The sequence below is a fragment of the Canis aureus genome, chromosome 15 (assembly GCF_053574225.1).
Source record: "Canis aureus isolate CA01 chromosome 15, VMU_Caureus_v.1.0, whole genome shotgun sequence".
In the NCBI taxonomy this organism is placed as follows: Eukaryota; Metazoa; Chordata; class Mammalia; order Carnivora; family Canidae; genus Canis; species Canis aureus.
Genome location: NC_135625.1, coordinates 40,595,649 through 40,860,463, shown reverse-complemented (window position 1 = coordinate 40,860,463; position 264,815 = coordinate 40,595,649). Strand labels below are relative to the sequence as shown.

The window sequence follows — 264,815 nt, the reverse complement described above, 5'->3', positions numbered from 1 at the left end:
CAAATTTTACCACAATTGTATATGTTTATTTATATAACTTATTTGGTAAATGCTTATAATAGTCATTTATATAACTTATTGGCTAATGCTTGTTTGACACTTTGGTCCATTTTTCAATTGACTGGTGTTGTCTCTTTTGTATTATATGTTGAACCTAATAATGCATTCTAGATATGATTCTTTTGTTGGATATAATGGTTTGCAAATATCTTCTATACTGGGGCTTACATTCAATGGATTTTTGTATATACACCTTGGTATTCAGAAATTTACTCCCCACCCCTTCCGGTTTGCTGGGATTTTCATGATATGTATCTTATTGTGAATGTGAATTTTATCAAAAACTTTTATTATAGGGGCACCTGGGTTGAGTGTGGGTTGAATGTCCGACTCAATTTTGGCTCTGGTCATGATCTCAGGGTAGAGCCTACTTAGGTTTCTCACTCTCCCTTTCCTTCTACTCTTCCTCTCCACTCCACACCTTCATCCTTACTGATGCTCTCTCACTCTCTTTCAATTAAAAAAAGCTTTTGCTATATAAATTGAGGTGACTATATAGTTTTCTCCATTTTCTGTTAATTTGGTGAATTAAAATTAATGGCTTTCTAGAGTTTAAACAAATTGTATGCTGGAATACATCCTATTTGATGTACTATCTTTTTATATTTTGCTGGGTTGATTTGCCAGCATTTTGTTTAGGATTTTTGCATCCATAGTCATAACAAATATTTGTCTGTAATTTTCTTTCGTTGAATAAGCTTGTCAGTTTTTGTACCAGAGATATGCTGCCCTCAAAAGAAAGTGGGAAATGTTATTCCTTCCTCTATCCTTTGAAAAAGTTAGTGTAATGTTATGAATATTTCTTCTCACATTTCTTAGAATTTAGAAATGGAGTGATTTGGACCTAGAATTTTATTTGGGAGAGACTTACTTTTTAATTTATGAAACCAATTTTTAAAAAGAAATGGATTCAGATATTCTTTTCTCTTTGTGTTAGAAAAGTATTGTTTCTGATGGATTTTATCCAATTCTTCTGAGTAGTTAGATATATTGGCCAAAGTTGTTTATAATATCCTTCCCTCCTTTATTACCCTTTGAACTCTGTAGAATCTGTACAAATCCCTTTTTTCATTTTCAATATTTATAATTTGTGATTTTTCTCTAATTCTTCAATCATTCTTTGAGCTTATTATTTTTATTAACTTTTAAAATAACTAATTTTGGGATTTTTTTTCTATTACATGTTTTCTATTTTATTGCTTTTTGATCTTATGCTCCTTTTTTTTCTATCAGGATGTAATTTGTTCTTTTTCTAACTTCTAAGAATAGAGGTTTATCTTATTCATTTTAAACAATTCTCCTTTCTAATATGTACATTTAAAACTTTAAATGTTCATCTATTCATCACTTTAAATTTATCACCAAATTTATATGTATTATATTCAGTGAATGTTGATATACTTTATTACTGTTCATTTCAAAATGTTTTCTAATTTTCATCATGGTTTCCTCTTTGCCCCATGTGCCACTTAAATTCCATAAGTATGAGGATGTTCCACTCACATTTTTCTTATTAGTATCTAATTTAATCCTGTTGTGGTCATGGATCATACTCTGAACGATTTTAAGCCATTGTAATTCACTGAGATAAGATTCATTTTGTTCATTTAATGCTTCATTTGTTCATTAATGCTTCATTTGTTCATTAATGCTCCACATAAACTTCAAAAGAATGTGGATTATTCACTTGTGAGCTGTTATTCTATAAATGTCAAATAGGTCGTTAGATAACAGAGTTTCAAATATTTTTACACCTGTGTTAATTCTTTTGCCTGCTTGTTCTTTTAATATGCTCAACTAAGAGAGTAGATATATCTATTACTCCTTTGTGTTCTATCAATTTTTTTATTCTTATATTTTTAAGACATGCTATTTTGTATATCCCCATTTAGAGATGTTTTGTCTTCTTGATGAATAGCCTTTATCATTATGAATTTCACTCTTTATCTATTGTAATACTTGTCGTCATCTTCTATTTTGTCTCACACTTACATACCCAGATTTTGTTTTATGGTTAGAATATGCATGGAATATTTTTTTTAATTTTTTTTTACTTCTTTACAGAGAAGGGTAAACTGCACCATGAATATACAAATAGAAACATCCAGACCAGGAGAAACTACCAAAAAACTACAAGTCAAACACCTGAGGCTTTTATGAAATAAATTTTTGGGGGAGAGGGGCAGTAAAATGGCATCTTAAAAAATGCATTCATATGTTGGTTTTCAGTATTTATGTCTTATTTTACTTTGTAAATAAGTAATTTCAAATTTCAAAATATTTTTAAATTGTTTCCTTATTTTTAAGGTGTGTATGTGTATTTTCAATAATATATAGATTTTTTAAAATCCAGATTGGCAATATTTAGCTTTAATTGAAGCAATATGTCTATTTCATTTACTGTTCATACAAATATGTTTACTTCTCTCATATTGCTAGTTTTTCTATTTTTTTTCTGGTTATTTTGCTATTTTCTTTCTTTTTTAAAGATTGATTGATTGATTGATTGGTGATTGATTGATTTTAGAGAGAAAGAGAGCGTTGGGGGAAGGGCAAAGAGAGAGAGAGAATCTCAGACTTCCCGCAGAGCACAGAGCTGGCAGGGCTCCATCTCATGACCAGAGACGAAATCAAGAGTCAGGTACCTAACTGACTGGGCCACCCAGGCACGCATTGTCTTTTCTTTTTACTTGTTTACCTTCTTAGAAAATTGTAATGAGCACTGGGTGTTGTATGGAAGTGTTTAATAACTATATTGTATACCTAAAACTAATATTACACTGTATGTTAACTAACCAGAATTTAAATAAAAATTTAAAAAATATAAAGTCATTGTCACTTCCCCTCTAGTGACCATCAGTTTCTTCTCTATAGTTTAGAGTCTGTTTCTTGGTTAGTCTTTCTCTGTTTTCCCCTTTGTTCCTTTGTTTCTTAAATTCCACATATGAGTGAAATCATATAGAATTTGTCTTTCTCTGACTATTTCTCTTAGCATAATACATTCTACCTCCATCCATATCATTGTAAATGGCAAGATTTCATTATATTTTATGACTGAGTAATATTCCATTGTGTATATGTAGGACCCCTTCTTTATCCATTTATCAGTCAATGGATACTTGGGCTGCTTCCATGATTTGGCTATTGTGGATTATTGCATTGTAGTACTTTTGTTTTCTCCTTTCCGCTCAAAGAGTCCCTTTTAATATTTCTTGCAGGGTTGGTTGGGTGGTCACAAACACCTTTAGTTTTTATTTGTTTGGGAAACTCATTATTTTGCCTTCTATTCTTAATGATAGCTTTGCTGGATAGAGTGATTTTTACATGTTTTCCCATGTAGCACTTTGAATTTATCATGCCACTCTCCTGTAGCTTGCCAAATTTCTATAGAGAAATACTGAGCTAGCCTTATAAGTTTTCCGTAGTAAGTTAAAGGCTCCTTTTATCTTACTGCTTTTAAAAATTAACTATAATTTGTTAATTTAATATGTCTTGATGTTGGCCTGCTTTTATTGATTTTGATGGGAGTTCTCTGTGCTTCCTGGATCTGGATGTCTGTTTCTTTTTGCCAGATTAAGGAAGTTTTCTGCTATTATTTCTTCAAATTAATTTTCTACTCTATTTTCTCTCCATCTGAGGTTCCTATAATTCAAATATTATCCTGTTTGATGGAGTCACTGTATTCCTTAAGTCTATCCTCATATTACATTATTCTCCTCTCTTTTGTTCAGCTTCATTATTTTCCATTACTTTGTCTTCCAGATTGTTCATGTGCTTCTTTCAACCTGCTGTTTGTTGTGTATAGGCTGCTTCTAATCTCACTTATTTCACTTTTCATCTCTGATTTATTCTTTTTTATTCCTTTATCTTTGTGGTAAAGGTATTATTAGTGTCTTCTATTCTTTTCTCAAGCCTAGTGAGTATCCTTATGATTGTTGCTTTAAATTCTCTATCATTTATGCTACTTACATCTGTTTTGCTTAATCTTTGGCCATGGCCTTCTATTATTTTTTCATTTGGGATAAATTCCTCCATCTTTGCATTTTTTCTAAGTCTCTGCCTCCTTCTCTATGTTACAAAAGTCAGTTGTATCTCCTGCACCCAAAAGTAATGACCTTATGTAAAAAAGCTCATGTGATGCCCACAACTTGGCACTTCAGGGAGCATCTCGGGTATGTGGTGCATTAACTCTGCTGTTGAGTTTTGGCTGTTCTATCCTTCAGACAAATCATTTAAAGAGGCTTTCTTTGCCTGCTGTGGGCTGTATATAGCTGGCATAAATGTGATGAGTTTTAACTAGGTATGCTCTGGTCTGCTTGTGAAATAACACTTGAAACCACCTCCAACAAAACTGAACCTCTGCAGAATTCTGGTTGGGAGACACAGTGGGGGCATTTGTGCATGTCTTCTTGGGGAGGGTCCTGCCACACTGGGATTGAGGCAAGCTTGACTAAGGAGAGAAATCCCACCAAAGTGCAGGGCTGTGGGGCTTTGTGTAAGTAAGTTAAAAAGCCAGTGTTGGCACTGTGCTACTTCCCACAGGTGGCTCTGTGTTTATGCTGAGGGGTAGGGAAGTGAAGATATGTTGTCAGCCAGCTCCTTTGTCCCCAGAGAGGCATCTCTGTAAATTCCATCTCTCAGGGAAGCATATAATGAAGAGTAAATAGTCTGTCCATTGTGTGCCCCAGGCATTCTTCAAATCTCTGTTTCCATGCTACCTGGCCCCAGATTGTTTGCATGCCTTCTCTCAAGGAGCAGGGAAGTGCTCTACCCCAGCCATGCTCACTGACCTTTAAGACTCCAAGTTATAATCCCTGCTGGTTGAAAGAACTCAAAACACTCAGCCTTTCTTATATCCCAAGACAATGGCTTTGGGGAACTATTCTCCTTGTATGATACCTCTGTGCTCCTCTCTCTCTCTCTCTCTCTCTCTCCCTTCTCTGCAAACACAGCTCCCTGTCTTCATAGCACCCATGATCTGTTTGTCCCCTATACCATGTCTCCACATTTCCTACCTTCTTCAATGTGTCTTCTCTCCCTTTAGGTATGGAATTTGTTCTGTCAGTCTTCAGGTCAATTTCTGGGGTATTTAGGATGATTTAATAGTTATGTAGCTGTGTTCCTGGAAAGAGACAAACCTAGGGTCCTCCTACTCCACTGCCGTCTTCTGACTCCAGACCATAGTTTTTTGTTTGTTTGTTTGTTTGTTTTTTTAATTTTTATTTATTTATGAGAGTCACAGTGAGAGAGAGAGAGGCAGAGACATAGGCAGAGGGAGAAGCAGGCTCCATGCACCGGGAGCCTGACGTGGGATTCAATCCAGCATCTCCAGGATCGCGCCCTGGGCCAAAGGCAGGCGCTAAACCGCTGCGCCACCCAGGGATCCCCCGACCATAGCTTTTTAAAATAAAACTGGTTGGGATCTCAGAAGACAGACACTCTTGAGAGAATTTAGAAGATGGAGATCTAATGCTTCATAATCAAGACTTCAGAAAGCAATTAACTAATTACCAAAAGGACAATACCCTCAGGAAAACAGATCCTGAAAAACACTGGGAAGCTTAAACAAAAAGAAGGATCTCAAATCCAAGAAGATACTTTCTAAACCAAAAGGAAAAAGATTACTCACGGAAGTGGAAAGCTGACTCCATTAATGTTGCAGTGGCTTCTCATTGACTGAAGGTAAGTAAGGGCAGCCTGCTTTTGCCAGACAAAGAGGAAATCTTCCTTCTTTCTGCTGGATTATGCAAGCTGTGATGAATGGTACATGCACGAGAGCCCTGCCTCCCTGACTTCTTCACACCAATTTAGTTAGGTTTCCTTGACACAGCATCACAAAATTGATCTAGAAATCTAGAGCCATTCCCAATAAAAGTCCCATCGAGTGAGTTTATATGAGCATGTGTGTGAATGTGTTAGAATTTATCAAGCTAATTATAAAAGGTTTATGGAAATGAAAAGGATCTAAAATGCCCAAACAATTTTTAAATAAAAAGTCATACAAGCATACTTTATTTTATTGAACTTTGTTTTTGCACTTTGCAGAAACTGCATTTTTGCAAATTCAAAGTGTGGCAACCCTCACTGAACAATTTCATAGGTGTGATTTTTCCAACAGCATTTGCTCACTTCATGTCTCTGTGTCACATTTTGGTAATTCTCACAATGTTTCAAACTTTCTCTTTATTTGTTATGGTGTGTATTATGTACATCTGTACATCTACAGATATGTACATTGCTTTTTTGGACATAATGCTGTTGCACACTTAGACTACAGTACAGGGTAAACATAATCTTTAATATGCACTGAAAACCCCCCAAAATTCTTACTTTATTGCAATATTGCTATACTGCATGGTCTGGAATGAAATCTGAAGTATGTCTACAGTATTACTGTACTATAAAGCTCCAGTAATTAAATGAGTGTGTTAATGGCTTCAAAGAGACACAGATTAGTGGAACAGAATATAGATTGCAGAAACAGATTACCTTTTTCATCTCTCTCTCTTTTCCTATAACTATATATGCATAGAAGTACACGTTTATATATAAACACATATGTATATATAACATATATAATATGTATATTCATGAACATATATATATATTTATATGTATAAATATACTCACAAACACATATTCAATTCTTTGTAGGTAAAGGTAACAAATAGTTTCATGAGAAAAGCACTGCCATGTCAATAAGTGGTTCTAGAAAAACTACATGTTCCTATGAGGACAGGAACCCTAAACCCTTCATCATGCCATATACAAATACTAATTTGAAATGAATCATTGAGTCAAACATAATCAATAAGACTATAAAACTTCCAGAAGAAAATATAGGGAAAAAAAGAAAATATAAGGCAACTTTTCATGAACATATGTACAAAAATTTTTTGAGGTAAGTGCAAAAGTAACTAATCAGAAAAGAAAAAAAAAGATAAATTGGACTTTGTTGGAATTAAGAAAATTTGACCTTTTTTAAAAGTTTTATTTATTCATGAGATACACAGAGAGAGAGAGAGGCAGAGAACACAGTGGGGAGCTAGATCAGAGGTTTTTATACAGAAGATGGAAAAGCAAAGTATTTAATTGGCTATAGTTTATTTATTTATTTATTTAAGATTTTTAAATTTTCTTATTCATGAGACACACAGGGAGAGAGGCAGAGACATAGGCAGAAGGAAAAGCAGGCTCCCCACTGGGAGCCCAATCCTGGAGTCCTGGAATCCTTACCTGAGCCAAAGGCAGGTGCTCAACCACTGGGTGACCTAGGCATCCCAATTGGCTACAGTTTAAATGGTTGCCCTTTTTGGGCTAATCTAGTTATTTAGATGTTTATAATTACTTATTTCTTGAGTTTCATTTTATAAGATACCAAAGCATTGATTCTGCCTTGGGTTTTGGTTTGCTTATATGGACTACCAAAGGCACTAGAGCCCCTCCAGTTTAACGTCTTTCTTGTTTAACTTCTCTAACAATATACATAAAGAGAGATGTACAACTTAAAATCAACCATCAGCTGAAGTAGATTATCCTGGTATTAAACCTTCCCCAAATCTCTATGACCTTATAAAGCATTTTTAACATCTTCTTGCTGAGATGCTCCAGGGGTCCCCAAGGTCTGTGTTCTTTCTCATTGCAATGACTAATAAACCTAACTTGTTTTACTACAGTTGTGTTCACAATTGTCTTTGGCAGGAAGGCATTGACAGGAGGAAATAAATCCACTATAACTCTCTCCTCAGTTAAGGACTTTCTTCTCGATGTTACAGCAATTAAGGCACTATGGCCTTCCACAAATATGCTTAGGTAAACCTTCAAAGGTTAGACACTGTCTGCATTACTCCTGTTATATCCCCATTTCCAAGCCATGCTTTAGTGGAATATACAGGAAACGTGAAAAATTGAAAGCCCATGAGAAAAGAATCCTTTATATGTCTAAAAAAACCAACATGGCATAATGAGGTATTAAAGGAGGTAAAGAAGAGAGATAAAGGAGGTCAGCTCTAAGAAATAAAATGAGTATGTAAGCATACTCTATCACAGAATATAATGGCTTCAGTAATTCCATATATAAAATATAAAATATAAAAAATGAAGACAGGTACTGAACACTTCACATAAAACTCTTTCATGTCCTATATAGTTACACTTTTTGACAGACAATTTGATGTAAACAATTGAAGTTTAAAGTGATCATGCAATGGTAACTTACAAACAGAAGTAAATCTGAAAAAAATAGAAGAAAATAAACTTTTATGCAAATAATTTTTCAGCCAAAGGTAATGGAATTGTAATGGAATTACATTCATTACTGGTTTTTGATTTGTGATTACCATTAGGTTTGTCTATAGCATCTTCTACATATAATAGTCTATATTAAGTTGATGGTCACTTAAGTTTAAACCCATTCTTTCCTGCTTTACACACACACACACACACACACACACACAAAGACACACACACACATTTTAGGTATACGTTGTCATACCTTATATCCTTTTATCTTGTGCATCCCTTGACTGGTTTTAACAGATATACATATTTTCACTGCTTTTGTGCTTTCTATTTTACTCCTACTTATGGTCTTCCTTCCCACTCAAAGTCCTCTAACATTTCTTGAAGGAGTGGTTTAGTAGTCATGAATTCCTTCAGTATTTTTTTTTTGTCTGAGAAACTCTTTATCCCTCCTTGTATTTTGAATAACAACCGTGCTGGAAAGAGTATTCTTGGCTGCAGATTTTTTTTCGTTTCAACACATTCCATATATCATGCCACCTTCTTCTAGCCTGCAAAGTTTCTGCTGAAAAAATAATAGCTTTATGGGAGTTCCCTTGTATGTAACTATCTTCTTTTCTCTTGCTGCTTTTAAAATTATCTTTATCACTACTTTTTAATTTATTTTTATTTATTTATTTTAGAGAGAGCATGTGTGTGCATGAGTGGGGGGAAAGGCAGAAGGAGAGGGAAAAAGAGAGAGAATCAAGAGAATCCAGGGTGCCTGGATGGTACAGCCAGTCAAGCAACTGACTTTAGCTCAGGTTATGATCTCAGGGTCCTTGGATTGAGCCCTGGGTCAGGCTACCTGCTCAGCAGGTAGTCTGCTTATCCCTCTATCCTCACCCCACCCCCCATTCATGCTGTCTCTCAAATAAATCAATTTTTAAAAAAGAGAGAGAGAGAGAATCTCTTGCTGAGCATGGAGCCTAACATCAGGCTTGATTTCAGGACTCAGATCATGACCTGAGCTGCAGCCGAGAGTTGGATGCTTAATTGACTGAGCCACCCAGGCACACATCACTACTTTTTACATTACTGTATGTTTTGGTGTGGATCTTTTTGGGTTGATTTTGTTCAGTTATCTCTGTGACTTTGGGATCTGGATTTCTGTTTCCTTCCCCAGATTTGGAAAGTTTTCAGTTATTATTTCTTCAAATATATTTTTCTGTCCCCTTTTCTCTTTCTTTTCCTTCTGGGATCCCTATAATGTGGATGTTACTACGCTTGATGGGGTTGCTGAGTTCCCCAAGTCTTTTTGCATAATTTTTTTCTCTCTCATTTTTTCAGCTTGATTACTTTCCATTACTGTGTCCTCCAGGTTGCTGATTCAGTTTCAGCTTCATCTAGTCTACTATATATTCCACTTAGTATATTTGTAATTATATTTATTTATTTATTTTTTTGTAATTATATTTATTATGTTCTTCATCTATGATTGGCTCTTTTCTATCTCTTTTTTAAGGGTCTCACTGTTGTCTTCCACTCTTTTCTCAAGTCCATTTAGTATCTTTATGATCATCACTTTAAATTCTCTATCAGACATATTACATATTTCCATTTTGTTTAGGGATCTTGCATGATTTGTCTTATTTGGGGGGGTGGCGGGGGGGGACATATCCCTCTGTCTCCAGTTTTTCTAACTCTCTGTGTCTGTTTCTCTGTATTGGGAAAGTTGATTACATCCCCTGCTCTCAAATTCAGTGGTCTTATGAAGTGCCTGTAGTACAATGTCCCTTATTCACTAGAACCAGCTGTTTAAGAGGTGTCTCCTATGTGTACTGCATGCACTCTGCTATTATGGCTAGGCTGCATTTCCCTTCAGTCTAGTTCTCTGGAGTGGTTCTCTTTAACCTGTTGTGGGCAGTGTTTGGTCTCTATGGTGTTAGTGGGCCAATGTGGGGCTGCCTTGGGCTTGAGTTGAGTTAGAACAGCATTTGCCATAGATGTGATAACACCAAATTTCAGAGTACTTTCCCTGTGTTGTCTCCTCAAAATCTTTAATTGGTGGGTGGGGCCTGCAGTCAGACCAGTTTTCTGCCCAGGCCCACTGCTGAGGATGCAGTCTGACTTGTTTGTATGTGGCTATTTTTTCTTCACCCTGAGGAAGAGGTCACTTTGGAGTAATGGTGGCCCCTGTCTGAATTGTTTGCCTACTGCTAGGCTATGACACTACCTTGAATGGGTTCTGGCCAAGAGCATATTTTATGGAGTGGATCTACCAAATTGCAGAGGGGCAAGGCATGCAGTGTTAGCAAGTTAGCTAGTTAGTGTCTGTGCTACACTGGTTTCAGCTTGTGGCCCTGTGTTTATGCTGGGGGGCAAGGGAGAGAAATGGCATCTGCCAGCTACTTTGTCCTAGAAGAATCTCCCAAAGGTCTCTGTTCCTGCAAGACAAGTTCTGCTGGTTATAAGAACTCATGAAATTCAGCCCCTCTGGTTTCAAAGTGAAATCTTATGGGGATTTGTCTTGCCCATGAGGAATCCCCAGTGTGGCAGTTTTCTTCACCATGCCTGTAGGCTCCTCCTTCCCATTGACCATCTCTTGGGGTCATTTAGCTCTCCCACCACATCTACACCATTCCTACAATCTTTCATGAGTTCTCTTCTTTTCATTTAGTTGTGAAGTTGTTCTGTCAGTATTTGGATTGTTTTCTGGGTTACTTACATTGATGTTAGAATTATCTAATTGTATCTGTGGGATGAAGTGAGGCTAGAGTCATCCCACTCACCATCTTTCCAGCAATCCTCACCCTTGACCCTTGATGCAGAGAGTGTATACCTTGGCTAACATCCTCAACCCTGGCCTGGGAATTAGGAAGACAGAGAGGAAGGAAGGAGCAGATTTAGGATGGGAGAGGTAGGGATCCCAGAGCTACAGGAAATTTCTCTCCGGGAAGAGCCTGGTTGGAGACAAAAAGAAATGGTTGAAGCACTAGTAGTCTCACCCTATTGGGCGTTCAATCTTCCAAGCTCAGAAAGCAATCCAAAGAGAAGGAACTAGGCTGGGCTAGAGCACAGCCAGCATGGCCAGGGCTGAAGGCCATTGGGAAGCTCTAAGGCTACAGGCAAGCAATACTCAGGAGTTCATCACACTGCCCTAAGCCCTGTAAGGACTGTACTTGCTTTCAGCTCATGCTGGATCACCCTTAGGGCTTCCATGTGGCTCAGCAGCTGCCACAGGATGCAGAAGAAGAAGCAGACACAGGCTTATGCCTTTGCACACAACTGATTTGTTCTGGCTAAGTTTACATTGATTAAAGCCTTCAATAGTGACACAGGAGCAAATGAGCATAATTTGCTATTCTGAAGTTCTTGGTAATTTCATTTCTCCATTTCATGGTTTTCTGGCATGTTTTATTTGCTGTTTTGGAGGAATAGAGGAAAATAGAAATGTTAAAACCTTGTACAAGAAATTTTGTTTAAAAGCTACTGCAGAGTTAATTTAGGAAAAGGAAACCTAAGTGTTTTGTTAACAGTTACTCTAAGCACTAGCAGGGAAGCTATAGAGGTGGGAAGGGCAACACGGCAAATAGAAACTGTGTCCCAGGTGGACAAGAGCATGAAATTGTCTTTGAATATCCTAAGAGAAATCTTAAACCACACAAGTCCAAAACCTAACTCAACTTCTACCCACTTCTCATCTATATCTCCTTTTATCCCAGCACACCCTATTGCAAGCATGAGTTGTGTCAACAGTTGCAACATTAAACTCATCAGGCTTAAAACGTGAGCCTGCTAGTACTACACCAGAGATCCTCAGAAATTTTTATTAAAATAAGGCAGGCCAGTGATCACAATGACCTAAAATAAGTTAGAAATGAGGATAGGGAAAGTAATGGTAGAATTATCCTATGTGTCATATACATGTATGATATATACATGTATGATATAATATATATATCATACATGTATTATATATGTATATATTATATATAATATATATCATACAATTCACCCACTAAAGTATACAATTGAATGATTTTAGGATTTTTTTCATATATTCACAGATGTGTACTTTGACCACCCCTCACCCAGCCTAAACAACCCAGCCCTACACAGCCATTAATCTTTGTCTCTATAGATGTCCCTGTTCTGGATATTTCATTAATATTGTCTCTATAGATGTCCCTGTTCTGGATATTTCATACAAAGAAATATGATTTTGTGACTGGATGTATTCACTTAGCATAATGGTTTCAAAGGTTCACCCACGTTGTTGAGGTGTGTTTCATTCCTTTTTATGGCAAAATAATATTCGTTGTGCATAAATTACTATCCATACAATGTTTATCCATTTATTAGTTGATGGACTTTTGGCAAAGGAATCTCTTGGGCTCTGTGGTGAGCTACTCTCAGGCCTGAACCAGGAGCAAAGAATCTTTGTTTATTGATGGAGACTCTGTAGGTTCTCATTAGATTCTACCTAGGTTGATGGTTTCTTTATCCATGTACAATGCTTTGAGGTATGCAGAAGTGCACTCATTTCAGTAAGAGGGAGATGAGGAGGAGGGCACTGAAGCAAGAAAATCTTACCCCGAAAGCTCAGCTCAGTGAAGAAGGAGTAACAATTCTGGGTTCCCCAAAAGAAAAAGATATATCCTAGATCTCAATTTACCTGAGGCCAAGGATGTATCACCTGGAGATGCAACATTTATATATGACCAGGAACTCAGTTCAAGCAATTCCCTGAAGATAGAGTGATCTTAATGACTCTCTGAAGGTTCTGGGGCTGTCCTTACCTAGCAATATTTCCTCTCAATATCCAAAAGCCTAGAATGTATAGAGCAGGGATACTGGAGAGATGTGGACTATGGGTGTCTTTCCCTGAGAAGGGATCAGTTAGCATGGCCCTGGGGATCTAAGGGTGGGCAGCAGCAGTGTAGCTTGGGATGTAACAATTTTCTTGGTTCAAAAGAGGCAATATTGTTTTTCCCCATTAAGGATCACAGCAAGTAGAGGAATCAATAGACACAAGCCTACATATTTCACTCTCAGGATTTATTTTTTTTGTTTGTGAAATTGAAAGCTTTAAGCCATAACAAAAGGAGAGAATAGCAGATTTTTTTCATTATAGAATCAGATCACATAATGGTGAATGTCTTGGTTAATAGTCTTTCTCCAACCTATGGCTTTTGATGTTGCTTAGTCACTGTTGTAAAACAGAGAAAAATGGAAATGTTAAATTTTAATTGTTAATAAAAGCTATCTAATTTTACTATGCAACTACAGGTGTAGGAAGTAATTAGCATATAGAACACTGCTTATAATGTCACTGTCTATGCCAGTGCTCCATGAAATTATCAAACCCAGCTTTCTTTTTCCTGAATTGTCTGTGACAGCTCCAGTAAAAGGAAATACTATAAAGTGGTATTCACATGTATTTCAGTTACACAGTCTTAACAATTCATGTGGAGAAAAGAAAATTATCAGCAAGGAAAAAAGAGGAAAAGAACATATTTAAAAATATGTGAAGAAATAAATAACTATTGTCTATTTTTATCTTCCAGGGAAGAGTACTTCCAGAAGTCCTCTATGCATTTCCAACAGGTGTCCAACCTATGTACACGTTAAACTCAAACTCATTCTTCACTCCCACCCCGTGGTCACTCCCAACACAAACTGGTGCTGACCAGGCTGTACCTGTATGTCATTAGTAAAAGGTGTCATCATCCATTGGGTCAGAAATATTTATCCCTGCAGGTTTGTCTCTGTAGTTCTCTTGTATTCTAACCTAAATACACCTATCCAGTCACCCATTCAATTGAGTCTACACCTCTGTTATATCTCCTAAAACAATTCTTTTCCTCTTAATCCTGCCCTTCTCACACATTTCTGTGTATTCTATAGTCTTAAAGTTGTTTCACTAACCTTTGGTTCTTACTGACTCTGAATGACTTTTCCCCTACTTTATCCCAGTAAAATTTGTAAAAAGCAAACCATGTCATCCTGAATCCCTCCCATACTACTTCAAAAATACTTTAACTATACAAGAAATACTTCTATATAAGAAAATGACTCCTTGTCATGGCATACGAGACACTTGTCTTGGCTCATAATTACTTGAGTAAATTTTCTCTTGCAATTTTAATTTTAATAAATTTTAAAATGTATTAAGAGCACACATTTGAAAACAGGACTGCATTTACATTTAATCTTGCTTATCTTGCTACTTTATCAATAAACATCATTTAAGTACTTCTTACACTTTATACTCAAACTGTCAATTCATTTTGTTGGTCACCTTCAAAATTTGTTCCTAAAATCATCTTTACTATCCCTGATCGCAGGTACCATCCCTTCCCTCCTGGATTGTTACAGTAGTTTCTCCACTCTCTAATTTCTCCAGTTCTACTGTTGCCATCATACAGACTATTTTTAACAAACCAACCTTTTATGTTTTAACAAACCAGCCTTTTAAAGTGGAAGTAATGAGCTTCAAACTTTAATCTTCCAGTGATTTCCCTCTTTCACTGGGAATAAAACACAGATGGCCCCCAAATCTCCCACAGCCTACAAGAGTTTTACTGTCTGATCTACTACTACCACAGCCCTCTTGCTAACTCTGCTCCAGCTAACCTGACATGACTTTTATTCATCAAACATTCCTGGCTTATTGTTTCATTGAATCATTCATGTGCTTGGAAAGCTCCTGCTCAGGTATATGCATGGATACCTCTGCTAGCTCTACTCCTATGTCAGAAAGAGTTGATTTACAGCTGGAATGGAAAAGCTCTACCTTTATCTCTGGGAAAGCCAGGGTACCTGGTTTCACTTTTTGCCAAGATGTCAGTGAGATTTGTCATGGGCTCTTAAATTTTTTTTTAATTTTAAGTTCAATTTGCCAACATATAGTATAACATCCAGTGCTCATCCCACCAAGTGCCATCCTTAATGCCTGTCATCCAGTTACCCCACTTCCCCTCCTGCAACCCTTTGTTTGTTTCCCCAAAGTTAGGAGTCTCTCATGGTTTGTCTTCCTCTCTAACTGTTCCCCACTCAAGTTTCCCCCTTACCCTAAAGTTCTTTTCACTATTTCTTATATTCCATGTATGAGTAAAACCATATGATAATTATCTTTCTCTGACTGACTTATTTCACTCAGCATAATACCCTCCAGGGTATTATGGATACCCATCCATGTCGATGTAAATGGTAGGTATTTGTCCTTTCTGATGGCTGAGTAATATTCCACTGTGTGTGTGTGTGTGTATATATATATATATACACACACACACACACAATATATATATATATATCACATCTTCTTTATTCATTTATCTGTCAAAGGACATCTTGGCTCCTTCCACAGTTTGGCTATTGTGGACATTGATGCTATAAATATTGTGGTACAGATCCCATCATTTCACTACATCTGTATCTTGGGGAGCAATTGCTGGGTTGTAGGGTAGCTCTATTTTTAACTTCATAAGGAATCTCCACACTGTCTTCCAGAGTGGCTGTACCAGCTTGCAAGCCACCAACAGTGCAAGAGAGTTCCCCTTTCTCCACATCCCTGCCAACATTTGTTGTTTCATGTCTTATTAATTAAGGAAACTTGAGGCCTTGTGCATGAGGTGTACCTGTGGTGCCCATTGCTTGCCTGCACTCTCTTTGCTGCACTGTACCATTTACATTTAAATAAAAGCCTCATGTGAGTTGACCCCAGAAAGTCAAGTACCTCCTTTCAAATATCTAAACTGGGAAATACTCATTCAATCATATTCAAAATTTCTATCCAGCTCCTCCCTCACCATCAACTCTCCCGTTTACCTCTACTGAAAAATAAGAACATTTTACATGAAGGGTAGTAGTTATGTTTTCTTTGGTGGCAGATGGGAAATAGAAATCCATTAACAACAACAAAAGAAATCCAAAAAAACAAAAACAAACAAATAAAAACACAAGAAATCCATTAACTTAACTCTCCATCAAAGTAAAATATGAAGGAGTGGCAAATTAGTAATTGGATGAACTCTTGATTTCACTAATGGTTGAATTTTTAATTTTTCCATTTACTCCCAGTGATAGGTCTGTCAAATACTATGATTTCTCTATGTATCTGACTTATAAATATGAATAAATATAGGTATACAAATGTATATATGTACATATACAATTTATAGATATATATTTTGAATATATGCAAATGCCAACTTTATCCTATTTATAGTAAAGAATTTTCTTTCTAACCTGGAGGGACAGTGCATTTATCATTTTGCCTTGCATCTAATAGATCATCAAAAATGGAAATTTCATTTTCCATCACCAGGTATATATCAGGCTATATGTATCAAAATTGTGAAGTTCTTAAGAGTTAAACCCTGGAGTCTGGTTGTCTTAAATGAAATTACATCTCCCAAATTTACTAAAATTTTGTACACATAGTAACTTAAGTTTTTTATGTCTGTCCCTTCATTTCTAAAATGAGGATAAATATAACCATGGAGCCTTAGTGAGGAAGAAATATCAATGTTGGGAGTCAATCTGTGTAAATCTACCAAGTTAGAACTTAAATGTGTGAGCAAGATGCATGATGGCTCATAAATATTTTAAAGTCATTTCTTATCATAAAAATGTTGGTTAATAAATCTCTGGTAATATTAACAAAATATTAAATTTTAGTTTTCAAATTAAATTAAAACTAAATTAAATTTAGTTTTAGTCTTTGTTTTAGTATGTCATGATGTAATATGGAATAATAGCTTTTTAACACTGAGGTATTGTTAAAAATTTTAAACTATTTTATGAATTATGTCACTTTCACTAATTTGTTTCCTCCATTTACCTTTAACTTGATGACTGGTGGCTGTTACTTTTGCTGTCTTCTGATACAGATCTGTAAAAAAGAAATAGCATTACATTAGGGTTAAAAAACATTATTTTTTTCTTTTTTGAGTATACTTTGCACACAATGTTACATTAGTTTCAGGTATACAATGTGGTGATTTCACAAGTATATGCACTATGCTATATTCACAAGTGTAGATACCATCTATCCTATTATAGCACTATTACAATGTCATTGACTCTATTCTCTGTTGTGCCTTTTATTGCCATGATTTATACATTCCATTACTAGAATCCAACCTTTTCCTCTCCCTTTCACCCATTTTACCTAGCCATCCACCCCACTCCCCTCTGGCAACCAACAATTTCTTTTCTGTATTTATAGATCTGATTCTGCTTTCTGTTTTATTCGTTATTTTTTCTATTCATAAGTGGAATCATATGGCATTTGTCTTTCTCAGTCTGACTTCATTTAGCATAATACTTTCCAGGTATTTTGTTAATTTTGAGAAATCTTCATGATGTTTTCCACAATAGCTATACCAATTTACAATCCTACTAATGGTGTACAAATTTGTTTTTATTTCCTGCACATCCTTCCCAACACATTATTTTTTGTTTTATTGATTCTAGCTAATATGATAGGTGTAGGTCATATCACATTATGGTTTTAATTTGCATTTCCTTAATGATTAGTGATGCTGAGCATCCTTTTATGTGTCTGTTTGCTATCTGTATATCTTCTTTAGTAAATGTCTATTCAGGTCCTTTGCCTATATTTTAATCAGATCATTTATGGAGTCTATTTGGTTTGAATTGTATAAATTTGCAAATGTCTTCTCCCACTCAGTGGGTTTCCTTTTCCCTACTTCCCTGAGTATAAGCTGATTTTGGCGTAGTCCTAATAGTTTATTTTTGCTTCTGTCTCTTTTGAGGACACATATGTAGAAAAATGTTTCTGTCATCAATGTCAATGAAATACTGCCTATTGTAGGATTTTTATGATTTCAGGTCTCACTTTTAGGTTTTTTTAATCTTTTTTTTTTTTTTTTTTTGGTATATGGTGTTAGGAAGTGGTCCAGTTTCTTTTTATTTTCTTTCTTTCTTTCTTTTTTTCTTTCTTTCTTTCTTTCTTTCTTTCTTTCTTTCTTTCTTTCTTTCTTTTTCTTTCTTTCTTTCTTTTTTCTTTCTTTCTTTCTTCTTTCTTTTTTCTTCTTTCTCCTTTCTTTCTTTCTTTCTTTCTTTCTTTCTTTCTTTCTTTCTTTCTTTCTTTCTTTCTTTCTTTCTTTCTTTCTTTCTTTCTTTCTTTCTTTCTTTCTTTCTTCTTTCCATGTAGCTGTCCAGTTTCCCCAGCGCTATTAGTTGAAGAGACTGCCTTTTTTCTCATTGTATATTCTTGCCTCCTTTGTCACAGATTAATTGACCAGTTTTAGGTTCATTTCTGCCTTCTCTATTCTGTTCCATTGGTTGATGTATCTATTTGGGGGCCAGAACCATACTGTTTTGATTACTAAAGCTTTGTAGTATATCTTGAAATCTGGGACTGTGATACCTCTAGTTTTGTTCTTCTATTTCAAGATTGCTTTGGTTCTTTGGGCTATTTTGTGGTTCTCTAAAAACTTTAGGATTGTTTGTTCTAGCTCTGCAAAAAGGCAATGCCACTGGTAGTTTGAGAGAGATTGTATTTAATCTGTAGACAGATTTGGGTAGTATGGATATTTTAACAATATTCATTTTTCCAATCCATGAGCATGAAATATCTTTTAATTTGTGTCATCTTCAATTTTGTTCATCAATGGCTTATAGTTTTCAGAGTAAACTTCCTTGGTTAAGTTTATTCCTAGGTATTTTATTCTTTTTGTTCCAATTGTATATGGAATTATCTTAATTTCTCTTTCCACTACTTCATTATTAGTGTATAGATTCACAATTGATTTCTCTGTGTTAATTTTGTATATTTCAACATTGCTGAATTCAATTAATATATCAGTTTTTTAGAGGAGTCTTTGGTTTTTCTATGTAGAGTATGTTGTCATCCACAAATAGTAACAGTTTTACTTCTTCCTTACCAACCTGGATATTTTTTATTTCTTTCTGTTGTCTAGTTGCTATGGCTAGGATTTCTAGGACTATGTTAAAAAAGTGGCAAGAGTAGACATCCTTGTCTTGTTCCTAATCTTAGAGGAAAAGTTTTCAGAGTTTCATCTTTGAGGATGATGTTAGCTGTGTGTTTTTCATATATGGTATTTTTTATGTTGAGGTATGTTCCTTATAAGTCCACGTTCTTGAGAGTTTTTTTTTTTTGGTGGAAGTTTTATATATTATCTTTATTTGCTCAAGTAAGCAACAGAGACATTTTCCTTTAGCGTAGAACAATGAGACCTACTTATTTATCCTTATTTCTGCATTCTTTTTTCCCTAAAGATCCACTGACTAAACAAAATTGTGATTTGTATAGTGATATGGTAAAGAAAAAAGTTGTGTGTAAGTGAAATGCTAGATAAAGAAAGACAACTATCATATGATCTCACTTATATTGGAATCTAATTTTTTTTAATTTTTTTTTATTTATTTATGATAGTCACACAGAGAGAGAGAGAGGCAGAGACACAGGCAGAAGGAGAGGCAGAGACACAGGCAGAGGGAGAAGCAGGCTCCATGCACCGGGAGCCTGACGTGGGACTCGATCCCGGGTCTCCAGGATCGCGCCCTGGGCCAAAGGCAGGCGCTAAACCGCTGCGCCACCCAGGGATCCCGGAATCTAATTTTTTTTAAACAGAAAATAACCTCATAGATACAGAGAATTGATTGGTAGTTACCAGAGGTGGGGGTGTGCTGTGAGTGAAATGAATGAATGAATTCAAAAGATACAAAGTTCTGGTTACAAAACAATTAAGTCATGAGTATATAATGTTAACTATATTTAATAATAAAATATTGTATATTTGAAACTTGCTAAGACAATAGATCTTAAAAATCCTCATCACAAAAAAATAAAATTTTGTAACTATGTGTGGAGACAGATGTTAACTAGGCTTTTTGTGGTGCTCATTTCAAGTACCTTAAGTCTAATTTTAGAAACATGAGCAATATTAAGTGTAAAATGGGCATTGTCTTATCCATATTCTCCCTTTGCTATAATGTTTTTTTTTTATATTTTTCTCAACTTCAACATATTCTATTCATTAAATTTCCTTATCTCTATTAATCTCCTTGGCACAATGTGAAAAAAATAGAGGTTGCTTAGGTGGTAGACAGAGCCTACTAAAGCAATTGTAGTCAACATGGCTTTCACTTTGAAAGGCACTGTGAATTTATTAAGTAGCTTCAGTTATTTCTATATCTATAAGAACAAGATAACTACTACATGAAATTGGAAAAAATTTGGTATATAACAAGACTGAATATGTCTAAATACTAACCCAATTCATCTGAGATCCAAACTTAACACTTTTAAGTCCTATTAGTAATATTCTAAAATATATTTTAGTTTTTCCACAATTGGATTTTAATATGACTTTTAAAAATAATAAATTTACTTACTCTTCACTTTCTGATCCCTCTCTGTTCCAAAATCTTATTTTATTCCATTTAAGGGCAACAATGGCAATTAAAATAAGGACAGGTATAAAAATGTAGAAACTGATCAAGAGGCCATTTTTTTTAGGAGCAGCATGTCGCTTTCTGAATAAGGTGTTGCTTTTCTCTGAAAATGTGAAAGTACATTTTAACTTTTTCAAAAATAATATTCAAAGCTTATTAGTAATTTGAAATATAAAAATTTGGGATTCAAATAATACAGTCCTAGGATAAATAAGTTTATATTTTTAAATGTTTCCAGTAAATAAATAAATAATTTTTAAATGTAAAAAAATAAAAATGTTTTCCAATATTCTGACTATGCCCCATAAAGTATTATATATTTGTCAACTCAATATATAATTAATATAAATCTACATTTAATCTTTATATGTATATTCAATCTTTCTATATATTTTCATATTTTTCTATACCCTTTTATGGACTGCTACTTAAAACACATTAAACTGATATTCAAATTTATTCATTTAAAAAATAGAGTAAGTATAAAAGAGGGACTCTAGGGTTGGGGAAGACACTGGAGAAGTAGGGACCCGACTTTCATCTGGTCTCTGGAATTCAGCTGGATAGCTATCAAATCATTCTGAACTTTTGTGAAATCAACCAGAGATCTAAGAAAAGAATTGCTGCAATGCTACAAATAGAAAAGCAACCATTTCTACAATGTAGGAGTATGAAGAAGTGAATCCTGGTGATGTTCAGAAGATAAACCAGATGGAGGGAGCCTCTGTAAGCTGGCTGTGGGAAAGTGATATAGCAGCAGATTGCAAAATAGGAACTTTTAGAAGTCTGCTCTGGCAAGGGACATCCCTGCCTGAGAGGCAGTCAGGTAGAGAAGCCAGGTAGAATCCCTGGTGGGACAGTGTGGTCTCAAGTTCCCCAAGGTCACAGAAATAATAGGAGTCCCTTAGTGATGCAGAGTTCGCAAACATCAGAGCCAGGGAGCCAGCTGCAATCAGTGAGCCCAGGAGCGGGCTTTCAGCTCAGTGTTACCATAAACAACATAAGTATTAACTTTTTTTTTTTAGTATTAACTATTTTTAAAGACTTTTTTACATTTACTTTTTATATGCATATTCTTCATTTTTGGCTCCCTTTTATTACGTTCATTTTTTTTTTTTTGTCTCTATGTTTTCCTTTCTTTACAATTTTGGGATCTAGTTTTTTGTAACAACAGACCAAAATACACCCTGGACATAGTGTATCACCCTGTTCTGTCTACCTATTTGATTATATTCTCTCTTTTTTTCCTTATTTTCTTGGTTTTTGATCTCTTCTGATTTGTTTAGTGTATATTTTGCTGGGGTCATGGTTGTATTTTGTACTTTATTCTCTCATTCATCTGTATTTCTCTGGACAAAATGACAAGATGGAAAAACTCACACCAGAAAAAAGATCAAGAGGCTGTACTAACCGCCAGAGCCTTAATAACTATAGATATTAGTAAAAATGTCAGAGCTAGAATTCAGAATAACTATTATAAAGACACTAGCTAGATTGAAAAAAAGCATAGGACACACTAAATAGTTGCTCTCTGGGGAAATAAAAGAACTAAAATCTAATCAGATCAAAATCAAAAAGGGTATTACTGAGATGCAATTAAAAATTGAGGCTCTGTCAAGATAAATGAGGCTGAAGAGAGAATCAGTGACATAGAAGATAAAATGATAAAGAAACTGAGGAAAAGAGAGATAAACAAGTACTGGAAAATGAGAGAAGGATGTGTGAGATCAGTGATACCATAAATCAAAATGATATTAGAATAATTGGGATCCAAGATGAAAAGAAAAGGGGGGGGGCAGAAGGTATACACTGGAGTAAATTCTAGCTGAGAACTTTCTCTAGTCTGAGGAAGGAAACAGGCATTCAAGTCCAGGAGGCACGGAGAACACCTTTCAAAATCCATAAAAATAGGTCAACACCTCAAACTATAATGGTGAAGCTTGCAGATTTCAGACAGAAAAAATCCTAAAAGCAGCTAAGGACAAGAGGTCCTTAATCTACAGAGGTAGAAACATAAGGCTAGCATCAGTCCTATCCACAGACAACTAGGAGGCCAGAAAGGACTGGCAAGATTGGAGCAAAAATAAATGATATAGAAACAAAAAAAGTAGAACAGATTGACAAAACTAAGAGTTGGTTCTTTGAAAGAATTACTAAAATTGATAAAACCCTCACAACACATATCAAAAAGACCCAAATAAATTAATAAAATCACGAATGAGAGGAGATCACAACCAGTACCACAGAAATGTAAACAACTGTAAGAGAATATTATGAAAAATTATATGCCAACAAACTGGGCAATCTGAAAGAAACAAACTACTAAAACTGAAATAGGAAAAAATACAGAAAATTTGAACAAACCTTTAACCATCAAAAAATTTGATTCAGTAATAATAATCTATGAACAAACAAAAGTACAGAGCCAGATGGCTTCCAGAGAGATTCTACTAGACATTTAAAGAAGAGTTAATACTTATTCTTCTCAAACAGTTCAAAAAAATAGAAATGGAAGGAAATTTTCAAACTTATTCTACAAGGCCAGCATTACCTTGATTCCAAAACCAGATGAAGACTCCACTAAAAAGGAGAATTACAGGTCAATATCCCTGATGAACATGGATGCAAAAATTCTCACCAAGGTACTAGCAAATTGAATTCAACAGTGCATTAAATGAATTATTAACCACAATCAAGTGGGATTTAGTCCTGAGCTGCAAGGGTGGTTCAATATTCACAAATCAATAAACATGATATGCCACATTAATAAAAGACAGGATAAGAACCACATGATCTTCTCAACAGATGCAGAAAAAGCATTTGACAAAAAAGTACAGCATCTATTCTTGATAAACTCTCAACAAAGTTGGGATAGATGAAATATAGCTCAACATTATAAAGGCTAGAGACAAAAGACACACAGCTACATATCTTGACATCATAAAAGCCAAAGAAAAAGAAACACAGCTAATATTATCCTCAATGCGGAAAAATTGAGAGCTTTTTTCTCTATGGTCAGGAACAGGACAATGATGTCCACTCTTACCATTCTTATTTAATATAGTACTGACTTAGCCTCAGCAATCAGAGAATAAAAAGAAATAGAAGGCATCCAAATCAGCCAGGAAGAAGTCAAACTTTTACTATTTGCAGATGACATAATACTCTATGTAAAAAATCTGAAAGATTCCACCCCAAAATTGCTAGGTGATATACCAATTCAGCAAAATTGCAGGATAAAAATCAACATACAGAAATCTGTGGAATTCCCATATACCAATAATGAAGAATCACATAGAGATCAAAGAATTGACCCATTTACAATCAATCACACCAAAAACCACAGGATACCTAGGAATCAATCTAACCAAAGAAGTGAAATGCCTGTACTCTGAAAACTATAGAACTTATGAAAGAAATTGAAGATGACACAAAGAAATGGAAAAGAATTCCATGCTCATAGATTGGAATAACAAATATTGTTAAAATGTCTATACTATCCAAAGCAATCTACACATTTAATGCAATCCTTATCAAAATAACAAGAGTATCTTTCAGAGAGCTAGAACAAACAATTCTAAAATTTGTATGGAACCACAAAAGACCCTGAATAGTCAAAGCAATCTTGGGGGGGGGGGGGGAAGCATGAAGGGCACCTGTATGGCTCAGTCAGTTAAGCATCTGCCTTCAGCTCAGGTCATGATCCTGGGGTCCTGGAATTGAGCCCCCATGTTGGGCTCCCTGCTGAGCAAGGAGTCTGCTTCTCCCACTGCCTCTCTCTGTGTCTCTTTCTCTCTCTCTCTCTCTCTCTTTCTCTCTCAAATAAAAAAAAAATAGAAAGAAAGAAAAAAACAAAGCTGGAAGTATCACAATTCCAGACTTTAAGCTACATTATTACAAAGCTGTAATCATCAAGACAACATGGTATTGGCACACAGACAGATACATACATCAATGGAAAAGAATAGAGAATCCAGAAATGGCCACAACTATATAGTCAACTAATGTTTGACAAAGCAAGAAAGAATATCCAATGGAAAAAAGGCAGCCTCTTCAACAAATTGTGTCAAGAGTACTAGAAGCAACATGTAGAAGAATGATAATGGACCACTTTCTGACACCATACCCAAAAATAAATTCAAAATGGATGAAAGACCTACATTGGGACCAAAGATATAATTGAATCTTTGAACTGCTGAAAGTGAAAATTCTCAGTGCAGAATTCTACTTCCAGTTAGAATACACCTCACAATTTGAGACATTTTTTAAAAACATTTTAAAGACAAAAGCTTAAAACAGTTGGTCACCACAAGGTACATTTAAAAAAAAAAAAAAAAAAAGAAGTTTTTTTCAGTGAGAAAGAAAATGACCCACATGGAAATTTAAATGTGCTGGAAGAGTTGAAAAGCCCTTAAAAACAGTAAATGCGTGGGTAAATGGGAATATTTATATAAAAAATTCTTTAACTTTCTTTTGACTGTTTAAGGCAAATATAAAATGTATTGTCCAGTTTGCAACATATCTATACATACACACACACACACACACACACACACAGAATATATAGTTAAAAATGCAAATGATGGAAAGACATAGGGAATTATACCATTATGAAATTTTAACATAATATTTAGAAAAAATGAAAATGCTGTGAAGAACATGAGTTAATGTTCATGAATGTTCACCAAATACATTAAAAAATGTTTTATACCATCTACTATCCATATCTTTCAATAGGATGGTCTACTTCAAAGATGCAACTTGGTTGTGAACTAGCACATCACAATAGTTAACACCCTTGGAATATACAGAGTATATAATAAAACAATTACCTAGTCTGTAATTTAACCATACTTATCTATAAAACTCTGCCATATAAACAGAAATGTTTTGGGAAGTATGGTTTAAATTAAAGGAAGGCCTATTAGCATGTTCACTTCTTGACTGGAACTTAAAAGCATATGCAAAATTTTGACTGATAGTATGATCTGGAGCTGTACTGTTTAATTGCCACTAGCCACAAATGGCCACTTAAATTTAAATTCAATAAAGTAAAATAAAATGGAAATTTTAGTTCTATAGTGGCACCATCAACGTCATGTGCTCAATAGCCACACAGTCAGTGGAGACTATTTCTCTAAGTGCAGAAATCACTACTGAAGCACACTGATCTTGATACTAACTTTGTGGATGCCAAAATCCATCATTATAACTTCCTCCTGGTGATGATGGTGATGGGAGACAAATTGGAGGAGAATATCCAACATCACAGTGACAATTAAGCCTATCATTGCAAATCTAAAACCAAAACCAAACAAAAAATTAGATCATTTTAGGTAAAATGCAAACATTAAATTCATCATTTGTGACTGTTGGTCAATGTAAGTTATTAAAATATAACTTCATATACTATAATTTTTATTTTAATATGGAAAATAATTTTTAAAATATAATAAATATTTTGTAATATCTTTTCAATGTCATAGGTACTTCCTCTTATTTTCTCTTGTATTTTAAAATAACAATAGATTACTAGCTGATACAATGAAAATGTCTTATTCTACAAAGGCATAGAAATTATGAAGCTAGAAATTATAAAATAGTGGAAGTTGATATATATAATGAATTGTGCTAGGTTTTAAAATATGCCTGATATAAGAGCCAATTTTTACAAAAAATGGAGAAAAAAAACATAAAGGAAAAAGCTTGCTTAACGAGACACAGATACCAAAATGTATTTTGCTAGAAGTAGGAAGGCTATAAAATATCTATAAATGTGATCTGGTGGATGGGCACTTGGGTAGCTCAATCTGTTGAGCATCTGCCTCCAGCTCAGGTCATTGTCTCAGGGTCCTAGTATCCAGCCCCACATTGGGCTCCCTGCTCAACAGGGTGTCTGCTCCTCCCTCTCCCTTTGCTCTTCACACCTGCTCATGGTTTTCTCTCTCTCCAATGAATAAATAAAATCTTTTTTAAAAATGTGATCTGGTGGATGAATCAAAAGGGTCAGAAGCAGAAGAAAGAGTCTAGAAATAGATTCAAGCAAATTAAATTTAAACTAAATAAGAAAAGAAAGAAACAAAAGAAACTGTTAATAATAGGACATGTAAGTGATTTGGGAGAAAATTTGATACAAGTCATGTAGGCAGGTCACTTTCTTCCTGGATTATTATATAAAATATGAAGCATCAATATAGCAGGAGATATTAGCCAAAAAGTTAAAGCCAAATGCAGGCTTGGAAAATTTACTAAATTTACAAAATTTCTATTCCCTGGTAGATATTTTCACAATGGATGGACAAATAGAAATGCAAATGGTAAATATGACCATACATGCTTAAGAACTGTATCTTAATTTCTTAACTAAATGTAAATTAACAATAGATTTAGCATGTGAGAAGAGATTTTAAAAACTGAGAATGTAGTCTTGCCAAAATTTGAGAAAATGCATTTTTATCTATAAGGGTGAAAGCAAAAACAGTATAGTATTTCTAAAAAACATAATATCTATGAAAATTTAAACTGCATAAATTTGACCCATCGTATTTCATTGCTAGCAATTTAAGAAATCAGATAATTGTGTGAGGGGTAATATATAACAATGTCCATTACACCATTATTTACATTAGTAAAGTAAAAATTTGACATTATCTTAAAGTCCATTGGTAAATGAGTTTTTAAATATAGTTTGGAAGAGACATACATGGAAGTAAATTGAAGTTATTAAAGGATGAAAGATCTGGATGGATAAGAAATACTGCTCTCACAAAAATATTAGATTTTAAGTAATATGTGTAATATAAACAATATGTGCAATATAAATAGTGTGTTTAAACATCAGTACACATACATTCAATTACAAGCAAAATTTATATAAACATGTATAAATATATATTTGTAATCTTCAATGAACCCATTTCTAAAATTTTATACTGGAGTATTTTTCATGCTGCATTTTTGTACAAAGTTCAAAGTTTTTTTAGCTCATGAGGCCTATAATAACCTGAACACATAAATCATATGTATATGTATATGGAATGGAATCCACTTTATTAAATTTCTAAAGGAAATTTCTACATTGAATAATTCCAAACTTTATTACCACCTTGGAAAAAGTTACTGACATGGATTTTATTTTATTTTTTAAAATATATTACTTATTTACTCATGAGACACACACAGAGAGAGATAGAGGCACAGGCAGAGGCAGAAGCAGGCTCCTTGCAGGGAGTCTGATGCTAGACTCTATCCTAGGACCCTGGGATCACTAACTGAGCTAAAGGCAGACACTCCACCACTGAGCCACCCAGGTGCCCCTGACATGGATTTTAAACATTATACATGAAAATAGAGGAAATATTACATACCCCATGTCCACTGCAATTTTTTTCTGACTCACAATTTGGTCTATTTGGGTAGTTATTGATGTCTTCGCAGAGTCCATCAAAACAATACTAAAATGTTAAAACAACCAACAACAATTTAAATGTAAAGTCAAGAGTTGCACAATTATACTTGGTACAAAAATTAGACACACAAGATAGATTCATATATACACACACATACAAAGCATATGAATCTGGATTTCATGACATCTATTCCTTCTAATAAAATTAAGTTGAAGTCTAAATGGCATGTTATTACTTTACCATATAAAATTCTGAGAATGAGATACTAGTTATTTCCCCATGAGGCAGCAGAGCTGTAAGTTAGTTGATACTAACTGGCCTAAGAACAAATATAGCCAACTTGTACTGACCATTTGTAATAAGCTAGTATCTGTCTTTGCATTTTCTATACATTTTTATAATATATACTCAGAATGACCCTCTGAAGATGTTTTAACCTCACCTTATATTTGATAAAAATAAATGTACTCTTTCATGATCATGCATGAGTGATTAACAGAGGCAATATCAGTGCAGAAACTACTTCAGTCTCAGAGCCACATATTTATAGATCAATGTTAAATATTAATGTTCCTGTCATTTTTAGATTTATTTCCAACTTTAATGATAATCTTTCTTCTCTTTCACATTAGCAGTGTGACCTAGTACAAATTATTTAAACCCTCCTTGCCTCAGTTTATCCATCTTTGAATTTGGAATATAATTGATACCCAAATTTTTTTAAAACTATAGGTTATAAAAATGTAGGTTATAAGGATGAAGTAATTTGTTAGACATAAAGGGATAACAGCAATGTTTGGCACATAGTAAATTTTCACTAACACAAGATATTGTTTTACTGATTATTTATTTCATTTTTTTGTAGACTTTAAGTGCTTATTCCCCTATCCAAATTTTAATTTACCCTAAATATCTTACCTGTTGACAAAACCATTTTCATTCTCCTTAAACATTGTCACTGTGGCAATAATACACTAGTCATATTTCACTTGGTTGTCCTTAAGGGAAAAATAAGCTATGAAAAGTTAAGACCTATGCTTCTGATACAGTTTCCTTCAAGTAAACAGACCAATTTATAGGTGGCTTTTTTGTAATGACAGCAAACAAGAGATGCTATAAAAGTACATAGCCTTGGGATGATGTTTTGAATATAAACTAATACACAAGACTTCCTTCTTTGAACAAGAGACACAAATAGTGTCAAACAGAAGCAGACACATCATAGTTCAAAGGAAAAAAAAGCAATATAAGTAAATACATATTTCCTAAAGAGAAATACCTGGATTATATAAGCATATTTTCTTATATAGTCCCAGGTATGAGTAAGAAAAAGGCAGATAATTTTTTTTATTTATTCAATGATTAGCTTATCTCATTTTGGATGATTAAATGTCTCAAACATACCCCTTTTCAAGTGTAAAATGAATGTGCTGAGATGTATTTGTCCTAGCCTACCTGTGTGAGCTAGAAATCACTGAAACTCTTTACCTGTTCTAAGTCTTTTTTTTTAAGATTTTATTTAATCAAAAAAGCTTTCTATCACATCTAATATTAAGCAAACTTGTATTATGAGAATAATGTTTATCTCCATGTAGTATACTTTTCACTCAATATATTACAGTATTAAATACATATGTTTTTAAAATTTTTAAAAAATACATATGTATTTAAAATTTCATTGTGATTAGTAAGAGAGACATACTTTTCTTTGTGTTAATAAGTAAGATATAAAGTCTCCCCTCTCCCTCTTTCTCTTCTTATCTAACAAGATAATTTTTACAAAGGACCCACATTTAATGAGAGTAAGGTAAGAAGTCTTTCCTTTCCAACCATTCTGAAATCAACTGAATAATGTAGAATAACAGATGAAAATAAAGTGTATCTTTAATTTTCTAAACAATCATAGAATAATTCCAGTTCAAGTTCACAGACATGGCAGTCACGATTGTTCCCCCTTTCCTAATTCATGTGAGTAAAGGAGAATCAGAACAAGCCAATTAGAAGATGAGAGAGTTAAGAACTTCCTGGGGTTTTGAAATAAAATGAAGGCCACTGGTGGATAAAATGCTGTGTGGAAGCGACCACATCAAATGCAATGATAAAAGAGAGAGCCTAGTTGATCAGCCTCACAATGCTCTGGAGGAGCTTCAGCCTCAGAGTAATAAGGAAAAGCAGAGGAAGGAGACCCAAAAAGTCAGGTTGGGCAGGGAGGCTAACAGGTGGAATTGTCCATGGAAGTCTGTCCACAGAACCACAGAAGTAGTTAGCTCTCATGTTCACCACTTGCCTCTCCTTTCTCTCAATTACAAAATGCAGCCAACACAACATTTTTTATCCCAAGGAAGAAAATTTAGAAAGGTATTTTGTTTCCTAAAGCAACTGAATTAATGATGAATATAGAATTTAGGCTTTTCAAGTGGTCTGTCCTCTAGGAGAGTCCTAACCAATTAAACTACAGGATGTACCATAGCCGAAATGGCCAGTTCCCAAATGAAGACAGTTTGTGAAAAGTCCCTGTCACATGGATAAGGCTGTAAATTAGTTTTTTTTTTTAATTAAAAATAAAATGGGAGTAAAAAGTCATGCCAGCTCAAAGTTCCTACTGAACCAAGTAGGAAGAGTCAGTTTCCCTTCCTTCCTTTCTTTCCTTCCCTTCTCTTCCCTTTTCTTTCTCCTTCACTTCCTTCTTTTCCCTCCATGGGCACATTAGTCAAATGGGCATAAGCTAGTGATCAGACCTTCCCAGGCAGAGAATCACTGATGGTGAGATGAGTGGTCATACAGGGCAGTAGGACACACCAGCATGGCATTCTTCTGTGGCATTCGTATGCCTCATCCTCATATGATTTTATTTCAATTGTTATCGTTATTTTAATTGTATTCTCCCTGTAGGTAAGATATGGTTTCACTCTCATTACTTTTTTTTAACATTCTTCATCTTGAGGGGGTGTGGCAAGATGGTGGAAGAGTAGGGTCCCCAAGTCACCTGTCCCCACCAACTTACCTATATAACTTTCAAATCATCCTGAAAACCTATGAATTCGACCTGAGATTTAAAGAGAGAACAGCTGGAACACTACCGAGAGAAGAGTTTGCACTTCTAACAAGGTAGGAAGACGGAAAATAAATTAATAAATAAAAAAAAAAACAGTGGGGGAGGGGGCCCCACAAGGAGCCGGGCTAAGGTCAGGCAGCGACAGCCTCCAGGACAGGAAAGCCCAGGCCTGGAGAAGCAAGAACTTTAAAAATCTTCTCAGACAGAAAAGTGCTTGCAGGGAACTTGGGCAGGATCCCAGGGGGGCAGGGGGGAGTGGTTCCTGGGGTCACTAAAAGAGGAGGTGCATCCTGGGGGGAGAGCGCGCGACACACTGCAGGCCCAGCGGGGTAAAGGGCAGGGCCTTGGGGAGAAGCTCAGGCAGCGGCTCCAGGCAGAGGGGGCTGCGGGCCAGGGAGCACAATTCCTGCAGTGCAGGCCTTGCATTCCAAGGCTCATGCGGGACACAGCCCAGGATCTTGCATCCCGCCCAGGGGAGGCGGAAGCCATGAGGGCACAGGACAGCGAGGATGATCCAACCGCAGGGCGCCCCCAGAGCATCCAGGCCAGTGCGGACTGGGAGACTGTGGTAGTTACTACGGGAGGTGACTCTAGGGATGGAGAGCTGGCTGCTGCCACTGTTGCTGTTCCTCCTGACATCCTGTGCCTGGGAGGGTCGGGGCCACCGGGGAACTGGGCCTCACATGATAAACAGCTCCCACTGAGCCATGCACCTGGTAAGGGCAGGGCAGCTCCCCCAGGTGCACACACCTGAGAATCAGCAGAGCAGGCCCTTCCCTGAGAAGACCACCTGGAAGGACAGGGGAAGAGCAAGTTCTTGACCAAGCAGCACTGGGAAGCTCCACAGGAAGTCAAGGGATTTACAGTACATAGAACCAGAGGATACCCCTCCTGTTTTTTTTGTTTTTTGTTTCTTTGTTTTTCCCTTTTTTTCTTCCTTTTTCCAGTACAACTTGTTTTTAGGCACTCTGCACTGAGCAAAATGACTAGAAAGAAGAGCTTACCACAAAAGAAAGAATCAGAAACAGTACTCTCTCCCACAGAGTTACAGAATTTGGATTACAATTCAATGTCAGAAAACCAATTCAGAAGCAAATTATAAAGCTATTGGTGGCTCTGGAAAAAAGCATAAAGGATTCAAGAGACTTCATGACTGCAGAATTTAGATCTAATTAGGCCAAAATTAAAAATCAATTAAATGAGATGCAATCCAAAATGGAGGTCCTAATGACAAGGGTTAATGACGTAGAAAAAAAAATGAGTGACATAGAAGACAAGTTGATGGCAAGGAAGGAAGCTGAGGAAAAAGAGAAAAACAAAAGACCAGGAGGAAAGGTTAAGGGAAATAAATGACAGCCTCAGAAGGAAAAATCTACGTTTAATTGGGGCTCCCGAGGGTGCCGAAATGAACAGAGGACCAGAAGGCATATTTGAAGAAATCATAGCTGAGAACTTTCCTAACTTGGGGAAGGAAACAGGCACTCAGATCCAGGAGATAGAGAGATTCCCCCGCCTAAAATCAATAAAAACCGTTCAACACATCGACTTTTAATAGTGAAACTTGCAAATTCAGAAGATAAAGAGAAAAATCCTTAAAGCAGCAAAAGAGACAAGAGATCCCTAACTTCTATGCAGAGAGATATTAGATTAACATCAGACCCCTCCACAGAGACCAGGTAGGCCAGAAAGGGCTGGCAGGATATATTCAGGGTCCTAAATGAGAAGAATATGCAGCCAAGAATACTCTATCCAGCAAGGCTCCCATTCAGAATAGAAGGAGAGATAAAGAGCTCCCAAGATTGGCAGAAACTGAAGGAATATGTGACCACCAAACCAGCTCTGCAAGAAATATTAAGGGGACTCTATAAAAGAAAGAGGAACTCCAAGGAAATGATCCACAAAAACAGGGACTGAATAAGTATTATGATGACACTAAATTCATATCTTTCAATAGTAACTCTGAACATGAATGGGCTTAATGATCCCATCAAAAGACTCAGGGCTTCAGACTCGACAAAAAAGCAAGACCCATCTATTTGCCGTCTACAAGAGGCTCATTTTAGACCTAAGGATACATATAGCCTGAAAATAAAAGGTTGGAGAACCATTTACCATTCAAATGGTCTTCAAAAGAAGGCTGGGGTAGCAATCCTCATATCAGATAAATTAAAATTTATCCCAACGACTGTAGTAAGAAATGAAGAGGGACACTATATCATACTTAAAGGATCTATCTAACAAGAGGACCTAACCATCATAAATATTTATGCCCCTAATGTGGGAGCTGTCAAGTAGATCAATTAATTAATAACCAAAGTTAAGACATACTTAGAATAATACACTAATAGTGGGAGACTTCAACACAGTGCTTTCTGTAAATGACAGGTCTTCTAAGCACAACATCTCCAAAGAAACAAGAGCTTTAAATGATACACTGGACCAGATGGATTTCACAGATATTTTTACAGAACTTTACATCCAAATGCAACTGAATACACATTCTTCTCAAGTGCACATGGAACTATCTCCAGAACAGACCACATACTGGTTCAGAAAACAGGTCTCAACCGATACCAAAAGATTGGGATTGTCCCCTGCATATTTTCAGACCATAATGCTTTGAAACTAGAACTAAATCACAAGAAGAAATTTGGAAGAAATTCAAACACGTGGAGGCTAAAGACCATCCTGCTAAAAGATGAATGGGCCTACCAGGAAATTAGAGAAGAATTAAAAAGATTCATGGAAACTAATGAGAATGAAGATACAACCATTCAAAATCTTTGGGATACAGCAAAAGCAGTCCTGAGAAGGAACTACATTGCAATACAAGCATCTCTCAAAAAACTGGAAAAAACTCAAATACAAAAGCTAACCTTGCACCTAAAGGAACTGGAGAAAGAACAGCAAATAAAACCTACACCCAGCAGAAGAAGAGAGTTAATAAAGATTCTAGCAGAACTCAATGAAATAGAGACCAGAAGAACTGTGGAACAGATCAACAAAACCAGGAGTTGGTGCTTTGAAAGAATTAATAAGATAGATAAACCATTAGCCAGCCTTATTAAAGAGAGAAAAGACTCAAATTTATAAAATCACAAATGAAAAAGGAGAGATCACAACCAATAACAAGGAAATACAAATGATTTTAAAAACATATTATGAGCAGCTATACGTCAATAAATTAGACAATCTAGGAGAAATGGATGCATTTCTGGAAAACCACAAACTACCAATACTGCAATATGAAGAAATAGAAAACCTGAATAGGCTGATAACCTGGGAGGAAATTGAAGCAGTCGTCAAAAACCTCCCAAGACACAGAAGTCCAGGACCAGATGGCTTCCCAGGGGAATTCTATTGAACGTTTAAAGAAGAGATAATACCTATTCTACTAAAGCTGTTCTGAAAGATAGAAAGGGATGGAATACTTCCAAACTCATTCTACGAGGCCAGCATCACATTAATTCCAAACCCAGACAAAGACCCCACCTTAAAGGAAAATTATAGGCCAATATCCCTGATGAACACAGATGCAAAAATTCTCAACAAGATACTAGCCAATAGGATCCAACAGTACATTAAGAAGATTATTCACCCTGACCAAGTGGGATTTATCCCCAGGATGCAAGGCTGGTTCAACACTCATAAAGCAATCAATGTGACTGATCATATCAGCAAGAGAAAAAACAAGAACCATATGATCCTCTCAAAGATGCAGAGGAAGATTCGGCAAAATACAGCATCCATTCCTGATCAAAACTCTTCAGAGTGTAGGGATAGAGGGAACATTCCTTAGCATCTTAAAAGCCATCTATGAAAAGCCCACAGCAAATATCATTCTCAATGGGTAGCACTGGGAGACTTTCCCCTAAGATCAGGAACACGACAGGGATGTCCACTCTCACAAATGCTATTCAACATAGTACTAGAAGTCCTCGCCCCAGCAATCAGGCAACAAAAAGAAATAAAAGGCATTCAAATTGGCAAAGAAGTCAAACTCTCCCTCTCTGCAGATGACATGATACTATATATAGAAAACCCAAAAGACTCCACCCTAAGATTGTTAGAACTCATACAGCAATTCGGCAGTGTGGCAGGATACAAAACCAATGCCCAGAAATCAGTGGCATTTCTATACACTAACAATGAGACTAAAGAAAGAAAATTAAGGAGTCAATCCCATTTATAATTGCATCCAAAAGTATAAGATACCTAGGAATAAACTTAACCAAAGAGGTAAAGGATCTATACCCTAAAAACTACAGAATACTTCTGAAAGAAATTGAGGAAGACACAAAGAGATGGAAAAATATTCCATACTCATGGATTGGAATAATTAATATTGTGAAAATGTCAATGCTACCCAGGGCAATTTACACATTCAATGCAATCCCTATCAAAATACCATGGACGTTCTTCAGAGAGTTGGAACAAATCATCTGAAGATTTGTGTGGAACCAGAAAAGACCCCAAATAGCCAGGGGATTTTTTAAAAAGAAAACCAGAGCTGTGGGCATCACAATCCCAGATTTCAAGTTGTACTACAAAGCTGCGATCATCAAGACAGTGTGGTACTGGCACAAAAACAGACACACAGATCAGTGGAACAGAACAAAGAACCCAGAAATGGGCCCTCAACTCTACGGTCAACTAATATTCAACAAAGCAGGAAAGACTATTAACTGGAAAAGGCCAGTCTTTTCAGTAAATGGTGCTGAGAAAATTAGACAGCCACATGCAGAAGAATGAAACTAGACCATTCTCTTACACCATACACAAAGATAAACTCAAAATGGATGAAAAATCTAAATGTGAGACAAGAATCCAGTGTCCTAAAGGAGAACACAGGCCACACCCTTTTTGAACTTGGCCACAGCAACTTTTTGCAAGATACCTCTATGAAGGCAAGTGAAACAGAAGCAAAAATGAATTATTGGGACTTAATCAAGATCTAAAGCTTCTGCGCAGCAAAAGAAACAGTCCACCAAACTAAAAGGCAACCTACAGAACGGGAGAAGATATTTCCAAATGACCTATCAGATAACAGGCTAGTATCCAAGATCTATAAAGAACTCTTTAAACTCAACAGCAAAGAAACAAACAATCCAATCCTGAAGTGCGGAAAAGACATGAACAGAAATTTCACCAAAGGAGACATACACATGGCCAAAAAACACATGAGAAAATGCTCCGCATCACCTGCCATCAGGGAAATACAAATGAAAACCACAATGAGATACCACCTCATAGCAGTGAGAATGGTGATAATTAACTAGACAGGAAACAACAAATGTTGGAGAGAGAGGATGTGGAGAAACGGGAACCCTCTTGCCCTGTTGGTAGGAATGTGAACTGGTACAGCCACTTTGGAAAACTGTGTGGAGGTTCCTCAAAGAGTTAAAAATAGAGTTACCCTACAACCTAGCAATTGCACTGCTGAGGATTTACCCCAAAGATACAGATGCAGTGATATGCCAGGACACCTTCACCCCAATGTTTACAATAGCCAAACTCTGGAAGGAGCCTCTGTGTCCATCGAAAGATGAATGGATAACAAAGAAGTGGTCTATATGTGCAATGGAATATTACTCAGCCATTAAAAATAACAAATACCATTTGCTTCAATGTGGATGGAACTGGATGGTATTATGCTGAGTGAGTAAGTCAATAGGAGAAGGACAAACATTATATGGTCTCATTCATTCGGGGGATATAAAAAATAGTGAAAGGGAATAAAGGGGATAGGAGAGAAAATGAGTGGGAAATATCAGAGAGGGTGATGGAACATGAGAGACTCTGCGAAATGAACAAGGGGTAGTGAAGGGGAGGTGGGTGGTGGATTGGGGTGAGTGGGTGATGGGCACTGATGGGGGCACTGGACGGGATGAGCAATGGGTGATATGCTATATGTTGGCAAATTGAACTCCAATAAAAAAAAAAAGTCAGGAGCTTAGCCGAGGGATTTGTATTAATAGCAGAAAAATAGATATCTTGGTGTGGAGACATATCAACACAAAGTCAGAGTTTATTAAATGTGAAAAAAAAGATTCTTCAGCTTAATTTTCATAAATTTAATTATGCTGTATCCTACTGTAAATTTTACTGGGTTCATCCAATATGATATTTCTTCATGTTCTTACATTTTTATGTTTTTATGTTGATGCTTTTTGGCAAATCTTTCTGGCAAACTCTTTCCAGGAGTCACTTCCTCAAATACTTTTCCATCCTTAAATTCTTTCTCCTATTCTAGAATGACAATGTCATGGATATTATATCTTTTGTTATAATCTCACAGGTCCCTGAGGCTCTATTCACTGTGTTTTTAGTCTACTTTCTGTTATTCAGATTAGGTATTTTCTATGGTTGTATCCTCAGGTTACTGATTCTTTACCCTGTCCCCTCCATTCTGCTCCTGAGCCTATCACACTGAGTTTTATATATTGATTATTTTTATTTTTTTAATTTCCAGTTGGTTCTTTTTTATATCTTCTCTCGGTGTACTAGAACTTTCTATATTGTTTCTTTTCTTTTTTTTTAATTTTGATTCAATTAGCCAACATATAATACACCATTAGTTTCAGATGTACTTTCTATTGTTTCATTAGTAGTTTCAATCATGTCTGTAATTGCTCTTAAAAAATGCTAATGATGGCTGCTTACATTCTATGAAGTATACTGATAACCATCTTGGTGTTGTCTTGGTATTAGTGTTTGGGTTTTTTTCCCTTTCAAGTTGAGATTTTCCTGGTTCTTGGTATGAAGAGTGATTTTTTATTGAAAGCTAGATATTTTTAGTTTTATGTTATGAGATTCTAAAACCTGTTGAAACCTGTTGTAACAGTTCCTGTTAGAGCTCTAGAGGAAAGGCAAGGGACATTGCCTCATTATTGACAGGTAAGGTTGGAAGTTTGTTTCTTGGTGGTATATTCATCTATTGATTGAGAACATTAACATCATAACAAATTTAAGTCTTCCAGTAAATGAGGATGGTCTATCCATTTTTTAAAAGATTTTATTTATTTATTCTTGAGAGACACAGAAAGAGAGGCAGAGACATAGCCAGAGGGAGAAGTAGGCTCCATGCAGTTAGTGTTTCAGCACTAACACCTGAAATGAGAAGAACTCCTAATTACTAGAAGGGTCAAAGAAGGACAGATGCCACTGGGCCTCTGCTCATTCCACCCTGGTGAGAGTGTAGATATGACCCCAATTTTTTCTATGTTTTCAGTTGAAGTAGAACAGCTATTATTTAAAAGTGTGCTATTTGCTATACTGCTTTTTTGGCTAAAGAAGTTTGGCCTTCCTTGATGACTTCTTTTTGTCTGTTCTATTTGGCATTTCTGAGTTGCTAGCTTCTCTGACACCCAGCTTGGGATATATGAGGCAAAAAGGAAAGGAAACACATTGCTATGTTGTTCCTTGGGTTTTGAAGTCTCTACTTAGTTTGCCTTTCTCTCTTCAGCTTTCAGAGTCTTCTTATTTTTGCCTTACATATAAAATTGTTTTTTTTAACTGTACATAGTAGAAAAGTATGTCTAGTGCATCCTTCTGGAACCTCAAATCTCTATCTAGTCATTTTTAATCATCACATATATATTTGTCAATATTTTCCTATACATGTAACTCTTTTTGTAGCATTTAAGAAATCTTTTAGTGTACTAGACACTAAATTTTCTTTGAGCTCTGTATTAAAAATCTTTATCTGCAATTCCTCTGAAATAGTATTTTCTATTTTAGCCTAGAGATTAGTTTATCTATTCTTATACCAATACTGCAATGGTTTAATTATTTTAACTTTACAGTAAGTCTTGATATTTACTAGTATGAATTTCCAGTTTCCTTTTTCTTTAAAACTATATTGACTACAGGGTGTCTGAGTGGCTCAGTCAGTTAGGTGTCTGCCTTTGGCTCAGGTAATGTTCTTAAGGTTCTGGGATCCAGCCCTGCCTCTGGATCCTCTGCTTCTCCCTCTCCTTCTGCCTCTGCTCTCCCTCCTATTTATGATCTCTCTCTTTCTCTCTCAAATAAATAAAATCATTTTTAAAAAATAAAATTACATTGATTATATTGCCCTTTGGAGTTTGTTTCTTGGTGGTATATTCATCTATTGATTGAGAACATTAACATCATAACAAATTTAAGTCTTCCAATAAATGAGGATGGTCTATCCATTTTTAAAAAAATTTTATTTATTTATTCATGAGAAACACAGAAAGAGAGGCAGAGACATAGCCAGAGGGAGAAGTAGGCTCCACGCAGGAAGCCTGATGTGGGATTCGATCCCAGGACTAGGATCACGCTCTGAGCCAAAAGCAGATGCTCAACCACTGAGCCACCCAGGCATCCCAGATGGCTCATCCATTTCTGTAGATCCTCTCTATTAGAGTATATCTCTACTTTACACTATACTTTGCAGTTTCAATGTAGAAGTTGTCTTGCATATCTTTTATTTAGTTTTCCTAGGTTATAAATGCTTTTAAATGCTATCAATGCCACAATGTCATGATGCTAGCACTCCTTCTAAAAACTTCACTTTTAAACTACTTATAAAGATATAACTTCAAAGACATAAAGTCACAGGGCTGTTACAATCTTGGCTTGGGAAGGACCAGCAAGACAACTTTAGCAAAACCACAATCTACACTTCAGTCAAAATCAAAACCCACAGAATTTCCATGTGTAATCCAAACAGAAGAAATGCATGTTTTGTAGGTTTTGCTCTGATTTCTTATACACTATGTTGGAAATATATGGTGGGGTCATTAAAAATTATTTGCAAATGTTGCTGTATAGAGAAATGTAGCATACTATAATTTAACCAACCTACAGTTGGTGTTTAATGTGTATTAGTTTTATTCTCTATTGTAACTCAATTCATAATTGCTCTATACTAGTGTATATTTCCTAATAGCTAAAAATTAATTCATTATTACATTAGAAATGGATTTAAAAGTATGTTAATATATTAAACTCTTTACACATTATTTTTAAAGTAGGCTCCATGCCAAGCACAGTTCAAACTGATGACCCCGGATCAAGACCCAAGCAGAGATCATGGTCATACACTTAACTGACTAAACCACCCAAGCATCTCACTCTTTACATATTTCTAAATCACTTTACAGAAGGCATGTGCTAATTTATACTTAGTTTAAGATGATACTAATTATGCTTCTCACCATCAAATGCTATTTTCAATGCCCAAATAACACAAAAATAATTGCTGGATATTCATTTAATTTGTATTCATATAGTAACAAGTTAGATGGAACATTTTCATATTCTATAGTCATATATTCAATTTCATGAGACTTTTTTGCACTGATATATGTTGGGGTATGTGTGTATGTATGTGCATATACACATATACATACTATACACATATATTGTGATATATGTATATGTTGTGATATATATATATTATGTGGTATTTTCTTTAATACCAACTGAGTGTCTAATAATTCCATATAACTCAATTCTGACACTATTTGGAGTTAAAATCACATTCTACAACTTAAAAGTGCCATAAGACTGCCCCCATGTCAGATACCAGATGCAAATCCCAGACCACCTATACTTCTAACCATCTGGCTTATAAATTGGAGGTTCCCATGGCCCCCTCCTCAGGTTTGATAGTTTGCTCATTTGGCTCACAGAACTCAAGAAAACACTTTACTTATATTTACCAGTTTATTACAAAGTATGCAACTCAGCCACAGTTGAATGAAAGAAGTGCATAGAGTAAGTTATACTGGGCACTACGGGGCAAAGAGGATGTCATAGTGCCCATGACATCTCTAAACATCTTATCATTGCAGCAAATTGTTCACCAACTTAGAAAGACTCTGAATCTCAATGTTCAAAAGTTTTTATGAAATTCAACCTCTAGCCACACCACTTTTCTTTCATAGAGGTCTGTGAGTGGGGCTAAGTCTTCCAACTCTAATCATTTGGTTTTTCTTATAACCAGTCCCACCCTAAAGCAATCTAGAGATTCCACCCTAAGTCATCTCATTAGCATAAACTCAAGTTTGGTTGGAAGCAGATGAATAACAGAACACATTCTTATCACACAGGAAGTTCCAAGGGGATTTAGAAACTCTGCCAAAAATGAGGGACAAAGACCAAATTATTTTTATGTGTTATACCACACACACATACACACACACACACACACTCAAATACCACCTTAAGGTATATTAATGATTAAATTAGTTAATAAATTTATGTATTTACTCTGTCATATTTATAGTAAATATTTTTTTTCATTTTAAATATCTTTGAAAGGATGACATATTAATTTATAATATAGTCAGTGATAGTTTGTTCCTTTGCAATTATGTCATTTTTATGTCAGAATATCTTTTCTCATTCTTAGACAAGCTTACTAGTCACTTCCGTTTTCCTCTTGATTTTCATTTCTTAAAATATTATATCTCAATATAAATATTTTTATTAAAATATGTGTACTTTTTTCCTTTGGTCAACTTATTTTTTAATGGTAGTTTAAAAAGTTTATTTTGTTTCTCAAAATTTTTAAGAAAAAAATATAAACAAAGCTTAAACTCTGTTTTATTATTGTGTCTTATGGGAAGGCCAAATTTTTAACATACATATATTTTGCTTTTGGAGGAAGAATTAGGCAAGTTGGCCAATGACAAATAAATGTTTTACTTTCATTACAATCAAATTGTCAATTATAGAAAGATTAAATTCTTGGCTTCTTTTGCTTTTCTTCGTTGTTCTTATTAGATTGTTCTGACCTCCTTTTTCATGTATTATCTGATTCTTTTTTGTTTTTTATTTACACAGATTTTTGAAGATTAGATTCTGGCTTACCTAAGAGGTTTAGATTCTCAAGTATGAGAAAACAAGTTTAAATATCTATAGCAAAATTTATAATTAAAAAATGATAGTGAAGTAAGCATTCCTTTGGTTAATAGAAATTCTGATGTTTTAATCTTAAGATCACGAAACAGTAACCAAAATTTGTAATATTAAATATAAATGAAAAATCTTAAAGTCTCTCTCTTTCCAGAGGGAACAGTTCTATATCTCAGTGTAGATGCAGTGTATCCAGCGGAGGAAGTGAGTTCCGGGTCTTTCTAGATCATCATCTTGGACCTCACCCTCTTTTTTCTCTTTCTTATGCACAAATACTTACATACACAGACACTCAGACACACACACGTATCATGTATGGAATCAAGTAAAATTTTTACTTACCTTATTGTATCCACACATAGTGCCATTGCTCATTTGGGTAAGATCCATAGCTGAAGATGTTGTGTCATTTCTTACATGGGCTGACAAACAAATATGGCCTCCAAGGTAAGTATATTGAACATCATGAACTGATGATTTTGGTACTATTTCTGAATGCATCCAGTGACAAACTAACTTTCCACAAAGGATACTCCTGGCAATATGAAGATAATTCAAAATGTTATTCAGATCATAACATCAAAGTTATTCAGAACATACAGAACATACATGATCTTATAGAACAAATAAATTCATCTGTATATATTAGGTCCATCTCTCATTTGTATTAACTTATTTTTGCATACACACACACATGCATTTGAGAAAAGCAGTTAGCTAAATACACACCCAAAACTGCAACCTGTGTTTCCACAATTTCCAAAAATATCTGCTTGAAAATTCACTTCTTGTGTACATAGATAAGTAGAAACTTTAGCAACTGAAAATATAAAGTTATAATTAGTCATCTTAAAAAATTTTTAAAATAAAAGTGCTTAATTACTATAGGGACATCTAGACAATAGCAATGCCCAGTCAGTGTCATCTGCTATAAATATTTAGTGTCATCTACTGGATATATGAGAAGGAGAAACACTAAAATCTACCCACTTGAGAATAGGAAAATTGTATCACAGGCAGAAATAATTAAGAAAGTAGACATTTGCTCTTTTATCTATAATTCTAATATTCTGCTCTCCTTTGCACCTATCACCTGAAATTGGATTAATATCCTCTTTTATTGGTCCTGTACTTATTAAATCTGTTTTGCCTGTTTACATAGTTCAAAGTCACATTGATTCACAATTTTATTTTCAAATTTGGATTTAAACAAAACATATCTTTTATAATGGCTATTGGATGGATTATTGACTTTAGAAAAATATAGTTTGTAAATGAACCCCAGAACAAAAGACACAATGATTACATTTTCCAAATAATTTTTCACACTGTACATCCGGATCTTGGCATACTCCTCCAAAGCAAAAGGCAGTCTTATTATTGCATGGTTCTAAATCAATAGATTTCACATCAGGTACACAAGATGTAGATGTTCCATTGCAAAATTCTGGAAAATCACATGGATCTGTCCTTTGCCTACATAAACGTCCTCTTTCTGCTATCTGTGAGACAAAGAAAAACTAGTATTTTTTTAAAGTAGTAAACCAAAAATGTAAAAAAATTCTTAAATGAGAGCAGCATATTTCTGTTACTTCCACTAGTAAAAGTGGAAGTAACATTTTAACTACTTAAAGTCAAATTATGAATTTACTTAAAAGCTCAAATGAAATAGATTGGAAAAAACCCAACTGTCCATCAATGGATGAATAGATGAACAAATTGTGGTATTCATACAGTGGAAGGAGCACTGATATATATGCTACAAGGTGGATGAAACTTCAACACTATCTTAAGAAAGCCAGACACAAAAGGTCACATATTCTATGCTTCTACTTATATGAAATATCCAGAATAGGTTACTCCAGAAAGAACACAAATTGGAGGTTGTCAGAGACTGAGGCAGAGGGAAAAAGGAGAGCAAGTGCTTAATGGGCTGGGAGTCTCCTGTTTGAGTGAGGAACATGTTTTGGAATTAGGTAGAGGTGGTAGTTGTACAGCATTGTGAATGTACCGAATGCCCCGAAATTGTTCACCTGAAAATGGTAAATGTTATGCTATGGGATCTTACTCTTAATTTTTTTAAAGGCTCTACCAAATGTAGGAATTATCCCCATGTGTACGGAAAAGGGCAAAGGACTGTGTAGAAAAGTCTTATTGTTCAATACCGCTGATTTGGAGACCAAGGCCAAGATGAGAGTTCTGGTGAATGGAAGAATGATAAGCTTTATAGCTAAGTAGTAGAAACTCTAGACTTAAAAAAAAAAAAAAAAAGAAAGAAAGAAACTCTAGACTTGCCTCTTTATTCATGCTCCTTTAAGACAAGTGACCACTGGCTTTAACTACTAGCACAGAGAGTGAAAAAGAAACACACGGAACAAAGTAGAATGATGTTAGGAGAGATTTCATTGACAGAGAACCTACCAATCAAAATCTCTAATGGATCAGCTTCTATGACTGTTGTTGACACCTGAAAGTGACACAAAGGCAGCAAGAGGCTGCAATGAAGTGATCCCCAAACACAAATCTTACTCAGACTCCTTTTAGGTGTGGCAATAAAGGAAAACTGAATGGAAAACTTGCCAAGGGAAGTCAATGATTCAATCCACTTCTGGGACCAGGAGTCCTTGCATAGAACTTCAGTACTAAACATGCTACATCTTGCTGACTATAGATTGTTATTGTCTGTTTATTCAAATATTGTATGTCAACTGTGTGTTGGGCAGCTTATTTTCAATTTTGTCATAAATTGCCTGATCGTGAAGAGCTAAATTCAGGTATGACCAAGAATAATTCATAGTGTCCAAATAATCAGAAATTAATACTGAATCATAACTGGATGGGTCCTGAGTAGATTAAAAATGATGCAGTGAAAGGCATAGCTAAGGAGGTTGGAAAAGATCTAAAGACATCCTTGGAACTTAGAATTAAGTACATATATGAATGTATGTACCTGAGTCAGGTACATAAAGTTGTATGAATGTATGAATTAACTAAATGTATGTATCAGGTACATAAAGATACATATTGTATATATAAGTCAGGCACATAAAATTGCATATTTGAAAGCTGTGTAAAAAAAACAGTCTAAAAAATGCTAAAAAAAAATGAACACACAACACAAAAAAATATGGAAGAAAACCAAATAGTATTTTGAAAGCTTACCAGACAAGTTTTTCTATCACAGCATGGTCCGCTGCCACACTCTGCAAATCCAATCAGAGTACAATCTACAGGGTTACAACATTTTCTATGACTGCATTCCTATAAGCCAAAATAAAAGAGTTAAATAATAGGAATTTTCAATCAAATAAATAAATGCATGTATTTCAAAATATACAAAATATTTCCTCAAGTTAATTACAAACACAGTATGATTTTCACTTCTGTATTTAACACTACATCTAAACTTATATTTTCAGCATAGGAAAAAAAAAGATGGTAATTAAATCCATGCTTCTATACTCAAGAAACTGAACTACAAAAAACTGAATGCAATTTCTTTCAATCTTCTAGGAGTATGTAATTGAATGCACTCTAACTTCTTAGTTTTTAATTTATTATGCCCTAAGTACTTTTCTATTTTACCAGACCTCCTCAAGATCTCATATTGGGAACATATAACAATTTATGCATGTAACAGCATAGATATTCTAATCTATAACATTTTATTATCATAAATAATGGGTCAAAGAAAATAGTTTATCTTTTTAGCTCTAAGGCCTTATATTAAATATTAATTCTAGAAATTATTAGATAATAGAGCACAAAAATATGACTCTTCATAATATACAATTTTTTCTTTTCATACAGTAAAAGAGTGATGTTTTACAAGACTGATAGTAATATCTAAAAATTATTAAAGTGGAAAGGCACAAATAACTGTATTTATATTTGTTTCAATATTATTTTTATTGCTAGAGTGCTGAAAATGTCACATATCTGCACATTATGGTTTATTTTATATTTTGTGTCTGTATTTCTGTTCATGTATTCCTGTTTATTTTATTTATAAGCACTATATTAATGATGTTAACTTCTAGCCACCAATGTATATCACTACATTTTAAAATTTGTCATGACACTTACTTTTGTTTTGATTTATTGTTCAGGTAAGTCTTTGAAATTGTGATATTGTGAAATGGTATACCCATGAAATCTGAGAATCATCATCTTATTTTTTTCTTCTTTTGTTCTTTAAGTTTATGGGTAAAACTTTATTCCACCCTGACCCCACTAAATATGTGAGTTTATGTTTATAAAATGTTAGTGTCATATATTCACATATATTCACTTATTTTCATTTTACCTTTTTTTTTAGATTTATTTATTTATTTATTTATTTATTTATTTATTTATTTATTTGAGACACAGAGAAGGGGGCAGAGACACAGGCAGAGGGAGAAGCAGGCTCCTCACAGGGAGCCCGATGTGGGCTGGGATTCTGAGATCATGCCCTAAGCCAAAGGCAGACGTTCAACTGCTGAGCCACCCAGGCAAACCTACATTGAATTTTTAATTTGAGTATAGTTCACACAATGTTATACTAGTTTCAGGTGTACAACTTTGTACTTTGACAAGTTTATACATTATGCTAGGTCTGTAAGTGTAGCTACATCAGTCCCCATACATCACTCTAACAATATCATTGACTATATTCCTTATGCAATGCATTTTATTCTTGTAACTTATTCATTCCATAACTGGAAACCTGTATCTCTCTCTCCCCTTAATCTATCCTGCCCAACCATTCACTCTCTACCCCTCTGGTAACCATCAGTTTGTTCTTTGTATTTATAGATCTGATTTTGCTTTTTGTTTGTTTATACATTTGGCTTTTTTTTTTTTTAGATTCCACTTAGAAGTGCAATCATATGGCATTTTTCTTTCTCAGTCTGACTCACTTCACTTAGAAAAATGCCCTCTAAGTATATCCATGTTTTCTCAAATGGCAGAACTCAGCCTATTTTACAGCTGCAGAATATCCCATTCTGTGTGTGTGTGTATGTATCATTTTCCTTATCAATTTGTCCATTGATGGACAATAGCTTCCATATCTTGGCCATTGTAAATAATGTGATAAGTGATGTGTATGTCTTTTTGAATTAGTGTTTTTGTTTTCTTAAGGTAAATACCAGTAGTGGAATTACTGGATCATATGAATTTCTATTTTCAATTTTTGCCTCCATACTGTATTTCACAGTGCTGCACCAATTTAAATTCCCACAGTGTACAATTCCCTTTTTCTCCACATCCTTACCAATACTTGTTATTTCTTATGGGTTTTTTTATTGTTATCTATTCTTTCCAGTGTAAGGTGACATGTCATTGTGACTTTGATTTGCATTTCCCTGATGATAAGTGATGTTGAGCATCTTTTCATGTGTCCATTGGTCATCTAGATGTCTTCTTTGGAAAAATGTCTATTCAACTTTAAATCAGATTGTTTTTTTATGTTGTTATATCAATTCTATATGTATTTTTTATATTAACCCCTTATCGGGTATATCCTTTGCAAATATCTTGCCCCATTTCATTTTCCTTTTTTTTTCTTTATTTTAATTCCAGTATGGTTAACATACAGTGTTATATTACTTTCAGATTCCATACATCATCCAGTACTCAGCATGCCAAGTGCACTCCTTAATCCTCATCACCTATTTAACTCATCCCCCTACCCACCTCCCCTCTGATAAATATCTCTTTCTTCTATATAGTTAAAAGTCTGTTTCTTGGTTTGTAAGGATGTGGAGAAAGGGGAACCCTTTTGCGCTGTTGGTGGGAATTTAAAATGGTACAGCCACTATGAAAAACAGTATGGAGGTTCTTCAAGAAGTTAAAACTAGCCTAGTTGTGTTACTAGGTAATTGCTGAAAGAATACAAAAATACTAATTCCAAGGGATTGAGGAACCCAATGATAGCAGCATTATCTACAATAGCCAAATTATGGAAGCAGCCCAAGAGTCTACTGATTTATGAATAGATAAAGATGTGGCATATATGTATGATGTATTATGCTAAGTGTATTATGCTAAGTGAAATAAGTCCGTAAGAGAAAGAAAAATATGTGATTTCACTCATATGTGGAATTTAAGAAAACAAATAAGCAAAGAGGGGAAAAAAGAAAGACAAACCGAGAAACAGACCCTTAACTATGGAGAATAAACTGATAGTTACCAGAAGGGAAGTGGGTAGGGGGATGTGTTAAATAGGTGATGGTGTTAAGGACTGCTCTTGTTTTGATGAACACCAGGTGTGGTATAGAATTGTCAAAACATTATATTGTATACCTGAAACTAGTATTACATTATATGTAACTGGAATTTAAATTTTAAAAATTTAAAATTTAAATTTAAATTTTATCTGATGCAAGTAGTGCTGTTACACGTTTCTTTCTTGTATTTGCATGATTAGTGTTTCCCCATCTCCTCACTTTCAATCTACAGTATCTTTAGGTCTGAAATGAGTCTCTTGTAGGCAGCACATGGATGGTTCTTGTTTATTTTATCCACCCTAACATGCTCTGTCTTTGGTTGGGGTATTTAGTGCAGTTACATTCAAAGTAATTATTGATAGGTATGTATTTATTGCCATTATGTTACTTGATTTATGGTTATTTTTGTAGCTTTACTCTGATCCTTTCTTCTTTTTATCTCATGTTTTGTTGGTTTTCTTTAGTGATATACTTGAATACCTTATTCTATTTTTTGCACATCCATTACTGTTTTTTGATTTATAATTACTATTTGTTTTATATATAACATCTGCACATAGTAGTCTATATTAAACTGATCGTCACTTATAATTTTGAACTCATTTGGTACTCCTCTCCCTTTCATATTTCAGATATTTGTTATCATATTTTATATCTTTTTATTTTAGGAATACCTTAATTGACTTTTACAGAAACACTTATTTTTTACTGCTTTTGTGGTTTTTATTTTTTGTATAGTCTTTCCTTTCCACTCAAAGTATGCCCTTTACTATTTCTTGTAAAGCTGGTTCAGTGGTTATGAAATCCTTTAGTTTTTGATTGTCTAAGAAACTCTTATCTTTCCTTCTATTCTGAATTATAGTCTTGCCGGATAGAATATTCTTGAATACCGATTTTTCCCTCAGCACATCATTCCACTCTCCTCTGGCTTGCAAAATTTCTGCTGAAAAAACTAACTCATAGCTTTATGGGGTGTTTCCTTTTTATGTAACTGTCTTTAATTCTCTTGTAAACTTTAAAATTTTTTATCACTATTCTTTGCTATTTTAATTACTATATGTCTTGGTGTGGACCTCTTTGGGTTGAGTTTTTCTGAAGATCTCTGTGCCTCCTGAATCTGGATCTCTATCTCCCTCCTTAGACTTCGGAAGTTTTCAGTTATTATTTCTTCAAATACATTTTCAGCCTCACTTTCTCTCTCTTCCTCTTCTGGGATCCCTAAAAGGTGAATGTGATTATGCAATAATGACAGTAATTATTGCATAATAAAAATACACTCTGTCTCTCCCTTGTTTAGCTTGATTACTTTTCATTACTCTATTCTCTAGGTCACTAATACATTCCTCTGCTTCCTATGGCCTACTATTTAATCTATCCATTGTAGTTTACATTTTATTTATTGAGTCTCTGTTATTTTTTATCTCTTTATCTAGGCTTTATCTGATCTCTTCCACTTTATTCTGAATTCCAGTGAGTATCTTTATAATCATCAAATTCTCTATCAGGAATATTACTTATTTCTGTTTCACTTAGATCTCCTGCTGTGATTTTGTCTTGTTCTTTCATCTGGGACAAGTTCCTGTTTCATTTTGTCTTCCTCTGTTTCTCTGTGTTAGGAAAATTATATCCTTTGCTCTTTAAAGTAGTGACTTTATAAAGAAGAGGTCCTACAGTGCCCTGCAGTGCAGTATCCTCTGTTCACCAGAACCTGGAATGTCAGAGGAGTCTCCTATGTGTGTTGTTTATGTCTTGCTATTGTGTCTCAATGTCTTTTCCTTTCAGTTCAGACTTCTGCACTGATTCTCTGCCTGTTGTGGGCTGTGCTTGCTCTCTGTGGTGTTAGTGAGACCCAGGCAGGCTAGCTCTCAGGGACATGACTGCAGGAGGGCTCACAGTGGTGTGATGGTTTTAGCAAAATTTGCACTGAGCTGCTAGTCCTAGGCTCAGATCCCCAAAATGCAGCAGTGGCCAGGGACATGGCACATGTTAGTGGCAGCAGCCAGGGTGCAGTGTGTGTGGATGGCAAAGTGGCCAGGATCATGTGGTGGCTGGCCACAGTGTGAGGCATCTGTGAACACAGAGGCTGGGCATAGAGCAAGGTTGTGGCTGGATAAGGCACTCACAGCATTAGCAAAACTTATGCTGAACCAGTAGTCTTATGTTAGATTCCCAAAGCAAAGTAGTAGTCAGGGGCACAGTGCATGTTAGCAGAAGCAGAGAGGGATGCTGTGTGGTGTCTATCTCAATCAGTCGGTGGCCCCCAAATGTGGAGCAATGATTGGGTGAAAGCCAGTGGTATGGGCAGTGAAAGTGGTATGGAACAAAGGAGACATTAGTTTATTGAATACACTACAAGGGAGGGGGGCTGGAGGCAGGACAACAAAGGAGAGAGAGAGGCTGTCTGCAATGGGAGCCATATTTAAAGTGGGAAAGTGAGGAGGTATGGGATGTGTGGAATTTTTCCTTTTATCTAATGAAAGGGAATATTCCCTTTATTTATTTAAAACTGCCTAGTTTTAAGTAGTTTATTGGTTTGTTAGGTCATGGATATCCTGAGGTGAGTGGCCTGATGGGGCTGTCTGTATTCAGCCAGGTGGTCACTGGGGCCCTCTCTACATTGCATTGCTCAAAACTGTTTGCCTGAAAGCAGCTTCTACAGGCAGCACACTGCAGTTGTGACAACCAGGATGATGTGATGTCTGTCTGCCTGATGGCTTGGGAGTGAATTGTGGCAGAAGCTGGGGACTTGTAATGTCTTTACCTTCTGCAGGTGGGTGGGGCAAAACACAGCAGTTAGCAAAATTTGTACTGAGCCATTAATCCTGGGATGCAGGGCCTGGAGGCAGAAGTTGGGCAGGGTGTGCAGCATTAAAACAATTCCCACTAAGCCCAGCTCTGAGGCTAGAAGGCTTGGAGTGGGCAAGTCTTCAGTGGGTGGCTCAAAGTGCTAGCAGGTTAGGTAGCAGGTATACATGTGGCACCACCTTTTGCACCTTCGGCTCTGTGTTTATGCTGTGGGATTGTAGAGGAAAATGGCAGCTGCCAGCTCCTTTGTTCCCAGAAAAGACCCCAACATGTTCTAAATCCTTATAAAGAGGTATCTCTCCCGTTTGCCCCAGGCATTGTGCAAAATGTCTATTCAATATTGCCTCCTGTAGGCTGTTGTCTTTTTAAGTGTGGGGACCCAGCTATCACTTGCCCTCCAGGTTAGTTCAGTGCCTAGTCAGCTGACTTTTAAAGCTCCAGGCTACAAGTCCCCCTGGTTATACAAGCACAGTTCAGTCCCTCTGGTTTTCAAGGCTGGACATTATAGGGACTCATTTTCCCCATGTGGTCTCCCTAGTACTTTCCACTCTGCACACCTGCAACTCCCTCCTGCAGACAACTCTCAGCCACTGTGTCTGCCTTTCTTAACCTCTCAGATTCACCTTCTTCCCTACATGTAGTTGTGGAGTTTGTTCTGACAGTCTTCAGGACGCTCTCTGGCTTATAAACTCAGATATGAGTGATATCTAGTTGTAAACATGGGGCAGGGTGAGCTCAGGGTCCTGCTACTCTGCCATGTTCCTGGAATCTCCTTGGCTTTTTTATTTTCTTGATGGCTTCCTTCACCATACAAAAGCATTTCATCTTGATGTAAGTCTCAATAGTTTATTTTTAGTTTTGTTTCCCTTGCCTGAAGAGACATAGGTAGAAAAATGTTGCTATGATTGAAGCCATAGTAATTATTGCCTCTAAAAATCTCTTCTAGTATTTTCATGGTTTCAGGATCACACTTAGGTCTTTAATCCATTTTGAGTTTATTTTGTGTATAGTTTAAATGGTCAAGTTTCACTCTTGCATTTTAGCCATCCAGTTTTTCCAACACCATTTGGAAATGGTAAGAGACTGTCTTTTCCCAATTGTATATTCTTGCCTCTTTTGTCAAAGATTAATCGAATATATAAATTCGGATTTATTTCTGGGCTTTTGATCTATTCTATTGATTGATGTGTCTAACTTTATGCCAGGACCATACTATTTGGATTACTACATTTTTGTAATATATCTCTGATTCCGAGATTGTGATACTCTCATCTTTGTTCTTCAAAGATCACTTTGGCTATTCAGGGTCTTCTGTGAATCCATATAAATTTTAGGGTTATTTGTGTTAGTTCTGTGAAAAATGCTGATGGTATTTTGATAGGGATTGTACAGAATCTGTAGATTGCTTTGGGTAATATGAACATTTTAACAATATTAATTCTTCCAATCTATGATCATGGAGTATCTTTCCATTTGTGTCATCTTCAATTTCTTTCATCAATGATTTTTAGATTACAGAGTACAGATCTTTCACCACATCTAATATCATACTTGGTGTGGAAAAACTGGGAGTTTTTCTTTAAGATCAGAAACAAGATTCCACTCTTATCCCTTTTATTCAACATAGTACTAGAAGTCCTAGCCACAACAATCAGACAAGAGAAAGAAATAAGAGCCATCCATATTGGTAAAGAAGTTGAGCTGTCTCTATTTACAGATAACATAATACTATACTCAGAAAATCTCAAAAACCCCACCAAAAAACTACTAGAAATAATAAATGAATTCAGTAAAGTTGCAGGATACAAAATTAATGCCCAGACCAATAGTGTTTCTATATGCTAATAACAAAGTAGCAGAAAGAAAACAAATAGAAAACAACACCATTTATATTTGCAGAAAAAAAAAAAAATTACCTAGGGATAAACTTAACCAAAAAGGTGAAAGACCTATACTCTGAAAACTACAATACATGGAATTGTTTTGAGTGTTAAGTTGTAAGAGCAGCTTTGATGAGAGATTTTTCTTCTGAAATAGAAGATAAATTTTTTAGGTGCCTTTATAACACAACAATTTATTCCTGACCTTTTGTAATACCTGGATTATCATGTAATATTTTATATAAAATTAGATACAATGTTTTCACACTAACTGCAAAGTTAGTGTATTATTAAAGTATATCAAACCTTTATTACTATATAACATCTTTTGAATTTATAGGAGTCAGATGATATTCTTTTTCATTTTTATATTTCAATATTAACAAAAGTTTGTTATTCTTCACAATATAAGTATTTTAATGAAAAATTATCTAGAGTAGGGAAGATAGAGGATTGAATATACATTAAATATTAATGTGGGGGGGGACAAAAATCAATGACATGACAGGGAATTCCCAGGATAGTATCAAAGAAAGGGCCTATAGTAGAGAGCAAGTTTTCACAATATTCGATGAATAATGTAAATTTAGACTAAATGCCTGGCTTAGAAATTGACTTGTAAGGGCAACTGTGCTGTAGGAATAGAATCTCATCATGGGACTAGAAGCCAGAACTTTATAAAATAGGTAGCTAAGGTTCATCATTGAGAAATTTGAGAGTCAAAAAGACATTTCTTTTTCTCCTACTTGTCCAAACCATTATCAAATTCTCTTCAATATTTAATATCCTACAATTTTTCTCTCTTGGTAAACTTAATATATGTTGAAAAATACTGAAATGTTTACTTCTGGAATAAACCCCAGAAGCATATTCTTTTTATATACTAATTTCAGTTGATAATTCTAATTTAGATATTTTGTAAGTATTTTCCAAAATGTAAATCAGTCATTCAAAGTAACATTAATAGAAGGCATCAACAATTGTCATGATTTAATTCTATTTCTATATGCCTGCAAAGGATACTGGGAATTAAAATTTTTGCAAGTACTCATTTTACAATAACATTCAAAAACATTAAATATTTAGAGTTAACTTTAAGAATTAAAGATACTAAATAAGTGAAACAAAATATGCTCATCTTTTGAAAATCATAACATTATGAATATGTCCACTCTCCTCAAATTCATCAAGATTTTTAAAAATCTCAGTCAAAATTGGATATACATACATATAGAAAAAAAATACCCTATGCTTAATTTACATACATTACTTAACATGGATCATAGATATATATATATATATATATATATATATATATATATATAAGCTAAAACCAAAAAAAATTCTAGAAAAACATTTATGAGAAATCTTTACAACCTTGGAAGAGATAGGGCACAAGTAGTATAATGCATAAAAGAAAAAAAATGATAAACAGCTTTATCCAATTAAAAACTTTAAGCACTGGGTGTTATTCTGTATGTTGGCAAATTGAACACCAATAAAAAATAAATTTATTATTAAAAAAAACTTTAACTTTTTGAAAGATATCATTAAGAAAATAAATATGTACAAAATGTTTGAATAGACACTTTAAAAATGGGGACAGGGATCCCTGGGTGGCGCAACGGTTTCGCGCCTGCCTTTGGCCCAGGGCGCGATCCTGGAGACCCGGGATCGAATCCCACATCAGGCTCCCGGTGCATGGAGCCTGCTTCTCCCTCTGCCTGTGTCTCTGCCTCTCTCTCTGTCTCTCTGTGACTATCATAAATAAATAAAAATTTTTTAAAAAATGGGGACATATAGAATTCCCATAATCATATGAAACAATGTCAAATATAATTAGTCATCAGGAAAATACAAAATGAAGCCACAATGCACACATTCAAATGACTAAAATGTAAAAGAATGGCAATAACAAAAGTTGATAAGGATTAAAAACTATCACTCTCATACTCAGATTTTTTGAATGTAAAATATTACAATATTTGGGAAAGCAGTTTGACATTTTGTTATAGATTTAAGAGTAAATTAACATATGATTTAGCAATCCCACCACTATATATCCGCAGAAATAAAAACATAAATTCAACAAAAGATCTGAACATGAATATTCCTTAGAAGCATTTTTCATAATAGCTGCAAATGAAAACAACCTAAACATTCATTAATAATTTCATGGATAAACATTCCACTATATAAATATAATGAAGACCACCTTGACACATCATAAGTCCTTTTTGTTAAAAACCAAAGATAAGGTCGCAATGCCTTTGTGATACAACAAAGATGGGTTCTATGGATCATCTGGCTAGGTATGGCAGGCAGAAGCAAAATTGGGCACTGATGTCTTCAGTGAAAATGGGACAAATGGTTAAAAACAGAACCACTCTATGATCCAGCAGTTGCATATGGGGTATTTACCCAAGGATACAAAAATACAGATTTGATGGGATACATGCACCCTGAGGTTTAAGCAAGCAGCATTATCAACATTAGCCAAATTATGGAAAGAGCCCAAATGTCCATCAATTGATGAATGGATAAAGCAGGTGTGGTATATATATACAATGGGATATTACTCAGCTATTTAAAAAAAAGAAATCTTGCTGCTTGCAATGATGTGGATGGATCTAGAGAGTATTATGTTATGCAAAATAAGTCAGTCACAAAAAGACAAATACCATGTGATTTCCTTGATATGTGGAATTTAAGAAATAAAACAGTGACCCTAGGGAAAAAATAGAGAGGCATCTCTATTATGATTATGTTCTTAACTATAGAGAACTGAGTATTGCTGCAGTGGAGGGGGGCAGTCTAAATGAGTGATAAGCTTTAAAGAGGGCACTTGTGATGAGCGCTGTGTGTTTTATATAAATGATGAATCACTAAAGTCTACTACTGAAATTAATATTACACTGCCTGTTAACTAACTGGAGTTTAAGTGAAAATTTGGAGAGAAAAAAAAGCCAATTGCATAGTTTTAAAAACACATTAATGTAGACTTGTGAAATTTCAGAATTATTATTATTTTAATTTCCTAAGAAAAGAAAAAAGAACACATTTGACCAGATGGACTAATAGATCAACATTCCATCCAAAAGCAGAAAGAATACACATTTTTCTCAAGTTCACATGAAATATTCTCCATTTTAGGTCATGTGTTGGCCACAAAGGAAGTCTTAGTAGTTTTAAGAAGACTAAAATCTTATCCAACATCTTATCTGACAAAGATATGAAAGAAGAAATCAATTGCAAGAAGAAAATTGGAAAAATTACAAATATGTGGTGGTAAAACAATATGCTAATGAATAACCAATAGGTCAATGAAGAAATTTTTTAAAAATCAAAGGATATTTTGAGACAAATAAAAATTTAAATGCAACCCAGAAAAATGTGATGCAGCAAAAGCAGTTCCAAGTGGGAAGTACATAGCAACATAGGCTTATCTCAAGAAATAAAAAATATCTCAAACAATCTAACTTTATACCTAAAGTAGGTAGGAAAAGAAGAACAAAGTTAGTAGAAGGAAGAAAATAACAAAAATGAAATGGAAGTAAATTAAAGGGAGACTGAAAGCCTAATAGAAAAGATCAATGAAACTAAAAGCCAATTCTTTCAAAAGATTAAAAATATGATAACTTTTAGCTAGACTCACGAGAAAATGAGAGAGAGGTTACATAAATAAAATCAGAAATGGAAAGGGAGAGGTTACAATGGATACTAAAAAATACAAAAGTTCATAAGAGATTATTATGAATAACTTAGTAGAAATGTATAAATTCTTAGAGACACATATACCAAAACTGAATCATAAATAGAAAATATGAATAAACTGACTACTAGTAAGGAGATAGGGTCAGTAATCCAAAACCTCCCAAGAATCATAAAGCCAAGATCAAAGGGCTTCACTGGTGAATTCTCAAACACTGACAAAAGGTTTAACACTTACCCTTCTAAACTCTTCCTGAAAACTGAAGAGCAGGGATCAATTTCAAACTTACTTGATGAGGCCTGAGTGCAAATTATTCAGGTGCTTGTTAAGTATCTATCCATTGCACATTTTATTCATCTTCCATGCATATATTTCTTGTGTATTTTATATCACAATGAAATGATGAGTATGAGATATTTATTGTTAAAGTGGGCAGAAAACTACCTTTCAAAAGAACTAAAATATACTAAAGTATATTTAGTATAAAATATACTAAAGTATATTGAAAATTTATTTTCAAGAGAACTGAAATATAGTGAAGAATACTAAAATATACTAAAGCATATTCTCTTAGTATATACTAGTATATTAGTATGCACTATTATGCTTTCTTAGTATATTTTAAGAAAGAGAATATAATTTAAATGAAATTCCCTCAGAAGGGAACTGTGACATGCAAAGAAATACTAATAACCAAAAAGAACAATAGATAAAAAAAAGAGTACTTTCTGAATAAAATCTTCAGGGCATTTTCTAATGTAAAGTACAGAGGTGACAGAAATGCAATGTTTACAAAAATGTTATGTAAGTTAAGCCCTGTTATTTTGGAGGTGGCCTAGATATGGTTAAAATTTACATATGTATAGTAAAAATGCAAGAATAATCACTAGAGGAAAATTAAAAGTACACATCCACTAAGCTATAGAAATAAATGGTGGAAGAAAGAAAAACAAAGCACACAGATTAAAAAAAATGAACAGAAATTCAATTTAAAAACATGAAAAATTGGGATCCCTGGGTGGCGCAGCAGTTTAGTGCCTGCCTTTGGCCCAGGGCGCGATCCTGGAGACCTGGGATCGAGTCCCACGTCAGGCTCCCGGTGCATGGAGCCTGCTTCTCCCTCTGCCTGTGTCTCTGCCTCTCTCTCTCTTTCTCTCTCTCTCTCTGTGACTATCATAAATAGATAAAAATTTAAAAAAAAACATGAAAAATTTGAGGCTAATAAAATTATAAAAAATATGCAGTCTAGAGGAGTGTAAAAAGTCATAACAGCTAAGTGTAATGAATTACCTAGAGAAGATTCTGTTACAGAAAGATGCTATTGAGTAAAAAGAAAAAAAATCCAAATAAATTATGGACTTTAGTTAATGAAAAATATGCAAAAATGTTAATCACAATGATGTTTAAGAAGATAATCTGATTAATCAAAGACAGACTGGATAGTAACTCAAAACCCAGTGTAGATCTTGAACTTAATAGTACAGGAAAATGAAATGAGAAGAGAGAAATAACAGGGAAATATCAATTAAGGGTAGTAGCTACTGTGTGCATAGATACATAGATAATGTCAGACCAAATAGACTTTAAAACAAAAAGCAACATTAAAGAGATTCAGCATTTGAAAATAAAAGTTAAATTTTTAGGAAGATATAACACTCATAATTGGGGCACCTGGGTGGTTCAGTTAGTTAGGTGTCTGCCTTCTGCTCAGGTCATGATCCCAGGGGCCTGGAATCCAGCTCCTGCTCAGCAGGGAGCCTGCTTCTCTCTCTCCCTGCCCCTGCTCATTCTCTCTCTCACTATCTCTCTCTCTCTCAGATAAGTAAATAAAATCTTAAAAAATAATCGTCATAATATATCTCTTCACCATATAAAACAGCTTCAAAAAACAGAAAGCATAAATTGGATAATGTATAGTGAGAATTAGGCAAATCGAACTGTATGGTTAAAGGTATCAATATTATCTCTCAAGTACCAAGTTCAGGCAAATAAAACTCATAAAAATACAGAAGATATGAGGCATTCACCTAAAAATTATCATGTAATTAAGTTGTATAGAATTTTGATTCTAACAATTCAAGAGTTAACATTTTCTCAAGTGAACATAGAACATTCCAAAAACTCACCATGCATTAGTATATGAAAACAGGCACAACAAAATACAGTGATTAGCTATCTTACCACACACAACTAAAAAAGGGCAATAGCAAAAAGCTAAACATAAAATAATAAGCCAAGGATTATTATTAATCCAATTCTGTGAGATCAAGTTAAAATAAATGAAGTTCCTCCAGATGCAAGAATGGAAATTAGGAGATGAAGAGGTATACAACATACACGTAGTAACTTATTGAGCCACTGCAGTCACTTTGATGAATTCAGAAGATCCTTGAAGTGACATAGTATTGACATTACCAATGTTTATCATACAGAAATATGGGTATTACTACTAATGGTTACACCATGAAGAAAATCTACCTCTTTAATCCACACTACACTTACCTCTTACTTAAACTCTTCAAGTGCTTTAAATTCAGAGTGAGTCAGTTATTACATACCCCACATCTCCATATCTTGGATGTTTAATAAAATGGTGCTGCATTTCAAAAAAAGTCCTCCTGTATCACATCTATATTTATAAAACAACATAAAACGAATCTTTGGAAGAGTTATAAATGTTTGTTACTAACCCCTTCAAGGCCACAATCACACTGTTCTGGTGGTTCCAGAATTCCATTGCCACAAGCTGCTGCACTTCTTCCTTGGTAAACCACTTCTGAAACTTTTTGATTCTGAAGACACTGAATTTCAGGCTGTGAAACCATATGTTTAAAATCATCCATGCTGCAACTGCTAAAATACTTTACACCATGGGAACGTCTAAAAATAAATTATATTCCTCAGATACATGGAATACAGTCAGTATCAAAGTAACACTATGAATTACTGAAAAGTACCAAAAATTCTGTAGTGCTGCATTTACAGAGGAGCCAAGAAGGAAGAGAGAGGATTTTTATCTTTTATATAAGTTCTAAGTAAAAGCAATATGTTTATTTCTATTATAATCCAATATAATAGACATCTAGGAAGTAGAGGAAGTTAAGATGACATGAGTTAAAATATATTAAAACATAAATAATGTTTGCCACAAAAACTCTCTTTAAATATGTCCTATTATTATTTACATTATGATTATCAACATCACAATTTTAATAATTATTATAAGCACTAGTTATAAGAAAATGACACATGCTAGAAAATTTATGTGGAAAACTGAAGAAATAATGATGGTTGATTGTGTTACAGAAAAATCAGAATCATTTGTACTTTGATAACAAAATTAATCAATTAAAATATCTCAACATTGATTATATAAAATGTATAAGCCCTAGATTCATTTTATTTTGTTATCTTTGGAAATATTTCTGTGCTTCTATGTGTACTGTTTAATGATTTTTATTTAATTTTGTAACAATCTAAAACTTAGAGAAATTACACAAAAATAGACCAAAAAAATTTTCCCCAAACAATGAGGAAACACAATCCCAATAACTCTAAATATTATGCTATATAATTCCTACAGACATTAATTCTTAAAAAGACTCTTCAAAATCAGGAAATAATTACACATTATCTAATCCTCAGATGTCATCCAAATTTCCCATCATTACAATATTTGTACTTTATAGCAAAAAGATCCAGTTGAGAGTCAATATTGCACTTTTTTCAATTTTTTTCTCCAAGTTTTTATGTAAATTCCAGTTAGTTAACATGCACTGTAATATTGCTTTCTGGTGTAGAATTTAGTGATTGATTCATCACTTACATGAAACACTCAGCGCTCATCACAAGTGTTCTCCTTAAATCTTTCACTCATTTAACCCATCCCCCCCACCCAAACTCCCCTCCAGCAAACCTCAGTTTATTTTCTATAGTTAAGAGTCTCTTTTATGGTTTGCCTCCCCTAAGTTGATTGTTTTATTTCTTAAATTCCACATGTGAGGGAAATCATATGGTATTTGTCTTTCTCTGACTTATTTTGTGTACCATATGCTCTCTAAATCCATCCACATCATTGCAAGTGGCAAGATTTCATTCTTTTTTATGACTGAGAAATATTCCATTGTGTGTGTGTAAATATATATATATATATATATATATATATATATCACATGTGTATATATGTACACATACTACATCTTCTTTATCCATTCATCAGTCAGTGGAAACTTAGGCTCTATAATCTGGCTACTGATGATTATGCTGCTATAAACCTCGAAGTACACATTTTCCACAAAATCAGTATTTTTTTTTATCCTTTGGGTAAATACCCTGTATGCAACTGCTGGATTGTAGGGTACTTCTGTTTTTAACTTTTGAGGAACCTCCATATTGTTTTCCAGAGTGGCTGCAGCAGTTTGCATTCCCACCAACAGTGTAAGACTGTCCCTCTTTCTCTGCATCCTTGCCAAGCACCTGTGTTGTTTTTTCCTGTGTTAAGTTTGACCATTCTGATATATGTGAGGCCGTATACCTCATTCTGGTTTTGACTTTTATTTCTCTGATGATCAGTGATGTTCTTTTCATGTGTCCATTAACTATCTGGATGTCTTTGAAAAATGTCTATCTACGTCTTCTGCTCATTTCTTAACTGGATTACTTGGTTTTTGATTATTGAATTGAAGCTCTTTCTTTTTTTTTTCTTTAAAGATTTATTTATTCAGAGAGAGCGAAAGAGAGGCAGAGACACAGGCAGAAAGAGCGAAAGAGAGGCAGAGAGAGAAACAGGCTCCATGCAGGGAGCCCGACGTGGGACTTGATCCCGGGTCTCCAGGATCACACCCAGGGCTGCAGACGGCGCTAAACCGCTGTGCCACCGGGGCTGCCTTGAATTGAAGCTCTTTAAGGATTTTGGATACTAACCCTTTATAAGATATCATTAGCAAACCTCTCCCATTCTGAAGGTTGCCTTTTAGTTTTTTGTTTCCTTCAAATTTGCAGAGGCTTTTTATCTTGATGAAATCTCAATAATTCATTTTTGCTTTTGTTTCTGTTGCTTTTTTCAGACATATCTAGTAGAAGTTGCTACCTGTGCTCTCCTGTAGGATTTTGATGATTTCAGGCCTCACATTTCAATCTTCCATCTATTTTGAATTTATTTTTGTGTATGGTGCCCAAAGTGGTCCAGTTTCATTCTTCTCCATGTTGCTGTCAGTTTTCCCACACTATTTGTTGAAGAGGCTGTTCTTTTTCTCCCTTGGATATTCTTTCCTGCTTTATCAAACATTAGTTGGCCATATAGTTGCAGGTTATTTCTGGGTTTTCTGTTCTGTTCCATTGATCTGCTTTTGTGCCAGTACCATACTGTTTTGATTACTACAGCTTTAAAATACAGTTTGAAGTCCAGGATTGTGATTCCTCCAGCTATGCTTTTCTTTTTCAAGATTGCTTTGGCTATTTGGGTCTTTTGTGGTTCCATACATATTTCAGGATTGTGCTATTTCTGTGAAAAATTACGTTGGTGTTTTCATATGGATTACGTTAAATGGTTGGATTGTTTTGGGCAATGTAAATATTTTAACAATATTTGTTATTCCAGTCCATGAGCATGGACTATTCTTAAATTTCTTTGTGTCATCTTCAATTTCTTTCATCAGTGTTTTATAGTTTTCAGAGTACAAATCTCTTTCCTCTTTGGTCAGGTTTATTTCTAGGTGTCTTATGGTTTCTGGTGCAATATTAAATAGGATGGATTCCTTGACTTTTTCTGTTGCTTCATTATTGGTGTATGGAAATGCAACAGATTTCTGAATACTGATTTTGTATCCTGTCATTTTAATTTATCAGTTCTGGCAATTTTTTTTTTTTTTTGGTGGACTCTTGGGTTTTCTATATAGAGTATCATGCTGTTTGCAAATAGTGAAAGACTTCTTCCTTGATGATTTGGATGTCTTTTATTTCTTTTGGTTCTCTGATTGCTGAGGCTAGGACTTCCAGTACCATGTTAAATAATAGTATTGAGAGTGGACATCCTCACCTTGTTCCTGACCATAGAAGAAAAGCTCTCAGTTCTCTCCCATTGAGAAAGTTATTAGTGGTGGGTTTTTCATGTAGGGCCTTTATGGTGTTGAGGTATGTCCCCTCTATCCCTATTTTGTTGAGGGTTTTTTTTTTTTATCAAGAGTGGATTTGTACTTTGTCAAGTGCTTTTTCTGCATCTATTGAGAGGATCATATGGTTCTTCTCCTTTCTTTTATTAGTGTGGTGCATCACACTGATTGATTTGTGGGTCTTGAACCACTTCTACAATCTAGGAATAAATCCCACTTAGTCATGGTGAATAATTCTTTTAATGTACTGTTGAATCTGATTAGCTATTATCTTGTTGAGAATTTTTGCAGCCATGTTCATGAAGGATATTGGTCTGTAGTTCTCTTTTTTCATGGAGTCTTTGTCTGGTTTGGGAATCAGGATAATGCTGGCTTCATATAATGAATGTGAATGTTTTCCTTTCATTTATATTTTTTTTTGGAATAGTTTGAGAATAGGCCTTAACCCTTCCTTAAATGTTTGGTAGAATTCACCTTTGAAGCCATCTGGCCCTAGACTTTTGTTTGTTGGGAGATTTTTTATTACTGATTTAATTTCTTTGCTTATTTTTCAGTCACTCAAGTTTTCTATTTCTTTAAGTTTCAGTTTTGGTAGTTTATATGTTTCTAGGAATCCATTCATATCTTTCAGATTGTCTAATTTGTTGGCATATACTTTTTCATGATATTCTATTATAATTGTGTATCTGTTATTTCTTCTCTCTCATTTGTGATTTTTTTTTAACTTGGGCCCTTTCTCTTTTCTTCTTGATAAGTCTCTCTAGTGGTTTATCAATTTTATTAATTTTTTTCAGGGAAATAACCTCCTCATTTCATTAGTTTGTTTTACTATTCTTTTTAGTTTCTTTTTTAAGATTTATTTATTCTTGAGAGACACAGAGAGAAAAGCAGAGACACAGGCAGAAGGAGAAGCAGGCTCACTCTGGGAAGCCTGATGCAGGACTTGATCCTGGGATGCTGGGATCACAACCTGAGTCAAAGGCAAACGCTCAACCACTGAGCCACCCAGATGCCCCCCTTTTTAGTTTCTGTATCATTTTTTTTTTCTGCTCTAATATTTTCCCTTTTTCTGCTGGCTTTCTCATTTGTTGTTCTTTTTCTAGTTCCTGTATGTGTAAGACTAAGTTGCTTACTTGAGATTTTTCTAGCTTCTTGCTATACTTCCCTCTTATGACCAATTTTGCTGCATCCCAAAGGTTTTGGACCATCATATTTTCATTTTCATTTGTTTCTATGAATTTTCTTATTTCTTCTTTAATTTCCTGGTTAATCCTTCATTCTTTAGTAGCATGTTTAACCTCCATGTATTTGTGTCTTACCAAATTTTTCCTTGTGGTTGGCTTTAAGTTTCATAGAGTTGTGGTCAAAAAATATGCATGGTATGATCTCAGTCTTTTTGTACCTGTTGAGGGGTGATTTGTGACCCATGATTTGTGACCCAATATGTGATCTATTCTGGAGACTGCCCCATGTGCACTCAAAAAGGACGTGTATTCAGCTGCTTTAGGATGAAATGTTCTGAGTATATCTATGAAGTCCATCTGGTTCAATGTATCATTCAAAGACATTGCTTCCTTGTTGATTTTCTGTTTAGATTATCTAAAATCCCCTAATATCACTGAATTATTATTAATGAGTTGCTTTATGTTTGTTATTGTTTGAATTATTTGAGTGCTCCCATGTTAGGGGCATATATATTTACCTTTGTTAGATCTTCTTGTTGGATAGACCCCTTTCTTATAATACATTGCCTGCCCTTATTCATCTCTTGTGACCGATTCCATTTAAGATCTATTTTTGTCTGATAGAAGTATGCTACTCTGGCTTTCTTTTGATGTCCATTGGCATGATAAATGGTTTGCCATTCCCTCAAAATCTGCAGATGTCTTTAGGTCTAAAATTAGTCTCTTGTAATCTTGTAGGTAGCATATAGATGGGTCTTGTTTTGTTTTGTTTTGTTTTTATCCATTCTAACACTCTATATCTTGTGGTTGCAGTTTTAGTCCATTTACATTCAAAGTATTATTGATTGATAGATATGTATTTAGTGCCATTTTATTACTGTTTTGTCATTGTTTCTGGAGTTTTTCTCTGTTCCTTTCTAGTTTTTGTCACTTTGGTCTTTCCTTCCAACCAAAGAGTCCTCTTTAATATCTCTTACAGGGCTAATTTCTCTTAGGTTTGTTTGTCTGGGAAATTCTTTCTCTCTCCTTCTATTCTGAATGATAGCCTTACTGAATAAAATATTCTTGGTTGCAGATTTTTCCCACGCAGAATGTTGAATATATCATGCCAATTTCTTCTACCTTGTCATATTCCTGTGGAGAGATCTGCAACAACCAGCAGGGTCTTCCCCGTGTAAGTTAGAGACTTCTTTTGTCTTGCTGCTTTAGGATTTTTTTTTAAGATTTTTAAATTATTATTATTCATGAGAGACAAGAAAGAGGCAAAAACATAGGCAGAGGGAGAGGCAGGCTCCCTGCAGGGAGCCCGATGCAGGACTCTATCCCAGGACCTTGGGATCCCACCCTGAGCCAATGGCCGCCACTCAACCACTGAGCCACCCAGGTGCCCCAGGATTTTTTTTATCATTGTATTTTGCAAAATAACTATAGAATGTTTTAGTTTTGGTGTGTTTTTGTTGATTTTAATGGGACTTCTCTGTACCTCCTGGATTTGGATTCCAGATTAGGGAAGTTTCCCTCCCCACATTAGGGAAATTTTCAGCTATTTCCTCAAATAAACCTTCTGCCCCCTTTTCTGTCTCCTCTTTTCTGGGACTTCTATGATATGAATGTTATTACATTTGGTGGAGTCACTGATTTCCCTAAGTTGAATCTCATGATCCATAATTCTTTCTCTTTTGTTCAGTTTCATTCTTTTCCATTATTCTATCTTCCATATCACTTATTTTTATTCCTTTTCTTCTTTTATCTTTGTGGTCATTATGTACACTCTGGTTTGAATCTTGGTTATTGCATTTTTCATTTGATAGTTTTTAATGCTTTTATCTCTGTGGTAAGAGCCTCCCTGAAGTCTTCCATTCTTTTGTCAAGCCCAGTGAGTATCCTTATAATTGTTTCTTTAAATTCTCCATCAGGCATATTCCTTGAATGTTTCACTTAGATCTCTGGCCATGACCTTTTCTTGTTTTTTCTTTGGGATGGATTCCTCTGTCTTGACATTTTGCCTAAGTCTCTTTTCTTCTTCTGTTTATTAGAGAAGTCCGTTATGTTTCCTGCTCCTGAGTAATGGCCTTATGAACAAGAGGTCATATATTGTCTAGGGCCTGGTGTGTCAGGTAACATGTCTGGTGTGTGCTACATGTACTCTGCTGCTGTGTTTTGGCTTTTCTATCTTTCCAGCAAGTCATCTGTAGAGCCTGTCCCTGCTGGCAGTGGATAGTGTTTGGACCTTGGCTAGCGTGTGGTGAGTTTTAACTAAGTGTGCTCTGGTTTGCTTGTTAAATGAGATCAGATGCTACTTCCACTAGGACCAAAGCCTGCAGAACTCTGTTCAAAAGATGTGGTGCATGCAGGGATTTCTGTTGGTTTTCTGGGGAAGAGGCCCACCGGGCTGGGACTTAAGCACACTTGCCTGAGAAAAGCAGTACCAGTAGAGCACAGGGGTATGGGACTTGGTGTAAGCAGGTTAGGCAGCCAGTATCAGTGCTGGTTTATGCTGTGGGGCAGGGGAAGGAAATGGGGCCAGCCAGGTCCTTTGTCCCCATAGAGGGGTCTTCATGCTTGCTGCTCTCAGGGAAGCACTCCCAGAAGAGCAAATAATCTCCCCTCATGAGTTCCAGGTGTTTTTCAGATTGTTTCACACTGTTTCTGTTGCTTCCCTGTCTGGAGCAGTGCAGTGCACTTTGGATTCTGTCCCAGTGAAGCCTGCTGACTCTGAAAATTCCAAACTTTAGGGATATGCTATGGCAGGGGCCTTGTGCTGGTCTTTTGGACAAGGTTCTGACAGTGTTGGGACAGATGCAGGTTTGACTGAGAAGGACAGGGATCTGGGATTTGGAGCAAGCAGGCTAAGGAGACAGTGTCCATCTAGGTTAGCTGCTCTCAGCAGGTGTCTACTGTGCCTACTGGGTAGGGGGAGGAAATGGTGCCCGCCAGTTCTCTTGCCACCAAATTGTCATCCTGTGACCACTACCTCTCACAGATATGCTCCAAGAAGAGTGAGCAGTCTCTCTCCCATACACCTTTAGTTGATCCTCAGATCACTCGCTGTCTATCCCCAGGATGCTTGCCCGCCTTTTCCCTAGGAGTGGCAGCACCCTCAGGGCTCTATCACAGCTATGATGGCCATCCTCTAAAATTCCAGACTTTGAACCCTGCTGGTTGCAAAACCTCTTGAAAATTTGCCCCTCTGGTTTTTTTCAGCCAATGGATTTGGGGAAATGTTCTGTTTGTTTCTCTGTATATCCCCACTACCCATTATCTGCTACCAAGGCTCTCTCCCCTCTGCAGCACCTGGAATCCATTTCTGCCCCAATCCATGTCTCCATGCCTCCTACCATCCTTGATATGGCCTCTTCTCTTCCTATAGTTGTGCAGTTTATTCTGTCAGTCGTCAGATTGATTTCTTGGATGTCAGAATAAGTTGTTATCTAGTTGTGTTCTAGGTACCAGACAAGCCAAGGGCCTCCTTACAACGATGCCATTTTAGCTTCTCCTCAACCCTTGCATTTAATTCTCATGTCTCCTTAGTTTACTTACATAGTTTTTTGTTGAATTACATGATTATGAGAAGTTCTGTGATTACAGACTTATTATTCGGTAGAATGTCCCTCAGTTAGGACTATAAAATATTTCCTCATAATTAAACTGAGGCTATGCATCTTGGCAACATCATCACAGGAGTGTTGCTGAGTCTGTTTCACTGCATTCTAACAAATGGCATAGGATTTCAATTTGTTACAGTACTGATGAAAGTCGTTTTGATTAGCTAAGGTTTATCTGCTAGTTTTCACTCTAAAATTACTTTTTTCTTATTAGTTAGTAATTATCTGAAGAGAAATACTTTGGTTTTGTGTTAATATCCCATTCCTAATTATGTTTTCAATTTTAATTTATCCATATATTTATATGAATATGGAATCATGTTTTTTGGTCATGTTAATAAATAGGCTATAATCCATTAGTATCATTATTACTTATAAAATTCAGATTCCCACAGATTTGACTATTGGGAGTTGGCTTTTGTGTCTCTTTGATGAATCTCCATAATTCTTTTTTCTCATGCAAAAGAAATTTTCTCATGCAATATGTTCCAAGCTTCTTTTTATTTTCTTTTATTTTTCTTTTATTTTCAATCATTCCTTCAAAGTGCCCCAGTTATTTTAGTGAGGAATAGTATTTTTAAAACATGATTTGGGTGATACATGTATTATTGTTACTAGATTTTTTTCAAGAGGAGAGATCAAGGCCATGCTCACATCTTAAAAAATCACAGCCCCTTTGCTCTTACCTACAATTTGCCATATCCCCACCAATTCTGGCTCCTGCAATGGCATGAGCTTACTGATACTTCAGTCTCAGGAGAGACAACTCGTTAGGGTATGGCTAGCCAATGATTTGAGTCCCCAGGTCAGTAAGACTTTTAGAGTTCCTATTGTCATCCTATTTTATTTCCTGGTACACAGCTACTTACTTCATGCTTCTTAGTTCTTGTTAGTGGATTGGTCCCACCTGGTAGTATTTATGGTGCATTTCAGTTTGGTAAACTTGTGGAATATGCTTTTGCTGTTTGTTTTTCTAGTTTCACTGTGTTTTATGAGAGAATAGGGGGAGGCTAAAATACCATGCTGACACTTTTACCACTTGATTTCCATCCTTTCCCTTATTCTTGAAACACATCCCTCCCTAGGTAAAATTCCATCCTATCTTGGTTCTTGTTTCTTTTTTAAAGACTTTTTAAATTTACTTATTCATGACAGACACACAGAGAGGGAGAGAGAGAGGCAGAGACACAGGCTGAGGGACAAGCAGGCTCCATGCAGGGAGCCGGACATGGGACTTGATCCCCGGTCTCCAGGATCCGGCCCTGGGCTGAAGGCGGCACTAAACCGCTGAGCCACCTGGGCTGCCCTTGGTTCTTGTTTCTAATATTTTCTTCCTTTCTGTTCCTGCTCACTGCAATTCACCTGTTTTTCCTCAATTATTCAGCCTGTAAATATGAGAAGTATACAAAGCTAATCTTAAGGTACCCTTATCACTCTTTTAACTTCTTTGTAAATGATCCTCATGGTTTTAACTTCCATCAATAAAGTGATGGCACATTTTAAATTCCTTACTCTCTGAGATCAGGACCTATATATAACTATGCATCTAACTCTAATGGATGACTCAGAATCCTCATCCTTAACATAAACTGCCCCTCAAGACTTCTCATTTCTCTGCTTTCCTAAAATATTTTTCTTTTTCAATATCTGTTAATAAGTGTGATAGCTAAAAGCCTACAAATAATTCTTCACATCTTTTTTCTCTCAATCCTAATAAACTGCCATAAATTATTATGAGAATTATCTCTAAAATTTTACTATGTTGTTATTCCTTCTGATATATATTACATTCCTTTTAAGATAATTTTTACTATTCATACTGATAAATTAATTTAAAATGTGTTTGGTTACCATTTATCATAAAACTCTAGTTCTTGCATCATGATTGCACAATCAAGCTCTTCCATATACATTCTTGAATCATCTGGCTTTCTTCCCCTGACTTCTTATGTTTTAGCTTCACTGTATTTTACTTTCTTTTCCCTATGTCTAAAACTTTCTTCCTTATAGTCTCAGCTATTTTTTTTTCTTTTTTATCCTTCTCTCAATCTCCTTATTCTAGTCTGTCCAGCTTTTCAGGCTTCTTGCTCTTCAAGTATCACTTAATTTGCCAGCCTGAAAAGTTTTCAACATGCTCTTATGACCAAATTCATATCCTTCATTATTGTTTCCTCAGAAAACTTTCCTTTATCAGAAAGTTTCTCCCCGCCATGTATTCCCTATTTATTTCCTTCTTGGCACCTATCATAAGCTATTTATACTTTGTTTAAAAAGTAGGTTTACTTTTTAATTTTCAGACACTGATAGGATATTTATGACAAATCTATCTTGTTAGCCATTTATAAGACTATCACAATCACTACAACACAGTAAGTGCTTATTATATATTTTTAGAATGAATGAATTTCATCTCAAGACTCTAGTAAATGCCCAGAAAGTTATCATCAACATTCACTTTCTCTGTAACATTTAATATAGAAATATTAAGTACATTTTATGCAATATCAAATACTCCTCTTTAAATAAGATAAAAACAGAGGGGGGGGGCAAACCATGAGAGACTCTTAACTCTAGGAAATAAACTGAGGATTGCTGGAGGGGAAGTAGGTGGGGGGATGGGGTAACTGGGTGATGGGCATTAAGGAGGGCACTTGATGTAATGACTATAGGTGTTATATGCAACTGATGAATCACTAAATTCTACCCCTGAAACTAATAATACTATATATGTTAACTAAATTGAATTTAAATAAAAAATTAAATAAGTTTAAACAAGCACATTATGTTTTTAATAAAAATATTCTTACTCAAGTTGTATTGCAAGAGATGAAACATCAGTTACTGCTACGAACATTTCCCAAGAGAAGATATAGATTTGATAAAAATAAAATCTTACATTGCTTCAGAATTCATTATGCATGTAGATCCTGGACAATAACAATTGTAGATGTCATCATATGTTAATCCTAGATTAATTCCAAGCAACTGTGCCATAACAACTGAAAATGCATCTAAAGTTATCATCTGTGGATACTAAATGCAAAAAAAAACAAAACAAAGCAAAACAGAATTGTTGCCTAAGTTATTTCTTCACCTCTTTGATCTTTTCTTTTTGGCCATATGACTTAAATGTAAATACAAATTTAAGAAACTACTATGTCAGAGCTCATTATTTTCTTAGGAATATGGAGAGCAAGAAAAAAATAGGTAATTTTTTTTCTTTTTGAGTTATTATATTTTTAATCCAAATGGCACTGACATAGAACAAAATAAGATTAATGCTTTTATTATATATTAAATTCCAATAAGCTTTAAAAGTTTTTGAGAATATGCACTGTTTCAGTAACTATATTATTTTTTAATGAACACTTAGAAAAAATGCATAGATTCTTAAGGGTTGAATTTGCGATCAGTTTTGACTTCAGAAATAGTTTTGGGAGAAAGTCAAATTGATTTTTTTAAAAGCCAGAATACTATAACAATTTGCAATTAGCATTTGCCTTCAAAAAACTCTTGGGAAGTAATGATGGCAGTAGACACAGACCTTGGCAACTTATAATCTTTTTACTATCTCCACAGTTTTCCCTTTTCAGAAGATCATATAGTTGGACTCAACAGTATGTAGCATTTCAGATTGGCTTTTCTCACTAACCACTATGCACTTAGTTTTTTCCATGGCTTTTCATGGCTTGATGGCTCATTTTTTTTTAAATCATTGGATAGTTTTCCTTTATATCAATTTACTCTAGTTTATCCATTCATATATTAAATGACATCTTGGTTGCTTCCAATTTTTAGCAATTATGAATAAAGCTGCTATAAACACGTATGTGCAGGTTGTTGTGTGGATATAAGTATTCAACTCATTTGGGAAACACCAAAGAGGACAATTACTAAATTATATATATAAAAAAAAAAGACTAAGGACTTGAATAGATATTTTTTTCCAGAGATAGTATACAAAAAGCAAAAAGAATATGAAAAGATGTTCAGTACCAGTAATTACAGAAGTGCAAGTCAAAACCACAGTGAAATATCACCTCATACCACTTAGAATGGCTGCTACTAAATAACAATAACAATAACAATAACAATAACAGAAAGTAATGTGTTGGTAAAGATGTGATGAATGTAAAATGTAAACTGTTGGTAGGATTATAAAATGATGCAACCACTCTGGAAATAAGTATCTTGGTTCCTCATAGTATTAAGAATAGAGCTACTACATGATCCAGCCAATACCTACTTCTGGTATATATCCAAAATAATTGAAATCAGTATCTTGAAGAGCTATCTGCATTCTCATGTTCATTGCAATATTACAATAGCCAAGGTATGGAAATAACCTAAGTGTCCACTGACAGATAAATGGATAAAAAGTGTCATATATATATATATATTATTCAGCCATAAAAAGAATGCAATCCTGCCATTTGCAACAAGATGGATGAACCTGGATAAAATTATGCTAAGTGAAATAAGCTGGACACCAAAAGAAAAATACTATATGATCTCTCTCATATGTGGAACTTAAAACTGTCACACACAGAAACAACAAGTAGAATGTGGATTCCAGGGGCCAGATTGTATGGAAAATGAGACAAGTTGGTAAAAAAGTACAAATATTCATTTACGGAAGATGAAGAGGTCTGGAGGTCTGTTTCACAACAATGTGAACATACTTAGCACTACTGAATTGTACACTTAAAACTAGTAAAAATGGTAAATTTTATATTACTTGCATTTTACCACAATAGTAAAAAACTTTTAAAATTATAACATTTGAGTTTCAAAATTTAAAAAAAGTATACTCTTATAAAAATTTGTCAAAACATTATGGCAGATATACTATACATATTTTGTTCCTTGAAGTGGATATTTCAAAACATGATATAAACTGAGTAAATGGGAATAAAATACATACCAGAGCAATTCCTGCAGCAAACTTTGGATTGCAGGCCATTCCATGATATGTTGCTCCCACATAATTCAAAAGGTCCCTATAACTAAATAATATTTTTTTTCTCAATAAATGCATTTTAAATTACTAACTGAATGACTTTTAAGAATTGGATTTCTCAATAAACCTTTTTTTTTAAATACAAATATTGCATATTACATCTAATGCTTTCAATAGTTTTGTATTTGGGTAATCTCCCATAGTTCCTACAAAAGTTAAGTTCTAAAGTCTATTTTAACATTATATGATACACGTCCAAAACCCAGCAGTGCCTAATCCTTCCAAAAAATTAACCACCGCTGGATGGATATAATTCTAATATGTACAAGTCAGGATAGCTTACTGCCATGATTTGCACATAGTGAACCCCTAACGCATGTAAAAAATGTTGGATTGGAGCACAGGGAGACAAAGAGACAGAGTATGCACTAGATCCATTAAGAATAAAAGAGATAGCACGTAGAAAGTGTCCTCATACATTTCAGTCTTTAGTTTTTGTAGCTCTTGAGTTCCCAAACCTGACCTTAAATTCCACAGGAATCACCAATATATTTAGGAATATCTTGCATATTATACCTTAAATTCCACAGGAATCACCAATTTATTTAGGAATATCTTGCATATTATTCAGAATTGTTTTTATTATTTCCATCTCAATAATCAAACTATTAAGAGAAACCTATATAGAGACTCTTAAAAAAAATAGTGCAAGTAGTTAATAGCTACATCTTAGGTCAGTATAGATATACCAGACAGTAACCACACTACTAATTTGATGTATTATATTTTAACTAGCATTATATGCAATTATTGCATTCTGTTAACTAATTTACATTGTGTTTAAAGTTCAAATGATGGTTTTAATTATTTACTAAGAAAACCTTTAAAACCATTGAGGCGCTGTTTATCTCAAGGCTTTCAGAATTTTCAAGTTTACTATATTTCCATAGGTAACAGCCTACTCTGAGAATACTTGCCTATTATGACTTAGCATTCTACACTATTGTCAGAATTTTATATTTTGCATTTCATCAAAACACTATGCATATAATCTTTTTTTGAAGTGTCTTATCATTACATAAAACACACTTTGTATATAACCTTGACAGCTATCATATGAAATAATTTAACAAACCCTATGTCAATACAAATAAGATACTTGCATTAATAAGTATGCCATATCATGGGACCTTTGAAACAAAAATTGTTCTTTCCATGACACAAATCTTTGTAGTACTTCATTAGCATCTCCGCTAAGTGAAATCTTATTTTGATCTGACCAGAGCTCCAAAGAAGTTAGCATAATAGTCATATTTAGCTGGGAAAACATCTGAAAACAGAAGGTACATAATATATAGTTTTAGGTAATCATAAATATAACATTACATTTCTATACATAATGTTAATATATTCAATTTACTCTTTTTTGGAGATGAAATTCATTCATTGAGGGATGAAACTAGTTGATAGGACTAGTTTTTAAAAAACTGGAAATGGTATTTACACAACCAATATTACTGCATTAATAGGAATGTTTCTTACTTAAATGAAACACAAATACTTACAGTGTTGATTAGACCAAAGATATGAACAACTTTCTCAGCTGCAATTGCTACTTCAGAGCCCATATAATCAAACTGAAAGGCAAATTTTGTTTCTTAATTGCTAGTGACAAGTAATAAACTATTACATATTAAATGGATATAAAATATTAAAATAATGCAGGGCTCAGGTGAAAGGAAAAAATAGAATTAAGATTTATCAAGTACTTAGTAAGTTTTAGGCATAAACCTAGAGACTTCATATATTAATCAATAATCTTAAGATGAAAAGGTTGTGATTGACTTCCTCTTCACACATAGAGAAATTAAGAGTCAAAAGTTAAGGTTCCAAGATTCCGTAATTACAAGGGTAAGAACCAGGACTCAAGTCTCCAACTAACTACACTACTAAGTCTTTTTTTTCCCCACTATAGTATGCTGCCATCATTTGTCTTCATCCCACTAAAACATGACTATAAATCCTGGATAAACAGCGTACTTTCTAAATACAGACCTCTGAGGACCATAACAGTGAATAATTTCAAGAATATGTCTTCATTCAAAGGAACAGAAGTCATAATATTTTCTCTAAATATTTCTAATTATGTGTATGTACACATTTCTAAGTGTTAGCAGAAAATATAAAAAGTGGCATCTTGGTATCTTCAATAATCTAATTTTCAGCAAGTCTGCCAAAAACTACTAATAGAAAATTAAATATAATGGATAGACTTCTCTGATTTGGACAAAAGAGATGTTATCCTCCCAGGTCCTTAGAAACTATTTATACTTTATTTCTCTGTATGTAGCCTATCCCAATAAACTATATTGCATAGTTACACAATGCAGCATGAGTGATATGAGTGAAAGTGATCCTTTGCAAAACTGAACATATGAAAAGCAAGACAAAAGAATACAAAAATATGACTATGGAAATAAACCCATATATTTCAATAGTCACAAATTATCAACAGACCAAATATTAGGTAAATGAGAGAAACTATTGAAAAAATCCACTACATGCAAATTAAAATAAAAACCTCTAAATTATGAGTACATAGAGATATTAAGAGTCAAAGCATGAAAATATACACCAGGAAAATAATAGACAAAAAGCATATATTATACGATAATTATATTAATCAATGCAATAATTACATTAATATTTAAAAAGCTTAAAAGCAAAAAGTGTACATGATAATTATCACAGTGCATTAATATTCAATTATTAAGAAAAATGGAAGAATTCTAAACTTGACTATAATAGCGTAGCAACAAAATGTATAAAACAAAATTTAACAAAATTAGAAATTATCATAGTGAGAGATTTTTACATAGTTTTCTTAATCATTAATAGATCAAACAGGCAAATTAATACAAGAATTTTCAAATTAAAGCAAAACTTAGATATGATATGTATAAAAACATATAAAACAATGAGACTTTTTTTTCAAATATACATAGAGGTTTTACATAAATTGACTTATATTAGGCCATAAAACAGTTATTTGAATATAAAACATAAGTGTCACTTAGATCACATTGTCCAATCACAATGCAATTTAGTTATAGTAATATGTATAGTGTTATTTGATAAAAAGTATTTTAATCATGTTATTTTTACTTACATGGATAACTCTAAAAGCTCCATGATGCAATTTATAACTTACTTTCAAACAGAGAGAGCACAAGTGATAATGGGATACATTGTAAAACAATAAGTCTAAGAAAAGAGAATATAGGTGTTGTTTCATTATTCTTATTTTTACAGCTTTCTTAGTGTATGTGCTGCCGAAGCGAGCACTATTTTTACAACTTTTATGAAAGTTTGAAAATATTTCCAAGTAAGATGTCTTAAAAATGAAGATAAAATAAAGACAACTGCATATGAACAAACGCTGAAGAGACCTCATCAACAGGCTAAACAAAAAAATCAGAAATACAGACCAACAAAAGGAATGAAGAGTCTTGGAAATGTTAAAATGTGGAAAAAATGAAGTGCTTTTTTCCTTTCCTTAATATCTTTAAACAAATCAATATTTTATTTAAACTAATTCATTTTGTGGTTTATAACATATGAAGAAGTAAAAATATATTACACTAATATCACAAAGAGGTTTTATGGAATTTTACTGTTGTAAGGTTCTTACATTGTATGTGAAGTGGTATAACATTAATTCTAGATTGTAAAAAGTTAGGAACATTTCATTGGAACACTAGAGAAACCACTGGTGTAAGATATGGGGATAAAGAGGTACAGCAGGAAAAAAAAAAACAGTATGGGAAATAAAAGCAAGTGCTGAAAATAATCCACTAATCCAAGGGTAACAAAGGAGGAACAAAGAAGTAAATCATTGATGGGACAAATAGAACACTAATAGGACAATAGCACTTAACCTACATCCATATTTATCAGTAATTTTGATAGACATAATTCAACTGAATTTCTAATGAAGAGGCAGAGATTATCTGACTGAATAGAGAAAAAAAAAGACCTACCAATATTGTTTACAGAACTATACTTTAAAATTTAAGATAGATAAACCCAACATAAAAGAAGAAATACTAAGCATATTTTAAGGAACTCCTCCAAGTTTTTAGTAGTTGGGTTTCTTTGTTTTGTTTCGCAGGATGTCATTTGCATTGAAAATGCCTTCTGTTGTTACTGGAATGGTAAGAAGGTACCCAGCTAAGTGGAGAGAGGAAAATAGGCCATCTAGATTCAATGTTAGCAACCTGATGGGAGAAGCTGTGGCTAAACATAATTCCACCACCTGTGATCTTGATTTTAGGCCAAATACTATTACTCCCATGTAACAACAAAAATCAAAATCTAAATGCTCCTGGGGTTCAGTTAAGATGGTGGAATAGTAGGAGGATCCTATGTTTGCCTCATCTCTGGAACAAAGCTAGTTAAAATGTTAGATCATTCCAAACACCCAAGAAATCAATCTGAGGACTGACAGAACAAACTGCAGAACTTGGAGGGAGAGAAGAAGTCACATCATGGAGGGTAGGAGGTATGGAGACATGATTTGAGGGAGAAAAGAACCACAAGTGCTACAGAGGAAAGGGAGCTCTGACCATGGAGAGAAGGGAGAGAGGAGAGAGGGAAGGGGAGAGGGAAAGAGAGAAGTGCACAGGGGATCACATAAGAAAAACTCTCCCCCAAAATCATTGACTGGGAAACAAGAGAGGCTGATTATCTTAAGTGTTTACAACCAGCAGAGCTCAAAGACTGGTGTTTTATTAGTTCCATGCTGTAATTTGTATGGAGTCCAGTGGGTGCTGCCGTGCTCCTGTGGAGAAGGAGGGTAGATGCCAGGAGCTAATGATGCAATCTGAAGATCCCCAGGGATGCACTGGGAGAGACGTTCCCCTTTCTTGGAACGCATCTAGGAGAGGTGACTTTCCCTGTCAGAGACAAAAGAGCTGGTGGGCACCATTGTGCTCCTCATCACCCTTTATGCATGGGGGACAGAGACATCTGCTGAGGGTGGCTAACCTGGACTTGGTTGGGCTTTTTGCTGTGTGTTACTCTAAACTCCAAACTCCTGTGCATTGGTGCAACTGCCCCTTTGGACAAAGTGGTACAAGCCTCAGCCTGGCAAGACCCTCACCCCGAAGATCAGCATGGGTCTTTACCACAATGGGTTCTTAAAGTTTGGAGTTTTGAAACTCATCCAGTGTGTCTGAAATAGAACATAGGTGCACTGCATGGCCTGGCAGGCAGACTACCCAGACACAGACAGGGAGAAGGCAGGGATCTGAGGGATGCCTCTGACACACAAGAGGAGACTGTTTGCTCTTCTATGAGGGCTTCCTGGACAGCAGTGGACATGAACTCACCTCTTTAGGGACAAGGGGTAGGGCTGGTCCACTTTTCTCCCATACTCATCAGCACAGACTGACTTCAGTGAACAGCACCGTTCCATCAACAATAGAGGCTTAAGCTGATTACAAACCACTCCTGCTTATGTTCTGCAAGTGCTTCTTAACTAGGGCAAGTGTGCCTGAGAGCAGCAGGTCCCTACCCCAGAAGACCAGCAAAAACCTCCTTATGCACCAAGTCTACTGACCATAGTGCTGCAAAGCTTCAGCTCAAGTGGAAATAGCATCAGGCTTCTTTTAACAGGCATACCAGAGCACAGCTAGTTAAAATTCACCACACTCTGGACAAGGTTCAAACTCCCCCACTGCAGACAAGGAGAAACTTCCTGAAGCATCAGGCCAGGAAGAGTATATGACCTCTTCTTAGCAAAGCCATTACTCCCAGGAGCAAGAAACATAACAGGCTTTCCTAACACAGAGAAGAAGACAGAGACCTAGACAAAATACCAAGATGGAGGAATTCATCCCCCAAAAAAAGAAGAAAAGGTCATGGCCAGGGATCTAATCAAAACAGAGATAAGTAAAATGCTTGGCCCAGAATTTAAAGCAAATCACAAGGATACAAGCTGGGCTTGAGAAAAGCATAGAAGACATCAGGCAGTACCTTCCACAGAGATAAAAGAACTAAACACTAGTCAGGCCAAAATAAAAAAATGCTGTAACATAAATGCAAAACTGACTGGATGTAATGACCACAAGGATGGAAGAAACAGAAGAATGAATAAGTGAATAGAATAATGAAAAATAATGAAGCTAGAATAATGGAAAATAATAAAGCTGAAAAGAAGAGGAAAAGAAAAATATTGGATCATGAATGTAAGACTTGGGGAACTCAGTGACTTCAATAATATAATAACTGATATCATGCAAGTACCCAAAGAAGAGAGGGGAAACAGAAGGTTTATTTAAGGACACAGCTGAAAACTTCCCTAATCTCGGGAAATAAATAGATATCCAAATCCATGAGATACAAAGAACTCCATCAAAATCAACAAAAGCAGGCAAACATCAAGACATATTACAGTAAAATTTGTAAAATACAGACATAGGGGGAAAAAATCCTAAAGGCAGCAAAGAAATCCCCAACTTACAAGAGAAGACCAGTAAAGATAGCAGCAGAGGTCTCCACAGAAACTTGGCAAACCAGAAGACAGTGACATGATATGTTCAACATGATGAATGGGGAGAATGTGCAGCAAAAATACTTTATCAAGCAAGGCTATCATTCAGAATAGGAGAGACAAAGAATTTCCCAGACAACCAAAAACTAAAGGAGTTCATGACCATGAAACCAGCCCTACAAGAAATATTGAAGGAGACTTTTGAGTGGGAAGAAAAGACCAAAAGTGACTAAGACTAGAAAGGAACAGACAAAATCTCCAGACACAATGACTTAACAGGTAATAATACAATAGCGTTAAATTCACATCCATCAATAATCACTCTTAATGTAAATAGAATAAATGCTTGAATCACAAGACTTGGAGTGTCAGAATGGATTAAAAAAACCAAGACTCGTTGATATATTGCCTACAGGATACTCATGATAGACCTAAAGAAACCTGCAGATTGAAAGTGAGGGGGTGGAGAAAAAAGCAGGAAGGGAAAAAGTCCTTAATCTACAAGGGAAAACAGATCAAGTTCACAGCAGATCTGTCCACAGATACTTGACAGGCCAGAAGTGAATGGCAGGCTATATCCAATGTGCCAAATGGGAAAAATATACAGCCAAGAATACTTTATCCAGCAAGACCAACATTCAGAATAGGAGAGATAAAAAGTTTCCCAAACACAAAAACTAAAGGAGTTCATGACCACTAAACTAGCCCTGCAAGAAATATTAAGGGGATATTCTTTGAGACGGAAAAAAAGACCAAAAGCTGTAAAGACTAGAAAGGAGTAGGCAAATTAGATTTCAATTTATATTAAATAAAGTAGTTGGACACTATGTGAACTCAAAATTTAATTGAGTTAATATATTTCATTAATATGTGGGAAAATATTATTTTAAAAAACTTACAAAATAGTATATCTAAAACAAAAATGGGACGCCTGGGTGGCTTAGCAGTTGAGCATCTGCCTTTGGCTCAGGGCATGATCCTGGAGTTATGGGATGGAGTCCCATATTGGGTTTCCTGCATGGAACCTGCTTCTCCCTCTGCCTGTGTCTCTGCCTCTCTCTCTCTCTGTATCTCTCAGGAATAAATAAAATTAAAAAAAATCTTATAAAACAAGAGTATATTAATATATATGCATGTGTACAATTAAAACAGGACATGTATACATATGATTTATCTCCTGGTAATAAAATTATGTGTGGGGTCTCCTGGGGGCTCATTTGATTAAGTTTCTGACTTCAGCTCAGGTCATGATCCTAGAGTCTTGGGATTGAGCCCTGCATCAGGCTCCCTGCTCAGTGAGAAGTTGGCTTCTCCCTCTACCTCTCACCCCACTGGTGTTCTCTCTCACTCTCTCTCTCAAATAAATAAATAAAATCTTTAAAAAAAACTGTGTTTTTTCTTTATTATTTTTTGTCTATTCTTTACTGTTATTGATTTTTTAAATTATTTAAAGATCCAAATATTTCCTTTTTTAAAATTATTTCCGTTTATGACCAAAATCATGACATTGTGACACTTGTTAAGATACTTTATGCAAAAATATCAGTGATAATGGACAAATCTGATTTTTTAACTTGCTACTCATATGACTTTGCTCAAAGTGATTACATAAACAAGAATTCCATAACTAAATGGATATTCCTATGAATAAATCTCATTTTCGGAATACAGAACTTCCACTAGAGAACTCAAGCAATTATACAGCCAGCATAAACTAATCTCATAAAAGAGAATATTTAACGATAAGGGTCTAATAAACAAAATAGCTTGTTTTAAAACGGAAATCAATTCAAGGAAAAGAATTCACCACATTACAGAGTGGATTCAGAAATATCTATAGCTAGTTGTAATCCAATAGTTATACTGTAGTAGAACCCTTGCATACATACATATACATCATTGCTAGAATTCTATACTGATTTGGAAATCAATACCATAAATATTGGTCCCTGTATATCAATGTAAAAGCAATTAACAACGTTTTTTTTATATCCTGCTATCCTAAGATACATATTGTGAACAGAATGAAATATCTGTATTGCAAACAAGGCAAGTTTCTTTTTCATATTCCCTTTGAACTTAAACACAGGACAAAGATATGATGCAATTTATCAATAGTACCTACCAAGGCTTTATCCATAACGACTTGTATTTTCAAAACTCTTTTCAATAGCACATCTGAATTTTTCTGTGAAACAGAGAACATGCATTAAATAAAACATTTTTAAAATTCTTATATTGTTTGTAATTATCATGAACATTACCTACATATATATGCACATAATTACATACATACATACACAAAGAGAGGTATAGATACATAGAAAACCAGATAGATATAGATTCATCAAGATATAATTAGAAAATAAGAGAATACCCACTGAATAAATAAGTAGATTCAAAATACAAATTTTAGGAAGAAATCAAAAGATTTTACCTATATTCCTGATAATTAGAATCCTCAAAAAATTACTGGAGGGAGAACCCATGTTTCCTTCCTCTGAAAACCTCTTCCCCAACCTTGAAGTTAAATGAACTTCCACTGACTGTCCTCCAAATGTTGCCTCTATATTCTCATTATTTTAATTATCTGTATTAACTTGTGGCTTATATTCAATAGAATGCATCCATTTTAAGAATACAGCTATAAGAATTGGTACTAATGTAAATACCCATGTAACAATTTCCAGAAGTAAGATAGAGAAAATTTCCATTTTGCTCTGCCAAGTCAATCATCCACATGGCTGAAGGCAACCAATTGACCTGTTTTCTCTTACCATAGGTTAGAATAATCTATTCCAGAATTTCATATAACTGGAATCATATAGTGTGTACTCTTTTGTTTCTGACTTTTTTCCCTCAGCATTCACTCATGTTGTTGTGATTATTAATTCATTAGTTTTTACTGCTAAGTAGTGTGTCATTTTAGAAATATACCATTTTATAAATATACCATTGACCTGTCGATGCTGTGAAAGATGGAATAAAATGGTGTCACTTATGTAAAATGTGTTTTAAAACATAACTGGGAGGACATAAAGGAGGTAGGCCTTATGCACATCCTCACTGGGTAGAACCATGAACTTTTGAACTGGGCCCAAACTTAAATATTCCTAGGGCCCTGCACAAACTTATCTGCAACTTGCTAATAGTAACAAATTTTTACTTAGTGACAGCCTTAAGAACCAATTATGTTTAGCCTAGTTTACGTTTCTGCTAACAATCAAAATCTTTGTAAACATATGCAGGCAGATTATAAAGACATAATAAATAAATATTATGACATGAATAAATCTATGAATATCCATGTACAGATCATTGTAAAGTTATATTCATTGTTCTTGGTAAATATTTAAAAATGGAATACTTGAGTCATATGGTAACTGTGGGTGTGTAAAGTAATACAAAAGTACCAGATTGCTTTCTAAGATAGTTTGATTATTCTAGGGTCTTTGCATCTCCTCATGAATTTGAGAACCAATATGTGTGAAAATGTTTTCTGGAATTATCAAAATTGGGATTATACTGAATCTACAGATTAACTGAGGGGAAATGAACATTTTAACAATGTCAATATCTTTATTCCTTGTGACCTTGCTCTTATAGCAAAGGGACACTCTTACAGTCCTGATTGTTTGACAGAATTTCTTTTTAATCTATACACACAGAGTTAGGTCACTAAAAACATAAGGTTATTTTTTTCCTTTAAACAATGTATGCCATTTTTTTTAATTTTATTTATTTATCCCTGAGAGATACAGAGAGAGAGAGAGACACAGACAGAGACACAGGCAGAGGGAGAAGCAGGCTCCATTCAGGGAGCCTGATGCAGGACTCGATCCCCGGACTCCAGGATCACGCCCTGAGCCAAACGCAGAGAGAGACTCAACCGCTGAGCTACCCAGGTGTCCCTGTATGCCATTTATTATTATTCTTTTTCCTATTTAGCATCCAGAAACTCTAGTAAAATGCTGACTGGCAATAGTGAGGGCAGACAGGCTTGAGTTATTCCTAATCTTAGGGTCTGTTTTAGTCAGTGCAGGTTGTAAAAACGTATACCACAGAATAGCTGGCTTAAACAGCAAACCCTCATTTCTCACAGCTCTAGAGGCTGGGAAGTTCAAGATCAAGGCCTGAGCAGATGCCCTTGGGTAAGAGCACTCTTCCTAGTTTGCAAATGGCTGCCTTCCTCTCACAGGACAAAGCAGAGAGAGAGAAATCCATATCTCTTCCTTTTTTTTTTTTTTTTTTTTTAAATAAGAGCATTAATCCCATCCTTAGGGCTCTACACTCACAAATGATCTAATTTAACCCTAATTATTTTTCAAAGGCTTCCTGATGCCATCTTCCTGAGGGTTGGAGTTTTAACTCAACTCTCAGGGGAATTTGGGGAACACAGCATGCAGTCCATAACAGGTAAAACATTCAGTCACTTACATTTATTAGGTTAGCTGTAGATACTCACAGATGTTCTTAATTAGATCAAAGAAGTTTTCTATTCTTAGTTTTTATCATGAATGGGTATTGAATTTTGACAAATGAAATTTCTAGAACAACTGATTAGATCTTATGGCTTTCTACATAACTATGTTAAATTGTTTTATTTAATTCCTCTTTTTTTTGTACTAATTTAGTAATAATGTCTCAAAATCCCATAGTCAGAATTCTTGAAAGAATATTTTTATACTATAATGGCAACTGGACTGGGTAAAAAAAGAGTTGGGATATCGTATACCCCCTAAAGAAGCCATTCTCAACATCCTCTCCATAGATATTCCTGTCTTATAAGCACTTCATTTTGGCAAAGGCTAAAAAGCCAATCTTGAGTTTTTCCATATTTGTAGTTGATTTTCTTTGATGCCAAAAATCCTATAGAATATTTATAAAGTCCAGCATATTAACAACATTATATATATCTGGGTGTTGCCAGTTTCTATCATAGTTTCTTGAGAAATTTTTCAAATTTAGGACTCTTTTTTCCAACGTTTTATTCTTTAATAACCTAGAATACTTTGGGTGCTAGTTTATTCATGAATGACAATATTATCTAGAATTTCTATTATCGTCTTTCACACTCCATTAGTCAGGATTCCTCAGAAAAACAGAACACTTATTATAATTTGTTATAATTAGATTTATATAAGGAATTGGCTCACATAATTATAGAGGCTGGCAAGTTCAAAATCTACAAAGTGGGCCTGTAGGCTATAAATCTACAAAGTGGGCCTGTAGGCTATAAATCAGGCTGAGGTACATTTCCAGACTGAAAGCAGCTGGCTAGAAGATTCTGTGGGAGGGTCCATCCATTTGTCCTATTCAGGACATCAACTGATTGGATAAGGTCCATCCACATATGGAGGACATTTCTCCTTTATTCAAAGTCCACTGATTTAGATGTTAATCTTATTCAGAAACACCCACAAAATTTGACCAACTGTCTGAGCAATATGTCCCAGCCAAGTTGACACATAAAATTCACCACCACACATTCTTAGGTTTTTTTCTATCATCATTTTATATAATTGCTTTCTAGACTCCTAAACCTGACTATAATATCACGTATTGGGGTTTATCGTAGTGTCTATTATTCATTAGCTACTTATCAATGGCTTTCAATTTTAAAATAGCTTTATTTTTCTCTTACATTTATTTCCTGAGCTCTTCCAAGGATCTTTTAAACAGATTATATAAATGTAGACCATTAGACTACTATAGAATGTATATCTCAGGGCTCACATTATCTAGGTTTGAGTTTTATTTCTATATCTTAACAAAGAATTTTCCAGAATAGTAATTTAAACTCTAAATCTCTGTTTCCTGATCTGAAAAGGGGGACAGCCATACTAACTTTTAGAATTGTTCAAAAAATTGGAAAGACAGAATATATGTAAAGCTCTCAGAACAGTATGTGGCACCTATGAAGCAGTACATGAATATAAAATAGTTTTTTCATTCACTTTGGATTTTGTGTTTTTCTATATTTATATTTCATATACTTCATTTATTCTTTTCTAAATATTATTATTTTAGAATATGTAGGTCTTTCAAGTCAAATCATTCTTAAACAAAGGGTAGAGATTAATGATTTTTATTATACTTTTGCTTTATTATAAGAAATAACCAATTATCTAAGGATGTTTGCTCCCTTCTCCAAGAGAACAGATATCAATGAGACACCTGTCCAGATTCAACTGTATTGAGGTAGGGATGCACACACCCTTCTCCCCTTACTCTTGACTAAATTCAAAGAATCTAATTGAGGACTCTTATGGGCCCCAAATCAGAGCTAGGAAGGGAATTAACCAGGAGAGTTTCATCCACTTTGATATTTTCCTGAGCAAGACATAAACCTGTTAAGCCACTGACAGTTGGAATTGCTTGCTTCAAAATCTTCTGGGATTTGACTTAATAGCAATTCTCATGAAAATACGGGATGAGGACAGAAGCTTACACAGCTCTTCCATCTTTTCATGTGATTGAAATTTCATGATATTTGGCAACTATTATTTGTGAATTTGGTTGTGATTGCTTTTGGGCTACTATCTTCAATCAGGAGGAGATCAGAGTCTCTCTTTTTCTGTTTAATTGTTGTTTGTTTTACTTTGAGGGAAGAATATTTCACATTAGGAGGAAAGAAAATTTTTAAATTTCAATAAAATATCTCAGTTATGTAGTTCTGGCTTCATACAGAATTACAGATCAGAAATTACTTTGCCTCAGTTTAAGTAATTGTGGTATTGCCTTTCAACTTCCAGTATTGCTGCTGGGAAATTTCATGCTATTCTGCATCCTGACCATATATAGGAAACCAGATTTTTTTTAAAATATCAGTTCAGGGATGCCTGGGTGGCCCAGTGGTTGAGTGTCTGCCTTTGGCTCAGATTGTGATCCCAGGGTCCTGGGATCAAGTTCCACATCAAGCTCCCTGAGTGGAGCCTGCTTCTCCCTCTGCCTATGTCTCTGCCTCTCTTTCTGTGTGTCTCTCATGAATAAATAAAATCTTTAAAATAAATAATTAAAATATCAGTTCAGAAACTCACTTTAAACAATTCTGATAAGTTTTCATTTTTTTGAAGATTGATTGATTGATTGATTGATTGATTTGGGGGAGGAGAGAAAGCAGGAGCAAGTGGGAGAAACAGAGGGAGAGGGAGAAGCAAACTCCCTGATGAGTAGGTAGCCAGATGTGGGGCTTGATCCCAGGGCCTCAAAATCATGACCTGAGCAGAAGGCAGACACTTAGATGACTGAGCCATCCAGGTGCCCCTCTGAGAATTTTTCTTGGATTATTTTGTGATTTATTAATTTCAATTTCCTGTTTATTCATACTGGGAACTCCTGTTGTATTACCCATCTCTTATTTTAATTTAAATATCTTATCTCTTGATTTTCCTTGTCATTTGTCTTTGTATTTTACTTTTTGTGTGATTTCTGGAATTTTATCTTGTGAACTTCCTATGGAGTTTTCTTTCTTTTTTCATTTTTATTATCATACTTTTAAATCCCTAAGAACTATCACTTATCTGCTAAGTGTTTTATTTTTTAAATAGCACTCCATTCCTAAATTTATGGATGAAATATTTTGTCTAACTCCTCTAAGGATATTGCCATTTTATTTTCTTCACCCTCTGTATTTTTTGGTACCTCAAACTTTAAAAACTTGATCTTTTCATGTCTCTATCTTCCATGTTAAATTGTTTCAGCATATGTCTAGTACCCCTTCATATTAGCAGTTGAGCTCTCAGCAGCTTATTCCAATATCTTGATGACCACATATGGAATTTTTGGGTATTGTCTTTGGAGAAAGCAATGTGTCTTGGTTGGGAAAATGCTGTCAACATAAATAGTTTTGATTCTTTTGGCTGGTTTAATTCCTTTCTGACGAGTCTTCCAATACACTTCTCAGAATGTATAAGCCTGGTTCAAATATCCAGTGTGCCAATTGGAAATTAAACACACTAGTTTCAGTATGGTATTCCTCTACGGGGAAATACAATAGGATATCTGTGACTGCTGTCCCCATTTCATAGACTCCCCAAAGAAAGCAGTCTTCAATTATCTCTCAGTCTACAAATAATTCATTAGGAAAGGAAACCAGGATGGCTAAATACTTACACATCTTATTTTCAACCAATTATCTTAAGTCCCTTTAAAATTATTTCTTAAGGTAACTGTACATGCAATTCCAGAAACATTTGAATAGTAATGTAGTATGTGTCACATTTCCCATAGCCTATTCCAATTCCTATTTCAGGATTTCTATTCCTTTAGTGCCTGGGATTTTTGATCACATCTCTTTAAAGAATGAAGAGGTAGACAGTGGTGGACAGCAAAGCAAAGTTTATTGAGTGATAGTACAAGGCTCCCAAAGAGGGAGGGGACCCAAGAGGTATGCCATTTTGGTGTTCAAATCAAGGGACTTTTATAAGGTCTTCTGCACAACTATTTTAAGCAAGTAGAGTGTGGGCCCTCTGCAGATTGGTTGCTAAGGCATGCTAATCAGGGTTTCAATCATGTACCTGTCTACCTATCAGGTTAATGTTTAAATTCTGATGGTCCTTTTTGGACTGACATCTGGGGACTTATGTCTTAACTGTTTCAGCTCACAACAAAATGTCAATAGTTGCATCTGAGGATGTTTTGCAAAAGTCACTTTTACAGAAGTTGCAAAATGGGATGCTATTGTGGTCTTTCTAAGCTGTAAAACAGGATAGTAGTCCAGTTTTGTCTTAGCTGGCCTGGCTCCCTGTCTTCTTGGTGGGGACCCTGGCCCTGACTACCTAATTGTCCAACTAATTCCTAACATTATCAGTTTAAGATTCATCTTTTTGGGGGCTAAATCAGCTATCTGCTATTTGATACCCATTATTATTTCTTCTGTTCTGTATGTGTTTATATGTTTATGCCACTTCAAAAATCCCTTTCATTTAGTGGGTTTCTTAAAAGGGATAAGAGGGATAAGTGCATGTGTTTAACATGTTTTTAATAGATAAGCTCTTTACAGTATTTTATCTGGTTTCTGTTCTACTTTTCAACTCTTTGTGTTTACTTTTATGAATATAAAAATATGCCTAAAATATGTTTTTATGTTATTCTTTCTGTTCCCTTTTAAAATCTGATATATAATCTCTTCATTCATGCTCATAAAAGCACTAGTCATGTGATAATATGCTTAACTAAACCTATAGATCTAAGCCTATCAAATATAGGATGAAAAGCAACTTTCGAACTATTTCATGAAAGATAGAAAATTCACAAACATATATCAATATTGACTTATCTCCATTCCTGCAATGATATATTTGGTTTTGTCTTTGGTTCTGACATTTTTGTTTCTATTTTAATTCATTACAACATTTTGTTTTGTACCCAAACTTTCCATAATGACTTCATTAGCTTGATCCACTACATTAGAAAATATGGTATGGTAAGCAAATAATAATAGTAATAATGATTTTTATTTATCACTTTTTAAATTTTTCTATATACTATGCTAAGTAATTTCCATTTATAAAGTTAATCTTTAAATAACTGTATGAGTCATGTATTATTTTTATTACTGCTTTTTCACAAGTAAGAGAATTTATACACAGAAAAGTTATATTACTCATCCAAGTTCTTAAAGCTAAAATGGACAGACTTGTAATTCAAACCAAGGCAACTAGGATGGTATGTTACCCCTATCCTGTCTGATCTCTCTCATTGCTAATTCACTGGAGGAGGATGGCTTCAAGTACAGTGTTACTTGAATTTTCTGTCCATCCCTTCAGGTTCTTCCTCTGCCACAGAATATTCATGGAATCCTTCAAGTTTTTCAATTTACTTATGTGATAGTGCTCTGTTTCAGTGGTGAAAATTGTCTTCATTTGTATCCAGTGTTGTACTGCAATATGCAAATGGTTTAAAGAAATGGCATAAAGTTTGTAGTCATCTCTATATCTTTTATTATTTTTATGAGTTTTTGTAAGGGCAGCTTTATTAACCTGTATATGTACCAATATCTTTGACAAAATAAACACAAGCAAATTAAAGCAACAGAGATGGAATTCATCATAAATTCAGTTCAAGTATCATTCATTACTATTTTACTTTGCTTCTCTTTAAAATGATATCCAACTGTGATGAGAATATGTGGACAGAGATTCATTCATTTTAGCCACTGATGATGAAAAACAAAGCTGTTCAAACATTTCCAAGGAGAAAGTTAAAATATATATTTTTTTGAGAGATACATTATGTGTATATATATTCTTTGAGATATATATATTCTTTTGAGATATATATGTAAATATATATATATTAATTTTTTAAAAGCCTCAAATAATTCATGAATGTATCTTCATATACTCATATATATATTTTTTTGAGATATATTTGTATATATCTCAAACAGTCTTTGGAAATATGCCTACCCTAGATGTAAGTGTTTATAATCAAAGTGTGATTGTTTAGAACTGTGCTACATTCATGAAGTACATTTCTTGATTAAAGTAAAAATATAAAAATGGAAAGGGGCACCTGGGTGGCTCAGTCAGTTAAGCATCCAACTCTTGATTTGGGCTCAGGTCATGATCTTAGGATCCTAGGATCAGCCCCACATCAGGCTCCATGCTCAGTGGGGCACCTGCTGAGGATTCTCTTTCCCTCTCTCTCTCTGCCCCTCCTCCTGCTTGTGCACACTTTCTCCCTTTCTCTCTCAAATAAATAAATCTTTAAATATATATATATATATAAATATACACACACACAAATAATGACATAATTATATAACATATACATTTTAAGTCTATATATAAGTTTATTTTAAATTTTATATAAATTTTAAATTTTATATAGATTTATATATATAAATGGAAATAACCTATATACATTTCATAATTATATAACCCATGTACATGATAGATAGATAGATGGATAGATAGATATCACAAAAGGGTATACATCAAATGGTTGTAGTGGATTCCACAACCTCATTTACCTCTAGAAAATGGTATATGGTCCATTCTTATTTTCTTACATATGTATATGTTTATTTTAATAGATGTTAAGCAATATACTTAATTTAAAATAATAAATGTAACAATTTAATTATAAGTAAAAATATGTATTATTCTTTTAATAGAAAAAAGAAAATTTCAAAGAGGAGTATATAGCTATATCATTATATAAATCAGTATACTTATAAATTTCTATTTATAACTAGAGATACTAAAAGAATCAGAATACTTCACTACTCTAAGAGCACTATCTCTAGACAATGAGATTTAGACAATTTCCTGCCTCTTTTCTACTTTTACATTTTCTAGCAAAATTTTCTATTAAAAAAAATATTGGTGGAGAAAATTTCATACAAACTAATAATCAAAAACTTTGTGTAATATTATATTAATAGAATGTTAATTCAAAAACAGTACAAATATGTATATATGCATCAATATACTCACAATTAGAAAAATGTAAGAATTTTGGTTTTTTAATTTTGTGCATTTATAGCTATTACATTTTCTAGATATATGACTAAACGTAAAAATATATTTAAAATTAATATCTTACAACAGAAGATATTAATTACCAGTGTATTTGCTTTCCAAATGTAATAATTCCAATGTGAATAAACTTATCAAAGATAACACAAGCAAAGATCACATATAAGTGGTTACTTACTTCTGATTTCACAAGAATCCTGTAGGGTTGATCTACCAGTTGAGTCGTAGTATAATTTTCTTGTACAGGGGAAAAATCAATTTTATTATTCTTTATTTGATAAAGCATATGCTCATATGCAGCTGCAGATTCCAATGGCTCAATGCCATAACTGACATTCTGCAACAGCAATAATCCCCTAGATATTTAAACACATAAGAAAGAAATAAAAACATAATTAATCTAGATTACCTACTGAGAAATGTAAATCAACATTATATAAAAACATTTAAAAAAACAGGCTTTTTTTTTTTTAAGATTTTATTTACTCATGAGAGACTGAGAGAGAGAGAGAGAGAGAGAGAGAGAGAGAGGCAGAGACACAGACAGAGGGAGAAGCAGGCTCCATGCAGGGAGCCCGATGTGGAATCGATCCCGGGACTCCAGGACCACACCCTGGGCCAAAGGCAGGCACTAAACCACTGAGCCACCCAGGGATCCCCTATAAAAACATTTTGTAGGAATTTAACAGTGGCCTTTGTGGTCTAATATCTAAGAATTATCTCTTCTTACTTGGCTAAACTTTCAAACACAATTTTATAGCTTCTTCTCTCTATTATGACATTTAGAAGTCATTGTGGTGCTAGTGCCAAGAAATGTGAATATTGTTCCTGCTAGCAAAAACTCTTTCTGTGTAAGTTTTATGACTACCAGCCTGATAAAGAGAATAGGAAAAATGATAAGAAGAGGAGGAGGAAAGTATATGAGAAGAAACAAAATCAAAGTCTCTATTTTCCTTGTCTTCACTCTAACCTTGAAGACATTTCCAAAAATTATAGGGCCACACAAGATTTTCAATCATTTATATCTCTAGAATATGCCATTACCTGAGTCCAGAACAAGTGCTAAGTGTCACAACTGATTTTGGAACCTCTGCAGCATATCCTTGATAAAGGCAATGGCCCTAAAAAGAATATATGAAGATACATTCATGAATTATTTGAGGCTTTTAAAAAAGTTTTTAAGATATTTAAATTCCAGTTAGCTAAACACATGTATAGTATAATATTAGCTTCAGGTGCACAACGCAGTGATGCAACACTTCCATACAACACCGGGTACTCATCACAACAAGTGCATGAATGATTTTTAAATAGTTTCTGGTTTATCTTTACTTCCTAGATATCATCAAACATTCGCATTTAGCCATTACCATAAAATTATCCACCAGATATTCCATTATCTGCAATCTCTTCCTCTTAAACCTTTTTTTCTAATAGTCATGACTCCTATCCTTTGCCAAATAATTCTTGCTTTAATTCTAATTTTTTGACAAATAACTTTATCTGCATCTTTTCTCTCTTAGCCACATTTCTTAAATGTGTAGTTTATAACTGCTAACTTGATGTAATTCACAGCATTACTTTAGCTTCATATGTGAACATGTCACTTTTTTTTTTAAGTTACCCAAAAGTATCTTAATCAATATTTCTTCATTTCTTTCTCTTTAGTATCTTACCATGTTCATTACCCTTAGTTTGAGCTTTCCTTCTTATGGACTTCCACAGCATTAATCTTCCCAGATTCTCCCCTAATACTCTCTTTCAGTGAATATTCACTTCTCTTCCCTTAAAAGTCTAGTGACATCTACAGTCAGTCCTGTTCCTTTGTTAATGCTATGCTAATAAAAACTATAGTATCATCACATTCTTTATGAATTTGTTTCTATGTCATTATTATATGTTATTAGCTGTCATGCATATTATTTCCATTAGTTCCAGATAAGAACTTCCCTCAGTGAGAAGGGAGTAGCAAAAATAGAGGAGAGGCACACTGACATCCAGTGGCCTTTGTACAGCCAGAAGAAATGCTCTCCATCACATTGATGCTTCATCATCTGATCCTACCTATCAGTACAAGATGGCCCAGGTAAGTACCTCTTACCACCACAGGCTGCAATAGCAGAAGTCGAGTAGAGTCAGAAGAACAACGCTCAATGGAATAATATAAAAAGCTATAAAAAAGCTAAATTGTCATTGGAACAACACACCACACTAAATCTAAACTTAAACTGGGTTGACTGCCTTCAAAAACAGATTTAAACATCAAAGATTCAAGCGAAAATCACTCACTATACCAAGAACCAAAAAACTCACAACAAAAATAAGAAAAGACAACTGATGACAGTATTGAGATGAGCCACATGTTAGAACTATCAGACAAACATTTTAAAGCAGCCATGGAAAACTGCTTCAGTGAGATTACAAATTATCTTGAAACAAATGACAGAATAGAAACACTAGCAAAAAATCTACTTGGGACAAAGAGAGTCATTACCTAATCATAAAAGCATCAATCCATTCAGAAGACATGGCAATCCTAAATGTACTAGGCATCAAAAAACAGAGCTTCACAATACATGAAGCAAACACTGATACAACTGAAAGAGAAAGACAACAAAAAAGCAATAATAAATGATGAACTCAGTATCCATCATTCAGTTATTGGTAGTACTAGGCAGGAAATCGATAAAAATACAGAACTGAATAACATTAATCAATATGATCTATATTACATTTATGGAAGACTCCACCCCAACAGCAGAGTACACATATTTTTCAATTATCCAAGAGCATTCATTTACACATACAATATAGTGGATTGTGAAGCAAGCCTTCACAAATTTAAAATAATTGAAATCATACAGGATATATTTTCTAACCATAATGATATCAAAGTAGAAATCAGCAGACAAGAAAAACAGGAAAAATCTCCAAACATTTGGAAATTGAACAACACACTTTTTAAAACCCCATGGATAAGCAAGAAGCCTCAAAGGAAATTTTAAAATATATATAACTGTGTTAAAATGAATATACAGCATATTGTTGTAGGCTGAAGCTCAGGCAGTGCTGAGCAGGAAATTTTAGTACTAAAATTCTTACTGTAGCAAAGAGAAAAGGTCACAAATTGATAATACGCTTTTCTCTCAACAAACTAAAACAAGAAACTCAAGGAAAGGAATAAGGAAGAAAATAATAAACATAAAGCTAAATGCTATGACACTGAAAATAAGGTAATAGTATGGAAAAAGCAAGAAAAAGCTGATTCTTTGATAAATTCAATAAACTGAAAAATCTCTAGTATGATTAACACAGTTAAGAAGAGAGAAGAGAGCAGTCATTCATGTCAGAAACAAAACATTCCTGTAATCATTAAAGGATACTAAAGGCCATGACAAAATTACACTACTAAATTCCACACCTAAGATAGAATGGATCAATTCCTTAAAAACCACAAATAACAAACAATACATATGAAACAGATAAATAAGATATTCCTATAACTATTAAATAAACTGAGTCGGTAATTTAAAATTTCATACACATACATACACACACACAAATCCCCAGGACTAGTGACAACAATAAAGAATTTTACCAAACAACTTAAAAATTACTATGTTCTTTATACAACATCTTCCAGAAAGTAAAACGGGAAATAAGACTTCCAAATTTATTTTGAGGCAGATATCATTCTACTACAAAAATTAGACAAAATCTGGACAAAAAAAAACCACAGATCAATACTTCTCATGAACTTTGATTTTAAAAAAAAATCCTCAAGATATTATTAGCAATCAAACCAGTCATGGGTAAAAAGAATTATCCATCAGAGCCAAGTTGCAGCTTGCACAAGGTTTTTTTAGGTTTATACCAAAGCATTTTCTTTCAATCAACTACAAATGCTATTGCATTTTAATTTCAGTTTCCACATGTTGTTAGCTGGAAATGCAGTGTATTTGTTGTGTTGATCACATATCCTAAAACCTTGCAGAAGTTACATATTTTATGGTGTTTTTTTAGATGGATCCTTGAGATTTTTTACATAGATGTGTCTTGTACAAATATGGGGCATTTTTCTTTTTTTCCTTTTCAATCTGTATACTTTTTATCTCTCTGCTTTGCCTTTCTGTGTTTGCTACAACTTCTAGTGCTGTACTGAAGTGTGTTCCCTATTTGCAGGATATGCATGCTGAAATTACAAAATGTTATTAAAATACATAAGAAAAGAAAAAAGATTAAAAAAAATGGAGAGTCTCACTGCATTCACAGATTGGAAGACTCAACATAGCAAAAATGTCAAGTCTCCACAAATTGATCTACAGGATTAAGACGTTGTCTATCACAATCCTAGCAAGTTTGTTTGTATTCATAAAGTAATTTAGTCTGAAATTTATATGAACAAGCAAAGACTATCCATGATAAAAATATTAGAAAGGAATAAAGTATGAGAAATCACTGTTGTCTGCAATAAATGCTTAATTTACAAGTAGAAGCATGGTAGTGGCAGAACTACAGACACAAAGGAACTGGACAGAATAAATAAGAACTGAGAAATATATCCACAAAAATATGCCCCACTGACTTTCTGACAAAGATGCAAGAGCAATTCAATGTAGACCAGTCTTTTCTATCAATGGTGTTAGAACAAATACACAACCTCAGTCAAAAGAATAAACCTTAATCCAAACCTCATACCTTACACAAATTATCTCAAGATGAACATACAATTAAATGTAAATAAAACTGTAATACTTTTAGGGGGAAAAAATCTTCAGGAACTAGGCATACATGGAATTCTTAATTTGATACCCAACTCCATTTATAAAAGGAAAAGTTGATAAATTCACTCTCATCAAAATTAAAGATTTCTAATCAATGAGGGACCTTTGAACAGGATAAAAAGAAAAATTACAGACGGGGAATAAATATTGGTACATCATATATCTGGCAAAAGACTTATACTTAGAATATATAAACTGCTTTAAAATCAACCATAAAAACTAATCAATCCAATTAGAAAATTATAAAGGATATTAATAGACATTTCATTTCACAAAAATATGTTCAATATCACTGGACATTAGGGAAATGCAAATTTAAAAATTAAAAATTACATGAGATATCACTAGGCATTTATTGAAATGACTAAAATTCTAAAAAAATGTAAATACTGATCAAATGGTGTCAAAAATACAGACATTCTATCTTTCCTACATTGCCAGTGGAAGTGTAAAATGGTACAGACACTCTGGAAAATAGTTAATATTTTTAAATATTATATATATTAAATATATAATATTAATTAATATTATAATATAATATTATAAATATTAAAAATATATATATTTACCATATAATGGCAATCATATTCCTGGGCATGTATCCCAGAAAAATGAAAAATTATGTCTACACAACAAATCGCACATGAATGTTCTTACAAGCATTACTTTCAATGGTTAAAGACTCTAAAAGATAAAGCATGAGAAGATGGAGACCTGATGTTTCTTTGTGGGAAAGTGATTGTTTAGAAATTTAATTTCTTAAATAGATTTCAAATGATTGAGATTTTCTATTATTTCTCCCCTCAAATTTGATAATTTCCCTTCCTTTTCAGGGAAGTTGGCCATTTCATCTAAATTATCAAATTTATTGACATAAAGGTTTCATAATACTTCAAAATATTTTATTTTCTGTATGACTAATCATATTTCCCCTTTGTCCCTAATATTGATGGAAATTGTTTTTGTTCTAGGTTAGTCTTACTAAGGGTTATTAATGATATTTGTCCTTTTAAAGAACTAAATTCTGAGCTTTAATTTTTTCTATTCTTTTTCCTTTTTCTATCTCATTGGTTTCTACCCTTATCTGCATTATTTCCTTCCTCTACTGTGTTTTTACGCTTTACAGAGTATTTCATTTTGTATTGAAATTAATTTAATGGCAACCTTCCTGAATCCTCTTGTTGCTGAGTTTTAGGCCTTGGGGTAGGGAATGAGGGTGATAAGAGTATCTCTCACTCTCTGCTCTTCAGTAGAGTCTTACCCTCTTCAGTAGAGCACACAGGCAGCCTAATCGTTAGTCAAGGGCATAAAGACAATTCCCTCCCTGCAAAAAATTCATACATCTGACGGCCCCTCTATCTGGTCCTGAGTCATCCCAGTTAAAGCTGCATCAGCAGCTCTGGTCCAAGTCTGCAAGCTTTGCTTGGTCCCAACTCCCTATGCTATGGTTGAGACTTTACCCTCAATCAGAAGGGCCAAGTTGAATGTGACTCACCTTCTGGCTCTCTTTTCTCTCAGAGAGAAAATTTTTCCTGATCTGCCTATTGTCAAATGTCTCAGAACAGATGTCTTGTGTACTTTGTTCTGCCTTCTACTTGCAGATGGTGACAAAAACAATGTTGCACTAGTTTATTTTTAATTTCATTATCTCTCCATTGCAATATAGCAATAGAATCTGACCCTTCACTTGCATTTACTTCTTGCCGATCATCTGTTCTCACAAAGTAAATATCTCACAGACTAAAGCTAATTTTCTCACATACTTAAAAATTTCTTGAACCCTATCCACATTTTAGGATACAATGTAAACTCGTATGTTTCACACGTGAACCTCTTCAGATTCTGTACCCAATATGGTTTAGCATCCTTACTCTCCCTTTCAATAAGGGCTTCTGATCTGTTTGCCCAATAATTCTGTGGGGTAGAAAGCATTTTTTCTTCTTGCCAATGGCAACTTAATGATATTTAAAAAGTAAACCTACACAGCATAAAGCAAAACTAACTTACCTTTTTAAATGAAGAATCTGGATACAATGTTCCTGATTTGTTGTATGCATACACCAGGAAATGAGGGTCTAAAAATGACCTAATTCAACCAAAGTAATGACACTTCATTGTAATTGTAACATTAGCAAAACCAGAATCATGAAATTAAAATTTACTTTCAACTTTACAAGTTCAAATATCCAAAAATTAAATGGTCTCCTCTCTCCATTACCTCAGTTGCATTCTGATAGCACATTTCATATATAAGAAAAAATATTAAGTGGCATAATCAGATAGCAGCAGGGACACACCATAATGACATAGATTTATGTATACTAGAAACCAGGACTTCTGGATTCCAACAGCAAACTTTTCTTTTAGATTCAACAATCAATACATCGCATTGCATAAATATGTTAATATTTCCTAACAAGTAGCCATAGGTTGATAAGAAAAAAAATATGCTTTTTCCAATAGTTTTCATGAAATTATACTGTGGTAAAAACACTTCCCAAATTTTCAATGCCTCAAAACAACAATGAATGTTCTTCACAAGTTTATTGCAGGTTCAGCTCCACTTCATTCTGGAACCTAGGAAAAGACATACCTTCTTTCTTTATTTATTTTTAAGATTTTATTTAGTTATTCATGAGAGACAGAGATGCAGAGACACAGGCAGAGACACAGGCAGAGGGAGAAGCAGGCTTCATGCAGGAAGCCCCACATGGGACCCGATCCTGGGTCTCCAGGATCATGCCCTGGGCTTAAGGCGGCGCTAAACCACTAAGCCAACGGGGCTGCCCAAAGACATACCTTCTAACCCTGGAACATGCCTTGCTTGAAGCAGAAGGAGAAGAGAAATTGTAGAAGCACACAACAGTTCTTAAAGCCTTTGTTTAGAAGCAGAAGATTAGTGCCTTGCTCAAATTTCATAAGCTAAATGGTATCTATAAACAAACCTCATATGAATTGTACCAAAGTGTCATCTTCTTACAGAGAAGATAGTGATTGTTATGGAACAATCTGACACCACTATTTATTGCTGGGAGACTGGGGTTTCTTAAGGATTCCAAAAACTAAAGCGTAGTTCAAGGCCAGAATCAAAGAGGGGCCAGAGCATTCATTGAGTGTGTGCTTTCACCTCTACTTTTTTTTTTAAGATTTTATTTATTTATTCATGAGAGACACAGAGAGAGAGAAAGAGGCAGAGACAGGCAGAGGGAGAAGCAGGATCCATGCAGGGAGCCCGATGTGGTACTCGATCCTGGGACTCCAGGGTCACGCCCTGGGCCGAAGGCAGATGCTCAACCGCTGAGCCACCCAGGCATCCCTCACCCCTACTTCTCATTCCAGATCTGCTTCTTCATCTTCTTTCATTCCTGACAACTCTTCCTTTCCTCAGTTCAAATAACAAAACTAGAGAGCTTCCCAGAAAAAAAAAATACTGATATTTATCAGCTCATATCCCACATATATTCAAGGACAATGCTGAGTGGCCTGAATTGTTTTAGGAGCGAGTACCTGGAACATGAATTCTGGCACATGGGCAGAGCCACATTTTAGCAACTAAGCAATTATTATACTCATTTTTTTAAGATTGTATTTATTTATTCATGAAAAACACACAGAGAGGCAGAGACACAGGGCAGAGGGAGAAGCAGACTCCCCATAGGGAACCCGATTTGGGACTCCTATCCCAGCAGCCTGTGATCACACCCAGCAGAAGGCGATGCTCAACCACTGAGCCACCCAGGTGTCCCTCATGAATATTTATTTTTATCAGCAATAAATCCCACAAAGGAAGAACACAATCAATAGGTTGGATAGCATGTTTGCCACATATAGAACAGATTAAGAGTTAATACCTACAACAAACAAATTCGTCATGGGAAAAAAAGAAAAGAAAAGCAGAAAAGTAAGTCATAAATTGAAAATAAATAACACAAAACATATGAATAAAAATGAAAACCAAGGGCAATCCCGGGTGGCTCAGTGGTTTAGTACTGCCTTCAGCCAAGGGCGTGATCCCGGAGACCGGGGATCGAGTCCCACGTCGGGCTCCCTGCATGGAGCCTGCTTCTCCCTCTGCCTGTGTCTCTGCCTCTCTCTCTCTCATTCTGTGTCTCTAATGAATAAATAAATAACATCTTAAAAAAATAAAATAAAATAAAATAAAATAAATAAAATAAAATAAAATAAAATAAAATAAAATAAAATAAAAAAATGAAAACCAGAAAGGAAAAACAAAAGCTTAGGAGAAGCAATTCAACTAGAATGGTCAGTAAACATTTGAAGATACTACATATTAATAATCAGGGAAGTGCCTATTAAAATAACAATAAAATAGCATTTCTTATCCATTAACAAAAATAAGTGAAGATACTTATTTTATTGAGAATGTAGATAACAGAAATGTTTCTGTATTGGTCTGAGTGAAAACTGGGATAAACCCTATTACGTAAAAACTAGTAGCATATAGCACTCTTGAGAATTGTATCATTTATAATCTATCTATTTCATGGGTGCCCAGAGTATCATGGCCAAAGATATCCATAATATGGCTTTTCTTGCTATAAATATATAGGTGGATAAATAATAAATGAGATATATTTATTTGATGGCTACATATGTATTTACAATCAATTAACTCTTTCTGCACAAAATCAGTGTAAATAACTCTCAGATAAAAATGACATGTGAGGTGCCTGGGTGGCTCAGTTGGTTAAACGTCCAACTCTTGGTTTTGCCTCAAGTCATGATTTCAGGGTCATGAGATCAAACCCCACTATGGCTCAGTACTAGGCATGAAGCCTGCTTAAGATTCTCTTTCTCTGGTTCCCTCTGCCCCTCACTGCCACCCCACCCATTCTTTCTGTCTGTCTCTAAAAAAATAAAAATAAAAAGTTATACAAAATGTTTCATGAAAAGCATAACCACAAAACCAGAACAATAACATAGTAAGTATCTACTGTTCACATTTTTGGGTCATTAGTTCTGCTAATGATGGCCAGGCTTGCTCATTGGTTAGTCTGGGATTCAGCTGGATTTTGGCTGATCTAGAGATGATTAGGCCAATATAAAAAATACTGGACTAATATAAACTATGGTCTTTGTGCAATAATGATGGATAGGATCATCAGTAATAATAAATATATCATTCTGGTGGGGCACATTGATAATGGGAGAGACTACACATGTGCAGAGGCAGGGGGCATATAGAAACTGCCTGTACCTTCCTCTCAATTTTTCTATGAACCTAAGACTAGTCTAAAAAATTAATATTAAATTGGAAACAGGAAACAGGAAACTGCAAACAGCTGATAATTGTTTAGAGAAGTTTCTTTAGGGAAATACAAATTGACACAAAAATGTGATAGAAATTTTTAACACATCTTGCATGCTTTTGAAAATCTGAACTGCTACTGTCTTTTCAGAAACTGGCAACATCTCTCAAAATCCTAATACAAAATGTGAGTAATAAGGAAAGTTGTTGTGCAAATTAAATCAGTTACTACATGCAAATTGGAACATGCCTATCAATTGGTAAGAGTTCCATGAACATCAGTTACTTTTGTTGTTTTTGTTGTTGTTGTTATCATTATCACCATCATTACTATTATTCATACATCTTGATCCAGAAATCCATTTCTTGGTAGCAAGCCCACAAAACAAAATATTTATTACATAAGAAAATACATACAAGGATGTTTATTGCAGGGCTCTATACTGACAATCCTTGGAAATATAACCTCATTACCTATAAACATGCCATACTAGAACTACAGTTATCTTTTAAAGAATAAGTTAAGATATATAGAGAGAAGAGGAAAATGAACACCATTATTAAATAAGACCTGCCAATTGCAAAACAGCATTTCCATTTCTCTAAAAAACTTTTTTGGTAGGTTTCTACATATTTTATTTAAAGAAAAGGTGAAATTTAGAATAGAAAATGGTGGAAAGACACATATGAGGTTATTAATATTGTTTTCCTCATGTAGTGAAAATTTAAGATAAAAAAATATTGGTGTAATATCAAATAAAATGTTTAAAATCATATAAATGTATAAAATGACATGAACAAAATTAAACATGGATAAATTAAATCATTGCCTTAATTATTATAGTTATAATAATAATAATTATAAATAATTAATAATTAAGAACTACATAGACTAATTTTCATTTATCTGACATAAACATTAACTTTGTAATATGAAACTAGAACTTGGCTCAAATACTAGATTTAAAATCTCAAGCTGAAAACTCAGATGCTAAAACAAAGATGTAACATATTAAATATGTCATTTTTCTTGTTTAGGCTCAACTTAGAGTAGTAACTATAAAAATTTCAGAAGTTAAAAAGACTGTATGAAAAATGGAATGTCAACTTACTGTTTTTCAAGATGGAGAGTGTACCTTTTCCGGTCAATTTTGATGGCATAAGTGACCTATAGCAAAATATTCAAGAAGAATGTAATTATTAGAAATTCTGAATTCTTAAAAATCAAAAGCCATAACTTCTTAAAATATATTTACTCTTCCATATAGACAACACAGATCATATCACATGTCTCAAAATAATATATACATATATAATTGTAATCTTCCTTCAATCTTGGAATGTATGACAGAATTAATCATAATTAAACTTAAAATCAAAGAGTCTCAATCAATTTCAAAACTAAGAGCATTAGTTGTAGAGTAATCTTGGGAGAAACTAATTTTATTATCTTTTTTCTACTTTGCAATTTCTAGCCCAAGTACATTAAAAAATTAAAGAATATATCACAGTTCCCCTTTTAAGATTAAAGGAAGTATCCCCTAACTATAAAAACACTCTATATCTCCCTCTCCTCTTTAGGAATTGCTTTAGCTACAGAGGGTCACCTCACACCAAGTCACAACTTTCTGAGACAGCCCACATTTACCGAGAAGCCCCCTCATCCCAACTCCAGAGATTGATGGACCATGCCAGCTTCATGCTTTGTTGAGACTCAAATGCGTCTCCATCTCCCCTTCCGACTTCCTGCCCTCCCCTTCCACAGGGGCTCATCACAAGAGCATACCCTAATAAACTGCCTTCATGGGAATCTTCTCAAAGACTCCATCCCAAAGAACCCAATCTGTGACATGATCATAAAAGATACACATTCTTCACAGCATAGCACTTGGTTAATGTTGGTAAACTTTCCACATTTGCAAAGAACATGATTTTGTCATTGGATACAGTTTTCTGCATTTTAAAACTTCTCATGTTCAGTCCCCTGTAAGCTTACAGCTATTGAAAAACATGTATGGAGTTGACAGCGGGCACAGTAAGCTAAGCATCTGACTCTTGATTTTGGCTCAGGTCATGATCTCAGGGTCCTGATCTCAGGGTTGTGAGATCGAGTCCCACATCAGGCTCCCTGCTTAGTGCAGAGTCTGCTTAAGACTCTTTCTCCCTTTGCCCTTCTCCCACCTCTAAAATAAATAAATCTCTAAAAAAAGATGTGTTGACATCTTCTCAAATTATTGTGATATTATTTTTTTCTCCTTTAATCTGTAGTTTTCTTCATTACATATTTTGAACCTTTGTTGTTGGTTGCAAACAGGAGTAAAATTAACAAAATGGCAAATACTTATAAAGTATGCCTCTATGTCATCTTCAGAATTTGACTTGAATTTTGGGTTGTAATTTCTTCAATATCATACATTATCATTTAATATATATGAATAATAAATAATGTAGAAGTGTATTTTCAAATTTCCATATACATTTTCAAACCTTAATATTTCACTTAATTGCATTGTTACCAGATAAATACTATATTATCAGTATTTTATTTTTAATGTTTTTTCCTTGCTTTTGTCAATTGTGTTGAATAATCTGTATATTCCTGAGAAGAATGTGATTACTACAGTGATAAAGTTGAATTACAGCTAGATTAGAAAAACACTATCTTTATTTCTGGGGTTGCCTAGAAGTCTAGATTTTCTGATTATCAGTTAAGACAAAGGTGGTAAGATTTAAAATGTACTTTTTAAGGGACAAAATCTCTCTTGGCCAAGGTTAGCTTCTTTAGTGCTTGCCTACCTAGTTTGACAAGGCTGGCTTGGCTACTTAGAGTCACTGAAAGCTTTTTAAGAAGTTTTTCCCAAAGTCAAAATTCCACCAATAAGTCTCATTATTTCAAAGACTCATCATGTTCCAGGAGAACAGAGACTGGACTCATAGGGAGCTCACTGTGGATGTTTCTTGAATTCCTGATATTTGCCTGAATTATTTCTCTTGCTGCACCATATGCTTTGCCATTAAATAAAAGCCCCATGGTAATACCCTGTAGAGTCTAGTGAGTCCTAATGAACAGCAGAGGGAGAAAAAAAACAATATATTCACTGTGATGGGTTAACTTCTATATAAATCAATCAAATAAAATATTTTTGTTGTTCAAATTGTCTTTAACTTTATTAATCTTTTTATGATTTGTAAGCCAATACTTGAGGAAAACATTTTAAGACCTATGAAAATGGATTTGAAATTTTCTACCTCTAGTACAATCCGATCTTATATGTGCTGAGAGCATTTTTAAAGACATATACAAATTTAGAATTTTTATATGTTCCTAGTAAATGGAATATTTTATTAAGTAATGATGTTTATCTCTCACAATGGTGTGAGGGTGTGTGTGTTAAATGTTGGGTTTTTTTCTGCTTTTATCATGGATATTTGGTTTGCTTTTGGTTAGCATTTTCCCAGTATGTGTCATATTCCTCTAAACATTTGTTTAGATATTTGTTTTGGTGTAATAGCTTTTATGAACACATAATCACTGGCTGGTTTGGGTGCCATAAATAAAGACAAACAGACCAGTCTATCAAACCTGTCCCAGTGTCTTGTTTTCCACTTAGCAATTCAATGCTCCTCTCCAATCTTGCCACTAAGGTTCCAATCCTTGGATTCCTATCAGATCCCTGCGTGTCTTTACATCAACACTTCTTGAAAACAAAGTGTCCTAACCAAAACTTCTAAGTCATATAAAAAGGGAAGTAAAAATCAGTATAAAATTATTAACCAGAAAAAAAGATTCAAAGAGGCAATATATAAAAAAAGGTATATTAAGACTTAATAAAAAAAATGCCAGTTAAAAATGAAGCTTTCATTTTGATGTTCATGTTAACAAAAATGAGAAGCTAGAAAGTGTCATTATTCTTTGTTAATGGGAGTCAACTATCATACAACTTTTATGAAAGATGTCTTGCAAATATTTATCACTTTTTTAATGACTTGCTCATGATCCTATGGAGATAACTACCTAAGAAGGCTTATAAAACTACATGTTTAAATGTGGCAAAGAATGATGTTACATCCATATAATGCGATAATCATGCAGTTATGAAAAATGAGAAAGCAATGTTTACTATAAAAGTAAATTCTGACTTTATAAATTAAAAGCCAATTAGCACATCATATATTACCATCAAAAATATATGTGCAAAAAAATATGTGCAGGAGTGTGCATGTCTCTAAAAATTCATTCAGTTCAAATTTACTACCTTTAGAAACTGAGGCAGACATTCACTTTCTTAACAACTCTTCGTACTGTCTAGATTTAATTTTACAACGTACGTGCTTTCCTTCTGAATCAGGTTAAAAATATCATATTTGTTTTAATAGATGTATATATTTCTATATAAGCAAATATAAGCATGAAAAAATTCTTTATAGTCATTTTAAAAAATGTTACACAACAAATACTAGTGTGACCTCATTTACATAGAATATTTCAATGTACATATTTTCTAGAAAAAGTCCAGGAGACTTTTATATGATAAGGATTTGGGGCACTTTTGTCTGAGTCTGTTTTTAAAAATTTTCATAATGTTCATTGGGAAATGAAAAGAAAAATCAAAATACTTGCTTTCATTTAAACAACATGACTCTTTAACACAGTAATTAGAACAAAAAATTTCCAAAGGATATACATGAATTGATTTGGGTCATGTACTGCAATAATAAAACACTCATATAAAAAATGAATTTTCCACAGGATGGCTCAGTTGGTTAAGCATCTTGACTCTTGATTTTGGCTTAGGTCATAATTTCACAAGTGGAAGCCCCAACTGGAGCTCTGCCCTCAGTGGGGAGCCTGCTTAAGGCCCTCTTTCTTTCCCTCTCGTACTCTCTCTCAAATAAATAAATTCAATTTCTACGACCCAGCAATTGCACTGTTGGGGATTTACCCCAAAGATTTAGATACAATGAAACGCCGGGACACCTGCACCCCGATGTTTTTGTTTTTTTTTTTTTTTCATGAGTATACACAGAGAGGAGAGAGAGAGAGGCAGAGACACAGGCAGAGGGAGAATCAGGCTTCACGCAGGGAGCCCGACGTGGGACTCGATCCAGGTCTCCAGGATCACACCCCGGGCTGCAGGCAGCGTTAAACCGCTATGCCCCCGGGGCTGCCCCACCCCGATGTTTCTAGCAGCAATGTCCACAATAGCCAAACTGTGGAAGGAGCCTCCGTGTCCATCGAAAGATGGATGAAGAAGATGTGGTCTATGTATACAATGGAATATTACTCAGCCATTAGAAACGACAAATACCCACCATTTGCTTCAACGTGGATGGAACTGGAGGGTATTATGCTGAGTGAAATAAGTCAATCGGAGAAGGACAAACAGTGTATGTTCTCATTCATTTGGGGAATATAAATAATAGTGAAAGGGAATATAAGGGAAGGGAGAAGAAATGTGTGGGAAATATCAGAAAGGGAGACAGAACATAAAGACTCCTAACTCTGGGAGGCGAACTAGGGGTGGTGGAAGGGGAGGAGGGCGGGGGGTGGGGGTGAATGGGTGACGGGTACTGAGGGGGGCACTTGACGGGATGAGCACGAGGTGTTATTCTGTATGTTGGCAAATTGAACACCAATAAAAAATTAATTTATTTAAAAAAGGTGATTTTTTTAATTACGTGCGTTTCTGAAGCTTCACCGTCATTGGTATTTGTCCCAATCTTCCGCGGCACGGTAATTTGTAGAAGGGATGGTTCAGGATCTACAGTAAGGACAACATGTGTGAGCATTCCCCAGTGCCCGGCCGCATCCTGATTCTTCACTTCTCCTCTCACACCACCTCACTCTGAAGCTCCAAGCCCCAACACACACACACACACACACACACACACAGGGGCACGCACGCACCCACCACAAAATCAGACTTTGTACATCCCGGGAAGAGGCTCCCAGGAAGTGGGGAGCGTGACCCTGCCCCCGTCCAGACTTCGGGACTGGCCGACCTCAGCCCGCAGGTGAAGGAGTGCTGCGCCCCAGGCCCAGGCCCCAGGCCCCAGGCCCCAGAGGTGCGCGCCCTCCCCTCCAGGTGCAGGGTCCGGCGAGGGAGGGGCACCTGTCCCAGCCTCGCTCCGAGCCCTCCCCGCAGCAGGCCCAGGACGACCCTGGCGCCAGGCGGGCTCTGACAAGACGCTGGTCTCTCCCCAGCGGACCGGGGCTCTGGAGCAAGGTCCCGGGGCCCGCCGAGCCCAGAGGCTCTGCGGCCGGTGGCCCTCCGCGGAGCAGGGTCCGTCACTCACGATGGCCCGCGGAGGTCAGCCGGCCCAGACCTGAGAGCATCAGCAGGAGAGACAGCATCGCGGGGCCCGCCGGCCTGGCCACGGTGACGGCCGTTGGCTGCGGAACGGCGGCCGCGCGCGGGGCCCTGCCCTCCGGCCGGTGGGAAGGGTCGGCGCCGGCCGCGGGGCGGGGGCGGGGCGGGGCGGGGCGGGGCGGGGCGGGGCGGGGGTGCGGCTGCTCCGCCCACCCCGCCCCCTCCGCGGACCCGCGCGCATCCGCAGTCCCCCCGCCCCCCCCGCCCCCTCCGCCCACCCCGCCCCCTCCGCGGACCCGCGCGCAGCCGCAGTCCCCCCCCCCCGCCCCCTGCCCCGCCCGCTGCGCGTGGGAAGCGCACACCGGAGGGTCCTGCTGCCCTCGTGGGCTTGCGCTTTATGTTGCAAGGCGGGGACATCGGAGACTCGTTCGGGGGTGACGTGAGGGTCACGAAGTGCATTTCCACCCTGGAGACGGGCCGTTTGCCGGTGAAGTGCTTGGCGGTGTTAATAGTCCACGTCGTAGTTTTCTGGCGCAATGGCTGAATTACTGCAGTGAAAGAAAATAGAAAATGGAAATTCACAATATGTTTATTAGCAGACAGGTGTCTGTTTTAAGCATATCTACTGCCAGATTTCTAGAAGTCTCGGATCAAAACAAATACACACAGGTGCACACAGATAAAGAGAGTAGAAAACGTATCTGAACCAATTAGTTCTATGGTCGATAACTTTAATAGAAAGCTCCTTTGTTAAGGAAACTAAATAAAACGTTAATTATGACATGGATGCATGTATGTGTTTTAATCCTTTGGTACAGAATTGCAATTTATTTATTTATTTATTTATTTATTTACTTATTTATTTAATAATTGCAATTTAAATACCAGGCCAAGAAATGTGTGGGCAATATCAGAAACGGAGACAGAACGTAAAGACTGCTAACTCTGGGAAACGAACTAGGGGTGGTAGAAGGGGAGGAGGACGGGGGGTGGGAGTGAATGGGTGATGGGCACTGGGGGTTATTCTGTATGTTAGTAAATTGAACACCAATAAAAAATAAATTAAAAAAAAAGAAAAAATAAATAAATAAATACCAGGCCAAAAACAAATCATAACTATGAAATAATCCTGTAAGAACAACTTTATTTTCCCATTATTTATTTATTTCATTGTGTATAGTTTGGCTTCTTAGGAAAATCTGTGGCTAGTAAAACGTTAAATGTAAACTTTTCTCCCCATTAGTATGACATTCACACATGTGAAGGGAGTAACTTGGAAACAGCATTCATTTTCTAGCTAAATGCACAAGTGGTGACTTCTATAATTTCAGTTTTGCAAGGACATTTTTGCCAGACAATTCTTGAGTTCTCCATCCATGGAACACTCTGCTTATATTCCTTACATGCAATATTTATGCATAAAATCAAATGGTGGTTTTCTCAGTTTCTAAAAGGAAAAAAAATAAAAAGAAATGGACGAAGCTAACTTAAAAATATATATACATTCCTTTTTCATGATTTTCCTAAACCTATTTTAGTGTCTATTTATTAGGAAAATATTGGTACAGGTAACAAATGATAACAGTAGGAATTTAACTTAAAAATAGCCACTTCTGCATATTTCACTGAAGTCACTGAAGTATGTGATGCCTAATCATTTAGCTTTGTTATGATCTGTGTTGTATCCTGTATTTAATTTATTTGAATATTTCTATGTACCTTATCTTTTTTTCCAAATTACATGAAAAAAATGATGGGATTAACATATCAAAATTATGTTGCTTATGGTAAATTTTCCTGATTGTCTATAACCTGATTAAACTTTTTAAGTCTAATATATATGTTACTGAAGGAATGAAAAATATTGAAAGGTTATTCATGATTCTTCTAAAAATCTGTTGTTTAGTCAAGTAACCAAAAGAGAAAATATATATTTATTATCTAAATTCATTATGGTATTTGCATTGGTGATATTGATGGCTCACTTTTTGCTAGGCATAATTTACAGGCATTCACATCATTTGAATTTAATTCAACAATTATTTTTACATGTTTACTATAAGCCTGAAACTGGACAGATATCAAAATATGTGTGACAACATCCCTGTCTCTCCAATAAATAAATAAATGCAAATAAATGATGGATTTTTGTGTTAGAATGGTAACTTGTAATAGTTTGGGGATGGTGGGATTGAAATGATGAGGACTAGAAATAATAGGTTCATTAAAGGAAATTTTATAAAGTTTAGGCCAAAAATGTCTACAGCCTCAGGATGAGAGTGGGAAGAAAAATAAAGTTGTAGAAATATCCGAGATTTATTTAAGAATAAAAATCAGCTTGCTGAATAATATAATATGGAGATTGGTGAAATTGTTGAGAAGACCTAGACATTGAGATGAGAAGCGCACCAATTTTATTTCATTTTTTATGGCTTTATCTATAACTTTTCAGAAAATTACCTACAGTTATCATTTTTTAAAGTTTTATTTAAACTTAAACTTTTATTTAAATTAAGTCCCAGTTAGTTAACAGACAGTGTAACATCAGTTTCAGGCATACTATATAGTGATTCAGCACTTCACACAACATCCAGTCTTTGTTACAAGTGCCTTCCTTAATTTCCATCACTTGTTTCACCCATCCCTCCACCCATCAGCACTCTGGTAACCATCACCTATAGTTAAGAGTCTGTTTCTTCGTTTGCCTCTCTCTCTCTCTCTCTCTCTCTCTCTTTTGCCTCTCTGTTCATTTATTTTGTTTCTTAAATTCCATACATGAGTGAAATCCTGTGGTATTTCTCTTCCTCAGACTGACTTTTTCACTTAACATTATACCTCTAGAACCTATTCATGTCATTGCAAATTACAAGATTTCGTTCTTTTCATGGCTGAGTAATATTCCATTATATATATTGATGACTTCTTCTTTATCTATTCATCAGTCAATAGACAAGGACTGTTTTCATAATTTGGTTATTGTAGATAATACTGCTGTAACATTGGGGTGCATTTATCCCTTTGAACTCGTATTTTTATATTCTTTGGGTATTTTTAACTTTTTGAGGAACCTCCACACTGTTTTCCAGAGTGGCTGCACCGGTTTGCATTCCCACCAACAGTACAGGAGGGTTACCCTTTCTCCACATCCTTGCCAACACCTATTTCTTATGCTGTTGGTTTTTGCCATTTTGACTGGTATGAGGTGGCATTTCATTGTAGTTTTGATTTGCAATTCCCTGATGATATTTGATGTTAAGCATCTTTTCATGTGTCTGTTGGTCATCAGTATGTCTTCTTTGGACAAAGTTCTCTTCATGTCTTCTGACCATTTTTTAATTGGATTCTTCATTTTTGGGGTGTTGAGTTATATAAATTCTTTATAGATTTTTGATATTAATCCTTTATCAGATATGTCATTAGCAGATATTTCCTTCCATTCCATAGGCTGCCTCTTAGTTTTGTTATTTCCTTCATTGTGCAGAAGCTTTTTATTTTGATGTAGTCCCTTTATTTTTGCTTTTATTTCTCTTACCTCAGAAAATCCATCAAGAAATATGTTGCTATGGCTGGTGTCAAAGAAGTTATTGCCTCTGTTCTTCTCTAGGATTTTAATGGTTTCCTGTTTCACATTTAGGCCATTAATCCATTTTGAATTTATTTTTTGTGTATGATATAAGAAAGTAGATCAGTTTCATTCTTTTGCATGTTGCTCTTCTGTCTTCTTAACACCATTTGTTGAAGAGACTGTCTTTTTCCCATTGGATGTTCTTTTCCTGCTTTGTTGAAGATTAATTGACCATATAGTTGTGGTTTAATCTCTTGGTTTTCTATTCTATTCATTGATCTATGTGTCTATTTATTTTACTATGTGTCTATTTTTGTGCAAATACTATACTCTCTTAAATTGACTACAGCTTTGTAATATACCTTGAAGTCCAGAATTGTGATACCTCCAGTTTTCTTTTTCATTTTCAGGTTGCTTTAGTTATTCAGTGTCTTTTGCAATTCCATACGGATTTGGGGATTGTTTGTTCTATTTCTATGAAAAATGCTGTTGGTATTTTGATAGGGATCGCATTAAATGTATAGGTTACTTTGGGTAATATAGACATTTTAACAATATTTGTTCTTTCAGTCCATGAACATGGAATGTCTTTCCATATCTTTGTGACATCTTCATTTCTTTCAGCAGTATTTTTATAGTTTGCAGAGTCTTTCACCAATTTGGTTAGGTTTATTTCTAGGTATCTTATTGTTTATGGTGCAATTGTAAATGGGGTTAATTCTTTATTTTCTCTTTCTGCTGCTTCCTTAAGGTGTGTCAAAATGCAACAGATTTCTGTATGTTGACTTTGTATTTTCAACTTTACTGAATTCATTTATCAGTTCTAGCAATTTTTTATGGCATCTTTAGGATTCTCTCTATATAGCATTATGTCATCTGGAAATAGTGAATTATTTCTTCCTTACTGATTTGGATGCCTTTTATTTCTTTATGTTTTCTGATTGCTGAGGTTAGGACTATGACTACTATGTTAAATAACAATGGTGAGAGAGGACATTCTTGTCTTCTTGTGACTATAAAGGAAAAGCTCTCAGGTTTCCCCCATTGAGGATGATATTAGCAGTGGGTCTTTCATAGATGGCCTTTACTATGTTGAGATATGTTCCCTCTAAACCGACTTTGTTGAGAGTTTTTATCACATTGTACTTTGTCAAATGCATTTTTCACATCGATTGCAATGATCATATAGTTCTTATCCTTTCTTTTATTCATGTGATGTATCACATTGATTGATTTGTGAATATTGAACCATCCTTGCAGCCCAGGAATAAATCCTGCTTGATCATGGTAAGTGATATTTTTCATGTATTGTTGGATTTTTTTTACTAGTATTGAGAATTTTTGCACCCATTTTTATCAACCTCTACTTATGCACTCTCTCTTTCTCTAAAATGAATGAATAAATAAATAATCTTAAAAAATATTCTCTTAATTGTTTGTATTTCTGTGGTATTAGTTGTTATTCCTCCTCTTACTTGTGATTTTATCTATTTGGGGCCTTTCTCTTTTATTTTTTCTAAAAGATTTTATTTATTTATTGGAAAAAGAGAGAGCACAGGGTTGGAGGAGGAGGAGAGCAATTGTTTGTTTTTTTTTCTGCTTAGATAATCTGTCCATTGATATAAGTGGGGTGTTAAAGTCCCCTGCTATTATTGTATTATATTCAATAAGTTCCTTTATGTTTGTTATTAGTTGTTTTATATATTTGGGTGCTTCAATATTGGGGGCATAAATATTTACAATTGTTATATCTTCATGTTGGATTGTCCCCCTTATGATTTTATAATGGCCTTCTTTGTCTCTTATCACAGTCTTTGTTTTAAAGACTAGTTTTTCTGATATAAGCTTTACTATTCCAGTTTCCTTTGAAATCCATTTGCATGATAAATGTTTCTCCATTCCCTCACTTGCAATCTTTAGGTCTAAAATGAATCTATTGTAGATAGCATAGAGATGGATATTGTTTTTCAATCCATTCTGACACCCTATATCTTCTGTTTGGGGATTTGGTCTATTTACATTCAAAATAACTATTGATAGATATGTATGTATTTATTGCCATTTCATTCTTGTTTTGTCATTGTTTCTGGAGATTTTCTTGTCTTTGTCACTTTGGTGTCTCCTTTCCACTCAAATGGTCACCTGCAATATTTCTTTCAGGGTTGGTTTAGAGAAAGTAGTTGAAGCATACAACTATAAGAAATCATCAGATTGCTAGGGAAGAAAGTAAGAGAGTAAGAAAGAAACGAAGTCTTTTGTGTATCTTTCCATTTTTTCTATGTGTATTCTCTTCAATTTCTTTCACCAATATCTTATAGTTTTCAGAGTATAGGTCTCTTTACCTCCTTGTTTAAATGTATTCCTGGATATTTTATTCGGTCGATACGATAGTAATGGAATTATTTTCTTAATTTCTCTTTCTGACAGTAAGTAGAGGAAGATCTCTACATGCATACATGCATGTGTGTGTGTTTTCATCCTCCTATTGAGACCTTTCACAAAATAAAACTTTTAAATTTGGATGAAATGTTATTTATTGTTATTTTTGCATTTATTGCATTTATGGTATTATGATTAGGAATTCTTCACCAACTGTTTGATCCCAAAGGTTTTCTCTTTTTTATTGCCCTTAAGTTTTGATATTTCCCACTCAAAATCTCTTCAAACTAACAAGTTCAGAAAGGTTGCAGTAATAATAGATCAACTAAGTTAATTGCATTTCTACCACCAACAAATGTGTGAAAATAGATATTAAAATGCATTTCAGTTTATACTTTCTAGGAAAATTAATATACTCTTCAGCATTTATATTCAGTATGCAGTATGCATTTTAAAATTAAAAATACTGATTAGAAAATCAAAGAAAATGAAATAAATGGAAAGATGTATTCATGAGTTGGAACATTTAATGTCTCAAAGAGCTAAATTATCTTAAAAGTGATCTGCAGTTTTGACACAATTCATATTAAAATTGCAGCAACTGTTTTTGTAAACAAGATAATTATAAAATGTACATGAAAATTCCAATGACCTAGAATAGTCAAACCAATCTTGGAAAAGATGAGTAAAGAGAACATTGTCTTTACAAAGAGAACATTGATGCTGTCTTACTATATAACTATAGTTATCAAGATAGAATAGTACTAGCTAACAGATACTAGAACAGTTGAATTGAGTAGAGAACCCAGAAATAATGAACAAGCCCAATTGAATGGAAAAATCATAGCCTTTTAAATAAATGGTGCGACTGCAATTAAACATCCATTGGCAAAAGAATGAACCTGGACTGATATCTCATACATTATGCAAAATTAGATAAAATTTGATCCAAGAGTTAAGTGTAAAATGTAAAACTTTTGAAGAAAAGGTTAGGAAAAAAATTTGTGATCTAGAACTAGTCAAAGAGTTCTTAGCTTTAACACTGAAACCACAACACATAAGAGGAAAAGTAGATAGATTTGACTTTATTAAATTTTAAAACATATGCTCTGTAAGAAACCCTGTTGAAAGGATTAAAAAAATTGAAATTCAGACTGGGAGAAAATAGTTTCAGACTGAATATCTGATATGGGACACTCATCTTGATTGTAAAAGAACCTCAAACAGGTCACCAAAGAAATCAAAAGTGAAATAAAAAAAATTCTCCAAGACAAATGAAAAGGGAACTACAATATATCAAAACTTATGGATTCAGTAAAAGCAATTGTCAGAGGAAATTTCATAGGAATAAATGCCTACCTCAAGAAACAAGAAAGATATCAAATAAACAATCTAACTTAGCACATAAAGAAACTAAAGGAGGACAAATTAAGCCCAAAGCTAGTAGAAAGAAGGAAATAATAAAGATCAGAGTAGAAAAAAATGATATAGAGACTAAAAAGCCAATAGAAAAGATCAATAAAGTCAAGAGCTGATTCTTTGAAAGGACTTTAAAATCAGACAAAACTTTAGCAAGACTTACCAAGAAAAAAAGAGATGACTCAAATAAATAAAATCAGAAGTGAATGAAGAGATTATAACTGGTGCCACAGAAATTCGAAGGATCATAAGAGAATACCATAAACAATTATATGCCAACAAATTGAACAACCTAGAAGAAATGGATAAATTCCTACAAGCTACAACCTTCCAAGACTGAATCATGAAGAAACAAAAATTCTGAAAGCACCAAATACTACCAAGGAGATTGAATCAGTAAACTAAAATCCTCCCCAAAATGGCCCAGGACCAGATGGCTTTTCTGTTAAATTATACTAATCATTCAAAGAACCATTAAAACCTTTATTTCTCAACTCTACCAATAAATAGAAGAGGAGGAAACACTTCCAAATGCATTTTTATGAGGCCCACAATATCCTGATAACTAAATCAGATGAGAACACTACAAGAAAATAAAAATATAGATCAATATCCCTGATATAGATGCAAAAATCCTCAACAAAATATTATCAAACCAAATTCAACAATACACTAAAAGGATCATACACAGTGTGCCTAGGTGGCTCAGTATATTAATCATCTGCCTTGGGCTCAGGTCATGATCCTGGGGTCCTGGGCTCAAGCCCCACATCAGAGTCCCTGCTCAATGAGGAACATGTTTCTCCCTCTCCCTCTGCCTGCCACTCCATCTGCTTGCACTCTCTCTGTCAAATAAATAAATAAAATCTTTTAAAAAATAAAAATAAATAAAAGGATCACTATGATCAAGTGGAATTTATTCAAGGGATATAAGGATGTTCAACATCTACAAATCAGTGTTTTATAGCACATTAACAAAATGAATAATAAAAATCATATGACCATTTCAATAGATGCAGAAAAATCATTTGACAAAATTCAGCATCCATTTTTTATAAAAACTCAACAAAGTGGGTATAGAGAGAACATACCTCTACATAATAAAAGTCATATATGATGAACCCACACCTAACATCATACTTAGTGAAAAGCTGAAAGTTTTTCCTCTGAGATCAGGCACATTATCTTGTTCCTGGATGCCCATTCTTGCAATTATATTCATCCTTCTACTGGAACTCCAAGCCAGAGAAATTAGGCAAGAAAAAGAAATAGCATAAAAAATCAGAAAGGAAGTAGTAGAATTGTTTCTGTTTACAGATAATATGGTCTTATATATAGAAAACCCCAAAGGTTAAAAAAAAAAAAAAAAAAAAACACCTGTCAGAACTAATAAGCAAATACAGCAAAGTTGGAGGAAAGAAAATCAACATGCAAAAATCAGTTGTGTTTTTACATACAATCAACAATCAAAAAAGATATTAAGAAAAAAATCTCATTTACAATAGCATCAAAAAGAATGAAATACTTAGGAATAAGTTTAACCAATAAGGTGACAGGCTTATACACTTAAACTAGAAAACATTGCTGAAAGGAGTTAAGGTAAAAATAAATGGAAAGACATTTCATGCTTATGGATTTGAAGATTTAATATTGTTAAAATATTCATACTACCCAAAGTGATCTACAGATTCAATACAATTCCTATCAAAATTCTAATGGTACTTTTTTTTTTTACAAAAATAGAAAATAAAATCCTAAAGTTCATATGGAACCAAAACTGACCTTTAGGAGCCAAAATAATCTTGAGGAATAGGAACAAAGCAGTAGGCCTCATACTTCCTGATTTGAAAACATTAAAAAGCTACAGTAACTGAACAATATGTTATTGGAATAAAGACAGACACATAAACCAACAATGCAGAATAGAGAGCCCAGAAGTCATCTCACATATATGGCAACTAATCTTTGGAAAAGGAGTCAAGACTAGTCATTGTTGTAAAGGTAGTGGCTTCAACAAATAGTGTTTGGGAAACTGGGTATGCACAAGCAAAGCAATGAAAGTGGGTCCTTTTCTCACACCACACACAATAATCAATACAAAGTGGATTAAATACTGAATTGCAAAATCTCAAATTGTAGCCTCTAACATGGGGGAAAACTTTGTAACAGCAGTGATGGCTGTGACACCAAAAACACGGTCACAAAGAAAAGTTACAAACAAAAGCAAAAATAAACAAGTGAGACTACATTAAACTAACAAGCACAGAAAAAAGAATGAAAAGGCAACCTACAAAGTGAGACAAAATATTTGTGAACCATGTATCTGATAAATGATTAATACCTAAAATTTATAAGAACCTCCTATAATTCAATGGCAAAACAGTGGACTCAGTGCGACCCCGGCCGGTCCGGGCAGCGGTGGAGGGGCCGTCGCTACGGGAAGCCGCCCCTCCGCCGCCCCGCGCGCAGCCCTCCTCCCTGCTTCTCCGCGGCCGCTGTGGGAGGGGAGCACCGGGAGGCGCCGGCTGCCGCGGCCGCTGCCTCTCCCCGCCCCTGCGGGCGCGCCGCTGGGCAGGTGCTGAGCGCCCCCGAGCCCGCTCGCCGCCCCCCTCCCCCGCCCGGCCGCCCGGCCGCCGCAGTGCACATGGGGTGCTGGAGGTAGATGGGCGCCCGGCCCGGGCGGCGGCGGTGGGTGCAGCGCTGGGCAGAAGCAGCCGTGGACTCCAGCTGCCCCGGGCGCCCCTGCGAGCCCCGGCTGGGCCATGGGGACCTCCGCGAGCAGCAGCACCGCGCTCCCCTCCTGCGGCCGCGCGGCCGGCGCTACGACGGTCGCGGGCGCTCTTCTCCCGCTTGGATTCCTTAGCACCAGCACAGCTCAGCTAGAACAGAAGGCCTCAAATCTCATTGGCAAATACCACCATGTTGACCGTGCCACCGGCCAGGTGCTAACCTGTGACAAGTGTCCAGCAGGAACCTATGTGTCTGAGCACTGTACCAACAGGAGCCTGCGTGTCTGTAGCAGTTGCCCTGTGGGGACCTTTACCAGGCATGAGAATGGCATAGAGAAATGCCATGACTGTAGTCAGCCATGCCCATGGCCAATGGTTGAGAAATTACCTTGTGCTGCCTCGACTGACCTAGAATGTGCTTGCCCACCTGGCATGTTCCAGTTTAATGGTACCTGCGCCCCCCATACGGTGTGTCCTGTGGGGTGGGGTGTGCGGAAGAAAGGGACAGAGACCGAGGACGTGCGGTGCAAGCAGTGTGCTGGGGGTACCTTCTCTGATGTGCCTTCTAGTGTGATGAAATGCAAAGCATACGTAGACTGTCTGAGTCAGAACCTGGTGGTGATCAAGCCGGGGACCAAGGAAACAGACAATGTCTGTGGCACACTTCCGCCCTTCTCCAGCACGACCTCACCTACCCCTGGTACAACCATCTTTTCACACCCGGAGCACATGGAATCCCATGAAGTCCCTTCCTCCACTTATGTTCCCAAAGGCATGAACTCAACGGAATCCAACTCTTCTGCCTCTGTTAGACCAAAGGTACCGAGTGGCATCCAGGAAGGGACAGTCCCTGACAACAGAAGCTCGGCAAGGGGTGAGGAAGGCATGAACAAGACCCTCCCAAACCTCCAGGTAGTCAACCACCAGCAAGGCCCCCACCACAGACACATCCTGAAGCTGCTGCGGTCCATGGAGGCAACTGGGGGCGAGAAATCCAGCACACCCATCAAAGGCCTCAAGCGGACTCACCCCAGACAGAACTTGCACAAGCATTTCGACATCAATGAACATTTGCCCGGGATGATTGTGCTTTTTCTGCTGCTGGTGCTTGTGGTGATAGTGGTATGCAGTATCCGGAAAAGCTCAAGAACTCTGAAAAAGGGGCCCCGGCAGGACCCTAGCACCATTGTGGAAAAGGCAGAGCTGAAGAAATCCGTGACCCCGACCCAGAACCGGGAGAAGTGGATCTACTATTGCAATGGCCACGGGATTGACATCCGGAAACTCGTAGCAGCCCAAGTTGGAAGCCAGTGGAAGGACATCTATCAGTTTCCGTGCAATGCCAGTGAGAGAGAAGCGGCTGCTTTCTCCAATGGGTACCCGGCGGACCCTGAGCGGGCCTACGCAGCTCTGCAGCACTGGACCATCCGGGGTCCCCAGGCCAGCCTCGCCCAACTAAGCAGCGCCCGCCGCCAGCACCGGCGCAATGATGCTGTGGAGAAGATTCGGGGGCTGATGCAAGCTACGGCCCAGCTGGAAACTGACAAACTGGCTCTCCCGATGAGCCGCAGCCCCCTTAGCCCGAGCCCCAGCCCCAGCCCCAACCCGAAACTGGAGAATTCCGCTCTGCGGACGGTGGAGCCTTCCCCGCTGGGTAAGAGCAAGGGCTGCTTCGTGGATGAGTCCGAGCCCCTGCTTCGCTGTGACTCCACATCCAGCGGCTCGAAGGCGCTGAGCGGGACGGGCTCCTTTATTACCAAAGAAAAGAAGGACACAGTGTTGCGGCAGGTACGCCTGGACCCCTGTGACTTGCAGCCTATTTTTGATGACATGCTCCACATTCTGAATCCTGAGGAGCTGCGGGTGATTGAAGAGATTCCTCAGGCTGAGGACAAGCTGGACCGGCTATTTGAGATTATTGGAGTCAAGAGCCAGGAAGCCAGTCAGACCCTCTTGGACTCCGTATATAGCCATCTTCCCGACCTGCTGTAGAACAACGAGGGATACCGCACTCTGGAAATTACTCCATTTAGTGGCAGGGTGGTTTTTCATTTGTTTTGGTTTTATTTTTCTGGTTTTTTGGGGGATGTGTGTGCGTGCGTGTGAGTGTGTGTGCATGTGTGTGTGTGTTTGTGTGTGTTTAATAGAGTATATGGCCAGTGTTTTGGGTTCTTTTTTCTTTTTTTAACCCTTCTAGGAAGATAGTTTATGAGCCTTCTCAAGGTGTTAACTGTTGAAAAATGCCCACCACTAAAGCTTTTTAGGTTCCGTATTTTCTTTGTTTTGACTTCTTATGTGTTTTCAAAATTGTTCTGTGCACTTTAAATTCACTTAATATACCACAAATGCAGTGTAGCTTTTCCCTGCACACTGGATTGTGAGGCTTTTAACTTCTTCAAAGTATAATGGCATCTTGTTAATTCTATCAGCAGTCTTCATGTCTCGACATCCACATCTCCTTTTTTTTTTTTTTTTTAATGATAGTCACAGAGAGAGAGAGAGAGAGAGAGAGGCAGAGACACAGGCAGAGGGAGAAGCAGGCTCCATGCACCGGGAGCCCGATGTGGGATTCGATCCTGGGTCTCCAGGATCGCGCCCTGGGCCAAAGGCAGGCGCCAAACCGCTGCACCACCCAGGGATCCCCACATCTCCTTTTTTTTTAATCATTACTATTTTTATTATTGTTTGTAATTTACAAATTTTCTTAAGATTTGAAGAAATGTAATACCCCATTGAGTTACTGTAATGCAATTAGATTTTGAGTTCTCTTTTTAATATGCCTTGTATAGTTCATATTCATGGCTGAAACTTGACCACACTGTTGCTGATTGTATGGTTTTCACTTGAGCACCGTGTAGAATGCCTGATTCCTTGTGCTACTCTTCTGCTAATATGCTCTGGGCTGGAGACATGAAATCCTCAAGCCATCAGAACTTGCTACTTAAGTGGCTTGACAACTGGGCCACCAAAGAACTTGAACTTCATCTTTTAGGAATTGAGCTGTTCTGGAACATACTGCTGCACTTTGGAAAGTCCCAACTAAGTGCCAGTGGCACCTTTTTCCATAGGGAATTTGCCCAGCTTTGCTTTAAATGAAGTCTTATTTTTTATATATAAGTAGTCTGTAGGTCCAATCCACCTCAAGGCCTTGGTCTTGGTGGGTCTCCTTCGTCATTCAATCACTTTAATTAAAAATGGCTGCAGCTGTAAGGACTCTTGTCTGATATATTTGCAACTCTGCTCCCATTTATAAACCTGCTCTCTCTCTAATGCTCAGTTGGCAGACTCGAATGCAAAGGTGGTGTGGACTCCCTTTGTGTGGGTGGGATTTGTGGATCATGGTGAGGGATCGATATGAGAAAAATGCCTTCAAGTGTACTAATTTATTAATAAATATTAATGCCTTCAAGTGTACTAATTTATTATTAATATTTTGCTATTTGTTAAAAAACAGTGATGTTCAATCATAAGGGAAATGTAAATCAAAACCACAATGTTACTTCACACGTGTTTGGATGACCATTAAAAAAAAAAAACTGGAAAATAATTAGTGGTAATGAGAATGTGGAGAAATTAGAACCCCATTACACTGTTGGTGGGAATGTAAAGTGGTCAGCTGCTATGGAAAACAGTGTGGAATTTCCTCAAATTAAAAAAAAATTAAGATTTTATTTACTTATTCATTAGAGAGACGGGGGCAGGGGGCAGAGACACAGGTAGAGAGAGAAGCAAACTCCATGCGGGGAGCGGATGTGGGACTCGATCCTGGGCCTCCAAGCTCCTGGGCTGAAGACAGGCACTAAACCACTGAGCCACCCAGGGATACCCAAATTAAAAATGAATAACCATATAGCCTAGCCATTCCCTTTCTAGGTAATTATTCAAAATAATCGGAATCAGGATCTCAAATAGATATTTGCATTTCATTTTCATTGCTGCGACATTCAAAGAACAAAGCAATGGACAACCTAGATATCTATCAACAGATTAATGAACTTAAAAAATGTGGTATATACATATAATGGAGTATTATTTAGCCATAAAATAGAAAGAAATCCTGTCACATGCTACAACATGGATCAACCTTGACCACATTATGCTAATTGAAATAAGCAAGTCACAGAAGGACAAAAACTACATGATTCCAGTTAGTATTATCAGGTATCTACGCTAGTCAAACTCAGAAGCATCAAGTAGAATGGTGGTGATGGAGACATGGGCTGGAGGAACTGGGAGCAGGGCAAAATGAGGAGTTGCTGTTCAGTGGATATAGAATATCAGTCATGCAAAATAAAAATGCTCTGGAGATCTATGTATAGCATTGTGCTTCTATAGTTAATAATACTGTCTACTAAGAATTTGTTAAGAAGTCAGATTTTAAGTAGTGTATTTTTTACCACAATAAAAAAAAATATGTTGAAGTCCTAACTCTTGGTACCTACTGTTTATTCTAAATCTCCCTCCAATTCAGCTACCACCTGGAAGGTCTCCATGGCTTCCTGAGACTGTGATGAAAACTTTATCCTGAAGTGCCAGAACCCTCAATAATCAAAATTTTCTTATTCTAGCATTGTTAGGCATATCCATTCACAGTTACAGTGGGACACACTCAGGTGTGTATCACATGGGTTCCACTCATATTCCACTACCCACCCCCTGTCTCCCTTGGGAAAAAACACTCCCAATTCCTCTGGCTAATCAGAGTCTATTATCCCTGCCAGTACAGTGACTCTTATTTTTTTGCTTTTTTGTCACTGGATACAAAAAGTTCAAAATGCCCTTTTTGTATTTTAGTTAGAAAGTTAGGAACTTGCTGTTTGTTCTGGAAAGAGCCTGCCTCCTTTAGAAACCATGACCTTCTATCCAAAGATCACAGAATGTGGGCAGAGGCCAGAAAGTTCCCTAATTGGTGACTGGGAGAAAAGGTAGGTGGGGCCACTCCTACTACCACCCCTATATTCCCATTCTATAGTCCTTCCTACTTGTGACGCATTAGGAATTGTGAATTAATAAATATATTGCATCCTAACAATATTGTATTAGTCAAGTTTCTGCATAGAAACCAAACCAATGAAATATCTATATACATATATAAAGATACATGTGAGATTTATTTTAGAATTGTCCCATGTGGTTATGGGGGCAAAGAAGTTCCATAATCAGCCATCTGCAAGCTGGAGAACCACGAAAGCTGGTGGTATAATCAATGTTTGATGAGTCTGAAAACCTGAGAATCAGATGCTGATGAATTAATTTATCTGAGTCCATAAGAACCAGGAACACTGATGCTGAAAGGCAGGAAAAGATGGGTATCTCAGCTCAAGGAGAGAGCGAATTCACCCTTCCTCTACCTTTTTATTCTATTCAGATACTTAGAAACAATGTTTTACTGCGTATCTGGGTATCTTATAGCCCAGTCATGTTGACATATAAAATTAATCACCACAGAAATCATCCCATTATTTTAGAATACCTCCTTCAATCTGGTGCTTCAATTTTAACTTTAGAAAGCTGTTGAAGAGTTCTGTAAGGCTAAGTGGCACATTATGAGAAACAATCAGTGGATCTCATTCCCATGTGTGAATTGGGCACCTTGCTATGGGGCTATGAATGTGGGAGTCTATGCTATGGATTCCATTATATTACTGGTTATATCAATAATCCCATATACCATAGTGCCAGTTAAGGCTCTGCAGGTAGGAAAGGTTAGCCAATAATTGAACAAAATTAATAGAACAAAACTCTGGCCCTTCCAGGATGGAAAAAGTTGTGAACTTCCCACCAAGTTGCTTTCCTCAAAAAAAAAAAAAGAAAAAAAAAAAAAAAGCTAATTTGAAGCTTAATGTGGGTCTCTGCCTCTGACAAGTTTGACATTCAGAGGCAGTAGTAACTATATTTGCTTCAGTAAGTGGAAATATAGATATTAGGCCTACACATAGCTACCATAGCTATGCCATTTATATGCCTATCATGACACTCCTGGGGAAATTTGGTTTTAATTAATATGTGATACAAAAAATACTAATACTTTGTACCTACTCTTATATGTGGGAATACCCACATGCCTCTACCACAGACCTCCTTGTCTCTAATGCTTCAGTACTTTTCAGGCCCATAACCAAAAGGCCAGAAGTCCAGGTTATTTATTGCCTCTCAGATTTGAATTCACTGTTCAATACTTGTTCTGCAATAATGGATTGAACTCTAAACATTTTATCCATTACTAGTGAGGATGATGCTAAACTTTGCCATTAGAGGATCCCAGAGGCACACTGAGGAAAGAAGAGATTCCTCTGGAGTGTATTGTGTTTTTCTTTTGCTTATTCCTTCTGCACAGGGAATATGAACATGGATGTAAAATATTACTGATATGAATGGAAAAGAATATATTCCCCAAATCAGTGGCCACACACCATGTGCTGAAGATTTTATTAATCACTTCAATAGACACATCTAACACATTGATTGAAATTAGGTATAGAGTTCAGCATTGAACAACACAAGTTTAAACTTCTTAGGTCCACTGATGTGCATTTTTTTCAATAAATATATGTACAATAGTATAAATGTATCTTCTCTTCCTTATGATTTTCTTAACATTTTTTCTCTAGCTTACTTTATTGTAAGAATATACTATATAATACATTTAACATGAAATATGTATTTAGTTGAGTGTTCATGTTATCAGTAAGGCTTCTGGTCAGTACTAAGCCATTTGTAGTTAATTTTGAGGGGAGTCAAAAAAGTTACACATGGATTTTTTACCTGTGGAGGGGGATTCAGCATCTGTTAGAGATGTTCTGAGCTGTTCAAGGGTGAATTGTATTGTTAGATATGGCAGCATCAGTCTAATCATTTATCAAGTTCCATCTCATTTTTGCAGGAACCAGACTGACAAATTAAACAAAAATATGATGGAGACTACTGTCCCTGCAGTAACAATGGTACTAATTTCTCCTACCTCCTTTCCCCAATATATGTCTGTTTTTCTGCTTTTGAGTATAGTTGACACGGAATATTCTGTTTTGGGTGTACAACACAGTGATTTAACAATTCTACGTGTCACGCTATGCTCACCACAAGTGTAGCTATTAACTGTCACCATACAAGATATGTTGTTTTTGATTTACCATCCTGGCCAGAAGAGATGACGTCAGTCAGAAGTTTACTTTTGGTCTTTCCTACTAGGATAATAGCTTTTACTCAACAGGTGAGGGATCCAATGTGGAATTATCTCAACTGCCAAGTATATCAATTTCAGTTATGTATTTGAGAACTGAGGGAATGACCATTGGAGGGATCTATAGATCCAGGAGGCAACTATGAGCCAAACTTTAGCCAAGAACCAATTTATTATCTGGTTCTCTTAGGCCCCAAATCCAACAGGGGTGCTGATGATCCTTTCGGTATCAATATCAACCCAGATTTTGTATTTAATTACCCTCAAAATATATTGTCAATCCCCCTTTGCCAGTGTACAGACACTTGAGTAATTGGCTTAACTTCCCTTAAGACAGGAGGAGTCAAGATAGTTTATACTCTCCATGGAGTTAGAGGGTCTTTCCAACAAGCCATATTCTCATTCAAAGAGTTTCAGATCTGGGCAATTGGGTGGCTCAGTGGTTGAGCTTCTGCCTTTGGCTGAGGTTGTGATCCCAGGGTCCTGGGATTAATTAATCCCCTGTAGGGAGCCTGCTTCTCCCTCTGCCTATGTCTCTGCCTCTCTGTGTCTCTCATGAATAAAAAAATAAAACATTAAAAAAAAAAACTAAATAAAAACTGGTTCAGGTCTGGGAGCTGAGACTCAGGGATTGTGATTTTTTTATTGGGAGATAATCCTTGGTCTCCTGCTATTCTTGCTTTCTCTTCATTATTGATGTAATCAACTCCCTAGTGGCTGCCAGTCTATTTTGCATCCAAAAAGCCACAATCCTCTATTTACTGTCTGCAAAACTACCTGTGAGTCAAGTCCCCTTGGCGGCTCCTTACCCATACTAATCACAGTGGTAATTATGGCCTCTTGGATTCTGGCAGCTAAGCATTACCCCCTGACCAGTAGATCACCATCTGTGTTATGACAGACTTAATCCTAATTATTGGCCTAGGATTCAAAAGAAGAGATGGGAAACTCCTATGGGATAGGGGTGGAGGCACCTATTGTCTTGTGGGGAAGAAATGTCTACAACACCTTCAAGCATAGTGGCTTCCAACCAATGAGCAGAGGAGGTGGGAAGAGAACGGCATACATCAAGAAGTCCTCTTCCCTGTTTTCAAGATCTCAGGTTTTTCCCATAATGCTATGACCTTAGCCTAACAGATCTCCTCTGGCTAAGTATTCAGATGTCTCTGGAACTTGCAAGTGTGACAAACACATCTGCCAGCCATTCACCTGCATCCCTCATGCAACAACGGCTGATAAAGGCCTCCTTGTAAGCCCCACTGAGACTCTATGGCTTGCAGGCATAGGAAGTAACTGATTGTCAATACCTTTCAATCTCTTATCCTTCTACAAAGCATCAACAAAATTTAGCACTAAACAGCTAACTCCACTGATTTAAACGTCTGCTTTATTTCCACCACCACATTCTCCTCTAGCCGGCTATTTTTCCTTGTCGCCATGAAATTTTTAGAGTTTTACTGCCACCTGGTGGTAGGGACAATCTGCGCCCTTTTTCCAACCAGGATCCTGTCATCCTTGCTTGTTAAAGAATTAGATATCAAACCAAGTCCACATCTTACTACCAATTTACTTGTAACACTTCCAGTATTCCACTTCCAGTTTTAATCTGGAGATGCCAAGACAGGCATAAATGTGCGTGGATTTTATTAGATGAAAACCACTGTGAAAAATGGGGAGAATGATAAAAAGCCTGAGAAAGTTGGCAGACAGTGAAGCAAGTCTGACCCCAAGGGAAGGAGATAGGGACAGAAAAATGAATAGTAGCAGCCTAGGATTCACACAGTTTAAGGAGGATCCATTCAATGTAAGGAAGGCTCATCAGGACTGTGGGGAAGTCCTCAAGCCAGAGGCAGCTGTCAGAGGAGTACCGAGTCTTCCAGGATTGCCTGCCTTAATATCTCTATTAAGATTCCACCATTGGTTGGGATCATGGACAGTGTGGCCTTAACAAAACTGTGTAGCAGTTCAGACCCTTCACCACTCATGCTCCTTGTAGTAGGAGGACTGCAAAGAACATTCTTGTGGCTGTCACTCATGGCACTCAGTTTATGAACACACTTATGTGTAGCCAGGGTGTCCAACTTTTAGAAATGGATATAGGCATATATAGCCATTGATGTAGCAGTGGCACTTTTCCAATGTCAATATACCTCAGAAATTTGTTTAGCATCCAACTCAGAAACTAGCAAACTGATTCTATAGGGACTTGTGAGGGAATGGAGCAGAGGGAAGCCATAGCCAAATAACCAGAGCCCTGTCAGAGGATGCTTTAGAAGGTCTTGTCTTACATCATGGGAACTATGGCAGCCTTGTATCGAGTTACAGATGTCACAACCTTCGTTTTTTTCCATTTCATATGTGGTAGGGACAGTAATTCTCACCAAATATTCCACAAGTTCTCCTGATGTATGCCAGCCTCCTTTGAAGTTAGAATTATGTGACTAGATTGAGCCAATGCACCATGGGAATAAATTATTTGTATCACTGCCAGTTAGTTAGTGGACAGATATGGGTTTTCCACATTTTCTTCAGTTTTGTTAGCAATATGAAAATATAGAGCTGCAAGACTGAAGAAGCCTGGAAGACTAGTCATCAAATAGAGGACAGACTCTGCTACCCAGAAAAAGTACCATACCTGCACAAGATGACATAATCCATCAGAATCCAAGAATCAGCTAAAGCAATGAGTCAAAGAGGAAAATGTTATTATGAATAATCTCAAATTTCATAGGTGAGTTCATTCTCCTTGGTATCTTTCCCTGGTTCCTAACTGTAATTCTGGAGAGGCAGGCAAGCTCTGTATATTTTCCTTTGGTGATCCACATGTGCATACTCTGCATGTCCTGAGCTCTACCTGTTTAAGTTGGACTCTGCTTTTACCCAGGAGTTCAAAAAAGCAACCTCACATAACACACTTAGGGAGAGGTACAACCGCCAACAAGAATTATTTTGGTAATCTGTGTCTAGTTCACCATAAGGCTAGTGGGCATTTAGGTAGGCATATGAACTCAGATAAAACACTGATTCTGTGTGTGTGTGTGTGTGTGTGTGTGTGTGTGTGTGTGTATTTGAGTTAGCAGCAATGAAGAGTATTTTATATCAGGAGAATAACCAGCATTATCAGAAAAATATCCTACTGATTACATATTTCAAAGATAGGTACCTCAGAATAAGTATTTTGCAAAATCTCCCTGGGTAGAATATGCACATAATTATGAGCTACTTGTATACAAGGAAAAGAGACAAAAGTCAAGGATAAATAACACCAATATTTAAGGGCAATTAAATGGATGGTAACAAAGTACACTGAGAAAGAATCATCAGGAATAGACACACTATTAGGAATTAGAAGAGAATGGAAATGTTTCCGAAATGAAAGGACCAAATTTTAAATGAGGAATAATCAAATATAAAAAAAACTAACAAAAAATTAAAAGAGAACTGAAATGAATTCATAGAAATTAACACTGTAGAGGTAAGTGATTATTTTTCCAGACTAATTCCAGAAAAATGTCAGATACCAAAGCCTGTCTGCATTAAGCAATGAGGAAATGGTGTTGCATTTGGATTTCTGAGAACTTACATCTAGTACTGAAGGAAGAGTTCACATGACTGTATATCTGCACAAGATCGCATATTTTGGCTGGTACAGAATTACTAAGCCTTGCATTTCCCGAACAGGAAAAATATCCTTAAAGTATTACATGACTATGTGATTTCCAAATTTTCAGTTTTTTCACACAATTTGTATGGAATTATGAGTAATAGAGAAGTTTTCTCCAGGAAGCAGAACATTTTATTTCAGCAGCATTCTCCTAACTGCAGCATCATCTCCTTTTCAAATCCAAAAGCAAAATGAATTTCCTACAAAACATTTCTACTCCATCTTTGCTGGATCATATGGTAGTTCAAGTTCTAATTTTTTGAGGAACCTCCATACTTTTTTCTATAACATCTTCATTTTGCATTCCCATCAACAGTGTGCAATAGTTCCAATTTCTCCACACCTTCAGTAAACTTGTCTTTTTTTTATGAGTGCAAAATTTCTTGCCAGCTGGTAGAAACTGGCCCCAGCACACCACTGCCAAGGGTGCCAGTAAAGAGGAAGATCCAGGTTCTGTAGGGCCCAAACTATATAAAATTTGATGAACCCTGAGAAAAAGAATACAAAATTTAAGGTCCTGACTTTGAAAAGAGCCCTATTCAAGTAAGTGATCCTGATGCTTTTGCTTTCTCAGCTCCATGATAAATCTACTCTTTTTTGGTAAACAGGTGTCTCGACTGGCTAAAGTGGATACAAATCTTTCAAAGAGGAGAAGCAGTAACAAGAGGAAGATTGAGTAAGTGCCACTGGGGCAATTCACAGGCTAGATAAGAGTTAGGAGCTCTGAAGAGAAGTAAGGAGATTAGACTGAAACAAGAAGATTCAGGTCAACCTAAGGAGCATAAGGAAAAACAGGACATGCTATCCTCGGGTCATGAAACTGAACTGGCAGGCTCTTTTGATGTCATGAGACGAGGGTTTTGGGCTGCTTCACCGATTCAAAGCCTCTTCTGGATTCAAGTTGGAAGAGGTTGAGACTAAAAATACAGAGAAAACATCAGACATCATTTAGGTGATTCAAGTGCAGATGTTTTATTATTTCATGCTTTAAACCCTCAGCAGTGAAAATAGAGGTGAGGGTGAAATTATTTTTCCCTTCTTGGTTTAGGTCAGTTTCTGATGATTTATTTGGTAATGTCCTTCTTCTAGGCCAAGGTCATTAGAGACTGTTGCTGAAAGAGAAAACAAAATAAAACAACACAAAGTGCCAGTGTTGCCTTTTTTTTTTTTTTTTTGAGCTCTAATATAAGTAATTTAAAGGGCACAGTTAACTGAAGGGAAAGGATCAGAAAAATAAAAACTAATTCCAGAAAAAACAATTATCTGTTACCTCAACTGCAAATACTCTTAGTTTTATAATAGAAGTGACCGCCTCAAATTCCCTAACTTGTTCATTTGTCTATGTTTGGAAACTATTTAGGTCAATAAAACAAAGTGCCTTGCAATTTCCATTCTAAGTATATGAACTAATTTTAATTTAGAATAAAAGAAAAAAATGTGAGAATTCTAAGTACAATCACAGTTAATAAAATATAAAAATATTATATATATGCACACATCCATTCATGTGTATAAATCTATATATTAAAATGTTGTAACAATGGCCATCCTAGGTGCTAAGATTAAGGATGATTATTTGATTCTTTTGCATATGTATATTTTTAAAATGAATGTTTATTTCTTGTTACAACTGTAATAGGATGCAGAATGATACACACACTGACATACATATAGAGTGTATTGAATGACTTCAAAAGGACAGTCAAGGCTAGATTTGGGCATTCCAAGGTTTCTGGATGGAAAAGGATCTTAATGTAATTAAAATCTAAAATCACCCTTCATAATTATGAAAAATGAAACCAGTTTAAAAAAATGTTGCAAACTTCAGTACAAAACTGAAAATGACAAAAATTTTGGAACAAGATAAAGAATGTTTAAAAAAAGGAATTTATTAACAGTAGGCTAGTCCCCAAATCCCAATTTACATAACAAGAATCAGAGAAATGAGAGATGGGAAAGAGTAAAAATATACTAAGCATCTCTCATAAAACGGAAGTCTCAAAAATGCCTGTAATCTCATATAACTATATTGTATGTTTTCTACCTGTGTCACACTCATTATAGAAATAGCTCATTACTAAATGACATGGTGAAAAGTACCAAAGAAAATGAATTAGGATAGTAAAATTAAAATTTAAGGTATACTATAGCTCAGAAAGTAAACCATTCACATATCTAATTGCCTAATAATAAATTACTTATAAAAGTTACAACCTGGTATAATGGATTGGTGATTATCACCACAAGTAGATAATCTGGCAATAAGGATAAAAAACAATGATAGTGTACATATTATATTTATGCTTTGATCAATTTCTCTTCTAGTATATACCCTGAGACTATAATTCGACAATTGCTCTAAAATGTGTATTTATATAATAATGCTTATTATGGGGTGTTTACAACAATGAAAAACTGGAAGTAGTCTAAATATTAATAATAATGGATTTTTAAGATGAATTATTTTTCATTTTTAAATTGCATACTAAAAATAAATAAATTGGGGATCCCTGAGTGGCTCAGCAGTTTAGCGCCTGCCTTTGGCCCAAGGTGTGATCCTGGAGTCCCAGAATCGTCCCACATCAGTCAGGCTCCCTGCATGAAGCCTGCTTCTCCCTCTGCCTGTCTCTCTCTCTCTCTCTCTCTCTCTCTCTCTCTCTGTATCTCTCATGAATAAATAGATAAAATATTTAAAAATAAATACATAATAAATAAATAAATAAATAAATTGAATACTGTATGTCACAAAATGATGACATAGGCCTATATTTTATGACATGCATAGTTGTGCATAATAGTCTCTAAACAAAAGTATAAATATATCTATGTTTTGCTTAGAAAAATATTTAAGAAGATATGCATTTATATTGTTAATGGAAATTTTCTTTGGTTATTGTGATTATGAGAAACTTTTCCTTAATTTATCTATCTACCAAAGTATCTGAGCTATTTTAATTAATATTTGATAGTACATTAAAAATCAGAAAGATGTTATTTGAAAATAAAAGCTCTATATCTTATTCATTGTTAGTACTAAAGTTTATGTGGATACCACTATTTTCTTTCTATATGAGTTTCAGAATCTTTTTCTCAATTCTCCATGTCCATGTATCCAAAAATATTTTGATTGAGTTTATGTTAAATATACAGAAACTTAAATACACATAGATGACTGAGTTGAAAGAGAGGCAAGCAAGATTTAAAGTTAAAAGTATAGCAAAGGGAGAAGTAAGGACAATCAGCTTCAAATTAATTGGAAAAGGAAAAAATATTTTTGCTAATTGACTCATGGGGAATTAGACTTCATGGGGAATTATCTTTGCCAAAATTCAGGAAAATAAAATCAAGTTAATAATTTAAAATAGATGTAAAATTTAAGTACAATAAACACAGTTTTAAAAATGAAAATAAGTTTTACAAATTTAATTGAATCCAGGGCGCCTGGGTGGCTCAGTTGGTTGAGTGGCCAACTCTTGGTTTTGGCTCAGTTTATGTTCTCAGAGTGGTGTGATCCAGCCCTGAGTCAGCTCCATGCTCAGTGAGGAGCATGAGATTCTCTTGAAATTCTCTCTCCCTCTCTCTCTGCCCCTACTCCCTCCAAATAAATAAATAAACCTTTTAAAAAAGTTTTGATAAAAAAATTTAATTGAAACATAATAGACGCTAGATGGTTCAACAGTGATTAAAAAGTATGTTGTACCAATATATACTCCTACCTGAAATGTGCCAGAGACCTAATTCCTTAATATTCTCAAGAACCCTTAATGTTGCCAGTTCTTTTAATTTTAGCCACTTTTGTAGGTTTAGGAGACTCTCATATCTCTTTTGTCTTTTTCGGATAATGACGTTTGAATTTTTCATGTTCTGAGGCTTTTGTTATCTTTTGTGAAGCCTTTTATCTATTAGGCAAGAAGCTATTTGCCTATTAGGTTATCCCACCTTATGTTACTGATCTGTAAGGATTTTTTATATATTCTGAATGAAAGTACTCATTGAAAATATGTTACAAAAATCTTCTACATTGTAGCTTCCCTTTCCCTTTCATTAGTCTTTTGGGAAGCAAAACATCTTAAATTTAAAAAAAAATTATTGATTTTAGTAAACCCTTAAAGGAGATCTCTTAACAAACTTTTAATTATTGTTAATAATAGGGACAATATTGTACAGCAGATCTCTAGACCTTATTAATTGTGCATAACTGAGATTTTATTCTCCTTGATTAGCAACACCTATTTTGTCCTCCTCCCAGACTGAGGCAACCACCATTCTACTCTATGTTTTTATGAATTTCACTACTTTGGATACCTCACATAAGTAAAATCATGAAGTTATTTGTCCTTCTGTGACTACTTTATTTCACTTAGCTCACCTATGTTGTAAACTAAGATTCACCTATGTTGTCACATATACAGGATTTCCTTCTTTTTTCATGCTGAATGACATTCAACTTTATGTATATACCACATTTTCTATATCCATTGATGGATATTTAGTTTGTATCCACATCTTGATTATTGTTAAATAGTGCTGCAATGAATATGAGAATGTTAATATCACTTTGAGATCCTGATTTCAATTCTTCAGGCTAAATATCCAGAAATAGGATTACTGGATCATACTGAAGTTCTATTTTTAATTTTTTTTGAGAAATCATAAACAGTTTTGCATAGTGGATGCAATAATTTGCATTCTCACCAACAAAGTACAATGATTCCAATTTCTCTATAACTTTGCCAACACTGTTGACTTATTTTTTTTTATAACAGCCATTTAACAGGTGATGCCTCACTGTGGTTTTGATTTGCATTTTCCTGATGATTAGTGATGTTTCCCGTTGTTTCACATACCTATTAGCCATTAGTATGGCATTTTAGAAGTGTTTATTGAAGACTTTAGCCCACTTTTAAGTCACATTATCAGGGGGTTTTGTTTGCTTTTGGTTTGGTTTTTTGTTTTGTTTTGTTTTGTTTTGTTTTGGAGAAAAGGACTCTCAAATACATTAACTCACTTTTTGATTGATTGAATGATTAAAAAGTAAGAAATACAATGATGATACTTATTCTGACAATTTTTTTTCAAATTAAGAAATATTTTTTATTTCTTATTTAATTTAAATTCAATGTGCCAACATATAACACCAAGTGCTCATTTCATCATGTGCCCTCCTCAATGTCCATCACCCAGTTACCCCATTCCTCCACTGAACTTCCCCTTCGGCAACCCTTCATTTGTGTCCCAGAGTTAGGAGTCTCTTTTTGTCTTCCTCTTTAATTTTTTCCCACAGTTTCCTCCCTTTCCCTTACATCTGAATCTTTGGGGTAAATATCCATAGTGCAATTGCTGGGTCGAAGGGTAACTCTATTTTTAACTTCCTGAGGAACCTCCATACTGTTTTCTAGAGGGGCTGCACCAGCTTGCATTCCCACCAACAGTGCAAGAGGGTTTCCTTTCTCCACATTCCTGCCAACATTTGTTGTTTCCTGTCTTGTTAATTTTCGCCATTCTCACTGGTGTGAGGTGGCATCTCATTATGGTTTTGATTTGTATTTCCCTGATGGCAAGTGATGTGGAGCATTATTTCATGTGCCAATGGCCATGTGTAGGTCTTCTTTGGAGAAATGTCTGTTCATGTCTTCTGCCCATTTCATGACTGGATTGTTTCTTGGGTGTTGAGTTTGACACATTATTTACAAATCTTGAACTCTAGCCTTTTATCTGTCATTTGTGAATATCTTCTCCCATTCTGTAGGTTGTATTTTTTTAAAGACTTTATTTATTCATGAGATACAGAATGAGAGAGAGAGAGAGAGAATGACAGGCAGAGGGAGAAGTAGGCTCCATGCAGGGAGCCCAATGTAGGACTCCATCCCAGGTCTCCAGGATCATGTCCTGGGCTGAAGGCAGCACTAAACTGCTGAGCCATCGGGGCTGCCCTGTAGGTTGAATTTTAGTTTTGTTGATTGTTTCCTTCATTGTGCAGAGAAGCTTTTTATCTTGATGAAGTCCCAATAGTTCATTTTTGCTCTTGTTTCCCTTGCCTTCATAGATGAGTGTTGCAAGACGTTGCTGTGGCCAAGTTCTTAATAGGTTGTTGCCTGTGTTCTCCTCTAGGATTTTGATGGATTCTTGCCTCACATAATTTAGATACTTCAACCACTTTGAGTTTATCTTTGTGTATGGTATAAGAGAATGGTACAGTTTCATTCTTCCACATGTGGCTGTCCAATTTTCCCAGCACCATTTGTTGAAGGGCTGTCTTTTTTTCCAGTGGATATTGTCTTTTGCTTTGTAGAAGCTGAATTGACCATAGAGTTGAGAGTTAATTTCTGGATTCTCTCTTCTGTTCCATTGACCTATGTATCTGTTTTTGTGCCAGTACCACACTGTCTTGATGATCAGTGTTTTGTAATACAGCTTGAAGTCAGGCATTGTGATGCCCCCAGCTTTGGTTTTCTATTTCAACATTCCTCAGGCTATTTTCAGGAACTTTTCTGGTTCAACACAAACCTTAGGATTATTTGTTTCCACTCTGTGAAGAAAGTCCATGGTATTTTAATAGGGATTGCATTGAATGTGTAAATTGCTCTGGGTAACCTAGACATTTTCAGAATATTTATTCTTCCAATCCATGAGCAGGAAATGTTTTTCCATATCTTTGTTTCTTCCTTGATTTCTTTCATAAGTGTTCTGTAGTTTTTAGAGTACAATCCTTTACCACTTTAGTTAGGTTTATTACTAGGTATCTTATGGTTTTGGGTGCAATTGCAAATGGGATTGATTCCTTAATTTCTCTTTCTTCAGTATCATTATTAGTGTATAGAAATGCAACTGAATTCTGCATTGATTTTGTATCCTGACACATTGCTGAATTTCTGTATGAGTTCTAGCAATTTTGGGGTGGAGTCTTTTGGGTTTTCTATGTATAGTATCATGTCATCTGCAAAGAGAGAGAGCTTGACTTCTTTGCTAATTTGAATGCCTTTTATTCCTTTTTGTTCTCTTATTGCTGAGGCTAGGACTTCTAGTACTATGTTAAGCAACAGCAGTAAGAGTTGGCATCCCTGTCATATTCCTGAACTTAGAGGAAAACTCTATTTTTTCCCATTGAGAATGACATTTGCTATGGGCTTTTCAAAGATTTTTTTTTATTTATATATTCATGATAGACAGAGAGAGAGGGATGGAGAGAGAGAGAGAGAGAGGCAGAGACACAGGCATTGGGAGAAGCAGGCTCCATGCCAGGAGCCCAACGCGGGACTCAAACCAGGGTCTCCAGGATCATGCCCTGGGCTGCAGGCGGCGCTAAACCGCTGCGCCACCGGGTCTGCCCCTGGTCTTTTCTTTTATTGATGTGATCCATCACGCTGATTGTTTTATGAATGTTGAACCACCTTTGTATCCCAAGGATAAATCTCACTTGATCATGATGAATAATTCTCTCCATGTACTGTTGGATCCTATTGTTCTCTTAGTGAGAACTTTGCATCCATATTCATCAGGAATCTTCATCTGTAATTCTCCTTTATAGTGAGGCCTCTGTCTGGTTTTGGAATCAAGGTAATGCTGGCCTCATAGAATGAGTTGGGAAGTATTCCCTCCATTTATATCCTTTGAAAAAGCTTTAGTAGAGTATGTATTATTTTTTCCTTAAATGTTTGGTAGAATTCTCCTGAGAAGCCATCTGGCCCTGGACTTTTGTGTCTTGGGTGGTTTTTGATGGCTGCTTCAATTTTGTTGCTTGCTACTGGTCTGTTTAGGCTTTCTATTTCTTTCTGTTTCCGTTTTGGTAACTTATAAGTTTCCAGGAATGCATCCATTTCTTCCAGATTGCCTAATTTGTTGGTATATAGTTGCTCATTATACATTCTTAAAGCCATTTGTATTTCCTTAGTGCTGGTCATGATCCCTCCTCTGTCATTCCTCATTTTATTAATTTGATTTTTTTTTCTTTTTAATAAGTTTGGCTAGAGGTTTATCTACCTTATTAATTCAGCTCCTAGTTTTGTTGATCTGTTCTACTATTCTTCTCATCGTTATTTCATTAAGTTCTGCTCTAAACTTTCTTATCTCTCTTCTATTTTGTTTAGGCTTTATTTGCTGTTCTTTCTCCAGATCCTTTAGGTGTAACGTTAGCTTGTGTATTTGAGATTTTTCTGATTTTTTGAGGGAGGTTTGTATTGAAATGTACTTCCCTCTTAGGATGGCCTTTGCTTTATCCCAAAGATTTTGAACAGTTGTGCTTTCATGATCATTAGTTTGCATGAATCTTTTTAATTCTTCTCTAATTTCTGGGTTGACCCATTCATTATTTATTAGGATAATCTTTAGCCTCCAAGTGTTTGAGTTCTTTCCAAATTTCTTCTTGTAATTGAGTTCAAGTTTCAAAGCACTGTGGTCTGAATATATGCAGGGAATAATTCCTATATTGAGACCTCATTTGTGACCTAGTATGTGGTATATTCTAGAGAAAGTTCCAGTGCAATTGAGAAGAGTGTGTATTCTGTTGCATTAAGATGGAATGTTCTATATATATCCATGAATTTCATATGGTGCAGTGTGTCATTCAAAGCCTTGTTTCTTGGTGATCTCCTTAGAAGATCTGTCCCTTCATGAGATTGGAGTGCTGAAGTCTCCGACTACTAATGTATTATTATCTATGTGTTTCTTTACTTTGGTTATTATTTGGTTGATATAATTGGCAGCTCCCACATTAAAGGCATAAGTATTCAAAATTGTTAGGTCTTCTTATTGGATAGACCCTCTAAGTATGATACAATACCCTTCTTCATGTCTTACTACAGTCTTTTGTTTAAAATCTAATTTATCTGATATAAGGGTTGCTACCCCATCTTTCTTTTGAGGTCTATTTGTATGGTAAATGATTCTCTACGCCCTCATTTTCAGCCTGAAGGTGTCCTTAGATCTAAAATGAGTCTCTTGTAGACAGCATATAGATGGGTCTTGCTTTCTTATCAAATCTGATGCCCTGTATCTTTGACGAGCATTTACCCCATTCACATTCAGGATAACTATTGAAAGATATGAATTTAGTATCATTGTATTATCTGTACAGTTGCCATTTCTGCAGATTGTCTCTTTCTTTGGGCTCTCTCTTCACTTACAAGATCCCTCTTAATAGTTCCTGCAGAGCTGGTTTGCTGGTCAGATATTCTTTCAGTCTCTGTCTCGGAACCTTTGTATCTCTCCTTATATTCTGAATGACATCCTTGCTAGATAAAGTATTCTTGGCTGCATGTTTTTCTCATTTAGTACCCTGAATATATCATGCTAGCCCTTTCTGGCCTGCCAGGTCTCTGTGGATAGGCCAGCTGTTATTCTGATATTTCTCCCCCTATTTGTAAAGAATCTCTTGTCTCAAGCTGCTTTCAGAATTTTCTCCTTACCTCAAATTTGCAAGCTTCACTATTATATGTTGGGGTGTCAATTTATTTCTGTTGATTTTGGAAGGGATCCTCTGTATCTCCTGGGTAGAATGCCTATTTCCTTCCCCAGATTAGTGAAGTTCTCAGCTATGATTTGTTCAAATGTACCTTCTGGTTCTCTCTCACTCCATGAATCCCAATAATATAGGTGTTTGTTTTTTTCAAACTCACTTATTTCTCAGAGCCTCTCCTCATGGGATCTTTGTTCTTTTTCTCTCTTTTCCTCAGCTTCCTTCATCTCCGTCAACTTGTCTTCTATGTCATTTATTCTCTCTTCTGACTCATTTACTCTAGCTGTTCAAGCATCCCATTTAGACTGCATCTCAGTTAGATTATTTTTAATTTTGGCCTGATTATATCTCAGTTCTGCACTAAGAGATTCTCTATAGTCTTTTATGCTTTTTTCAAGTCCAATTAGTAACTTAATAATTGTAATTCTGAATTCTATCTCTGATATTTTACTTAAGTCCATATCCAATAGCTATGTGGCAGAGAGTATTACTTCTCATTCTTTCTTTTTCAATGAATTCTTCCTTCTAGTCATTTTGTCCAGTGCAGAATGGCTGTATAAGTGAGCAGAGTCAAAAATATCAGCCAAAACCCAAGGAAAATACACACTAGACAATTCTGAAGAGGCCAGGAACAAGAAAATAAAAGAAAAAAGACAAAGGAAAAGAAAAAAAATTTTAAAAAGGAGGGAAATAGTGGAGGAGAGAGAATGCAATCTCACAGAGTGGACCAAGATGGCGATTCATTTAGTTCTAAGTGTATTTTGTTCTGTAGGTTAAAAGATACTAAGTTCCAAAATTACTTTAAAAAAGCAAAACATATATTACACAAAAATAAAATTGAATGTGATTAAAGGAAGCCAAAAATGAAGAATATATCTATAAAATGCAATTGTAAAATATGAAAATCAACAAAGAAAAAACTTAAAAATGAATAGTTGATAAAATATCATAGTTAAGATGGGAAAAAAGAAAGAACATTGGGAAATTATAACCTGAAAGATAAATAAATCATAAGAAAAACAGCTCGAGTTTTATATACTAGTTTCCCCTAATCCTGGGATTTTCCAGTGCTGTTTGGTCAGTAACTTGCTGTTCCCCTGTTCTTCCAGCTGATCTTCTGAGAGAGAGGCCTGCTGCACCATCTGTGCCTGAGTGGAGATGCCCTGCCCTTTGCCAGGTGGCTGGGCTCAGTGTAAACAGTTTGGCCTGTGAGGCCTTTGTTCTTAAAGGCCACAGCTCTCTTGCCAGAAGCGGTCAATTTTCTATTTTAGAGTTCCAGCTATTCTTTCTTTACATCTCAGGTTGAATTCATAGGTGTTCAGGATGGTTTGAAAGTTATCTGGCTAAATTTGGGGGACCAGATGAAATGAGGACCCCTAGTCTTCTGCCATCTTGCCTCCAATCCTTACTGTTCTCTTAATATGGTGAATTACATTACACTGGCTTTCTAATTTTAAACCAACCTTTCATTCCTAGATCACCCTTCCCTTCCATGGCTATTTATTTATCTTTTACAATGCTAACTATATTTACTTGGATATGTTTTGTTTAAAATTGATGCATCTTTAATCAGAAAATGATCTGCAGTTTTCCTTTCTAGTAGTACCTTTGTCAAGTCTTGGTATTAAAATTAGAGGAGTCACATGGAAAAACTTAGGAAATGCTTCTTTTTATGTTTTCCAGAGGAGTATGTGTAAGATAGCTATTCTTTTTTCAATATTTGGAAGATGTAATGGTTTGATTTATTTTCCCAACTCTTTACTTTTTTCTTAATTTATGATTATTCATCCATATTTTTTGCAATGTGACTTTTTAGTATCTCTTATTAGAGTGGAGTATATCACACACATCCATCCACTCAGTGATGTGGAGTTTGATACTGTGACTTGTTTATTCAATGCACTATAAGATGATGTGATTAAGCAAGTACTGCTCAGTTTGTCTTGGCTTTTTTGTTCCTGATGCATGCCATGAAAACAATATGCCCAAGTATTAACTTTGTGAGAAAGTTTTAAATGAGTTTCCAGATCTTTAATGGAAAACTTATTCATATTTTCAATTTTTCTCTATTCTATTTTGGGAAAGATGGAAAGATGTGTTTTTGGAAAAATACATATATTTCATCTAAAGACTTAAATTTATTGATTTTAAGTTCTCACCAGTATTCTCTTTTCTTCTAATGTCCAAAAAATCAAAATTAAAAACTATGCAATTTTATTACCTGATATTGGTATTTTATAACTTTACTCCTTTTATTTTGAAATACTGGCTAATTTTTTTTGTTTGTTTCCATGGGCTTCAACAGATAATGTTTACAAACACTTGTCTTAATGAAAGAAGATGTTAGGTGGAGGACACATTATACACTTTCAAATGAGTTAAGCATATGGCTATTCTCATATCTTTCTAAAACTACACATACACTTATATCTTAATGAAAAACGATGTTACTTGAAAGAGAATTTATACATAGTGTAGTTTAAGTTATATGCATTAATCTTTTCAAGAATCAGCATCTGTCTTTGCTCATTTTTATGTTATTTTCTGTTTATTTTCTTTTTCATTTATTTCTGCTCATTCCTTAATTATTTCTTTTCATCTGCTATCTTTGAGTGCAATACTTTCTTCTTTTTCTATCTTTTTTGATAGAGATTATAATGAAAAAAATCCCCATTTGATTCCGGTAAGGTGCATTTCATTGTGATTAAAGGGATTGAAGTATAATCTTGCCTTGAGTGTAGCAATATGCCTAATTTTTGTAGAGCATAAAACAGTCTGTCTTAACAATAGGATTAGGAAGGTGACTACCTATATTTAATAGTGCTTCTTTTATTTTTAGAAATATTTTATTTACATTCAATTTAGTTAACATATGGTGTATTATTAACTTCAGGGGTAGAATTTAGTGATTCATTAGTTGCGTGTAACATTCAGTGCTCACTACATCAAGTGCCCTCCTTAATGCTCATCACCCAGTTACTCCATCCTCCACTCACCTCCCCTCTAGTAACTGTTAGTTTGTTTCCTATAGTTAGGAGTCTCTTATGATTTGCCTCCCTCTTTGTTTTTATCTTATTTATAGTGCTTCTTTTATTTTTTTTAAAAGATTTATTTATTCAGAGAGAGAGAGAGAGAGAGAGAGGCAGAGACACAGGTAGAGGGAGAAGCAGGCTCCATGCAGGGAGCCCGGCGTGGGACTCGATCCTGGGTCTCCAGGATCACACCCCGGGCTGCAGGTGGCGCTAAACCACTGCACCACCGGGGCTGCCCTATAGTGCTTCTTTTAAAATTAATAATGTCCCCAATTCAGACATGTATTCCAACATTTGTTACACAAATATCACAGCATGCAACTTTGTACTGCAAGGATGAAGACAGAACTTGAAAAATAATCTGAGGTGCTCTATAAAATATTCTCTCCTTTTATATTCTATCCTTCATGTGGTAAAAGAAATTTTTATATACTGACAGTGAAGGGAGAATATATAATTTTATAAAATGTTCTATTTGATTACTCCATAATCTGATCTCTAAATTTACTTTCTCAGATGAATTAAGACAGTAAAATGAATGAAAATTCTAAGGCTTTATCTTATTAATAGTAATTTTTCTGAGATAACTGTAACTATAAGCATGAATGATATCCCTTATAAAATTAGCCCTCTTTGTATTTGGCAGTAAAATGTCATTAAGATATAAGTGCTCCTTCCCAATGCTCAAAACAAAAATCTCACAAATTATGTGCTTATTGATGCCTGTGTGTGTATACACAAAAATCACTCCTTTAGTGTAGTTTGGGGAGGAGAAGTTGAGATATCAAGAAAACAAGTTTTATTGTTTATTATTATAAATACTAATAATAGTGAAAACCATAAAGAATATTATGAACAAATGTTTTGGTTTCAAATTAACAATTTTGAAGTTCTGCTAAGCAATGATCAAAACATGCAATGCACCAAAAGGAAAAAAAAAAAACAATTCCAATGCACAATGGCTAATCACATTGTTCTACACTCACCTTACACTGGGTGATAACTTGCTGTTACTACTGCTTTCTTCTGACACAGACCTATTAAATTGACAAAATTTATTTTAAGTGTGGAAATTTAAAAATATTGAACCAAGTGACTATTTGAATGAAGAATATTTTTCAAAGAAATAGAGTGATTCATTAAATAAAATGTTTCCTTTCAACAAAAATAGATACATTTCAATAAAATAGATACTGTTCTTTTTCCTTGAAGTAGACTAACATACAGTGAGTGTTATATTAATATCATGGGGGAAATTTAATGATTCAAAAATTCTATACATTACTCAGTGCTCATCAAGGAAAGTATGCAGTATTTTATACCAATTATCCCCTTCATCTCTTTCACCTAAGCCCCCACACCCTCTCTGGTAACCAGTTTGTTCTCTGTATTTAAGATTCTGGTTTTTTGTTTCTTTTAAAAAGTTCTGTTTGTTCCTTTGTTTTGTTTCTTAAATTCCACATATGAGTGAAATCATATGATATTTTTCTTTCTCTGATTGATTTATTTCACTTAGTATTATACCCTGTAGGCCCATTTATGTTATTGCAAATGGCAAGATTTCATTCTTTTTATGGTTGAGTAATATTCCATTGTGTATATATACCACATCTTCTTTATCCATTCATCCATAGATGGATGTTTCATATTAGAAATGCCATCATCCACCTTGCTTTGTTGACTAACTCCTATTATCTTCATTTTACATTTATTCAATTATTTATAGGCCCACATTTGTACAGACACATCCTCTGATTCTATGATATCCTTAACTCCTCAGGTCAAATTAAGCCAAAAACTTAAAGTAGCAGTTAAATATTTGTTAATTTTTCTACATTTTTCTATTTTTTCTTTCTTTCATAACACGTATTTGTATCTTTTCTTCCTACCAATTCTTGGAAGTTAAAACTAGAGGAAAATACCTCTGTGGAAAAATATAGTAAATTATGAATAAGGGGCTTAATAATTGTGTCTAAATATTTATGTAACTGGTTACACATAATGTAGTGATTGCACTTACCAATTTAGTATAATCAAAAGTTCATGATATATTGGAAAGCTATTTTTATCTCCCATTTTGTAGAGTTGTATATAGAGAGAAAGCTTAAGAACATAGAGATTAAACTTGCTCAAGGTATCATAGTTTCTGCATGTAAGATTTAGGAAGTAAAACTAGGGTTTCTCAGGCTAAATACATTTTTTTCCATTTCATGATGCTTCCTCCTATCTCCTAATGTGTGTTTTGAACTGCACATGTAATTTATAAATGACTTTATAAATTAGCAGCATCAATATTTAAGAAAATAAATATTTTGGAAGTAGGTTCATAAATACTATCTTCGGCTGAGAGAGCTGTTCTGATAAAGTTGTTTACCACTGGTCTGAGAATCTGTAGCTAAAAAAATTTATCTTTTGAAAGTTCCCTTGAAGTTCAGTGTTACACATTCTCAGAAGCCTTTGGACAATGAAACTATTTAGACAGGGTTGGCAGACTAAGAGGCTGAATAAACTTATGCTATACTCTTGTCAGCCATATCTCCTCTTCAAGTGATACTAGTGGTAAAATGAATGGTGTTAGTAATGAGTAAAACTAGGGAAAAAAAAGGGAGGGTATCAAACTGCTTTGAAATGTATCCCTCCACCTCTCCTCACATTATTCTATCTACAGTCTTAGATTATTCCTGATGAAACATGAGTACTTTTTCCTTGACTCATTAAATTTAGTAAGAGTAAACATACATATACCTCTCACTTTCAGTTTCCCCTCTGTAGCACAGCTCTCTTATTTTTTTATGCTTTATTAAGACAACAGCAGTGATGATGAGCACAGGTAGAGAAATGTAGAAAATGAGTTGAAATTGGTGTTTTGAAAGAGTGGTATTTCCTTCCCTCAAGTTGCTTTTACCTATAATGGAAAATAACCATTTCAAATTTCAAAATAACCATTCAAATTAAAATTTCAAAGAGATTTTATTAACCAAACAAAAATATGAAGAGAATATCATTACCAACATTATTCCTAACACTAAATATTTCACTCACATATATTATGAATTATGAATGTAATAAAATATTAAATATTAAATTACCATGTAAAATAGACTGTTACTAGTATTCTACTGATGTCTATGAGTTTTCAACATTACATCATACAGTGATTTATTTGATTGAAGATAATCTTTTATGAAGCACATGCTTAATACTTGCAAATATTTCTTCAGTTTCTATCTGATATAGCTTATCCAAAATTCAAACATGTATATCATAGAGAGTATTGAGATTGTACCCACAAATGAGAATTAAACCTGGGAAGTGTGGCATTTAATTTCTTTTACATTACTTAAATATCTTTCTAAAAATTAAAAATTAGTAGTCACTAAATAATTATTTAACTAAGTTCTTTAATCAAATATATAGCAATAAATTGTTAAAATGGCTCTATAATTATTTTGTAGAATGCATGGCTCAGCCTGGCTTTGACACATTTCTGACCAACTAATGTTAATTTCATATTTTTCTCATTAGTTTATTTTTAAAAAAATTTACTTATTTATTTTAATGAGAGAAAGCACACATGCATGCCTGTGAGCAGGGGTGCAAAGAGAGAGAGACAGACTCTCCAGCAGATTCTCCACTGAGCAGGGAGCCAACATAGGGCTCAATCTCATGACCCTGAGATCACAACCTGAGCCAAAATCAGGTCTAATGCTTAACTGACTGAGCCACCCAGGTGTCCCTCCGCATTAGTTCTTATTCATTCTCAGCTGACATCTGTATTCATTCCTGAGTATCTGATCTATGTGCCTCCTCTACTTCCACCTCTGTACATACCAGCCACCTATCTGGGTTTATAATGCATCAAGCTCTGCTTTCTCCACAATTGGCAAGCATTTTTTTAAATTGGTATAAAATACTGCTCTATCATTTCTCTGCCAGTTGAAACAATGGGGAAGCTGACAAGTAAAGAAACCACCACCACCACCACCACCCAGTTATAGTCAGGCATGATCACAGCTCAATATCCTCCTCTTAGGACTGCCCCAGTGCTTCTCCTCCAGTTCCCATATCATTTTTCAAGTCAGTTCAAGCTAGGAGCAAAACTTTCTTTCCAGTCAAACTTTTTGCTTGTGAATGGGGTTCTCAATATCTCTGGGATGAGGATTACATAATATTTGTAATGATAAAGCCAGTAAATCAAATGAAGAGAGCATCCTCTCTGGCTAAATATTGCAGATTGAGTCTTGGCTACTTTCATAGTCTTGTGGATAATCAAGGATACTACATGGGTTATTTGAAAAGGAACGTAATATATGCCCAAATGGTCTCAGAACATATGTAGGATTTCTAGGAACCAGAAAAAATGGTCATACCTCTTTACCCTCTGTCTAGTTCTAACAGGCACTTCTAATAATAACTGAGAAAGAATATTTTATTCATTTAATCACTCTGGGTTTCCGTTTTCTATTGGTTAAGACTATTCCTTTTTTTTTTTTTTTTCTTTTTGGTTAAGACTAGTCCTTAGTAATATGCCTTCAAGTTTCTTCTATTTCATTCCAAGGTGTCTCAGGGAATTATTCAGGCACTTAATTATTCATGGTATTTCACCTCGTCCCTTTGATTACCCCCAACTGTCTTAGCCTTTATGACTCAAGAGTTTAACTGTTAAATCAGATTCCCTGAAACATAGTTCTTACCCCTACCAAACTTTATAGGTGAACATCAGATACAGAAAAAAAGGTTTTTCTCCTGAAAGAGCCTGAATCCATCAGCTGAAGCTGCCCAAAAGTTTTCCTTCTTAGGACCTGGTTGGCTCAGTGGTTGAGCATCAGCCTTTGCCTCAGGTCTGGGGGTCCTGGGATCAAGTCCTGCATCAGACTCCCCACAGAAGCCTGCTTCTCCCTCTGCCTATGTCTCTGCCTCTCTCTCTGTGTCTCTCATGAATACATAAATAAAATCTTTTAAAAAATAGTCAAACTTTTAATTATTCCTACTATATTTATATTCTCATTTTGAAAATTCTTGCATTTATGAATCTTAATAATATACAATAAGATAGCTTGCAAAATTTAAATACCAAGGAAAGACTTTTTAAAAAGAGGTAAACATCAATTGCTATTTCAAAGGACATATTATAAAATATTGTCATTATAAAATATTGTTACTTTTTTGCTCACTTTTTGGTTATACTATAAAATGCTATCAATTGACACTGGTAACTAGCTCTATTGTTCTGCTTAAAGAACAGCATTTATGTAACAAAAAATAAAAAATACAGAATATGTAATTTTAAATAAATATCTATTTTACACATATTTATGTGAAAATAATAATATATGTATAATTATATGTTACATGTTAAACTATTATTCCTTTTTTTTTTTTTTTGGTCTGATAGAGTTTAATATGGCTGTGTGCTAGCTCTGTAAAAGTTGGTCACCTTAGGTATGCCTTCCCCCTAGTATCCAAGCTTCAGGTAAATCTGCCAGAATTTCATTATTTATTTGTCCCAAAAGAAAAGGGGTGAAGTTGGACGGACTCTGCTTCAAGGTCATTCTAGGTGGGTTCCAATATCTTCTAAAACCAAGGAATATCTCCCAGGTATTCCCAGTCCTATACAGGGCTGATTAATCTCAAAATACTACTCGGGGACCCCAGGAGAGATATTTTACAGAGGATAGTACAAAAGATTAGACTGGAGTCCTTACAATGCAGTAAAAAGGAATGAAAAATAGCCTGAAAAAATCTGATGGCATTAATATGACAATGACTACTAACAAACACTATTTTAAACCTGAAATGTGTGAGACCATCCAAAGTAATCAATCTAAATTAACTAGTCGAATTTTTTGCACCAGAATTTCTACTTTTAAATTGCCTAACACTGGGTAGACTTTTTGTTAGCAAACCATGTCAATGTTGATATAAAAAGTACAGAATGAACTTCTACCGTCTTAGATTTAAAAATCTTCGAAATGAAACAAAAACATATTTGTTGGTATCAGTTTCTTTGTAACCTAACTTGGAACCTATACTTTCATTTCTTCTCTCACATATTGTCTTGGATTAATGAAATTTGAAAGATACTAACCGGATGGAGCCTTGTGCCCATCATCTATACTTCCAAATTCTCCCTTCTTCTCCAGGCATGTAGGAGGAGCAAACCCCTGTTCACAGTGGCAATGATGTAAATTGTTGCAAACCTGGAGTAATCAGAAAATAGAACAAATAAAAATTTGTTCTATTTATGGACCAAAAACTACAGGCCAATGAATATTCTATACTTATTCAACAGAGAATTTATTTCAGAGAGTTCATCCAGTCCACAGAATTTAACTTAAACAGACAAATTCAATAAATTTTCATAAATTTTCTCTTGAAGTTGTCCATACTTTAGAAAGTATATTCAGCTTCTGCTGCCAAAGCAATTTTTTAAAAAAATTCTAAAACTTACCATTGTCAGACCCAAATATTGGTAATTACCAGTAACATTCCACTAATTATCATTTAGTTGCTAGTTTCACAGAACAGTCCAAACTCTGATTAACAAGCAAGAACTAGAAGGAAAATTCTAATGGCTTTTGTTTACCAGTTTCTACCTTCCCTCTGTGAAAATAAGATCATTTTGGTTATGTTATAATACATGGTGCACATAGTATATCCGCCCCATATATTTACCAAACACTTTATACATCCAGAATCATCTTAAACATTTCTACTTTATTTTCTCTAATAAATAGTTTGGCAAAATTTCTTAAGAAAATAAGTTTGAAGTTATAAATTATTGACTGTTAAATGACATTAAGCAGTATGAAAATTATTTTAAAATTATTAAAATAATTTTTAAAAATCTCTGAACTATTTCACTGAATTGTTCAAAGCATCTTGTTTAAAATGAAAATGAAAATTACTTACTCCATGGCTATTGCAATAAGAAGAATTGCACTGCTGAGTATTTATCTGGTATTGAATTTCTACACAGGAAAAGTTGATACAATACTAAAAGCAAAAGGAAGTGAAAAATAGTCATACAGATTGTGGATGGATAATACATAAGAAAAATTGAAGAAAATTTCAGAATTCACATTATTAAGAATTGGCATAAAAATACAAAAAACAAAATAATGTAATAATTGAAACATTGAAATAAATGTGAAATAAGCTATGTGCCTTCAGACTGTAAAGATGTAACTATATGTGAGAAGTTAGAAATTTTATTTGCTTACCATTTAGCACTAGAAGTCAACTTAAAAAGAGAACTATCTGGAAAAATAATTTGATTAGTCCTTTGAGTTAAAGAACTATCTAAAAAGCATTAAAAAAAAAAATAACCCAGGCTCCACCTGAGACATTTCTGGGGGCAGGGTCCACATGATTATTGTGAGAGTTAAGGTTGAGAACTATGAAGTGGGCAGTTGAGTTAAAATTATGGGTATGAACAGCACAGGAAGATAGTTTACTATTCCATGTGAAAAAAATTGATGAGAAAGAGAACAGGAAGGATAACAGATAATTATATTAGGTAATATGACAACAGGAGATTCCCAGTTATGAGGTGGCTAAAAGGCCCTCAAAGAAAATGAGTGTCTCATGTGTGAATTTATACTGTTCTAATTTATGGCATCAATTTTTGTGCTCTTTCTTAATTATCAAAAAATTTTTCAGTAAATTCAATACTTGGTGAAAGGATTTCATTTTTTGAGTGAATTATGTCTTTGGATCATAATAACAAGTAGGTATGCAAAAAGAGGAGAAGGACCCTGGAAAAAAAAGATATTTGAGCCAATCTCCTTTAGAATTTAAGGAGAGAGAGAGACCTCAGATCATATTTATATTCCAAATGCTTCCAGATGAGCAAGATGTGATAGAAACTTTGGTTATTTTCATGGACTACTATCAAAATGTTTTATACAGAAATACATTTATTTAGCAAGCATATCTTGTGACTTTCTCTAAAAAAAATGAATGTCAAAAAAGACAAATATCATATGCTTTTCACTCATATGTGGAATTTAAGAAACAAAACATACTAAGAAAAAAAAGAGACAAATAAAAAAGAAACAGGCTCAGAACAAATTGTTGATACCAGAGGTGATATGGGGGAATATTCACTTGAAACTAAGGTAATACTGTATTCTAACTATAGCTGAATTAAAAATACAATACAAAAAAATTAAAAGTTTAATAAATATGTTAATTTAACCTTCCATTGTATCTCTTGGAATTAATAGCTTGTAGGATTAATTAGAATATTAAGCTGTTATTAGATATATAATTAATTTAATAATAATCTAACTTCTAATAATCAAATTGTTTTATGCTATTTTATGTTTTAATACTGTTTTTTTATTTTCAAATTTTTATTTAAATTCTAGTTAGCTAACATACAGTGTAATATTGGTTTCTGTCGTGGAATTCAATGATTCATTACTTACAACACCCAGTGCTCATTATAACAAGTGCCCTCCTTTGGGGTGCCTTGGTGGTTCAGTCGGTTAAGTGTTCCATTCTTTATTTTGTCTTAGGTCATAATCTCAGAGTCCTGGGATCAAACCCCACCACAGGCTCAATGCTCAGCTGGGAGTCAGCTTGAGGACTTCTCTCCCTCTCCTTCTGCCCTTCCCCCAACTTGTGTGCATAAGCTCTCTCTCTCTGAAATAATCTTTTTTAAAAAACCAAAACACAAAACAACAACAAAAAAATAAACAAAAACCCAACTGCCCTCCTAATTTCTATCACCCATTTAGCCAATCCCCACCCACCTCCATCCATCAGCCCTCAGTTTGTTCTCCATTTTTAAGGAGTCTTATGGTTTGTTTCCCTCTCTCTTTTTTCATTTTTCCCCTTCCATATGTCCATCTGCATTATTTCTTAAATTACATATGTAAGTTAAATAATATGGTATTTGTCTTTCTCTAAGAAAAAAGACTTATTTTACACAGCATAATACATTCTAGATCCATCCATGTCATTGCAAATGGCAAGATTTCATTCTTTTTTGATGGCTGAGTAATATTCTACTCTATATATCTACATCTTCTTTATCCACTCACCATTCATGGACATTTGGGCTCTTTCCATAGCTTGGCTATCATTGATAATGATGCTATAAATTTTATGGTGCCTGTATCCCCTTGAATTCTATTTTTGTATTCTTTGGGTAAATAGTACTGTGATTATGGGTAGTTCTATTTTTAACTTTTGAAGGAACTGCCATTCTGTTCTCTAGAGTGGTTGTACAAGTTTGCATTGTGGATGAGGGTTCCTTTTTCTCCACATCCTCCCCAACACTCGTTGTTTCTTGAATTTTCTTATTTTAGCCATTCTGACAGGTGTGAAGTGATATCTCATTGTGGTTTTGATTTGCATTTCCCTGATGATGAGTGATGTTGAGCATCTTTTTGTGTCTGGATGTCTTCTTTGGAAAATTTTCTGTTCATGCCTTCTGCCCATTTTTTATTGGATTTTTTAAGGTGTTGAGTTGTATAAATATATATTTTGGATACTAATCTTTCATCAAATATGTCATTTGCAAATATCGTCTCCCACTCTGTAGGTTGTCTTTTAGTTGGTTGTTTCCTTCATTGTACAGAAGCTTTTAATTTTGATGTAGTTCCAACAGGTCACTTTTGCTTGTTTCCCAGATTTCAGGAAATATATCTATAAAGAAGTTGCTATGGCCAATGTCAAAGAAACTACTGCCTGTTCTCTCCTGTAGGATTTTAATGGTTTCCTGTTTCACATTTAGGTCCTTAATCCATTTTTAGTTTATTATGTGCATGGTGTAAGGAAGTGGTCCAGTTTCATTTTTTGCATGTAGCTGTCCAGTTTTCCCAAGACCATTTGTTGAAGAGACTTTTTCCCATTCCATATTCTTTCCTCCTTTGTTGAACATTACCATATAATTGTGGGATTATTTCTGGGCTTCTATAATGTTCCATTGATCTAGGTGTCTATTCTTGCGCCAGTACCATGCTCTTTTGATCAATACAACTTTGTTATATAACTTGTAGTTTGGAATTGTGCTACTTCCAGTTTTGTTTTTCATTTTCAAGATTGCTTGGGCTATTCAGGGTCTTTTGGGGCTTCCAAACACATTTTAGGACTGTTTCTTTCTAGTTCTGTAAAAATGCTGTTTTGTTAGTGATTGTATTAAAACCATAGATTGCTTAGGGTATTGTAGACATTTTAAAAGTATTTGTTCTTTCATTCCATGAACATGGAATGTCTTTTCAGTCCTTTCTGTCATGTTCAATTTCTTTCATCAGTGTTTTATAGTTTTCAGAATAAGGCTTTCATCTCTTTGTTTAAGGTTATTCCTAGTATTTTATTATTTTGGGTGCAAATGTAATGGGATTATTTTAATTTATTTTTCTGCTGCTTGATTATTAGTGTTTAGAAATGCAACAAATCTCTGTACCTTGATTTTGTATATTGTGAATATAATGAATTCATTTATCAGTTCTAGTAATTTTTGGGTGGAGTCTTTTAGGGTTTTCTTTTTTTCTGTTTTAACATATAATCATTTTTTAGTTTCCCTTTTTTTAATAATAAATGTATTTTTTATTGCTGTTCAATTTGCCAACATACAGAATAACGCCCAGTGCTCATCCTGTCAAGTGCCCCCCTCAGGGCCCGTCACCCATTACTCCCACCCCCCGCCCTCCTCCCCTTCCACCACCCCTAGTTCGTTTCCCAGAGTTAGGAGTCTTCATGTTCTGTCTCCCTTTCTGATATTTCCTACCCATTTCTTCTCCCTTCCCTTCTATTCCCTTTCACTATTATTTATATTCCCCAAATGAATGAGACCATATAATGTTTATCCTTGTCCGATTGACTTATTCCACTCTGCATAATACCCTCCAGTTCTATCCACGTTCAAGCAAATGGTGGGTATTTGTCATTTCTAATGGCTGAGTAATATTCCATTGTATACATAAACCACATCTTCTTTATCCATTCATCTTTTGAAGGACACTGAAGCTCCTTCCACAGTTTGGCTATTGTGGACATTGCTGCTAGAAACATCGGGGTGCAGGTGTCCCGGCATTTCATTGCATCTGTATCTTTGAGGTAAATACCCAACAGTGCAATTGCTAGGTCGTAGGGCAGGTCTATTTTTAACTGTTTGAGGAACCGCCACACAGTTTTCCAGAGTGGCTGCACCACTTCACATCCCCACCAACAGTGTAAGAGGGTTCCCTTTTCTCCACATCCTCTCCAACATTTGTGGTTTCCCGCCTTGTTAATTTTCCCCATTCTCACTGGTGTGAGGTGGTATCTCATTGTGGTTTTGATTTGTATTTCCCTGATGGCAAGTGATGCAGAGCATTTTCTCATGTGCTTGTTGGCCATGTCTATGTCTTCCTCTGTGAGATTTCTGTTTATGTCTTTTGCCCATTTCATGATTGGATTGTTTGTTTCTTTGGTGTTGAGTTTAATAAGTTCTTTATAAATCTTGGAAACTAGCCCTTTATCTGATACATCATTTGCAAATATCTTCTCCCATTCTGTAGGTTGTCTTTGAGTTTTGTTGACTGTATCCTTTGCTGTGCAAAAGCTTCTTATCTTGATGAAGTCCCAATAGTTCATTTTTGCTTTTGTTTCTTTTGCCTTCGTGGATGTATCTTGCAAGAAGTTACTGTGGCCGAGTTCAAAAAGGGTGTTGCCTGTGTTCTCCTCTAGGATTTTGAAGGAATCTTGTCTCACATTTAGATCTTTCATCCATTTTGAGTTTATCTTTGTGTATGGTGAAAGGGTGGTCTAGTTTCATTCTTCTGCAATTTTCCCAGCACCATTTATTGAAGAGGATGTCTTTCTTCCATGGATAGTTATTCCTCCTTTATCGAATATGGGTTGACCATAAAGATGAGTGTCCACTTATGGATTCTCTATTCTGTTCCATTGATCTATGTGTCTGTTTTTGTGCCAGTACCACACTGTCTTGATGACCACAGCTTTGTAGTACAACCTGAAATCTGGCATTGTGATGCCCCCAGCTATGGTTTTCTTTTTTAAAATTCCCCTGGCTATTTGGGGTCTTTTCTGATTCCACACAAATCTTAAAATAATTTGTTCTAACTCTCTCAAGAAAGTCCATGGTATTTTGATAGGGATTGCATTAAACATGTAAATTACCCCGGGTAACATTGACATTTTCACAGTATTAATTCTGCCAATCCATGAGCATGGAATATTTTTCCATCTCTTTGTGTCTTCCTCAATTTCTTTCAGAAGAGTTCTATAGTTTTTAGGGTATAGATACTTTACCTCTTTGGTTAGGTTTATTCCTAGGTATCTTATGCTTTTGGGTGCAATTGTAAATGGGATTAACTCCTTAATTTCTCTTTCTTCAGTCTCATTGTTAGTGTACAGAAATGCCACTGACTTCTGGGCATTGATTTTGTATCCTGCCACACTGCCAAATTGCTGTATGACTTCTAGCAATCTTGGGGTGAAGGCTTTTGCGTTTTCTATGTAGAGTATCATGTCATAGGTGAAGAGGGAGAGTTTGACTTCTTCTTTGCCAATTCGAATACCTTTAATGTCTTTTTGTTGTCTGATTGCTGAGGCTAGGACTTCCAGTACTATGTTGAACAGCAGTGGTGAGAGTGGACATCCCTGTCTTGTTCCTGCTCTTAGGGGAAAGGCTCCCACTGCTTCCCCATTGAGAATGATATTTGCTGTGGGCTTTTTGTAGATGGCTTTTAAGATGTTGAGGAATGTTCCCTCTATCCCTACACTCTGAAGAGTTTTGATCAGGGATGGATGCTTTATTTTGTCAAATGCTTTCTCTGCATCTAATGAGAGGATCATATGGTTCTTGGTTTTTCTCTTGCTGATATAATGAATCACATTGATTGTTTATGAGTGTTGAACCAGCCTTGTGTCCCGGGAATAAATCCTACTTGTTCATGGTGAATGATTTTATTAATGTACTATTGGATCCTATTGGCTAGCACCTTGTTGAGAATTTTTGCATCCATGTTTACCAGGAATATTGGTCTATAAGTCTCCTTTTTGGTGGGGTCTTTGGCTGGTTTTGGAATTAAGGTGATGCTGGCCTCATAGAATGAATTTGGAAGTACTCCATCTCTTTCTATCTTTCCAAACAGCTTTAGTAGAATAGGTATGGTTTCTTCTTTAAACGTTTGATAGAATTCCCCGGAGAAGCCATCTGGCCCTGGACTTTTGTGTCTTGGGAGGTTTTTGATGACTGCTTCAATATCCTCCCTGGTTATTGGCCTGTTCAGGTTTTCTATTTCTTCCTGTTCCAGTTTTGGTAGTTTGTGGCTTTCCAGGAATGCGTCCATTTCTTCTAGATTGCCTAATTTATTGGCGTATAGCTGTTCATAATATGTTTTTAAAATCGTTTGTATTTCCTTGGTGTTGGTAGTGATCTCTACTTTCTCATTCATGATTTTATTAATTTGAGTCTTCTCACTCTTCTTTTTTTTTTTTCACTCTTCTTTTTAATAAGGCTGGCTAATGGTTTATCTATCTTATTAATTCTTTCAAAGAACCAACTCCTGGTTTTGTTGATCTGTTCCACAGTTCTTCTGGTCTCGATTTCGTTGAGTTTTGTTCAAATCTTTATTAACTCTCTTCTTCTGCTGGGTGTAGGATCTATTCGCTGTTTTTTCTCTAGCTCCTTTATGTGTAAGGTTAGCTTTTGTATTTGAGTTCTTTCCAGTTTTTGAATGGATGCTTGTATTGCGATGTATTTCCCCCTCAGGACTGCTTTTGCTGCATCCCAAAGATTTTGAACAGTTGTATCTTCATTCTCATTAGTTTCCATGAATCTTTTAAATCCCTCCTTAATTTCCTGCTTGACCCTTTCATCTTTTAGCAGGATGGCCTTAACCTCCACGTGTTTGAAGTCCTTCCAAACTTCTTGTTGTGATTTAGTTCTAATTTCAAGGCATTATGGTCTGAGAATACACAGGGGATGATCCCAATCTTTTGATATCAGTTCAGACCCGATTTGTGACCCAATATGCGGTCTATTCTGGAGAAAGTTCCATGTGCACTTGAGAAGAATGTGTATTCAGTTGAGTTTGGATGTAAAGTTCTGTAGATATTTGTGAAATACATCTGGTCCAGTGTATCATATAAAGCTCTCGTTTCTTTGGAGATCTTGTGCTTAGAAGACCTATCAAGTGTAGAAAGTGCTAGATTGAAGTCATCAGTATAAGTGTTTTATTATCTAAGTATGTCTTAACTTTGGTTATTAATTGATATATTTGGCAGCTCCCACATTCTGGGCATATATATTGAGGATTTTCAAGTCCTCTTGTTGGATAGATCCTTTAAGTATGATATAGTGTCCCTCTTCATCTCTCACTACAGTCTCTGGGGTAAATTTTAATATATAAGGATGGCTACCCCTGCTTTCTTTTGAGGACCATTTGAATAGTAAATGGTTCTCCAACCTTTTATTTTCAGGCTGTAGGTGTCCTTCTGTCTAAAATGAGTCTCTTGTAAACAGCAAATAGATGGGTCCTGCTTTTTTATCCAGTCTGACATCCTGCGCCTTTTGATGGGGTCATTAAGCCTGTTCACGTTCAGAGTTACTATTGAAAGATATGAGTTTAGTGTCATCATGATATCTATTCAGTCCTTGTTTTTGTGGATTGTTCCACTGAACTTCTTCTTAAAGGGGAATTTTAAGAGTGCCCCTTAAAATTTCTTGCAGAGCTGGTTTGGAGGTCACATATTCTTTCAGTTGCTGCCTGTCTTGGAAGCTCTTTATCTCTCCTTCCATTCTGAATGAGAGCCTTGCTGGATAAAGTATTCTTGGTTGCATGTTTTTCTCGTTTAGAACCCTGAATATATCCTGACAGCCCTTTCTGGCCCACCAGGTCTCTGTGGAGAGGTCTGCTGTTACCCTAATACTCCTCCCCATAAAAGTCAGGGATTTCTTGTCTTTTGCTGCTTTAAGGATCTTCTCTTTATCTTTGGAATTTGCAAGCTTAACTATCAAATGTCGAGGTGTTGCACGGTTTTTATTGATTTTAGGGGGGGGATCTCTCTATTTCCTGGATCTGAATGCCTGTTTCCCTTCCCAGATTAGGAAAGTTTTCAGCTATGATTTGTTCAAATACATATTCTGGACCTCTGTCCCTTTCAGCGCCCTCAGGAATCCCAATTAAATGTAGGTTTTTCTTCCCCAGGCTGTCATTTATTTCCCTTAATCTATCCTCATGGTCTTTTGTTTGTCTCTTTTTTCCTCAGTTCCCCTCTTTGCCATCAACTTGTCTTCTATGTCACTCGTTCTTCCACCTCGTTAACCCTCGTCGTTAGGACTTCTAGTTTGGATTGCAACTCTTTCAATTGATTTTTAATTTCTGCCTGATTGGATCTAAATTCTGCAGTCATGAAGTCTCTTGAGTTGTCTCAAGAGACTTCTAGAGCCACCAGTAGCTGTAAAATTATGCTTCTGAATTGGCTTTCTGACATTGAATTGTAATCCAAATTTTTAACTCTGTGGGAGAGAAGACTGTTTCTGATTCTTTCTTTTGAGGTGAGGTTTTCCTTCTAGTCATTTTGCTCAGTGCAGAGTGGCCAAAAACAAGTTGTATTGGGAAAAGGAAAAAAAGAGAGGAGAGAAAGGAAAGAAAAGAGAAAAAGAAAAAAGAAAAAAAGTAAAAAAAAAAAAAGAGAGAGAGAGAGAAGAAAAAGAGAAAGAAAAAGAAAGAAAGAAAAAAAAAGCATGGGGGAAGCAACAGAAATCAAAAAGAAAAAAACAAAACAAAACAAAACAACAACAAAAAAAAAAGAAAAGAAAAGAACACGGGGGAGTATCTTCTGATTCTGTGTACTTTAAGTCCCTTGACTTCCCCTGGAACTTGTCCGTCTAGCTGGTCTTCTGGGGGAGGGGCCTGTTGTGCTGATTTTCAGGTGTTAGCACTTGCGCGAGTTGCTCTGCCCTCTGCCTGGTGCAGGGCTCAGTGGGGGATGTTTACCCCGTGAGACCCCAGGAGGAACAACCCCAGTTGCGGGGCCAGCTCTGCAGCCCTGGAGTCAGCTCCCGCAGTTAACTCCGGAGCTCTCCGTCTGCAGGGCCTGGATGCTCCGGGGGTGGGGCTGCTGATCTGCTCAGCTCGGGGCAGGAGCGTCCTTGCTGTCCTGGGCCCTCCCGGCCTCTGCCTGTCCCGGGGGAGGCCGGATCCTGGGCTGTGTCCCTGGCGCCCTGTGCTCCCAGGCCTGTGCTCCTGGATTCAGCTCCCAGCTGGGCAGCCCTCTCTACGCGGAGCTGCCACACGAGCCCCCTGAGCTGCCCCAGGTCCCGCCGTGCACGCTGCAGCCCTTAGGGTGCTCGCGCACTGTCCCGGGGCGCAGGTGTCTGTTAGTGTCCCAGGGAGCCCGAGGGCATCCCCGCCCTCCCGGGGTCCTGCTCCAACTCCCTGGGAGCCCCTTTCCACCCGGGAAGGTTGGTGCAGCTCCTGCTTCTCCGGGAAGGGGCTCTCCTGTCCTGGGGACACTCGCCCCGGCCTCAGCCCGGCTCCTCGCGGGGCCCCTCCCCCTTGGACGCCTTTTGTTTCTTTATTTCTTTTTTCCCCGTCTTCCTATCTTGATAGAAGCGCCAACTCTTCTCACTGTAGCATTCCAGCTGGTCTCTCTTTAAATCTCAGGCTGAATTCGTAGATTTTCAGGATGATTTGAAGGTTATCTAGGTAATTTGGTGGGGACAGGTGACTTGGGGACCCTACTCTTCCGCCATCTTGCCCCTCCCTTCTTTTAGGGTTTTCTATGTATAGTATCACACCATATGCAAATAGTCAAACATTTTACTTCTTCCCTACCATTTTGGATGCCCTTTTGAAAATATATTTTATTTAAATTCAATTTGCCTACATATAATATCTAGTGTTCATCCCATCAAGTGCCCTTCTTAGTGCCTGTCAACCCAGTCATCCCATCCCACCACCTTCGTCCCCTTCTGCAACTCTTTTGTTTGATTCCCAGAGTAGAGGAGTCTCTCATGGTTTGTCTTCCCTCTAATTTTTCCCCATTCAGTTTCCCTCCTTTCCCTTACAGTCCCTTTCACTATTCTGATATTCCCCATATGAGGGAAACCATATTATGATTGTCTTTCTCCAACTGACTTATTTCACTCAGCATAATATCCTCCAGTTCCATCCATGCCAAAGCAAATGGTAGGTATTCGTCCTTTCTGATAGTTGAGTAATATTCCATTGCATGTATATACCACATCTTCTTTATCTATTCATTTGTTGAAGGACATCATGGCTCCTTCCATGGTTTGGCAATCGTGGACATTGCTGCTATAAAACATTGGGGCGCAGGTGTCCTGTTGTTTCATGACATCTGTATCTTTGGGGTAAATATGCAGTAGTGCAATTGCTGGGTCATAGGGTAGCTCCATTTTTAACTTCTTGAGGAACCTCCATACTGTTTTCTAGAGTGGCTGTACCAGCTTGCATTCCCACAACAGTGCAAGAGGGTTCCCCTTTCTCCACATCCTTGCCAACATTTGTTGTTTCCTGTCTTGTTAATTTTCGCCATTCTCACTGGTGTGAGGTGGCATCTCATTGTGGTTTTGATTTGCATTTCCCTGGTGGCAAGTGATGTGGAGCATTTTTTCATGTGCCAATGGCCATGTGTAGGTCTTCTTTGGAGAAATGTCTGTTCATGTCTTCTGCCCATTTCATGACTAGATTGTCTTTTCTTGGGTGTTGAGTTTGATACATTCTTTACAGATCTTGGATACTAGCCCTTTATCTGATATGTCATTTGTGAATATCTTCTCCCATTCTGTAGGCTGTCTTTTAGTTTTGTTGACTGGCTGTTTCCTTCGCTGTGCAGAGAAGCTCTTTATCTTGATGAAGTCCCAATAGTTCATTTTTGCTCTTGTTTCCCTTGCCTTCATAGATGTGTGTTGCAAGAAGTTGCTGTGGCCAAGTTCTTAAGAGGTTGTTGCCTGTGTTCTCCTCTAGGATTTTGACGGATTCTTGTCTCACATAATTTAGATCTTTCATCCATTTTGAGTTTATCTTTGTGTATGGTATAAGAGAATGGTACAGTTTCATTCTTCTCCATGTGGCTGTCCAATTTTCCTAATACCATTTATTGAAGAGATTGTCCTTTTTGCAGTGGATACTCTTACCTGCTTTGTCAAAGATGAGTTGGCCATAGAGTTGAGGGTTAATTTCTGAATTTTCTATTCTGTTCCATGACCTATGTGTCTGTTTTTGTGTAGGTACCATACTGTATTGATGATCAGAGTTTTGTAATACAGCTTGAAGTCAGGCATTGTGATGCCCCCAGCTTTGGTTTTCTATTTCAACATTCCTCTGGCTATTTGGGGTCTTTTCTGATTTCATACAAATCTTAAGATTATTTGTTCATTTTGAACCCCTTTTATTCCTTTCTCTTGTCTGACTGCTATGGTTAGGACTTCCAGTGCTTTGTCAAAAGAAGTCGTGAGAAAGGAGATTCTTTTCTTGTTCCTGACCATAGAGGAAAAGCTCTGTTTTTGCCCATTAGGGACGATATTATATTTGCTGTGGTTTTTTCATAAGTAGACTTTATTATACTGAGTCATGTTCCTCTAAACCTACTTTGTGGAGGGTTTTAATCATGAATGGATGTTGTCAAATATTTTTATGCATCTAATGAGGTAATCATATGGTGTTTGTCCTTTCTTTTATTGATGTGCTGTATCATTTGATTTATTTGCAAATTGAACCATCCTTGCAACCCAGGAACAAATTCCAGTTGATCATAACGAATGATTTTTTTAATATATAGTTTGAATCGGTTTGCTAACATTTTGTTGAGGATTTTTGCACCTATATTCATCAGGTATATTGGCCTATAGGGCGTTTGTGTTGTTTGTTTGTTTGTTTGTTTTGTAGTGTCTTTATCTGATTTTGGAATCAGGGTAATTCTGCCTCATAGAATAAATCTGGGGGCACCTGAGTGGCTCAGTGGTTGAGCATCTGCCTTTGGCTCAGGTCATGATCCCAGAGTTATGGCATCAAGTCCTGCATCACACTCCCTTGTGGGGAGCCTGTTTCTCCCTCTGCCTATGTCTCTGCCTCTCTGTGTCTCTCATGAATAAATAAAACCTAAAAAATAAAAAGAATAAATTTGGAAGCTTTCCTTTCATTTTTTTTCTGGAAAATTTGGAGAAGTATAGGTATTAAACTTTCTTTAAATGTTTGGTAGAATTCACCTGAAAGCCATCTGTTCTTGGGCTTTCGTTTTTTGGGAGTTTTTCAACTAGTTATTCAGTTTCATTGCTGGTAATCAGTTTGTTCAAATTTTCTATTTCTTCCTGGTTCTGTCTTGGTAGGTTACAATGTGTCTAAGAATTCATTCATTTATTCTAGGTTGTCCAGTTTGTTGGCATATAATTTTTCATAACATTAACTTATAATCCTTTGAATTCTGTGGTATCAGGAAGTCATTCACACATAAGAAAGGAATAACTTAGCACCAAAAAATCATAAAGCAAAATTTGTAGGAAATACAAAAAAATTGCACAATATTAAAATAACAATTCATTATGACTTTGAGTCTAGACAAGATAACACAGACCTATTTCTGCATGCATTTCCTAAGCACAATTATAAAACATTATAAAATTATAAATGGCTGAGAGATAAACAGAAGTACTCAGAGGTGGTAAGAAAAAGGGTGAGCCGATTTGAGATCCAAACTGGAAAAATAGCACAGCAGTGGAGTATCTTGTGCTCCTCCCCATTTCCCCTCTGTTCCAACACAACAGAAGTATATTTTTCTATCAGTACAATGCTGCCCTGATATTACACAGCCACAAAAAAAGGATGAGATCTTGCCATTTGTGTAACATGGATGGAGTTAGAAGGTATTATTCTAAGTGAAAGAAGTCAGATTGAGAAAGACAAATACCATATGATTTCATTCATATGTGGAATCTGGAAAACATACAAATAAATAAAAAGCAGAATCAGATCTGTAAATACAGAGAACAAATGATGATTGACAAGGGAAGGAGGAAGAGGAGCAAAATGTGTGAAAGAGAATGAGAGTTATAGAATGAATAAGTCATAGAATAAAAGGTACAACATAGGGAATATAGTCAGTGGTGTTGTAAACACTTCTAGTAAACACAGTATAATATATAGAGAAGTTGAATCCCTAAGTTGTTCACATGAAATCAGTGTAACATTGTGTGTCAACTATATCAAATATAAAGATTTTAATGATTTACAATCACTCAAAAGAAAATGAAAAACATATGTATATGTTTAAGTCATGCACAGAATTGGTTTTGTGAAGAACACAAAATGATGAAGTAATCAAAGAAATTTATTAAATGGAGAAATACTCCAGGTTCATGAGTTGGAAGTTTCAACATAACAGAGATATCAATTCTCTACAAATTGATCTATCAAAATCCCAGCAAGGCTGTAAGCAAAAACAAGCTAATTCTAAATGTATATGGGCAAGCACAAGCCATAGAATAGCTAAAATAATCTTGACAAAAGAATAAAATGAAAAGCATCACTTCACCCAATATTGAGGCTTCTTATATAGCTAAAGTAATCAACAGTGTGATATTGGTGGAGGAACATAAAACCAACAAACTAGAGCATAAAACCCCAAAAATATACTCACACATTATGATTAATGGAATTTGAACAAATGTACAAAGCTATATAATGAAGTAAGTACAGTCTTTTCCACAAATAGTACTACAGCAATTGTACATCTGTGGTGGCTAATTTTATATTTCAAGTTGGCTAGGCTATGATGCATAGTTGTTTGGTCAAACTCTAGATTTTGATGTGAAGGTATTTTTTAGATGTGATTAACATTTAAATCAGTGGACTTTGATAAAGCCAATTGCTCTCCATAATGTGGGTTGACCATCCAATCAGTTGCAGGCCTTAAGAGCAAAGACTGAGCTTTTCCCAAAAAAGAAAGAATTCTTCTCCTGACTGCAACATAGAAACTAGCCTAAGTTTCCATCCTGCTGCTCTGCAGAATTCAGATTCAAGACTGAAACATCAACTCTTCTCTGAATTTCCAGACTGCTAGATTTTGAACTTGCCAACCCCCACTGCTAAATGAACTAATTCCTTGAAATAAACCACTCATTCTGTCCTTGTAAAAATACACACACATAAACACAAATACACACACACACACTATTGATTCTGTTTCTCTGGAGAACCCTACTACAGTATCCATAGACAAAAATAAAATCTTGACCTAAGTCTCACAGCTTATTCAAAAATTTACTCAAAATAAATGATGTTTAGAAAAACTCATCGCACAGGGTACATGGGTGGCTGAGTAAGTTAAGCATCTGTCTTTTGCTCAGGTCATGATCATAGGGTCCTGGGATCTAGCCCTGTGTTGGGCTCCCTGCTCAGCAGGGAGTCTGCTTCTCCCTCTGCCTCTCCCTCTGCTTGTGTGCACTTTCTCTCTCTCTCTCTCTCTGATAAATAAATAATATCTTTTTTTTAAAAAAAGAAAAACACATGGCAGAAAATTTGGGCTATCTAGGACTAGGCAAAGAGCTCTTTGAGTTGACTTTAAAATGCTTACTCTGTGAAAGCCCATGTGAAGAGGATGAAACTTAAACTACAGATTAAAAGAAAATATTTACAAGCCACTTAACTGACAAAAAAATTAGTATCCAGTGTAAAATATCAAAACTTGACAATAAAAAAAATACAACTAGAAAATCCAAAAAGAACTTTAGGAGACATTTTACTGACAACAACATATAAATGGCACATAAACACACAAAAAGATATACATCATTAACTATTAAGGAAATGAAAATGAAAATTACAATGAGATATCACTATCCACCTATTAGAATGGCTAAAATAAAAAACTGATAACACCAAATGCTGGTGAAGATGCAGAGAAACTGGATCTTTTATATATTGCTGAGGGGGATGTAAAGTTGTACAGCCACTCTGGAAAATAGAATTGCAATTCCTTATGAAATTAAATATATATTGGCCGCATGGTTCAGCAACTGCATTCCAGGGAAATGAAAACATGTCCACACAAAAATTTACACACAAATGTCAATAGCAACTTATTTGTAGTATCTGAAAACTGAAAACAACCCAAATACTTTTTTAAAGATTATTTATTTCAGAGACAGAGAGAGAGAGAGAGAGAGAGAGAAAGTACATCTGCAAGTTGGAGGTGGGGTAGAGGGAGTGGGGAAGAGAATCCTCTAAGCAGAAGAAAATCAAGAGTTGGGAAGTTAACCAACTGAACCACCCAGGAGCTCCCCAAATACTCTTTATGGTTAAGAATGAATGGTTAGGCAAACTGTGGTATAACTATACAATGGAATATTATTCTGCACTAAATATGAACAAATTATTGACACATGCAGCCTTCTTGATAGATCCCAAGGATATTATGCTGGGTGACAAAACTAATCTCTACAGGTTACTACATGATTCTATTATTATAACACTTTCCAAATAATGGAATTATAAAGATGGAGACCTGATTAGAACATGGGATCAGGTATACAGGGGAAAGATATGACTGCAAAGTGAAGCCATGACAGAGTTCCATTTTGGTGATGGAACAGTTCTCTGTATATTGATTATGATAATAGTCCCATGAATATACACATGTTATAGAATTGCACAGGACTAGACATACACATAAACACATTCATGTGAAAAGAGATGAAATTTAAATAAGGTTTCAATCAATTTCCTATTTTTTTATATTGCATAGGTTAAAGATACTAAGACAATCTGGGTGTAGGATAGACAGGACCTCTCTAACCTACTTTCCATTAAAGTATAATTATTTCAAAATTAAAAGTTTAATTAAAGAAAAAAAGATCACCAATAACTATGGCTAATTCTGGGTAAGTGGATTCCTTCTTCATATTTTTCTCCATTTCAAAAGGTATTCAAAGATATATTACCTTTAAAATTTATATTTCTATTAACTTTGTAATGTTAAGACAATGGAAAAAATGTTATAAACACCAAAAAATACTGGAAATAAGTGTTCTGAAATGTAAAGATAATTTATTTCTAGGTGATAGTACTATAAATGATTTTTTTCCCCTTACTATTCCTTTTCTGTATTTTCAGGCCATTTTTGATGTATATAAATTATTTAATAGAAAAATCATGTTAATTTTAATCAATCAAGTAAAGTTCAGCCAGAAAACATAAAAGAATAAGGAGTCATTGGAACTAACGTAAATTAATTCCCATGAAATGTGTTAAGCAAAAAGAAGTGCAAAAGTATTTATAGAACTTGTTTAAAAAATGAGATATAAAAAATGTACATATCTGCACCATTATGCAAAAATAAAAGGTAAGATAACTAAAACTAAATAAAAACTAAGAGAATAGAAACTAATAAAAACTAATTGTTTCTCTATTGAGAGTAGGAGAGAGTAATGAAAATGGTAGAAAATTTACAGGGATGGGAATGGAGTAGAAGGATAAAAAAATGATAATTCTTTGAGTATAACCATATACAATTTTAAATCTTTTTTTTTTAATTTCTAAATTCTCTAAAAGATTTTGAGAGAGAGAGAGCACATGTGCACAGGAGCAGAGTAGAGGGTGCAGAGGAGCAAAGCAGGGAGAGACTCATGCTGAGAACAGAGCTAGTCACCAAGCTCCATCTCACAACTCTGATATCACAACTTGAGCTGAAATCAAGAGTTGGGTGCTTAACTAACTGAGCGGCCCAAGTGCCCCTATAGTTTTGAATCTTAAAAATCATTTTATATTTCACATATCAAAAACTAAACTAAAATAAAGTGAACAAGGACAAGGGGAAATCCAAAAAGTTTAGTTTTTCAAATGAACAATCTAAACATGTCAAGGAGGAAAAATGAATTAACCCAAATAATTCTTGAATAAAATATTTTTACATACACTTCAGAATAAAGGCAAAAATAATTTCACAGTAGAATGAGTCAGCAATTCTGAGATGGTTTAATGTGCATTCCAGATGCATCCAAGGATGGAATTTACGTATATCACTGTCAAAGAAAGTGCCAAAGTATATCACTATCAAAGAAAACAATCAGAGATATGAAAAGGTAGGCTAGAATGAACCCTACATTGTGGATTCAATTGAAAAGTATAATTTTGACTTCATGTTTTTTAATGTAGATATATAGATATAGAAATAGAAATAAAATATGCGTATGATTATATACATATATACATAAATGCATATATTCATGTATATGTATCTATATATTTTCATATGCATGAATAGTATGTAGATATAAAAATTTCCTAGTTCTGTCTGCTGATGGGGCCAGAAAAAGTGACACTCCAATAGCAAAAAGCAAAATTAATACCTAGATCTTGGTTTCTAAATACCATTTCCCAATCAAATGAACCAGGGGTCCTTGGAGAAAGGCTGATTTTAAGAACTGGGGCAGGAAACATACAATATGAATGTAGAACATCTTCTGATTCTGGAAAGTAAGCAAGCACTCAGAAAGAAAAAAAAAAGCACAATGTTACAAGTTTGTCAAAGACATGAATTGATTGAAGGAACTCCTGATGACCAAATATAGAAAAACTTGAACAATGAAATCAATAAAGTAGTATTGGATTATAACCCAGACCATGAGTCTATAATGTTACAAATAAATGACTGAATACATAAATGTAGAACAAACTAACCTTCAGTGCAGAGGAATTCAAAATAATTTGTGTAGCTACTGAGCCTCCAAGAAAGTGTAACAAACTTCCTACTCCTTAAATATGGGCCATGCACAGTAACTTCTTTCAAGGAAGTAGAATATAAAGATGGAAATAAAGAGTAACTTTACAGCAAGAAATCTGACAAATATTACCTCAGGCAAGGGATCAAGGTTAATAACACTTGACAATGATATGACCAAAGATACTTTACCTCTGGGGTTTCCTTCCAAGAACTCATAAATGTAGCCTGCTCATGAGAGAAACATTGGACAAATCTTAATTTGAGGGACATTCTACAGAATATTTTACTAGTTCTCCTCAAAACTCACAAGGCCATCAAAAAAGAAATTATGAGAAACTGTCACTGTCAAGAGAAGCTTTAAGATACATAATAAATGTAATATGGTCTTTTTGGTGGAATCTTGGAAAAGGCATTAGGTAAAATAAATCTGAATGAAGTATGGAATTTATTTAATATAATGTTTGATTTGTTCATTGATTATAACAAATGCACCATATCATTGTTAGATGTTAATAACTGGGAAAATTGGATGAGTTGCTTATGGTGAAAGATGGATAAATGGGCAAGAGTAATGGTATGCTCTAAAACTGGGCATGGTGATGGTTGCACAATTTCATATATTAACCAAATGCAATGAATTGTACAGATTATGGGTGATTTTTATGGTAAACAATATTTCAATAAGGCTATTTAAAAATGAATTGCTTGGTATATTGCCAAAATGAGTATACTATAAAATTTTTTTTAAACACTGGAAATTTTGTAGTTCTAATTACCATAGCAGGACCACACACAGTGCCATCTTGTACAAATGTATCATCTCTATCCTCAGGTGTTTCATATGTTGTCCATGTATTTTTAATGGCCTTTTCTTTGCTTCGATATGTAGATACACACATTTCCTCTCGGACATGTGAGTAAATCACAGACAAATTTGCACGTGATACTAATGCCTTGTGTGGCCACGCACAGACTAATTTTCCACATAGAAGATTACTAGAAGCATAAGGAAGGAAAAAATCATCTTATTATTTACTGAAATAACATAGATTGCTGATGTACCTAAGTTTAAAAAAAAGTGTTTTACTAACAACTAATTTTACTAAATTAACTTACTAACTTAACTCCAGTTTTCAACAATTTTCTCTCAGAAAACATTTTTGAGCACACTGATTTATGTATGATGTGACATTTTTTGTTTTGTGAGGCTATGTGCCAAGGGAAAAATTAAAATTTGAAATCTGACAGCCTGGTCTGTCTTATATTAGTTTCTGAAATTTGAGCTAGTCTTCAATTATTTCTAGTAAATTATAACTAGTCTTCAATTATTTCATTAGTAAAATAGAATAAATAATTATTACTACAAACATCATTGTTGTAAAATTATCAGCACTGAACACATATAATTTGTAGCCAATGGGTACAGCTCAGATCATAAAAAAAAGAAATCTGTGATAAATTGTCATATATTCTAGGACCTTAGCAACATTTAACCTATATCCCAAACAAAACTACAAATTTCTAAATACATACCTAAAACTACAAAAGTCTCGGCCACAGTTTCCATATCTATCTGCTCTTGAATTTATTTCATCATAACAAGCAAATGAACCACCTCTAGAAGCTAAAAGAAAAAAAAACTTAAGTAAATTAAAGTACATAATTCCAATAATCATTGTAGAAATAATAAGCTGATTTTGGAAATTATAATGAGATACTTAAGGAGGTTTATAATTAATTAGAATTAAAAAGTTGCTGAGGTAGATCTAGGATTAAAAAGAGAGCTTCTCATTTTAAGCTTGGTAGACTTTGTTTCATATCAAACAGAAAATAAACAGCAACATTATTCATATGGCATTATATTATTAGAAATATAATAATTGGAAGTATTGTCCTCTCTTTGCCCTCTGAATTGTTTTTCTTCCTTAGCTGACTACCCAATGTGAAAATATAGTTTGTGTTAGTTCAAACAAAACGGGAGCAAAAGAGTATCTATGATTCAATACTGATAAGAAACTCAAGGAGTATTTTTCTGAACTCTTCTTCAACACTAAAGCCCTCATTTCTGTTCCCTTTATCCTAACAATCACACACACACAAAAATTAAGGGGGTCCAGTCTGAAATGGCCACTTAGGAAGGCCATGAACTCCCCTCCTTGCTCACTCCAAATCTATACCTATTTATAAATTCTTCCTAAAAAGCTAAGTAATTACTAAATGGCTTCTGCACAATGAAAAGACAGAAAGACCACACAGAGAACTGCAACAGAGATGGAGACAATGTAACAGAGGAAACCCTCACCCCTGATGTTACAGTGGGAAGGGATAGGATTTAGGGACCATGAGCAGATTCATCTGCCCTGAATCATAGGGAAAAAAAGTTGCAGTTTAAAAGAGCAACTAGAATTTAAGGGATCCAGCCTTAGAACTCCAAATGCTGGGAGTACTGCTGGTACTCTACAGGTCAGAGTGGCTGCTGAACACCACAGTTTACATATCCCCTCCTCCTTGATAGCAGAGACAAGGGCAGGGTCCTGATGCTACAGCTAGTCAGCTGCTTCAGTGAACCCTGGGTTCCTAGCCTGTACCAGCCCAGGACACTGTGAGCACAGAAAAAAAAAAAAAAGCCGTGGTTTAAAAGAGCAACTAGAATATAAAGGAATGAGGAAGGAGGAAAATGGTAGAAGAGTAAGGGTATTGATTCATCTGGTCCCCCAAACTTACCTAGGTAACTTTCAAAACATCCTGAACACCTACAAATTCAACTTGAGATGTAAACAGAGAACAGTTGGAATGCTACAGAGAGAAAAGTGATAGCTTCTGACAAGGTAGGAAGGTGGAGAAAAGGAAGATAAATGGGGGTGGAGGAGGGAGCCATGGAAAGCTGCTGTAGGAAAGCAGGGCAGCAGAATATCAGGAACTTTAATACCTCAAAGAGTCTTCCCTGACTGAATGCTCAGTGGGAAAATAGAGCAGAATCACAGGGGAGCCAGAGAAGCCTCAATATTCCCGGAGACACATAAGAATAGGGGAAACCAGGAGAATGCTCACTGCAAATTGTGGTCCCATCTGGTAAAAGACTGGAATGCTGCAACCCTCCAGGGCATCTGGGAGAAGCCAGCCAGGTGTGTGTCCAACACCGGAGTTATCTTTACCTAGAGCCTGGCACAGAGGGATGCAGGCTGTCTTCTGGTTCCCTTCAGCAGAGGCAGACCCCGTGGGGACAAAAGACAGTGAAAACTTTCCTGCCACTAGGCACCCTTCAATTTGTACAAAGCAGTGCTCCCATGCCTGCCCCCAGGAAGATCTGAGCCAGTGTGCACTGAGAGTGGTTCAGTACACGTGATGGTGTCCAGCCCCAGAGCCAAGAGCCAAGAGCTCCCCCGTGTACTGAACTGCAATCTCTCAGTGCACACTGGCCTAGATCCTCCTGGGGGCAGGCAGGGAGTACTGATTTGTACAAATTGAATGCCGCCTACTGGTGGGAGAGCTTTCGCTGTCTTCTGCCCTCCCAGGTTCTGCCTCTCCCAGAGGGGACAGAGGATAGCCCACTCCTGTATGCTGCTGGACTCTCAGGGCAGAGAGAGCTCAGCTGCTGGACTTCAAAACTAGTCTGCCTCTCCCAGATGCCCTTGGGGGGTTGTTGCCTTCTAGCCATTTGCCAGGACCTAGGAAGCTTAAGTCCCACAATTGGATCATTGTTTGCTAGTGAGCTTTCTCCCTGGCGCCCCTATTCTTACTTTGTCTCTGGGAATATTGAGACTGCACTGCCCCTCCTGCAAGTCTGCCCTATTTCCCCACTGAGCAGTTTTCAGGCAGGGAAGACTCTCTCAGGAGCAGATTTTCAAAGTTCCTGATTATGCCCTGCACTGCTCCCTTGCAGTTGCTTACTGAGGCTCCCTCCCCTTGCCATTTATCTTCTGATATATCCCCTCAGCTTCTTTTCAGATTCCTTCCTTGTAGGAAGTGATCACTTTTCTCTCTGCAGCATCCCAACTGCTGTCTCTTTACATCTCGTTGAATTCATAGGTGTTCAGGATGGTTTGAAAACTATCTAGATAAATTTGGGGGACCAAATGAAATGAGGACCCTTATTCTTCTGACATGCTTCTTGCCATCTTGCCTCTCCCAATCGCATATTATCCTTTTGTCATTAATAATTTTACCTTAAATACTATTCTCACTGATTTATATTGCTATACCAACTTGCTCTTTGAAATTTAGACTTGCCTAGTATATGTTTTTTCATCCCTTATTCTCAATCTTTGTTTTTAGTTGGTATCTTATAAACAGCCTTCATATGGGACACAATAATGGAGTTTGCTATGCATATATGTTTAACATATGATGGTGATACAGGAGAGGTAGGTTCTTATCTCAGAGTTGAAGAATGAATATCGTGGGCAATGGAGAGTGAGTAAAGCAACAGAAGTTTATTAAGCAAAGATAACAGGGAAAGCTCTCAGGAGTGAGAGGGGTCCTGAAAGGGTTGCCACTGAAGGCTTTTTGGCAGGCCTTTTATTGAGAACCTAACCAGTGAGCCCATGGTCTTGAGATTTTTTGTGCTTTCTTGAGTGATTGGCATATGGCTGACTTTGGGTCTGGTGAGTTTCTGTGACTACTTGGCAAGCATCACAGGGAGATATTTTTAACTCTGCTCACTCATACAGCCATTCTGCACTGGAAAAAATGACTAAAAGAATTCACCACAAAAGAAAGAACCAGAAGTAATACTCTGCCACAGACCTACTTGATATGGATTTAAGTAGCATGTCAGAGATACAATTCAGAAGTACAATTATAAAATTATTGGTAGCTCTGGAAAAAAGTATAAAAGACTCTAGAAATTCTCTTACTGCAGAACTGAACTCTAATCAGGCCAAAATTAAAAATACTTTAAGGTGCAATCTAAAGTGGATTCTCTTACTGTTAGGGTTAATGAGGTGGAAGAGAGAGTGAGTGACATAGAAAATAAGTTGATAGGGATCCCTGGGTGGCGCAGCGGTTTGGCACCTGCCTTTGGCCCAGGGCGTGATCCTGGAGACCCGGGATCGAATCCCACATCGGGCTCCCGGTGCATGGAGCCTGCTTCTCCCTCTGCCTGTGTCTCTGCCTCTCTCTCTCTCTCTGTCTATCATGAATAAATAAACAAAATCTTTAAAAAAAAAAAAAAGAAAATAAGTTGATAGTAAGAAAGCTGAGGAAAAAAGAGAAAAACAAGAACCCATGAGGAATGGCTTTGGAAAATAAATGATAGCTTGAGAAGGAAGAATATATGTCTAATTGGGATTCCAGAAGATGGGGGGAGAAAGAGAGAGACAGAGACAGAGACGACCACAAAATATATATGAACAAATCATTGCTAGGAACTTCCTTCATATGGGGAAGGAAACAGGTATTCATATCCAAGACATAGAGAGGACACCCATCCCAAAATCAACAAAAAATGACCAACACCGCAACATATAATACTGATGCTTGCAAATTTCAAAGTTAAAGAGAAAAATCTAAAAGCAGCTGAAGGCAAGAAATTCTTAACTTATATGGGGAGAAATACCAGATGAACAGCAGACCTCTCCACAGAGATCTGGCAGGCCAGAAAGGGCTGGCATGATATATGCAGAGTATTAAATGAGAAAAACATACATCCAAGAACACTTTATCCAGCAAGGCTGTCATTCAGAATAGAAAGAGAGATGAAGACCTTCCAAGATAGAAACTGAAAGAATATGTGACCATCAAATCAGTTCTGCAAGAAATATTAAGGGGGACCCTGTAAGAGGATGGAGCCCAAAGAAACAATCCACAGAAACAGGGACTGTATAGGTAATACTACAACATTAAATTCATATCTTTCAATCGTTACTCTGAACATGAATGGGCTAAATAACCCCATCAAAAGATGTAGGGTATCTCACTGGATAAAAAACCAAGACCCATTTATTTACTGTCTACAAGAGACAAATTTTAGACCTAAGAACATCTCCAGACTGAAAATGAGGGAATAGAGAACCACTTACCATTCAAATGGTCCTCAAAAGAAAGCTGAGGTAGCATTCTTCATATCAGATAAATTAGAGTTTATACCAATGACTGTAGTAAGAGATGAAGTGGGACACTATATCATACTTAAAGGGGCTATCCAACAAGAAGAACTAACAATCATGAAGACTTATGCCCCTAATCTGAGAGCAGCCAAGTATATCAATGAATTAATAACCCAATTAAAGAGATACAAAGATAATACTACATTAATAGTAGGACACTTCAACATGGCACTCTCAGCAAAAGACAGATATTCTAAGCAGAATGTCATGAAAGAAACAAGGGTCTTGAATGATACACTGGACCAAATATATTTCACAAATATATACAGAACAATCCATCGTAATGCAACAGAACACACATTCTTCTCATCTGCACAAAACCTTCTCTAGAGTAGACCACATATTGTGCCACAAATCAGCTCTGAGCAGATATAAAAAGATTGGGAATATCCCCTGCATATTTTCAGACCAAAATGCTTTGAAACTAGAACTCAATCACAAGAAGAAATTTAGAAGAAACACAAAACAGGGGATCCCTGGGTGGCTCAGCGGTTTGGCGCCTGCCTTTGGCCCAGGGCACGATCCTGGAGACCCGGGATCGAGTCCCGCGTGGGGGTCCCAGCATGGAGCCTGCTTCTCCCTCCTTCTATGTCTCTGCCTCTCTCTCTCTCTCTCTCTCTCTCTCTCTCTATCATAAATAAATAAATAAATCTTTAAAAAAAAGAAAAAAGAAACACAGAACACGTAGAGGTTAAAGAGTATCCAATGAAAAGATGAATGGGTCAAGCAGAAAATTAGAGAAGAATTTAAAGATCCATGAAAACTAATGAAAATTAAAGTAAAACTGTTCAAAATCTTTTTGGAATACAGCAAAAGTGGTCCTAAGAGTGAAATACATAGCAATACAATCCTCTCTCAAAAAATTGGAAAAAACTCAATATACAAGCTAACCATGCAGCTAAGGGAACTGTAGGAAGAACAGCAAATAAAGCCAAAACCAAGCAGAAGAAGACAGATAATAAAGATTTGAGCAGAGATCAATAAAGTGGAGACCAAAAGAACTGTAAAACAGATCAACAAAACCAGAAGATGGTTCTTTGAAAGAATTAATAAGATAGATAAATCCCTAGCCAGCCTTACTAAAAAGAAAAAAAGACTAGAATTAATAAAATCACAAACAAAAGAAAGATCACAATCAATACCAAGGAAATACAAATGATTTTAAAAATGTATTATAGGCAACTATATGCCAACAAATTAGGCAGTTGGAAGAAATGGATGCATTCCTGGGAAGCCTATAAGTTACCAAAATGGAAATAGAAAATCTGAACAGATCAATAACTGGTAAGAAAATTGAAGCAGTCATCAAAAACCCCCTAAGACACAAAAGTCCAGGGCCAGATGGCTTCCCAGGAGAATTCTACCAAACATTTAAGGAAGAAATAATACATATTCTACTAAAGCTATTTGAAAAGAGAGAAATGGAGGTAATACTCCCAAACTCATTCTATGAGGCCAGAATTACCTTGATCCCAAAACCAGACACCCCACCATAAGACACCCATTCATAAAGGAGAATTACATATGAAGATCCCTGATGAACATGTATGCAAAAATTCTCACTAAGATACTAGCCAATAGGATCCAACAGTACATTGAGAGGATTATTCACCATGACCAAGTGGAATTTATTGCTGGGATGGAAAGGTGGTTCAACATTCATTAAACAATCAATGTGATAGATCACATTAATAAAAGAAAAGACAAGAGTCATATGGCCCTCTCAATAGTTGCAGAGAACTCGTCTGACAAAATACAGCATCCATTCCTGATTAAAACTCTTCAAAGTGTAGAGATAGAGGGAACATATCTCAATATCATAAAAGCCATATTTGAAAAGCCCACAGCAAACATCATTCTCAATGGGGAAAAACTGAAGGCTTTTCCCCTAAGCTCAGGACCATGATGGGGATGTCCACTCTCACCACTGTTACTCAACATAGTCCTAGAAGTCCTGGCCTCAGCAATCAGACAACAACAACAACAACAAAAATAAAGTGCATTCAAAATGGCAAAGAAGAAGTCAAGCTCTCCCTATTCATAGATGACATGATACTATATATAGAAATCCCAAAAGACTCCACCCCAAAATTACAAGAACGTGTACAGCAATTCAGCAATGCGGCAGGTTACAAAATCAATCCACAGAAATCAGTAGCATTTCCATACACTAATAATGAGACTGAAGAAACTAAGGAATCAATCCATTTATAATCACACCCAAAACCATAAGATATCTAGGAATAAACCTAACCAAAGAGTTAAAGGATCTATACCCTAAAAACTACAGAATATTTATGAAAGAAATCAAAGAATATATAAAGAGATGAAAAGACATTCCATACTCATGGATTGGAAGAATATTGTGAAAATGTCTATGCTACCCAGAGCAATTTATACATTCAATGCAATCCCTATCAAAATACCATGGACTTTCTTCACAGTTGGAACAAATAATCTTAAGATTTGTATGAAATCAGAAAAGACCCCAAATAGCCAGAGGAATGTTGAAATAGAAAACCAAAGCTAGGGGCATCACAATGCCTGACTTCAAGCTGTATTACAAAACTCTGATCATCAATACAGTATGGTACCTACACAAAAACAGACACATAGGTCATGGAACAGAATAGAAAATTCAGAAATTAACCCTCAACTCTATGGCCAACTCATCTTTGACAAAGCAGGTAAGAGTATCCACTGCAAAAAGGACAATCTCTTCAATAAATGGTATTAGGAAAATTGGACAGCCACATGGAGAAGAATGAAACTGTACCATTCTCTTATACCATACACAAAGATAAACTCAAAATGGATGAAAGATCTAAATTATGTGAGACAAGAATCCGTCAAAATCCTAGAGGAGAACACAGGCAACAACCTCTTAAGAACTTGGCCACAGCAACTTCTTGCAACACACATCTATGAAGGCAAGGGAAACAAGAGCAAAAATGAACTATTGGGACTTCATCAAGATAAAGAGCTTCTCTGCACAGCGAAGGAAACAGCCAGTCAACAAAACTAAAAGACAGCCTACAGAATGGGAGAAGATATTCACAAATGACATATCAGATAAAGGGCTAGTATCCAAGATCTGTAAAGAATGTATCAAACTCAACACCCAAGAAACAGACAATCTAGTCATGAAATGGGCAGAAGACATGAACAGACATTTCTCCAAAGAAGACCTACACATGGCCATTGGCACATGAAAAAATGCTCCACATCACTTGCCACCAGGGAAATGCAAATCAAAACCACAATGAGATGCCACCTCACACCAGTGAGAATGGCGAAAATTAACAAGACAGGAAACAACAAATGTTGGCAAGGATGTGGAGAAAGGGGAACCCTCTTGCACTGTTGTGGGAATGCAAGCTGGTACAGCCACTCTAGAAAACAGTATGGAGGTTCCTCAAGAAGTTAAAAATGGAGCTACCCTATGACCCAGCAATTGCACTACTGCATATTTACCCCAAAGATACAGATGTCATGAAACAATAGGACACTGCACTCCAATGTTTTATAGCAGCAATGTCCACGATTGCCAAACCATGGAAGGAGCCATGATGTCCTTCAACAGATGAATAGATAAAGAAGATGTGGTATATATATGCAATGGAATATTACTCAACTATCAGAAAGGACGAATATCTACCATTTGCTCTGATGTGGATGGAACTGGCGAGTACTATGCTAACTGAAATAAGTCAATTGAAGAAAGACCATCATCATATGGTTTCCCTCATATGGGGAATATAAGAAACAGTGAAAGGGACTATAAAGGAAAGGAGGAAAACTGAGTGGAGAAAAAATTGAGAAGAAGACAGATAATGAGAGATTCCTAATTTTGGGAAACAGAAAGAGTTGCAGAAGGGGCAAATGGGATGGGATGGGATGGGGTGACTGGGTGATGGCACTAAGGAGGGCCCTTGATGGGATGAGCACTGGGTGTTATACTATATGTTGGCAAATTCAATGTAAATATAAAAATTAATTATGGACAGGAGAGGACCCTCAGTTCCTTATTTGGCTTACCACCTCAGTGACCCCCATGATCCTAGTCCACACCATCACCAGCAATCCTTCCAAGGTGGCTCAAGCACTATGCACACCAAGACACCTCCAGTCAGTGCTCACTACAGCTCCAGCCCTCTTGCCAATGTGACACAGATGCAAAGCACCCAGAGAACATACCAGGCCACCTTGGCTATAGATAGCTTGCCAGAACATCCGCAGCTCAGAAAGCTCTGGGGCCTCCCAGCTCACATTTGTTTCAGCTCCAGCCACTGCATAAGAGCAACTCCTGCACAAAGTGCCCAGGTAATGCCCAGCCCATGCCTTGCCTTGCTCCAGCTATCCTGCAAGAATACCATCTGCATGGAGTAACCAGGGACAACATGGCCTACACCAACCTTAGCTTCAGCTATCTTGCCATGGTGCCTTCTGTGCACAGAGCCCTGGGACCCCTCCATTTGCGTCCATTCCAACTTGCAAGAACAAACTCCAAGGTTGATTAGAGGAAGGAAGGAAGAAAGATAAGAGTAGAAATAAATGAAAAAATAATTTAAAAAACAATGAAATAAAGAGCTGGTTGGTTCTTTGAAAAGATAAAAAAATTGATAAAACTTCAGTCAGACCCATTGAGAAAAAAGAGGGCTCAAATACATAAAGGGAGAATTAAAAGATGAGAAGTAACAATTGGCACCACAGAAATACAAAAATTATAAGAAACTACTATGAAAAATTACAGGACAACCTAGAAAAAAACACATAAATTCCTAGAAACATAAAATCTATCAAAACTGAATTAAGAAGAAATAGAAATATGGTCATCTCATTAGATGCAGAAAAGGTATCTGAAAAAGTAAAACATCCATTCCTGATAAAAACCCTCCGCAAAGTGGATTTAGAGGGAAAATACCCCAATACAATTAATGTCATATGTGAAAAACCCACAGCTAACATCATATCCAATGGTGAAAAACTGAGTAATTTTCCTCAAGATCAGGAATAAAACAGGAATGTCCCACTCTCACCACTTTTATTCAACAGATTCCTAGAAATTCTAGTCACAGCAATTAGTCCTGGAGAAGCAGGAACTTTAAAACTCCGCCCCAGATTCTTCCGGATCAGAAAGGTGCTTAGCAGGGAGCTCGCGCAGGACGGCAGGAGGGGCAGTGGAGCCCCCAGGTTGCCGGGGTCACTAACAGAGGAGGTGCGCCCAGGGGGAGAGGGCGCCACAGACCCCAGGCCAAGCGCGGTCAAGGGCTGGAGCGCGCCCGGCGGGGCCTGGGGAGCAGCTCAGGCCGCGGCTCCGGGTGGAGGGTCTGGGCCCTGCTGCCTTCGGGAGCCGCGGCCCCAGAGCGCGATTCCAGCAGCACAGGCCCCGGATCCCAGGGCGATGGGGGACACCGCCCAGGATCCTGCGCTCTCCCCGGGACAGCGAGGACTCTCCTGCCGCCCGGCGCCCCCAAGCTGTGGTCAGCTTTTTTTGGAAAAAAGAATAAAGGATTCAAGAGATTTCATGATTGCAGAATTTAGATCTAATCAGGCTGAAATTAAAAATCAATTAAATGAGATGCAAACCAAAATGGAGGTCCTAATGATGAGGGTTAATGAGGTACGAAAGAGTAACATAGAAGACAAGTTGATGGCAAGGAAGGAAGCTGAGGAAAAAAGAGAAAAACAATAAAGACCATGAGGAGAGATTAAGGGAAATGAATGACAGCCTCAGAAGGAAAAATCTATGTTTAACTGGGGTTTCAGAGGGTGCTGAGAGGGACAGAGGACCAGAAGGCATATTTGAACAAATCATAGCTGAGAACTTTCCTAACCTGGGAAGGGAAACAGGCATTCATATCCAGGAAATAGAGAGCTTCCCCCCAAATCAATAAAAACCATTCAACACCTCCATATTTAATAGAGAAACTTCCAAATTCCAAAGATAAAGAGGAAATCCTTACAGCAGCAAAAGAGACAAGACATCCCTAACATTTATGGGGAGAAATCTTAGGTTAACAGCAGCCTCTCCACAGAGACCTGGGAGGCCAGAAAGGGCTGGCAGGATATATTCAGGGTCCTAAATGAGAAGAACACGCAGCCAAGAATACTCTATCCAGCAAGGCTCTCATTCAGAATGGAAGGAGAGAGAAAGAGCTTCCAAGATGATCAGAAACTGAAAGAATATGTGACCACCAAACCAGCTCTGCAAGAAATATTAATGGGGACTCTGTAAAAGAAAGAGGACCCCCAAAGAAATAATTCACAAAAACAGGGACTGAATAGGTATTATGATGACACTAAATTCATATCTTTCAATAGTAACTGAACATAAATGGGCTTAATGATCCCATTAAAAGATCCAGGGTTTCAGACTGGATAAAAAAGCGAGATCCATCTCTTCGCTGTCTAGAAGAGACTCATTTTAGACCTAAGGACACCTACAGCCTGAAAATAAAAGGTTGGAGAAAAATCCACCATCCAAATGGTCCTCAAAAGAATGCTGGGGTAGTAATCCTCATATCAGATAAATTAAAGTTTATCCCAAAGACTGTAGTAAGAGATGAAGAGGGACACTATATCATACTTAATGGATCTATCCAACAAGAGGACCTAACAATCATCAATATATATGCCCCGAATGTGGGAGCTGCCAAGTATATCAATCAATTAATAACCAAAGTTAAAACATACTTAGATAATAATACACTTATACTTGGTGACTTCAGTGTAGCGCTTTCTACAATCGATAGGTCTTCTAAGCACAACATCTCCAAAGAAACTAGAGCTTTAAATGACACAGTGGACCAGATGGATTTCACAGATATTTACAGAACTTTACATCCAAATGCAACTGAATACACATTCTTCTCAAATGCACATGGAACTGTCTCCAGAATAGACCACATACTGGTTCACAAATCAGGTCTCAACCAATACCAAAAGATTGGGATTGTCCCCTGCATATTTTCAGACCATAATGCTTTGAAACTAGAACTAAATCACAAGAAGAAATTTGGAAGAAACCAACCATGCAGAGGTTAAAGATCATCCTGCTAAAAGATGAAAAGGTCACCAGGAAATTTGAGAAGAATTAAAAAGATTCATGGAAACTAATGAGGATGAAGATACAACCGTTCAAAATCTTTGGGATACAGCAAAAGCAGTCCTGAGAAGGAACTATGTCGCAATACAAGCATCCCTCAAAAAATTGGAAAAAACTCAAATACACAAGCTAACCCTGCACCTAAAGGAACTGGAGAAGGAATAGCAAATAAAACCTACACCCAGCAGAAGAAGAGAGTTAATAAAGATTCTAGCAGAACTCAGTGAAATAGAGACCAGAAGAACTGTAGAACAGATCAACAGAACCAGAAGTTGGTTCTTTAAAAGAATAAGTTAGATAGACCATTAGCCAACCTTATTAAAAACAAAAGAGAAAAGACTCTAATTAATAAAATCACGAATGAAAAACGAGAAATCATAACAAATACTAAGGAAATACAAATGATTTTAAAAACATATTATGAGCAACTATATGCCAGTAAATTAGGCAATCTAGAAGAAATGGACGCATATCTGGAAAACCACAAACTACCAAAACTGGAACAGGAAGAAATAGAAAACCTGAACAGGCCAATAACCAGGGAGGATATTGAAGCAGTTACCAAAAACCTCCCAAGACACAAAGGTCCAGGGCCAGATGGCTTCCCAGGGGAATTCTATCCAATGTTTAAAGAAGAAACAATATCTATTCTACTAAAGCTGTTCTGAAAGATAGAAAGGGATGGAATACTTCCAAACTTGTTTTATGAGGCCAGCATCACCTTAATTCCAAAACCAAAGACCCCACCAAAAAGGAGAATTAGACACCAATATCCGTGATGAACACAGATGCAGAAATTCTCAAGAAGATACTAGCCAATAGTATCCAACAGTACATTAAGATTATTCACCCTGACCAAGTGGGATTTATCCCTGGGATGCAAGGCTGATTCAACACTCGTAAAGCAATCAACAGGATAGATCATATCAACAAGAGAAAAAACAAGAACCATATGATCCTTCAATAGATGCAGAGAAAGCATTTCACAAAATACAGCATCCATTCCTGATCAAAACTCTTCAGAGTGTAGGGATAGAGGGAACATTCCTCAGCATCTTAAAAGCCATCTACAAAAAGCCCACAGCCCATTTCATTGTCAATGGGGAAACACTGGGAGCCTTTCCCCTAAGATCAGGAACATGACAGGCATGTCCACTCTCACCATTGCTATTCAACATAGTACTAGGAGTCCTAGCCTCAGCAATCAGGCAACAAAAAGAAATAAAAGGCATTCAAATGGGCAAAGAAGTCAAACTCTCCCTCTTTACAGATGATTTGATACTGTACATAAAAAAACCCCAAAATACTCCACCCCAAGATTGCTAGAAGTCATACAGCAATTTGGCAATGTGGCAGGATACAAAACCAATGCCCAGAAATCAGTGGCATTTCTGTACACTAACAATGAGACTGAAGAAAGAGAAATTAAGGAGTCAATCCCATTTACAATTGCATCCCAAAGTGTAAGATACCTAGAAATAAACCTAACCAAAATGGTAAAGGGGCTATACCCTAAAAACTACAGAACGCTTCTGAAAGAAATTGAGGAAGACACAAAGAGATGGAAAAATATCCCATGCTCCTGGATTGGAAGATTAATATTGTGAAAATGTCAATGCTACTCAGGGCAATTTACACATTTAATGCAATCCCTATCAAACTACGATGGACTTTCTTAGAGAGTTGGAACAAATTATCTTAAGATTTGTGTGGAATCAGAAAGGACCCCGAATATCCAGGGGAATATTGAAAAAGGAAACCAGAGCTGGGGGCATCACAATGCCGGATTTCAAGTTGTACTACAAAGCTGCGATCATCAAGACATATGGTACTGACATAAAAACAGACACATAGATCAATGGAACAGAATAGAGAACCCAGAAATGGGCCCTAAACTCTATGGCCAACTAATATTTGACAAAGCAGGAAAGATGATCCACTGGAAAAATGACAGTCTCTTCAATAAATGGTGCTGGGAAAATTGGACATCCATATGAAGAAGAATGAAACTAGACCATTCTCTTACACCATACACAAAGATAAACTGAAAATGGATGAAAGATCTAAATGAGACAAGAATCCATCAAAATCTTAGAGGAGAACTCAGGAACACCCTTTTGAACTTGGCCACAGTAACTTCTTGCAAGATACATATTGCAAGATACTATTGGGACTTAATCAAGATAAAAAGCTTCTGCACAGCAAAAGAAACAGTCAACAAAATTAAAAGACAAACTACATAATGGGAGAAGATTTTTGCAAATGACATATCAGATAAAGGGCTAGTATTCAAGATCTATAAAGAACTTATTATACTCAACAGCAAAGAGACAAACAATCCAATCATGAAATGGGCAAAAGACATGAGCAGACATTTCACCAAAGGAGACATAGACATGGCCAACAAGCACATGAGAAAACGCCTAGCATCACTTGTCATTAGGGAAATATAATCAAAACCACAATGAGATACCACCTCACACCAGTGAGTATGGGGAAAATTAACAAGACAGGAAACAACACATGTTGGAGAGGATGTGGAGAAAGGGGAACCTTCTTGCACTGTTGGTGGGAATGTGAACTGGTACAGCCACTCTGGAAAACTGTGTGGAGGTTCCTCAAAGAGTTAAAAATAGAACTACCCTATGACCCAGCAATTGCACTGCTGGGGTTTTACCCCAAAGATACAGATGCAGTGAAATGGCAGGACACCTGCACCCGGATGTTTATAGCAACAATGTCCACAATCGCCAAATTGTGGAAGGAGCCTTGGTGTCCTTCAAAAGCTGAATTGATAAAGAAGATGTGGTCTATATATACAACGGAATATTACTCAGCCATTAGAAATAACAAATACCCACCATTTGCTTCAACGTGGATAGAACTGGAGGGTATTATGCTGAGTGAAGTAAGTCAATCGGAGAAGGACAAACATTATATGGTCTCATTCATTTGGGGAATATAAAAATAGTGAAAGGGAATAAAGGGGAAAGGAGAGAAAATGAGTGGGAAATATCAGTGAGGGTGACAGAACATGAGAGACACCTAACTCTGGGAAATGAACAAGGGGTAGGAAAGGGAGATGGGCAGGGGGATGGTGTGACTGGGTGTTCGGCACTGAGGGGGGCACTTGATGGGATAAGAATTGGGTGTTATGCAATATGTTGGCAAATTGAACTCCAATAAAAAAATATACAGAAAAAAAAAGAATGCCAAAAAAAAGAGAAAAGAAATAAAAAGTATTTAAATTAGTAAGGGAGAAGTAAAACTCTCACTATTTGCAGAGGACAGGATACTGCATATAGAAAACACTAAAAGCTCTACCAAAAAACTACTAGAAGTAATAAATGAATTAAGAAAAGTTGCATGATAGAAAAATTAATACACAAAATTTGGTTGCACTTGTGTATATTAATAACAGAGTAGCAGAAAGAAAAATTAAGAAAATCATCCATTTATAATTGCACCAGAAATAACAAAATACCTAGGAATAAACTTAAGCAAGAAAGTGAAAGATCTATACTCTGAAAACTAAAAACATTGATGAAAGAAGTTGAAGATGACACAAATTAATGGAAATATATTCCATGCTCATGGATTGGAAAATCTTCAAACTGTCCAAAGCAACCTACAGATTCAATGTAATCACTATCAAAATACAACAGATTTTTTCACAGCACTATAACAAATAATATTAAAATTTTTATGGAACCCTGAAAGACCTCAAATAGACAAAGCAATGTTGAGAAAGAAAAAGAAAAGTGGATATATCACAATCCCAGATTTCAAAATATGCAGCTAAACTATAGTAATCCAAAGAGTATGGTACTGGAACAAAAATAGCTCAATAGAACATAATAGAGAGGTCAGAAATAAACCAGAAATGACACTTATGTTGTCATTTATTCTAAGACAAAGGAGGCAAGAATATATACTGGGGAAATGACAGTGTCTTCAATAGTATTGGAAAAACTGGGCAGCTACATGAAAGAGAATAAAAATGAAAATGAAAAAGAAAATAAAAATAAAAAACCTTTTCACACTATACACAAAAATAATCTCAAAACGCATTTAAAGACCTAAGTATAAAGTACAAATCCATAACAGTCCTATAAGAAAACACAGGCAGTCATTTTTTTGACATTGGTCATAGCAACATTTTTCTAGATATGTCTCTTCTAGGCAAGGGAAACAAAGCAAAAATAAACTATTAGAACCACATCCAAATAAAAAGCTTTTGCATTATGAAGAAAACCATCACCAAAGCAAAACAGGAACCTACTAAATAAGAGAAGGTATTTGCAAATGATATACCCAATAAGGTGTTAATATTAAAATTCTGTAAAGAATTTCTATAACTCAACATAAAAAAATCCAATTAATAAAAGTGAGCAGAGGACCTAAATAGACATTTTCCAAAGAAGACATGCAGATGGCCAACAGATACCTGAAAAGAAAATCATCAGGAAAAGGTAAATAAAAAGCAAAATGAGATATCACTTTACACTCCTCAGAATGGCTAAAATAAAAAAGACAATAAAGTGTTGGCAAGGATGTAGAGAAAAAGGAACCCTTATGCACCTTTGGTGGGAATGTAAATTGGTATAGCCCCTGTGGAAAACAGCATGGAGGTTCCTTGAAAAAATAAAAATAGAAATGTCATATGATCCAGTAGTTCCACCAGTGGGTATTTACTCAAAGAAAACAAATAGAAAAAAAAATTGAAAAGGTATATGCACCTCTATGTTTACTGCAGCATTATTTATAGTAGCCAAAATATGGAAGGAACCCAAGTGTCCATCAATAGATGAATGGTTAAAGAAGGTATGGTACACATATACAGTGGAATATTACTCAGCCATAAAAAATAATGAGATCTTGGCATTGGTGACAACATTTATGGACCAAAGGGTAGTATACTAAGTGACATAAATCAGACAGAGACAGACAAATATGTATGATTTCACTTATATATGGAATCTAAGAAACAAAACATATGAACAAACAAAAGGCAGGAAGAGACACATATATACAAAGAACAAACCGATCGTTGCTGATGTTGTGAGGGGGAGATGGGAAAATGGCTTGAAGAATATGGGAGACACAAGCTTCCAGTTATGGAATGAATAAATCATGGGGATAAAAGGTACAGCATAGGAAAAACAGCTGATATTGTAATAGCATTGTATGGTGAGAGATGGTAGCTACACTTGAGGTAAGCATAGCAAAATGTATAGAGTTGTTGGATCACTATGTTGTATGCCTGGAACTAATGTGACATTGTGTGTCACTTATACTTCAATTAAAAAAAGAACTACTGAATTTTAAAATCAAGAAGGACACCAATGTTCATCTACTTCACCTCTTTTATATGTTTAGTTATGCCTAATTTTAAAAGTTTAAAAAAATTGAATGTAATAATAGCTACCCTTTCACTATGACTTGGTGACTTAGAGGTGCATTGTGTTGATCATGTTAATCACATGTAATAAAACCTGAGATCTTGGGATGTCTGCATGGCTTAGTGGTTGAGCATCTGTCTTGGGCTCAGGGCATGATCCCAGGGAGCCTGCTTCTCCCTCTGCCTATGTCTCTGTCTCTCGCTCTGTGTGTCTTTCATGAATAAATAAATAAAATCTTTAAAAAAAAACTGAGATCTTTTGTTGTCACCACTATGAACTGGCAAAGGAGGTCCCTTCAGCAATTTCACAGATTTTCATTGCTGGAGGACATGATCAATAAACTTTGTTTTCTGTCTTGACACAATCCATTTATATAAAAGATGCTATAAAACAAGTTAAAATAGATTTGTGAGCAGAATCCACCATAATCAGCAATTGTCTTTTGAAAAGGCCTACTCTTGAACTCACTCAATAAGTAATTAGCTTCCCTTTGCTTTGTCCCAAATTACTGATTTGATCTGATTTAATTTGATTAAATCTAACCTAAACTTCTTAATTCTCCCAAATTCTATCCAAGGGCCAGGATCAAGATGGTACAAAAGTTAAGAGGGTAGAGGAGCAAAACTTCAATAATCAAATAATCTCCTAATATAATAGTTTTGAAAATCAAAATTAATGGCAAGAAAAATCCATGATAAACAAAATATTACCCTTCGACCCAGCAATTGCACTGTTGGGGATTTACCCCATAGATACAAATGCAATGAAACGCCGGGACACCTGCACCCCGATGTTTATAGCAGCAATGGCCACGATAGCCAAACTGTGGAAGGAGCCTCGGTGTCCATCGAAAGATGAATGGATAAAGAAGATGTGGTTTATGTATACAATGGAATATTACTCAGCTATTAGAAATGACAAATACCCACCATTTGCTTCAACGTAGATGGAACTGGAGGGTATTATGCTGAGTGAAGTAAGTCAGTCGGAGAAGGACAAACATTATATGTTCTCATTCATTTGGGGAATATAAATAATAGTGAAAGGGAATAGAAGGGAAGGGAGAAGAAATGTGTGGGAAATATCAGAAAGGGAGACAGAACGTAAAGACTGCTAACTCTGGGAAACGAACTAGGGGTGGTAGAAGGGGAGGAGGGCGGGGGGTGGGAGTGAATGGGTGACGGGCACTGGGGGTTATTCTGTATGTTAGTAAATTGAACACCAATAAAAAATAAATTTAAAAAAAAATAAATAAACAAAATATTATATTTTAGATAGAGATAGGTCATTGTCATGTAACACTGCTTTACTGCCATTGGAACAGCTTTTCAATCAGCCCTCAGTTCCTTTGAGTGCCCTGGGGAGCTAGGTCAGTAACCTGCTCTATCTGCTTCCATACACTGGAGGAAAAGTGAAAGAGGCAAAATGCAGGTCATCTCCAAAATTGCTCCTGGGATTTCCCACCACTATGAACAATCCAACATCCTTTTTGGTGGCCTTTTTCAGCTCAACTTTGGGGCTTAGGATGGCAAGTATTTCTGCATTGTTTTCTTGACTATCAAAGCCCACTGCTCTGACCATCCCACTGCTGACCTGAGTTTTCTTTTCTTCCCAAGACTATGTCCACTATGATTCCAAAACCTAACTCTCCTGTGGCCCCAAAAGATTTAGGCATCTTGGGCAACAACCTTCTTACTCTTGTCTCCATCTTGTAGGCTTTAAACTGATAACACCACAAGACCCATAAGCACGAAAGACATTGATTGGAAGTTAAGTTTGGGATGTTCTGGAACATGACCTTGACTCTATTGTTTCCAGAAGCCAATGGGAGCACGTTCTAAGATAGACAATGCCAATGCTGGCCAGAACTGCAATGACCTGCTATGGAAATGTTTTTTGCAGAGATTCTGATAAGGTAGAGGCATCAAGAAAATGCATTTTTTCACCTGGTAGGGCCAAGAAAAAGTGAGTAACTGGGTTTGTTTTGTTTTGTTTTGTTTGTTTCTTTGTTTGTTTAGGTGGCTGTAAGAATCTCTAGGGGAAAAGTGTTTATTTTGTCGATTTTTATGTAACTGTTTGCCTTAGTTATTAATCCTTTGAATTTTATAACCTAGTGTTTCCCACCACATTTTATTCCCACGCAGGACTGTAATGAAGGTAGGCAGGTATTTGTGTATCTATTTATGGGTGAGAAGACCCAGTGTTCTGTTACTTGGTGATACTTAGTGACACTAAGCCCAGTATTCAAGAGTATTAAAAGCAGCTACTCCTAAATATATTCACATAGGGGGTTGCAACAGTTGAAGTAAGACAAGTACAATTAAAAGGAAGCATCTATGGGGCACCTGGGTGACTCAGCCAGTTGAGCATCAACTCGATTTTGGCTCAGATCATGATCTCAGGGTTCTGGGATTGAGCCCCATGGCAGGCTCTGCATTCAGCAGGGAATCTGCTTGAGATGTTCTCTTTCTCTCTCTCTCTCTCTCTCTCTCTCTCTCTCTCCCCCTCTCCCTGTACCCCCACTCTATCTCTCTAAAATAAGTAAAATCTTTTAAAACATATTTTAATCTTTTAAAAATCTAGATATTAAATATTTAATATCTAAATATCTATAGACAGAAAGAGGAGAAAGATGAAGTACTTTCATAATGCTTCCATGTGTAAATACTCCAGGCCCCACACATCACTGGAATATATCAATAATTCTCTAAACATTAATGTATTGAATTCTCAAATCAAAAGCATAGAGTGGCTCAACAGACAAAAATACAAGACCCAACTACACTGCTTACAAGAGACTCACTTGAGCTTTAAAGTCATATAGAGGCTCAAAATGAAGGGTAACAAAATATATTTCATGAAAGGGGTAATCAAACGAGAGCCAGGATAGCTATATCTATTAATAGACTTTAAGTCATAAAACAGTAACAAGATACAAAGATAGTGATGTAATTATAAGGAGGTCAATTCATTAAAGAGATATAACAATCAAATATATATGCACCCCACAACAGAGCACCTAAATATATTAAGAAAATACTAATAGCTCTGAAGGGAGAAATAGATGACAATACAGTAATAGTAGGGGAAATCTATACCACCACTATCAACGATTGATAGATTATCCAGACAGAAAATCAACAAGGAAATGTTGAACTTGAATCATACATGAGACCAAAGGGAACTAACAGACATAGCCAGAATATTCTATTCAACCACATTAGAATTCATATTCTTCTCAGATGCACATGGCACATTATCTAATACAGAGCACATGTTAGGTCACAAAACAAACCTTAGAAAATTTGAGAAGACTGACAGTCTTTTCTAACCACAATGGTAGAAAACCAGAAATCAATAACAGAAAGTAAAACTGGAAAATTTTAAAAATATGTGCAGATTAAACAATATACTCCTGAATAACCAATGGTTCAAAGAAGTAATCCAAAGAAAAAATCAAGAAAAGTCCTAAACAAAAGTGGAATCATAATGTAGAAAAACTTATGGAATGCTAAAGAGCCCAAATAGCCAAAGTAATCCCAAGAAAGTAAAAAACTAGAAGCAATATATTTCCTAGATTTCAAACTATACTACAAAGCTGCAATGATAAAAAAAAAAAACAGTATAGTATTGGCATACAAATGGAGAGACCAATGGAACAGAATCAAGAGCCCAGAAATAAACCATACAGATATAGTCCACTAATATATGACAAGAGTACCAAGAAGCTCAATGGAGAAAAAGTTTCTTCAATAAACAGTGCTGAGAAAACTGTATAACCACATGGAGAAGAATGAATTTAAACATCTACTTTACACCACTCATAAAAATGAACTCAAAATAGATTGGAGACTGAAACACAAGACCTAAAACAATAAAACTCCCAGAAGGAAATGCAAGGAAAGAACTCCTTAACATTGGCCTTGGCAGGGATTTCCTGGATATGAAACCAAAAGCATAAGCAACAAAAGCAAAAATATATATGTTAAACTACATCAAACCTTTTACAAAGCTGCTTCATAGCAAAAGAAACAATAAAGTGAAAAGATAACCTAAAAAAGGAAAGGAAATATTTGCAAATCATATATCTGATAAGGCACTATTATCCAAAACATATAAAGAACTCATACAACTCAGTAGGAAAAAAATCAAATAAATGTATTAGAAAATTGGCAAAGGACCTGAATAGACATTTTGCAAAGAAGACACACAAATAATCAACAGGTATATGGAAAGGTGATCAACATCTCTAATCATCAAGAAATTGCCAATCAAAACCACGATGAGATATCACCTTACCCTTGTTATGTTTGCTATTACAGAAAAGGCAATAATAACAAATGTTGTCAAGGATTCAGGAAAAAAGGAATACTTGTGTACTGTTGATGGGAATGTAAATTGGAACAGTCACTATTGAAAACAGTATGAAAGTTCCTCAAAATCTTAAAAACAGAAAAAAAAATAAAAATTAAAAAAATCTTAAAAATAGAACTATCATATGATCCACTTCTGGGTATCTATCCAAAGGACTTGAAATCAGGATATCAAAAAAGGTATGTGCACTCCTATGTGCATTGCAGCCTTATTCACAATAGCCAACATATATATACAACCTGTATAGGAATGAAGGAATGAATGTAAAAGAAAATGTGATATATCTATATTATTCAACCATGAAAAGCAGGAATTCCTGCCATTTGAGACAGTCTGGATAAACCTTAATGGTATTATGCTAAATTAAATAGACCAGAGAAAAATAAATCCTATATGTTACCACTTATATGTGGAATCTAAAAAAGCCAAACAGAGAAACAGGGAGCATTTTGGTGGTTATCAGGGGCTTTGGGTAGTGGAAAGAGGTAAATATTAGTCCAGGGTATAAACTTCGAGTTATAATATTAATAATTCTAGAGATCAAATGTACTACATGTTGATTATAGCTTATAAATACTGTATTACATACTTGAAAGGTGCCGAGAGAGTAAACCTTCAAAATTCTCACCACAAAAACAAATGGTAATTATATGACAGGATGGAGGTGTTAAGCAATGCTATGTGATAATCATTTTGCAATATATAAATGTATCAGATCAACATGTTGCATGCCTTAAACTTACACAACATTATATGTCAATTATACCCTGATCATGTTAGAGGGAAAAGATATTCCAGAGGAAAAAAGACACCAGCAACATGCCAGTGTAGGAAGCCCTGGACTCTCCCTTCCATTCACAAATTCACCAATTCAGCTTCAACTCATGGATTAATTTTCTTTGTGATGAACCCTAAATTAAATGAAAGGCTCTTTTACTCTGGGCAAATGCAAAACCAGACTTGCCAAAGCCAGTAGGGAGATTCAAGACACCCTGTTGTCAGAGACCTTACTACAATGCAGTACCTTACAAGCAGGAAGAGACCATCTAGCTCTCTGTTTCACCCAGCAGAGAAGGATCTGCTTGGAGGTCGAACATGCATACATTTTCAAGGGAGCTGCCCAAAGATCTGGAATCTGTCTTCCAGTTGTGGGAGCTCTGTTTGGTCTGAACTGTCTAGATGCCAGGGACAACAGGAGTAGCAGCTTGAGCTAGTAGTTACCAATGAATGGTACTCCCTCTATTAACCACCAAATGAATGGATAAATAATCCCAGATCTTAGCTTCCCCCTTGGGAGGCAAAGACTTGATCCATTCATCTAGATCCCCAAGTACCACACTGAAATCATGAAGCTGACAATACACTACACTAGCAACTGAAAAATGTACTAGAGAAGTTCAATAACAGACTAGGTCAAGCAAAAGGAATGACCACTGAACTAAAAAAGAAGTCACTGGAAATTATTAAGAACAGCAAACAAGATAAAAGAATGAGAAATAGTGACTAAGGGACTTATAGAAGTCCCACCAATGGGACTAATATATGCATTATGAGAGTTCCAGAAAAAGAATTGAGAAGGAAAAGATCAGGAAGCATATTCAAAGAAATAATGGCTAAAAACTTCCCACATTGGAAGAAGGAAATGGATATCCAGATGGAGAAAGATCAATGAACCACAAATAAGGTGAACTCAAAGAAATCCATAACAAGGCACATTATAATAAAATTGTCACAATTCAAAGACAAAGAGAGAATTTGAGAGTAGGAAAAAAAGTGAGTTCACACATACAGAGGAACCTCCATAAGACTATGAGGAAATTTTTCAACAGAAACTTTACAGTCCATAAGGCAGTGAGATGATACTCAAAGCACTGAAAGAAAGAGCTTCCAACAAAGAAAATTATATCAGACAAAAACGTCCTTCAAAAATCAAATGGAGACAAAATCTCTTCAAACAAAAGCTAAATGAGTTCATGACCACTAGCCCTGCCTTAGAAAAAATGCTAAAGATAGTAATGCCTGCATTATGCTGGCATAAGACATCTCTCTTTTTGTGCCTCTTTTGAAATTAAAAATCCACATAGATTTATTATATACCACATCTATTTTGACACTCAAGGAAGAACAGAAGATGGAGGAAAATAGTTCCCAAGCTTTAAGAAATTAAAGATTTAGATGTAAACACACAAAGCATGATGTTAAAAGAGCAAAACACTAATTACTTAATGGGCTTCAGAGTAAGGAAATAATGCAACAAAGCTTTAAAAACATTTTAGCTGGGGTGCCTGGTTGGCTCAGTAGGTTAAGTTTCTGACTTCCACTCAAATCATGATACAGAGTCCTGGGATCCAGCCCCATATCAGGCCCCTTGCTCAGCAGGGAGTCTTCTTGTCCCTCTCCTTCTGCCCTTCCCCCTGCTCATGCTCTCTCTCCCTGTCTGCCTCAAATAAATAAATCTTTTTTAAAAACCTTTTTATTTGAATTATTTTTAAATAATATTAAACAGATAATGTCTACATATAAAATGAATTGGTTTTTTCTTTCCACAAATTTTTTATTGTGTTGAAATATATATATAAATAACATTTACCATCTTAACCATTTTTAGTGTATTATTTAATGGTATTAAATGCATTCACATTGTGTAGCCATCACTACCATCCATTCATAATTTTCATCTTATAAAACTGAAACTCTATACTCTCCATTCCTACTCCTCCCAAGTCCTTGGCAAACACCATTCTACTTTCTTTTCTTTTTTTCTTTTAAAGATTTTATTTATTTATTCATGAGAGACACAGAGAGAGGCATAGACACAGGCAGAGGGAGAAGCAGGCTTCTGGTAGGGAAGCCTGAGGCGGGACTCAATCCCAGGATCCTGGGATCATGACCTGAGCCAAAGGCAGATGCTCAACTGCCGAGCCACCCAGGTGCCCCACCATTCTACTTTCTATATCTATGATTTTGACTATGTGAGGTACCTCATATCAGTAGAATCATAGAGTACTTGTCTTTTTGTGACTGGCTAATTATTTCAGTTAGCATAATTGTCCTCAAGATCCATCCATGCTGTAAAATATTACAAAATTTCTATCCTTTTTAATACTGAATAAAATTCCATTGTTTGTATATACATTTTTCTTTTTCCATACATCCATTGATGGGTACCTGGGTTGCTTCCAAATTTTAGCTATTGTCAATAATGCTGCTATGAACGTGGGTGTACAAATACCTCTTCCAGACACTGCTTTCAATTCTTTTGGTTATATTCTCATACATGGGAATGCTGGGTCATATAGTAATTCTATTTCTAATTTTGAAGGAACAATCATCTACTTTTCATGGCAGCTTGTACCATTTTATATCCCCACCAACAGTGTACAAGGGTTCTGATTTTTCTACATACTCCCCCATCCTTGTTGGAGTCTTTGTGTTGTTGTTGTTGCTGCTGCTGCTGCTGCTGTTATTGTTTTTGTAGCCATCCTAATGAGTGTGAAATGATATCAAAACCTTATGGTTTGGATTTATATTTCCCTAATTATTAGAAGTATTGAGCTTCTTATCTTATTTGGAGAAAATTCTATTCAAGTTCTTTGCCCATTTTTTAATTGAGCTGTTTGCTTTTTATTGTTGAGTTTTAGGAGTTTTCTATATATTCTGGATATTAATTTCTTTTTTTTTTTTTTTAAAGATTTTATTTATTTATTCATGATAGTCACAGAGAGAGAGAGAGAGAGAGGCAGAGACACAGGCAGAGAGAGAAGCGGGCTCCATGCAGGGAGCCCGATGTGGGATTCGATCCCGGGTCTCCAGGATCGCGCCCTGGGCCAAAGGCAGGCGCCAAACCGCTGCGCCACCCAGGGATCCCCTAATTTCTTATCAGATACATGACTCATAAATGTTTTTCTCCCAATGAAACAAGACAGCCAGAAAGCAATTAATAATATGGCCTCTTATTTGGGGCCAGGTAACACAGTTGTAGGAACTGTTCTGGGTATTGTAGGATATTTAGTAAGCATCCCTGACTTTTACCTTCTAGAAGCCAGTAAGAGTCCTTTCCCAGTTGTAAAAACCAAAAATGTCTGTAGGCATTGGGTCTAGAAAGCAAAGGTAATGAATCCTGCTAAATGTACTACAGGACAATCTCCCTCATTCCTACCTCTCACAACAAAGAATTATCTGGCCCAAAATATCAATAATGTTGACATTGAGAAACCCTGATGTGACTGTTGGGTTTGCACCCACATTCCTTCAGGTGTTACACAACCTAATTTCGTGACAAATACCCCTAATAATGTATGTGACTTTCCAACTAATAAGATTTTCTCCCTTTTAGAAGATAAACATCACCACAAACTAAATGATGCTAAAACTTTAACATCATTTTATATTATACCTAAATATTAAGTTTCTGCATGTGCATAAATAACACTGAAGAGTATGCCGTAGGACCTAGACTTGTACAAAAAGAAAATGTGCTAAGGAACTTAGAAAAGGACATACATTTTACCCCATAAGCATATTTTGGCCAGAAACTAATAATTTAGTGGCACATACTGATTTGTGTGAGCTATGTGAAAGAAGATTTTTATTGGCTGTTGCCTATAAATCATATGTTATTCTTATCTTGGAAAGCTAATGCCTTCTTCAGAACTCAAGACCATTCTTGTTAACCAGTGTCCATGACAGATCACAGATGACCTAGTTAAAGAATTTTAGTTAATTTGGATTGAAATACAGTTATGGTTGAGAAAAATTTTTCAACTCCAAAATTATCAATTTCCTTTTCCCCCTAAAAATGCTCACAAAATGTGATTGTTTTTTCAAAAATAAATACAAAAGTTAACTGTTAATCAGGCCCTGACTTATCATATCCTAGATGCATTAACATAAATAGTCAATAGGACTGAAGAGATATTACTTCAAAATCAAGATGCTTCAAATGTTATACTTGCCTCCAAGAAATTTTTAATACTTTGGGAGAAGACTATTGCACTTAAACACCTGAAGCTCTCACAGAGAGCTTTAAATCACTCAAATTACTAAAGAAACAGTAAACAAGATAAATAACTTGAGGTATACCTAGTTGACATCCCACTATGTGGATCTAAGTTTATCTGACTAGCACTGAAATTTAATTTCCTAATTTTACTTAGGGAAACATTGAATCATGGATCTGTTTCTACTTATTTTACTGGCCATTTGTTTATATCTCAATTATGTTTTATGTACTAGTCTAATGTCACCATTGTCTTGCCAGACAGCATAACTATGATTCTGATAGAAAAGCAGAACAAAATTATAATTATCACCAAAACCTCATCTCCTCCTTAAATTCCTGTCATTCATATAGATCTACATAATACTTACATAGGTACACAATACCTATGACCTGTCTAAGGAAGGCCTAAATGGAGGACTGAGATAAAACACTTTACTCTCTCAAAGAATATGAACTATATATATTCAGGAAATTGTATATTTCAATGAAGCTAATGATCTATACATTTATAGGAAGCTATTAAACTGAACTAGACAGGTCATAAACTGAAACACTCACTCAGGAGCAAGCCCGTTTGAGCACACACCAACACTTGAAATCCACCCAATTAGTTATTAGTCCTGCTTTGTTCTAGTCAAACCCCATGTTTCATTTAAGCCTAAATTAAACACCACCACCATCAATTCTATATAATATTCTGAGAAGCTGCATTTCCCCTTGAGTTTTCTTCCTTTGCAAACAAGAATTCCATGTAAATTAAGGAGTTTTTTGCTTTTCAGAATCAAGAAAATTTTATTTCCTTTAACACTAAGACACACTAGGCAAGATTTCACTCATTAACAAATTATATTTACATTTTTGTCCTATACAAGTGAATAATGAAGCTTAGAATAATCAGAATTTAGGAACAAAGAAGAAAGTTTTGATCATTACCTCCACCAATCAATTGTTTACACTGTTTGCTAGCTGTCCGACATTGTCCCTCATAACAAAAGGCATCACCGGATTCACAACTTTGTCCGTTGCGTGCATAAGTGTCAGGCACACAGTGTGAGGAAACCCCATTGCAGTATTCAGTGAAATCACATTCATCCAAAGATTTCCTGCATGGTATACCACCTGGTCTTAGCTAGCAGGGAAAGAGGAACATAAGAAAAGATTATGCATCAGTGATACTCAGTTTCCTTTTCCTTCAGGCTTTAATTTTTCATTTATCTTTTTTTCTAAGTTGCTAAGAGCAAGGAGAAAACAAATGATCTTGTTAACTACTTAAGCATTGCGTGGAAGTTTAAATAATTAAATTTACTGTGGAAAAAGGAGCCGGTAACACTTGTGAGAGAATTGGGAAATTCAAAGATAAGTAGACTGCCATAATTATAAAAAAGACAAAAGCAATTAATATAAAAATTAATAAGTGATTAATATAAAAACTACTTAAAAATTACTTTAGATCCATTATGGCTATGCTTACATGGCAGCCTTTGGTTTCTCCATATGCTGTCCCTTCAAGCAGAAATCAGCAACCATTTACAAAAAAATACATATGGGTCACAAGCATTTAGAAAAAAGTTTGTAGATTTTAAGGACACATAGGAAAAGATTTACTTCACATATCATATTACAAACAACTATAAAAAAAAAACCTTCCCTAATTATATACCTCTGATCTCTTCAGTACTTACTCTTTAGCTGATACCTTACAGTATTCCCTTTCTGTATGTGTCTTTGCCACAAACTTCCAAATATCACTACAAACCATTTCTTCAACCTAAGCCCCAATTCTTCATGGCTATCATCAGTATCCCATGCAAACTATGTCAAAGTTGTTCTAGCTTTCAAAGATCCTAGAGGCCTAGCTTCTATAACATTTATCATTCCCCAAAATAGGTTTTCTATATACTTTTTTCCATGTTGTCACAAATATTTGCTATATATAGCAATTCTGACACAAATTCTTCAAGTGATGTGTGGGAAGACAAAACAATGCTTGAGTCACCCAAGCTTATGTAGTTAGCATTCAAATAAAAATAAATGATCAAAATTATTTCTAAAGGAAAATACATATAAGCATAATAGAAAAAATATTAATACCAGTTTCTTTGAAATATGCTTCATTTTATAAATATATATAAATGGCAATATTACATTTATTCTAATTTCTTCTATTGTTTTGATTTTTTATAGCAGTTTGAAGGTCACAGAAAATATGAGGGGTAAGTACAGAGATTTCCCATATAACTCCTGCCCCACACATACAAAGCCTCCTCTTATCAACATTTCTGCCTGGAGTGGTACATTTGTTATAATCAATGAACTTACATAACACTGATCATAATCAGTCAAAGTCCATAGTTTACATGAAAGTTCTTTCTCATTGTTATACATTTTATGGGCTTAAACATATGTATAATGACATGTATCTTTTGTTATGGTATCATACTGAATATTTTTACTGCCCTAAAAATCCTTCATGCTCTGCCTATGCATCTCCCCTTCGGTTCCTGGCAACCAGTTTTTACAGTCCTTTTCCAGAATGTATTTGGAATCATAGAATGTGTAACCTTTCCAGATTGAATTCTTTCACCAAACTTCTTTTTCAATATGTATAAATACCCAGTTCCTAAAATCTCTTTCCTCAAACGCTCTTGGAACCAAGTTTTATCATCCTCCTGGCTCATATAAAAAGGTATTCATGTTTCTTTTCTTTGCTCCTTAATTCCAAAATGGCCCTAAAAATGGATGACTCCCTTTTCCTCCTAAATATTAAGAATGTTTTCGCCTAAAATCTTTTTATGTTTTTTTAATTTTCTTTTCAATTTATTTTTACTCTAGTCAAGACTGTCAGTCTGTACATGTAATGTGCAATTCATTGTCAGGACTATGTCCCTTTACTCAACTAAATGAGGAGTGGATGGTTAATTTATTGCCTCTGACCGCCACACCAGTCTTGACTGCATCATAAAGAGAGTACTGTGTATATAAGAAAACTCATAGTTTGAGCTATATGCCATTAGGCCCAAGGACTAATGAGAATCACAACTACTTCTCCAGTTTTAACAGCAGATATTCACACATCTCTGTTGATATATGAATCTGGTCTAAGTTATTACTTTTTGGTGCAACAATGATGGAGAATTTGGTAATCTGCTATATTGCTTGTGTTCAATAGGTTAGTTAATTTTTTTAAAGTTATCCTTAATATGAATAATTATGACTAAATCGTGCCTACTAATGAAAAAAAAAGAGGAGTGTACATCAGCAAACATCAGAATAGGAGATTCCTGGCTGCATATACATAGAAATGCCTATTTTAAACAACTACCATGAATGAGATAATCTGACTGAAAGGTTCGAGTCCCAGGTGAAGCAAAAAGTCTGAGAGTAGATGTATTGGAAGATGGTAAGAAGAACATTTTCACTTTACCCATATCACCCCTCCCAAAAGGTGGCACAGTTCAATGCTAAGAGAGACTGTCCTGGCTGGTGATTTCTCTGACAGAAAAATTAAAGTAATGAGAACATGGTTTTCCAAGCACTACAAAACACTGCCCATGAGACTACTTTTGTCTCACTCCACTCAGAACATTGAGGTACTTGGCATACTTAAATAGTCTGGGAACACCTAGGAATAGGGGAAAGAGATGGGAGTTCACAACAATCAGTGTGTGAACCAGCCACATATCCAATTAAATGGCTTATAGATGCAGCAAGAGTCTCATCCATAAACCAACAGGATGCTTCATCTGAGGACACCCACAACTAGCCAACCAATACCCCCAGCACTCCATGCTCACACCATGTGGCCGGAACTCCAAATTCTCCAGCAGATGGCACACATGAGCCTCCAATAAATGGGCGCAATCCTGCAGCCAACACATGGATATCAGTCCCTGGCTTGACTCTGCTGAATTGCACAACTTTGAACACTTTAGGGCACTGACCTAGGGAAAATTTATGAGAGGCTCTCCATAGCCAGACTGGCTTTCTGGGATTGAAAGACGGTGTACAATCCTGATCTCTCACTTCCTAGGAGGTGTGGAACAACCCTAGGAGAAGAGTGGAACAAGCACACTCCTAAAAAAGGTCTGAGAGACCCCCCAAAACTCTAGCTGAGCTGACTGGTGATTGGCTTCTTTCTCTCTCAAGGCCAATTACTAAACACTGAAAGAGATGGCTACTTTTCAAATGTGAAGGCAGCAATGCAAGGCTTCCAGAAATGTAAAGAATCAAGGAAACATGATGCCACCAAAGGAATGAAACAAAGCTCTTGTGGAAGACAAATAAAGAAATGGAATCAAACAAATCTAACAAAAAAATTAAAATAATCACCTTAAGCTCAGATAAGAAAGCACAGAAAGACAAATAAAATCAGGGAAACGATACATGAAAAAAAATGAGAAGTTTCACAAAGAAAAATTATTTTTTAAAAAAGAACCAAACAGAAATCCTGGATCTGAAGAATACGAGTGAACTAAAACATTTTATTAAAAAGCTTCTAGGGCACAGTTGATCAAACAGAATAGTGAACTCAAGAGCAATCATTTAAAATTTTCCAGTCATAAGAACAAAAAAAGAAAAAGATTAAACCCTAACTGGTATTTATAGAACACATAAAAAGAAACAGCATATGTGCTATAGGAGTCCTAGAAGGAGGCAGTAAAAGAGAAAGGGCAGAAAGTTTATGTAAAGAAATAATGACAATTTCCCAAATCTAGAGAGGAAAATGTACATAAATCCAAAAGAATTCTAAATATACTGAACATAAGGAGGTCTTCAAAAGACACATTACAAATCAATTGTCAAAACTCAGTCACACAGAATTTTGAAAGTGTAAGAGAAAAGCAACTCATCACATACAAGGGAAGCCATATAAGACTATAAGTAGATTACTCAACAGAAACCTTGCAGAGCAGGAGAAAATGGGATAATATTTTCAATGTGCTGGAAAAAAAAATACTAACCAAGAATAGTATATCCAGGGATGCATGCATGGCTCTATCAGTTAAGCGTCCAACTCTTGATTTCAACTCAGGTCATGATCTCAAGATCATGACATCAATACCTGTGTCAGGCTCTGAGCTCATTGAGGAGTCTCCTAGAGATTCTCTCTTTCTCCCTTTCCTGCTGACCCTCCCCCACCACTCTCTCTCTCTCTCTCTCTCTCTCTCTCTCTCTCAAATAAATTTGAAATAAATCTTTAAAAATAGAAAAGAATACTATATCCAACAAAGCTATCCTTCAGTAATGAAAAAGAGATGACTTTTCCAGATAAACAAATCTAAGGGAGTTCATGTGTCTTACAAAAACTACTAAAGAGAGGTCTTCAAGTAGAAATGAAAAAATTCTAATTAGCAATATGAAAACATATAAAAGTATTAAAATCACTGGTAAAAGTAAGTTACAGTTAAATTCAGAATACTCCCACTACTTTAATAGTTGGTGCATAAAATTTTAACTCTAGTATAAAAATTAAAAGACAGAAGTATTAAAAATAATTATAGCTATAATAATTTGTTCATGGATACAAACTATAAAAGGATATAATATATGAAATCAATAGCGTAAAATGAGGGGAAGAGTTTTTGTATGAGATCAAAATTAGTTGTCATCACCTTAAAATAGAATGTTATAATTATAAATTATGTCTTGTGTGAGGCTTGTGGTAATCACCTACAGATACACACATAAATATCTATAGTGAATATACAAAATATAAAGAGAAATTAATCAAAGCATACTACCACATAAAAATAATCAAATCACAAAGTAAGACACTAAAAAAAGGAAAAATAGGATTAAAGAACTACAAAAGGGCAGCTCTGGTGGCTCAGCTGTTTAGCGCCACCTTCAGCCCAGGGCGTGATCCTGGAGACCCTGGATCTAGTCCCATGTCCGGCTCCCTGCGTGGAGCCTGCTTCTCCTTCTGCCTGTGTCTCTGCCTCTCTCTCTCTGTCTCTCATGAATAAATAAATAAAATCTTAAAAAAAAAAAAACTACCAGAATACAATAATATGGCAATAGCAAATCCTCCCTTAAATTTAAAGTAAATAAATCATAATAAAAAGATACATAGTAAGCAGATTAATTAAAACAAGATCAAACTATATGCTACCTAAAGATCCAGTTAAACCTTTAGGACACACATAAACTGAAAGTGAAGGGATAGAAAACATAATCCATGCAAATAGCAACCATACAGAGCAGGGAGGGCTAAATTTATGTCAGTATAAAATAGACTTCAAGTCAAAAACGGTCACAAGAGACATAGAAACTTATTATATAATGATAAATAAGTCAGTTCATTAAGAGGATATAACGACTGCAAATATACATGCACCCAGCATCAGAACACCTAAATATACAAATATTGACAGAACTAAAAAGAGTAGGCAACTTCATCACTCTACTTTCGGTATTGGCTAGATCATCCAAAAAGTAAAATCTGTACTGGATTAGTGGGCTTGAACAACACTATAGACCTAATGGACCCAACAAAAAATGCAGAATGTTCCATCCAACAGCAGCAGAATACAAATTTCCCTCAAGTGCACAAGGAACATTCTCCAGGGTAGATCATAGGTTAGGCCAAAAGAAAAAGCCCTAACAAATTTAAGAAGACTGAAATTATGCCAAGATTTCTTTTCTAATCACAATGATGTTAACTAGAAATAATTGCAGAAAAAAATCACAAATATGTGGAAATTAAACAACATACTCCCAAACAAATAATATATTGAAGTAGAAATCAGAAGGAATCAAAAAATTTCAAGACATGAAAAATTGAAATATAACAATTCAAAAACTAAGGAATGCATTAAATGCAATTCTGAAAAAAATGTTCATAGTGACAAACATCAACAATAAAAAGAAGGAAAAACTTAATTAAACAACTTACTTAACACGTCAAGGAACTAGAAACAGAGCAAACTAAGTTCAAAGTTACCAGAAAAAAAAAACAAATAAAATTTAAAACAAAAATAAATAAAATAGAGATGAGAGAAACAATAGAACACATCAGGGAAACTGCAAGCTGGTTTTTGTACAGACAAAATTGATAAACCTTTTGCTAAACTAAGAAAAAAAGAGAGAAGATTCATAGAAATTATAAATGAAAGAGGTGACACTACAACAAATATCACAGAAATTCAAAAGAACACAAGAGAGACTACAATTATATATATACTACATAACAAATCATATAATTTAGAAGAAAGAGATAAATTCCTAGAAATCATTTACCAAGATTGATTCATGAAAAAAATAGAAAAATCTGAACAAATCAATAATGAGTAAAGAGATCAAATCAGTTATCAGTTAAAAATCTCCCAACATAGAAAAGCCCAGGATCAGATGGCTTCACAGATGAATTCTTCCAAACATTTAAGGAATACTAAATGTTAATCCTATTCCATCTCTGCCAAAAAACTGAATAGGAAAAAAAACTTCCAAACTCATCTTATGAAGCCAGAATTATCCTAATACCAAAGTCAGACAAATATACTACAAGAAAAGAAAACTAAATGCCAATATAATTTTAACTGATGAACAAACCTGATGAACGTAAATATAATAATTCTCAATAAAATACTAGCAAACTGATTTCAATAGCACATTAAAAAGTATCATACATCATGACCAACTGAGATTTATGACTAAGATTCCAGGATGTTTGAACATATACCATTCAATAAATGTGATATATCACATTAAAAAAGCAAAGATAAAAATGTGATGAACTATATGTTGGCTAATTGAATTTAAATAAAAAATAATATGATCATCTCACTAGATGTAAAAAAAGCATTTGACAGAATTCAACATAGTTTCATTATAAAAATTATCAACAACTAGGTATAGAAGGAATGTACTTCAACATAATAAGAGCCATACATAACAAGCCCTTGGCTAGTAAGACAAAACTGCCCCCTCTCATCTTTTTTTTTTTTTAAGATTTTTTTTTAAATTTATTTATTCATAAGAGACACAGAGACAGAGACACAGGCTGAGGGAGAAGCAGGCTCCTTGCAGGGAGTTTGACGTGGGACTTGATCTCAAGTCTCCAGGATCAGGCCCTGGGCTGAAGGCAGCGCTAAACCACTGAGCCACCCGGGCTGCCCTCTCTCATAACTCTTATTTAGATTAGTACTGAAAGTCCAAGTCACAGGAATTAGGCAAGAGAAAAAAAAAAGGCACCCAAATTGGAAGAGAATTCAAGTTGTCTCTGCAGATGATATTATCCTATATAAAGGAAACTCTAAAGACTTTACAAAAAAAAAATGAAAAAAATGAATTCAGTAAAGTCACAAGATACAAAATAAAAATATAAAAATCAGTTTTTTCATACTAAGAATGTGCTATCTACAAAATAATTAAGGGAAAAAAATCCCACTTACAACATGAAGCAAAAACAGTAAAATTCTTAGGAATAAAATTAATCAAGGAAGTAAAAGATCTGGATCCTGAAAAATATAAAACACTGATGAAAAATTCATGAGGACACAAATAAATGGAAAGATATCCTTTGCTGGCTTTGCTTTGTATCCTTTTGTTGTAATAATGCATAGTGATACGTATGCTATATGCTGAATTCTCTGAGTCCTACTGATTCATTAAACCTGGAGATAGTACCAGGGTACCTCTGACAAAGAGGAAAATTGTTGTCTTAACAATACTGTCTTTCATTCCATTCACATGGAACATTTTACTATGTATTTAGATTTTTAATTTTTCTCAGCAATGTTTTGTTATGTATATGTTTTACATTACTTTTATTAAATGTGTTCCTAAGTACTTTTCCATGCCATTGTGAATGAAATTGTTTTCCTAATTTAATTTTCAGATTATTCACTTCTATTATTATAGAAATACAGTTCATTTTTGTATAGTTGTGTATCCTGTGACTTTGACTAACTCATTTATTTAAAAGGTATTTTTGATAGATTCTTTAGGATTATTTACATATGAGGTCATTTCATCTGCAAACAAGGAGAATTAGTTGCACTTCTCTTCCAAATTTGATGACTTTATTTCATTTTCTTACTTGACTGTACTCTCTGGAATCTCTAGTACAATGTTTTAATAGAAGTGATGAGAGTCTACATCCTTGCTTTGTTTCTGATTTTAGGGGGAAACACTCAGACTTTTGTCATTAGTGTGTTAGCTCTAGATTTTTCACAGATGCTCTCCACCAGGTTATGTTCTTTCCCATTTCTAATTTGTTAGTAATTTTATAACGAGTAGGTTCTGTTTCTGCATCTTTTGAGATTAGGAAGTGTTTTCTTTTCCTTTGATTAATATGGTGTGTTATATTAATTAAACCAACTTTATATTACAAAGATAAATCCCTCTTGGTCATGCTGTTTAATCTTTTTCATATGTTTCTTGATTCTGCTTGTAACTTTTTTAGAATTTTTGCATCCATATTCATGAGGTATATTAGTCTACAGTTTTCTGTGATGTCTTTGGTAACCAGGTGATACTATCTTCATAAAATGAAAGATTTTTTTCTCATATTTTCAGGAAGAGATTGTGGAGTACTGGTGCTCTTTCTTTTTTTTAAGTGTTTGATAGAATTCACCAATAAACTCACCTGGACCTGAGCTTTTCTTTGTGGGAAGATTTTAAGTTACTGATTCAGTTTATTTACTTCTCCATTCAGATTTTCTACTTTTTTCTTAAGTCAGTTTGGTAATTTGTGTCTTCCTATTTTATCTAAGTTGTCTAATTTGCTGGATATGGCAGGCCAGCAGATTTCCTTATAATTTTTTAAAATTATGTACTATCAGTACTGATTCTCCGCTTACATTTCTGTGAAACCTCTTTTTCATAGTCTAGGTAAATGTTTATCCAATTTTATTTATTTTTCTCAAAGAACCAATTTTGGTTTCTCTGATTTCCTTTCAACTTTATTTCCTTCCTTATATTTGCCTTGGATTTAATTTGCTCTTCTGTTCATAGACTTTCAAGGCACAAGCTTACGCTATTGATTTATTTCATATTTTCTAATATAAGTATCTATAAGTAAAAATTTCCCTCCAAGCACTGCTTTACCTTTATGCCATATGTTTTAATATGTTGTTTTTTAGTTTTCATTCAGTTCAAATTATTTCTAATGTCCTTGTGAGTTCTTCTTTGACACACTGATTATGGAGAAATATATTTACTTTCTAAAATTTGTAGATTAAATTTCCTTTATTTGTTGATTTTTTATTTTATTGATATCAGAAAATATACTTAGTATTATTTTAGTCTTTTAAAATATACTAAGCCTAGTTTTATAGCCTAGCATATGGTCCATCCTCAAAGATGTTCAATGTGTGCTTGTAAAGTCTATATATTCTGCTGTTGCTGGATGGAGGATTCTTTAGTGTAAATTTGGTTAAGTTGTTTGACAGTGTGATATGAGTATTCTATATCAATGATTTTTAGTCTGGTTGTGGGAGGCCATAAGCCAGAAGACCCAGCAAAGCTACACTCAGATTTCTGACCCACAGAAACTATGAGGGAAAATGGGGTGGTAATATATTATGCAGTAATAGACAAATAATATAACATAACCATACAGATTCTGACTCTTGCCTGCCACTCTGACCTTGTCTATCATAGTATGGGTTTTCAAAAAAACAGAGCACAAAGCAAAACTTATATCCTAATGCTTCATTAAGGTTTGGGAGCCCAAGTAGACCAAAGCAAAACAAATACAAGATGGTTGGTGCATTAGTAAGCTAGCCAAAGCTTTACCAAAGATATGTAGTTGCTGTCTCCAGAAAGAGCATATGAAACATCGCATCTCAAAAAATCTACCATTCAAATTAAACAGAAAACCATTGCCAAGCATACCTGGGTATAGTCACATAGACTCAGTCCAGGAGACCATGTTCTATAGCAAATCGAGTAGTTACTTGATCATATCGTATATGAATTCTTCATTTTTACAAAGTTATTTACCAGAGTTTTATTTTATTGTCTTTAAAACAATAGAAGCCAGTTTACAAAATGTCTGATTTGTCCACCATGTTCTAGAAACGTGTATAATATAACTACCTTGCCTAACTATGGTTTGAATTGGCATTTATAATAAAGAAGCCATATTTTGGAAGTAAATGCTAATTAGGCACTTTTGTCTTTTAATCAGTATCAATGAGCAGAAAAACATGTTTGAACAATTCTGGAAAGACATGGATACTAGGTCCAATACACTATTTCTTTATCAGTCATTAAATTGTAAGAGCATAACAAGCCATTTTTCTTCTTCCTTGATTCATTTCCCATTCTCAGAATCTTTCTATTACTTTTCTTTTGTTTGAATACTCTACACCAATACTTCTATTTGTCACTGAGGTATTAGATCGAATGTCATGCCTTACAGAGCTATTTCTAAAATACACACTCACTCAGTCTTTATTCTTTTGCCCTATTTCATTTTTAAATCACTTTATCACTATCTGAAATTATCTTTTAAATATTTGTTTGTTTAAGGATTAATCTTCTGTAATACCCCTCAGTATGGGGTAAAATATTTTCTGAAATAGTCAGTAGACAAACAATTTCAAGCTGAAAATAAACTGTAAATGAGTATCTGCTCCTTATGTCAACCTTTTATTTCATCTAAATTTCACTGAGTTTTTATTTGTATCTTTTGTTTGTTGTTTTCTCCACACTTTGTTACTGCACATTAGTTTTAAGGATATGAGCAAAGAAGAGTGGTGTCTAGCTCCACATTTAACTGAATTACACCAATTTTTCTTTGATATTAAGAAAACAATATTTCCAGTACCATCTTTTTCTATTTTTCCTTCTGGTCTAACCCTTACATTTGGCTCTACCTGCTTAATATTTGTCCTCCAACTCTATGATTCATTTGAGGGACAGAAATTTAGGTATTCACTAAGATTAGTGTTGATTTCATGCATAAGTTGCAAATGTAGTTTATCTGTAATATTTCATATACCATCAATTTTATTGCTCTCAGTTCTCTTCTTATAATATTGTCTTAATTCAAAGAGGTCAACCCTTATAATTCTTTGAGAATGACAGTTTCCTGAAACTGCTTCTGTATCCTACAACTTAGTTTTAAAAGCATATCCAAAGAATGATGTCACAAGATGGCAGAATAAGAATCCTCTACTCATATTTCCGTTCAGCAATAATACATGACAGCAATCCATAGACAAAAGTGTCTCCAGAAAAGCTCTGTAATCCAGGTAGGAGACACCAAAACCCAGGTGAACTTTAAGTTTGAGGAAACCAATTTGAAAAGTTGGGTGAGTTGAGTAAGTTGCCCTCACCCAGGCAGCTACTTGCTGACTCAACTAAAGACCCAGAAATAGCTCTATACCTGAAGACTTGTCTCAGCCACAAGCGGCAATGATCCTGCTATAAGTATCATATGCCAAGGTACCCAGGAGTCACATCCACCCATGCATGAGTAAGAAGCACACAAACCTTAATCCCAGATGTACACCCTCAAATTGCCCCAGAATCAGCTGTGGTCCAGGAGTACCTGGAGGTAAGCATCACACACTGTTTGACTATTTTGAAAGGGTCCTGTGACTAGGCTGCAGCTCCTACCAGCAACAGCCTGAGAACCATCCTGCTGATAGAGGGATTTGACAAGAGACACTCTCATCTGTACCAAAGATTCAGAACAGGCCCTATATTCAGCTCCAGCCCCCAACAATCTTGCCAGCCAAGGAACTTCACAGGAAACATTCCCAATTGTGTTGGAAGCCCAAAAAGAGCCCCATATTATGTGGTAGTCCCCTCCCAGCCTCAATCCACTAAGAGTCCTGCCAACAAAGGGACCTGTCAGGAAACACTTCTGTCTATACTCCCAGAAATCCGGAAAAACTTCTATATTTGACTTTAATCCCCTCACAGCTGCAGTCCATCAGCATTCCTGCTGGATGAGAAAATCAGCAGGATATACTCCTGTATGTACTCCTGGAGATCCAGAAATGACCCAATTGTCAGCTTCATTCCCTACAAGCCATAGCCTGCCAGCTGTCCTCCCAACACAAGAACCCAGCAGAATATATTCTAGACTGTGCCTAAGAAGATCCTGAAATGGCTGAAAACTTGGATCTAGCCCCATTATCAGCCATTATCAGAGAGTTCTCCAGCCTACTCAGGGACCTGGCAGGAGACATTCCCATCTGTGCCTCCAGAGCTAGGCCCCCAGACCTCAGTCCTGGTCATGGACCCTGAAAGAGCACAGGAACACAGTTCCAGCCATTCAAAGCCATGGTCAGGGCTATCTTTGCCCACAAAGGATCCATCAAGTGATCTGGCAGGAGCCCTCCTAGGAACCTAGTGGGAGTCACACCCATGCTCACAACTGGTAATAAGATGCTGTATGAGCCTCCAATTATGGGCCCTAAAGCATACCCTTATTCCACTGTCATCCTACTGAACAAAGTACTAGAGGAAATCCCATATAGGAATCAAATAGGACCATGCCCACCCAAGCCCAAGGTTAATAAGCTCAACAACTACAGATCTCACTACAGACCCAGCAACAGTCTTGTAAAATGGCTCTAACCCATCAACTGTCAATTCTGGAGTTAATCCCATCATCCTAGGAATTGACAGATCTTTACCTGCAGAAAGCATTCTATAGAGACTGCAAGAGTTGTTTACTCTTTTAGACACACAGATATCAACCAAGGCTACATGGATCACAAAGAATCAGACAACTATGACACCATAAAAAGAAACTGATCAAGCTAGAGTAACCAACCACAAAAAAATGGAGATCTAAAAACATGGAGATCCATGAGTTGCTTCACAAAAATTCAAAATAATCATCTTAAAGAAACTCAATGAAATGCAAGAGAACACATATAGATAACTGAACAAAATCAGGAAAACATGTAAGAATAAAATGAATAAAGAAATAGAAAACATTAAAGAGACCTAAACAGAAATCCTCAAGTTGAAGAAAATAACAGAAATAAAAAATTCATTAAAGGGCTTCAACATAAGAATCAATCATGAGGAAGAAAGAATAAGTGAACTTGAATACTATTGACTTGAAATTAGCCAGTTACATGGGCAAAAAGAAAAAAAAAGTGAAGAAAGCCTACATGAATTATGAGACAATATAAGCAAATTTAATTCATATTTTGAGAGTCCCTGAAGGAGAAAGAAGAGAGAAAGTAGAAAGATTTTTTAAAGAATAATAGATAAAAATTTCCCAAATCTTGAATAGGTATATAAAGGCAGGAACAGAAAGCTAAAATGACTCAAGCAGGAACAATCTAAGAAGATTGCCCAGGACAAATTATAATTAAAATGTGAAAAGTCAAAGGAAAACTTTTGAAGCAAAAATTGAAAAGAAAAATTACACATATGGGAATCCATATAAGGTTATCAGGAGATTTCTGTGCAAAAAAAAAAAAAAATGTAAACGAGGAGACAGTGAGGTGCTAAATTTAAAATGCCAAAAGAAAAAAACATGCTGGATAAGAAAACTATACATGGCAAAACTGTCCTTCAGAAATTAAGAGAGTTAAAGACATTCTCAGATAAACAGAAGCTAAGTGAGCTCATCACCTCTTGACCTTATAAGAAATCTCTAGGGATTTCATCAAAATTAAATGAAAGGACACTAACCTATAAAAACTTATAAAAGTACAAAGCTCACTGGTAAATGTAAAAACAGACTCATATTCAGAATATCTTACTACTGTAATGGTGGAAAATATTGTTATCTGTAGTACAAAAGCTAAAAGACTTTTGTAAAAGTAAAGTAAAAAGTTATAGTATTATAAATATTGTTACAACGATTTGTTAAAGGATGCACAATATAAAAAGATGCAAAGTGTGATGTTAATAGCACAAAATGTGGAGAATTAAATGAGAATTAGAAATGTAAAGCTTTAGTATGTGATTGAAGATAGGTAATTATCAGCTTAAAACAGACTATTATAGGTAATGGAGATTAAGGAGTGCACTTGTGATGAGCATCAGGTGTTGTATGGAAGTTTTGAATCACTATATGTATACCTGAAACTAAGATTACACTGTATTTTAACTAAATGGGAATTTAAATAAAAAATTTTAAAAATAAAAATAAAACTACCTTATACTCTGACAATTGCACTATTTACTATTATTGTATTTACCCAAAGAAAACAAAAACACTAATTTAAAGGGATACATGCACCCAGATGTTTGTAGCAGCATTATTTACAATAGCCAAGACATGGAAGTAGCCTAAGTGTCCACTGATTGATGAATGGGTAAAGAAGATGTGGTATATATATGCAATGGAATATTATTCAGCCATTAAAAAGAATGAAATATTGCCATTGCAATGACTTGGATGGAGCTAGAGTATAATACTAAGTGAAATAAATCAGACAGAGGAAGACAAATACCATATGATTTCACTCATATGTGGGCCTTAAGAAATAAAACAAATAAGCAACGAGAAAAAATGAGAGAGAGACAGAGAGTCAAATCAAGAAACAGATTTTTAATTATGGAGAACAAGTTGACGGTTATCAGAGGGAAGGTAGGTGAGGCAAGGGGTTAAATATGTGATGGAAATTAAGGAGTTAACTTATTGTGATGACCACAGGGAGAAATACGGAACTACTGGAATACTGAATTATTATATTGTATACCTAAAATTAATATAACACTGTATGTTAAGTAACTAGAATTAAAAACTTAAAAAATAGGGATGCCTGAGTGGCTCAGTGGTTGAACATCTGACTTCAGCTCAGAGCATGATTCCAAGGTCCTGGGTTCAAGTACCACATTGGGCTCCCCACAAGGAGCCTGCTTCTCCCTCTATATCTCTGCCTCTCTCTATGTCTCTCATGAATAAATAAATACAATCTTTTAAAAAAACTCATAAAATAGACTATTATATCTATTAAATGTTTTGTGTAAGCCTTATGATGATCACAATGAAGAAAGAGAAACAAATTAAAGCACACCACTACCAAAAAAATAAATCACAAAGAAAGATAGCAAGAGAAGAATGAAGAGAAAGAGAACACAAAAAAATAAAAACAGAAAATGATTAATAAAATGGCAATAGAAAGTTCTTAACTATCAGTGATTACTTTAAACATAAATGGATTTTCTCTAACCAAAAGACAGAGTGGAAAATGGATAAAAAGCAAGATCTAATAATAAACTGGCTATAAGAAGCTCAATTTACCTTTAAGGACATTTTTATGCTGAAAATAAAGGAAAGGAAAAAATATTCCATACAAATGGTAACCAAAAGACAGCAGAGTTTGCTATTCTTAAATCAGATAAAATAGACTTGCAATCAAATCAGTCACATACACACACACACACACTTGCACACAAACACACACACACACAAACAAGAAAAATGAATATAACACTTGTTTTAACTATATATGCACCAAATATTGGAGTACCTAAAAACTTAAGTAATATTGACAGACTGAAGGGATATATAGACAGCAATTCAATAATAGTAAAGGGCATCAATACCCTACTATTAACATTGGATAGATCAATGAGAAAGTGAATCGGGAAGAAAATGGCAGGCCTGAATAAAACTATAGACCAAATGGACCTTCCAACTGGAACAAAATACACATTCTCCTCAAACACACATGGAACATTCTCTGGGATAAAACATATGTTGGTCCACAAAGCAAGTTTTATGAAATTTAAGGGAATTGAAATAAAATCTAATATCATTTCCATGCACAATGGTATAAAACCTTAAAAAAAAAAGCAGAAAAATTCACAAAATATGCAACTTAACATCATACTCCTGAACAACCAATGGACCAAAGAAGGAAAAACAAAATCAGAAAAGCATCTTGAAATAAACAAAAATAAAACAAAACAAAAAACATTACCAAAACATAAGGGATATAGCAAAAGTAGTTCTAAGTTTACAGCAATAAATGTCTACATTAAAAAAATCTCAAATAACCTAACTTTATCCCCAAAGAAAGTAAAAAAGGAAAACAAACTTAGTCCCAAGTTAGTATAAGGGAGGAAATAACAAAGACCAGGCAGAAATACATGGAACAGACCAAAGAGCCAAATGGGGAAAAAAATCAATTAAACCAGGAGTTGGGTTTTGAAAAGATTTTTAAAAAGGCAAATCTTTAGCTAGACTAACAAAGAAAAAGTGATAGGACTCAATAAAATAAAATTATGAAAGAAAGAGGAGACACTAAAATTGATATAATAGAAATACAAAGTATCATAAGAGGCAACTATAATAATTATCTACCTACCAACTGCATAACCCTTTAGAAGAAATGAATAAATTCCTAGAGACAGACAACCTAGCAAGACTGAATCATGAAGAAATGGAAAACTTCAGCAAACCAATCACAACTAAAGGGACTGAATTTATTATTAAACCTTCTAACAAAGAAAAGACCAGAAGTAGATGGTTTTACAGGGGAATTCTATGAGATATTTAAAGAATTAATGTTTATATTCCTGACTCCCAAAAATTAAAAATGAGGGAACACTCCCAAACTCATTTTATAAGGCCAACTTTACTCTGATACCAAAGACAGGTAAGGACACTACAAGAAAAGAAAATTACAGGCCAATATCCCTGATGAATACAGATGCAAACTTTCTCAACAAAATACTAACACACCAAATTCAACAGCACATTAAAAGTATCATATGCCAAGATCAAGTGAGATGTATTCCTGGCATGCAAGTATGATTCAACCACAGTAATCAATGCACATAATACACCCCATTAATAGAAGTAGGGGTAAAACTTATATAACCCTCCAAAGTGATGCAGAAAAAAATCTGACAAAATGCAACACACTTTTATGACAAAAGCTTTCAACAGTTTTGGTATAGAACAAACATATATCAATATAATAAAGGCTATATATGACAAACTTGAACTAATGATTTTCAATAGTGAAAAGCTGAAATCTTCCTATGAGATCAAAAATAAGACAAAGTTCTCCATTCTTACCACTTAATAAAGCATTAGAAGTCCTAGTAAGAGCAAATAGGCAAGAAAAACGAATTAAAAGGCATCCAAATCAGAAAACAAGAAATAAAACTGTGGGGGAAATGGAAAGATGTTGGTTAAGGGTGCAAATTTTCAGCAATAAAATGAATCAGTCTGGGGATCTAACGTACAGCATAGTGACTAAAGTTAATAATATATTATTTACTGGAAAGTTTCTTACTAAATGTTAAGTGTTCTTTCTATGTAAAGTGGTGGATGTTTTAACCTTATTGCAATCATTTAAAAATATATACTTATATGAAATCATTACATTGTACACCTTAAACTTACACAATGTTATATGTCAATTTATCTCAATAAATCTTGGGAAAAAATTTAAAGATAAAAGCTTATTCATTCTCCAATCTTATGGACATCTGCCATTTGCCTTTTCAGAAGTTTCTTTTTTCTTTAGGATTCCAGTTAATTGTTCCAGTGTAGGTAAATTATTCAGGAATTCTTTAAATGTTTTCAATAAAGAGGGGTTGGTTGATTGTAACAATAACTGAATTGCAAAGGAACACACACTTGCACACAAGTGTGCAAGAAGACTTTACAAGAAGATGAAGAGAATTTAGCTAATGGAAAAGAACAAAACAAAACTAACTTCTTGACCCCATGTAAGATATGGTGTTAGAAAATAAGACCTGGATGTTCTATGCAACTGAAGAATTACTGAACTCTAATTGAATTTATTTTAAAAAAAAAAGAAAAGACCTTAAGAGGGTTGCTCAGATGTATTTTGATTACAGAAATATCTCAATGGGTACAAGAAAGATTTGTAATATAGTATAGAGATGTGAAGTCAAGTTGAGAGAGGAGAATCATCAAGCATTATGTACATGAGAGTCCTGGAAATGACAGATTATTGAATGGACAGAAGAGTAAGAGGGGTCCAATGTTTTTGGATATGATACAATGAGAAGGGCTGATAGGATATTAACATATTTTCCATCTCTTTGAAACAAGTATTTCAAGAAATACAAGGAATTTAATGCTGAGCTTACTATAAAATAGATTGCCTCTTACCTTGCAATCTGGCGTGCAGCATTCCCCAGAACCACATTGTTTACCAGTTTTTATTACACACGACCTAGGGTCACAGCAGGCTTTATGCGTACAAGTCTGTAAAATAGACAAATTCAAATGGTCTCTTCTCACATCAATTATAATTTGTCTTTTAAGAAACTTGCCAATTCCAACTAAATTGCCAAATTTATTTATACAGAGTAGTTTTTAATATTCCTTATTTTAAATATATGTAGGATGTGCAGTAAGTAATGTATCCTCTTTTGTTCCTGATACTAGAAATTTCTTTTTTCTTTCATATCTCTTTCATCAGCACAGCAAGAGACCTATCAAATATTATTGTCAAAAGCACTGATTATTGTCAAAGCACTAGCTTTTATTTTCATTCTCTGATTTCTATCTCATTGATTTCTACTTTTATCTTTATCATTATTTCCTTCTATTTATATTAGGTTTAACTTAGACTAGTATTTTAGTTACCTGAAGCATTCTAATTGAGTTTTTACCTTTCTTCTTCTCTAATATAATCTTTTATTTCTATAGATTTTCCTTGTAATGTTTTAAATGAATCTCATAGATTTTGACATTATGTTTAAATGTACATAATGCTAAATATATATCCTAAAATTGCTTTTGTAATTTTTTCTTTGAGCCAAGGGCCATTTAGAAGTTACAGTTTAATTTCCAAATATTGGGGGCTTCTTAAGATATTTTATTAAACTTGATTTCTAATTTAATTCTCAACATAAAATAAATATGTTGAGATTTATTTCATGCCTCAAAATATATTCTATCCTAATAAATATTCCAATTTTCTTTTAAAGGAATTATATATTTAAGTTGTTAAATATAGTAACCAATAAATATCATTACATTAAGGTGGTTTGTAGTACTGTTCAGGTCTTCTATATCCTTGCTTTTTTTTTTCTAGTTGTTCTATCAGTTAATGAGAGATGCGAAATAAATCTCCAAATATGATAGTAGATTTTTAAGTTTCTCCCATTAGTTCTGCCAGTGATTGCTTCATGAAATTTGAAGATTTAATGTGTGTATATATGTAAATATATTTTTATGAATTTATATATTTATTATTGTTATATCTTATGTATTTATCCTTTTATCATTTTGAAGCATTACTATATCTCTACACTATATATTAATATAGTCACTATAGCTCTTTTATATTGGCTGTTTGCTTGTTATATCCTTTTCTGTTCTATTACTTTCTACAATACAGAGTATTTGGGGTTAAAAAGAATCTCTTACTGATAGCATGTGATTGTCACTTGATTTTTATCTAGTCTGACAACCTTTGCCTTTTGATTAGAGTGCCTGTCCTATTTATATTTAACGTAATTATTAATACACCTGTATTTCAATTTGTTATTTTGCCATTTGTCTCTATCTCGTGTTTGTTCCTCAATTTTTCCCTTCTTGTCTTATTTTATGCTGATGAAATATGTTTTGTATCTAGCCAATAAATCCTCTATTGGCTTTTTAGCTGTATGTCTGTATAATTTTTCAATATTTGCCCTAGGATTTACAGTTTCTTTGAAATACTATAATCTACTTAAAATTACTACCGATTTTCTTCAAGTAAATTATAGAAACCTTGTAACAGCTTATTTCAATGGACCCTTTCATATTTAATGCTGTTATATTATTATATAGCTGTAGATATGTAGACACAGGTATATACACATAAGTGTGTATATGTGTTTATGTATATATATTAGTGTTTATATGCATATATACATATATTAATCCATTAACACATACATATCCATACATATATGGGTGTATATGTGCATAATAAATACAAATGTAAATACATATTTATATGCACATATATGTATGGTGTATATATCAATGCATAGTGAATAATTATATGTATTTACATATTGTGCATGTATATAATGTAGTTAGTAAAATTAACAGCAGAAAAGAAAAAGGACACATATAATTATTTATATTTACTCACATATTTACCAATTCCCTTGCTCATCCTCTTATAAATCAGACTGATCATCTATTGTGTTGGCCCTTCCGCCTAAAATATTTTAAAGTCTTAGAATTTTCTGTAGTGTAAGTTTATTGTGATATACTGTCTCAGCTTTTGCTTAACTGAGAATAATTTTATTTGCTTCCACTTTAAAGGATAACTTCTTTGAATATATATATCTTTTTCCTTGATCTTTTTTCTTTCAGTATGTTTGTCATTTAAAAGTCTACTGACCTCCATGACTTTTAGGAAGTTAGCTATATTTTGTATCATTGTATCCTGTACCTAATATGTCATTTTTTTAGGCTGAAATTAAGTTTTCCTGTTATCTTGGGACTCTGGGGGTTTTATTGATCTCTGTATAGAAGTGGGGTTTTTTCGTGCCTATATACTTATAGTTTAACGAGCATCTTGGATTCATAAGTAAATGTTTTCCTTCAAATTTGGAAAATAATCAGCACTACTCCTACAAATTTTTTTCTGTCATTTATTTTCTCTTTTCTTTATCTTGAAATCCAATTACACTTACATTGGGCTTAATATTTCCTCTCAGGTGTCTAAGGTTTTGTTGTTTTTCTTCAACTCTTTTGCTCTCTGTTCCATAGATTATATGTTTTTATTGTTCTATTGATCAACTTCATTGATTATTCTGCTTTTGGTCAAGTTCATTAATTCTTCGGCTTTTTGTTTTATTTCAGTTATTGTACTTTTCATTTCTATACTTTAAATTTATATGGGTTTTTTTATAGTGAACTTCTACGTTGATATACTTTAGCTGCTCATTCACAAGGATAATTTTTTTCCTTAAATTATTTGAGCATAATTTCCTTTAAATCTCCTAATATATTAAAAAATTACTGTGAAGTCTTTATCTGATAAATACAATATCTTTGACTTCTCAGAGTCAGTTTCCCTTAACTGCATATTTTTCCTAAATCTGGTTCACATTTTCCCAATTCTTTGAACGTCTAGTAATTTTTGGTTAATAGTTAGATTATAGGTACAACAATATAATGCCTGTATTCAGCTGTATCCTTCTAGATGCTTTTGGTTTGTTTATTTTTTGCCCAGTAGGCAAAAAAAAGTAGGCAGTTAAGTAACCTGGGTACAAACTATAAACTTTATCTCTCCAACAACTATCTCTGCTCAACTCATATGGCTTCCAACTGCTGAATTTTTAGCCTGATTCTCTGGTGAATGTGACATTCAGCCAAGGATTTAGGCAGAGAGAACACTTAGGTTTCAGAGTACAAATTATCTGTAATTTCCTTGTTTCTTAAGATTTCTCTTTAATTTCCAGTTGCAGTCCCAGTCAAACTCACAGGGCTTACCTGGGGCACCTATATCTTTAAGAGTCTCATCCTATTTTTTTGTCCTATAGGGTAATTCTGGGCCATGCATATTTTAGCAGTAAGCCAAATATGTGTAAAATTGATCATCAGATTTTAGGTTGTACCACTTTCACAGTTTCTCTCACTTTCAGGGTTTTCCCCTCTCACACTGAGTCGTAGAGCCACAATTTTCTATAGCTACATTTTTATATTTTCTACAGGTGATAGATTTTTTAAAAAACATACTTTCAACTGGCATCATCTGTCAATAGAAAGCTTTCTGCTTTATATAGCAAACAATGCATTTTGCAATTCCACTGGTAACAGTCTATTGTCTTTAGATATTCCTGTCTTTGTTATTGTTTGTATTAAGGGTATATCTCAAATCCTTAGACACCCTTCGTGATAACTAATTATGAATTTGGAGTTGACACATACACTAAATATCAGAAGGCAATCTATGAAGGTAAACATTATCTAAAAGGCTTTTGGTACCACTTCAAAAAAAAGGCAAAAATCAGAAACTTGAAGGCTTCCATCTTCCCCAAAGTCGATCTTTTTCCATTTGTTTTTCTAAGAAACAAGGTCTTCATCTTTTTTACCTGTTATACACATATATACACATACTTTTTTACCTATATACAGATACATATAGGAATTTTTTTAATTTAAAAATTTTCTACTAACCTCTAGAGTGCCACAATCACATTGTTCACCTTCTTCCAATTTCCCATTACCACATACTCTCCTCTGTCTTTGTTTATAAACTGGTATTTCAGGAAGGATGTTCCGAAGACATTCAAAGCCAGAATGTGAAGCTAAGTATTTGAAGTCATCCAAATTACAGGTGCTAAACTCCTTTACACCCCCAGACTGCCTAAAATATTTTTAAAAAATGGATATGACAAAAATTATTGCTGTATATCTGCATTTCCACTAATGTATGGTATTCTGAAAAGAGATTTAAAAAGCATTGTGGGGAAAAAAAAGCGCATTTTTAAAAATATTCACTGCATTGCAAAACATACTATTGTTATATCACACATTTTAAGTTTCACCAAGAAAATTATTGTAATGAAAAAAATACAAAATCTTTTTATTGTCATCCATCCTGTTTTTAAAAAGTCACAGTATTTTTTATCTATCTTGAGACCATTATTAAATCTGTAAATATAAGCACTGTGTTCATTTTATTTACTTTCCCAATGCCAAACAACTGAATTTTAAATTTTAAGCATCAGTATTTAACATTTTTTAAATTTTAATATGATTTTAATATAACAAAATTCTTGTAATGATTATATAAACATGTTTGTATTAATTTTAATAGTATTTTTAGAGCTTTTGCTCAACATAATTGAACATTTCAAATAAAAACCTGTTGACACTGAAGAAATACAATCCTAAGAGATTACAAATAATTATATGCCAACAAATTAGGCAACCAAATGCCCCCCTTAATACCCATCACCCAATTGCCCCATCCTTCTGCCCACCTCCAGCAACCCTGTTTGTTCCCTATTGATAAGAGTCTCATATTGTTTGTGTCTCTCTCTTTTTTATCTTATTTTTCCTTCCCTTCCCCTATGTTCATCTGTTTTGTTTCTTAGATTCCACATCTTAGTGAAGTCATATATTTATCTTTTTCTGACTGACTAATTTTGCATAACCTAGTACACCCTATGATGACAAGTGATATGGAGCATTTCTTCATGTGCCAATCAATGGCTATGTGTAGGTCTTCTTTGGAGAAATGTCTGCTTATGTCTTCTGCCCATTTCATGACTGGATTGTTTGTTTTCTGGGTGTTGAGTTTGACAAGTCCTTTATAGATCTTGGATATTAGCCCTTTATTTGATATGTCATTTGCAAATATCTTCTCCCATTCGGTGGGTTGCCTTTCAGTGTTGTTGACTGTTTCCTTTGCTATGTAGGAGCTTTTTTATCCTGATAAAGTCCTGAGAGTTCATTTTTGCTTTTCTTTCCCTTGCTTCTGGAGATGTGTCTATCAAGAAGTTGCTGCAGCTGAGGTCAAAGAGGTTGTTGTTGCCTGTGTTCTCCTCAAGGATTTTGGTGGTTTTCTGTCTCCCATTTATGTCTTTCATTCACTTTGAGTTTGCTTTGTGTGTGGTGTAAGAAAGTGATCCAGTTTTATTCTTCTGCAGGTGGCTGTCTGATTTCCCCAACATCATTTGTTGAAGAGACTTCCCCCTCCCCGCCCCACTGGATATTCTTTCCTGTTTTGTCGAAGACTAGTTGACTATAGAGAGAACTGAGGATCCATTTTTGGATTCTCTAGTCTCTTCCATTAATCTATGTGTCTGCTTTTGTGCCACTACCATACTGTCTTGATGATCACAGCTTTGTAAAACAGCTTGAAGTCTGGAATTCTGATGCCTTCAGTTGTGCTTTTCTTTTTCAACATTACTTTGGATGTTTGGGGTCTTTTCTGGTTGCATACAAATTTTAGGATTCTTTGTTCTGGCTCTCTGAAAAATGCTAGTGTTATTTTGATAGGGATTGCATTGAATGTGTATGTTGGATAGCATAGACATTTTAACAATATTTGTTCTTCCAATCCATGAACATGGAATGTTTTTCCATTTTTTGTGTCTTCTTCAATTTATACATTCTACAGGGTATAGATCCTTTACCTCTTTGGTTAAGTTTATTCCTAGGTATCATATGGTTTTCGGTGCAGTTGCAAATGGGATTGATTCCTTGATTTCCCTTTCTGCTGCTTCATTGTTGGTGTATAGAAATGCAACAGACTTCTGTGCATTGACTTTATATCCTGTGACTTTACTGAATTTTCCTGTATCAGTTCTAGCAATTTTGGGGTGGAGTCTTTTGGATTTTGCAAGTTCCTTGTGATATGTCATGGAATTGACCTCTTTTTGTTGATTTTGAGGGGAGTTCTCTGTTCTTTTTAGACTTGAATACCCATTTCCATCCCAAGATTAGGGAAGTTCTCAGCTATAATTTGTTCTAATAAACCTTCTGCCCCTTTTCCCTGCTTTTCTTCTTGGACTCCGATGATATGGATATCATTTCACTTTATGGAATTGCTGAGTTCCCTAAGTCTATCTTGGTGATCTAACAGTTTTCTCTCCCTCTTCTTTTAAGCTTCATTATTTTCCATAATTTTATCTTCTTATATCATTAATCCACTTTTCTGATTCCTCCATCCTTGTGTTTGTGGCTTCCACTTGGGACTGCATCTTGGTTATAGTATTTTTAATTTCGGCCTGGCTAGATTTTAGTTCTGTTATCTCCACAGTAAGGAATTCTCTAGTGTCTTGTATGTCTTTTTCAAGCCCAACTAGTATCCTTATAACAATCGCTTTAAATTCTACTTCAGACATCTTACTTATATATATATTGGTTAAATCCCTGGCCATGTGTTCTACCTCATGTTCTTTATTTTGGGGTGAATTCTTCCATCTCATCTTTTTGTCCAGAAAGGAAAAAAAAGAAAGAGAAAGAAGATCAAACAACAACAACAAAGTAAAACAAAGAAAATGGGGCAGCGGGGCTGGGGGGACAAGAAAAAAAAAAAACAAGGTGTGTTTTGGTCTGCTTGTCAAAAGAATCTAGGTCCCAAGATAAAAAAAGAAATGAAGTAAGATGGAAGTAAGCAAAAAAAAACAAACAAACTATATATATGTGTACATATATATATAACAATAAAACTTTTAAAATTTAATAATAAAAGATTTAAAAAGGAATCAGAAAACATAAAATAAATGAAAAAAATAAGAATAAAAGAATAAAAGTAAAAAGGAAGCTACATCCTACTTCCCCTAGAGCTAATACTTGCAGTACTCTGTGTCCAATAATCTTAGTGTGAGCTAGTTGTTTGTGCTGGTATTCTGGGGAAGGGCCCTGCTGTGCTGATTCTCAGGCTGACTTGTTTTGGTGAGAATGCATTTCCAGGGCACAGGGGGCGGCAGAGCTAAGTGTAGGTGGCCATGGCCTTCACTAGGCGGTACTGTTTTGTTTCCTAAAGCCTTTCAACACTGATGGTGGGGATGAAAATTGCTGTGACCAGCTTTCTAGCCTCCAAGCTAGAACTTTGTACCTCCTACTCTTCAGTGAGCCCTCACAGAAGAGCAATCAGTCACATCTGTGTCCCCGGTTTCCATCTGAACCCTATGTTCACCCTGCCTGTGTCCAAGCCTTTCTATCTCAGGCATGCAACTGAGTTTCAAAACTCCAAATTTCAGGAACTCTTGTGGCATGGAACTGCACTGTTCCTCCTGGGGAGGATGTCACCATACATGCCAGTCAGTCCCAGGAAAGTAGTCACACGACCATTTAGCAGTTCGAAGTTTATAGCAGAAAGCTGGCAACAAGACTCACTGCTCTCATCCCAGGAAAACTGTTGCAGGACCATGCCACAGTTCATAGTTTATAGTAAAAGCCAGCACTAAGATCTGCTCCTCTCCTCTGGCTTCCTGGTTCCCATGCCTGGGAACAGTGCATCAACTTGGTACCACCCATTCTTCCTGCATTCCAGGGTATCCTCAGGGCACCCTGTCACTCTTGGGATTCTATCCTTCTTTGCCATCTAAGGAGCTTTAAGCCAGGCACATTCCAGACAGTAGCAAACTTCCAAAGGTTCAGATTTTGTGCTCTGCAGCTTCTAATACCTTGCAATAGCAGCTATAAGCAGGTTCCCTCCCTACCACCAGATCCACAGCTTTATCTACCCCAAATGAACTTACACACCTCTTACCTCCCAAAATGTGGCCATTTTTCTACTTAAGACTTGGCAGATTTTGTTCTTTCAGAATCTGATTGATTTCTTGGGTGTTAATAATGATTTTATAACTATCTGGCTGTGTTTGAGGAACAGGACAATCTCAGGGTGCCCCTACTCCTCCCACCCCTTACCCTACCTCCCCCTTACCCCTCCCCCTGGAGAGAGAATCTTAAGCAGGCTCCACACCAGGGTCAAGCTCACAATCCTGAGATCATGACTTGAGCCAAAATCAAGAGTCAGGTGCTTAATCAACTGAGCCCTTAATTTCTAAATTCTTGACATTATAGAACTAAATTGAATTTTATTAATACTCCACTCTTACATTTCTTATCAACAAACAAATAAAATTCATGAGCCAAAAACTCAAAACTAAAAACAGAGAAAATCTTATAAAACTAAATATGGATTCCAAAATTAATAGCTGAACAGAAAATGTGATTCTAAATTCTTGGCAGATGCCAAAGTTCTGTAGAAACTAAACACAAATTGTTTAAAGCCTGGAAGCCCTGGCCAGAAATTACACAGTTAGAACATGGGAAAACAGCAGAAAGGGGTTGTAAGTGAACCTATACTGTTCTAGCTGCACTTCATGTCCTTCTCAGAGGAAACCTCAGTATTGATTAGGTTTGAGACAGACTAATACTGACAGGGAAACCTAGTAATAGTAACCTGCCTACCAGAAAAGCTTTCCACTGGACTGGCAATACAGCAAATGAACTAGCAATGAACGATCTGAAAATGAAATAAAGAATACAATTCTATTCATAATAGTAAAAAAATAAAAAGAAATAAAATATTTGAAGATAAATTTAACAAAACAAGTACAAGACATATAAACTGCAAAAAACAATATATTGCTGAGAAAAATTAAAGAAGACCCAAATTAATAAAGACATATATCATACTCAAGGATTAAAAGACTCAACATTATTAAGATGACAGTTCTCCCACTATTGGCCTATGCAATTAAACAACACAATACTTACTAAAATCTTAGCAAGAGTTTTCATAAAAATTAGAAAGCTTATAATAAAATACACATGAAAGTACAAAAGATTAATTAAGTGGGGGAAAGGATGATCTTTTCAAACAATGACATTGGAATAACCAGAAACCTACCTAGCAAAAATAAAAAGGAACTTAAACACATATACATAATTTATTCAAAATGTATCATAAAAATTAATATAAGAGCTATAAAACCATGATGCAAAAAATTGATAAATTATACTTCATCAAAAAATTTTTCTCAAAAAAAGCACAATAAGAAAGAAATATTTGAAAATCAGGTATCTGGTAAAGAACTCCAAACCAGAATATAAACAATCCTTACAACTCAATAAAAGTGTGAAAATTTCTACTTTGTTTTTCTTTAAATTGACAAGATTTTTGAATAGGATCTTCAAAGAAAATATACAAAGCTATTAAGCATGATAATATGTTCAACATCATTCAATATCATTAACTTAGAAAGAAATGCAGGTTAAAACCACTATGAGGTAACGCTACACAACAACTAAAATAATTTAAATTGAACATACTAAGCACACCAAGTCTTTATGTGGAACAACCAGGACTGGCCACATAATTTGTGGGAACCCAAGCAAAGTGGAAATATAGGGTTCCCTACTTATAAAGCAGGGAAAATATATTATTAATGTCACTAAAATAAAGTGTTTTCCTTTCCTCAGCAGTCTCTCTCAATAGGTCATGGTGTTATTTATTTACAATTTAACGTCTTTCTAAATAAAACAATTTTCTTAATTGTTAATATGAATTGTACTGTTCATCCTTTATTGTACAATGCCAGTTTTAAATGGAATTATCAAAGCATTTAGCTTTATGCGGCATTACTGAATTTACACAATTCATATGCTTTTTCCCTAGAGGTTGCTTTCAATCTGGCCAAGGGAGAAAAATACAAGCCAGACTCCAGAATTTAGGAAGGAGGAAGAGTTTCATCAGGCATGGAGAGGCCTGCAAGAGTGTCGGTCCTATTTTGGCATGTGTTCCATTGTACTTGAAAAGAATGTATTCTATAGTTGTTGGGTATAGTGTTCTGTAATTGTCAGTGCAGTTTGGTTAATAGAAGTATAAAAATTCCTAACCAAAACAAACAAAAATTTTTAAAGGAATATGTGCAATAAAGAAAATTATCTTACACTGCTTTACGTGACATTGTGCAAACATCTCCTGAACAATAGCAAATGTCAGGATCATCATAACTCAATCCCAGATTAAAGCCAAGCAACTGCACGATACTGACAGTGTATGACTCCAAGGATAAACCCTCTGGATACTAAATATAAGGAAAAAGAAAAGAGTTAGCTAAGAATCCTATACTATTCTATAATAAAATTACTATAATAAAAAGTTAGTGTATGCTATGCTAAATAATAAAAAATAGTACATAAACTCATTTTTAAAATCAATGCATTCAAAATGCCTACGTAGATCCAACTGTAGTAGAGTTATATAAGCATATGGACCATAGACATTAAATATGGATGAGTGAACAAATAGTTTAATTTCAAAATACTAATACTTAATGACAATACTAGCTACCTAGCTAATCTAACAGAGTCTCAAACACCATACTGTATTGATTCTTTGAGTCATTTTAAATAAAATGACTTTAATCTTTTAACAATCAATTGTACATTCTCTTTGTAGTAGGCAGCCTCTGACATGAATCCCAATGATCCACCTCCTGGTCACGTCCTTGTGTATTCCTATCCTGTGTGTATAGGTTGGACTTACTGACTTTCTTCTAATTAACTAAATGTAGCAGAGCAGATGGCTCATCATTTCCAAGATAGATTATAAAAAGACTGACTTCCTGGTTTCCTGTGTGATGTGGTAGAAGAAAAAAAAAAAAAAAAAAGACTGACTTGGATTCTAAGTCTCACTCAGTCTCTCTAGGTGAAGCCAGCTGTGACATCATGAAGTAGGCTTCTAGAGAGGCCCACATGCATGAGTTTGAAACAGATTTTATGAGACCTGCTATAGCAAAATGACTAACTTTGGAAGCAAATCCTTTCTATGTTGAACCCTGAGATAATTACAGCACTCCTTGACACCTTGACCTCATGCACCTAGACTCGTGGCCCACATAACTGAATTGTTTTCATCTGCTAAGTTTGGTGTAATAGGTTACACAGAAATAGAAAATTAATAACCCTCATGAAGTATCATTGTTCTCCTTCGGGTCATTTCCAATTTCTACACAAAGATGTTTATAGAAGCTTCATTCATAATTCCCAAAACTCACAAGTAACTACGATGTCCCTCAATAGGTGAGCAGATAAATAAATTGTGATATATTTCAGACAATGGCATATTATGCAGCATTAAAAAGAAATGAGCTATCAAGTCATGAAAAGAAATGGAGGAAGTCTAAGTGCATATTACTAAGTGAAAAAAGTAAGGCTACATACTGAATGATTCCAACTACATGGGAGTCCATAAAAAAACTATGGAGACAATAAAAAGGTCCATTTTTGCAGGCAGGGAGGGGAGAAATTAATAGGCAGAACATAGAGGATTTTTAGGGCAATGAAAATATTTTGCGTAATAATACTATGATAATGGAGAACTATCATCTTTTGTCCAAACTCATATACAATGCCAAGATTGAGTCCTAATGTGAACTATGGACTTTGGGTGATTTTGATGGGTCAATGTAGGTTCATCCTTAGTAAAATATATACCATTCTGGTGAGAGATGTAGATAATGAGGGAGGTTGTGCATGTGTATGGGCAACTGGTATATGGGTAGTCTGTGTTACCTTTCACTCAGTTATGTGGTGTACCTAAAACTGTTCTTAAAAAATAGTCTTTAAAAAGGTGACGGGTTCCTTATGACCCAGGCTACAGCACTGTGAACAAGTGGCAAATAAAGAACTATTCAGAGAAGGCATCCTTGATCCATAATATGTCTTGCCTTCATGTATATAAAGACTCATTATAGGGGATCCCTGGGTGGAGGAGCGGTTTAGGGCCTGCCTTTGGCCCAGGGCACGATCCTGGAGACCAGGGATGGAATCCCACGTCGGGCTCCCTGCATGGAGCCTGCTTCTCCCTCTGCCTGTGTCTCTGACTCTCTCTCTCTCTCTCTCTCTCTCTCTCTCTCTCTCTGTGTGTGTCTATCATGAATAAATAAATAAAATCTTTAAAAAAAATAAAAAATAAATTCCTTTAAAAATTAAAAAAAAAATAAAGACTCATTATATACAAGGTACTTTAATTTAGTTATGCACTGGCCTACAAGGATTCCTTATACTTCCACTTGTGTTTCTCCCTTTTACTCTCATAATAAAATGCTTTCTTTGCTGTTTAGCACAACTTATGCGGTATTCTGTAATTTCATTATCCCTGAAATTTGGTAATATGAATCAAATTGTATTAATGGGTTAGTTGCATTCGTTACAGAAATGACTTTGATTTTCTGTATTGTGATGTTTAGATATCTGGGGCCTTGCCAATGCTAGACTCCTCCCAGGGTTACCCAATTAAGATAATAAAACAACTTACCTGCAAGTGTGCCTTTCATATGGAAACCAATCAACCTAGAGCCCATATACCCTACCACCTCTTTTATGAGGCTCACATACTCAGGCCACTCTCCTCCTGCCAAAATCAGGTACTAGAGCCAGATACCAGAAAACTAGACACAGTCTCTATGCAAGAAAGCCTGCTGAAATTATTCAAACTAGCCAAACCTACGCCTGCTTACTTTGCCTTACCCATTCCTCCCTTAAAGAACCAACAAAGGCTCTTGTCCACATTTCCTCCATGCTCCCTTTGCTGCCTGAACAACCCTAATGCTTCCTTCTATGGCCCTTGCAAGGCATGCCTTCTGTTTCTAGGGAACTATATGTTAAACTTCTTCCTGCATTACCATGTCTGCATGTCTTCCAATACCTGATGAAAATAAACTAGATTAGTTCTACTTTAGTCCAGTTAGTTAATTCAAACTAGACTACAACCAAATTAGTTGCAAATATATACTGTAAACTCTATGACAACTGCCTAAGGAGTTTTTTTTTTTAATATAATTGATATGCTAAGAGAGGAGAGGAAATAGAATCCCATGAGATGTACAATTAAAACCACAGAAAGCAAAAAATGAGACAGGAAGATTTTAAGATTTTTGAAAATTTATTTATGATAGACATAGAGACAGAGAGAGGCAGAGAGACACAGGCAGAGGGATAAGCAGACTCCAGGCCCGGAGCCTGATGTGGGACTCGATCCCGGGACTCCAGGCCTGCGCCCTGGGCCAAAGGCAGGCGCCAAACCATTGAGCCACCCAGGGATCCCCGAGACAGGAAGATTTTAAAAAGAAATAAGAAACTAGGACAGTGAATAAAAAAATAGATAAAATTCAACATCCATTTATGATTAAAATATCTCAACAAAGTGGGTATAGAGGGAATATACCTTAACATAATAAGGGCCATATATGACAGGCTCACAGTTATCATACTCAAAGGTGGAAAACTGAGAGCTTTTCCTCTCAGATAACACACAGGACAAGGATCCCATTCCTGCTACTTTTATTTAACATAATATTAGAATTATGCAAATAATGGAACTGGACTCCTATTTCACATCATTTACAAAAATGAACTCAAAATGAACTAAATACTTACATGTAAGAAATGAAATTATAAAACTATCAGAAGAAAACATAGTGAAAAAAATCTTGACATTGGTCTTGGCAATAATTTTATGGATATGACACCAAAACCACAAACAACAAGTTTCATTACTATAAAAGTTTCTGCATGGAAAAGAACCAATCAATAAAACAAAAAGGCAACTTAGAGATTAGGAAAAATAGGTTTTTAAAATACAGATCTGATAAAGGGTTAATATCCAAAATATTTTAGAAACTCATACAACTCACGATCAAAGCCAAATAAGAATTCCTGTATTAGGAACTCATACAACTGATAAAGAAATGGTCAAAGAAATGGTGCCTGGGTGGCTTAGTCAGTTGGGCATCCAATTCTTGATTTCAGCTGAGTCATGATCTCAGGATCATGAGATCGAGCTCCATATTGGGCTCTATACTCAGTATGGAGTCTGCTTCTCCCTCTCCTGCTCCTCCTCACCACTCTCTCTCTTAAAAAACTAAATAAAATCTTTTTAAAAAAATAAATGGTCAAAGGACCTGAATAGACATTTCTCCAAAGAGAATATTCAAATAGACAACAGGTACATGGAAAGATACATGCTCAGCATCACTGATCATCAGGGAATTACAGGTATCATTTCACATCTATTAGAATGACTATTATCAAAAAGACAAGAGATAATAAATGCTGGTGAAGAAAATGGAACCCTTGTACACTGTTGATAAGAATGTAAATTGGTACCAACAATATGGAAAAGTGTGGCGATTCCTGAAAAAAAACAAAAATAGAGCTGTCGTATGAATCATCAGTTCCACTTCTGGGTATATATACCTGGAAAAAAGAAAACCTCTGTCTCAAGGAGGTATTTGTACCCTATGTTCATTACATCCATATTTACAACAGCCAAGACATGATAACAACCTAAGTGTCCACTGATAGATGAATGGAAAAGGAATATAGTGACATAGTAATAATACAATTGTATTATATATTTGTATTGTATATTTGAAAGTTGCTAAGAAAGTAGATCTTAAACGTTCTTATCGCACACACACACACACATACACACACATAGCAACTGCGTGAGATGATAGATGTGTTCACTAACCTAATTATGAAAATATTTCACAACATACACATATATCAAATCATTATGCTGTACGTCTTAAACAATATTATGCCAATTATATCTCATTAAAGGTAGAAAAATGGATCTTATGCATAAATTCAGCAAGGTTAAAAAAAATTCAGCAAGGTTATATATACAAATATGTATAAAAATAGACTATATATATATATATATACCCTAGCAGTGAAAAATTAGAAGATGAATTTAAACAATCAATATCAGTCATAACAGCATCAGGATATATAAAATAGCTATGAATAAATTTAGCAGAAGATATATGAAATCTCAGAGAATTTTTATTTTAGAGAATTTTTATTTTACTTTTATTTTTTTAAGATTTTATTTATTTATCCATGAGAGACACAGAGAAAGAGGCAGAGACACAGGCAAAGGGAGAGGCAGGCTCCATGCAAGGAGCCCGATGTGGGACTTGAACCCAGGAATCCAGGATCATGCCCTGTGCCAAAGGCAGGCAGGCGCTCAACCGCTGAGCCACCCAGGCATCCCTCTACAGAGAATTTTTAAAAGACATCAATAAATGGAGAGATAAATCAAGTTAGTGGACACTGGAAGATCCAATGTTGTTAAAATAAATTTCCCGTAATTTATTTATAAATTACACACCATTCCAATCAAAATCTAAGTAAGCCTCTGCATCTGTGTATCTGTGTGTCTGCATGTAACTAGAAAAGCTGATTTGAAAAACTTTATGAGAATACAAAGCTGTATATAGACAAGTGACAAAAAACAAAGTTGGAGGACTTTATCTTGATTTCAAGACATTTAATAAGGTCACCATATTCAAGGAAGTAATTATTTAATTATTTTGTCACTTTAAAAAAAACCCTTAAAATATTATGATTGGTAGCTATCTTCCTGAAATCTAATCTTCAAACTCTTTGTTGCTAGTATTAACAAAAATAACATTTTTACATTTATATTTTAATTTTATAATGATATTTTTACAGTATTCTTACTAAACTGATATTTTCATCTTTTTTATTTACAAATTTCTATTTTAAAAATGCCAATCGGGGATCCCTGGGTGGCGCAGCGGTTTGGCGCCTGCCTTTGGCCCAGGGCGCGATCCTGGAGACCCGGGATCGAATCCCACATCAGGCTCCCCGTGCATGGAGCCTGCTTCTCCCTCTGCCTGTGTCTCTGCCTCTCTCTCTCTGTGACTATCAAAAATAAAAAAAAAAAAAATTAAAAATGCCAATCAAAATTAGTCTTAAGAATGGCATCAGGAAAATACACATACTAACCTCTTTTTTTTTTTTTTTACTAACCTCTTATATTCAATAATTCTTATCACCTGCTTTATTTGCTTTACACACACACACGTGCACAATCTAAAAATTAGTCCTCGGCAATGAAACATTGTTTTCAAGAATTAACAACAGTGATGAAGACTTGGACAATTTCTGATGGTCTTTCCTCAAGCTTTGGCTAAAGGAAGACCAAAAGCAATCACTGAGAATAAAAACAAATCCCTATAAAATGTCTGTTCTCTTAGCCATGGTAACAAACCCAGACTGGTTTTGGATTTATCTAATCAATCAATATGTAATTTATAGGAAAGATAACAAGTAGATATCAGAACTGATTATAAGTATCTAATCTGTCAATAACAATTCACTTCATTGTACATGCTACCAAAATACAACCAACTGTACTGCTGGCTCAGTACAAAGTATAGACTTCTTTTTTTGAAGTATTCTGTTAGTTCCTTTCCCTACTTTTTATACAAGTTGTTGCAAAAGGAATATAAATCTATAGTAGGAGCTCATTCTCACTTTTACCAGAAAACAGTAATTATGAATATTTGATGGCTGTTTCTTCCTCCAACAGTCTGCTCATCCCAAACACCCCAAAGAATTGAAAGCATTAATAAAATAGTTACCTTAAAATAGAAAAAATAACAATCAAATAATAAAAAAATCACATGAATTTACACCAATTATTAATGTTGGGAGAAAAGCTAGTATGTTTAATAACATTAAAATTACATTGATTATGTAATAAATATTGATGCAAGTATGTCACTGTTCAAAAAATTTATTTAGGTAAAATATGTTTTTTTTAAATATGGCATTATAATCAGTTCAATTCATAAATGTTCTTTTTTTCTTAAGATTTATTTATTATTTTAGGAGACTAAGGGGCAGAGGGAGAAGGAGAGAGAGAATCTCAAGCAGACTTCCCACTGAGCACGGAGCCAATGCAGGCCTCAATCCCACAACCCTGAGATCATGATATGAGCCAAAAATCAAGAGTTGGATGCTTAATGGACTGAGCCATCCAGGAACCCCTAAATTTTCTATTTCTAAAAGCAATTATATACAGTTTAATATTTAAGCTCCAAATTAGTAATATAAAAAACTATTAAAGGATTAATAAACTAAGCAATAGATATATTCATTCTTTAAAATATTTAGGAAATTTTGAAACATGAAAATAATGAGGAACTGGAAAATAATTACATACCAGAGCAACTCCTACAGCAAAATTTTTATTACATATTTTTCCAGGAAATGTGGCTCCTATAAAACTAGGATATTTCTGGAAGCTAAAAAATAATAATTTTCCTCAGAATTGCATATGAGTGGTATTATTAATGACAATCATTTTCATAGCAACAAATATTACCTATGGCCTAAGCTACTCTGAATTAAACTATTTAAGTACATTTTTCTCAAACCATCAATGTTAAGAGCAATTTAATATTTTGTAAATTTTAAATTTAATAAACATCTGGAAGTATAATAAGGATAAGGCCTAATAATTTATGCAAAAAGTTATTGCACTAGTGTTTATAGTTTTTATGCTAGTTCCCTGTATATTTATAGCTCTAAAAATAAAATTTTCTGTGATTTTCTTATTTACTAATTCACTAAAGATTAATAATTTTTCTGCACATAAGATTCTAGAGCATGTAACAATTCCATATATTCATGCTATTAAAAAGTCAGATAAAGAAAAAGGTCAGATGAGAGAGAAGAATGTGAGACAGCAGCAAGTAGTATAACTTTACAAACCAGAGGAAAACAAAGAAATTATATCACTCATAATTAATCTCTCTTAGATATTTCAGTACTTTTATGTAATTTTACTTATATCAGATAATTTTATGTCAGCTTATAAAAGTATTTTTTAAGTATTGCCCCACATCAGCTCCTTGAGGACAAAGACTCTTAACTTATATGCTTTTCCCATCCCATGATGCATATCAAATTTAGAGCAACATAACATTTAAATGCTTATTTTTTATAATTAACATATGAGATCACTTCAAGTTATTCCTTTAATGCTATACAAATATGGAATGCTGTACTCACGCAAACAAATATGTAACCTGATGAGGTCGGAAGATATGCTTGTGCTTCCATTCTAAAAATCTAGATAATATATTATTAGGATCTCCTATAGTAGAAATTTTGTTTTTATTTGACCAGATTTCTATGGAAGATATTACAACAGTCAGTTTTAACTGGGAAAACATCTAAAAAAAAACAATAATAAATTTTAACATTATTTTAAACTTTCAGAAAAATGCATATAAAATAATTCAGTATTTTGATTTTGGGAATTTCAATAGCACAGCAAAATACTATACATATCAATTCATATTACTTATACTTTTACAAAACAAAAAAACAAAATAGTTTTTTAAAACTTACAGTGTTAACAAAGCCAATTATCTGAATAACCTTCTGTGTTACAGCCTTTATATCAGAGCCCATGTAATCAAACTGAAAAAGATAAACTATTTTTAAAAATTAGTGGATGCCATCAAGAATATATTACACATTTTTTACATGCACAATTTGCTACATTTTAAAGTAGCCATAGGGCTACATTCCAGTTGAAATCCAGGAAATCAATAATGATGTATAAACAATGATTTCCAAAAATTAATAAGTAAATAAACTCAATTTATAACTTAATGTATATAAGAAGTAAATAAAAATATTTAATAACATGATTTTAATGTTTAGTGCACTCAGCTTGTGGCATTACTTATTGCTTATAAAAATTTAATAATTAATTTTTTAATGTGGTATTTTAAAGTGCACTTATTTCTAAAATAACAACATATACTCACAAACCAAAACATATAAGCACAAAGAGGTGGAAAATCCTAAATGAGAGGTTCACTCTTAATGTGACTCTGGATACTGCATTTGGTATATTCTTTCATTTCACCATGTAACTCATGTTCTAAATTCTTATTCCAATAAGCTCTTTCTATGTCTAATTGCTTTAGAATGCCAAGACAGGGCAGCCCTGGTGGCGCAGTGGTTTAGTGCTGCCTGCAGCCCAGGGTGTGGTCCTGGCGACCTGGGGTCCAATCCCACATCAGGCTCCCTGCATGGAGCCTGCTTCTCCCTCTGCCTGTACATCTCATTCTCTCTCTCTCTCTCTCTCTGTGTGTCTCTCATGAATAAATAAATAAATAAATCTAAAAAAAAAAAAAAAGAATGCCAAGACAATGTGAAATAACAATGATGATGTCAGGTATGTGAGCTTTGCTCTGGATTTTTCATTGGAAAATTTCAAATATTTCATCATTTAATGTTCAGTTTAAGATGAGTATTCTAGATTGTGTTGAGAAAAAACTAAATCTTTTTATTTCCTAAATGTTTACAAAAAACAAGAGTTGAATTTTTATCAATAGCCATTTTGATGGTGATTGACAATGGCTTTTATCTTTTGACCTATTGATACATTTCATTAATAGATTACTTACACTATACCATCTTATTCCTTGATCAAAGCATTACATTCTATTAATTTGCGATCAAAATTAATATTTTATTTAGAAGTTTATAGCTTTAATATGGACCTGTTTCTCATGTGTTTGTATATGTGCACACACTTTGTCATAATTGATTGAGCAAATGAATGTTGCTTAGTAAATATGAGAGCACCACTTAAAACTAAGTTGCATTTTTTCCTATGCCCTAAAATTGTATTAGTACATGAATTATGTCTTGCCAAAACACTTAAAAACTTTCCTTTAAAACTATACCTAACACAGACAACTGAAAAAAATTCTTTTTTCCCCAGCTTTTTATGATATAGTTAATATATAATATTGTGTAGGTTTAAGGTGTAAAACATGATTTGACTTAAATTCTTATCTCCCTTGGAGAATTCATTAAATTTGCACTTGTTAATTTTAATCTTCTCCAAAGTCATAGTTATATCATCTTAATCTTTACTAACATCATAATATGTATTTGTCCTTTTTGCTTAATTATACTTTCTACCATTTATTTTTCAACAACAAGCTCTTAAAATTATTTATTTTAATGTTTCTGTTTATCAACTTATGTTTTATTAACTATTGTCTATTCTCCTCACATTCCTCATTTTACGGTTTTAGATACTATCCTCTGTGGTAGGCATTCTAGCTATTTACCAATATTCAGCTCTCTTCTAGTTCAGGAGCCCTTCCTGAATATAGGCATGGCCAATATAGGCATGGCCAGTTTATTCACTTTGGACAATGAAGTGAGGACAAAGTGATAAGTGACACTTCTGAGACAAAGTATTTCTCTACTATGGCTCATGTCTGTCTGGTCTGCTCTTCTACTGGCTTGGAAATTGGGAGAGAAAACCTATCAGTAAAGAAATACCAAAAATCTTAAGCATTTGGAAGGCTGAGCCAACACATGGAAGACAGTTGTCTAGAGTCACCTAGATCCATGGCTGACATCACATGAACAAAAATTAAACTGCATTTAGCTATTACTATTTTGCTTTTTTTTTCTTTTTTGATGTCTGAATAATATTCCATGGTATAAATGGAATATTATTCCATGGTACCACATCTTCTTTATCCATTCATCACTTGATGACATTTGGGCTCGCTCTATAGTTTGGCCATCGTTGATAATGCTGTTATAAATATTGGGTTGCATACATCCCTTCAAATCTGCATTTTAGAGCTAGAATGTATTTATGCTAAGTGAAGTAAGTCAGAGAAAGACAAATACCAAATGATCTCACTCATATGTGGAATTTAGGAAAGAAAATAGATGAGCATATGGGAAGGGGGGAAAAAAAGGAAAGAGGGAAACAATCCATAAAGGATTCTTAATGATAGAGAACAAGGGGCACCTGGGTGGCCTAGCTAGTTAAGTATCTGCCTTTGGCTCAGGTCATGATTCCAGGGTACTGGGATTGAGCCCTGCATCGGGCTTCCTGCTCAGCAGAGAGCCTGCTTCTCCCTCTCCCTCTGCCTCTCTCCCTGATCATTCTCTCTCTCTCTCTCTCTCTCTCTCTCTCTCTCTCTTTCCCTCCCTTTTCCTTTTCCTCTCTTTCCACTCCCTCTCAAGAAAAAAAAAAAAAAAAGAAAAAATTGATAGAGAATAAACTGAGGGTTGATGGAGGGGGAGGATGGAGGATGGGTTAAATGAATGATGGGTATTAAAGAGGGCACTTGTGATGAGTAGTGCGTGTTACATGTAAATGATGAATTACTGAATTCTACTCTAGAAACCAATATTGTACTCTATGTTAACAACCAAAATTTAAATTTAAAAACATGCAAAGAAAAAGAAAAAGACCACATTAATTACCAAAATCAGGAATGAAAAAGGAGACATTATAGTAATCCAGTAGTATGCTATAGCAGGCTTATACTGGTTCACTACAGCTGATTTTTAAATTTTCAACCCAATTTTTAAACAGCTATTACTAAATTATATACATTTTCAACCAAGTTAAATTAAAAATAAAGGTAATAAATACATTTAAAAAAAGATTTTTTATCATAGTACAACCTAGCCTGCTATAATTAATCCTTATGCTCCAAATTTTTAAAATATTGTATAAAATTCATTAATTTCTAAATAACTTATAATTATAGTTTTGTGTTTCCACTCTGAAAAAAGTTACTCATGATAGTATTTAAAATTTTTTTCACTGTATTATTTTTCTTTATCTCTTTTAATTCTTGTTTTAGTATATTATGATAGAGTTTTGGCATATTGATTTTTACTTTTACAAAATTATTGGTGTTTTCCTTGTGACCTAGAAATGACTACTGATGTATGTATTTCCTACAGACATCTTTAGGAATTTGAATATATGTGACACCTATTCGGAAGTTACAAAGGTAAATAAGTGTTTAGTGAAGCTGGCTAATAAATAATTTGATCTCTGTTAACATGTTTTTTCCATATCTTAAAGGCTAAGAAAAATGCCTTAATGTACTCCACTATAGTTTTGGGTTTTGATATATTTCCAGAGGTTTTGTTTTTTAGTTTCTTCATAACTCACTTGTCAACTAAGAGTTCACTATTAGAAATGCATCTTTAACTTGAATTGTGCTTTTCAACCTAAATATCTTCATTCTTCTACTTTAGGCTTTGTATCCTGAATTTACCTGTTAGTAATACCACCTTGATCATCTTTTTAATTGACAATCCCGGTATATTTTTGAAGGTCTTTTAAAAAAATTTTATTCTTAATAATGCCATTTTGTTTAAGCTGTCTCACATATGTCATGTAAGCTGAGAATCTTTGCACTTTAAAGAGATAGTTAACCTACTCACATTGTAATCAATGGAGCTGATCTATAATTTTCTGTTTTCTTATTCATGTCTTCATGGTATTTCCTTTTGACTTTTGGTAGGTTATATATGAATATTTGGGGGCTGATTTTAAAGTTACACATTTGAGATTGTATATTCAGATATGTTTAAACATTGTAAAACAAGTTTCTCCATGTTTATCCACCAGACCACTTACACAAAACCTCTTATAAGGTAACAATAAAAAATTTCTAGGACTTAGCAGTATTCAACTATTGTTTTCAAAATTCTTACTATCTCTTAGTATGAATTTGATGGATATGATTAAGTAAATGAAACAACCCCACACCCTGCCAAGTGATTAGAAGCAGCAGTATATTTCTCTTTCTTTTTTACTTAGTGATAAAGTCTGTGTAAATATTTTTTGAAATACCTATTTCTTGTTACTCTGCTCCAAAATTTTTAGATCAACTTTATTGAGGTATAATTTACATACAATTACATTCAGAAGTCATTAATTTTGATAAGTACAACTTACTTTTTATTATGAAAAAAATCAGTATACATAAAATTTAAAATTCAAAGACTATCCTTATATCCTTCAATTAGATGAATCTACTATTAATGTTAGATAAATTTCCATATATATATATATATCTGTTTATAGAGGTAGATCTGGGCATACATTGTTCATTTTTCTGGACTATTTGATATTAAATTGCAAAGACTTCCACATGTACTCCCTAAGAATAAGGATTTTCACCTGTTTGCCCACTACAGCATTATCATAAGGAAGAAACAACAGTAGCTCAATAATATTGTAACATAATATTGCCAGAGAGTGAAGCTAATCTGTGGCCCTTTCCATTGCTGAATACAGCTTCCATCTAACCCTGCCAACAAAGAAACCTAACCAGAGCTCCCTGAAATCCTGGTAGCCCACCCAACAGGCCCAATTAGAAACACTTGAACAGAAAGCCTGGCAAGTGTCTCTGCATCTACAGAACCAGGATGATGGTCCTCACTGGCCAGGGAGTTGAGGTTGCAATTCTGTCTGATTAGATCCATAAAGAAGGAGCTTTCTAGGTAAGGGCCTGTTCTGCAGCTGAAACCAGGAATGAAACTAATTTACAGCCATCCCCAAAGGTGAACACAGTCTCAAGCCCATCTGAGAAGGAAACATAATTGGAGCTCCAGGATTCTGTGTATCCCATCTTGCAACTCCAATTAGAGTAGATTTTGACCACCTAGGTAAAGCTAGGTTGGTGGCCTGTCCAGGCCAAGGAATTTGGTGCATAGTTCTGCCTAATATGATTCTGAAACAAGAGACAACCACAGTCGTGTTTTGTATTGAGGACACTGTAATGCCTGGAAACTAATTCATATCCCAGCTCACTGCTGAATATAGCCTTTGTCCATCAAACCAGGAACATAACAGAACACAGGGTGCTACATAGCCCACCCTGCAGCTCTGCCTACAGTAGTACTTAAGTAATGAACAGATCTTTGCCTTCCACACCTGTAGAGCAGAACTAGTAGCCTCATCTGGCCAGGAATTCAATGCATAGAGCTGCCTGACTTGGGTCCACAAACATGAGCTGTAGAAGCCATGAGGCTCATTCTGCTGCCATACCAGGACAATAACCTAATACATAACCCTGCCCAATACTGAGTATATATACAGTCCTGAAGCCTAGGAATTCTGATTAGAGAATCCAGGCAACTGCAGAGCCTATCCTACAGCTTCACTTGGGCAAGGAACTAAGTCAGTATTCCTATACAATGGTTCTCAGCCAGCAGCACCTACCCTCAACTTCAAAACTCAGTCAGTAGTCTCACCCAAAAATATGCACTGATAGTGAATACCACTTGCCAAACGATGCTACCAGCTGACACACCCAGGGCTCAATTTAAGGCAAATGGTGAATGACTATCTCTACTAAAGCAACCTATAAAATCTGGGAGGAAAAAAATCACTTATTCAATGGGAAGATACTGACATAAGGAATCAAGATCATGAAAATTTGGAAAAACAAGGTACCACCAAAGGAAACTAATAGAGCTCCAATAACTCATCACAATGATATAGAGATCTACAAACTGTCAGAGAATTTGGTGTAATTGCCTTAAAGAAGCTTAGTGAACCACAAGAACATGCAAATAAAATTAGGAAAACAATGCATAAACAAAATGAGGAATTCAACAAATAGAAATCATTTTTAAAAATGACATCTTGAACCTGAAAAATACAACAACTTAACTGAAGAGTTCAATAGAGGACTCCAAGAGCAGACTTTACCATGCAGAAGAAAGATTCATGATCCCCAAAATAGGGCATTTTAAATTATCCAGAGGATCAAAAAAACAAAGAATGAAAAAGTGAGGAAAGTCTACAGGACTTATGGGAACAATAAAAAAGAAACAATATCTGTTGGAGGGGCAAGATGGCAGAAGAGTAGGGGTCCTCAACTCACCTGGCTCCACAAACTTACCTAGATAACTTTTAAAACATCCTGAATACCTGTGAATTCAACCTGAGATTTAAAGAGAGAGCAACTGGAATGCTACATAGAAATTTTCACCTCTAACTAGGTAGGAAAGTGGAAAAATAAAATAAAAAAGAATAAAGTGGGGGAGGGAAACAGCAAATAGCTGGGCTAAAGAGGAGCCTCCAGGCAGAAAGTCCAGCCCTGGAAAAGCGGGAACTTTAAAAATCTGCCCTGAGTTTTCCCTGACAGAGGCGAGCTTAGCAGGGAAATGAGGCAGAATCGCAGGAGAGGCAGTGAAGCCTCAAGATTCCTGGAGTCACTATAAGAGGAGGAGCACCTGGGGGAAAGCTCACCACAAAATGACTTCCAATATCAATAAAGGGCTGGAGCACCACAGCTCTCCAGGGCATTTGTGAGAACCCAGTCAGTTAGATCAGGGGCTCCAGAGCTCCCTGTAGCCTAGAGCATGGCTTCAGATGGAGGTGTGTGTGCCACATTCCCTTCAGGAGAGGAGCTCCCTGGGAGCACAGGTCCAGCGATACAGGGCCCAGATCCCAGGGTGCCCAAGTGGAAAAAGCAGGGGATCCTTTGTGCCCCCTGGGACAGGTGGAAGCAGGGAGGGCACAGAACAGCAAGGACTCTCCTGCCACTGGGCACCCCAAGCTGTGCAGATCAGTGCACCAGCACCCCAAGAGCATTTAGGCCAGTGCAGACTGGGAGACTACAGTTAGTTACTCACGGGGAGCTCAACTTCAAAGCTGGAAATCTGGCCCCACCATTGTTGTTTTTCCTCTTTGTTTCACCTTGTGCCTGGAGGAGGTGGGGCTTCTAGAAAACAAAGGTCTCACAGGATCAACATCTCACTCCCAGTATGTGGAAAAGGGCAGGCATCTCCACCCAGGCACAGACACCTGAGAATCAGCACAGAAGGCTCCTACCCTAGGAGAACTGCTGAAAGAACAAGGGAAGAGCAAATTTACTGACCAAGAAGCATTGGAAAGCTCTAGGACTGAGAGAAATAGCATATAGAACTAGAGGGTCCCTTTCCCCCTCTTCTTCTTTTTCTTTTTCCATTACAAATCATTTTTATATCAGACTAAAAATTTCCAATATTTTTTCTCTTTCCCAACTTAATATTTTACCAGCTATTTATTTTCACTACTTTGTTTTAAAATTTGTTTTTTACATTAGTGGTCCTTCTGCTTTATTTTGCACTGTTTTCTTTTTCTTTTATTTTCTGGTCTCTGACCTCTTAGAATCATCTAGGGTGTATTTTATTTAGATTGTGATAGATATTATTCTTTCAGGCCACTCATACAGCCGCTCTGCACTGGACAAAATGACAAGAAAGAAGAACTCACCACAAGACAAAGAATGAGAAACGGTTCTCTCTGCAACAGTTGCAGAATTTGGATTTAAATATGATGTCAGAAAATCAATCCAAAAGTACAATTGTAAAACTAATGGTGGCTCAGGAAAAAAAGCATAAAGGACTTTAGAGATTTCGTTACTGCAGAACTAAGATTTAATCAGGCCAAAATTAAAAATAGATTAAATGAGATGCAATCCAAACTGGTTGTTCTAACTGCTAGGGTTAATGAGGTGGAAGAGAGAGTGAGTAGCACAGAAGACAAGTTGGTAAGGAAAGGAAACTGAGGAAAAACAAAAAAAAACAAGAGCCCATGAAGAAAGGCTTAGGAAAATAATTGACTTGAAAAGGAAGAATATATGTCTAATTGGGATTCCAGAAGAGGCTGAGAGAGAGAGAGAGAGGACCACAAAATTTATTTGAGCATCATAGCTGAGAACTTCCCAAATATGGGGAAAGAAACAGGCATTCAGATCCAATAGATAGAGAGGACCCATAAAAATATCAATAAAAATCGTTCAACACCTTGACACTTAATAGCAAAACTTATAAATTTCAAAGATAAAGAGAAAATTCTTAAAGCAGTGCAAGAAAAGACATTCTTAAATTATATGGGGAGAAATATTAGATTAACAGCTCTCCACTGAGACCTGGCAGGCCAGAAAGGGCTAGCAGGATATATTCAGGGTCAGGGTACTAAATGAGAAGAACATGCAGCCAAGAATACTTTATCCAGCAAGGCTCTCATTCAGAATGGAGAGATAAAGAGCTTCAAGATTGGTAGAAACTGAAAGAATATGTGATCACCAAACCAGCTCTGCAAGAAATATTAAGGGGGACTCTGTAAAAGAAAGGGGATGCCCAAAGACATAATCTACAAAAACAGGGACTATTGAATAGGTATTACGATGATGCTAAATTCATATCTTTCAATAATTACTCTGAACGTGAATGGACTAAATGATCCCATCAAAAGATGCAGGGTATTGGACTGGATAAAAAAGCAATACCCATCTATATCCTGTCTACAAGAGACTCATTTTAGACCTAAGGACACCTCCGGGCTGAAAATGAAGGGGTGGAGAACCATTTACCATTAAAATGGTCCTCAAAAGAAAGCTGGAGTAACAAACCTCATATCAGAAAAATTAAAGTTTACACCAAAGACTATGGTAAGAGATGAAAAGGGACACTATATCATACTTAAGGGGTCTATCCAACAAGAAGACCTAACAATCATGAATATTTATTCCTCTAATGTGGGAGCCACCAAGTATATCAATCAATTAATAACCAAAGTAAAGAGATACTTATATAACAATACACTAATAGTGGGAGACTTCAACACGGCACTTTCAATAAATGACAGATCTTCTAAGCAGAACATTACCAAAGAAACAAAGCCTTAAATGATACACTGGACCAAATAGATTTGACAGATATATACAGAACCTTCCATGCAAACACAAGTGAATACACAATCTTAAGTACACTTAGAACTTTTTCCAGAATAGACCACATACTAGGTCATAAATCAGGTCTCAACCAATAGCAAAAGATTGGGGAAATCCCTTGCATAATTTCAGACAAAAATGCTTTGAAACTAGAATTCAAAAAAAAAAATGAAACTAGAATTCAATCACAAGAAGAAATTTGGAAGAAACTCAAACACATGGAAGTTAAAGAGCATCCTACTAAAAGATGAATGGGTCAACCAGGAAATTAGAGAAAAATTAAAAGATTCACAGAAACTAATGAAAATTAAGATAGAAGCGTTCAAAATCTCGGACACAGCAAAACTGGTTCTAAGAGGGAAATACATCACAATACAAGCCTTCCTCAAAAAATTGGAAAAAATTCAAATACACAAGCTAATGTCACACCTAAAGGAACTGGAACAGGAAGTAAAACCTACACCAAACAGAAGAAGAGAGATAACAAAGATTTGAGCAAAACTCAATGAAATAGAGACTAGAAGAACTTTAGAATAGATTAATAAAACCAGGAGCTGGTTCCTTGAAAGAATTAGTAGGATAGATAAGCCACTAGCCAGTCTTATTAAAAAGAAAAGAAAAAAAGACTCAAATTAATAAAAGCACGAATGAAAGAGATCACAACCAATACCAAGGAAATACAAACAATTTTAAAGATGTATTATAAACAGCTATATGCCAACAAATTAGGCAATCTAGAAGAAAGGGATGCATTTATGGAAAACCACAAATTACCAAAACTTGAACAAGAAGAAATAGAAAACCTGAACAGACCAATAACTAGCGAGGAAATTGAGGCAGTCATCAAAACCTCTCAAGACCCAGAAGTCCTAGCCTCAGCAATCAGACAACAAAAAGAAATAAAAGGCATTCAAATTGGCAAAGAAGTCAAACTCTCCCTCTTCACAGATGACATGACACTGTATATAGAAAATCCAAAAGATTCAACCCTAAGATTGCTAGAAGTCATACAGCAATTCAGCAATGTGGCAGGTACTAAAACAATGCACAGAAATCAGCGGCACTACTATACACTAACAGTGGACTGAAGAAAGAGAAATTAAGGAATAAATCCCATTTACAATTGCACCCAAAACCATAAGATACCTGGGAAGAAACCTTACCAAAGAGGTAAAGGATCCATACCCTAAAAACTACAGAACACTTCTGAAAGAAACTAAGACACAAAGAGATGGAATAACATTCCATGCTCACAATTGGAATAATAAATATCTATGCTACAATAGGGTATGCTTTGAAAATGTCTATGCTACCCAGGGTAATTTACACATTAAATGCAATCCCTATCAAAATACCATGGACTGGGCAGCCTGGGTGGCTCAGCTGTTTAGCGCTGCCTTCATCCCAGGATGTGAATCTGGAGTCCTGGGATCGAGTCCCACATCAGGCTCCCTGAATGGAGACTGCTTCTCCCTCTGCCTGTGTCTCTACCTTTCTCTTTCTCTCTATGTCTCATGAATAAATCAATAAAATCTTAAAAAAATACCATGGACTTTCTTCACAGAGTTGGAACAAATCATCTTAAGACTTGAATGAAATCAGAAAAGACCCTGAATAGCCAGGAAATATTGAAAAAGAAAACCAATGTCAGGGGTATCACAATGCCTGACTTCAAGCTGTATTACAAAACTGTGATTGTCAAGATATATGGCACTGGCACATAAACGGACACTTAGACCAATGGAACAGAACAGAGAACCCAGAAATGGGCACTCAACTCTTTGGTCAACTAATATTTGGCAAAGCAGGAAAGAAAATCCACTGGAAAAAAAGAAAGTCTCTTCAGTAACTGATGTTGGGAAAATTGGATAGCCACATGTAGAAGAATGAAACTAGACCACTCTCTTACATAATACACAAAGATAAACTCAAAATGGATGAAAGATATAAATTATGTGAGACAAGAATCCATCAAAATCCTAGAGAAGAACACAGGCAACAACCTTTTTGAACTTGGCCACAGTAACTTCTTGCAAGATACATCTGTGATGGGAAAGGAAACAAGCCAGAAATGAACTACTGGGGCTTAATCAGAATAAAAAGCTTCTGCACAGCAAAAGAAACACTCAACAAAACTAAAAGACAGAATGGGAGAAGGTATTTGCAAATGACATATCAGATAAAGTGCTAGTATTCAAGATCTATAGAGAACTTATTAAACTCAACACCCAAGAAACAAAAAATCCAATCATGAAATGGGCAAAAGACATGAGCAGACATTTCAGCAAAGAAGACATACACTTGGCCAACAAGCACATGAGAAAATGCTCTGCATCACTTGCCTTCAGGGAAATACAAATCAAAACCACAATGAGATACCACTTCACACCAGTGAGAATGGCGAAAATTAACAAGACAGGAAACAACAGAAGTTGGAGAGGATGTGGAGAAGGGGGAACCCTCTTGTACTGTTGGTTGGAATGCAAACTGGTACAGCCACTCTGGAAAGCAGTGTGGTGGTTCCTCAAAAAGTTAAAACAGAGCTACCCTATGAACTATCAATTGTACTAGTTGGTATTTACCCCAAAGATACAGATGTAGTGAAATGACAGGACACCTGCACCCCAATGTTTATAGCAGCAATGTCCACAATAGCCAAACTGTGGATGGAGCCATGGTGTCCTTCAACAGATGAATGGATAAAGATGTGTTCTCTATATACAGTGGAATGTCACTCAGCTATCAGAAAGGATGAATACCCACCATTTACTTCGACATGGATGGAACTGGAGGGTATTATGCTAAGTGAAGTAAGACAATAGGAGAACAACCATCATAGTTTCATGATGTCTTATATAAGTGTCTTATATAAGACACTCTAGATTTTAAACCAAAGACTATGAAAAGAGATGAAGTGCCCACAACATCATAATAAAGAGGTCTATCCAAAAGAAGATCTAACAATTGTAAATATTTATGCCTCTAACTTAGGAGCACCCATATCTATAAAATAATAACAAACATAAAGGAATTCATTGATAATAACACAATAATAGTAGGGGACTTTGACATCCCACTTACAGCAATGGACGGATTATCAAAGCCGAAAATCTACAAGGAAACAAAGGTTTTGAATGACACAATGGACCAGATGGACTTAACGCATATATTCAGAACATTTCATCCTAAAACAACAGAATATACATTCTTCACCAGTGTACATGGTACATTCTCCAGAGTAGATAGCATACTAGGACATAAATCAGCCCTCAGGAGGTCAAAAAATAGAGATGATCCCATGCATATTTTCAGACCACAATGCTCTGAAATTTGAAGTTAACCATAAGAAAAAGTTCAGAAAGATCACAAATACATTGACATTAAAGGACATCCTACTAAAGAATAAATGAATTAGCCAGGAAATTAAAGAAGAAATTTTAAAGATATATGGAAACAAAGGAAAATGAAAGCGCAATGGTCCAAAACCTTTAGAAGGCAGCAAAGGCAGTCCAAAGAGGGAAGTATATAGCAATTCAAGTCTACCTAAAAAATCAAGAAAAATCTCAAATACATAATCTATTCTGACACTTAAAGGAGCTAGAAAAAGAACAAAAAAATGAAGACTAAAGCCTGCAGGAGAAAGGAAATATTAAAGCTTAGAGTAAAAAAGAAACAAACAAAATAGAGTAGAACACATCAATGAAACCAGAAACTGGTTCTTTGAAAAAAAATATTAAAATTATTAAAAATTAAAATTGATAAACCCCTAGCTAGACTTATCAAAAGATGGAGAGAGAGAGAGAGAGAGAGAGAGGATGCAAATAAATAAAATCATGAATGAGAGAGGAGAAATCACAACCAATACCACAGAAATACAAACAATTATAAGAGAACATTATGAAAAATTATATGCCAACAAATTAGGCAATTGTAAAGAAATGGATAAATTCCTAGAAACACAGAAACTCCAAAACTGAACCTAAAGAATCAGAAAAGTCAAACAGGCTGATAATTTGCAAAGAAATCAAATTAGTAATGAAAAATCTCCCAATAAACAAAAAGTCCAGGACCAGATGGCTTGACAGAGGAATTCTAAAAACCATATAAACCTGAGTTAATACCTATTCTTCCCAAACTATTCCAAATAACAGATGTGGAAGGAAAACTTCCAAGTTCATTCTATGAGGTCAGCATTACCCTGATTCTAAAACCAGACAAAGACTCCACTGAAGGAGAGAATTGCAGGCCAATGTCCCTAATGAACATGGATGCAAAAATTCTCAGCAAAATACTAGCAAATCAAATCCAACAGTACATTAAAAAAAATACATTAACCACAGTCAAGTGCAATTTATTCCTGGACTGCAGGGCTGGTTCAATATTCACAAACTAATGTGATACACCAAATTAGTAAAAGAAAGGATAAGAACCGTATGATCCTCTCAATAGATGCAGAAAAACATTTGACAAAGTACAACATCCATTCTTGATGAAAACATCCACAAAGTAGTGGTATAATGAACATACTTCAATATCATAAAGGCCATCTACAAAAACGCCACAGCTAATATCCTCAATGTCAAAAAACTGAGAGTTTTCCCTCTGTGGTCAAGAATAAGACAGTGATGTCCATATTTGCCACTGTTATTTAATACAATACTGGAAGTTCTAGCCTCGGGGATCAGACAATAAAAAGAAATGCATCCAAACTGGCAAGAAAGAAGTCAAACTTTCACTGTTTGCAGACAACATAATACTTTATGTAGAAAACCCAAAAGATTCCACCAAAAAATTATTAGAACTGATATGCAAATTCACTAAAGTCCCAGGACAAAAAATCAATGTACAGAAATCTGTTTCATTTCTATACACCAATAATGAAGCAGCAGAAAGAGAAGTCAAAGAATTTATCCCATTTACAACTTCACCAAAAAAGCATAAGATACTTAGGAATAAACCTAATCAAAGAGGGAAATGATCTATGCTGAGAAAACTATACAACACTTATGAAAAAAAATATTAAAGAGGACACAAAGAATGGAAAAACATTCCTTGTTCATGGATTGGAAGAACAAATATTGTTTAAATGTCTCTACTACCCAAAGCAATCTATACATTTAATGCAATCCCTATCAGAATACCAACAGCATTTTTCACAGAGCTGGAACAAACAATCCCAAAATTTTATGGAACCACAAAAGACACTGAATAACCAAAACAATCTTGAAAAAGAAAAGGAAAGCTGATGCATCACAATTCCAGACTTCAAGTACTTCAAATACTGCATGATTTCATTCATATGAGGAATCAAAAAAGAAAAAAAACAAAAAACAAAATTAAAAAACCCAAACAAACAAAAAACAGAACCAGACTCACAAATACAGAGAACAATATTGGTGGTTGCCAGAAAGGAGGAGGGTCAAGTATATGGGCAAAACATGTGAAGGGGATTAAGAGATAAAATTCTCATTATAAAATAAATAAGACATGGGGATGGAAAGCACAGCATAGAGACCTTAGTCAATAATATTATAATAACTTTGTATAGTGACAGATGGTAACTACACTTACCATGGTGAGCATGCATTATGTATATAATTGTCCAATCTCTATATTATACCCCTAAAACTAATATAGCATTATATATCAACTATACTTCAATTAAAAAAATACAACCCACAAAGACTTAATCAGGAAGAAATAAAATATCTGAGTAGAGCAATAACAAAAAGGAGATTGAATCAATAATTTTAAAAAATGTCCCAGTGAAGAAAAGTTCAGGACTAGATTACCTCACTGGTGAATTTTACCAAATAGAAGAATTAACACCAATTCTTCTCAAACTCTGCCAAAAACAAAATCAAAGATGTTGGAACAATCTCAAATTCATTTTATGAAGCCTGCATTACCCTGATAGCAAAGCCAAATAAGGGCCCTATAAGAAAAGTACACATCAACATTCCTGTTGAGTATTGATGGAAAATTGTCAATAAAATACTAGCAAATTCAGCTATTCAGCAGCACATTAAAATTCATTTGCCATGATCAAGTTATAGCTAGAACAACCAGACTTAAATCAATAAGGAAACAGATTTAAATATACTATAAACCAATTGACAGACATATACAGAATGCTCAACAGCAGCATATACATTCTTCTAAAGGACACATGGAACAATCTGCAGTACAAATACATGTTAGGCCATAAAACAGTCTTAACAAATATAAGAAGACTGATACGATACCAAGTATCTTCTCTGACCACAATAAAATGAAACTAGAAATAGAAGGAAAACAGGAAAACCCACAAATATGTGGAAGTTAACTCAATCTTAAATAACCAATGGGTTAAAAATAATAATAATAAATAACCAATGGGTTAAAGAAGAAGTCACAAGGGACTGAGAAAATATCTGGAGGTAAATGAAAGCAAAATACAACATTCCAAAATAATGGGATGCAGTGAAAACAGTACTAATATGGATGCTTATAGAGAAAGTGCTTACATTAAAAAAATAACCAAGTTCTCCTCTGATTGACTTATTTCACTCAGCATAATACCCTCCAGTTCCATCCACATGGAAGCAAGAGGGTATTATGAGTGAAATAAGTCAATCAGAGAAGGACAAACATTATATGGTCTCATTCATTTGGGGAATATAAAAAGTAGTGAGAGGAAATAAAGGGAAAGGGAGAAAAAATAAGTGGGAAATATCAGAAAGGGAGACAGAACATGAATGACTCCTAACTCTGGGAAATGAACTAGGGGTGGTGGAAGGGGAGGTGGGCGGGGGGTGGGGGTGACTGGGTGACGGGCACTGAGGGGGGCACTTGACGGGATGAGCACTGGGTGTTATTCTATATGTTGACAAATCGAACCCAATAAAAAATAAATTTATAAAAAAAATAATAAAGTTCTCAAATTAACAACCTAACTTTTTACCTCAAGGAACTCCAAAACATAAAAACAAACTACAGATGATTGCCAACTTGTGGCAGATTGATTAACAATTTTTCTACTTTACAACGATACAAGAGTGATGCACATTCAGTAGAAACCATACTTTGATTGAATGTGGATCTTTTCCTGGGAGAAAATTTTACCTATACAATCATTCTCTTTTACACTTTCAGTACAATATTCAATATATTACATGAGATATTAGACACTTTATGATTTTGCTCACTGTAGGCTAATGGAAGTGTTCTGACATGTTTAAGGTAGTCTAGAAAAGTAATGATGTTTGGTAGATTAGTTGTATTAGGTGCGTTTTTTACTTTTATTTCCAACTTATAATAGGTTTACACCATGGTAAGTTGAGGAAGATATGAAACTAAAAGTTAACAGAAGGAAGGAAATAATAAAGAATAAAAGAGAGAAAAATGAAAGAATAGAAAAACAATTTTTAAAATTAATGAAAACAGGAGTTGGTTTTTTGAATTAATAATTTTTAAAAAGCACAGATAAATAAAACAGAAATGAAGAGCAGACATTACAACTGATGTCATAGAAATAAAAAGGATTATAAGACCACTAAGAATAATTATATGCTAACAAATTGGATAGCCTATAAGAAAAAGATAAATTCCTACCAAGACCAAATTTATATCAAGACTGAATCACAAAGAAATAAAAAAAATATGACCAGACAAAGAGTAGGGATATTGGATCAGTAATCAAAAACTTCTCAATAAAGAAAAGCTCAGGACCAAATGTATTCACTGGAGAGGGGCACCTGGGTGGCTCAGTGATTGAATGTCTGCCTTTGGCTCAGGTCGTGATCCCGGGGTTCTAGGATTGAGTCTGCATTGGCCTCCCTGTGAGGAGCCTGCTTCTCCCTCTGCCTATGTCTCTGCCTCTCTCTGTGTGTCTCTCATGAATAAATAAATAAAATCTTTTTTTAAAAAATTCACTAGAGAATTCTACCAAACATTTAAATAAAAACTAACACTAACTGCCCCCCACCCCAGCTCTTTCTAAGAATTGTAGAAGAGAAAAACATTTCCAAACTCATTCTATGAGGTCAGCATTATCCTGATACCAGCAAAGCCAGGTAAAGACACTACAAGAAAAATAGAAGTCAATTATCCTTGGTGAATATTAATGCAAAAATCATTAATAAAATGCTAGTAAAATGAATTTGACAATAGTTCATTAAAAGGATCATAAATAATGACAAAGTGGGATTTATACCTGAAACATAAGATTGATTTAACATATTAAAAAATCAATGTAATACCACATATTAATAAAACGGACAAAAAAAAACCCACTTGATCATTTGATGTCAAAAAAGTGACAAAATTCAGCACTATTTCATCACAAAAACATCTAACACACTAGTAATAGAAGTACCTCAACATGATAAAAGCCATATATCATTACAGCTATTATCACACTTAATAGTAAAGACTGAATAATTTTTTTCTAAGAACAGGAAAAAGGCGACCATGCCTACCCTCCCACACTATTCAACATAGTATTAGATGTCCTAACTATAGGATTTAGAAAAGAAAAAGAAAAAAAAGGCATTCAAAAGAGAAATAAAGAAGTAAAATCATCTCTGTTCATTAATATGATTTTATATGTAGAGAATCCTACAGATTCCACAAAAAAAAAAATGTTGGAGTTAGGAAACAATTTCAGCAGTTACAGGATATAAAATCAACATTAAAAATCAGTTGTCTCTATACACTAACATGACCAATCACAAAAAGGAATTAAGAAAATGCTCCCTTTTTCTATAGCATCAAAATGGATAAAATTCTTAAGAATAGACTTAACTTATGAGGTGAAAGACTTTCACAATGAAAACTAAAGACATTGGTTAAAGGGAATCAAAGAACATGCAGACAAAAGGAAAGACGTCTCATGCTCGTGAACTGGAAGACTTCATTGTGTTAAAATGCCCAAACTACCCAAAGAAGCTATCTACAAATGCACTGCAATCCTTATCAAAATCCCAATGGCATATTTTGCAAAAATAGAAAAAATAGCCTAAAAGAAGAATCTTACTTCCTGATTTTAAAAATAGCCTAAAAGAAAAATCTCACTTCCTGATTTCAAGACATACTACAAAGCAGCAGTAATCAAAACTATAAGGTACTGGCATAAAGACAGATATATGGATGAATGAAATAGAAAAGAGTATCCAGAAATAAAGCCCTGGGTATATGTGGCCAAATGATTTTCAACACAGGTGCCAATATACACAGTGGAAAATGGAAAGTGGCTTCAACAAATGGCACTAGAAAAACTATCTCTACATCCAAAAGAGTGAATTTGGTCCTTTATTTTTTTTTAATTTTTATTTATTTATTTATGATAGTCACAGAGAGAGAGAGAGGCAGAGACACAGGCAGAGGGAGAAGCAGGCTCCATGCACCGGGAGCCCGACGTGGGATTCGATCCCGGGTCTCCAGGATCACGCCCTGGGCCAAAGGCAGGCGCCATACCGTTGCACCACCCAGGGATCCCTGGTCCTTTAAATCATATACAAAAGTAAACTCAAAATTGATTAAAGGCATAAATAAAATGTAAGACCTAAAGTGATAAAACTCCTAGAAAAAAGCATAGAAGAAAACCTTCAGGACATTGGATTTGGCAATCATTTTTTGGATATGACACCAAAAACACAGACAACAAAAGTAAAAATAAACAAATGGGATTACATTAAACTTAACTTTTATGCATCAAAGGAAACAATCAACAGAATGAAAAGTTAACCTACAGAATAGAAGAAAACATTTGCAAACCACATATCTGATAAGTTAGTATCTAGAATATAAAAAAATCCTATAACTCAACAACAAAAAACAATTTTAGAATTATTTAATAATAGAAATATTAATAATGGAAAAAGTATGGCAGTTACTCAAAAAAATTAAACATAGAATTAACATATCTTCTAACAATCTAGCTTCTGGGTGTACACCCAAAAAATTCAGAGCAAGATCTCAAAGAGGTATTTAGATATTTATGTTCCTTGCAGCATTTTTCACACTAGTCTGAAGGTAAAAGAAACCCAAACGTACATTACAGAAGACTGGGTAAAGAAAATGTGGTATATAACATGCAATGAGATATTCACAGCCTTAAAAAGGAAGATAATTCTGTCACATGCTACAACATGAATTAAACCTGAGGACATTATGCAAAGCAAAATATGCCAGTCACAAAACTTCAAATACTCTATGATTCCACTCATATAAATCATGGAGTGTTTGAAGTCAAAATCATAGAAATAGAAAATAGAAAGGTGTTTGCTCAGGATGGAAGAGGGAGCGCAGGGTGGGGGCTGGGGATAGTGTTTAATGAGCATAGAGTATTTTCAGGATGAAAAGGTTCAGAGATTTGTTAAACAATGTGAATATACTTAACACTACTGAACTATACGTTTAAAAATGGTTAGTATGGTAAATTTAATGTTACGTGCTTTTTATTACAATAAAAGAATAAAGAAAACTAGGATTCAATGCTAGATCTGACTCCAAACTATGTACAACTGCTAAATCTAGTTTACTATGAAACATAATAAACTCTGTACTTATTCATTAGAAAACAATTAGAGAAATGGGTAATTCCTCACTGGTGGACTGTTTCAAGAAAGAGCACCAGGGAAGCTTGCTAAGGAAGCTTAGCAAGCGCCAAGGCCATAATCAGTCCTCATACCTGACACTGGCAACCACACAGCAATATAAATTGTGTTTAAATGAAGTAGTTGATATTGCTTAAGTGTATCCCTATCTGCCTTTAAATCTTAATGAATTATTTTCTCTGTGAGGAAAAAAAAATGGCTAAAAAGTAATCCTATTAAAAGAAAAGAAAGACCACAGGTTTTAAGATAACTGTATCAATAAAAGGTACCAGATTAGTTAAAAGGATTTGAGATTGATAGATCCAAAAGGTCTCTGGGTTCCCAACCAAATAAATAAATGGTTATTGGTTTAAGCATCTAAATTTTGAAGTGATTTTCTATGTAGTAATAGATAACTTATGCTGATTTTGAAGTCTACTTTGTCGGATATTAATCTAGTTAAACAAGTTTTTTAGAATTTTTGTTTTTATGATATATTTTTACAGTCTTTTACTTTCATTATGTACCATATTTTAGATATGTCGGTTTCAGGCAGAATGTGTGCATACATGTGTCTTGCATGATAATCTTTGTCTTTGCTTCCAATTAATCTTTATCGTTGGTTTTTAACTACAATACTTAGTTTCTCTACACTTAATATAATTACTTACATGTTTGCGTTGAAATTTATCTTAACCTTAGCTTTTAAATGTGTCCCACATTTATGAAACAAATGTTTATTCTATAATGGTTTTCTTTCCCTTTATTGACTTCTTTTTGTGGATTATGCTTAATTCTGCTTTTCTACTTCTACTTCAATTTCTGTAACCTCTGCCAATATTTAGCTCAGCTTTCCTGCTTCATATCCACCTATTCTAGAATCAACAGACTCCCTCATGGAATGAAATATTTTTGTAACTTCTGTCTTAAAATTTTAATATCTGAAGGTTTTCTGTATCTAAATCTATTATTTCTTGTTTTGCTAACCCTTGTTTATGGTACCTAATTTTCTTATAAATTTTGAGCTCACATATGGCTGATAATAACCTGTGGGAATCCTGCTTGAAGTTTCATTTCTACAGAGAGAAATATTCTTTGTCTCCAACAGGTGTCCTTGGACCTTACCAACCTGGAATAAATGTAGCCTCATAACTTAGAACCTCCTAACTACCTATGTTATACAAACTAAATACCTTAACCCATACAAGGTCAGAAGTATAATCATGAATCCTCAATATGAAAATTTTGTTCATTTTTTTTTCTGTTATTTCATTTACCTAGAACTGAGAACAAAAGAGATAAATTGTTTTTTCCCCTCAGTTAGAAGTAGCATATTGGTTTTGTAGACTATTCTTTCAATTAAACCAAAACAGTTAAATATTATTGTATGTGAGGGTTGAGAGTTTCACTGAGGATGTAGTTCTCTTGAAAAAAAAATGACTGACAAGCTTTAAAAAATGAAAAATGCTTTACTTAACAAAAGCAATTAGAGATTCTGTACATAAAATAAATGAATTAACAAACTCGGCTTATGCACAATTTTTAAGAAGTTATTAATTGCAAAAGCAGAATAAACATTTATCAAAAAATAGTTTTAAAAATGTTATTACATTATTGAAATCAAGCTAAAGACAAAGCTTAAAATCATTTTAAAATAACAAAAAGGACCTACCAGATTTTTATCCACAATAATATACATTTCAAGATTTTGAGGGTATAACTTGAAAAATTCAGTTCTCTGAAAAACACACAACATGAGTCCTGAAGAATTTCCAAAAATTTACCTTCTATTTGAAATTATATTGAGAGGTAAACTGAAAGACATGGTGCTACTAATTACATAACAAAGCTGCTTCAATCTACAAAATTCCAAGTACTATTCAGAAAATTCTATTCCAAAAAGTGTATGTGGTTAATAGAATGTTCAATAAGATCTCAAGCTATATAAGAATCCAGATATTTGTTGATTTTAGCAATAGCTGCAATGGGAAATATTAACTTTACAACATAAATCTTTTCTTTCTTGCCTTGTGATAATTTTCACAGTAGTCTTCCATATAGGCAGATTTTCTGCTACCAATTATTAGGAAACTACTTCTGGCAAACAATAAATTTTAGAAAAATATTACTGAAGTTTACAATCAATGGCAGTTCACTAGAGTCTGGAATGTTATTTATGACATTATAGCAGTTTACAGGCCTTTATGGAAGAAGAATTTGTCACTTTGTTTTACATGTACCTCATGTAGGCCACACTAATAGTATTCATTTCTGAACTCTCCTGAAACAAAACTTAACTTAGAAATCTAGATCACATGATATTTTCAACTAATTTATCAGCCTAATTGAGGAAAAGGAGTAATTTACATTACCTATCCAAATGTCCACATGTGAAAATTAATTTTTTTTAGTTTCTTGAATCCTATATTCACATTTCCAAGATTAATTACCTAAGTCTTACTAAACTTTAATAACAAACTTAATGAAGAATTTTATTTTTTATCCATTTTAAAAGTCATGGAAGGCCTTCATGAAAAAGTAAAATAATCTTAAGATCTGCAAGTCATCAAATTTTGCTCTGAAAGTATTTTTCATTTCACAAAATTATGGGAAATAAGTTAAAATTAAAAAGTCGACACTTACTTGTGACCTTTCTTTGTTATAATAATATGCACTGTCATAGCTGTAACTCCTATTTTCTCCTAAGAGAGGTATATTAGTGTTACCAAGTTCTTCTTCATAAATCATGTGCACAAATCCTGATATGGCCTCCATTGGTTCAATGCCATATGAGATGTTTTTAAGCTGCAATGTTCCCCTGAGTATTAAAATAATCAAAACAAGTCTGAAATTATTCTACCAAAACTATGATATTCTAATGAGAAATTTTGGCCAAAAAGAATATTTTTACATTTAAAGTCACCTTGGTTTCTCTACTTTATTCATTGAGGTGTTAAACTCAGGACTGGACCAGTAATACCAAAGGATACATATTGTTTTATATTACAAATATTCTAAGAGAAATATTTTTATTATCTTAAAGAAAGCATGTTAGTGCCATGGATCTGTGTGATTAAACAGGTAGGACCCCTTCCTAAGGCATAGGTTTTCTCAACAAGCTTGTCACATCTATAAGCACTCTCTTCCTTAGTCTTAGGCTTTTTTCTTCTTTTTGAGCTCCCAGTCTTCCAACACTTAATACCAGAAGTCATTTTTTTGTGTGGACTTAGCTGATGGTATTACCTGCCTAAAAACGACCAGAAGCAGAGACAAAATATCTGTCAGATCTAGGCATTCTGCAATTGTCAACCATTCTAGAAAATTAAGAAATCAATAAAAACATTAAAAAATCTAGAAAACCTAAAGAAATACAGAGAGACCAACCAACACCCCCTTACACTCAAGACTGCTCAAAGCCTCAAGAAGCAGATCCTGTTAGAATCAACAAGTAACCTTTCATCAGGGACAAATGCTCCTGAGGTAACCAATTCTATTTTACCAGTACTTCTGTTTCACTCCTTAGGTAACTGAGATAACAAAGGTAGATATAGAACTAGAAAAGATAAGCGAAGGATCAACAGGACTAGCAGGATCTAATACCAGCAAATGGGATATCTTTAAATAGGCTACAACCTGAGTCCTGAACAAGTGTTGAGTGACACAAGAGAATTTGGGAAACCTGCAACATATCCATGATAACTGCAATCCATCTGAAAAAAATACACAAGAACAGATAACTTACTTTTAAAATGGATATGCCAGTTGTGTTGTTTGTATTTATTACTTTATCTATCTTAGTTCTTTAACATGTATGGGCAATTACCCAATGAACTTTTGTCAGGTAGAAATAAAAACTAGTCCAGGTCATTCAATTTCAGTGAATGTGTAAAATAATATTCTAGAAAATTTCAGAATATTTACATTTTTTAAAATATTTATTTATTTATTTATTTATTTATTTATTTATTCATGAGAGACACAGAAAGAGAGGCAGAGACACAGGCAGAGGGAGAAGCAGGCTCCATGCAGGGAGCCTGACATGGGACAGGATCCTGGGTCTGCAGGATCACGCCCTGGGCTGAAGGCGGCACTAAACCGCTGAGCCACCTGGGCTGCCCCAGAATATTTACATTTTTAAAGATAATCCAAAGTAAGAAATCTGTAAGAAGTTACCTCTTACCTGAGCTAACAAAGATTTAGAATGTTTGATGTCATCTTTGTCATAAAAGTAAACAACAGAAACTGAAGATAAAAATGATCTAGACAAAAATCACAAAAGATACTCAAGTTGTGACACAAAACATAGACAAAATTTTTCTTTATAATACAAATTATCCTTTTACTGAGGAGTGGTGGTGCCAATTACCTTTGCGTAGTCTATTGTCCAAATACTTCTCTGTCATTTACAATAAATCAGGTGCTGAGGGAAGCATTTGAACTATAATAACATAAAACTAACCTGCATGCTAATGAACAATCCAAATAGTTAGAAATGGTAAATAGTAAAATAACATAGATTTCAATTTCCAGCATAGAACTTTAAAATCTTTGTCTTTCTCACTGATTCTAGATTTTAAACCTATCTTAAATTTAAAAACTAGGGTTAGAACAGAATTTAAAAAGATTTTCTTGTCATTACTACAAATTCATATTCTTTAATTTGAGCCAAGTACCAAGTTCTCAACAACTGTGATAAGAATTTTCCTTTATTCTCCTCAGTAACAATTCAGAAACTTGACACCTCTCTTGCCAATCATTCCATATAACCTCCACATCACTTCAGTTTCAGATCACCTGTACCCATCCTCATTATTTCCAGAGGATGACTACTTCTATTATTCAAAGCATATCCTTATACACACTTGTGCTACAAATCCTATCTATGCTGTATATTGAAGATATATACTTTTTCAATCCTATAATTTTAAACTCTTCCTCTCTACTGTTTTTTTACCCTAATGCTATTTGAAAGTTTATTATGAAATCATTATCTTCACAAATAATTCTCCCTTGACCTTGTGTCCTACTCTAGCTATTCTTTATATATTTTCATTTCTCAATGGTGTCTCTCAAAAGAGCACCCTACACATAGATTCTCCACTTTGTCAATTCTTATTCACTCCGAAACCACTCTGGAAAAGATTCATAACCACCAGAATGTCAGATCCAAATGGGAATTTAAAATCATTGCCTTGAATTTCTAACATCATTTTGAAAATGCTCACCCTCAGTCTAGTCACTTCACTCATATCACACATCATTGTTCTGCTTCTCTTCCTACCTTCCTGACCCTTCCAGCTTGGTCTTCCATGTTGGCTGCTCTTTTTTTCACATTTATCTCAGAAATATTGATCTTTCCCAGGATTCATTCTTTAGTCACTAGTCTATTTATAAGCACTCTATAAGCTCACTTTTTTTATATTACAGCCAAATGATTGATTACTGCTAAATCTATATCCTTAATGACAATCTCTCCCCAGAAATTCAAATTCCTATATTCATATACTTAATGGGGAAAACCCACCTGTATATCTTATAGGCACTGCAGACCAAACTCATCCCTTCCTCACACATAAATCTCACTTGTTTATCATTTAAATAACTATAACCTACCCATTTTCTTAAGCAACAACTAAATTATCCAAGATGCCTCACTGTTTCTCAATCACTCTAACAAATCCACCTTTGAGGTCTATTGAATTTTTCTTTCCAGTACTGTGACCAATGCCATAGCTCAAGCCACAATCATCACTCCCCTAAGCTACTATATAACTACATAATTAGACACCTTATCTCAACTTTTGCTTCCTTAAAAAAACAACTCCCCTAAGCTACTATATAACCACATAATTAGACACCTTATTTCATCTTTTGCTTCCTTAAAAAAACAACACCATCATCACTCCCCTAAGCTACTATATAACCACATAATTAGACACCTTATCTCAACTTTTGCTTCCTTAAAAAAACAACTTCCTTAAAAAAAAACAATCTCAATGGGATTATAAAGTACATAGTTAAAAACATTTTTGGCTTCCAATATCCTTATCATGGCATTATAGATCTATATACAACCTGGCTCCTGCGTACCTTCCAAAATCTTTTACTTCTATCCTCCAGAAATATGTCCTTTAGTAAATCACATGGACTTTTGCACACCACAGAATCCACTCTGTCTCATGCCTCCATGTTTTGCACACAATTTCCTCTAAACAGAATGTCCCCCTATATTATTTCTTTTTTCTTTTTTTTTAATATTTAATTTATTCATGAGAGCCACAGAGAAAGGGAGGCAGAGACACAGACAGAAGTAGAAGCAGGCTTCCTGCAAGGAGCCCAATGCGGAACTGGATCCCAGACCCCGGGATCATGCTCTGAGCTGAAGGTAAATGCTCAACTGCTGAGCCACCCAGGCATCCCATTACTTCATTTCTTTACAGAGCTCACAAGGTATCTTCTCTCAAGATACAAGTTATCTTTTACCTCTTTAGAAAAAATCTTCCATGATTCCCAAAGAATGCAAACTACATAGTTATTATATTACCATATTATAATAAAATTCTCCCTTTCTCTGTTAATTTGTCTGAATATATAAATTCTTTCACTGTGGACCATGTTTTACCTTTATATGCCTATGATTTTACCCAGAAATCAACATACAATAAGTATCACATGTATATAGATATCAAATACACATTTGAATTGAAATGATTCTATTCATACCTATTTTTAAAAATCAAGAAACCAAAGAATAAAATAGTTACTTACTGCTTTTTGAGATGGACAAAATATGGTTTTCCTTTTATCGTAATGACATAAGCAATCTGTAACATGAGTATCCAAGAAAAATTAGTAATAATACTTGAAAATAATATATGCTAAATAGTATCATTTCTGAGTTATGCTTTAAGGATATTTACAATATTAATAATTATATAAAACCATTATATATGCTTCCCTTCCTTTGTGATACTCAAAGCCTCAGAATTCTAAATTGAAAACTAGGTAGTAGTCCCCACAGGCCTATTACTCACTCTAACTAACATTTCTGAGGAAGAAGTTTGCCTGATGATTTAGCAACCTTTTGGCTTAGACACATACCACTCTTCACCATGCCTAAGGCAAACTATCAAAGAAACCCACCTTACTCTAAATAACTTGTCACTTGTTTACTCCCAGACCTTCCAAAAAGTAAACTACCCTGCTCCATGAAAGAGATACTCCTAAAATATAGCACTACAAGAAATGCACTACACTTCTAGCAATATAAAATAATAAGTACCATTGCATTTTGCTTATCCACATAAGCAATGAAACTCCTCTTGGATAGAATGTAGGAGAGGATAGAGCAGGAGCAGAGACATGACTAGAGAACAGAAGATGACAGAAAATATAAGAGTCACTAAATTATTTATTTGGCTAATTTTAAAAAATTATTTTAACAATAGAAATAGCCACTTAAAAGTTTTCAGTTCCTTAACTTTGTATTATAGTAGAACATGATTCTTTGCAACAGGTAAATGTTCTGAAAAGAGTCATTCGAATGGCACTCTAGAAGTAAGTACGTAAGTGGGATCTGGTGAGGATCCTGAGAATTGTGCCCTCTAGAAATACCTTATTATTAAACACATATGATGAAAAATATGAGAAAAATAGGAGAGAATTTCAGATCAGAAGGGTAGAATATATAATAAATAAATTTAAATTTTAGAACAGAAAAATTGCAATACTTGCTATTAAAAATTCAATAGCTAGGGTTTGAGAGATCAGATGGTGAAGAAGATAGAATTGGTGAATAGGAAGACAGATCAGTAGAAAATATTCAGATTGAAGCACAGAGAAAAAAATACCAAGAAGAAAATAAAAGAAGTGTGACTCATTAAAAATGTCTAACACTGGGGATGCCTGGGTGGCTCAGTGGTTGGGCAGCTGCCTTCGGCTCAGGTCATGATCCCGGGATTCAGGATCAAGTCCCACATCAGGCTCCTGCAAGGAGTCTGCTTCTCCCTCTGTCTATGTCTCTGCCCCTCTGTCTCTCTCTGTGTCTCTCATGAATAAATAAGTAAATCTTTTTTTTTTAATGTCTAACATTAATGTAATTATAGTCCAAGAAAAACAGAAGAAAGATAAAGATAAGAGACTAGGAAAGAAACAGATTTGAGGAATTAATTCCTGAGATTTTCTAAAACTTATGAAAGATGTTAACCTATACTCTCAAATACTCTATTAATCTAAAACAGATAAAATACAAAGAAAACAAAGCTAGGCATATCATACTCAAGCAACTAAAACAAAAAGAAAAAGCACATATTTAAACAGCCACAAGAGAGAAACGGCACATTACTTTCAAAATATTTTTAAATAAAGCATGCCTAAGTCTCACACAGAAAGAATGAACACCAGCAGGCAATGGAATAACATCTTCAAAGTGCTGAAAAAATGATATTTAACCATGAGTTTATATCCAGCAAAAAATATATTGAGATTAATCTATGCTTTTGTACATATAAGTTTATTTCTTTTTTTCATAAGTGGTATTCTCTTTTGTGGATATGCCATAATTTGTTTATCTATTCACTAAGGATGGACTTTTGGGTTGTTTCCAGTTTTGAGCTGTTAAAAGTAAAGCTGCTGTAAACATCAAAAAAAGAAAAGAAACTGAAGTAAAGCATGAATGATTCCAAGAAGGTGTTGGCTATCCTTGCCATATGCTGCCTAATGTTGTTCAAAGAGCACCTGTTATCCTTTGCCTGGACAGTAAGGTTATGGTCAAAATATTATTCTCTTGCTTCATCATCTATGCTGTTTGAAGTAAGTGATTAAAAGATTTTTATGATTTGGCTGATGTTCAGTATTCTTCAATTCTCTTGCATTCACCAAATCTGTTGACTCTCTTGAACAAATGCAATTGAAAGAATCCTCTGTTTATTTGAAGCACTGAAATAATGCTTTAATTCTAAAACAAGGCCCAAAGTATTCTTGCTGACTTTTTCAATAATCTCTCATTTGAATGAGGCCTACTTATTTATTTTTCAAAGTTACCTCTTTTTTTTAAGATTTTTATATATTTATTCGTGAGAGACACAGAGAGAGAGAGTCAAGAGACATAGGCAGAGGGAGAAGCAGGCTCCATGCAGACAGCCTAATGTGGGATTTGATCCCAGGACTCTAGGATCATGCCCTCAGCGGTTTAGCGTGTCCACACCCAGGGATCCCTCAAAGTTACCTCTTTAGCAATAGGATTTCGCAAACTGGAAGAAGAGCAAAGAATGTTACTGAAGTAGTTGATTGCATTAAAATGGAATGTGTGGAAGGAAGAAGTAAGCCCTGTCCTCAAAATGTATCTGTCTTACGTCAAGCCTGTTCTTAAAGGGGAAAACATTTCTTACGAAAAGGAAGAGAAATTCCAACTTGAAGTGGATACTTGCTCTATCTTTTGAAATAGTTTTAATACCTTGAAGAATTCAGTTCTTTTATCTGGATGTTACTAAACAGTTTTCCAGCATGGGAAGAAGTAGTGCTGAAGAGCAAGAGAATAAAATTTGGTGATAATATTCTGGTTTTGTCAATGAACAACATTTTAAAAGGTTGTCAAGAGATACAACATGATAGTGAAAAATGCAAAAGCAAGCTAAGAAGAATAATGATGAGAGTTGTTAACTTCACAATGTTAATGTCTTGTGTTTTTTTTTTTACCACCAAATGTTCATTAGGAAATATAATGAAATAAATTATATGTGACCACTGTACAAATTATATTACAATATAAATGGAATAATTGCAAGTAGTTTTATAAGCAAATTCTGTAAAACAAGGAACTATTAAGGCAAGTCAAATCATCATGGAAATATAATTCAGGAAAGAGGTACATAATTTAGTTCCTGTGAAAGGTGAAATGAAATGGAGTCACATGTCAAGGGGTCTTAAAATGGATCCAGAAAGCCATTAAGGAAATGTCTTAGCAACCAATTATATTCAGCCAAGATTAGTTTTCTGCCACCAACACTAATCAAAATTCTTTGTCAAAAATATATACAGTCACTCCTTTTTGTCTTAAAAACTCTTTGTTTTTGTTTCCTAGGGGGATATAATTTGGGTTGCTAAATCTGTGCTTCCTAAATTGCAATTTTGAGATTCTAAATAAATGCTTTCCTTTTTTTCAATTCCACCTGTTTTCTTTTTTATTTTATTTTATTTTATTTTATTTATTTATTCACAGAGATACAGAGAGAGAGAGAGAGAGGCAGAGACACAGACAGAGAAAGAAGCAGGCTCCAAGCAGGGGGCCTGATTGGGACTTGATCCCAGGTCTCCAGGATCATACCCCGGGCTGCAGGCAGCGCTAAACCATTGTGCCACTAGGGCTTCCCTCCACCTGTTTTCTTAGTCAACAATACATTTTGTTTCAGATGAACAACAAATAATTTTTAGTATTTAAAATTATTTATTATGCACCATGCAATACTTTTTTTATCTTTATGTACCTATGCATAGGCAATTAGAAAAAATTCAAAATTAATTGGGTACCCATGTTCTTATTTCTTAAATCTGGGAGGTTTCCATGTTGCATCCTAGGCCTTCTTACTTTTGCAGGTCTTATCTCATAATATACTGAATACATTAAATACATCACACCCCACATTAAGAATAATTTTCTGTTGCAAAAATATTAAAAGGCAGCTTTGAAAATTTTTATTGTTAAAAGAAATTGAACTTTCATATTATTAAATGACTTTTAAAAAATGCTAGAGATTGGACAAGTGGTAAACTCAAAGATCATCTGTTCCGTGATAAAGAATAAAGAGAGAGGGTTGGTATTATTCATTTCAGGAAAAAGAAAGTAAACAAGAAGTCCAATGGAGCCCTTCTTTCTGATCAGAAAAAAAAGCTGGAGTAGCACTCATCTACTTTGCATGACTAAGAATTCACTTGATGGGTGGTGGGTGAGGCCTGGGGAGTGGATAGTGAATAAAATCCAGCTACTACAGGAAGAAAATGTAAAGAAATAGTACATGGGGAGGGCTAGGGGTAAAAGGAGAAGGAAATCCTTATGTAAAACAGTGCATCCTTATGTAAAACACAGAAGGAAGGTTTTTAAAAACCATGACAAATATAAAAGTTAATTAGGAGACCACCCACGATTATGACTAGCATTAGATTATCCTATAGTAGAAGGAACCACGTGAGAAGTAGATTTTCCTGGGGAATTAGTGAAGAAATATGTACTAATACCCAGGCTCCTCTGTAAGCTAATTACCGAATCACCTTTCAGCTCCTCACTGGTTCTGAAAGCTGAGGCAAGTAGCTGAAGGAAATCACCAGGGCTAGGACAAGAGGACCAGAAAAGTCAATGATCAAAAAAGAAATACTATTTGAATGCAATATTTCAAACAATCAAAATTAGTGCCCCCCAAAAATCTATGGTGAACAAGTTATCAAAGTTTTAAAGAAAGATAGTATCTGACCCTGACTCACCTTACCCACCTTACCTTTATCCTCCAAGAAACACATACATACGGAGTCACACACATTCATACACTTCAAAATTCTCATTGTTGTAAATCCAGTTCCAGCTGTCAGCTCTGCCTCCCAAGTATTCTGTTCCTGCCTCTATTCAGCAACTTTGGTCTTGATATTAAAGGCAACTTAATACAATTTAAGATATAAAAATATTTTTCAATTACATTATTTTCTGGATTTCTTTTTGCATCAAATGATGAAATCTTCTCAGGAACTGTGGTCTGCAGAAATGTTTTATGAGGATCTAAAATAAAAATAAGCAAAGTTATTTTGATACCTACAATCCTATATTATCCACTTCTAATTCCAATCCCGCATTTATTTCTGTACATTACCAAATTTTTTTTATATTATCTATGGATCTACTCTTCCTTTCCACTGTGCTTCTGGTCTGGTCATTCCTATCCACATATTTCTTGGCCCTTGTCAATATATTAAGTTTTTATTCTCTCTCTCAATCTCTATACATAGACAAATACACATACAGAGAGAGAGAGAGACAGAGAGACATTCCCAGTTAGGCAGTTTGACAGTTTGGCTAGGTAACACTGAAAAACAAACTGTGGTATTGTAAAAGAGGTGTGGAAAAGAGAAACACAAGTACAGCAAGAAAATGGGATCAGGGACGCCTGCGTGACCCAGTGGTTGAGCATCTGCCTTTGGCTCAGGGCATGATCCTGGGTCAGGGGACTGAGTCTCCCCCTGGTCTTCCTGCGAGGAGCCTGCTTCTCCCTCCTTGTCTCTATCTCTGTGTGTCTCGTGAATAAATAAATAAATAACTTTTTTAAAAAAGAAAATGGGATCATTCGCAGGGGAAAAATACAGGATACTGAATATAAGAGTGATCTGCATTTTCAGTGGAGCAGGTGGAGGACAGCAGTCACCAAATCATGAAATCACTGACAAACAGCTTCTTTATGACGATGCAATTATTTCTAGAATAGCAGAATTTTGTATGTGGAAAAGACCCCATTATTTCATCTTTGTCCGTTTTACAGACAAGAATACCAACCAGGAGACGTGAAAAGATTTTCTGCCTGGAGGTTGTCTCTACTTTCTTGGCCACAGATGCCAAAGCGAGGGCCAAGGAGAAAGTGGGTAGGGAGAGCTCGGGGCTGGTATAAGGTCTGGGCCTGGGGCCTGGACCAATAAATACGTTCCCCTAAGAGAACACATTCCGTCCCCCACTCCCCCCACCCCCCCCACACACACACACCGCCAAAAGCCAGGATGGCAAGGAGTAAGAAGTATCTGGACTTACTGGGGCCTGCGTGCAGCTCTCCAAGTCGAACGAGAAGGACCAGAAGAAGGAACATGGCTCTGCTGTCTTGGAGCCCGGCTGGCCATGTAACAGCAGTTGAGGCGTGAGGAAGGTGGAGGCGCAGCTCGCGCAGGGCGGCTGAGCGCTGCAGGGGGCACGGCGGGGAGGCAGAGGGCTCTCAGCTCGCTCCGCTGCCCCTGGGGTGGCTTAGCTCGGTACCATGCCCCAGCGGGCAGACCAGGGACCGCTAAAGCAAAGACACCCACACACATTCAGCTTTTTGTTAAGAAAGGAAAGATTGAGAAATTTTCAATTCTCAGATTAGGGTGGTTCCTGGCGAGGCGTTCGTTTATATCTTGTACTTAGACCAACGGTTTTTGAAGTCATTTCTTGTTTCAGTGAGAAAGAACAAAGATAAAAATGCTCAAGTTACTGATGGCAAAAAAATCTCCTCCTATTACATTTACATATGATCCAAACAGGCAAAATGCTTATATTTGCAAAAAACTGTTGCAAACACTGTGACTTTTATCAAGATAAGTTGGTTCCATAAGCCATTATGGGACAGCTGTTGAATGCAGAAGCCCCAGTACAATCCCTTGTCAAATATAGACTCTTCCAAACAATCATCTTTAATATCTCAAATTATTGCTACACTAGTTTTCTTGCAGCCCCTGATTTTACTACTTTAAGTAGACCTTACTGCATTCTGCCCTTATTAGGGCCAAAAACAGTTTGATTTTTTGAAGTCTATAGTCATTCCTTCCTTCACAGATCGTAGCCCACATCATATTAAAAACATTAAAATACAGCCACACCCCACATTAGCTATAACTGTTCTTTAATAAATGTCAAAGACATATTTATAAATTCACTTTGAAATTGACTGTTCCAAAAACTAAAGGAATTTATTTACAGAATATAACAGTAACAAATAATCTTAAAAAGAACCAAGTGGACAATAAAGTCACAATAGATGGAATAATAGCAGGATGGATATATACTACTTAATGAATTAGCAACTTATAGTATCAGTTTGACAAACTCTCCCAGGAAAGAATAAAAAAATAGAAAATACAAAAATAAAATTGAGATAGGAGAATAGAAGTAGAACTGTCATTATCCAAATAGCATTTCCAGAAAGAGAGAAAAATTAAAATAGTTAGAAGGAACTACTTAAAGGGAAAATAATAGGAAAGTTTCTCTTGATTTAAAAAATAAGAGAATGAGGGGATCCCTGGGAGGCTCAGCGGTTTAGCGCCTCTTTGGCCCAGGGCGCGATCCTGGAGTCCCGGGATCGAGTTCCGCGTCGGGCTCCCGGCATGGAGCCTGCTTCTCCCTCCTCCTGTGACTCTGCCTCTCTCTCTCTCCCTATGTCTATCATAAATAAATAAATAAATCTTTTAAAAAATAAAATAAAATAAAAAATAAATAAGAGAATGAACTTAGAAAGGACCCATATGCTAAAAACGGAGTACTAAAGGAAAAGCAAATTTGAAATGTATAATGACAAAAAGAGAAAATTCTGAAATATATATATATATATATATATATATATATATATATACACATACATACATACTAGGTATTTTTTTAAAGCAGACAGCTCAGAGAAAAAATCCACCTC

At 35.3% G+C, this 264,815-nt stretch overlaps 2 protein-coding genes, 1 long non-coding RNA gene and 1 pseudogene across 7 annotated transcripts; 2 read left to right on the top strand and 2 right to left on the bottom strand.

Annotated features, from left to right (window-relative positions):
- Positions 1 to 11,550: 11,550 nt before the first annotated feature.
- On the bottom strand, positions 11,551 to 107,112 carry LOC144284574 (A disintegrin and metallopeptidase domain 3-like). Of its 5 annotated transcripts, XR_013352996.1 has the most exons (22): positions 106,942 to 107,100; positions 106,324 to 106,406; positions 101,757 to 101,812; positions 97,383 to 97,461; positions 91,636 to 91,712; positions 90,770 to 90,947; positions 81,231 to 81,293; positions 74,118 to 74,189; positions 73,716 to 73,882; positions 72,517 to 72,598; positions 70,489 to 70,625; positions 59,384 to 59,573; positions 45,247 to 45,345; positions 43,391 to 43,586; positions 42,814 to 42,904; positions 42,427 to 42,619; positions 28,101 to 28,187; positions 25,917 to 26,031; positions 20,674 to 20,836; positions 17,129 to 17,179; positions 12,959 to 13,029; positions 11,551 to 11,704 (listed from the first exon to the last, which is right to left on the bottom strand). XR_013352996.1 is itself a non-coding variant. In XM_077849254.1 (21 exons), exons 1-20 carry the CDS (start codon positions 106,997 to 106,999, stop codon positions 17,131 to 17,133), a joined length of 2,235 nt encoding a protein of 744 aa, XP_077705380.1. In that variant the 5' UTR covers positions 107,000 to 107,100; the 3' UTR covers positions 11,551 to 11,704; positions 17,129 to 17,130. The 5 variants fall into 5 exon arrangements, 4 of the variants coding, with proteins under 4 accessions (XP_077705380.1, XP_077705379.1, XP_077705382.1 ...); XM_077849254.1 differs by lacking the exon at positions 12,959 to 13,029; XM_077849253.1 differs by lacking the exons at positions 11,551 to 11,704; positions 12,959 to 13,029 and adding an exon at positions 13,327 to 13,492.
- Positions 107,113 to 117,080: 9,968 nt separating this feature from the next.
- LOC144284573 (tumor necrosis factor receptor superfamily member 21 pseudogene) lies at positions 117,081 to 119,502 on the top strand (annotated as a pseudogene).
- A 9,336-nt stretch (positions 119,503 to 128,838) lies between these two features.
- LOC144284571 (disintegrin and metalloproteinase domain-containing protein 5-like) lies at positions 128,839 to 263,346 on the bottom strand. Its single transcript, XM_077849251.1, has 21 exons — positions 263,189 to 263,346; positions 262,092 to 262,171; positions 257,176 to 257,231; positions 254,588 to 254,666; positions 254,041 to 254,117; positions 253,051 to 253,225; positions 252,080 to 252,145; positions 230,655 to 230,726; positions 230,313 to 230,476; positions 229,462 to 229,543; positions 222,366 to 222,502; positions 216,126 to 216,315; positions 212,106 to 212,201; positions 194,012 to 194,207; positions 166,619 to 166,709; positions 165,862 to 166,081; positions 147,290 to 147,373; positions 146,466 to 146,577; positions 143,123 to 143,282; positions 141,364 to 141,414; positions 128,839 to 129,003 (listed from the first exon to the last, which is right to left on the bottom strand). Exons 1-21 carry the CDS (start codon positions 263,241 to 263,243, stop codon positions 128,991 to 128,993), a joined length of 2,256 nt encoding a protein of 751 aa, XP_077705377.1. The 5' UTR covers positions 263,244 to 263,346; the 3' UTR covers positions 128,839 to 128,990.
- LOC144284572 (uncharacterized) lies at positions 185,545 to 222,339 on the top strand. Its single transcript, XR_013352995.1, has 3 exons — positions 185,545 to 185,667; positions 195,263 to 195,291; positions 222,091 to 222,339. It is a non-coding gene; the product is annotated as an uncharacterized LOC144284572 (long non-coding RNA).
- Positions 263,347 to 264,815: the final 1,469 nt, after the last annotated feature.

Bases quoted from the DNA above. Each gene is read 5' to 3' on its own strand.
- LOC144284574 (XM_077849254.1), bottom strand. From the start codon at position 106,999: ATGCTGTCTCTCCTGCTGATGCTCTCAGGTCTGGGCCGGCTGACCTCC. The intron at 97,462-101,756 runs GTAAGTTGACAT...TGGTTGAATTAG, and splicing joins ACTCTCCATCTTGAAAAACA to GTCATTTTTAGACCCTCATT. The intron at 26,032-28,100 runs GTATGTAATATT...TTTTGGTTTTAG, and splicing joins AAAATTGCAGTGGACATGGG to ATTTGCAATGATAGGCTTAA.
- LOC144284571 (XM_077849251.1), bottom strand. From the start codon at position 263,243: ATGTTCCTTCTTCTGGTCCTTCTCGTTCGACTTGGAGAGCTGCACGCA. The intron at 212,202-216,125 runs GTTAGTAGAAAA...TCTATTTTACAG, and splicing joins GTGATTGTGGCACTCTAGAG to ACTTGTACGCATAAAGCCTG. The intron at 166,082-166,618 runs GTATGTATTTAG...TTATGCTTCTAG, and splicing joins CGAGACTTTTGTAGTTTTAG to TAATCTTCTATGTGGAAAAT.